Below are 245,467 nucleotides of genomic sequence, written 5' to 3' on the forward strand. Positions count from 1 at the left end.
AAATGCATTACAGAACGTAATGATTATGTAAAACTTTGACACAAAATGAAGCCATGAAGTGCACTGTACCGCGATTACTTATCACAAAAAAAAGTTTCACATCTCTGCAAGTTGATTTTCACTAAACTGATCCAAATCAATTCAAAGGTGCTTTTACTTCCGACCATACCGAGTGCCACAAATGCCTAAAGTTGAGCCATTTAAAGCTGGGCTTTTCAGAGTAAAAAATGCGATATCTGCTGTCTTAAGGGCGCTATATTTTTGGTCCCGATGGCTGCAACCCAAGACTTGCGTAGGGACATGTAGGGACAACCACACTCTTCTTGCAATTTCTTGATATTGTCTTGTATTAATAACTCATTGGGATAAAAACAACCCAAAAAGTTAATTAGAAGTCTGAATAAAATCACAGGCATCAAGTCTCAAGGGAAACCAGTGTAGTTAAAACCCAATCTGTGCCAGGAACTTTGGTTACGTTTTAAGCAGTAAAACCCCCTGTGCCAAGATGTTTTTAAACTTTTTTAAACATACATTATGTCTAATAAACTATTCAATCAAACAAAAGGTTCAATTTTTAAACGCATTGAGAGTCTGTGCTCTCAAGTGGTAGAGGGTCTTCCACAGACGAGGAGAAGCCAACCAGCATTGTTGGGAATTACCCGTTTAATACCAAGTAATGCACATGCATAAAGGGAATGGCAAATCGAGTGGCAAAGTGAGTTTAATGTCGTTTAACGTCGTTTAATGCAATCAAATACAACTTTTCTGTTTGGATGTATGGGCGGTCAAGGCCAGAAAGTAGTTTTTTTTTACCACTCAGTAGGCGTTCCCGCATAACTTCCGGGTTTGATGATGTCACACCCATACCCTCTATTCTTTGCGGCAGCTGGTACTGTAACCAAGTCACATGACTGATCATCTGGCTGCTGCTCTTTGGCTGCCTGCTTTAATTACTTTGACAATTTGGACATGACTCACTTGACTAAGGGAGGAGCGATCATTTCCTCTCCCTTTGGCCTGCTGAAAGGTGGATTTTCAGGCCTGTTTTAAAGGACGATTTTGGCTGTACAGATGGACAGACAAACTCTGCTATGCGGGGGGGGAATGCACAATGCAGGAAAAAATGTGTTACTGATGGTGGCAGAGAATGGTGGCTCAGGAATGGTGTATTCCTGAGCACTAATGTGATTGTACTGTATGTACAGCACTCAGCCCCTGTGGTGATAGGGCTCTCATAATACAGTAGTGTACAGTATGGCAGTTATTGTGGTACAGCTCGGTAGTCTGTACATACACATACTGTACTAGTGGAATACACTGCTATTTGGAAAGACAGAACTGAAAAACCACATTTCACCAAACATCTCACACCATCATACCCTGACAAAACACCACCTGCTGTTAAAAAAACCGAGAAAATAAATACCCAAAACAAGCCTCGCTGCTAGACGAGGCTAACTTGTGATAAAATAACACGCTTAGCCCTGATAAGAGTGTCTGAGATTAACGATTGTGTGCCGAGAGAAGATAAACACCTTGTCACATTGTGATGTGCCTGTACTTGACACATCTTGGGGTATATTTGGACGCTTTCACCTCCTCACCCGTCCCTTTCCACGGCTTCTCCCTTGCCTGTTGGATGCAGTTGCCATGACGACGCCCATTACCTCTTGATTGGAGATCTAATGTAATCTTGACTATGAGCGGTGCCATTCATCTGCTGTTAACTCTGTGGTTGGTGGCTGCGGCAGCGCAGAAAACATTTGCATGTAGCTGAATAAAACACAGCCATGAACTGTGTGTGTGTTCATACACACTATACGTGTCCACGTATAAGTGCATGATACTATTAAACACTTAATTTTCTTTAGAGCGTGACAGGAGAAATCTCATCACAGTACAACTCAGAGGCCAACACTGAACATCTCACCACGCTGATATAAGCAGTGCCACCATGTCTGCTTATTATAAGAGATTATGGGCTTGTTTTTCTGTAAAGCTGCTTGTAAATATTGGTGGTTGCGTCCGATTTTCCTTCATTTTTTTTGTTGCTTGTGTCTAAAGTGTAGTTGCTTATAGAGGGAATGCGCATGCATTAAGTGAATGGCAGATCGAGTGGCAAATTGAGTGACAAAGTGAATTTAATGTTTAAAGTAATTTAATGCAATCATATTTTCTGTTTGGATGTATGGACTGTCAAGTCTAGAAAGTAGTTTTTTGTCACTCAGTAGGCATTCACGCATAACTTCCGGGTATGATGTCACGCGCATACCCTTTATTTGGGCTGCATCCTTATGCTTAAAGTTAAACCAATGGTTCTCAAACATTTTCATGGCAAGTACCCTCAGCTTAATATGAATTTGTCTGCAGACAATCTGAAAATATTTTGATTTGTGTCAGCAGATCTACAAGCTCAAGCGTATGTCGGCCACATTCAAAATAACCGCGGCCCAGTCGCTTCTTTTGGGCTTGGTTTCATAGATCTGGTTGCTTATTTATATCGCAAAATCTGGCAACGCTAGTGCCGACAGAGCCCGCAGCGACGCAGACACAAAAGAGATAAACTCTGACTGGGGGCTGCTCACTAGCCTGCTACGCACTGTATCTCTACAACGAACCGGGACAGGATTAAAGCAAATCAAATTGGGAGCTCGACGTTTACAAAGCGGGAGTGCTTGTTGAGCACTCTGTCTCTGACAAAGTGCTCTGGATTTTATATCGGACATCCCCTGCCCCCACACCCATCCTCCTCCACCATCACCACCCCACCGAACAGTGAAAACGGCGGTTTTTACCCCTACGCCCCTTTGCCCCCAAAGCAGATGGTAATAGTATACGATAGATTCTGTTTGTCTCGGTAATGGTGGTGGTGGTGATGGCGGTGGGGCTTGTGATGCCTTGCATTTGTCATTGAGGGATAACACGATAGGTCCCCCTTGTCATCCTGCAGCATTGTTAACACTCCTGATTGGCTACATACCGTACATCTGCAAGGACGGGTATTCCAATTAAGCTGAGGGACCGCATAAAATGTTCCCCAGATCACTGAATTGCATCCTTAGCTCATTTTCCCTTATTCTTCTGCATCTCGCCAAAAATGTGTCACTGCAAATCAAATAAGAAAAAAAGAAAGAAGAAGAAAGTGACTGACATCAAATTATTTTCATTGTGATAGATGTTGCTGTTCCTTTTGTCAGTATTGTCACTTCCTGGGAGAGAGAGAGCTCTGTTTGGTGTAATTGAAAGAGTAACTGAGATTTCAGACATGAGTCAAGGATTGTGAATGGTGAGCGGTGTGACGCGACGCAGGCAGGAATTCATATTTGACTTTTATCAAATTCATTTCATCCTATTTATATATATATAACTTTGACTCATTTTTAAAAATTCCATCCTGGGAAAAATAACGATGTAGGTAGGACTATACAAAAAAAAGAAAAATGAACGGCAACGAAAATGCGACTTCAAAGTCATGACATACTCATGGACGACAAAGCAAAGCATTGCAGTTGTTGTACACACCTGGGCTTTCACTGTTCATGCTGAAGGACAAAAGACACAGAAGCATTGTGGAAGGACAGCGGCAGACAGGCCAGCTGACATGTTTGGCCATGCTGAGTTATAATGTTTTATATTGCACTCTATTCCCCCAAGTCGACCGCCACCAGATGTGTCGAGGAAAGGTACAGTAGTAGGAGTGAGGAGATCCAAGGGCAGTCTAAACTGCTGAATGGAGATAGATGAATGTATAGCAGTTTAATTTTATTTATTTATATATATATTTTTTTGAAAGTGTTTAATTGAAAAAGAAAGCGATAGAATTATCGCTAAGTAATTAATCGATAGTTGTAGACGTGGATGTACGCATGATTTTGTTGTGCATGTAATGCCAAAATACATTGCGAAATGGGTAGCTTAAAAGACCATACTAGTCTCGTTACAGCCCTACAAATTGTGTACATGATGCAGTGAATATAGGGCATAGCAGTGGCAACGATTTTGTGGTACCACAGATAGAAACCCATTTCATTTTTCCCATAGTTTCCTTATACACGTTATTAGTCTGGAACAAAGCCATCCAGGCTCCTGGTAAATCATGACCATACATTCTCCGTTTTTTAAAAATTGTTATGGAGATGCACTGATTTGAAGGAAATGCATGTAAGTAATACATTTATGATTGGTGAGTGTCTGTTACATCTCTCGCTTATTAGTCACAGATACACGTATCAGTACAAATACATGACTGCAGACATGCTCTCACAAACGCACACAGCCACTTACCTCTAACATTCACATAACGGAACAGATCTGGCATATTAAGCTACAGTATACTGTGTGTGTGTGTGTGTGTGTGTGTGTGTGTGTGTGTGTGTGTGTGTGTGTGTGTGTGCGCGCATGCATACAGGCGTGTTGCTTCATTAAGCCTGTCTCCAATCAGTTACTGGCGGCAGGTGGAAACGTCTTGCCACAGTTTACAGTACGTGCACACACAGCGGCCTGTAACTCAGCTGTCAGTCAAGCGGCTGTAGTTCATTAGAGACACTCAGAGGCTGTGTGAACTCCCCGGGGATCCAACCTACACAACACATGCCAGTTGATGTTCCACCTATAGAAGAATATCACACTGCACCAACAAAGATATCAACTCGCTATGGAGGAGAAGTGATACTAAAGCTCCCAGAAAGTCTAGAAAAAGCCCATTGATGAATGAAACGGAAACATATATATTTTTTCCCCCTAAGTCCCCCTTAAGTCCCCCTTCCGCTAAAAAAAAGGTAGTAGTTTTGTCTACAGTTTTGATTGAATACTTCAATCAAAACATTAAACGGCACAAGGTATACAATCAGATTTTAGGCTAAAAGGATAACGTGATAACTCAAGAACCAGATTTAATTGTCACTACTGTACATACGGTACAATATTTTAACCCTTCTAGGCAGGAACTCCTTTTGGTGTTTTAAGCATTATGTTATATTTTAGCTGTTGAAAAAAAAGCTTGTAGATCTGCTATTTTTGAGAAAATCGTGAATGTAGTGTTAATCTTTGAATATTTATTCTTTCAGAGCGAACGTTTTTAACTCAAATCTTTGCTTCTGGAGGGTCGACTGGAACAACATATTTTCAGAAAAAGGCCAGGGCTCCACTGGACGTGTCAGCGTCGCGTCTCAGTCACCGTCAGGGAATGTTCCCTTTTTAATCAATGAAGGGTGGCTCCACTGCCTGCGATGCGTTGTGCTGCGTTCGGTGACTGCTTTAAAATTGCCCCGGTTCGTTTTTTGACCCGCGTCACACGTGTCCAGTTGAGCCCCGCCGAAACATCAGAAAACTGTCAGGATTTAGAAGTCATTAAAGGACCACTTCACCACTTTTCAACCTATCTTCATATAATAGGTCCTCACTAATAATCATGAAAAAATGGTGCACAGCCGTCCTATGAGACACAGACTGAGTAGAAAGAAACCGTGCCATTTTTTCATGATTATTAGTGAGGACCTATTATATGAAGATAGGTTGAAAAGTGGTGAAGTGGTCCTTTAAGAATCGTCCTCGGGTCTAAATGGGTTGAAACTGGCCTGAAAATCCACCTTTCAGTAGGCCCAAGGGAGAGGAAATGATCACCCCCCTTACCTTTTCCCCCCTCCCTGTACATACAGTGTTATGTTTTTCCTGTGATATTTGTTGTTATTCTTCATGTCATGTCTATGCATTGATTGCATAGGCCCTAGATGGAAACAAGACCACAAGGATTGCGCAACCGCGCTCTCGTCCACCGACCATTATACAGGCTGACTAAAAAGCTGAATAACTCTACGGAGCTCTTCATGGTTTGGATAAAATGCACGATGTTCGGAGGTCTTTGCTGATTATCCGGTGGTTTAGATGGAAACATTGGTGCTTTTTAGAGCAAGGATGGCTTCATTTTAGCTCGCTAGCATTGATGATATTTATTTAGCATTAAAATGGACGCTCCAAACAGTGCCAGTGTGTGCTCCATGTGAATAGGCTAGTCGGCGGTTGGCTCTGCGTCCAGCAGGTCGCAGCATATGGGTTAAAACACCTGCGGCTTGTATATGTACACATTTGTTGTTTTCCCTAAATTTTGCTGGTGCGGCTTATATTCAGGTGTGCTTTATAGTCCGGAAATTACGGTACTTGTGTGGCATTAACCCCTCCTGGAAGCATGACTTGGTCTATAACAGTGGTTCCCACTTTAAGGGCCCACTTTGAACTCTCGGAAGTGTCCATGGCCCGTCCAGCCGAATGGCTGCCGTTATGTTAAGTGGTCAGATGGGTGGGCTGCGTTCAGAGCATTTATATTTTGGTAATCAATCAATTGATTGTGTTCCGGCTTGGATCAATGGAACTAACATAGTATGCCTCAAGTTCACAATGGAAACCCATTTTTTGGTAGTAGCCTATTTGGGGGCCCACTTCACTTGCTATATCCTCATATACCACTAGTCCAGTGATTCCCACAGGTTGGGAATTGCAGGTCGATACAGGTTGATATTATGTGTAGAACATTTACACATTCTTAGTGGTGGTGAACGTATCTTTACTTAAAATGTGAGGCCAGGCTATGATGTTACCAATCCCTCCATATCCTGGTCCAATATGCAAACTAGGCACTTACTTGCTGAATGCTGAAACCACCAGCAGCGGTGGTGGGCGGCTGAGTAGATGTGCTTCCAGACACCTTTCAGAGCTTTTTTCTTTTAAAATGATGTTAAACTAAACATGATTCACAGCAGAGTATTTTTATATACTTAAAACGTGCGTGGAGGGGGACTTTATTAAGATCTGCGTGGTGTGAGTCATGTCTCATAGTGGACTGACTAAAGTGGTACGAACGAACCGACTTCAAAAGCAAGCACACCATAGTGGTATATAGCTTGCTGTAGCCTGCAGGTATGGTATGCAGACTGCCAATGTTCTATGACCAAAGAGTGTTTAACCCATTTAGACCTCGAAATAAAATAAAACCCTTCTAAATCCTATTTTCACAATTTTTCAAAAATAGCAGATCTACAAGCTCATAGCGCACCACCGAGTGGCACGCTATGAGCTTGTAGATCTGCTATTTTTCAATAGCTAAATTATAACATAAATGTTTAAATCGCCAAAAGGGGTTCCCGCCCAGAATGGGTTAAAATCACTGTTGTCCCAATGTTGTACTGTACACTCTGACTGCACACATCCTCTCTGTCTGTCAAGCTGGGCATCTTCCGGGTGAAAATGAGATCACCCGTACTATTATTTTGGCCAAGGCTGACTTGTCACACAATTGGAACAAATTAATCTCCCAAAATGAGCAATTGCGTGGATTTCCCTTTTAATACAAATGCTATGCTTACTGATCTCTTCATTTTGCCAAACGAATTAGCTTGAAGATTACCTGAAATGGTTTCTCGCAGCTAATTATATTTTGGGTTTGGGGAAACTCTGTTATGTTGTGTGGCAGAGAAAGTCTTAACCTCCCATCATGTTAATATGATTAGAATGTGTAATATTAATTTGAATTAGCTTAATAATAAATGGGTGGTAATAAAAAATGAATTCATTCAAATTCCAGCTTAAAAATGTTTAAGGTTTATATTATAGTAGTGCCCTTTCTGCAATGTGTTGGTGTAATGCAGAAAGTTCTTACTTTCTGCTCATTAATTCAATCTTTCACTTCCAAACAAAATTGTGCCTTTAGTAGAGAAGAACTCAGGCGTTTGACAGCACATGAAGAACATCACTCCCAATACCTCTTTCCTTTCTCCATTTAGTACACATCTCGCTCTAAACTCATTGCTGAGTGGAGATGGGGGGCGGGGGGGGGGAACGGGCGCCAGGGTCAATAATTTAAAGAATGGGAGACTAATTTTAATCTATTACCCTGCCATGTACATACAGTGTGTCAAAGGTAGGGCCAGGGAGGGGGATCTGTCATGTGATTCATACTCCCGGGAGAGAATTAGTTTCATGACACATCATAATTTAATACTTCTTAAAGAACTTGGCTTGACTTCGCTGGCTGATGGAAGGAGGGAGCGACGGAGAGACGGACGGAGGGAGGGAGGGAAGAAGAAAGAGAGGGATATTAAATTATAGAGCACCTTAACAGAGCAATCTGTCTTGGAAAGACATGATTGCCTTACCATTGTGGATTGATGATAATCTGTTTGTAAGGGGCCCTTTGTGCGAGGAATACACAGGCAGTAATGGTTCTGGCTCGGTCTCTGGCGCAGGACCAGTGCTGGTAAGTGGACAGTAAAGCCACACTCCCCTGGATGAGTAATAAGGGGGGGATGCAGCACAGTAGCACACCTCACATCCCACATGCAACCGTTTTGCATGTTACAATGTATATACGGTCAATTTGTGTATTTAGAGTTTGGATTGATTTTATTGATTGTTTCATAATTAAAGTCGTTCAAATAGCCACCTTGATTAATATTTTTTGGTCAAGAATCTTATTTGTAGCGCCAAAGCAAACATTATCTCAGGCTCTTGGAGTCATGACTCTGATGAAGACTGCATAGGTTGAAACGTTAGTCGTTTTTGGATACTAGCACTTAATAAAATGCTTAAAATGTCCGTGGTGCTCCAGTGTCCTCTCCTCCTTCTGCTACATATGTCCTTGTTCCTGTGATGCACCGGACCAGCCGTTCCAGGCTTGAGGCGTGTTGGTAGACTCCCTTTGTTCTTAAACAATTATCTTTAACGGGAAGAAACCTTGAAAAGAACCTGGCGGTAGGTTGGCGCCGGCGGCCATCTGCCTTGACCAGTTGGTTTGGGAGAGAGGTAGAGATGGGGAGAGGGACAGCGACGCAGAGCAACAATAACACTAATAATGGTCCGCAGCCATAGTCCATGGAAACCCTCCAAGTGCCCTGGCAGTCTAAGCCTTTACTAGCATTGAGAGGTCATTTTGACAGGGTTTTTTTAGATTTTGAAGTTGATTATCTTTGCCCATGAAGCTTTCAGAAGGTTCCCCTACCATGACCACCATCATCCATCACCATGACATCTGAAACATTTTCTAAACTTTAATTTAAGCACATGCTACTTCTGTCTGATTTTACTTCAGTCATGCTAGTGTTTTAAGGCTAGTATAAGGTAAGCCTGAGCCAGTGGTTGCATTTGAAAATAGACAAAACAAATTAAATTCTGATCTCAATACATAGCAAACTGATATGGTATATGCAGTCACATAGTTTTAGGTCATACTAATTTATCAGGTATATCAAAGCAGGCAGAAAACACTGATACTAGGTGTTTTGTCCAAACCTTCCACATGTCTGTTCCCTCTTAAGGGCTTGTATGAGACCCTCACAACACGCTGTCTCCATTCTTAAAGCTTCATCCTGCTGCCACAAGATTGCTGGCACTACCTTTGACGGGTAAGGGCAAGTGCCTGATTTCTCTCCTCTCTTCCCTTTTCTCTTATTCCCCGCCATCGTTCTATTCACCGCAGTCACTCAGGCGTTTGTCTCACCTTTGTTGATGAGGGGTAGAGCGTGGAATGGTAAAGTAGCCCATAGCTTCCGCGGGGCTTACTTCAGAGGGATCGGGGAGGCGTTAGTCTGTCGCGGCTTCTCAGCATCACAGAGAGACTGAGAGAGAGAGTGAGTCAGGGAGGGGGATGCTTTGGAAGAAGTCTGTTATCCAGTGAGTAGAGCTTTGCTCTGTGCCCTCGTGATTGTACTTAATGCAGCCCACTCTGTCCTGAGGCTGCCGGGCTTTGGCATTCCCAACGTGATGATGATGGCATTCCGGATTGGCAGTAACTGGAAAGAGGTGGAGTGGGACTTTTAGACCCCTTTCTAGTGCACCACCAATTCAAAGCACTTATGATAGGCCCACCTGACGTACTGTAGCAATGCCTGTGCAGCAAGAGTATGCATCTGCCTTTTCTTTTTCTTTTTTACCTGCCTGAGGAGAATGCAGGGAAATCACTGTTTTGAAATAGCATCATGTGCACCAAACAGCTACCTGAACGTTACTTAATACAACAAATTAAATATTTAATATTTAACAGAATCTTGTCTCTTGACACTTGGAGCCAAACAACAATATATCCTTTACCTCACATACACAAAACGGTAAATAAAAAAACCGGAAATGCATGCTTTATCTATCTTATGCTTTTAACCTTGATGCATATTAAGACATAAGCCAAAGTTCCCCAATGTAACATTACTGCTGCTAAACAGATGCTTGAGCTGCATGGATAAAACAGGTTGATTTAGCGTTTTTGTCTAATGTGTTGGCTCCTGAGACACAGAGCCTAGTGTGAAATTCTGTGCTATGAAAACATATGCAGCAATTATATGAAAGGTAAATAGTAAATATATACAGTAGAGTGAAACGTGGGCCCTCAACACTGCTTGGGTAATTACCACTGTAAATCCAAGTGCTCCGTGCCTTGGTGAGCAGCACAATCACATGTGCAACACACACACACACACACACACACACACACACACACACACACACACACACGTTTGCATTTCTTTGCATTTACCAACACCTTTCAAGGCAGCCCCTATACTAGAAGGGATGGATATAGAGCATCGCAGTCCCGCTCCCTTTCATGATGACGAGAGACCCGGAAAATAATTCCCCGTTCATTTTCCTCATACACTTTTTAAAACTATTTATTTAAAGACGTTTACGCCGCGGACAAAGCCAACTCGAGTTGTGATAAATCATGACAATAAACACAATGTTTTGGTCCGATCAAATCATTTGTAAGAAGAAAAACTAACTAAAAAAACTTTTTTTCTTCTTTCTAATTTAACATTGTGTTTATTGTCATGATTTGTCACAACTCGAGTTGGCTTTGTCCACTGCGTAAACGTCTTAAAATAAATACTTTTTGAAAAGTCTATGAGGAAAATTAATGGGGAATTATTTTCCGGGTCTCTCGAGGGGGCGGGACTGCGACGCTCTATAGCGTAATGCTGTCTTGATGGACCAAACCACAGACACTGTGACGAGCGTGTATCGCATACCGTATTACCTCAGCCTCCGACTACAGTCACACGTCACGTGACATTTTATTTTAACTACTTTTCATGCTGTACAATCTCTTGACCCAAGCTGATGCCTCCAGGACTCGGATGTATAGGGAGGATCCCAGAGTAGGAAGGACGAGTGGAGCGGGGAGATAAGAATGCACACAAGACAAAGCAACATGCGAGGTGTAGATGTGAATGGAGACATGGGGGAGTACTGGGAGAAGAGGAATGGCGTCGTCTCATGCAGCTGCACGGAGAACCTCTCAAGGGTTTGCTGTTGGAGAAGTGTGCAGCCAGTATCCATCAGAACAACAATGGGGGGAATGTGGAAATGTCTCCACCACACACTGCAAAGCAGCCCAGACCTGCCACCTGTTTGTTTAGCCTAAAACCTAGTCTCTATAGAGCGTCGCAGTCCCGCAATTCCCCGTTCATTTTCCTCATAGGCTTTTCAAAAAGTATGTATTTAAAGATGTTTATGCTACGGACAAAGCCAACTCATGACAATAAACACAATGTTTTGGGCTGATCAAATAATTAGAAGAAAAAAAGGCAGGATACAACACTTTGTTTTGTTTTTCTTCTTCAAAATTATTTGATCGGCCCAAAACATTGTGTGGGTGTGGACTACTAGGCACACACTCGACAGCACTTGAAATGGACTACTGTTATGTCAGTAGGCTACAGAATATTGATAGCATAACTTTAAACTAGCAGTTGTCGATGTGAAATGAACCAGAATTCAGCAACTTCCATATTTCTTACCAAAATTTAATTTCATGTCATTTACAGACAATCTGCCAGTGACAAGCATTGAGCGTCTGTAATTATCCTCCTTGCCTGCGAGCTCTCTCTCCGGGCAGAACTGCGAGCTTTGAGCAGCGAAACTCTCGCTGGACCCCAACATGCTTATGATGGTGCCACTCACCGCTCAGACATGCACATTTTGCGATAAAACGGGAGTGATAGAAATGTTTGCAGCTACTGGTGTGACTGCATTCAGTGTTACTATGGGGACACCTAGTAGACCGTTGGCTTTTCAGTCCAATTTACTTCCGGGTGCTTCTGTGTGTAGTAATCCTGCTAACAACAAAATGAAAATGTTTAAGGCAGTCACGCTGACGGATTACGCCTGTACAACTTCATTTCATATTCTGTGAAGGTGAGGAAAGCACCACCATTATCATCTGCAGTATTATGACCGCATTTGGAAGCTGATTCAGAGTGCTCTTGCTTCATTACTGCATCTAACAACATAGCGATCAAGGTCAAACCCTCAATGTCGACACCTCGCTCCTGGGCGTTTTAACCAAAGCAGACTGTGCGCTCACCCGCTGGAAATCCATCCGCCTCCTTATTCCCAACCAGCACCATACTCCCCCATGCCCAAGAAAAAATAAAATAAAAAAATCTTGGAATCTGTTCTGTTTTTAATTAACTGAACCGGGGGAAATGGAAAAGAAGGGGAAAACAAAGACTTTCATTCTAGGGCGGTGGTTTTCATTAGGCACACGGTACACCCTGGGCCAACAGACAGAAAGACAGATGCTAGCATGTGGGGCATGTAGTGGCATGTTGTGGTGATGTGACACTGCAGAGTAAAATGTCAAAATTGACCCTTAGAGGCCCATTTTACACTTTTAGAGTTAAAATAGCACTCGTGATTTGTGGTAGAAAGTAGAATTAATCTAAACCAGCAATGGATGTAAAACAGCTCCGTTTTGGTGCCAGTCCTGAGCTCTCTGATAGCTGATGCACATGTTATTAACCACGCCGTGCTGCTGATGCTCTTTGCTGCTTATTCTGACTGCGTGTCATCGTGGAACAATGTAAAAGTAATTGGGTAAATACAATGCCCATTGGAAGCCGTGACATCTCGCTTTATCTAAAAAGCATCTCTGCATTTTTGTATGCCTCATACTAATGTCATTCATGAAAGAGCGATTCAAATCTACCTGGAAGTTTGCTTAACTTTGTTATTCCCCTCTCTAGTGCATGAACATGCTAAATAGTTTTTGTCAGCCATTCCTCCTGTGATTGGACAAGCGACCCATCCCACCTTTCAGGAGGGAGTATAACTTATTAATGGTAGACCTATTCATTAAGGCCATTTTTTTTCCTCCCCTTTGTCGTTTTTGGTATAATTACTTGGAGGCATTTTCTTGATTAAAAGTCCATCTTGTAGGGGAAAGAGCGTGACAGAAAATTGCCTACAGCTTCTTTCCCCTTTTCCAGAAGAGGAGTGGTCAATAGCATAGTGTTTTCTTTTTAAATCAATGTCCTCTTCTCCGCTTTCTTTAATTAAAGTGGGGTTGTGGCCGCCGCTTGTAAAATATGTGGCATCTGTGACCATGAGGAAGTGTCTCTGCAGGTGTATCTATTTACAGCTTGGTGTTGTAATGTGAAGTATAGCCTCCGACATAACAAAAGAACCAGTTGTTCCAGGGCATATTTATGCCATATATTTAGAGTCTTTGAAGTGCCTCCACTTACAAATAATACAGGTACGTTTAGACAGCCAAGGAGAAATGGCATCATATGCATTAGCCCTCTGTTAGCACTTTTTGCTCTCCTAGGGAACATGCAACTCTGGAGTCTGGAGAAATGTGCTGTGTGGGCATGCCGTGGGCAGCTGCATGAGAAATCCAGTATGCACTTAAAGAACCCAAAGCGGATACAGTACATGATTACAGAGAAATTATGCAGATAGATGTGTAATTGGTGTGTAACATAAACATACGTTTTATTAAATGCTTTAATCAATCACAAGTATTGAAGAAATTACTCTAAAAAAAGAAAATAAGCGCATTAAGAAAATTATAAATGTGATCGACAGTTTGGATTTAAGGAATGATTAAAATCTATTTGATATAGCCTACAGTAACTTAATGCAGCACTGCATAATTCCCTGGATCAAATCGTACCACTGTGTGGTGGTTGAATACTTGAATACATGAATACTAATACATGTATTGTCCTAAAGCATTCATATACACCTTTGAAGGTATAATTGTAAAACACGTACTGTAGCAACACAAAGCAATGTTCTTTAAGTAATCGTGACGGACATGATTCAAATTGACATGTGATGTAGTAAAATATATCATGCAACCCCCAAGTTCAAATTCTTGGGGTACTGAGGATCTCACCTGGGCAGTACAGACAGAGCGGGTGGTGAAGAAAGCACAACAACGCCTCTTACTTCCCGAGTAGATTCAAGAAAGCTGGCCTGAGCCCCAAAGTCATAAAAGCTTTCTACAGATGCACCACAGAGAGCATCCTGACTGGCTGCTTCACTGCCTGCTTCATGGCAGCTGCACCGACTCAACCGCAAAGACATGCAGAGGGTTGTGCGAACAGCCGAACGCATCAGCGGATGTGATTTCCCCCCCCCCCCATCCCAACCGCAGACTGTTTGAGATACTGCACAATGGAAAAAGTTTTCACAGTCGCAAATTCAACTGCAGGCTGTTTAAGATGCTGCGCAATGGAAAACGTATTTGCAGTCTCAAAGCCATTGGAAACGGACTGCAAAAAGCTTCTTTCCCTGTGAAATCACATACATGAACGAACTGATAAGACCCAGTGTGAAACAGGGCAAAGGAAAACACTAGCGCCCCGGCCTCTCACACGCACGCACGCACGCACGCACGCACACTATTATGCACGAATTGCACCTTTCTAAAATAAATTTGCTGTATACAGTATATGGAACATCAGCTTTACCTAACTTTGCAAAACGTGATGTTACTCTCTTTTTTTTCTCGTTTGCTCTTTCTTGCACTCTTTATTCTATCCCTTTATTTGCTGTGCTTGCTGTGTCTGATGTTTGATGTTATGTTATCCATGCATTGTCTGAAGACAGCCAAACAAAAATAAGTTTTAGTCTGTTATGTTATCTAGAACTGCATTATGCTGCTGCATTGTCTGAAGGACAAGTTTACTTTTATACCTGTACACAAGATGTAACGAAGTACAACCTTGAACCTTTGACCTTGATATTCTATCAAGATTGAGCAAAATGCAGATTATATTTTATCAGTAATCGACTGGAAGACAAAAAAGTGTTTCCTGTACCCAAACATTCCTCAGTGCAGAGCACCTAATGCTTCATTAGCCGATCTAAAAGCTCACAACATGTCACATTTGCGTTGCATAGTGAGCTTGTAAATTGGTTATCTTCATTATGTAACACTGTTAAGCGATGAAGTATAAATCGGTCATGTTGTCCGTCAACGCTGCAAAAGGCTAAATCTATATCTATATCCCTTTTTTATTTAGATAATTCATTTATTTTTAAGGCTGGGTGGTGACTAATCTGCACCCTCATTGTGGTGAATGTAATTAGGATCCACTGTGTTTTTATCCTTCAGCTGCGGCGAATGCGTCTCCACCTCCCTAAGATGACAAAGACACATTGCACCGGAATGCAGTTCATAATCAACACATAAACGCTCTGGAAAGGGCAAGCAACGGGCACCGCTAATGGCCAGGGAGCCGCATGAGGTATGAGCGTGCGTGTGTGTGTGTGTGTGTGTGTGTGTTCTGTGTGTGTGCTTCACCACTCCTAACTAACAAGCACATCATTTTTCTGAAGTGCACAATGGTGTCAAGTCGCTTGGGATGATCCCCGCTTCATCGAGGGCCGGGATTACTCTAAGCTGATTTTCCATAATTTACCCTCGCCGAGTTGGGAAGCACAATCCGGCTTCACCATCCTAACTCCCTCTCTTTATCTTGTTCCCCTCACTTCATTGTTGTCCCAAGAACAAACGCGAGGTACATCTCTGAGTGTATGGCTGCAAATGAGGTTGTTTTGAAGTCGGCGAACATTTGCATTGCAGGTCATCTCTGTGCGCTAGGAATAAGGAATGTGGGTGTTATTCTAATAGAATGCAGTTTTCTCATGGCTTCGGCACTTATTTCTTCCAGGAATTGTGTTGTCTGAATATAATTGACTGACCTGATGATACATTTCCATATTTTCTCCGTTCCATGTAATCGCCTCACAAAGGACAGCTGGCTATCCTTATTATTTGCTTGCCTGGTGGATTCTGCACTGCCTCCAGACGTTGCTCTATACATGTGCTAATAAGACCGATGACATTGGCGCGGCAGAGATTGTGGCATGTAAAAAAAAAAAATGGAGCAGCAATTCCACACAATCACAAACAGCCTACTGTATGTGCCCGGCCGCTGCTGTGCTGGGAAATGCAGCATACTTTCTGAGAAACCACATCATGCTCGGCCATTATTAACACTTTGTCTGGAGGACAATAACATGGTGTTTGGGGAGGAAGAGATGAGCTCGACAACAGCTCCCTTTAAGGCCCAGCAGCGTGGCAGTAGCCCTGCTGTAGTCAGATGTTGTTTACAGTACTTGTCATCGCTGAGAACGTGTTTCTTTTTTCTTCTTCTAAAGTAAAATATAATAAATAAATAAATAATACTAGACAAACAAACAAAACAAAACTGATAAAATGGCCCAGGCTGCAAAGCAATCAATGAGGGCTGACTGAGTGTATACACTACACAGGACCGTCTAGCATTTATTTTCCTTATTATCCCCCACGTCTCTCCATTCTCTCTCTCTCTCTCGCTCTATCTCTCGCTACAGTAGGCATTGTACTGTGAATGTCTGCTTAGAGCTGAGAGTAACGGCCAGCCATCTCACTTTCAGCCTGTATTGGCAGTGCCCCGCCTCCCAGGTGTCTCACCTCCGTTTGTTTCATGGTTGGCTTTCCCTTAATTGGAAATGCGTAGATGAATCGGTGGTTCATCTCTCTCTCTCTCTCTCTCTCTCTCTCTCTCTCTCTCCAGACAAATGTACAGTCAACGAAGGTCATGTGGATCGTGTTGCATTTTTCGTCCATTAACAGAGTAATGTAATACCTACATATGGATGTCATACATACATAGTACATTAAAGGGAAAAGATGGAACGATTTAGAGAGAACTTCCATTCCTACATGATTTTCTTTTTTTTCTTTTTTTTTCGGTTTAATCATGTTGAACTTCTCCTCACGTCTTACCCCCAAGATAAAACACAGGATTTATATACTTACTGACTGGGTCTATGTTGGTGTTAGCTTAATTTGACCTTGTAAGTCCCGTCCCGGTCCATATCTACTGTATCTGACAGTAGACCTATATAAATTATAGGCCAAATCAATAACTGAGAGGAATCTTTCTTATTATATTATTTGGGTTTATTATTCCAGAGAAGAGATCTGTTACATTACGTCTGGTTGCATCAACCGTCATCACGTCAGCCATCACGATTTGCGTAGTTCCCTGCAGGGGCAACTGGGGTTGTTGACATTTTAAGCAGAGGCTTCTCCAAGGTTAACCTGCTAGCTAATATTGTTTGCATACCAGAAGGAGCCCAACATGACCAACACTCTGGGATCCGCAACCATATACACATGGCGACTGAAAAATGGATAGTCAGTCAAGATGGCATGCTAAAATAGCCTAGGATGTCATAACTAAATTATCCATAACTAATCAATATATATTTATTCGATCACCGATCTATCAGCTGGTCCCCTCCTTTTTTCCATGATCCATGTTGCAACGCGACACGTTGAGAGCTGGTAGACCGTCTGTTGCTGAATATTTGTCTATAGGACATGCTGTCCAGAATAGGGACATTATGGTTGATATGGTTGAAATCTCTCCTCACCATAGTATTGCAGTGGTGTGTAACTAAATACATTTACTTAAAGATGAAGTTGAAGCTGTAGTTGTATGATAAAGGGGGAGGGGTTAGGGGAGGGGCTGATTGTGTGATGACACTATATTACTGTTTATTTTATTGGCCCGTTTGACTGTCAAGGGTTCAGCCTCCAGGAAGAAACCCTAAACTACATATTAGTTGGAACTACATATTAGTTGGAACTCCCTGGAACTACATATTTTCAGATGAGAGTCAGCGGCCAATTACAAACATAATTCTGGGGGTCCTTGACATGAAATAGTTTGAGAACCACTGACATAGAAACAGGTTTTCTTTCAGAAAACTGTCATTTAGAATACATTTTGTAGAATCTGGTCTCAGTCCTAAATGGGTTAAGTAAATAATGCGAGAAATACTCCCACCCCCATGTGGTTGGCTCCAGTATCTCTGTCTGCTGTACGTGCATCGCACCTTCTGGGTCATGCTGGCTCGTGACTCACCCGGTGGGAGCATATTTGGCCTGTTACCCCAATATGTCCGAACGTGAGGACACTGTTGGTCATCGCCAGCCAGCGGCACTTGCGGGAGAATGATGCCAAGAGAGGAAATAAGCTGTCATACACTTGCAGTGCCAGCAGTTATCCTAGCATTAGATCAATCTCTGAGTGATTGCTTTGTTTTGAAGTGAAACAAGGGCACCTCTTGCCTTTCTATCCCTCTCGGGTCCAGACGGAGGAAGGGAGGGTAGTGGATCCATGTTGCAAAGGGGAAGAAAAGTGGTTTTTATTCCATACAAATGCCAACGATGCTATCAGTTTGGAGCAATGAGGTTGTTTGTGCAAGTTTTGGAGTCCATGATGGAACCAGTATCAGCATTGTTATCCAATGTCAACAATCGGCATCCATGTTATTTCTAATTAGAGGGGGAGAAAAAGACGCTCAGAATCTGCCAATGTACATTACACTTCAGCGTCAAACATGCGTACAGATTAAAAAAAAAACACAAAGCACGTACTGTACCTCTATTAAAGACTTGGCAGGCAGTGTTTTTCCTCCAGCATCATTAATTGCCAGTACAGTGAAGGGGAGAGCTTGTAATTGGCATTTAAACCTATTGACAACGCCATGTGTTGGTATTTAGCCGTCGGGCCGCGGAAGGGACATGTGGAGTCAAAAGTGTCTGTGGTGGTGGTGAGCCAAATCCTGCAGGGGCGGAGGCATGGCTCAGTGTGATTAGACCAGTGCCAAGCGCAGAGGACACCGAGGTCATGCACAATGCATAGACATTCACACAGATATGCTGCTCTGTCAAAAATCAGACCTGGCTGAACTGAGTGGTGCTGTACTTGTGGTTTGTGTGTGGCTGTGCAACAGTGACACTTGGTGGTGAAGAAACGCTATTTCCGTGCTTAGACAGAGACACAGATACTTTCATGCATACATGCATGCATGCGCGCGCGCACACACACACACACACACACACACACACACACACACACACACACACACACACACAATACATATTACATACCATACATATTACATGCCACACATATGTACTGTATATATACAAAATATGAAGGTCTATGTACACATGCACACACCTAGTGCATGCGTATTGTATCACATAATGCAATGAGCATATTTCAGAGGTGAGTACTGTTTGTGCACAAAAACACATGAAAGAAACACACCTTACACTTTCACAGAAGTAGATGATCTGCATCGTACATAGTTTGTGGCAAAATGTATTTATTCGTCGGTTGATTATTTATTTGTTGGCAGGCAGCATAGGTGTTGTTGTGCCTTACCTGGCCCTAGCCATCTGTTACTCAGACATGGGTAGAATTGAGAGGCATATGTTACAGTTTATAAAAGAGTACAGTCTCATTCCAAAAAGTTGCATGAATAATGTATAAACTTGCTAATGCAGGCACCTATTAGCTCCTGATGCAATTACTGCCAGTAGTGGAGAGAGGGGAAGCAAGGTAGCAGGTGGATGGAGAAATATTTTGACTGCGGCAACAAAAGAGAATGAGTTCCAAACTATTCAATTTCCCTTTGACTCACCAGAAAAATAAGAATAAAAAAGGTGATTTAATATTGTGTGTGTGACGTGTGTGTCGCCTCACGGTACTGCGAGTTGATTTGCTGCCAAAGCACTTTTGGGGGTAAATCGATACAGAAAATGTAAATGACCCATTTACCCACCCCTCCCCCACACATGTCGTTGACGTGAATGTATATTTATGTCTGAGGCATACGGAATTAAAATTTCAGTCAAATATTATTTCATTGTTGAGGTTGCATCACCGCAAATCCAGGGGAGATTAAAAGTTAGGTGGATTTTTTTGTGTGCATACTCAAGTACTACTACTAAGTCTGCTCGCCCAGAGCCCAGTTAATGAAATCAAACTTGAAAACCTGGAGCCATGATCAGGAAACGATGGCAGCTGCAGATATGACTCGTGCCAAAAGCTTAGTACAAAAAAAGGAACCAAATTTGAGCATAATCATATTTTTTTCACGGGGTGGAACAGCACTTGGCGTGCCTTTGCTACAATGCTGCTTTCATTTCATGTATTTTCAGCGTTGTCAGTGGCAGGGCTCTAAGGATGGCAATGTCTATATGCATTCAACACTTTAAGGGGAGGGGGGGGGGGGGGGGGCAGCCACGGACAGAGGTGGACAGAGTACTCAACCCCAGTACTTGAGTAAGAGTAAAAAGTACGTGCTTCTAAATGTATTCAAGAGTAAAAGTAAATTCAGGCCTGGCCACTTGACTTACAGGGCATATGCCTGGTGGGCCGCCCAATGAATGGCCCGCTCCTTTCATTTTCTGCACATGGAGGGATGTTTTTCAGTATAAAAGGGGCCATTAGGCCTGGTTTGGTTGTGTGAGCTTCGACAGAGCGAGGCACACACACACACACACACACACACACACACACACACAGGTAGCTCACATCATAAAAAAGTCCCCCCCATTCTGTGTTGCCTAGAACTGGAGGTCTGAAAAAAAAATTGTAACATTATGAAGTACATCTCAGTGACATCACAAAGATGTACTTCATAATGTTACAGATTTTTTTTCAGACCTCCAGTTCTAGGCAACACAGAATGGGGGGACTTTTTATGAGTGGTATTCCCCTTTTTAAGAAAAGTATCTGGTGTTAAGATGTATTTAAGTATCAAAAGTAAAGGTATTAAAGACCTTTTCATGGTACAAATAAACAAAAAAGCCAGACATGTACTCTACTTATCTTTACTTTCAGAATAATGCAGCTTTCAAGTACCGGTTGTTCAGCTGTTTTTTCTGAGTTTTGAGTGGCTGCTGTCCATTAATCCAAAGAAAGAATTCTCCTTCTAAATCCATTAGCTAGTTTTCCAATTTCTCCATCCACTATGATTTTACACAGTATGATTAATTTGTCCTACATTGTCCTGGACTGTATGAAGGTCTAATTTTGAAGCACATCATAAGAGCTTCTGCTCTTATAATATAGCCGGATTTAAGCCAGATGCTTAGGGGGGAAAAAGGGGGAACAAATACCTTTCCTTAATATGAACATGTAAGCACTTCACCTGCCTCCAATACTATACTCACAAAGCCTCTTCCATGCCAGGGACACAAGCTCAGAACACTGCAATATCTAATGGCCCAGAAATTATCCTATATAGAATTTCAAAAGGTATGAATGCGGGGGCACGGTGGCACAGTCGGTAGTGCTGTCGCCTCACGCCCCATACCCGAGGTGGGGTTGGCGAAAGGGCCCTTCTGTGTGGAGTTTGCATGTTCTCCCCGTGTCCCCTAGGGTAGGCACCCCCACAAAAAACATGCAATAATCCTGGTCTCTAAACTGCCTCCCCCTGGCCAGCCGGGGCGCCTGATGGAGGGGAAAGGAACTGGTTGGAATTCTGTATTTAACTCCAACGTCATTTTGTAGTCGTACGTTACGTCAGGATCCAAGTGGCACCAGCACCCGTCCGCTTCCCATTGTAAATAGAATATCTAAAAGCGTGAATCTTTTTACATTAACGTTATTTTTCAGAAAGGAAGCCATTGAGGGTTAAAATGGGTCTTAATGCTTCCAACTCGAGTAGAATTATTAATGTGTCAATTAATGTGTCAAGTGTCCATGACAAAGAAAATATATGATGTGGAGACAATAAAGACTATTATTATCATTATTATAGAAGGTGGTAACAGTCCATTTGCTCACTACAATATTTCAGGGGCATATTTAGAATGTGTGCAGGATTGAATATGTTGAATCTAGTTTGCATTAGTTGACACAATGAAATAAAATGGCGATAGTATTCAGTGTAGGGCAGACGGCCTGTCACAGCCAGATTTGGGAGACCAGTAACTTTGTTGTTGCAAGGAAAGCGGTAAAATGAGACTTTCGTGGTTGTTTTCGTCTAAGATTTAGTCAGACGGAGGGACACAAAATAACTCTATGGGGACACAAAAGCGACACAAAAGTAGGACCCGGACGTATCTCTGGAGGGGGCTGAAATACTGAATAACGTGTTCCTTCCACGCGTTACGTCCAACCAAGGAAACTCCCCCCTGTCAGGTGTGAAGGAGCGACTTGGACACTCATGCATGAAGGAAGCATGAGCTCAAGTCTGTTGCTCTCCCCAGGTTGGCGGAGGGTGTGTAGAGCCCAGGATCACATTAGATAATTGACACGGGTGAAAAATGGGTTACAAAATCATAGGTTAAAAATATATAAAAAAAGGCATGTATGCGGTATGAAGCAGGCTCCAATAAGTTACCATATTGGTATAATATGTCCATTGTTGTGTTCTACAGTATATAGCACAACGGATGGGCCTGTTCCATTCATTTTTTGCACATGGAGGGATGTTTTTCAGTATAAAAGTGGTGGTATTAGGGCTTGTTTGTTTGTGTGAGCCTCGACAGAGCAGGGCATAGACTATCTGCGTGCCGGTTGTGGTGCGCCGGGCTGTGCCAAATGTCAGGTCCGAATTCTTTACCTAGTCCAGCCCTGAGTAAATTTCTTATATTTCACAACGAATTGCTGTAGTTTTTTCACAATTATTTTACAGGTTTTTGTAACTCTGAAACCACCTGCACTTTGTCTTATTCAAGAGCAACCCCCCAAACAAACATTAAAAGTCCATAGACTTGGCTGCCACATGACATCATGTCTGAAAGCCAGACAAAACAGTCAACCTATACTCTGTACTCTACAGCCTTTCTAGAAGTTTACTCGAGTAAAAGTAAAATAATTTGTCTTGGAACAATTCTGCTACATTCTCTAATTGTGTAGACTTTAACAATAATGTAACTCTTGAGAGCGTACAATTAAACTAAATGAGCCCGTAAAGATCCATCTCCATTTGGTTTCATGTTACACTCAATAGTTAAATATCTATAAGGGTCCATTTGGTTACCAACTCCATCATTTAGTTGGGGACCACCTGGAACCCCCTCAAGGACCACTGGTCCCCGGACCACTGGTTGAAAACCACTGATCAAGACTATTGTACCCCTAATTGCTCCCAATGAGCAGGTTTGTGCCTTGCCTTGTTTTCTCCACCATCGCTGTATGACTGTGTGTGAATGGGTGAATGTAATGCACAATCTATGTAAAGCACCATTTACCATTTTGATACCAAACAACTGGCTCCATTGCCATGGGATTTGCTTTGCACCTTCATGTTCCTCGGAGGATGGAACCCTACAGCAGGTGTTCCCAAACTGTGGTGCAGGGCCCAATGATGGGCTGTGAGGATATTTATTGCAATAATTGGCAAAACTTTAATGAGACCACATGGTAAAATCCTGAATGTTAATTCAACTGAGGTGGTAAAGAAAATAACATATGGACCGTTAAGAGTGTTAAATGAACACCCAGGATTTTTCATGTTCTGCGTCGTCTGTCTGCATCAGAGACGTGCTAAGTCTTGCCACACTCCCATTTGCCACAAATGTCCTGGCGCCTATTAGACTTAGCTTGCTTGCTGCGTGCAACTGGAACATACGTAGCAGGTCACATGTGAGAATAAATAATGGATGTTGTGACCGTGACATACTGTATTAGTGGTTTGTGGATTAGTATTTTGATGCCTGTTTGGCCAACATTGGCCCTTGCCATCATGAATCTGTAGCCATATTTGCACAAGTGGGTGGAGCTGGCCATGCACATTTAGCCAAATTCCAATTATCTTGTGTCTATCTCGCTACCTCTGTCTTCCAGTGTCGAGCGGAAATCTTCGGTGTCCCAAATCACTTCTCAAGCTGAGAGTGAGGAGAGAGGAGACTCCCCTAGGCGCTTGGAGTGAGATCTGGCGTGGGGCTGCGGGTACATCAAATGTAATGGCTTTGCAGATTGATTTTAGTCAGAAGGAGTGGCATAAGAATGTATCTGTTCAGTTATTGTGTAGTGCGTTGGACTGTGTACTCGGAACGGGTAACCTAGCTGTCCAGCAGATGGGATACAAAAGCCACGGACAGCACTCCTGTTTAGAGTCGACAGAATGTTTGAGCTGCTGGTGTTCTAATCATGTAAACGTGCACTGTAAAGATACAGAAATGCACTATACAGCTCTGAAAAAACTGTGATCAAAGCTGCTGAAGTAGTTCATTCAACAGTTTTTATTTTTAGAGGTTGCAAGTTCCAGTCTTACATACTATCAGGTTTGTTGTATTTTAATACTGTTCATGCTTATTTTGATGAATAAGTCATAGTCTGCTATCCCTCTGTATTCCACCCTTGTTATAAACATTTGAGAATGTGTTAACAGTGTTATACACTTTAATTGTTTACATTGTTCTTTATTTATGTAACACCCAGGAATCTAAATCAGTTGTCCCACATGGAAAGCCAACATCTTAACCACTAAGGCTAAGGCCAAAGGCAATTCCCCTTGGCTCTGGGGAGATATTTTGCAGTTTGATGTGTGTGGGTGGAGAACACATGTCAAACAGCTACATTTCTAAGCTTGCTTTACTTATCTAACATATAGGATGCGCTCCAGTCACTGGCTCACACTAAAGGTTCCATAATGTAAGAGATGGGAAAACAGCCTTTTGTTTTAGTGCCCCAAACACGTGGAATGACCTACAGCTTAAATTAAAGATCTGCTCTCCCATTACATATTGTACGGTACTACGGTCAATTTGATTGCAGACTTACCCCCAAGTGTCTGCAACTGTTTTTAAACATGTATTAGATCACACATTGAGGAAATGTTGCTGTTCTGTTCATTTGTTTTGTTTTTTAAGTGGTGCAACCACTTCATTACGGAGCTTTGTGTCTCTCTGGCTGCCTGGCTGGGTCTGGCCGAGCACGAAAATAGCGTCACTGTTGTGTAGCCTAACACACACACATACATATTAACTGTATATATGATGATTTCAGGTGTGACAGTACAGTACAGTTACAGTACAGTAGAGGGACCCACTGGGGACCCCCACACGGTAACTCTGTCATTTCTCGACCGTTTCGTACGCGGGGCGGCTCGCCGGCACCCTGGCCACGTTCCTTCCTTGTTTATTTCTTTGAAAATGTTGTATTATGTTGTACTGTAGCTCGACGACACTGCAAATGAGCGTAACCTCAATGTTTCTCGAGAATAAATAAAGCTTTGATTTAGAAGCATATTGGAAGCCAGTGAAGGGAATGCAAAGGGGAGGGGGGTCGTATGTATGGCCTAACTGTACTGTATGTAAGACCTGACTGTGACGTGCCACAGCATTCTGGAAGAGTTGAAGGGATTTGAATAGGCATGTAGACATACCAGCAAGGAGGGAGTTGGAATTGTCGAGCTTGGAGATTACCGTTTACAATAACCTCCTTCATGGTCAGTTTATAGTCTTGGGAGAATTGGGTATGATCTGGGAACCCTCGATCTCTTAACCTCAAGGCAGACACAGTAATGGTTGAGTACCTTGCTTTCAGTAAAGATATGTATGTGCTTGGTTTTTGTAAGTATGGTAAACCTACAATATTTCAGTCACCGTTCAACTTATTTTTGAGCCCAATGTGGTATCTTAACTGACTGAGGTGTCATGCTTGCACCATGACCAGGCCGCCAGGGAGAGCTCTTGAAATGTAAGCTCACACGGAAGAAGGAAATCCACTGCAGTTCCCATTAGCGGCTCAGCAGAGGTTGCTAGTCCCCCTCCTGCTGGCTGCAGAAGCATTTACTCTCCATTCAAGTGAATGAGGTTTTGGCCGGACTTTATGCTTGACTTAGGAAAACATTACCTTAGGAAACATTTTCATAAATACTTTGTTTTCAATCGCTAGTTTAAAGTATTTTCAATCATCATGATATGCGTTTCAGCCATGTAGGCTGGAATAACATTTAATAGTAAAATGTGTATAAATGCGCACACCCCAAATTGGCGTGTGGGGGCCAGGTGTGTGCAACACCGGCCGATAGGTCTATTTCACTGATACCGGTTTTGCCGACTTGCAAATGAGTGGCTATTTGAAAACAAAGGTGACTTGCCATTCCCATAGTATGGCCATAGAGGTGATGGGCTGCCAATGTATCTTATGTTGATTGTTTTCTTTTTGCATTGAATTGCATTGGCAAATGAACGCTACACTTCTTATGCGTTTAGTAAATTGTGGTCCCACTATTTCTTTAATTAATGATAAAGTAGGTATGCCTCTAGGGCTTCTACTGGTTTTGCGGTTGCAGCCAATCACAGTCCTTTTCTGTTGCTCTTCGGGACCGGAATTTCCAAAACGGTGGATTTGAATTCCCCAAAAACGTGGCTTCAACGGCTCTGTAGAAACTTATAATGGGTCACGTGATGGTTCCCTGAATTCCCTAAAGTTATGCCATCTTCACAAAATACATGTTTGTTAGTTGTTTTTGTTCTTTTAGAGGAGGGAATATGTGTATTGATGAGACAGGATTTCACAACTGTAGTGTCGCCCACTGTGGATACAGAATCTCCAGCACTTAGGAATGTGAGAGGGTGTTCTAGAATCAAAGTGGAAATACAAACGAGTGAGATGAAAGGGGAGAGGCTGAAAGGCAGCCTGATGAATGTGCCTGAGCTCCTCTGCTTTCCCCCTCCTCCTCTTTTTTTCATTTCTTTTTTTGCCTGAAAATAGACAACAAAATTGTTGTGCTGTTATTTTCCCACCTATTAAAAGTAGAAAGTAAAGCATCTCCTCTTCCGGCCGATGCATATGGCAGGAAGAAGGGCTTGGCGCAGAGACGTGATCAATGGCTGGAGAGAGATGGCGCCGTCACAGAATCCCGCTACGTTTCGCAGTTTTTTGCAGCCACACTAACTCCTTATCCTCCGCCCGAAAGCTATGCTGCACTCCAGAAGAGGTGGCGGCGCCAACCTGAATTCTAATTTGGGAGAATGGCCAACATCATTGATTCAACCCATGGAATGGGCAGGGAGCAAGGGTCATCGCCATGCTGGCTGTTGTGGTGCACTTTTTTTATATTTTTGCCAGCCATGGACATACAAATGAGCGGACAAAGCTATAACCACTAGGAACACAAAGAGCTATAGCCTTAAATTACAAGTACAGGTCTGTAACTCTGAATGTGCACGAAGAGACGCAAGACAATTTGTTCACTCTCAGAGTTATGGGGGTTGTTGAAAATAAAACGTTAGAGAACCACTGTCCTAGTGGACTCCTAATGTAACAAGATCTGTACAAGTATCTATCTTGTATCTAGTATCAGACAGTGGCATACATATTCTGAAGAATAACCAGAGACTGACACTCAGTAAGTGGGTCTCATGATCAAAATAAGAACGTTATAACATATTCTGAAGAATACCCAGAGACTGACACTCATTGGGTGTACTAGTGTACTACACAAGTGCAGTGAGGACGACTGTCCAATCAGTGTTCCCCATAACCAGTAAGCAAACGTGAAGCGATAACTCACCTGTAGTTAATTTTCAATGAGACCTGCGACAACGCAAGCGTATTTACGTGAGCGCGGTCACGTGAATTTGTTGCGCACACGCTCGCTTCGTGCACCTTCCCGCGACTCACCAGACCTGGATACTGTTTCGTTTCTTTTTTTTAAGCTTGCGTTGTTGCGCCCCTCTTGAGCAGACCTGTCGTTGATCCAGTCAACAATGCCTGCGTTCCTCGCTTCCCGTTTGAAAGGCCCTTAAGGATCAACATGGAATGAATTCTGTACTAGCCATATAAGGAGAGTGTACAGGGTTTGATGTGGTCAGATCAATATATGGAATGTCAGAACAGATCAGCTCCATACAGTATATGGAGATCTAAGGGTGGTAGCGGGGACATTCTTTTGAGTGTACATGGTTTGATGAGGGCCCAGGGAGGGCCGGGCCTTCATTTTCGGGCCTGTTGTGAACTCTAGTTTTCGCAGGCTGCCGGGTATGTCAGAACAGGTTCTGACATATATCCATATATGGAGATCTAAGGGTTTGAGGTCAGATGTAGAGTTGCTGGCCAAAATTGATGACCAGGGACCTCCATATATGGGCTTAACTGCGACAGCAGGTCACATTGACTATGACATCAGGGTCTCCACAACTCCATCCCTGATGTCACATGATGCCACGAGACCATGGCACCATATATGGTGCCCGACACACTGACGGGAAATGTACGATTCCATAGTTATTCGATTCCATAGATTCCTTCGGTCGCAATAAATAGCAAAAACGCATGGTATTGAATGCATCACACTCGCAACTTTTGTCCCCTCCCGCTCTCCCCTGATGGCTTTCGAAATGCACTGGCTTTTCAAAGTCCCTGTCATTCCTCGGGCTCATTTTCACAGTGGCAACCTCTGTGGGGGATGGATCTCGAGCCACTGACAGCCCACAGAACCATTGACCGTTGACTCGCCTTAAGAGGTCCCTGGCTGTGTTTCAGCCCAGTTCCTGAAAATGCCGTGTTATAGCATGCTGGTAATTCTGGTAAAAGCCCTCAATTTAGTCTTCCTTGCGCTGTGTGCCATGGTGAATGTCACAGCTGTTGTTTGCAGAATATCCTGCTATGACAAACAACTGGCTTGAAAATGGTGCAGAATTGTTCTTTAATAATATATTTGTCAGTCTTACTTATGCACTGGCAATTACAATGTTTGTACTTCCTTTTATCTTCTTTTCAGGGCCATAACTATGAAGATAATGTTTTAACCACTATGCTCCATTAGACACTGAGGGCTCTGTCTTTCCTGATAGCACTACCCGCCACCCGTGAATTACGCATTTATGATTAATAATAATTACTATAGATTAGGCAGACTCCTTTATTTGTAGCTGGAGGTGTGCCCGTGGATGATTGTTGATGCACTAAAATCTTGCCCACACATTTGGGAAAGCGCATAGCGGGCTCTATCGTTTGCCATGCCTTACCTGCCAGCATTAACCACAATCTGTGAATTACGCATTTAGGAACTTCCACTATCCGTAAACGGTATCTTACGGAGTTGCGGCCACACTACCCACTATACATTATGTCGACACCTTTATGTGCGGGTGGAGGTGTGTCTCTAGGCGTGTTGATGCGCTTTCTCTATAATTGTTATCTTGCACACACAGGTTTAGGACAACGGAAAGCGCCTCCTCAAAACCACCCGCAATGTGAATTCTGTTTGATAAAAGAATGCGCTCCTGAGGTGGCAACACAAAGTCCCTGCTTTATTGGAGTGAGACTGTGTTGTTCGCGGAGTAGATGGGTCTACAAGCTCAAAAATAATTAAACCCAACCGATCCAGCAGTCTAAAGCACTTTTTGCTGTTTTCACAGATGGCACGTCGATGTGCCGATGCTAGCCACAACCCTTGTGGTCTGCATGCTACGGTCTGCAGTTACAGAGGGAAGCGATTGTGTGACGTATGAATAAAAGCAACCCCCCCCCCCCATCCTATCCTAATCTTCCTCCCAATCTCCAGAAAATCAAGATCAGAGCCACTGAACCAAATCTTTGTTTTCTCTGCTCCCCTCAGCGCTCCTGAGGAGCTGAGCTGTCAGCGACGACGGGAGGGAGGGATGGAGGGACAGTGGGAGGGAAGGAAAGGAGAGGGGGGAAAGGAGAGAGAGGATGGACAGACAAGCGGCCATGCTGCCTGTGCTGTCTGAGGATGTTTTGTGAAGATGAGAACCGCAGAGGAGGATGAGGGGGATAAGAAAGAACATCGTCTGCAGCCAGATGGTGCCACTGCGCAGTAAACTGAGTCATATGCGTTCCGCTTACACATTTCCTGTAATTATGAAAAAAGTAACAAAAGTATCATCATGGGAGACCATAAACAATATGCGTTAAACAGCAAAACCTCTGCCAGAGGCCGGTGACGGAAATCAGCTGACGCAGAGGAAATTAAGCAAATGAGTCAGAAAGGAGAACTTAAAGCTGCATGCTTACCCTTGGCGTGAGACCACCAGAGGAGAAGCCAACCTAGCCTTTTTTTGGTCCATTGATATATTGCACATTAATCATCATTAGACTCAGTCCAACATTTGTTTCATACAGAAAATCTGGGGTTTGAGTGGCAGCTGTGTCATGATGGGTGTTGGCAGACCAACATTTGTGACCTATCTAAGGTATTCGATACCTTATGAAGTTGCCTTTTTTGCAACTTTTTGAATAATGTGAGGAGAGGAAGATGGTAGAGGATGGCAGAAAATCACCTAATAAGATTTAATGAGTGTTTGATGTTTGTTTATTGCCATACAGAGATGCCCATAATCATATCAGCATGTCCATATATGGGCATACTGGGCATGCTGTAGGTGTGAGGCCCGTATAGCAGCCCGAACTCTTGATTTGTGGGCCCAAAACTGTAGTGCTTTAAAACAACAATAAGCCTTGTAGTATTTGCCATTTATTTGCCAACATGGTTTAATCCATTATCTTACTTGTATAACGTAAGACGCGCAAACGCGGGAAGCGAACGCAGCTATACGTCCAAATATGGAGTGTGTTGCATCAATCACAAACATCACTCAGCTCCATATATGGGCACAAAAGGGACACACACAGACAGACAGACATGATCTGCTAGGTCTCATAGTAAGTGCTCACTGCATTCGCAAAAACTAAAAAGGTTTTCTCATTGAGCACAAAATTAATGTCCTATAATACTTGATGTTTGACGCAGTAACGTCAAACTGCATCTCTCTCTCTCTCTCTCTCTCTCTCTCTCTCTCTCTCTCACACTCAAATTATATTGACCATATACTTCGATGTGGTTTCTTTTGCATATACAGTCACATCCACACGTGGACTAGTTCTCGTGGACGTGTGTATACCATAGTCTGGAGGAACTAGTGTACAGTAGTTAGTTGTCTTTCACATTGTTTGGTAAGTTCCTTGGCCTGCTGGCAGTGCGAACAAGAACTGTATGATCTGCATGGATTATGTGGTTAGCTGTGGACAGAGACACAGAAACACACAGACGGACACATGAGGGCCAATGCAAGATCCTCCACTCTCCTGATGGATATGATGATTTGCAAAATGCCAGAGAAAAATGTTTCAACGGGAACAGCTCTGTATGCGTTTGAGATTTCTGCCAATTAGTCATGAAAGATATCTAAACTTATCTCTTACCGCAAAATGAGGTAGGATGGCTTAGTGGGGAACAGGGCAGCATTTTATAAAACTGCACTGACTCACTATTTTACAGTTACGCAACTGCAGAGCATTTTGCCCAAGTGGCTACTCCGCTCATCTCACACAGAGGAAAAAAGCAATTCACAGTTTGTCATGAAAAGCAGAGAGTCGCTGTGCCACCTGCTGTTTCTCTCTCCCCCTTTGCCCAAATCTGTGAGAGATTCTGTCTTCAAGTAGAGGAGCCCTGCTGGCAAGGAACACCTATTGTTTACCACCTCAGTGGTCCTCGACGGCAGAGCCACTAACTCAATTACAATCACGCACACGCATGTGCGCACACACACACACACACACACACACACACACACACACACACACACACACACAATAATATGTACGGTATGTTACATGTGGGATTCATGCAATAACTTCAGCTTATCCTAAAGCTAAAGGCGATTACCGCAGAGGTTCGGCATTCAAATGTCAAATGTTGTTTTATTTTTGCAGATGCCATTTTCTGGCAGATTAATTACCGCCACTGGGTTCCTGTGTACGGCTGAAAATGTGCATTAAACAGTTGAAAACCCATGGAAATTACCACATTCGATGAAAAGGCCAGGCTAACCTTTGAGGCGTTATTTATTTTTGTCTTTCTCTGAAAAGTTTATCCTCCTTGACTGAATATTCTTCCCTCTAAAGAGAGAAATGTCACTGTGCTATCAGTGTGGACAGAGGCTGCTTGACACGCATTTCATAACGTCAGCTGTTACGTAGCCACGTTGTTGCTGATACGTCATCATCTAGCACCACTCTATCCATGCTTCTCACTGTTGACAAAAATTCAAGTTCAAGAATTGAGAGTAAAAACCTACTGTAAAAAATAAACTATTCAGTAGTACACTGTCAGATTCAGTAGTACAAAAAAATACTGCTGTGTGGAGTGAGTTTAGTGAATGATAAGGGGATGTTGCAGGACAACAGCAGTAGCTGTGTGGGGTGACTTTAGTGAATGATAAGGGGATGTTGCAGGACAACAGTAGCTGTGTGGGGTAAGTTTAGTGAATGATAAGGGGATGTTGCAGGACAACAGCAGTAGCTGTGTGGGGTGAGTTTAGTGAATGATAAGGGGATGTTGCAGGACAACAGCAGTAGCTGTGTGGGGTGAGTTTAGTGAATAAGGGGAGTAGGGACGTTGCAGGACAACAGCAGTAGCTGTGTGGGGTAAGTTTAGTGAATGATAAGGGGATGTTGCAGGACAACAGCAGTAGCTGTGTGGGGTAAGTTTAGTGAATGATAAGGGGATGTTGCAGGACAACAGCAGTAGCTGTGTGGGGTGAGTTTAGTGAATAAGGGGAGTAGGGACGTTGCAGGACAACAGCAGTAGCTGTGTGGGGTAAGTTTAGTGAATGATAAGGGGATGTTGCAGGACAACAGCAGTAGCTGTGTGGGGTGAGTTTAGTGAATAAGGGGAGTAGGGACGTTGCAGGACAACAGCAGTAGCTGTGTGGGGTGAGTTTAGTGAATAAGGGGACGTTGCAGGACAACAGCAGTAGCTGTGTGGGGTGAGTTTAGTGAATAAGGGGACGTTGCAGGACAACAGCAGTAGCTGTGTGGGGTGAGTTTAGTGAATAAGAGGACTTTGCAGGACAACAGCATTAGCTGTGCGGTGCGCATTGATACGTCAAACTGGTGTTTTTCCTCAAACTGCACCACAGGCCAATCAGAAGCCTCTGCTCCATTTCAGCCTGCATAATGTCCCGCCTACCTGTGGAGAATAGGAGACTCTCCAGACTGAGTAGTGCAGTGACATTTTCAGATCCGCGGAACGCAGCGAATCAGGAACCCAGGCTAGATGTAGTCTTGCGTTGACAGACGAATCAGAGATCTCTGCCAATTATGTCTGGGGCTTTAGAGTCCAATCATGTCACGAGCCAAATATGAAGGATCGCCCTAAAGAACACTGGATTAGTTCTGCAATCTGCAATGCACTCTTACTTTTCCAACCAATTTGAGTAAGTTAAGTTGGGAGATTGTCCCCAAACTCTAGTCCTTTTATAGAAGCCTTTAGTAGACTGATCTGTGAAGCTTGCTGCAGATGATGTGGCAGAATTGAGGACGTGAGGAGGATTCCACCTGGATTTGATCCAGGTGTAAAGGAGCCGACACGCAGAGCGTGAAACTGTGAACTTTCATGGTTCACAGAATGGCTGCTGTACCGACGGGAGGCAGCCAGGCCCCACCAGCAGTATACCGTCGCGTTCTCACCCACCTCCACGCCCCCACACCGTCGGGGAATTCCACTGGGACTACCGTGGCGTTCAGAATCAGACTTTATTGTTACATCACACGATTACAGGTGTGAAAGAGTGGGTGGGATTATCTTTTTTGCCAGTTCTAAACATTGCTAGTTACAGTTAGAATAGGGAAAGAGAGAATAATGAAAGGAACACAGAACAGAAGTATAAAATGACTTAACTGTATGTTTTTGCCGTAATAATCTAAATCTGCAAAGTAACCATTAACTGAATCTTTATAATAATTGTAGTGGATTAAAAAGTACAATATTTGCCTCTGAGATGTAATTGAGTAGAAGTATAAAGTATCCAAACTCAAGTAAAGTAAAACTTAAGTACAGTGTCGGTGAATAAATATACCTTGTTAGTTCACAGCACTGTATGAAATGGCATGGATAAAACGTAACAATATGGCAGCAGGCATTGAACTGGTATTTACTCACCGTAGCAGTTCCTAGTTGACGGCAATGTTCAAATAATTATTCAATTAAAGTATCGATATATACACGGTAATGCTATTTTCTCATTGTCTTTGTCAATGAACAAGTAATGGGTGTGTGGTAAACAAATTATCTCCTAGCTGGGCTGTGACAAATTACACATGTCTAGGGGATATAATCTATATTTATCTTCGACATTAGTAGAAAATATGATCGAGTGGTCGACCATGCTATGGTCGAGTATTCCCGATGATGAAGCTACAATGTCACATACTGTACAGTTTACAGTATCTCTTTAAAGAAGGGTATTCTTCATTGAGCTACTACTGTAATAGTATCACATACTGTACCTGCTTATCTAGTTACTGAAGACTTATCAACATTCAATTTCCATCAATGATTACGTCGTGCATCTTGCTCAATCTCAAACTCTCGACAGTACCGAGAACATTTTAATCATAGTTGGACGATTTTGACAATCAAATATCACAACACCTGTACTGTATGCTTCAATATCGATTTTGTGACAATATGTTGGCAATAACTATGGTGCCTTCAAAAGATTGTTGCCCACAAGAACATTTTGTGAAACCGTTATGGGCGGATACAACAACGCAGTCTACCATTCATTGTCAATGGAAGCCAGCAACATGACGATGCAAAGACGCAATGAAGCATGTAGCTGTTCCAAATGATACTCCCATTCGGTTTGCGTCTGCCCGTGTGAACGCACCATATATCTCCCAGCTCTTGAATAATAGTGTGGTGTCACAATGCATTATACAACTACACAATGTACTAATATACTGTAGATTTCAGCTGCACTGTGAGCTTGTAGATTGGCTATTCTCACTGCATGACACATGTACAACCAGGTATAAATCAGACTTCTTTCACCCACTTACCAACCACACAGTGAGCTTTACGCTTTCACTAGCTTTCTCAACTTGCCTGTCCTTTTAAAAAATGCCCCATGAATCATGTATTGTTCAATATTGTAAGATGCCTGGCTTCTTAACAATCTCCATACCTCCATAGCACATGGCCAACCAGCACGTCCATGATGTATATACCATGTCAGGTCCATATAGCTGTGCACACGCCAAAACATGATCTATGTGCAAATGCATGTCGTCGCTGTCGGCCTGAAACCTCGTATGGCGAATTACTTCTCAGGAAATGAAGAACAAACACAAAATAACCTGTATGTAATGGATGTAGTTATTATTAGGTCACAAGCTCTTGTTGTTACTTTTCAGTGGTTCAATATGTATGAAACTCACAGACACACATAACCACTTTCTCTATCAAAAAGTTGAAATATTATGGATATACAAGGTTTCTGCCCGACATTGTGCAAAGTAGCCACAATGGCTGTCACCCTCCCTTATTGTATCTAGTGGGTGCAAACAGATTACCTGCATTTGTATTCTAAGCATGCTGCGTCAAAGCGGGTCCAGAGTCTGTATTTTACCCCTCTGTGGGGTCTTATCTCCATGCAGACCAAAGTCTACACAAGGTTGTGAGGACACATTCCTCAAGTGTGCGTGTGTGTGTGTGTGTGTGTGTGTGTGTGTGTGTGTGTGTGTGTGTGTGTGCGCGCCTGCCTGCCTGCCTGCCCGCCTGCCTTCTGGACAGGGGCTATATCGGTTGCAGCAATATGCGAGTGTGTGTGCTATAGACAAAGGTTAACTGGTTTGTTCCCACACGTGTGTGTGTGTGTGTGTGTGTGTGTGTACAGCCGGTGACAGATGTATTTTTTCCTTTTCTGCTGACATGAGAGTGATCAACAGTGAGCACCTTCTGGCGTGACACCAAGCTATTACTTAATTCGTTGACATTTTGTATAATTGCCTCGGGGCAGTTTGCAGAGGAGGCACCGGGGGTTCTAACGGGATTGGATCGGAGAAATACAATTACCATTGCAGATTTAAAAGGGAATCATCTTTAAGCTGCTCCTATACGACGCAGGGGAGATGGAAGTGGGGGCCGCTGGTTGGGGCGCTGCGCATGCTGTGGGCAGGTGGTTAATTCCAGCACCGCTGTGCTTCTCAACGCGGGGTCCGGGGGACCTCCAGGGGTCCTTGAGGGGGTTCTAGCGACCCTTATAGGCCTGTAACTAATGTATGAGACGGACCCTTACAGGTCCATTTTGGTTGTTTTTTTACTCCCAGGGTTAAATTAACACTATTGAGGCCTAAAATAAATTAATGGGGGTCTGTGGTCTAATGCGTTTCAAACGCATTAACCCATTTAGGCCTGACGTAAAAAAAAAAAAAAAGTTTTCTAAATCATGACAATTTTCGGAAAGATTTGAGGCACATTTTAATGATTTTTCAAAAATAGCTAAATTATAACAATGTTTAAAACACCAAAATGGGTTAAGGCAGATGGCATAAGATGGGAGAGAACAATGGCGCATGCATACTGTACATGCATACCGCCTAACTCCTGAGTGTTAATAAGTAAACCATTACGGGCTTTTATGGTCTCTGAGTTAAAGTATAACACTGAGGATTTGTGTACTTACTGTGCACTGTATAGTATACAGATGTGATCTTCGTAATAGTGTCACGTCGTTTTTACCTGCGTGCTTGTTGTATTAGTATTACAATCTCTTTTCCCCTCAATTCACAAGTGGATTATGTTGGGTGGTTTTTTCTCCAAAAAAGCATTTTCAGGTTTTTTTGCAAGAAAAGCTGTGTTAAACAGATGCCTGGGAGACCATGACAATATACCTGTAACACTGCGGCCATGAGAAACGCATAAAAAGGGACTTTTACAATAACTTCTAAACTTACTACTGTACCACTCCATACAGTATGTACGTACTGTATAATGTGTGCCTGCTTGAGTATATGGATATGCCCACTGTATGTGACACATTCACGTGCGTTAGAGCGTGTGTACTTTGTGTGTGTGTGTGTGTGTGTGTGTGTGTACGCGCACATGTGTGCTTCCATACACGTTTGTGCATGCGCATTGCAGTACACACAAGTTTTAGAATCTTTGTGTGTGTTTTTGTGCTTGTACTTGTGAGGGCCAAAAGTAAGCATTTAAGAGGTTAGTTTATGGGTTATGGTTAGATTTAAGCAATTAATTAACGTCATTAATGCACACCTGCGATGCTGCAGGAACTCACCCACAGGGCGAGTCCAGCAACGCAGAAGTGCATTAATGACGTTAAACCACCCCCTCCAGTGTAATATTGCAATTATACAACAGTTACCCTTAAAACTAAGAGAATCACTGAAAAAACATATTTTCTTAATGACAGATGTAGCCACTACGACCACAAATGTCCCAAGAAACTACCTAGCCTAGCCACGAGTATGCTGCGCTCTGGGTGAACAGAGCACCTGAATTCTTTGTTTTGATTAGCCGTTCCATGATGCTGGTTTCACGCACGGCTAGAAGGCTGTGTTTAACCAATCACATTGCTTCCTCGAAACGACCTGTTGTATAATTATATTTTGTTGTGTGTTGTTGCACATCGGAAGATACAATACAATGCATCATGGATCGGCTAATGCTGTGCTAAACTTTTTATGTCCTCACAAGTATAGTAATACAAATGTGTGTGTGCGTGCGGTGTAGGGAAGTTATGAATGGCTTTGTGTTTTTCTGTTCTCGCCCCCTTGCTGGTGGTTTATCACGGTAGCTTGCCACATGGCAGCCACAGAAATGGCCTGTCAGGGCTCTTGGAAATGTCGATGTGCAGATAATGACATGTTGAAAGCCCCGAACCACCGACTTGTCACCTGCCGGTAATTGGTTCTTCTACCAGTTTATTGTCTCCAGCTGCACACTGCTCATCACTGATATTCCTATTTTAGGGGCGGTAGGGGAGGGAGGGATCGAAAGAGAGAGCTAAAGTATGTTTGGGTATGCACATTTCTATGTGTGTGCACATGCAAGATTTATACTGTACTTATTTGCACGTCTCACAGCGAAACTAGCAGATCTACAAGCCCGCAACACGTCACGCTGCAACATGCTGTGAGCTGTGTAGATTGGCTATTTCCAGCACGCGAAAAGTATCAACCTGGCGCAAAAAAGTATAGGAATCACGCTTTAGTAGGTGTGAGTGTGTGTTGGCACTCATCAGTGTTTTCATGCAGAGCTTTGGCTCACGGGCGGGCGTTAAGGACTGGGTGGAATAGAATCCCACGGTTTGATTAGTTGACGAAAGACGACATGAAGGGTGCTCTATTATCTTACCTTTCCAGCGATGTATCAGATGTTGAGGCTGCCTTGCAAGATGACTCAAGGCGTTATACTATCTCATACCGTGAATCATATCAATACCGCAATCCATCCATCCCGCCAAAAGTCAGAGTTTAGCTTTCCTCTCTTGAGAAATGCAGTTACATGGTACACATTATTTGATGTTGGAAGGAAGCTTTGAATGCTGCTATTTGACTGCTCTTGTACATATAGCCTAGTGTGCAGTGTAGCTCAGCAGCACGTTTAATATGTAAAGCATTCAACTCAAGGTTATTTTAGCCTCTCTTTGCATTTCCCTTTAGACTTCAATTGTGTCTTCTGTACTAAACCTGTCAATCACAACATCCCAAGTTCCAAAGAGATTTGTTTTCTGGAAATAAGGGATATTTTGTACTTCATCGTATGCCCACAGTGCTTGAAAAATGAAAAAAAAAAATGAAACGGATTGTTGGCGAGAGAGGCAGTCTTTGCGACAGTGTGTAAGAAGACTGTAAAACCATCCCTATTTTGTGCAGTCATTATTTTGTTCAAGACAAAGACAAGGTTACTGTGCCAGTGTGCAAAGAAGCTCTGTCTTTGTTGTGAGAGTTTGAATATCTGCCGACCCTTAGTGAGATCTCTTTTGTACTTGTGTTCAAGGTCCTGCTTGACACAGCCTCATTCAGAATCAGATCAACAACAGGTGTAAAGTTGACGAGATTAAATGTCATAATATTGAGCGATACACACACCGCCTTGTCTGCGTCTCATTGTCTCAGAGAAGTGCTTTAGTTTCTCTCATTCAGGCTGACCTTGCTTGCATTCAGCATTCGCCGCCCATTCAAAGGGCGTGGCGGTGTCTGGCAGTCCAGCGATTTTGTCAAAGGGATGGTCTGGGTGATGATTTATCAGACCTCCTCCCATTAATTTTTCAAGCACAAATGATAGTCATGAATCATGCTAGACTGTGACCGCCCCCCTTCCTGACCAATGTCGACCTTTGCATACGTTTTGAATGGCTGATTTGCAAACACTTTAAAAGTTCCCCCACCTGCTCTACCTTGGATAAAGGTTATTCTTACTCTTCTGGCGAGTGGCTTCCACTTTGTACTTAATTCTATAGCTCATTCTATAGCTCATTCTGAATGCAGTGGCTATTCAGACACTTGAGACACTTTGTTCAGGAGGATCAGTCTGTATATAAGGACTATACTGTAGCCTTTGTATGGCAAATACAGTCTAGGAACTATAGTAAAATACACACATCACTCATATGCTCCAAAAGGTATATTTATTCACAACATTTATCTGGTCAAACTCCAGATGAAGAGCCTTGGCTCGAAACATCGTCAATAAATATACCTTTTGGAGCATATGAGTGTGCGGGTTTCCTTCTCTTTTCCTAAATACAGTCCAGGGCTAGGCTCTAGCGTTTTGCTGTGTTTTTGAACAAGCAATTATGTTCTTCTCCTGTCTGTGGCAGTACTATTGCCTGCATGATGCTGGTGATTGGATCTCGATTCTCCAAGTTGTCCTTGAATTTTTGTGGGGAAAAAAAATCTTTAACAATAATAATACTTGTGGTTAGTGGGGGGGGGGTGGGAGGATTGTATGTGGGGGTGATACGATTTTCCTAGGGTCATAGGGTCAAGCGCTTCTCAAAATGGCTGTTTGCAGAAGACTAACTAATGATGGAATGTGTAAAGGTTATGATAGAGGGCCCCGGCTGTATTTCACTCCATTTCATCTGTCGTGTAAGGATATCGCAGCTTTAATGGTCGCTGCTGGCAGGCTCTGACTTTTAACCGGCTTCCATTACCAGACCTGTTTCAGCTCCTGATTTATCTCTTCATTTTGACCATTGCATTTTTTTTTCTTTGCTTCTCCAATTTTCCTCCCCTGCAGGGGTTTTCTACTCGTAATTCTTGAGTCGTGATATTGTCAGGTGTTGTAGAATTTGTCAGCAGCATTCAGACTCTGTGCACATGATCTCTTCATATATGCAGTCGTGGAAAAAGTACTGACATTCTTACTGAAGTAAAAGGTGCAATACTAAGTGTATCAATACTGCAATGTAGCAATTCTGGAATTCAAAATTGACTTCAGTAAAAGTACAAAAGTATTGGCATCAAAATACTTAAAGCACCAAAAGTGAAAGTACTCATTATGCAGAATGTCCCAATTCATTATCATTATGTGTAAAAAAAATAACAGTTATACAAGCTTGTAGATCGGCTGTTTACAAATGGCTTAAGTTGAAATTAGGCTGAAAAAGTTACTGTATGTTTTGTATTAATAATACATCATAAGCTGTGCCTGCTGGTTTTGTTCTGGACCATTAATGGTCTAAAAACAGCATCAGACAGGGTTTCAATGCAATTCTCTGCTATAAAGTCATCAGAATGGAAGGGACACGCAGCAATCGGATGATGGGGTCATCTATATTTTCTGATCAGGCATGGTTGAGGGTGGTTGCATTGCCAACTCATTAGTTCCTCTCATGTCCTCTTCTGTATATGGTATAATAATTATATCTCCTGTATACATCCTGTTCTCAAAGTGGGATCCCGGGGACCCCCAGGGTTCCCTGAGGCAGTTCCAGGGGGTCCCCACTAAATGATAGTTTGGAACCAAATGGACCCTTATGGGTCTAACTCAGAGAGTGTACAACTGGAACCAAATGGACCCTAATGTGTCCATTTGGTTCCATTTGTACACTCTCAGAGTTAAATGAACATTGATTTTACAATATAAATTGGGGGTCCCGGAGATAGAAATGCCATTAAATGGGCGGGGTCCGTAGCCGAATGCATGTCAAACTGGGGGGTCCTTGAAATTGAGCAGGTTGAGAATCACTGCTAGAGCCTTAAAAATTAAAGGCCATTGTCCATTGTCCTTGACATGAAAAGGTTTGAGAACCACTGCTGTACGGGATGTGTTTTCAATTACTCATTGTGCCCTGTTCTCCACTTTACCTTCTCAGCCAAGCTTCATGCCCTTGTTCCACTAAAATGTTCACAGATGGTAGCACTGATTTTTTGATTGTCTCTCTCACACACACACACACACACACACACACACACACACATACAACATCGGGGCGCGTGCACCGTCTCTCGCTTTTTGAAGTGCACCTGTGAAATTCCTCTCCAAAGCATCAATAGTGTTTCTCAACGTGCACTCCAGGTTTGACCCCGCAGGTATATACGCAGCTCGGACGGGTCGTTACTACATGTTTGTGTTTGTACGTTCTTTGTGGATTACTCATCCGATTACTCCAATTCTGGTCTGATCCAACGCACGCATACATTATTCATACTGTATAAATACTGAAATACTAAATGGGGGCATAGAGCAAAGACAAAAGTACTGTACATACCCTGTACTAGGGTCATTTTAGTGGATAAAAATGCTTGAACTTGAACTGGGGTAGTTGAATAGTTTTAGTCACATTTTAGTCACCTGGAATATTTTAGTGTTAGTCTAGTTTTAGTCGACTAAATCTACAGTTGTGTTTTGGCGGGCCTTGATTCCATCGTAATGGCTGATTTTACACTTTCTAAAAATAGCCGATCTACAAGCCCACAAGCGCTGTGAGCTTGTAGATCAGTCATTTTGCACTTGGTTTGAATGCTGAAAATCAGCATTCAAACCAAGTGAAAAATGACTTATACTGGATATTTTGTCCACTAGTCCCTTCCTAACATTTTAGTCTAGTTTATTTGTTGACAAATTGTCAGTATATTTAGTCTTAGTTTTAGTCATCATAGCTTAGTTTTCATTTAGTTTCCATTTAGTTTTCGTCAGTGAAAAAAGGTAGTTGACGTCGAACACACTTTGTTTTAGTCGACGAAATCAACACTGGTCTACCGACATAGCCGATCTATAAGTTCACACAACACAAAAGTTATCTTATACTGTACATCAGCTATAGTCCGTCTGTGACAATACACGTATAAAGTATAGTCCAGATTAGATTACATGGGGTATTTCCGGGTAGAATGTCTATGGACGTTTTCACAACATAGAGTCCAGAACATTAGCTAGTTTCTAGTTTGTTTCAACCTGTGGCTATTTATTAAAAACATATATATATATTTGTAAATTAATAGTATATTATCATATACAGTGTCCTGTTCTTACAACAATAAGGATAATGAATAATACATCATATAACTGTGAAAGTTTCATTGCGGATTTGTTGACTCACTCCTTTGATGAGTCATGTTTACGTAAGCATAAGACTCTCTCCCAGGATCCCAGGATTATTACTGTTCAAGGGTCACATTTCAGGATCATTTATTTAGCCGCTATTGTGATCTGTAATTCATTGTGGACTTTACATTTCCATCTTAATTCTTAACCTTAACCGTGGTTCAGTCAGACAACTCACGAATAGATTTAACCAATATTTATTATACAATGAGAATAAGTGTGCATGAACTTGACGTTCGGCTCTGCTATATTTTTCTCCCTGCTCGGCACAATCAAAAACACCATTAAGCATAAAGAGCAGGGAGATAGATATATACAATTTAAAAAAAAAACATGGAGAACATAAATAACGGAGCCCACCGGTGGTGCTGGGGTGGTGGTGGGAGCAAACATCACATAACAGCAACCAGGAACCATAAGCAGAAGGAAGGCAGGAAGAGCATGCATGCAGTCTAGTGAGCTTAAGTAGCCCGCCCAATTGGTCAGCTGACTGCCACATCAGTGAATGACATGTGGGTCTTGCACACACTGAGTACACCCACATAGTAATGCAGTAACGAGTAACCCCTTGAGTATATGAATGTGCCCTTGAGCACAGCATGAAACCCCTCGAGTATATCTGACTGAACTAACTCCACAAGCTACGTATCATTTATTTTTAGTCCTGTTTAAGCATGCTACTGCACTCGTTCACCGGTGTATTATCTGCCTGGCAAGTGGAGCGCCTTGTATATTAAAGTAAACGTGTGTTTTTTTTATTGTGGTAGGCGCTGCGGGGGCATAGTGATATCTGCCCCTCTCAGCAGCGCTTGGGGGTCCTTTGTGTGATGCTCCAGAAAGGTGTTGTGTCCCTCAGCCTCAGCAGCTCGCCAAGCACGGCGGATCCAGTCCCCCTCCCCGATAAGCCCCTGTGAAATTCCAGAGAGGGATTCGATTAAAATAATCAACGGGGAAGTGAGAAATATCTCCATATGGCCGCTGTGGTTTTTTTTTCAGCCATGCGAACACTGTCACAGTGTCACACTTTCACAGACACTTTTCCTTGTGCTATAAGACCTTCTGTAGGAAATTACACTCTTGTAATAGTGTTTTGTCTGAGCAGCACTGGCAAACATCTTTCTTGGTTATCTCTGTTGCCCTGCCCTCTGTGCCCGCTGCGTGTGCGTGCGTGCATGCGTACTCGCACGCGCACGAGTGACGTGTCTGTGAAACACAAATTTGCTTAGCACTAATGGGACAAGTCACAGTGAAAGCTAACCACAAATCGGCAAATTTACTCTGTTTCGCAGTGTAAGCTTTGACGGCTTCCAATCCACCAGATTTATGCCTTCCTAACTGCTACTTCAAAGTGGGGGAGATACTCCAGCCACACGCCGAGCAGACTCTCCACACATTCTTGTCAACATCGAGCAATTCTTTTTTGTGTAATGCACATTTTCTCAACCACCAATTTATTTTCCTTTGACAACTCTCGCTTTTACGGTAAAAGTAATTTGTATACCAATGAATTCACAAGCTACAGTATAGAGAAGTTGGATCCAATTGTACTTAATGTTTACCTGCAACATTTCTAAGCCAGGCAAAGTAAAAGAAACTACAGTACAAGGGTGAAAATGTCATGTGGAATTCACACCCCTTCCAGATATACCCTTCCACAAGTGTAAATTGGTGTGAAATATCTCGCTGTTGTATAATGCATGATTGATTGACTTAACAATGCAAAGAGCAGGAAAGAGGTTTGCCAGGAACGGGATTCATGAACAGGGCTTTGTCATCACTTAATGTGTACATGGATAGAGATTACCTGCAATGCTCGTACAGTATGTGCCTGCTGGTTGAATGAACCTATACAACATGATACAACATGTTCCCCTGTTCAGCCTCAATCTGATGACTCCTAATCCGATTTGGTTTCTCATCTTTTTGTTGCATTTCTGGAGTGGCAGTGTACAAAAAAAAAAAGATAATTAGTAATACTATATCAATCGATAAATAACATGCTGGAGCATTCATCCTAGCAGTCTGTGCACAGTCAAATCCAGAGTAATATGATAATCCAACTCTGATCATCACACTATTTTTGGTGTTCAGAAGAGAATACAGTATGCCGTGTTTGACTTGAAGGATCAGGGGAAGAGACAGGAAGGCGATGAAAACATGACACCCTCTCCACTTTGGCTCAATCCTTTTCTTGTCGAGCTGTCTTGTAACTCCTGACATGATGTGCTGCGGAAGACGCCGGTCATGGACGTCCAAACGGGACCAACAAATGCGGGCACTCCCTGCTTCAACTTGCAATGAGGTGCAAGATGAAACGCACGTGGGAAATCAACCGCTCCTTTTCACTATAGCTAAACCCAGAGGTCCCACAGGGTTCCATACTTGGGGCCCCTCCTTTTGTCCCTGTAAACTAATTATGTTTGCTGAAAATAGCTACAGTAATATCTACAGTATAAAGCTGACAGTCTGTCGCTTTGCAATATGTTATGATCTTGTACTGTACAGTAGGTCTACTATTTTTGCCAATTGTTCAGCTGTTTTCACTTATTACTACATGCCTAGAATAGTGATGCTAGGGTTCATGTGGTTAACTTTTATTTTACGTATAGTGCACAATGTCATTAAGTAGATTCCCTTTTATTTCACAATAGATGAAAAATAACTACTGTAGGCCTATACAGTAGCTTTCTCTGGGTCACAAGTTCTAATGCTCCGACTCCCCAGCCTTTCCTACCCCTGTGCCCATGCGACTGCAATACTCTGCATCGAGGGCATTGCGTCTAAAAGGAAATCGGTCCTCAAACCTGCTGAGAAAACTATTATTCCCGTTCAGCTTGACAGACATGAGAGGCGCGGCACAGAGTGATGGCAAATATGTGGCCAGTTCCCATGGGGAATATGAAGACCGCAGCGGCATTCTAGCTGAGCCCATTCTAAATCTGTCCCTTTACTCAAACAGAAGTTGAACCATGTGCAAGCAAGAACATGAACAGAAAGGGGAGATGGAGAGAAACAGTGTGAGAGTTTGGAATAGGAGAACTGATGGGTGTGTGAGATGAGATGCAGATGTCACACACGTTTCTCATGCAGATGTTTCTGTGTGTGGAAGCAGTGTAGCAGATGGCAGATTTGGGGTATGCTGATATGGAGAGTCCTCCTAGCCTATTTAGGCCTGACGTCGAAATAGATAAAAATGTCTTCAAAATCCTGACAGTTTTCTGAAAAACCTTATGTTTCTGTATCAGTGGTGCTCCATATTTCATGTCAAGGACCCCAACAATTATATGTAATTGGCCTCCGCCCCCCCATCTGAAAATATGATGTTCCAGGGACCCACCCCAGAAGCAAGATTTGAAATGTTCAAAATAGCAGTTGTACTTGTAGATCTGCTATTTTTCAATAGCTAAAGTATAACATTTGCTTAAAACACAAAGGGGTTCCCGCCCCAAAATGGGCTAGACTAGATATTTTACTTTCCATCCTTGTTTTGTTGTTATGCCAATTGATTCCCCTCCACACACATTTCTGTGAGTTGTCACTGTTGTATCCTACTGACTTACCTGCCAGTGAGGAGCCTCCACCAGGAGGATGTAGAGCCTTCGTCCTACTCCTCCCGCCCAACACTCCCTGCTGACAGTTGCCGCCACCAGCCTGTAGGATTACATGCAGTGACAATAATCACCTTCCAGCTGGCTTCCCACCCCCCCCCCCCCGAACAGGGACAAGTTGTGTCCGTGTAGTAGACATTTGATCGATATTTTATTTTATTTATTTATTTCTTGGAAGCAAAGACATAAACACGAACAATTATTTTCCTATAAATAGATGCATATATATGAACACAAACTGAACTTTATTGAATTTAAAAGGTTTTAAGGTGGTTGTAAAAGAAAGTTCTGGTTAATAGCCGATATTGGTGTCACCCAAAAAGTCAAATGATGTTATATACACAAATATCGGCCAGACGGGCCTCCTATATAGTCGACTGTAATGAGAGACAAACCAAAAAGTCTCCAGGTAACGCTCCAGCGATCAGGCCTCAGACACAAGGAGGTCAGCCTAGGCCCTGCAGCGCCGTGCTTCGTTCCCCGCGACACACGGGAGGATTGTTGATGGCCCTTTTCTCCCCTTGCTAAAATGGTTTATCGAAAGGGGACCGAGCACATTCGTGTCCTCACTCCCCACACACCACGCACGCACACACACACACACACACACACACACCGCACACACATGCGCGCGCACGCACACGTCCACACACGCACACGAGCGCACATTTAAATGCATCGGCTGCCCTGCTTTTCTTTTCTACTGTAAAGTGCTGCAATCCATACAGGACAATATTTCAGTCACCACACAAGACCCACGGCTGCCATAAATAAAACAGTATTAATCATGCCTATACTCCCATTTGGGTGTTCACATTTATCAGGCTTTTATTATTAACAGGTTTTTTAAGTGCACGTTGCACACACCTTAAGTCACGCTATCTCATTTTGTTTTGCGAACGCGGTAAGAGCTATACGTTAAAGAGTTGTCTTTCTGATTAGTTGCACAAAAAAAACGAAAGAGAGAAAACTAACAAATAAGCTAAAGTTATGATTGTACTTTGGGGCTATAATGTTACACTTTGCCACTGTAGGGACAGAAACTTTGGATCTTGTTATGAATGTTTCATAAATTAATGCACTTTGTCGTATGACAGTGTGGCACAAACATAGCAAATAGGAAGTCTACAATATCTACAAACTTGTAGATCTGCCATCTTGGCTAATAATAAAATAAAATAAAACCATTCACACACAGCGGCGGAGGCAACCATGCAAGGCACCAGCCTGCTCATCGGGAGCAGTTAGTGGTTCAGTAACTTGCTCAAGGACACTTACTTTGACACTAACCCAGAGCCTGGGGATTGAACTGGGAACCTTCCCATTCCCTAGCGGCCACTCTACCTCCTGAGCCACTGACGTTTACTGCCGTTTACTGATCTTAACACACACGAGAAGAGAAACATGTTACTCTGAGAAAAGCCAGGAGAGCTCTCCCCAAGGTCAAGTTTAGAACGATCTGCCCGTTCCTGATTAAAGTACCTCTTTTTCCCCCCTCCCCATGTTCCATTTCTCCATCCCATACACCCATTCATTTTGCTCCCTCCTTGTCCCCCCCCACCCCCACCCCCTACACGCGCACACCTCTCTCTCTCTTAGCAGGCAGTCCAATAACACAACTATTCCAGTCTGTGCTCGAGGCAGGGACCTCTTCACATGAAGGACGGGTTACATTACATCCAACGCAGGTGATTAACGCTCGTTCACATAAAGGACAGGTTGCATTTACATTGCATTCACACAGGTGATGATCGCTCCCCTCGTCCCTTTTAACGCCAAAGTGCCTTTTCAGGTGAATTAGCCGAGAGTGGGCATCGTATAGTATGTGCTGTGTAGTACAGTAATGAATGAATGTTGTTGCTGTAAAACCTCATGAGCCTTTGTGTTCCTACGTCCTGACAATGTTGTTTGATTAATCTGCGGTGGTCACAATGTGGAACTCTGCTTCAACGGTTTGACTGCCGGATAGATCAATCACAATCCCCATTTGACATGCCGTTGTTTTTGAGCGGTGCATCTGCTCCATTACGCAGCTTTGTGTGTATGTACAGTAATATATGTGTACTGTACGTACGTGTCCCAGCACGGACACCCCCACACCCTACAGTGGCCAGTAGAGTACATGCACAGCATATTCCGGGGACAACCCAGGGACCCCCTCGAGGACCCCAACACGGTAACTGTCATTTCTCCACCGTTTTGGACACGGGGAGGCTCGCCGGAACCGAGCCAGCACCCTGGGCACGTTCGTTCCGGGCAACCACCCGGGGAAGTGGGATAAATGTAAACATCAATTATTTTTCTCCCCTCCATAAATGTCCCTAAAGGCGCTTTACAGTACCTTGTCTTTTGCTCTACAGTATCTTTGCCCTAATTTAGTATTCCATATCTTCAATGCTGGCCTCACTTTCCCCTCCCTCCCATATTGTACTTTGTGCCTCCCATTGAGATTGGCCAGTACCTCACCAACATTGTAATATCTATATTTTACAAATGTTAAATAGATATACGGTATATATATTATTGATAAATGTCATATACATTTCCATATTAATCCAGGGATTTGTTTTCATGCTATTCTAGGAGATATAGAGGTTCGCTGCAGCGATCGTAATGTTGGCAAAATGTATTAGGAATTTGAATGCAGGTTACAATCGTTGCCTTCAGCTCTGCTAATGGTGTGTGAAATTAAGAAATACAGGTACAGGTATAGGTCTGTTGTATTTTAGTTCATAATTATGCATAATTTATGTTATTTATTTTATATATTCCCCCTATGCTGATCGTTGTCTGGTGTCAGCACTACACATGCATCCTATCAATTATGCATACATTTGATCCTCCAGAATTGGGCTAATCCAAGATTATAAAATGCACCACGACACAACAACAAGGCATTCACATCCTTGCTGACAGGACATGACAGTGGTGTCCGGTAACGGCGGAGCACTTGTGTTGTTTCACGCACTCATTCATTTATTGAGGCTCTGATTGGCGTTTATGTGTGTGACACCGAGTGGGTAGAGGTCATCTGGAATTCTTAAGGTCACCAGTTCGACCCTTAATTGGCGCTCATCAGAGTCAGCCGGCAAGGTTTCGCTCTTGAAAATTAAGCCAGTGCAGAGGTAATGAAACAGTTCTCGTTAATCCCCTCCTCTGGGCTGCAAAATTGAAGTCAATGGGAACTTGACCCAACTATTCACTTGGTTGTATTAGCTTAATTAGTAAACATTTCCATAAAGACTTGTATGTGTGCAATCTCTAGTTTCAAGTCTTTCACACAGCATAAAATGTGTTTTTTGGTAAATGATGGTCCCATTTATTTAAGAATTGATGATAAAATTATACTGAGTGAAGATCCACCCCTTGCTCTCCTTCAGGGTCTGTAGAAACGAATGGGTCACACTCCCTTCGTCCAGGGTGAAGCAGGAAAAGCAATTTCCCCTCCCCGGGAACCAGAACATTCTCCTTTCCCCCCTTTTCCCTATAACTATTATGCTTAAAGACATGACATTTTTCTTCTGGACAAAGATGCTGTCAGTGATGGTAATAGTGTTTTTGTTATATTATGTACTATGCACTGTATGCATGCACACTGTAATATCATACACAGCCTGGTAGACCAGTCCTTTATAGCCTAGATCAAGACGTTTTGTACCTTATTCTTATTTGTTTGTGTAAACACTATTTGTTACTATTGGTTGCTGTTGTCTCTGTTAAATGCAGAGCGACTTCACTGTTTTAGCTCATAACTAGATTGTGTCTGTTTTTAATTTCAACCCCTGGAAGACTAGCGACCACTTTGTGGAAGCTAATGGAGAACGAATAAATCAGGCGCTAACGAGTGTCAAGCTGTATGATGGCAAATATGTTGAAAACTTATTTTGAACTTCAGTACCACGGCAAAACTTCACACCAGTAAAGCTGCATTGTTCTCATGTGGATTGAACAGAAGAGTTAGCTAAAAACGATGATTATTCATTAGCTAATGATTTTGGAAAGAAAAACAGCAATTTCTTCCCCCCCGACCGCACTGCTCCCTCCCCTGCCTGTCTCTCACTGTTAACACCTGTTTTATTTGTAGAGAAACATCAAAAATGCAAATCGCACTCACTCTACAAAGCTGCGTTTCGGCTCTAAACACGGAGCGGAAGCTTTTAACCGCAGAACAACAAAAGAATGGGCAGATGAAAGGTATTTTTCCCTCAAGTTTTAATTACCTTCCCCCCCCCCCCCCCCAATTCTCTTTGTCTGTGGGGCTATACGCACTCCCCAACATGCACACAATTTTGCTAGCACTCATATACACACACACACACACACACACACACACCATTGCTCTCAGATTTAGAGGAGATGAAAAAAGCTATTACCTTGAATTAGGTACGTAGAACGGGTTTGTTTTTCTTATCTATTTCTCTCATGAGAGCCCCCGCCGCCGGCCGATGGTGATTTGATGGAGGTAAAGATGTGGTTAAGCAAGGTAACTTTCCACTCTGTAAACCACATACAGTACCATCACAACCCAAAAAGCCTCAGGTGATGCCGTTTCCTCCCACCTACCATTACAAGAGTCAACTTTTGCAAACACTTTGCATTTTCATAAACATGATTTATTACATTATTTCATTTCCTCTGTTATGTGGTGTAAAACTTTTTAGATTCAACACAGCAAGGACAATGAAACATTACAGTCATAATGACAATACAACGTCTTGTGAACTTGTAGATCTGCTATTTTCTAAGGATTTCTATACCTTTTAAAAACTTGTTCTGCATAATGGGTAACTTTTGGTACTTCAATTATATTTGTATGCCAACGCTTTTGTACTTTTACTCAAGTGAATTTTGAATACCAGACTTTTACTTGTGACAATTTCTACCTTGTGGTAATTTCTACTTTTACTTAAGTGAAACATGCAAGTACTTCTTCCACGACTGCATATTTCAGCCCAATCGATACGCCGGCCTGCTTACTCTGAGCAGTGCTATTAGTATAGGCACCTGTGGTGAGTTTTATGTGGCACCTCTCCTCCCCCTGGACCCTGCACCTCCTTCGCGGTGCCCTTTGCACGACATGGGCATACGCCTCCTCGCGGCTAACGGGGAATTCTCCTAAAGGTCACACTACGATGGCAAACCAAACAGAACGCAAGAGGATGTAATCCCTCTCCAGACAGGCAATCTGAATCTCCCACCACCCCTCCCTCTCTCTCTCTCTCTCTCTCACTCACCCTGTCTCTCTGGATACATAAATTCTTGTCACACTTAAATCCACTTAGTCACATGACGTTTCACATGCACACACGCTGGCACCTGTGGCGTGCACAGTACACTTATAACACATGCTCTCACACATATCAACACAGTCAGAAGTGATAATGATATAGCCTTCTCACCCAACCTGAACCATCTGCAGCTAAAGAGCTACAGCGTAGTCAAAGTTGGAGCTTTTTCCTTCTTTCTTCCTTCCTTCCACACAGCAAAATCCTGAGTGCTACAGTTACACGGGTCCATTTTTAAGCCCGCAGAGTTAAATGAAGACTCTGTGTGCCAACGGCTCACTGTGCTAAGTGGGTCTCGCAATACAAAAGACCTCTGTTGGCAAAAAAAATAGTGCACCCTTGAGACAGGGTTACTTGATGCATAGAGACTCGCTTATCGGCTCCAGATCCCGGAGGCTCGCTTTTAAGTCTTTACTCCCACAGCAGTTATGGCTCCCTGCCTGAAGTTTCTCCAGAAAGTCAGCAGAGACCTATTAGCTTATGATAATGGCTGCCACTCTACGTCACACTGCATCCGTTCTCACTATGCTGGGGGTTATAATGAGGCAGCTGGGGATCGACAGCCGCACCTTTTTGATCTTCAGGTGATAGAGCAGACAGTGTGCCACACTGGTGTCGCGGATGTTGACAATCCGGTTTCGAGAAAATCACACGAGGCAATTTAAGGCAAATTCTTGTTTGAGCTGCAGTATGACTTCTTAAAGTAGCCCCAAGTTCTTTTTCACGTCGCGTCTGGATTCACAGATGCCTGCGGCATGTTTAAAGTGGGATGTATTGTGATTTAGTGTGTCGACGTGATAAAACTAGATACTGTATGGGTGCCAGCTGCACTGAAGAGTGAACTTAAGTTGTAAACTCTCGCTGTCGGTCTATTATATTGTTTCAATTTTGCTGAGAGGCTGTGGACAGTAAAAAGGAGGCATCCTCCGTCATGGGCAGTTCACTGGCTTGACCCTCGTAAGACTGCCATTGTTGGCAAGTGTGGCAGAGTGATTTCTACTGCCACTAAACCGCCCCGGGCGTATTCGCAGTTCAGGCCTTGGGACCACGGCCAAGTTGTGTGGGGGTCACCTTGCCGAATGAGCTTCTGGACAGCATAAAGCTCCCTGCGAGCTGTTCAGTGACCGTCAGCTCTCTCGCAGACTTTGTGAATGAAAGAAATTGCTGGCTCACGACGTGGCCGGTCGGCCCGGGGTGACAAAACTCCCACGCCCACACGAGACAGAGGCCCATTCATTTGGCCGCTTTCCCACGGACCTGACAAACTACTACTTATTGCCGTCACATCGGAGCCAATGCGCCGCCCACGCAAAGGTCCCACTGACACTCGCACATGACTCGATGGTAGTCCTGGCCACGGAAGCCCATCACTACTGCAGGGCCTGCCAGGTTAATTAACCCCAAACCTGGACCAGACTGATACGACAGCCCCTGGCATCTGGGACGCCTGCGAGGGGTGAGGCAATAAAAGCAAAGCTGCCGTACACCTGTCTGGCTTCACTCAACAAGGATGGTGTAGAGAGAGGGGGAGATGGCTATACGGTAATGTAATGTCATTGTCATTAAGCGTCTGCCTCCAGTGAGGAGTGTTGGTGAGTCACCAAGGAGAGAGCGTCCTCTGGGGAGTTTCTCCTTAATTATTATTTTCTTCCCCCAACCAGATTGATTTTGGCTCAATTGTTAAAGGTCTGATGTTATTTGCAAGATTTGCAAGAAAGGAAGTTTCAGGCTTTCAAAAAGTAGTTTCTTTTGGCTGTTCCCAAACTTTTTAACTAACACAGCATTTCATTTTCATTTAGTTATACATTTCAAAATGTTCACAAATCACCCAGACAGTCGGCTTGCTCAGGCAAACCCTCTGAACTCAGACAATGCAGCAGTTACACCAACAGATAGGACATATTGCAAAGCAAGTATAGTACATTAATTTCAATTTGCAGTGAGGTTACATTGGCTTAAAATAAAATAAGCGGAAGGAAGATATTGGTAACTGTATTTCAGACATCAATAAGGTTTTCTAATTTCAGAATGTTTTCATTGTTTTGCCAGGTACTGGCACACACAGACAAACAGAAACACAGACAGACAGACACACAGACAGAAGTACACATGGACGGATGGACAGACATTTTGCCCAGACAAAAATATTTTTCCTGATGAGTCCTGAACGACTGAAACTTGGACTTGAATGTTCCAGACATTGTTCAGGACTGCTTTTATTTCTTTCATCTGGTTTTAGACTCGATCCTGTCTAGGACAGGCTTCAGACGGGCCTTTGATATTCGATATCAAAGATCCCTTAGACACGTTGTGAGGTTATAGATCAGCTATTTTCACTAGTCTGGGTCCCGGGAGACATAATATTTCTATTGGATCTCCAGCTAAAACGTTTGGGAACCAATGACCTACAGTACTAAGTTGAGAGATTGACAGATGAGACTGTCAGTGTTAAAGTTTATAGTGGAAGGTCAAGGGCCATTCAGATCTTAATACATTTTATACATATGAATGTTAAACAGGACCTTCTGCATAATGTCCGTCCATAAAATATGACCATCAGCCATCACCATTCTATCATCTCAGAAATTTGAAAACAATTCTAAATGTGAATTTAAGGACATGCTACTTGTGTCTGATTTTACTTTAGTTTTTTGGACTTGTAATAGAGTGCTTCTGCATTGCAGTATTGATAATTTTATACTTAAGTAAAGAAATGGTGTACTTTTTCCACCACTGTCGATATCAATTAAGGGATTTTGATTATCAGTGTTTGGCTTTAACCCATTTAGGCCTAAGGCCGATTCTAAAAACGCCTCTAAATCCTGACCTAAGGTTTCTGAAAAACTTCAAATATTTATATAGCAGCATCAAAAAATTGACATTTTTGAATACTGTACATACTGTACAGTATTATATTATAGTGTAAAGGGGTAGTTGGATTTAAAAATCAGGGAAAGTGGGTTCCGTTGCCAAAACATTTTGAGTACTTTGAGAACCACTGTCAGACACATTAATAAGAAATCTATGATTCGTCATGAACTAACTGAAATAACTAAGCTGACCATTTTAAACAGAAACCTGGACAATGGAAACAAATGGAAAGCTTTGTCTGGATTTAACTGGGAATGAATATGGTCTGACCTCTCATGGCAAACTCTGAGGACTTGCTTTTAGGATGACCTGTGTGGAATTTTAAGCTCTTCAAAAGTACATGACAGACACGGAAGCTCATTTTGTGAGAGCCTTCAAAAGGGAAATTGAACTGCTCCGTCAGCAGCACACTGTGAATACCTCGGCGGTGGAGTATACGTTGGATTTCTTGTCATCGCTGTCATGCATCACTGTCTCACTAAATTGGACACACAGTGAAATTCAAATCTTGACATTGGTGGATATCTGTGTGACATTGGGCCACGTTAAGCGAACCGCCTGTGCACTTGAGCATGCATGCTGCGGCGCGCATGCAAATGGCGCGTGAATACTTTGCACCGTCGAATGCAAAAGGGAAAGTAATCATTAGTGTAAAATGACGCCAGCCTTGCAAACCTTTTTTTCTTATTATTTTTTTCTCCCTTTTTAATGAGAAAAATCCAAATGTGCGTCTGGAGTCTTCTGCGTGTCAAGAGAAGGTTGGGGCGCCCATGCATTAATTATAGTCCCCCCTGCCAGGTCACCGGCAGGGCCGGAGGACGCTGGGAATTATTCATTGTGTCAAAGGAGCCAACAGCCCCAACGGGTGAGGAGAGCCACTGGGGCAGGGCACGAGGTGCGTAACCCTGCTTCCCTCCTGACGACACTCGCTCACATGCAAAAACGCACACACACACACACACACACACACACACAGGCCTTCGGCTCTGGCTACTATACTTCTCCTGTACCTTCATACTCTCACCCCTTCTGCAGGCTTCCGCTGCTGGATGTCACAGGGGAGACTGAAAAGGGAGCATCTCACTCTCTCTCTGTCTCTCTCTCTCTCTCTCTCTCTCTCTCTCTCTCTTTTGCTTCTCCTGCTGCTCCTCCCTCTCAGTGGGATGGCCTCTGTAGGCCCAGCAGTCCCTCACTATTATTATTCTCAGCCTCCTTCCGGCGGCCTCTTTAACAGCTGGCGCCTGGCTCTCCTCAAGTCTAGTTGTAACCTTATTCCCCTACCTATAGGCTATGGCAAGTGGACAGCCCCAGCCCCATCCATGAGAGAGAGGGAGAGAGACAGAGAAAAATAGAAAGGGGATGAGGGAGAGGGAGAAGCAGAAAGGAGGAGGGGGAGGAATAGAATTCCTTTTGGCAGCTCCATGCAGGTGTCCGTCTTAACGAGCTCCATAAGCGTGTGCGCTCTGAGGTTAATTTTCCCCGTGCCGCGCCCCTGCCAGGCGCCTCTGGATGGCTCATTGGACCTGGCCCTTTCCCTGCCTGATATGATATGAGGAACATTTGAAGGAGAAACGGGAAGGAATGTCAAGTGGCAACCATTTTGCGGTCGTGGCGAGAGGAGGCATCTAATGAGAGCTACGGGGCAGGTGGTGCTTTGACTCATGTAAACTCTTATCCAATCCCAAAGCGTGTCTATGCACCCCCTTGAACGAAGGGCTGAAGCTGACATACTAATCAACACTGTAGCAGGTGTATCTCCAGGTGTGGTTGATTACAGGGAAGGAAAGGTGATGCCACGTACCGTCCTTTATTACTAGTCCTTACCCGTTCTGAATATACAGTATGAACAGCAAATGATGTTCAGTGTGGGTAATGTGATAGGTATCAATCTGTGTCCATCCCAACATGCATTTCACTGGTGACACTGGTGACACGTGATTTGTGGGGAGATGTTTGTTTTTTTACGCAAATTAATTTAACTACGATGAATGTTAGAATGTTTGGCGTGTGTAATGCAGGGCAGATTGGGGTTGGAGGACAAGGCTGTGCGGCGCTAGGTTCCGTGAGGCGGTCCGTGCGTCATGGCGTTGTGAGATGGCGGAGAAAGCGAGCAGCTGTCTTTCTCTATGCTAAGGAAGTACTCTGACTGATTGACAGACAGTCCTCTAAATTATTAGATTGATATATTAGTCTCTATTCAAACGTTTCACCCACGAAGGCTTTGTCAAGTATTTCCGAGTATAAACCGAACGTTAAGCTGATCAATCAGTGAATGTGCCAATGGGGATCCAGATGAATGGGCAAGGCTCCAGCTTGTCTAAAAGCATTGATTCTCAACGTCGGGTCTGCGGACCACCATGGGTTCAAATTAAACTTATGCATCTGTAACTCTGAGAGTGTAGACATTTGTACACTCACTGAGCAAAATTAACACTGTGTACATTGGGGGTTTCAGTATAAATTAGTTTAGTTCAGTGTTTCTCAACTTTTTTTTAATTTCAGGGATCACCAGTTTTATACACAGCACCCTAAAGGATAATCTTGTCAGATATTCACCTCTGTTCAGGCTTGACAGTTCCCGGCCATCTTGCCATTAAGTTAATGAAATTCCATCCCACATCATTTTCAATGCAAAATGCCAACATGGCCGCCGTGTGTGTATATGGTCTATTATCCTTTAGTGTACTATAGGCTTAAGAACTGGACTATGGTGCCATTACCATTGCCCTACAGTAGCAGTGTATGAATGCACAGAAGGATGGGACCTGTAAGCTCCATAGCGGGTGGGGTGTGTGCAAGGGTCCGATCAGGCAATAACAGTCTTTGGATGCTTTAAGTTCATGTGGTGGCCAACCCACAAGGGCTTGTTGCCCTGTTGCCCTGGAGTTCATATTGTTTTCCTTTCTGTTCCTTCCACTTGGTCTGCCGCATAACAGGTTTCATATTCTCCGTTCTCTGCTGGCTGGTTTTAGCTGTATGCTGCCAGCCAAGCTGGCCATTGGCAGTTTTCTCTGCATGGACTGCCCTACTTTGACTCGAATGTCTACGAGGCATTGATACCGTTGGCTAGCAACGGAGCTATTCTCCGTCAACATTATGGTGCAGTGTCCTGGCAGCAGCCATCGTTCCATCATTATGGTGGGATTCGGCGGCGGGTGAGCCGAGATAATGCAGCAGGGGTCTTTAGTGATGGATGGATTTTTGGAAAGAGAGGCTTCAGTCAACAGTGGCTGTACTGTACTGCATATGCTGTTATCAGTCGACTAACATGTTACAAAAGCAGTGAGGCTAATGGATGCAGGATTAGTTAAGGGGGGATAAAAGTATGACTTCATCTCCTGTCCTACTGTACCTTTGGGCCACAACAAAGTCAATCGCAAGTGCATCGCATTACAACAACTGTATTTAACTATAGTGCAATATCAATATATTTAACTATGGTGCAATATCAATAGTCTTTTGTTGGCAATGTAACAAAATGTAAGCCTCTCATCTGTGCTGTGAACAAAACAAAATCAATGCAGCCTTTTGTTTTACATGCACGTATTGCATTGCTGCTATTATTTACAGTCCAATACATTCTCTTTTGTTAAGATAACGGTGTAGCCAAAACCTGTACGATTATGTTAGTCCATGGGCCAGACCAGATATCGGTACCATTTAGAGTGGGCAAAACTTTACCTATACTACATTGCTTATAAGGGTCAACAGTTTAGTCGATACAAGACAATGGAGGCCTCGTCTCGAGAACGGCGTAGGAATCGCCTAGCTACAGGAGTTTGAGTATTATAAATAATAATGATAATTTGCAAGCGGTGGAGGTGGGACACCACAGGTGTCGATTAGACTATTCAAAATCCTCTAAATAAAATTCCAATGACAAGCAATGGCATTCACAAGCCTTGTGTGGGATGAATCATTATTGGACTTGCAGCAATCAGTTGAAGAACACTATTAAAAGTAGTGATGTCAAGGCTAGTCCATGAGAGACAGGTGGATTGTTCATGATGTCTAGGTTAAGACAGGCTAAAGCACCCATTGACCACTTATAGAAACTCTTACATATATTTCATGTATTCCAAATACACAACCGTATATTGGTCCTATCCGCGCATGCCAGCATGGTTACCTCGTCGGCATTTAGACTTAATTTTTAAGACTTGGAGTCGTTTTGGGGACTAGTTTCATATTCATTTGAAGGTTCTGACATAGATGGGTCCCAATAGCCTAGCTACGTTTATAAGTAATTATAAGTAGATGGCAAAAGTATTAATGTAAAAAACGGCTGGTCCGGAATTCGCCTTTAACCACTAAGCCAAAGGAATATCCCTATATGGCTTGCATGGGGGAGATATTACACTTTGGAGGCCAGATCAGGCTGAGGTTGTGAGCCACTCTTATACACTCCACCCCCCTTTTGACCAGCTCCCACTGGGAAACCCCATCCAGGTCATGGCACCAGGGACGGATTAGCCTCTCAAGGGCCCCTGGGCCGATCATTTTTGAGGGCCCCCCTGCGCAACATTTATCAGGTTTTTATTAGCAATTTGCACAGCGCACAGATGAGAACACAAAATACAGTGCGCGACCGTGCGCCGGTGCGCGATAAGGCATGCAGCATAGCATTAGCATGATAGCACAGATTCAGAAGGAATTGCTTGCAAAGTTTGTTTGTAATGTTCAAAGTTTAAACCTATCTTACTTTTAACCAAACGCGGGTGAAACAGCGTGCAGCCGTGCACGCACGCACGCGCGCGCACACACATGGAGTGGACGGATTGATGTTTATCAAAAACAACCCTTGTTTAGCGTTTGCTTACAAAAGCGTGTGCCCAGCGTAAATGATAATGCGAATGACCGAACTGGCTGGATTACCGTATTAATATCAGTCAGTCAGTCAAAGCCAAGGAGAATGTTACAATACTAATTCACCATCGAGCAGCCTCTGCACTGTCTGAATGTCACACTAACATGATAGCAGGATAAAAACGGATAGCCTGTCTATCCATCCATGAGCAACATATTATCTATCTAGCTCTGGTCCATAGCTCTAATGTGTTGCACGTATTAGAGGTATGGAATGGAACAGAGCTACTATCGATCTATCTACAAAGTATTAGCATAAAACAAATTGATTATATATATTATATGAAAACAAACATAACAATGATATGATGAATATCACTATTTTGTGATAATTGCTGAAAAGATAGTGATATAATATTTTGACATTATTTCCACCCCTACCTCATATCACTTCATTAAAGAAAAATCACACCCATGTTAAGTGAGGGGCGCTCTTGTCATCATACATCAGATATCATCTCATACTGGCCAATCAGAATGCCTGTTGCCTGTGATTGATTAGCTGATTTGCTCGTTTACATATGACATACATTTTCCCTTCAATGTCAATGGCGTTTAATTTATGTCATATTTAGCAGAATTTTGACGAAATTTCTCTGTTGATAATTTTATTCATTTCACTAAGGTCCAAGGCCAATAAGGGTAACAAAATACAAATACAAAATATGTAATTTTCTCAACAATTATGACAACATTTATTTAAAGTAATAAGTGATGATAGCCTATAAAGTTTTTGGTGCTGCACAAAAAAAATCACAATATTTAATTATTCATAATATATTTGAGCATTTTGAGGCAACAACATATTAATATTTGCAAATCTGCCTGAAACAAGTAATCAACATAATAATCCATTATATTTCTAGTCTTTATAGCTTCAGGATATACCTATAACTCCTGGTGGTCAGGGACGGGGTGGGAGTGACTCCCATTAACTTACAGCCTTCAAGGCCCCCAGCGGCCTGTGGCCCCTCCTCAATGGGACCTCCAAAGTGGGCCCCACTTTGGACCACAGCTTCACAGTATGGTGGAGCAGTGGTCTGCAAAGGGCCCACTTTGACGCCCAGCCTGTAGGGCCCCAGCCCCCAGGATCCTGCGCTGCGTTTCAGGCTCCCCTGTGGCCCCTCCTCAATGGGACCTCTCAAAGTGGGCCCCTTGAGGACCACTGCTTCACAGTACGGTGGAGCAGTGGTCCTCAAAGGGCCCACTTTGACGCCCAGCCTGTAGGGCCCCAGCCCCCAGGAGCCTGCGCTGCGTTTGAGGCTCAGACCGAGGGAGAATACAGAGCAGAGGAGGGGCCCACACACATTTGAAATTGGTCCTCAAAGGGCCCACTTTAAGGGGTCGCCAGTAGGGGACCTCCATTCTGGGGGGTGTTAGAGGCCGGGCTCCAGGGGCCCTTGTCAGTGCCTCAAACCCAGTACTGCGCGACGCGGTCCAGTTTCCCGCGAAGGGCCCCTGGGAGCCAAGGGCCCCTGGGCCGCGGCCCAACTGGCCCTATGGCTAATTTGTCCCTGCATGGCACCATTGTAACACAAAGGAATCGAACGCGGGTCTCCGCGTGGAAAACCAACATCTTAACCACTAATCCAAAGGGATATCCCCTATGACTTTGGAGGCCATCAGGCTGAGGTTGTGAGCCACTCTGCTACATAAGCATATTCTAATGCATTATACGAAATGCAGGAAGCGTTGTGTAAAAGTATCCTTAATTGGAAAAGACATTGCAATGATTTTAAATACCACTGTGTTAATAAATATTCTCTGCTGGTTAGTTTGTTGGATGTGAGTTTCTCCGGTCAGAGAGAGTATATGTGACACCAAGGTATATTTCAACAGAATAGTAGTTTATTATCTTCAGTAAGCCATGAAACCGTGGTTTATTGGTCAAGGACGCACGGCTGCAGAGAAGTGAGGTGTTAATTGTAGGGTACTCAATGAGAGCTGCAGAGAAGTGAGGTGTTGTAGGGTACTCAATGAGAGCTGCAGGTTCTGCATGGCATGTTGCTGTGTGAAGGCTGGAGACTGAGTGAGTGATGGTTTATATAGGGCACACCTAAACTGTGATTGGTCAATGAGTTGAGTGGTGATTATGGAAAGCACCTGTGTGATTGTGGATGCAGGGAATGGGAAATGTCCAATACAGTGCATTCGATAAATTACTTCAAACATGACATGGGAGCATAATGCAAGTATCTATGGGTTGTCAGGTGCAGATACACCACAGGCAGAGGATATACAGTAGTGAAACAAATAAAGATGATTTCCAGAAACACACATACAGTAGATTATGTACTGTAGGTGCAGTATGTATAGCAACATATTAGTGTGTAATCCATTGACCAATACTTTCTGTACCCACACAATATGTAACGGTTCCTCAAAAAAAAGTAGGAGAAAAAAAAAGCTTTTTCTTTTCTCTCATGAAATGGAATCAAACTGAGCTCACTGCAGAAGGCAGATATGCGTGTTCTGGTATTAGCATGGGATTACAGACTTCAGTGTTCAAGTGAAGGGAGTTTTATGGTATTCAATGTAGTTTTCTTTCTTTTTTCCCCTCCTTTGCTTTATTTTCCACCAGGGGAAAAGAGTAAACAAAGAGAGGGAAATCTACTCGAATTAATCTATAAACAAACAGAAAATGCATTAGCGGCATATCAAACATTTGTTGTTCCTGTAAAACTGATCATGCTTGTGTTGGTATTCCCATCAGACTCAAACGAAAAAAGCAACTGTTTCTAGAGCTTTCCAGCTTGTCAACCTTTATTTGACAGCTTTACTGTATGGATAACTAATACTTTCATACAGCAATAAGACTCCTAAAGATGTATTGTACCATTGAACTAAAACTAGATATTATTCAACTAAAATGTTTTTTTGTAGTGGCTTAAATATGCGCCAATAGAACAGTGATTCTTATTCAGACCGACATCAGAAAGGAATAGTGGGGGCACAATGAAAAGGCCTGAGTGTTAATTCAACAATTTTTACACTCAGTTACACACTCTCTTATGCATACATTTGGCACCTTTACTATGCAAATGAGCCTCGTTGCAAAGGAAGTCCAATTCACAAACACCAGCACTAATAGCCACACACATTTAGAGTGAAAGTTATTAGATTCTTCAGAGAGTTGGTGCTAAGTGCAGTGCATTTATAAGTGGTGTCATGCCCAGACTTTCCAGGTATCATGGCAGAACTAATTGTAGCCAAGCAAAGGCATAGTTATGCCAGGTGTGCCAGTCATGCCAGGTTTGCTCATAACTGGATATCGGACGTGTTTTGCCCATATTTTGCAACATTTATTACCTTTTGTCTGTGCATGCATGCGTGCTCCCAACGCTGAAAGGCACACCGATGCTGTCATTGTAGTGAGTCACACACGGCAATGTGTAGAGTATCATTTATTTAGCATTTTATACTACTGTATTTTATACCCATAGCCTGGGTTCCAGCCTGATTCGCTGCATTTCGTGGATTTGTATTGTCATTTCACTACTCAGTCTGGCCAGCAGACAGCAGACTCGCATTTCATAACGTCAGCTGTTACGTAGCCACGTTGTTGCTGATACGTCACCAGCCAGCGCCACTCTATCCATGCTTCTCACTGTTGAAAAACGCAGGCTGGTACTATGATGTCATATTGATAATACTCCATATGGGTATAAAAGGGAAACGGACAGACTTGCCCGATGCCTCGCTCACATCACGTGCATCCCCATGTCGTCCTGGGAGTCTTACATGCATGTACAGTATGCACACACCCGACACTTCACTCACATCTTCTGGAAGCTACTCGGCCAATCCGTGAAGCCAATGGTTCAGAAGTTGATGCCTGTTGATGCGCGCACACAAACACACACACACACACACACACACACACAAACACACACACAAACACACACACACACACACACACACACACACACACACACACACACACACACACATGCATGCGCACACTATAACCCCTCCCTCCCCTCACCCAAGGACCCCTGGCTTGCAGTACATGCACAATTTTCATTAAAAATTGTATGTTTCTGTTGCACAGTAGAGATGGTGAGACGCTGGTGTACCTTGGAGGGAGGCTTCTTGAGTTATTATGAGAGCCAGCGGAGCCCAGCGGAGCCCAGCGGAGCCCAGCGGCCAGTGGCAGAGTGGACGTTTCAGAAGTGGTCAGCCTAGCGGTCAGCAACAACGAGACAATGATAGGATCAGGGTATGGGCACACACGCATGCACGCACCACACACAGCACACTCTCTCTCTCTCTCATACCACTTTGGACTTCAGTTGAATAGAGAAGTTACTAAACCAAGTTCATAATAAGGTTATCATGGAAATGTGGTAAAATATTGTGGAAAGGTTTTGAAAGCTCATTGGCCAGAATATGTGTGAACCCCTGTTATCAGCTTAAAATGCAGTGTGTGCATTCTGTTTCATCACTTCCAATTTCACTTGTTTATCCTGTATGCTGCATGAGTTTTCTCGCCTGATGAAATTGCTATCTCGATTATATTACCTCGCATCCCGGATCTGTTGTATCATTATTATTATTCGTAATACCGGAGTGGATCCGAGAAGATCCGTATTCAGTGCTGATCGATAGAGAAAAGCATGAAGTGCTGGTGTGATCATTAGGATGACCTGCAGTACAAACTAAGAGGGGGGAAAGATGAGCTGGCAGGTTGCAAGCTGTGAGGTTCAGTGACTTTAGAGAGTGGAGAGCATATCAAAGCTTGTAGATTTGTAGACTATTCTTTTTCCTTTTTTCTTTAGTGCCGTTTTGTATTTTTTGTGTGTTTTATGAGGTGACAGTACTTATTAGACCCCTTGGTTTGGTTATGTGCAATGATGTCTTCCCTTTGTATTCAGAGTTTCTTCCTGCATGGCGGCTGAAACCTTGACAGTCAAATGTGCCAATGAAACAAAGTGATATAGTGACATCACAATATAATAAAACTTTTTTTATATAGCACCTTTCAAATATGCATTACAAAGTGCTTTACATGGACAAACAGCAAAAATATGCAGCAGAATACATTTCAAAAGACGACAAAATATAATAAGCAGCGGGGGGGAAAATTAAAATACTAAGGTATTAGATTGGCAGTGAAAGCTAATCTATAAAAGTGTGTTTTCAAAAGGGATTGAAAAGAGGACACTGATTCAGCGCGCTTGATCTCTAAGGGCAGTGTGTTCCAAAGTTTAGGCGCTCTGGTGCTGAAAGCACTATTATCCCCTCCCCTAACTCCCCCTCCCCTTTACACATGCACCATCACAGAGATATGATGTACACGCTCTGTGTTCCTCCGTGTGTGGCACGACATGAAGCCATTAACACTATTATTTATACATTATTTTCTAGCTTATTAGTCCAAGATACAAACGTGTAAACTGTGTGCGGGCAGCATAGGCTAATCGCTTTCAGCTGCGGTCTGCGAAGTATTCAACTGATGTCTCAAAACCAAATGTATACTTCGTCGTGCGACAAGGCTGCGTCACCAAAAATCGCCCATCTACAAGCTCACAACACGTTGTGGACGCAACACGCTTCAACTTGTAGATCAGCTATCTTATATGTCTTTAGGTCTGCTGTTTGGTTGAGTTTTGACTCCTGTATAAGGATTAAGGACAGGGATGTTTTTATCCTTATTTAAGAAATGGCTTTAGGGCTGTTATTAGTTCAGTATTATTTAATGTGTTGTTTATTATGTACTCGTCATACATCCTTGTGACAATAAACCTCTTGAATCTTGATATTTATTGTTCCAATATGGTTCCAATATGGCACAATAACAAACTTAATACAAAATAAAGGTAATATATTATGTAATAATAAATAATAAATATGTTACTTTCCTAAGTAATATTGGCCAACATTGGTAGTTGGCGCTAAGAATGTAGACAATATCAAACATTGCGTGCATACCGTTTCAGTTACAGGAACTTGCTGTTGATCGTTCTAAGCGGTTGTCGCTATCACCCTCATGTCCCCCCGCCTAAACGGGAATGCTCCCGCACCTCCCTGGGGAAGCACTCCTCACAGTGTGAAAACCCCTGCTAAAAACAAAATAAACACATACAGTACACATTTAGTTATCATTTTTTGGCTGTCTGCAGTTGTGAAGATATACAGAGACGGGTGGCAGAAATGTTTGCCTCGGGCTATCTGCAGTCAAACGCACTAGTGCAGTTTTGTTTTGCCTTGCGTTCCCCGCGGGCATAAAATTGGTCCAGCTTCACAACATGGAAGATGGTCCCTTCTCTATCCAGTGTTCCTTCAAATCAAAACTAACTGCTCTGTCCAACAAACAAAACCTACTTCTTATGACAGGAGGAGTCTGAACTGAACGGATTGCATATGCAAGCAGAGGAGGAAAAACAAGGCCTGTTGAATGTCAGTTTCTGGAGGATATGATCTATCCTGGCATCGCAATCAGTTTGTGGGTGCTGCTGTGTCATGCAATGGAAATGGGTCGACAAGAACGAAGGCTGAATGGGTTTGTGTGGGCTCAGGGATTGTGATTGGAGACAAAGGAATGGATGGGGGAGTGCCTTCGTATGTGTGAGTGAGAGAGAGAGAATGTAAAAAACAGAGAGGGAACATTTATGACGTAGTGATGAAAAGCAGCACTGTTCAGATACTGTCGAGATTTTATTTTACTAACAACGCTCTCCAAGGCCACACTACTGCTCTCCTTTATACAGTAGAACAGATACATCCTACATCTGACCATTGAGAGCACCTCAAGGTCAGGTGTGTGTGTGTGTGTGTGTGTGTGTGTGTGTGTGTGTGTGTGTGTGTGTGTGTGTGTGTGTGTGTGTGTGTGTGTGTGTGTGTGTGTGTGTGTGTGTGTGTGTGTGTGTGTGTGTGTGTGTGTGTGTGTGTGTGTGTGTGTGTGTGTGTGTGTGTGTGTGTGTGTGTGTGTGTGTGTGTCTGGCCTTTCTATTATGTCCTAAAGCAATTTACCTCCCCATCAGTGAGTGCGTGTGAAATATTAAGTAGCGATGGAATCGGACAGCCGCTCTAAACCACTCTGAGCAGATGCTGTATGCTTTTAAGTGCTGAATAATACATTTTGGTTCAATGTCTCTGTCTCCGTTAATGCCCCCTACTAAACACTGCCGGGATTTCACCCTGCCGTTATTATTTCTCATAAATACTACACACCCTGACAATCAAGACGCTTTAGCATGCACAAACACACAGGCACAGGCACACACTTATACCTACACACACAAATACTTATTATACACAACATTTGCACAGGAACACATGCATTGACTCCATTTTCTCTTGTATCTTCTCTCTCGCTCTTCCCTCTCTCTGGATTTCTCGCGCGCACGCACGCACACACACACACACACACACACACACACACACACACACACACACACACACACACACACACGCACACTCGGATTCAGTGATTATGCTCTCGTGCACTGCCAGCCAGACATACCCATGGCGGTCGAAATCACCTGCTGCTCATGAGGAACATTAAACTTAATTTTTGGAGTAATGGATCTCATCGCTCAGTGAACCTAAAGCATTATACTTTGATGCGCTTCAGTGCACGCTCATTAATTCTGACTTTGGGATACTTTTCTCATAAGCACTGACCGCCCGCAAATAATTACAGCGCCTGACACGGGATTTAGGAAAATGTAGACAAAGTTTCTCAGCCAGGTTCAATTTCATTCAACCACTCTTTCTTTCTTTCTTTCTTTCTTTCTTTCCTTCCTGTATGAATGTGATGACGCAATTTGTCTGGAGCGCAGCAAGGGCAGGGTGGTCCAATATTACCTGCGAATTTGGAAAATGTAGACAAAGTTTCTCAGCCAGGTTCAATTTAATTCAACCACAATGATTTCTTTCTTTCTTTCTTTTTTCTTTCTTTCTTTGCTGTATGAATGTGATGACGCAATTTGGCTGGAGCGCAGCAAGGGCAGGGTGGTCCAATATTACCTGCGCACATTAACCAGCCTCATTCATCATTTCCTTTCAAGTTTTAAAACATTTTTTCCGTTACACAGCGTCTGATTCATTGTAGCAATACTTTGTGCTGCTAAGCTAGAGGAAAGCGCCCCCATCGAAAGTCATATCCAATAACACGGCCAGTGTTCGCTCGCACGGTTAGATAATATCCATCTTATTGCTTCCTCCCAGTTTCTGGCTCCGTTATTTCACACTAATCCTCAACTTGCAGCCGTAGCAGTTTCATTGTTGGTCATACTGTATGGAGCCATTTTGCTTCCCTCCCCCAAACCCCCTTTGTGTGAATCATTTGTCTTCTAAGTGGATTGACACTGGGGAGTGTACACACCACGTTTGAGCCTTTGCTGCAGTTGCCACCTCACTGTTATTCAATTTAAAGCGCAACTAGCTTCCAGGAGACTACACCGGCTAACAGGCAGAGTTCCCGGATGCAGGGGGAGATGATGTGCAAGGGTTGTGTCGGGTGGGGGGTTCCCTGAGACGCTAACACTAAGACAGTAACCCCATCCCATGACACCGCTAATCCTCGGCTAACCAGGTCGATGCACGCCTTGTCAGATCAATGTGAATTGACAGGTTTCATTGATTTCTGTGGGAAAGGCAGATGCTCTCGTTAAGCTAGAAGCCCCTGCTCCATTCCTCACGCAGTGCTGGATGAGCGTGTTGATTTGGAGCGGTCTCTGCTGGACAGTAACCAACTAAGACCTACAGTATTCCTTACCAAGGACCCCCAAAATGATATGTATTTGCCCAGGCAGCAGCTGGCACAAAGTGAACTTGTTTTCTATTGTTGAGAACTACTGTTCTAAGCCACTGTTCTATATTCTAAGAGTTTTCTGAAAAACGTATGTTGCCGAAGGAAAACAGGAGGAGGAGGGATTCTTACATGGTTATTGTTGTAAACTACTGTTGTAAGTACTGGACCCTCGTCTGGTTTGACAGACAGGTAGTGTGTGCCGGCTGGGTGGTGTGTGACAATCCGGTTGAAATATACCTTTGGTACGGCGACAGCGGCGGCGGGCCCGGGAGAACAATAACGCGACACAAGACAGTATCACGCTAAAGGTTCACAGAGTTTATTACACATACAGGAACATATATAGAGCTGGATCCCAATGACGTGACAACAACACTTGAGACATAATAACCGCTAACTGCAGCAAGGCTGACCTTGCTATCTGAGAGGTCTCTCGTAGCCTAACTAAAAGTATGCTACAGTTCAGGCAGTACACAATACATTTTAAGTACACTGTGTACTCGCGTACAAGTACACAACCATGGGCGATCAGATTATAACAGTTATGTTGCACTTACAGTATAACATGGATACCTACAATTGTGTTTTAAGGACACAGAGAAATATATTTTTTGGGAACATGAAAGTTACACTATAGGTCCATTTCTGATTGTCTGACACAAGCTCTGAAACGAGAGCAGACGCACAAAGCAAACATACGTATAAACCTGATATTTTAGTGATGAAAGGGAAAGCTCAGTCAGAACTTCAGAAGCAAAGCTTAAGCAGCTGGGATGTACAGCACTGAATTGGTACACACTGCAGTAGTCTCTAAATGCACTACACTACACAGTATACTGTACCTCTTTGTCAGGTAACAATAGCACTGCAAAACTGCTAGTTTTGAGTAACTGAATCACTGTACTGTAGCTTACGCATATTATATGCAATACACGACTGAGCTATTCCAACACACCGCCATTCTGACTCACTCATTAGTCATTACTAACCCTATCCCTATAGCCAAACCTTTAGTTTTTTTTTCAAACCAACCAAGGCGCTAATAACAACCTAAAACATGAGCCTTGGTTGAAAAAAACCTAAAGTTGATGTCCTTTAACCCTTACCGTACGTGGAAGCCATGAACTTAGTCGGAATGGCTCCCTTAAATCCTGTACTTTTTATGTCAAATTGCAAAAATGTCAATTTCTTTTTTTTGCCAAAAATCGCCTATGCTCAGGGAAATAAGGAACCTTATGCCACATACAGTATGTGATGTATGTAAGTGCATAGTGGATGAATGTTGTCCATAGCACGTTTAATACCACATTCATGAAAGGACTGCTGGGAGGTCCATGCAAAGACAGTGAGAAATCAGTTAATTCAACTCCATACGATAGATTCTAGCATCCTTTCGTTTCTTCCCCATATAAACAGTTATTTTTTTATTGCATTGGGCCTTTCTGCCTTTAGTGATAATACAGAGAGAGAGAGAGAATAATTTGCACAAATATTCAAGATTTTACAAAAATAGCAGATCTGCTACGATAGATTCTAGCATCCTTTCGTCCTCTTCCCCATATAAACAGTTATTTTTTAAAGATTTGCATTGGGCCTTTCTGCCTTTAGTGATAGGAGAGAGAAAGAGAGAGAGCGACACACAGACACTGGGAGTGTGTGTGCATCTCACATGCAGCGAAGGTTTTCTGGCTTGGCGGCTTCAGAATTGAACGTGCAACTCACTGTCATGACAGTCTGCAATACATCCTGTTTGTGGTATGCGGCCTTAACCGCTAGACCAGCGACTCCCCGATAGTAAACACAGTTTGATTCAAATTGAAAAGTAAGTGGTTGAAAGCAAAAAAAAAGCCCTTGACATTAAACTTGCAATATTTAGTTTTTAATCTGCACTTAAGAAGGCGCCTGAAAAAGAACATTTAATTTGCCTGCGGTAATTGCATTAGGTTTCACAGGTTTAAACTCTAGAGCTGATTTAGTTGTTGATTAAAAAAAAAGTCCTGGCAGGGAATTCTTTATTACACATTATGCCCATAAAACTGTGTGTGTGTGTGTGTGTGTGTGTGTGTGTGTGTGTGTGTGTGTGTGTGTGTGTGTGTGTGTGTGTGTGTGTGTGTGTGTGTGTGTGTGTGTGTGTGTGTGTGTGTGTGTGTGTGTGTGTGTGTGTGTGTGTGTGTGTGTGTGTGTGTGTGTGTGTGTGTGTGTGTGTGTGTGTGTGTGTGTGTGTGTGTGTGTGTGTGTGTGTGTGTGTGTGCGCGCGCACGCGTCGTGTATGCTCACATGCGCCCATAAGTTAAATTAGGAAAGCCCATTTGTACATGCAGTATACTGTACAATTCTATAATTTTCTAATTTGATCATTGTAGTTAGCAGGGATTCTGCCAAAACACTGTCTACGCTGACTAGTCACTATTTATCGTTTGTCACATTAACAATTGGACTTGGGATACCTTAGTCAGCATTGCAGGGTGTAGGCCTGGTCCAAATGTGTTGGACTGCATTTACATAGCCCTTTGTTCTAGCCTTCTAGGCCACTCAAATGCGCTTTCGAATATACTTCACATTCACAATTTCACACAGCACAAGGTGGAACACCGTTACACAGTTTACATGGCACACATTCACACACCAACGGTGGACACAACCATGCTGGGCTCCCAACCTGCTCATCAAGAGCTGTTAGGTGGACCTAGTTAGTTTTTTTTTTGCTAGGCCTCTCCTTCTGCACCGTACTCCTTGTGTTTCGTGCATGTGCGCTGCCGTTCACTTCCTTGTTTACGGCTCCAAAAGAATGGCTCGTAACTCCTAATCTAGGGAGCTCTCCGTGGTTTTGACCAGAAGGACAATGTTCTGTCTTCATTTCTGACTTCAGCACACTTCAGCCTTCAGCTATTTATTATGCTGGCAGCATCCGTTGTGTTAAAAAGAAATGTTGCTATATCAGTGGTGCTCAAGCTTTTTCATGCCAAGGACCCCCAAAATCATATGCATTTGGTCATGGAATATTTGCACAAATATTCAAGATTATGACGCATGCACCCCCCCCCCCCCCCCCCCCCGCCCCCCACAGACACACACACACGGCAAATTAAGCGTAACTCTATGGATAAAAACCGCAAATTAAGCGTAACTCTATGGATAAAAACCGCACTGGTGTGAATTACCCCTTGGAGGTACAAGAACTTGCTCAAGAACACTTTTGCACATTCCATAGCCGGTATATAGTAGCAGGGGATTGAACCGGAACCTTTTGGCTCCCAGACGGCCGCTCTACCTCCTGAGCCACTGCCGCCTCAGGGTTCTGAATTAGTCTGGGGGAAAAGCGTGTTGCCATGCAATTCATATTTCACAGCACACCCAATGGCATTAATTGCCTTCCCAACACTGCGATATCCAGCAGCAAGCTGCTTTTAATACAAATTGCTTCAGACGGTGAGTAATAACTTTTCACAACAGTGGCGGTCTCACACATCTTCCATATTCACAGCTCACAAGGATACTCCCATGGCCTTCTAATCATGGTTCATGTTACACATATCAGTGGCTATACCTTTTTTCCCATTTTTTTCTCTTCTCTTATTTAAATGTCACTTCTTTCAATGCAAGTGGAGGCGTTCAGAAGGTTGCCTGCATATCTAAGACAAGCTTAGAAATCTAATTTAGAGCACTGAGCTTTTGCTATTTTCTCTGTACATACTTTATACCGTATACATTACAATTGATATTGGTCCAAGACCTTCAGCTCTCACTGGACCGGTTCGCAGTCGAGTGTACGGCGGCTGGCATGAGAATCAGCATCTCCAAATCTGAGGCCATGGTTCTCAGCAGGAAACAGATGGATTGTGCAGTAGGGAATGAGACATTACCCCAGGTGAAGGAGTTTAAGTATATCAGGGTCTTGTTCGCAAGTGAGGGGAGGACAGAGAAGGAGATCAGCCAGGGAATCGGAGCAGCAGGGGTGGTATTGCAGTCGCTGTAGTGCACTGATGTGACGAAAAGAGAGTTGAGCCAGAAGGCAAAGCTCTCTGTCTACCATGCAATCTTCATTCCTACTCTCACCTATGGTCATGAAGTGTGGGTCATGACCAAATGAATTAGGTCATGAATACAACTGGCCAAAATGATTCTTCGATGGGTGGCTGGCATCTCCCTTAGAGATAGGGTGAGATGTTCAGTCACGTGAGAGAGACTGAGTAGAGTCGCTGCTTCTTCACTTGGAAAGGAGCCAGCTTAGGTGTTTCGGGCATCTGGTTAGGATGCCTCTCTAGTGTCTCCCTATAGGGAGGTCTTCGTGGCACGTTCCACTGGGAGGAGACCCCCGGGAAGACCAAGGATGAGACGGAGGGATTATATCGACTCACTGGCCTTGGAACGCCTCGGGATCCCCCAGGAGGAAGTTACTAATGTTGCTCTGGAGAGGGCCGCGACCCGATTACTGATGAGCTGTTGAAGATGGATGGATGGACAATTGATATAGCCAGGTCTATATATACGTATTTGGACACAATTTCCATCATTTTAATGTACACCACCACAATGGATCTGAAAAATGAAAAGACTTTCAGCTTTAATTTGTGGATATTTCCTGTACATTCATGTGAACAGTGTAGCAATTACAACCAAATTAATTGTACAAATGGCGGCTCAGGCAATTGTTGTGTTATTTGTGTTTTGTGTTATCCTCATTATTTCATTTACAAGGAACAGACACAAGGGCTAGAGTTAATTTCTCTTGGTGTTTTTTTTGCATTTTGGAATCTGTTGCTGGCAACTCTCAATTTCAGATCCAAGGAGCTCTCTCTATCAGTGGAGCAAGCCATAATTAGGCAGAAAATTCAAAACAAACAAGCTGTTGGCCTGTGGCCAAATCAAATGTTTGGTACATTATTAAACAAGAACACACATGTGACCTCAGCAACACCAAAAGACCTGGAAGAGCATGGAAATTCAACTGCAGTGGATAAGAGAACAATTCTTTCCCTAGTGAAGATAAATCCCTTCAAACAGTTGGACAAATCAAGAACACTCTCCAGGAGGTATGCGTATCTGTTTCAAAGACAACAATCAAGAGCAGCAGGATGCATTCTGAACGCACTGTTCATATTCATCCAAATACTTCAGAATGCATTGGACGGCACTTCACAGTGTACAAGGACAATGACCCGCGCAACATACTGCGGAAGCAACCAAAGATTATTTGTTTTAAGGCAAAGTAGTAGAAGGTTTATGCAATGGTTAAGTCAGTCATCTGACCTGCATCCAATTGAGCATGCATTTCACTTGCTGAAGACAAAACGGAAGGAGGGATGACTCAAGAACGAGCAGGATACAGTTTCAGTATACTGTATGCAAGCTTGGCAGAGCATCACCAGGGACAAAACCTGCTTCTGGTGAAGTCAATGGGTTCCAGAAATACAATGTAGTAGTATTAAAGTATTAAAAGTGTCAACTTAATTTACGATTGCTAGTTTGTCAAATTAGTTTTGGTCCTTTGAAAAGGGGGAGACACATGTAGAAATTGTTGTAATTCCCACACCGTTAAATTACTGATTAGTGTAATATATACACTCAAATCAAAGCTGAAAGTCTGCACTCAAAGCACGTCTTGATTGTTAAATTTAAAATTGTGCCGATTGGAGTTGATTGGAATTCAGTATACGGTGTGTACACCTGCAAACAGTTTGAGTTGATTTATTTATTTTTATACAACCACCAGATGAAGGCAGGCTGCAATGTCCTGCTCATCCAGAATTCTATCCTCAGAGATGCTATGAGTGATCTGGTTCTGCATTTCCTCAACAAAATGAAGACAATTGTTGCAAAAAAACTAAACCAAAAAACATGTTTATATTACTCCTAAACATTTTGCCAAACATCACACACACTCCTATCCTCCTGGTGGCGACCTGTGCCCAGAAGGGCACTTTTTCTAGTTTTGTTCTCTTTCCGCAGACATTTTAGCAGCAATACTAATCAAACTACTAGACAGTAACGATGCAAGTTGGAAAGGCATGCCCCACCCGGCTATGCAATACCTGTTGTACCCATGTCAGAGTGCCCGTTCCTCCCATCTGTCTGTGTCCCTTTCATGCCCATATATTGAGATTTCTGTATCTGTCTCTGTGTGTTCCTTTATGGAGTTCCGTGTCAGGCATGCCCAAATATGGAGTGTTGTGATGTCAGAACAGGCCAGCTCCATATATGGAGCCCGGGCAGAGGCCTTTGTTGGCGGTGTGGAACGTGTGTGTCGAATTTGAAGTCGGTGGGGTTAACGGTTCTCGAGTTACGTGCATTACAGCCGTACACACACTACAGACAGAAAGACATTTATAGATAGATAGTGTTTTATGACTGTTATAAAGGACGTTAACTCAATGTCTGCCAAGGACTTAATTAACTTATTTTTTTATCAAGGAGTCTTCCACACAGGATGGTACATGTTTTAGCGTTTTCTGGTATTAGCATTTCTTAAGAAAAAAATTATTTAAAAAGCTACTGTTGCTTAGAGGCTGGCCCAGCACAGCAAGCCCCAACTGCATGATTCATCTCCCACTAAGCACTGTTCAGAGCACATGCACCCACTTACATTATGAATGCATGAGCATTCATGCATGCAAGCGTACATTTACTGTAAATCCAATAGATATATGTGTGACGGCATTTTGCATTTTGCGAAGGCATTTTGCACACATTTGTATACAAGTAGGTGGGTACTGGGTAGATGTGTGGGGCGGGGGTCTTGTTTTTCCTGGCGGCAGGACACGTTTAAAGAGGGAGATGGTCATCACCGACGCGGCAGCAGCCTTCCCCTCCTAATGACGTGTCAAAGTGGGACTCCCAGCATTCCCCCTAATTATTGTTGATTGCATTCATTATGTCACTTCCCGATGTCTTGGAGGCGCAGTTGGTGGCTCGGGCTAAATGGCAGCGTCGGGTTTTGCTGTTTCTCAAAGCTAATTGGATAGCACTTTTGAGAAGCGAACAGAATGGCAGGGGGAAAAGTAGCCTACCTCTGATCAGCAGGCTTGTCCCAACAAATACCCCCACCTCCCCAAGGACTACTGCAATCAGAGTTTTGTGAGATGTAAAAAATATCCTCAAAGCACTGTTTTTAACACTTCTTTTGCTGGGGAATTCTTCAAAATAATGGGCGCTAGAGTGCCAGCAGATAGCCATGGGGCAGATTTTGACTTTTGTTCAAAACCATGGAGAGCGCCCTAGATTTATAGAGTTATGAGTTATTCTAATAGGAGTACGTTGAAGAAGAAAAGGCCAACCAAAAATATATATATATCAATACAAAAGACCTAAAGACGCCTACGTCCAAGGCAGCCCGTGGTTTTAATTCTAAAGACGTGTATACACATGACGTGTATGCACGTCATTAGTGTTATTATAATTTGTAATTAGTTATAAACAGGCTTGTTTTGAAGCACCTGGAAGAATTTTGATTTGGGCACAAAAATGTGGTGCCCAAAATGTGGAAGTGCTCAATGTTAAACCCGCACTGCACTGGGTTTCCTCGTGCTAAATGCAGTGGCCCACCTGCAGTTCCAGCTCTGACCACTGTCTCGCGGCTTCAACATTAGCCAGTCTTTCTCTGGGGGCTTGGTGTAGACTCTGTAGAGAGGGGAAAAAGGACCTTGGCTTGTATATACCCCTGGGGGACTCTGGTCAAGTATACTGTATAGAGTTATAGTAGTTAAAAAGAGGAAATGGCCAATGAAATATTCCAAGCATCCACCTTGTGTTATATTCTTGCTCAGCATCTCCATTATTTACACTTAAACTATATTAAAAGAATGTGAATTATATGGTCAATATAGTGCATTTGAAGGCACTATAGGGAAATATGTTGTCTGCAGCTTCCATACACCCTGAAAAGAAAATGAAAAGAGATTGGAAAAGCACTTTGGGAGCCATTCTAAATCCCACAGATCAGCAGTGAAGGGACAGCCAAGCTGGCAACAGAGATACGAAGACACAATGGTGAATCACTCCCACACAGTCACCAACAATACAAGCCAGGGACACTGACACACAAATACCTACGCTCAACACTCAAATAAAGATTATTTTTTTTTTAAAGATTTGAAAAAGTAATCGATTGATATTGATATCCCTGTTTTGGGCATGTCATTGTGGTGAAAAGTCAAACTATGTCAAATATAAACATAGCCGATTTACATGCTCATGCTACAACGCCTGATTTACATGCTCAGGCGTTGTAGATCGGCTATTTTCACTACGACACCATTGTTGCGATGTTTAAGTGATTAATAAATGAATACAAATAAAAGTGCTTTTTTATATCACTATAGTAATTTCTAAGAAAATGATTGATAGTTGCAGGCCTACACGTGCGAACCACTACCTCAGTTTGCGCTCCCACACAGCACCATTGTACAGAAGTCACTCTGGCCATGTAACTGCCTGTGTTCTGCTCACAGGTCAAACTTATTACATGGGGGTCAATTTGCTCGAAGGGGAAAATCCATACCTCTGCTTTTTATATCACCCCTTATGTGTTTTATCCCTGCTTCACAATTTACTATTGACTACATTAAACCCTGGTGTTATTTTGGGCAAATTTGGCAGACATTTTCCTTTTTATTTTAAAACTAGTAAAAAATGTCTATTTTTCGTACCACAAGATATACAGTATAGCCTACCGTATACTTTATATTTTGTGGTACGAAACATGGCAAATTGTAGGGGTTACGAAGATATACTCTTTTTGTTGTTTGTTTGGAATTAGCAGACAACACTCTCTCTCACAAGTAATAGTGTGGAATTCTCCCTCACTCACTCCCTCCCTCTCTCTTTCTCTCCCTCCCTCTCTGTCTCTCACATGAACGCATGCTCCACATTGTAATTAGCACAACAACACTTTTGCACCTGTTGGTACCCTAAACATAAATACATAGGGACGGACGGACATTGCTGATCCTTGAAGTGGTTGCACCACTTGAAAATCATACCGACATTTCCTCATGCACTGTACACTGTATACATGCACTAACCACCACTAACTAACACATATTTTTGCTCCCACGCAACACATTGTACAGAAGCCACTCCGGGGCCGGGCGTGTTACTCTATGTACTCTGCTCAGATACTGTAGAGGCCAATGCTATTTGCGCTGACCTCACAATGTTGAGCTGAAATAATGCATTGGATAAAAGGAATGAACCGTGAGAACGGCAACCTTGCACCAAGCAATGTAAAAAAATAAAAATAAAAAAAAATCCATTCCAAATTGTATTCCTTACTGCAGTATCATAGAAATGCCCTCCACCTTTCCTCTTTTCCTGTTTGACAGTATGCCACTGCAGTCCAACCGACCGTTCTTGCCATAAGTTGGCACCCGGTGCTTATTACGTGAAAGAAATGGCTTTCTTAAGGTGAAGCAGAGAAATCCTTCCTGATGTCCTGCCCGGGTTTTGCGTATCAGCAAATGTCTCCAGAGAAATGAGCTCCCTGTCCCTCTTTAATGCAGCTTTTTACACGAGTTTGCGCGTGACATAACAGAGTTCAGGAGGACACTTCTGCACATGTAGAGAGATAGAGATAGAATGCAGCTCCATGCTTTGACACACACATGATGTGTGATATGTTATACTACATGTTTTATGCAAACATAGATTGTTATACTTGTATACATGTTTTATGCAAACGTAGAACTGAAATTTACACCATTCTACTCTTTGTTGGCTAAACTGTGGGCAGGAAAGTTTTATAACTGACAAATGAGCATTATACATTTGGTGTGTTCTTTATAGACATTCTTACAAATGGGCATTCATTTTGATTGCAGCCTCCAGTCTCTCTCTCTGTCTATCAGTCTAAAAGGCATTCAGCTGTTAAGACACAGGCAAACTCTTTCAAAGGTGCAACAAATATTTCCCATTTTCCCAAAACGAGTTACTTTTCTTTGACATCGACTAAGATGAATGACTACTACGCCTGTGCAAAATTGTGGAGTTACTTTCTGTCTCTTCTGTGACCTCTGGGTTAGCAGAATAAGCTCCCACGCACGCACGCACGCACGCACGCACATCATGATACAGTATATAGTACATACACACACAACCGCATCAACACACCAGGGCACAAACATAATGACATACCCTTGAGCCAATGCTTCTTCTATATAAGCACTGGCACCTCGAACATCATGAAATCATCATAAAAATCACACTTGCGTGAAGTGAGGTTCGCCTTTGGGGGCACAAATAAACAGTTGACCAAAGCAAAAGGAAATAATAAAAAATAAATAAACACACAATCGTGCGGCGCTGCATCACCACTGCCATGGCGAGTCTCTCTCAGCGTGTTCACTGTGTGTGAAACTACACGAGGGGGGGTAATTTGAGAGAAATGGGCACTGGCGATGACACGTGTCTCCACATGGCACCTGTCACTGCCTGTGCTGACATGTCAGACCAAGGTGCTCAACCCCCCTACCCCCACTGATGACTGGCAGAGACAGAGAGATGCCAGGTCGCCTTTAAAAGTCTGCCGCCTGGCACAAACCGCATCATTAACGAGCCCTGCTGAGGGGCCTCTTCTGGCCCACTTCCAGCAATATGAGAGAGAGAGAGAGATAGATCAGAACAGTGCTCACCAGGACCCTCACTCCTTAATCCCTAAGCACCCTCCATGCACACACGCACTCACGCACGCACACACGCTACACACACACACACCCTTCCTCCCTCCACTTCTCCGCCACGCCATGTCAGCTCTCGGCAGCCATCTATACCTTTAGCACATCAAACGAGTGGCCGCCAGCTCCCCCCTACCCCCCCCCCCCCCCCCCTTTTTTATAAATAAATAACACAACAGTAAAAGAGGAGAGGGAGGTATGGTGGCAGAATGCTATCATTAGGCTGGCCCCCTGGTGGCTAATGCTGCATCTCTCTCTCACTCTCTCTCTCTCTCTCTCTCTCTCTCTCTCTCTCTCTCTCTCTCTCTCTCTCTCTCTCTCTCTCTCTCTCTGTTTAATTTGTTTTTTTCCTCCAGCTCTTATTTCTTCACTGCACCGAAATAAAATAATACAAATGAAATCTCATGTCTGGAGATTTGGCATCACAACGTATTAGTCAATTTCAAGCTGGTGGCTTCCCCCCCAACACAATAGAGTCCACTGTGAAAGAGCCAATTACTAGTAAAAGCATGTGAATGCATTGAAGCCCATGGTGCAGTGCTCCGGCTTTTCAGCCTTTTGGCCCGTGGCTGTTACAGTAGAACACTGATTTCGCATGCCTTACAACGACGATTTGCCAGCGGTGGAAAGTACTACTCCACTACATTTATTTGAAAACTTTAGTTACTTTGTAGATTTGGATTATGAATTATTATTACAAAACATACATTCACCACTTCACCCCTATATACATTTCGACCATTTGAAAATAGCCGATCTACAATCTCAAAATGCATCCCAACGTAACGCATTGTGAGCTTGTAGATCTGCTATTTTCTAAATATTTGTTGTGACAAGTGGACATTCTGCACAATGAGTACTTGATGAGCAAATTGGTACTTTAAGTACATTTTGAAGCCAATACTTTTGTACTTTTACTCGAGTACATTTTGAATTCCTGACTTTTGATATTGATACTTTTACTTAAGTAAAGCATTTGAGTACTTTTTCCACCACTGCAAACAAGGAGGATTTGCCCAGGTCCCTGATTGTCTTGCATTCGGCATTGTATGCCCACTAGAATGAGGAAAAGGGCAGCTGAGACGATGGCCGGGCATTGCACTCTGTGTGGCAGGAGGGAGGATCATCATAAAAATCACACTTGTGTGAAGTGAGGGACGCCTTTTGGGGCTGTGTTAGGGATTCCCAAAAGTTTCCAAGTCAAGAAAGTCTTGAAATCAGAATTTAAATGAATTGTATTTTTCCTCTATATTTTTAACCACTTAAAAATCTGAAACTTAAACCCTAAGCATCCCTATTATTGGAACTTTAGCATAAAATAGCAGATCAATAACGTCCATCACAGTGTGAGCTCATCTACTACATTCAGAGGGGATATTTAATGTAGAGCGAACACAGAAAATGAATTAGTATAGAGCCCTGAGGAACTCCGGTCAACCAACTTTGGGGTTTATGTGGTTAATGATTCCCCATCACTGTGCTCCCTTTTCAATTCCCCCCTGACGCTTCCCCAACCCCCCCCCCCCCCCCCCCCCCATTTGAAGACGACTGCGATAGGTCACAATGAGAGGTGGCCCACTGGGAGATACAAATCTGAGGGTGAGAGAAGATAGGACTGCGGCAGCATATCTGTGCGAGTGTGTTGCATGTGTGTGTGTGTGTTGTAGATTTACAATACAGACCCATGGGATGTAATACATTGCAGGAGAAAACACAATGTGTGGTCTGATGTGTTTTACGAGTCACGTGACTCCCATCCAGTCGATAGACATTAAGGAGAAGTCGGAGATCAAACTGAGACGCGCACACATGACTTATTTTATTTATTGCCCTTTTTATCCCTAATTTAGTCATTATTATACCAATTGATTCCTTCTCACACACGTGTGTGTGTGTGTGGTAGACATGCTGTTGTATCCTATCACCTGACACCGCAAGTATGTAAACCTTAGAGTATATATACTCTAAGATGTAAACCCACAAGGAGGCGGGACATAAATGACCTTATGCAGGGAAGTGCAGAGAGTGTTAAAGGCAGGGGGCACTTTTGGAAGAAAATAGCCGATCTACAAGCTCTCAACGCGTCGTGTAGATCGTCTCTTTTCCGGGCGCGACCCCGCACTCGTTGGCTACTCATGGAGATGGCATGGCTTTCTAAACAAATTATTTCAACGCAAAATGCTGCATTCCAGATCAGGAGAGTTCAGAAAAAAGCTATTTGCATTTCTTTCACCATACTGTAGTAAATGCTGCATTCATGGTCTGGAGAGGGCAGTTGTTTTTGTGAGAAGAGAGAGAATAGAGGTTCGGTATAGTCAGTGGGAGAGGTAAAAACAAAAAAGGGAATACAACTAATACATAATTTATAGAACAAATTAGCATCATATGCTGGTGATAAGGTTATGACATCAAGAATAGCAACTCAAGGTAACTCTGATTGGCTTTGAAAATAAACAAAGTGTGTGTGTGTGTGTGTGTGTGTGTGTGTGTGTGTGTGTGTGTGTGTGTGTGTGTGTGCTTATCTAATGCTTAATCAGTGAGTCCACCATTTGCTTTGTACAGTAGTGGCCTTTCATGTGATTGCATCTCTGCTGTGTGTCCGTAGCTGCACATCATAATGTGTCAGCTATCACTGGGTTGATTGGGTCTCCCTCAGGGACAATTTGTATTGCATTAGGGGCCATCTGTTGGCCACTGGGGAAATTGACGGTCTCAGTCAGTGGTCGTATGAAAGACCCATTTTAATCTCTTTCTCAAGGCTGAGCCATCAGTGTGTGTGTGTGTGTGTGTGTGTGTGTGTGTGTGTGTGTGTGTGTGTGTGTGTGTGTGTGTGTGTGTTTGTACTTACTGTATTTGTGAGGGCCAAAAGTATAGTAAATATAGAAATAGACATTGTAAGGACCATTTCCTGGTCCTCTGTAGAAAAAATAAATAAGTTATATTACAACTGAACAAAATTAATGTGAAATTTCAGAGCCAAAAAAACAAACAAACATTGAAATAATGGGGTGTGGGGTAGAATTAGGCTTAATTAGGAAACGATTCAGGTGTGGGTTAGAGTTTGGCATTTAGAGCTTAGGTTTTGTGGTTAGGGTTGGAGTTTTGCCTGATTTAATAGATACAGTATGTGCCAGCGCTTATAGATCAAATTTCTTCGGCTTTCCGGTTGGGTTTAGAAATGTAGTATTGCCATCCTAAAGTGCAGATGTCCTCACCTGTATACAAACGTGTGTGTGTGTGTGTGTGTGTGTGTGTGTGTGCACATACACACATATGTACACAGCCCCATTCTCTGCACGTATGTGCCTGTGCAGGCAGTAGCACACGCTCCTGCATGTGAGGGGAGCTGTATTTGATGACCCTATCCCCTCCAGCCATTGCTGAGCCTGACCACAGCAGAACAATTAGGCTCCTGTCCAGCAAGCAATTCAAATGAGTTATCAGAAGAGGGAGCCATACCGAACCCATCTGCCATATTGAACTTTAATGGTTTATGTGCAGCCGTGAGAAAGAACACATTAGTCATTCTATTGGAGAAAAGACACCGTTAAGCCTGATTTAGCTGCGTGCCAAAATATAGCAGATCTACAAGCTTCTACATTGGCTATATTTCTGGCACGCAACTAGGTATAAATCAGACTCTAATAGTGTATTGTGTGTGGGCATTTGTATGGCTCTATACCTGCATGTGTTTGTGGGTGTGTGGTACATGCATGCTGGCTTGTACATGTATTAACCTTAATCCCATGTGTTTTATCCTCTATTCTTTAGCTTTTGTTATACAGGCCAATGCTTGGATGGATAGAAGTGTTGTTAAAAGGATCCCTGGCTAATAAGACGAATATGCCTTAAAACATTATACATTATACATATAACACACACATGAATCAAGTTGATGATGTCATATGCCCATGTGTGGTCTAGCCCTCTGGAATTCTGGAACAATGTAATACTTCCTTAGGTTAACATGAGCATCAAAGCGATTTAAAATATTTATGTGCATTCCATAGGGCTGGACCACACATAGACATTATGACACCATCAACTTACGACAGGAGCAGTCCCTATTGAGTGAAATATTTATTTATCTATTTATGAAAGAATGATGAAAAAATGATGGCCACATACATGTAATAGTAAAATTTGTAATAGGAAAGTAATTAATTTGGGGTTTGTAATTTTTACAGACACAAAACACATATCAATGGAATCCTCATGGTTGACTTGTATGAAAAGGTGTCTTCATACATGATTCTACGTCAAAAAAGGTTATGGCCATTTCTGTATACCACACCATAGCTATAAGGCACAAAAAACACACCTTGGCCTAACGGTCAGCACATTTGGGCACATTTCGTGCAAAATTGGATTCAGAATCATGAAAACCCCTAGTTAAAGTATGATGACATGTTTCCGTGGCAGAGCAGACTCTCATTCTGTGACCAAGTGAGTAGAAAAAAACAACACAAATAAATGTCATGACATGATTGACATCACAGGTTAATCTCTATTCCTTGAGCTTTTGGGCCTGTGTCTCCCCGGCTATTTACTCTAGTTGACAGCCCCACAACCAGCCAGTTTGTCAATAGGGGAGAAATTCCATCCTGACTCTTTCCTGCATACTGCAGCTTTGCCACTGAACACGGCATTGTGAATTGTGTGTCCAAAAGATTGGACTGTGATACTACTCCTTGTCCTGTTCAAGTAAAGGCAAAAAATCACTTGACAACAACATAGCAGAGGTGCTGCACTGTGTGTGTGTGTGTGTGTGTGTGTGTGTGTGTGTGTGTGTGTGTGTGCGTGTGCGCGCAAGTCACACATTGAAGACCTCATCAGGAGCCAATTGATTATGTTCAAGCCAAGCAGGTGTAGGGCAGTGCAGTAGTACCAAAAAAATTTAATAGCTTGTGAAGCACTATCAATGTCTGTAAAGGTGCCCCACAAATACTTACTTACTTACTATTCTGGGGCGAACATTTGGTAAAAATAGCAGAACTACATGCTTGTAGATCGGTTATTTTTAGTGAGATATTTTGTGTAGCTTCTGTAGATATTTTGTGTAGCACCTACGTACTAGCCCGTGTAGATTTTGTGTAGCCCGTGTAGTATTTTGTGTAGTAGGCTATAGTGAATGGTCAACATCAAGTACATGGTGTTTAAGTGTTTAAAATGCAATAAAACGTAAGGAAATGTCACTGTAGAATTGCAGGTTTCCACAACAATAATCTGTAGTTAAGAAAACGGTGATAGGAGTGGTATTCAACAAAAGACATGTAGCATTTGACAGGCTGACAGCACTTGACAGGTGAACGGGTATTATGTTGATCACACGTTGGTGTACGGTTTATAACGGACTGTACAACATTAATGTGTCAAATTCCCTAGGCATTCCTTTTCAATTAAGTTTGTCCTGCAGTTTTCCCCCCACTAAACAAAAACACTTTTATCCTGTCTGCCTCTGATCATTGTCACACTCGTGAAAAGACTCAGATAAAGTACTAGATTCTCAATAGATGAGATATCATAGCCACACCCAGCATGAAGCCTATTTGAGTCAAAAGCATTGTCAGGGTTGGATTGGGAGGGACACTATATTTGACTGGCAATTATAGCTGTAAGCCTTCCTGCCCACAAGACACATGTAAATCCATCTGACCGATCTGTGTACCATGATGATGCACCAGCCGCACACATTAACACAACAGTCCACAAACAACAAGATACCATAATAACTTGAGCATGCATGTGCAGTTGTACACAGCATTGTAAATTCTCACACTGTCAGAACCTACAGTAGTTTGAACCATGAGCATTGGTAACAATTTGTAAAAATAAAAACCAAACGATAGCTGCCACAGCAGGCGTTATGATGACAATATGCACTTGACAGTATACATCTTTCAAAATATACAACCCCACTTCTACAACTCTAGCCTACTATAATCCTAAACTAGAACTGAGAAAACGCTGTACTTCTGTCTGCATCAAGTCTTCTCAATTCATAGGCAGGGACTGACAAAGCAGGTTTGTTTCCCCATATTTTAACTGTTTATTAGCATTATTGGCAAATCTACACATAGTTGGGGTGCATGCATCCTCTGCCACACACAACTACTGCCACACTGCTGATAATGCTGGCCGTTGGCCGGACGTTCCAGGGAGTAGACAGGTCCACAAGTATATTTCAGGCATTCTATTTACTTCCAAAGTGCAGTGCAAGTCCGTGACAATACAAAAAACAATAAATACTGGCCAAAATAACATTCCAAAAATGGGAAACAAAATACACCTGCTGGCTAAACTTTAAGAAAACAAAACAGATCTTGAGAGACTGTTACAGGCTATTTGTCCTTCGATGAGGTCCTGGCTTGCAGCTCTCCCTGATGTCTCTCCTAGCCTCAGGTAATACTGAACTGCCTCCACCTGCAGCATTCCTGCTTTTATACAGGTGGGGCAAACCATCCCCTAATCAGCAAGTGGCAATCAATTGACTCAACCACACGGCCAACTAAGGCCTACGAGTAATCTTCCACACTACTGTACTTTAGAGGAATATACATTCAACTACATTTCATTTACAGAACGTAAGACAACATAATACAATGAAAATGTAACATCATTTTGATATGGGTGCCCTGATTCTATGCAGATTTAAGTTACTGGCCATAACTTCAGAAAGGGGTATACAGTATGAACTAATCATGGGTGCAGGCTAGGAAAACATAGTTATCATGACTGGGGAAACTATAGCCAACATCACCTTTCACTTCACATCACACCATTATCTCCTCACGGAGACATGCACGCTGCACGCACACAATGATTCGGTGGGCGCTGAGGCCATGGACTAGATGAGGTGTATTTTCTGATCCCACTCCCAGAGGGGAAATAATGTTTGTGCGTATGAGCGAGCAGTGTGCTGCTCAGGTTAGTGCGTATGAGCGTATGAGCGAGCAGTGTGCTGCTCAGGTTAGTGCGTATGAGCGTATGAGCGAGCAGTGTGCTGCTCAGGTTAGTGCACGGGGGAGCAGTTAGGTGTTAAGTGTCTTGCTCAGGGACACGTCGTCATGAAGCCTGGGGGTGCCCGGGGATCGAACCAGGGACCTTCATATTCCCAGAAGGCCGCTCTCTCTACTGAGCCACTGCTCCCCCAAGACGTTTATTCTCGTGCATGCCTGCGCAGAATGCAAATGAGGAGTCCGACCTTTTGAGGGGATCGTTGCCCACGAGTGCCACACGGGACCCATGCAGCGGAAACCATGCAAGGCAGAGACCAGCACATCAGGAGCAATTAGGGGTTCAGTGACTTGCTCAAGGACACTTCGAACACTTCCAACTCTGGGGGAGTCCGGGTTTGAACTGGCAACCTTGCGGTTACCATCCGGCCACTCTACCCCTGATCCACCGCCGTCCCCTTGTCTGGCTACTGTAGGACGTACGGCACTTAACACTGTGTCAGCCGGCTGGTCTGGATGCTCTTAACAAGGGAGCAGCGGCGATCGGAGCTAGCGATGGTGTAACATTTGTTACGCCAATTATTTCACAAGACTGCGAGAGAAGCACTTGCTCTGCCAAGAAAAAAAAACCCTGATGCTATGCTAGCCTGTATATTCTCCACGGCGTCCGCCGTTGGGGCTGCCACACATGGCTTCCTCCCAGACTGTCCACGGGTATTGATCACAGAGCAGAGAGGGGGTCTTGCTAACAGCGCGTCGGTCGGCTCCGCGTGTTGAGGCTAACAAGGTGAAGAAATAATAATGTGAACACCCTACGGGAAGAGGTCTGGGGCTCATCCATGACCTGAACGCACCGTTACTGTTCCCTCATTCCACATCATCCAATTTATTACTCCTGCTGGGATGGGAAGGAGAATGTGCTGCTGCCCCCCCCCACCCACCCCAACCCCATTCACACCCCAACCCCATTCATACACTCTTCTCCCACCTCTCTCTCATTTTAAATTCCCTTTCTCCTTTCTTACACCTACACTCTCTCTCTCTCTCTCTCTCTCTCTCTTTCCTGTCTCCTCGCTCACTTTCATTTTCATTTTCCTCCCTCCATCCACCTTGTTGTCAATTGTCATTAAGTGAGTTGGACCCCTGCGATCACATACCACAAATGAGTTTCAGGGTATCCATTCCTTAATCCGTGGCACCATGGGGTAGGAGCTTAAGTAGTCTGAGTTTGCCATTATAGGCACACTAGAATGGACTAGTGAAAGAAAGCACAAGCCTTTGAAATAAAGCTGGTGGTGGTGTGGTGGTACACGGGTATTCATGATGCCTGACACTTTCAATACATGCATCTGTGTTACCCAGAGAAGTTCTAATGAGGGTGGAGAGAAAGGTGTTCTGGAGACATTTGTTTGGACCAGATCACATAAATTAGACTTAGACTCATTAGCTCCACTGGCAGAACCTGATCAGAGCCTTTTTGTGGTGGTTCTGGACAACCATGTATCCGATTGACTCAAGGCCGGGCACTGCACTCCCTGTGGTGGTGTGGAAACTGTGTTCAAAACACACACACACACACACACACACACACACACACACACACTCCTGAAACCCACTGTGGCGAACTAATTTTGGCACCCATATCGCCTTTATGCCATCTCATTTTGTACTGTATCTCTTACTTGAGAGACTCAATGAAAAGATTGCAGAGTGTCAGCAGAAGCTGTTGGAAAAGCAAACAGTCATTATCTCCCAGCCAGGCAACTTTGAGCAGCTTGCCGCCTAGCGTGAAACCCGTCTGTTGGTGATACGCATACGAGACTATATGCTCTTGCATAGAACCCTCCCCAAAGCACAATTTAATGGAGTTACATATGCAACTTTCACTTGGTCTCTCAGTTCTGCAGTTGGACTAAGTCAAAACTATGCAGCGAATCGAAAGGCAATTTGAGGGCAATGATAAATAATAATGCTACTTCCCCACTTTCTTTGAAAGAATACGTTTCACTGTGGTTAAATTGTTTGTTCGGTTTAAAATGGATGCATTTACCCTGCAAGTCAAAGACATAAATTATATTCAAAATCCAATTCATGAGCAATTCTAATCAAATCTCCCCATTGTCCCTTTATGTTTATGGAGTTAGAAGATTATGCGCATGTACTGGGGTCATAAAATGTGGAGTTTTGATTCCTAGTCTTGGCCATCAAACCCCAAAGTGTCTATCCAAAGTAGACACTTTGGGATGTCTACTTTGTCCCAGCTGTCAGATCTGTCATGATACATTTTAATGTATCGTGAATAGGGCTGCAACTTCTTATTTTCTTAGAGATTATTAATATTATGCTGATTGATCCTTTTTCGATTAATCAAATAATAATAATAAATACTTTTTCACTAATGTCTTTTTTTAGCTTTAAAAAAAATAGTTTAGGAAAAAAGCTACATTTCAATTGTTTCCCCCCAAATCGATTTTTTTTTTTTAATATGCGATTAATTTGAGTAAATGATGTACCCCTAGTCATCAGCATGGTGGCTGTCTACAGTCTACACTGTACTGCACTGCATATACGTTTGAAAAGCAGTGCGGGACAGAGAGACCAGCGTCTCAGTTCGTCAGACCATAATACTCAGTTACTCACCCATTGACAAACCACTAATGTCCTCTGAGAGAAGATGGCCCATGTAGTTATGAAGTTTATGAAGAACATAAAATGAAGCCTGGGTTGATCAGAAAGCAGCACAGATTAATGACTGTACGATTATACCATCTTTTTTTAATTAAGCTAATATCATGCGAAAGTGTCAGGATAGGAAGAAATGAGGGCTATAATGGCCCCAATTGGCGGCATTATTACAATATAAGATTCAGCAATGGGGAAACTGTGATCCAATTCATTTCATCTTGCAATTATCATGATATGAATAGACATAAAGTGAATGAATGGCAAGTCATATATCACTGGAGCAAAACTCAAGGGCGTTTTACCACGAGTGAACATGAACCCATGCGTCACTAGTCTGGGGGCGACCATTCAGGATAATGGCAGATCTACAAGCATAGTGAGCTTGAAGCTATTTTCGCCAAGATTATTTGGTGTACAGGGGAAAAAAAGGATGCAGACTAGTATGCTGTGCTGTACTGTAGGTCCCTGCTGTAAACTAGGGTTTAAATTGTTAATAAAAGAGTGAAGATCTGACTGATATCAATGCAGGGTGTCATACCCCCACCGTTATATGGAATGAGAGGGCCTCAAATTGACATATTTGCAAGTTTAAATTGAAAGCCGTCATCGTACGGCCAGGGGATTTTGAAAAATAGCTGCCATCCCCTCGTGGACGCTGGGGATATCACGACGCCTGATTAGAAATTGATTTTTCCCCCTTAACCTCAGGTTCAATTATTAGAGTGGATATTCGATGGTAGAATAATGGCGCCTATCTGCGAAAGTAGTCGATCGTGTCATTGTGTTTTCTCCATCAAGTTTGATGTGTGAGCTGTAATTGATTTGCTAATTGCGTTTAATTATAAAGTAAAAAAGAATGTGAGCTGTATTATCTATTTCTGATGCCATCAGTGGAGAAGTTAATAAACTAAAAGATAGGGTTAATAATTGCAATTACTGCTGTATTTTCTAATTAGATCTGAATTCGCTGAAGAAATGGAATTACCTCATGTCATGAGCATATAATTGCTTAACAAAACATCTATTGCAATCTTCAAAACAATTATATCAAATTGTACTCAAAATCAAATTAATAAACGGCTTATTGCCTTCGATGACAGAAGGGACCATATAATTTTCAAGAAAGAGGGTTTAGTATATTTTGTGGTTTGTTTTTTTTGCTCTTATGCCTAGTGTGGGCGGAAGGCTATGCCAGTGCCACCAAGATATTTACAGCTTATTGATGGAAATTAATTACTGGTAGTACATTTTCTGGGTCGTCCTTGCCAGGAAAGAAATAAATAAATAAAAGTCTCCCTGCTTACGGCGGGGCTGGGGAAGAGTATTTCTGCTGCGGTTGTGGTTGCTGTTGAGTTAAACACAACACTTGCTTTGGCAACCTGATAAATAAAACATTGAAAGCGTTAACGGTGATCCAGGGGAAGAGAGAGGGGAGAGGCTGTCTAACTGTCTCCCTCTCTCCTTCCCTGCGTGCACTATATGGCCACTGGTGTCCTCCTGTCCACGCACGCACTCACACCCTTTCACCCTTGGGGCAGTACCCCCATCCCCATCACACACTCACCATGTCCATACACACCACGCGAGGACACATTCTCATGCTCCTTCGAATTGCTAACTTGCAATCCCCCCTGGACGCACACACACACACACACACACACACACACACACACACACACACACAGACAGACTGTATAATGCATATGCTTACTGCACTACTCTCACCATGCCCATGTGCTGCCACTGTACTGTCAGTACGAGTACGGGAAAAAAAAATGACCTGAGAATAATAATTATATAATAATATACATAGGCTATAGTAACCCCGTTTTTGAATAGTTCGCGTAGGCCCTGGGGGGCACCGGTCAACAGCTGTAAGTATATATGCAGGTTTAAAGTGGTTACATACGATTTAACAGTGATCGTTCCGCCTTCGCGTGCAAGTGGCGGATGAAAGCGTGCCCAAGATACCGGCGTCTGCGCCGAGTTCCGCTCGAAGCAAACGGGCATACTACCCAGCACCTCGCTTACTAAGATGTGACCACTCCTTTGTACTTTAATACCCCGCTGCGTCGACACCGCTACGCTCAACCTCCCACCTCACGCTGTTCTGTAACAAACCCTCCCTGACTGCTCCCAGCATAGCCACACATTATCATGCATTCACAGATAAGAACCATATGCATAATTGAAGCTGCACGCTGCACGGCATGACGAGAGGAAACTGGAAGGAAAAAGATCAAATGGAGGGTCGGGGCTACCCAACACCCTCCTACTGTCACTACCATAAACAGGATCACGGGCTACCCCAACACCCTCCTACTGTCACTACCATAAACAGGATCACAGGCTACCCCAACACCCTCCTACTGTCACTACCATAAACAGGATCACAGGCTACCCCAACACCCTCCTACTGTCACTACCATAAACAGGATCACGGGCTACCCCAACACCCTCCTACTGTCACTACCATAAACAGGATCACGGGCTACCCCAACACCCTCCTACTGTCACTACCATAAACAGGATCACGGGCTACCCCAACACCCTCCTACTGTCACTACCATAAACAGGATCACAGGCTACCCCAACACCCTCCTACTGTCACTACCATAAACAGGATCACGGGCTACCCCAACACCCTCCTACTGTCACTACCATAAACAGGATCACGGGCTACCCCAACACCCTCCTACTGTCACTACCATAAACAGGATCACGGGCTACCCCAACACCCTCCTACTGTCACTACCATAAACAGGATCACGGGCTACCCCAACACCCTCCTACTGTCACTACCATAAACAGGATCACGGGCTACCCCAACACCCTCCTACTGTCACTACCATAAACAGGATCACGGGCTACCCCAACACCCTCCTACTGTCACTACCATAAACAGGATCACGGGCTACCCCAACACCCTCCTACTGTCACTACCATAAACAGGATCACGGGCTACCCCAACACCCTCCTACTGTCACTACCATAAACAGGATCACGGGCTACCCCAACACCCTCCTACTGTCACTACCATAAACAGGATCACGGGCTACCCCAACACCCTCCTACTGTCACTACCATAAACAGGATCACGGGCTACCCCAACACCCTCCTACTGTCACTACCATAAACAGGAGCACAAACAGAAGAAAAAAAAGAAACCTATTCTAGTGTCCATCATAATGTGTGTGATGTGCCATGTAGTAAAAAGTGATCATAATATGATCTAATGAGAGCACTGCCAAATATTTTAAATATTTTCCTTAACAGCCTTTGGTTTATTCGAACACATTTAATAGCCAGATGGGTCGGCGTTGCCCTCTGAATGGACTCCCAACTGACTCGAAGTGAACCGAAGAAAAAACTCCTTTATTGCTATTAGTGATGCAAAGCAACATTACTTTTTTCCTACTACTCTGCCTTTACTCTTACTCTCTGCAAGTTCCTGTGTCCTGATGTTCAGACTGGATAGTTAATGCAACAACTCACACTGATGTTTGCACCTGTTAAGAGAGCTATAAAATCTTATTTTTCTTCCTCCCCTATCCACTTAATGCGTTCCAATTTCAAGGCAGAATAATCGACAGACACCGAGGAAACCTCTTGCGGTTTTCAGTGCCGCTGAATTTCAAGTTTGCCCCTGATCCGATCTGACAGATTAGGTTTTCTGTTTGTTCCTATGCAATATTAATGACAATTTAATTGCTGCAGCGAAATTACTGTCGCGCTAGCTAATATAATTCTCCCACTACTGTAATCCTAGTCATATTCTTCTTCTTTCTTCAGCCCCTCCTACCTCGCGGTAGTGGGCTGTTTGCACCTTGTGATGACTGCCATCTGTTCAGGCGCCAATGTGGACATACCTCTGTTCCCAGCATGGCTGACAGGATACAATGATGGATTACATTGTTAGAGGCTTGTAATGAGAGAATATTTACCTCTTCACCTGGTGTAAACCTTATGGTAACATTGAATTCAAGGTTAGCCACTGCGATCTGCATAAGGCTGGGCCATACAGACTGTATAGTATATTGATATTGTGATATCTAAACTTATTAGCCATATTTTACTATTTTCGAGGGGGTTCTGGAGTCCCTGCCTTCCATCAGGCAGGATCTGATCTGGACCGATCTGAGCCGATTCTCCTTGATGGGGCCCTCGCCAAAGTGTTCTATCATATCAAACATTTTTAATTGGTGAATTGTATTCATCTATTAAACATAATTGTATTTTGTACATCGATTTTTGCATTGGCCATTCAAAAATAGCAGGTACAAGCTCACGCCTTACAGTTCCTCACTTCATGCCGCTCTGCAAGCAATCACATTTTTTTTTTACATTTTAGAAAGAATCGTGAAAGTGTGAGAATATGCTACTAATTTAGAAGGCATTTGTAGAATCAGCCTCTGGTCTTATTGAGTTTAGATGTAAGGGGGTAAGGCGTGCGAGATGTAGTCTGGGATTTTGCATATCGTAATATTCTGGTAGGGCAAAAGGGTTTGTCTTTTCCTTGTCTTTGAAAATGTCAAAAACAGCGAAAATAGTACACTTACAAGCTCACAACGCATCGTGATGCATTGTGAGCTTGTAGAGTGGCTATTTTGGATAAATTAATCATGATATGAATTTGCTTTCACATTTAATGTGAAAGCAAATTCATATCATGATTAATATCACATGTCATATTATCATCATCACAATATACATTTTGAGTTAATTGTTATAAATAATAATAATACATATTGGCCACTGGCCAGTTTACCTCTTTCAAACACATGGATTTGTTTTACGCTAAGAATGCATGCTTGCACTCATTTCTTTGGCTTTCTGAAAGGTGTTCACCCCATTTTAACTGCTTAAACTGTTAAAATATATTACACTTTGTTGTAGGCTACAACAGCCAGTCGACACTTGGTGAGTGTAGTACTGTTTGAATAAAATGTAAACGGTTAAAAGTTTTAAATATACTGACATGCCATGTTTCATATAATTGAAAGTGGTTAAGTATTTTAGACATAAAAATTGTTAATAACAATCACACTGTAGTTATAGGTTTGGGCACTGGATGGAGGGGGGGGGGGGGGAATCATGCCCAGCTGAAACGGAGACTGATCTCATTATGATACCAAGACGTATCATATAAGGCTCCCTTTCCATTACAGCCACTGCAGCTCGCTGGCAACAGCAGGTTAAAGAAAGAAATGGGATTGAAAAAGGAGGATATTGGTTTTATTAAGTGGTTGATTTGGCACAGCGTCGCTGATAGAGAAGCAGGGGCCACTGTAGACTGTGCAAAACTAATTGATGGCCAGAATTGTTACATTTTCCAACCAGGAGAAAGAATGGAGAGAAGGGAAAAAAAGTTTAAAAAAAAATACCGCCTGGTCCGCCAAAGTAATGCATCTTAAACACTGTGCGAGTGGGCCGGCATAGCTTTTGGCGTAATACCGTCATAAATAACGTGGATGAAAATGATTAACTGTGAGACTGTGGAGTGGGGTTATGGTGGATTGTGTGCATGTGTGGGTCGGGGGGGGGGGGGGGGTGGCATTGGGGGTGCAATTTCATTTTTCTTTGTTGAATTGCATACTTAAAAACTAGGAATTATATAATGGGAGGGGGGGGGGGTGGAGAGAAAATGGCACCATGAAAGTGAGCCCGCTGCATATAAAATGCGCTCCCTCCGTCGTCTCCCTTTCAGCGCTCCGTTGCTGTGAAGGCGTGAGGGAATAACAAGCTAATCCATCGGGGGGATGTCTGCGCCTGTTCCACAAGAGAGAAAAAAGGCTGCTTCAGCATTATGGCAAAGAACAGGAGCAGTGACAGTGAAACGGGCACTTCCCTCACTTTACATACAAATAGCTGTCAAAATAAAATTGCCTACTTTGAATATGAATATATACATAATATACCTGGCTGGAACAAAAGAACAAATATATCCGCGGGAGAATAAGAGCCACTGGAGCAGACGGGGAAATCATGAAATAAGATATTGATTTGTTCGAAATAGAAAGACATTGCATTATGTATTGGGGAAATAAAGTAAACTTATTGTTATTTATCACGGTTTGTCTGACGCTTACCCTAAGCTGTATACCTCTTGTGCTTCATTCTCACTGCTCTCGCTGCGATGATGCCTGCATTTCCCTCCGGGGGGCATTTAAGGTTTATCTTATCTTAAACTGTGTTGTTTTCATTCACATTTAACCACTCAAACCCTACTACTGTATATATTTCTTTGCCCAGTTCCCCAAGGGGTCCATTTATGGTCTGCTCCTTTACCAAATTTCTTCACGCTGCGACCCGTTGTGAGCTTGCAGATGCAGAGCTTCAATTTCCGCTGAATGTTCATCTGTTTTTGCCTATTAAGACGTGCCCAGAATGGGAACACTAGGGCTCATGTGGTTAATGTCTGTATTATTACTCTGTATCAATGCAAATGAAGTATCGCATCGGCCGGAGATGGCTGGTGGAGAAGTACACAGTTTTCTCATTTTCTTTCTTCATTCAGTAATGTCACCACGGTGTCTTAATTGAGGTCAATGATAGGTTGACCTTTTGAAAAGGCAAGGTGCGTACGGCTATCAGATGCTATGGAGTGCGTGCAGGGCACCGAATAGTATCAAACACTCAAAGGGTAATTACGTTTTATTACAGCGAACACATCGCGCAACCTTTATGAAGGTCCAAGGTCAAACGCATTGTCTTCTCAAATGGCTAGTAAAGTGCTCGTATTGTCTGCCTTTGGAGGACAATCTGTGTTTAACGGGGTTTAGGTTCGAGTAAGTAAATCAAGAATTCCCAAACAGGCGAAGTGACTGAGACTGCTGAAACAAAGTATGACATACCGTGATGGAATCCCGGCTGTTATTACATTTGTGTGAGGTCGCCACGATGAACCTGGGAAAATTCTATCAGAGCAGCACTTGGTGTTGGGAGGGTGGAGGGGCCGGGGGGGTCAATGTTGTAATTTCAAGAGAGCTATAAAACTGCCACGTAGTATCATAATCAAAGAACATTTCTTTGACCATGTTGTCTGAGATACACCGTATGATAACATTGAAGCCGATGTATTATGTTTTTGATATCAATTTCGATTTTAAGAAACTTCCAAAATAGCCGGAAAATCGAGAAAGATGAGATTATTATCCATCAAGGGCTTTACAGAAAGCAGGAGCCAATTTATCCCTGACGAGCACACTGAATGGGCTTGATAAATCGTCAAGAGAGGAGATATCATTTGGCTTCACGGTGGAAAGAAAAAAAGAGAAACTGTAGCGCAAGCATATTTCAAACCATTAAGGGCTAAAGTTAGCTCATGCCCTCCCTGCCTATCTATCAAAGGGTCTGCAGTCTTTAGTGCGAGTTTAACTGCGTACCAGGCTGTGTGGCTGTGAGCTGCCCTCAAGAACAAATGTTTCATTTTCATTAGTTACCAGGTAGTTTGTGCCTCAGGGTCAGAGCAGACTCCCTCAATGCCCAAGTGCAAATGTCTTCTGGGAGCACAGGAAGGGAGAAAAGTTTGAAGCGACTTTTGTGCTTGAGCAATGGGAGAAGTTCAATGCTATATTGGGATATTCATCTTACTTTGTTGGAGTTTTGACTGTGTTGGTTGGTGTATTCTTGACATGGCCTGACTTCCATCTGTGATTATGTTTTGTTTTGTGTTTGTGTCTGTAGGCCCCACACAAATGGACTAATCACAGCTCATGCCACTATAGTGTGCATGAAAATGTCGGAAATGAAACTCTTGGTAAGATCACTACTGCGATTTGGCCAGAGGAGCTGGGCCCACATGCTGTTTGAGATTTCCCGTATAGTGGAACTTTTGAACATGGGGCGAGAGTATGTTTTGCACTCTGTGTGTGTGTGTGTGTCCGTCCATGTACAGCTAATCTCTGGCACCATTGGTGCCGGAACGCACGAACATGTGCGTGCACGTTCAAGTGCAAAATTCGTTTTTTTAAATTATCTTTTTGACCTAAACTTAACACAACCAAGGGCCAGTGATGGATTGGCGGGCCGCCCGCCCGTCGGAAAACAATAGAGTACAGGGATAACATTTGCAGCAGCAGTTTGCACACTGCACAGGCCAGTTCAGTTGGAGTTGGCACAGCAGCCCAACTGAGGATAGCATTATATACTGTATAAAATACAGCAGTGCCATGAGCAGTAAATCAATGCTATTACCTGCGCGTCGTCCTCCTCCGATGACAACGCGTCGCGACAATTCCCTCATCAACGCTACTACTACTTCATTCTGTACTAGTCTTTTTTTATTTGGCCACACCAAAGCAATCCGATATTCATTCGTTTCTGAGCCATGCTGTAAAGTCGGGTTTCATGCTGGAAAGTCTGTCGGCAATTTCATGATGGCAATGTTCAGAACTCACCATTTGATCTGTTTTGAAAACAAAAGGGGAAAGTGCATGCTGTCCCCAAGGCTAACACATTTCGCGCCATAATCGTATATTTACGTTTTATAAACCCCTTCACTTTAATGCCACCGTCGTATATTTACATTTTAGGGTGTTATTTAAAGCACAGAAAACTGATCATGCTAATATTTACCGGACTGGATGCCGCCATCTTGGAAAGGACAATAACAAACGCCGAAATGCTCCATACCCACGACGAGGCAATTAAGCTCCATAGAGTCCTGCAATGGCCGCGTTCTTTAGCGGGGGTTCATCTCCGAATTGAGGTGCAGATGTATAGGCGAAGTACTATATTCGTACTGTAGAGGAACCTGCCAATAAAGCTGTTCCTAGCTGTTTTGTATTGTGTAGGCTATGTGACAATAAACACCCTTAACCACCTTGCCTGCTACATACAGTAATACAGTAAAGTAGTCCCTGTGTCAAGCACAACCAATACTTTTATGTATCTAAAATAAATATTGATGCCAAAAGGGGTCACAAACGACACCAAAACTTCCCTCACTCTGTTGCACACTGTCATCAGGCAAACAATTGTTGCTAATTATATTCATGTAAGCTCCACAGGGCTCCTTTTACTATGCTGTTTTGCCTCTGGGTCACGTTAAAGGTGATTCAAATTGAAGCAATTTACACTTACCCTCATTCAAGGCAAACACCTCTTCCAACTGCCAGGGGCCTGTGTGTTGTTTTGTTTATTTTCTGAAAAGTAATAACTTTGTCTTGCACAGGCTTATAAAGAACAGCCTCTGTTGGCGGATTCTTTGTGACAGTTGTGGAAGAGAAGAGAAGAGCTCTGTGCGGCCTTTTCATTTTCCCACTGCGTGTCCTTGTGAGTGTCACTTGATTTGTTGTCCTGTAAATGTGCCATGCGGACACCGAGGGCGATGCTCAGGAGTGACAATCCTTCCTCTGAGATTTGTTGGGAGTGCTGAGGATATCAATATTTGTGTATACTAAAAGTGCCAAGCTTCCAAGTTACAGTAGGCTTATGCAGTTACTGTCTAGACACTTTTTCCCTATTGACCCTATGTTTTACTGTACTGTAGTAGGTGAAAGAAAAAATCTAATATTGTATAATGTTTAACTTAATGTTTACCAATACCTTTTTTTAAACTAGCGGTTCAGGCCGGCACTGGACAACCGCATAATCTGGATGACTGGACTCCCTCAAGTCCTTGCCAATGTTATAGTTTATACAAATATTAGTTTTTCTCTGCTTTCTCATTCCAGGTGAAAACAAGCTATATTCTAGTTCTGCCAAGTGCCAACAATAACTCACTGACGACAATCATATTTCTTAGGAGATATTTGGTGTTTGTGTTGGTGTTTACATAGTACAAAATATTGTTGTGGACTTAATTATGTGGTGGAGGCGAGTGTTTCCACTTCCAGTACATTCCTTTACTTGGAACGTCGGCAGTTAGCACGTCAGGTTGGCAGAACTTGGAACAATAACAGCAGGTTGGTAAACAGAACCCACTTTACTGGCAATACTGTCTGTGTTTGTGGTTAGTCCGTGGTTGTCTGGTGGAGACGGAGGATGACTCACTCAGTACGTCTACACACTATGAAAAACCGGAAACATAACTAACTAATACTGGCAGGCTCAACAGAATGTACCCAGAACCCTCTGAGGCTGAGATCCAATCAGAACACGGATTACATATAGTGAAGACCCACACAATTGGTTGTGGAAATATAGTAGCAGGGCATAGGATGGCAGTTGTTCCCTCGTTACAATATTCTGTGGGTTTTGAAAGATTAGTAAAAATCTTGCCGACTGTTCTAGAGTAGACTGGGGTTCACCTATGCTTTTTATTGCATAGGCAGCTCCCAGCAGGATCCGCCAGGAAAATCTAGACGCAGCTGCTAGGATTTGCTAGTTAATTTTATTTTATTTTCTCGCCGCCTTGTAATGGCATCCTAGCATATTGGTGTATTTGTTTTTAAAATTGAGGGTTTTCGGTTTAGCAGCAAAATTGCAGCAGCTTTTCATTTCAAGGCGAGCTTTTGGCCGTGTTGACAAATTATGGTGTAGCAAAAAATGCTGATTGGGTTTCTTAACAAGCAAGTGAACCTGAAATGACAGGTGCGAAGACACAATTTACAAATCCGAAGCAAGTGACAGTGCCGCAGTCATTCCGCTCCTGGGTAATTTGCAAAGTACGGGGGCCTTATGCTGCATGACAACGAAAAAGAGTGAATTCTGTGAAGAAATGGATTTCTCAGTATCATGCAATAGAGCAAAGTTGGGTCCATTCATCTTTGAGGTGGTTCCACGGGGTCCCCAGCTTTAGAGACCCTTATAGTATACATTGTTTACATAAACTTAGGTGGAAGCAACTGAAAACATGCTGTTGGTATAATATACCAATACTATCTTTCTTTTTTTTCTTTTTGAGCGGTGCCTCCGCTCCATTACACAGCTATCTGTGTCCCTATGTACTGTATGTTCCTGGGGGTCTGGATGTTCCGGGGACCCCCTGGGGAGTGGGGACCCCCACACGGTAACAATACATATATAATTGCACCGCTCAGTTCACACATTTGTGATTTTTAGGGTTTTATCACAGCCAAACAAATAGGTTTTACTCTGATGTATCTGTACAAGATGTAACAACAAAGTAGAACCTTGAACCTTAAGCCCAATTAAGCCACACCAATGGGTCGAGACGCAACCAACCTGTTTTAGCGGTCGCCCCAGTGGTCTGTAAAACTGATCGAGCGCTAAATTCACACTGATGATTTTACTGTGCAGATTAGCAAGGGTCCCAGTTCCTGCAGGGATAGAAATCATAGGAAATGGGCTGTGGCCTAGTGAGTATCGAAATGGGGAGTCCTTAATTGACATGAAAAAGTTTGAGAAAGTTTTGAGAACAATAAGATAAGCCAACATTGCCAGCCTTCCACCAGCTTATGCGGAACAAGGAGTGGTGTGATTATAAAATGGGTGCCCTCCTGTAAGTAAATTGACGGACAACTCTTGGGCCGATGGTCACACGTTGACGTGCCGTTAATGATTATTGATTGGTTTGTTGTAATTGAACTGTCAGAAGGCTGTATAGCCTCACTGGATTCACCACTCTCCTGTGATATGGGAAATGGATAAAAGTAATAAGCGTCTGCACCTGGTACGTGAGGCAGAGTGTTCACATGGGAGCAATTGGTTCGGTACAATCATTTCCATTTTTGTACATTTGCCATGTACTTGGCAAATGTTTTTGCGAGTAGTTTTGTGCTGATTAATACATAAATGATACAAGATTACCATCATTATGTGGTTTTACAATCTTTCAGATAGCTTACTAGGCTTATTTCTTCATCCAGTGCTCCCTTATCGTTGCCATCTGGCAGAAACCTCGTATCTCCATATTCTAATTTTGTGTTGTCTTTTGTAAATGAATGCCCTACTAGATCATACTACGGCATCACACTAAAGCATCAAAAGTAGCAGATCTACAAGCTGGAGGCGCGGCGTGAAGTGGCACATTTTGAGCTTGTCGATCTGCTACTTTGGCTGTTTTATAACCCATTCTGACCTGAGATCAGATTCATACAAGGTTTCCACTGGACACACACTGGTCTGATGAACCCATTCTGACCTGAGATCAGATTAAAAAAATGTCAGTCGTTCTTCGAATTTTTCAAAAATAGCAGACCTACAAGCTCGTATCGCGCCACTCGGTGGCGCGATATGAGCTTGTAGATCTGCTATTTTTCAATAGCTAAAGCATAACATGATGCTAACACCAAAATGGGTGCCCGGTCAGAATGGGTTAATTTGAATCCTGATGTAACTGTTTTGGACGTATGAGGTTTCCACCCGACAGAGACGATATGCTGTACTCCCTAATGTCAGCTTCAGTTATTATTGCATTCGGTTTCTGAACACTCATTTCAGAAGGAAATGATGGCTGCAACCATCAATTATTTTATGTTAACAATATCAATAACATTTTTAATACCAATAGCACTGATGTAATGAGAATGCATGGCATTCATCTTGCTTTACAAGTATTTTTATTAGCACAATAAATAATACTGCATGTGCAGAATCCTTTGATCAGTATAATACTACAACATTATGCCTTTAAAAAGAAAGACAATTGATTTAAATATTTTTTCATTTAAATCTGAACATGAGGTACATTTTCATAAATTCCCGTTTAGGATGGCATAATTCATTCATTTTCATTCAAGTAATAATCATTATGAACAAATGCCTTGAGTCTGTAGCCTACATTTATTGTTTTGATCATGGTTTGCTTATAATAATATACCATTGTGTGTATCCCCAGTTACACTTCTGTCGATGTACAGTATGTGCATGTGTGTTCATAACTTCATACAGCAGAAGCCATTAAAGATCACTGGTCATATTATTGGCTTGAATGGAGCCAGGGAGAGAGAGTGTGTCAATGAAGGTGACCTGAATGATGGATGGCCTCAGGCCTGCTCCACAGGGAAAGCCAGCTTATTGGAACACTGTAGACTGTACGTTCAATTGTAGTGACTAGGGGTGCAACAGTTAATCAAACTAATCAAATTAATCAATAATTTATTACAATAATCGATTAATAATCAGTAGTACCTATTTCGGGCATGTCATTATAGATGAATAGAAAGACAAACAATGTACTTTCTTTTTTCTTTCTTTCTTAATTTTTTTTGCAAGACACTTGTGCTACAACAAACTATAAAATAGCTGTAGTTAATCAATTTGTTGATATATATATTTAAAGAAAAAGTGAAACAAAGGTCTACTCTTCTCTATTTTAGTATAGTTGCATTAATTAATCGATTGAATATTTAAGAAAATAGTCGATAGTTAATAGCCACACACACTGTAGGATTCTTCAGGCATTGTCGTGCCATCCCAAACATTTGCATAGCACCTTCTCGTCTTGGATGGTTCAGTGTGACAGGGTCATGGCAGTGGAAAACATTTTGGCCCATGTTTGTGCACTGAGACTGTTGCTGTGGCTATAATCAACATGGAACATTGTTAGATAAACAGCTACAGCACCAACAGTACAGGTTATCGCTTATGTAATCAATCACATCAGACACTGCTACTATCAATGACCATGCATGAGCTTGAACTGTACTATGTCTGTAATGAGGCAACATTTGGTATATCCTTTTTTCCCCAGGTGAACCTTTTCCCTGGCAAAACTATCAATGTATTTTTCACCACAAGCCTACGGGCTATACAGCGTGAAGTTTGAAGACTGAAATCGCTGCAAAGCAACTCCTTTCTTGATAACAAATAATCCCAACCCCACCGCACCCCCAAACACAACAGAACTTCACCACGGGGAGGACTTGAAATTGATTATCTGTCTTAAACACACTCTTTCAGCCCTGTTTCTTTTCTTTTCTCTCCATCTCCCTCTCTGTGGTCCAAATGATAAATCTCAACTCCTGGGTGAAAGGCAAGCTAAAAGTTCCCACCGGACCACGGCTCTCATTTCAACACAAAAGAGCAGTAAGTGAAGTGTTGTTAGAGCAGACGCGTGGGCTCGGAGCCTATGCTTTAAGCACCACCAGCACCTTGTATTGTTCACCTTCCTGTACGTCTCCAAGTACCTCTGCCTGCATGTCTCTCTCTCTGGTGCTTTGACTGCAGCAGGTTAGCACCAGAGGATTTTACCCTCGCTCCCACTTGCACGCATAGTGTTGGAAAAGAACATTTTATTAGAAGTAATATTTTTTCCTCTTGATGCAGAGAAGGGCTATAATGGGGAAACTGTAGTCCTATTACCGGCTTTATGAAACGGTCAGGTAATGCAGGTTGGTTTCCATGGAAACCGGTATGGAGCTCGGTTAACCCATGGGCTGAATCTGATTAGGCATAACGGGGGATCCACATGCCCTTTTTTTAAACTCGCATGAAACCTATTATAATCTTTGTCACGGGCAATTTGGACTCTTTCTCTGAATGTAATTGTTACAGGGAATGCACATCTTCTACAATCATATTTTAATGCTGTAACTTTTAGCATATAATTTATTTTGTCCCATCTGCATGGTGGAGTATGTTAGTACTGTATATTCACTGTCTGGACGTCATATCATCTGCAGTGCATAGCATCTGTATGTGCAGATGGAGAACGAGATAGAGAAACAAAGTGTGAAATCAAAGAGTCAGGAGATCAACAGTGTAACCAACACTTCTTTTTACAGATAGAAATATTTTCTTGGCATATGCAGAGCTGCAACCAGTAACAAGTTGACCTGATGTAGCGCAATTAGCTTTCCACGTGAACACAACATGTTGTGCACACATTTAGAGCTAAACAAGATGAAAATGAAGATTGAAATGAGGAGCTGTCATGGAAATATGGCTTGGCATCCAATTTTGAGCCGAGAAAGTTCCCTGGAATTGGCAGAATGCATTAATTTGACCACGTGCTGACAGTTAACGACAAACTTCAATGTTCACATCTGATTGCAGTATGGCACTGTGCCATATAGACCGTTGCATAAATGCTGATAAGTTATCTCAGAGACACATACTGTAGAACAGAACAGATACAAAAACATATTACGGTACTCAATATCTTTTTAACACATTGCATATTACTCAACCACTACCGTGTGGGGTGTGGATTTTGGCTGCAAGGTACAGATCAATCGCCAAGCCCTCCCTGGCAACAGGAGTGGGTCCTTTTGAGTGAGCTCTGGAGCAACCACCACGCTCCCATAACATCACCCGGTGCCAGCATAAACCTCCTCCAGCCTTCACCACACTGTGGGAGTTGATTAATGAGGGAGATTTCCAGCGATCAAGCTGAGCGCAAACTGTTCAATTATGCAGCCCTGGAATATCCTCAGATCATGTTTTAGTAGCCCGCGTCTTCTTAAGAGTCTCCCCATTACACCATTTCATTAGTTCTCTGGGACCGCGGTGTGCTGCGAAGGAGGTCAGAGACTGTAGCTTCATAGGCAATGTCTATATTTGTCTTTTATTTAATTGCATTGTTTTTGTGTGGGGCCACACACCGAACTCGGCAAACCCCCGTCAATTTTCTCTTTCATGAGGCCATCACAGCGCTTGTCACAGCGATTTCTGGCAGTGCTCAGCTTCCACACTCTTGAGTTAATCAAAATGCATGGCTGGGGCAGGGGAGGCGGGCAGCGGCAGTAAACAGCATCATGCTGGAAGCAGTGCTAACAGTGCTAACAGTGCTATCATGCTGTAAACAGTAAGGAAGCCATTTACAACCTGCCGCAGACATCTGTCCTCATCTGGCACAGCTGGCATGAGACTGCCGTATGATTGTTTAGTTGCTTCCGCAGACACTGGTACCGCTTTCATATTTTATATTTTGAGTAAGCAATTTGTTATATAGCAGTTGCTTTTAGCTGGTGCCATTCTTGGAGGCAGAGCGGCTTCTGGCAGAGTGGTGCTCAGCATGTTTGGAGTAATGAAAAGTTCAAATCTCAGCAGTCTATTTATTTTTGTGCAGGTTTCAGAAAATACTTTTCAAAGACATTGGAAAGCACGGTGAATACAAAAACCTGACCATATGCCATCATGAGTCCCCTGGCAGAGAGAACAGGTTGATTGTGTTCACAGCGTATTACTGCTTTGTCGATCCACCTCTAGCTCTGTGATTAGGAGCTTTCAAGTGTAAAAATGTAGTGTCAAGGTCTGCCTGGATTAAACACATTTTAATGTGATTAGATTTTTCCTTAATCAATACAATGTCAGGTGCCCTGTGAATTAATTGCATGAATTAAGTATATGAATTTGCACTCTCAAGTAAACCTGGGATTGGGTGTATTTCAGAGTATGGCAGGTCTCTGTGACCACCATCCATATGCCTGATTTATACTTGCTTGCGTGCAGCTGTCGCACACTAAAAATAGCAGATCTACAAGCTCATAATACGTCAAGCTGCGACGCGGCGGGAGCTTGAGGATCTCTTTCTGCTATTTTCAGTGTGTGATGAAGGTACAGTGTAAATGAGCCATTACACTGTACCTTTCAGCACTATATTACAAGGTTACAAAATGATGACAAAAAGGGTAAAATATTTTTTTCCTCTTCCAAAAGCAGTGCAACAGCAGCTGCAGAACGCCTGCTTAATTCCATTAAGGTCATGGCAAGAAAAGAAAAGAAAAACTATTTGTTTTGAAGGGTAAAAAAGATTAAAGGGTTAAATTAAACTCTTTTGAAGGGGGGAAAAAGTTTCCTAATAACGCTAGTACAGTGAAGGGACAAGAAGATGAAAAGAGAAGCCTTGCGTTCCACTGTATTTTTTTTGTCTGTGATGAGTCCCCGGTGAGCAGTAGTAACAGGTGGGGGGACAAAACAGAGATCAGATCAATAGTTTCAACCAGCGTCTAATTGCACAGTGGGAGCCAAAGGGTTTTTATTACACACCTTGGTCAAACTTTTAATATACTGGATCCCCCAGAGTATATTGTTTCCCACTACCTAGGATTGGCTTTGTCTACCAAAACAAAGGCTCTTTCACACAAGTTGTTCTATGGCGGTTGTTTTTAAAACATGCCCTTTCTCCCAGCGAGACTCAGCTGCAACTTTCAAATTTCAGAAGAATGGTTTACTTAAAGGCAGAGTAATGAAGTCACAGTATATGAATTAAGCTGCTTATAAGATTACGGTATTCAACCCACCTTCTCTGATGTGGAAATGATTAGAAAACAAGAAAAGGTTTTGCCGAGTGAGGAGATTTTGAGATCTTCACTTCAAATGTAATGCTACCCAAATGGAAGTGTAGGGACATTAGTCATGCTTTCTCAATTATAATCAAACGCAGAACTTCAACGGACAAGTGAGGCCGCAACCAAATAAATATTTTCAGGTTTGGCCTGCTCGGCAAAGCTCATAATGCGACTGTTATGGTTATGTTTATGAGATTCTGATCTATGGAGCATATGAGGATGAAATGAGGAACGTGGTAGATGTTGGAGCTGTCTAGGGAGAGAGAGAGAGAGAGAGAGAGAGAGAGAGAGAGAGAGAGAGAGAGAGAGATTTTGTAATGGAATACATATTTGGTGATATACACTTTACCTCTGGGTGATACAGGCACAGAAAGCACTAAGTAGAACTTTGCTACTTACTAAGTAGAGTAATACTTTACTTTGTGCATCCTGAACAGGTGAACAGAAGGTCCAACTCATTAGAGCTGCATTGTGATTACAGAAACACAGAGCAAAATAACAGCCGAAACAAAAGCACGTGCCACAACTGACGCTGTAGACTTTGTGGAAACAAAGCCATGATCATGGCGTTAATAAGCTCCCCCGCTTCTTGAATTCTGCCTCCGAAGCGATCCAGCGACACCGCATTCTGAATACCTAACAAGTCCTAAGGGAACAGAGGTCACAGAAGAGCAAGCCGTGTGTACAACAGATGCTGCATTTAAACAAACAAGAAATAATCACTGATTCTCAAACCTCTGTGGAGAATGTTAGTCATTCTAATGACGGATATACAGTAAGTCCTTCCTTCATAGTCATTCATAGCATCTTCCTCCTCCAGGAATGTCAGGAATAACCGGGAATAACAGGGCCTCTGTGGTTCAAACTTCTATAGACAACACTATTTGTAATAGTACATTACATCGGCAGCTAAGAAAAACGGCATTGCCAATGCCTCTGGTGTTTAGTAATCGCCTGTGCTCACCTGTTTCTCATTAAAACTACAAACTTTAATTCTCAAAAACAGGCTATGTTGACAAGATGATACAGAACAAGATGGACATGTTTTTACAGAAGATGAGTAGTTTGTTTTTATCACCTTTTTGTTTTACAAAAATCGGTCCCCCTACTCTGTAGGCGCCGACCCGTGTTCTGCTGGCGGGCCGACCGGCCCCTCCCAGTAGCCAATTTAATATAGGAAAGGATACATTATTCTGCGGCCATACAGTACATGAAGTCTGACATACTCATGGGAGCCATGCTGTTACTAGACCCCCATCTTGTTTGTCAGTAAAAGCACACCACAATGTATGTAACACTCACTTAACCAGCTGAATCGAAAGTGGTATGGTAGGCTACTGTTGCAATGTTTGCTATGTTTGATACTGGTTTTCCTTCATCCCCGACTTCCCAGTAAATCACTGGGTAATGTTATAGGCTCCAGAAGTTCCCTATGCAGTCCAGCCTCGTTCCCCCTTAGCAAACAGATGTTTTGGGCCAAACACAAACAAGCTCCCAGAGCTTTTCTAGGTCCATAAATAACCTGTTTGTCTCAATCCATCAGCTGCTTACTGGATGTGAAGCCAGTGCCTTTGCAGTGTGTGGGGGGGCATGGGTTAGCCGGATGTCTAAGGTATCATGATGTATAAGCTTGCTCTTTGGACAGGGGTCCGGCACACTGCAGTGCTATTATGCCAGACCGGTGCCACCAATCCATCACGCTTAAGCACCTCACACAGAGCCTGTTTCTCTGGGCAGCTAGCCACTGTCACCCTCCATAGGTCTATTTACATACACAAACACACACTTGCAGCTGTGACGTATTCACTTATTCATTAAGCCTGAGGTGTTGGACTAGGAAATGGACAGACTCGGGAACTTATGTCTCATCATGATATGGTACTATCTATCCATGTTATTGTAGCACATTCTATACTATACTTATCTAAAGGCTATCTGAGGACATGAATAGCTTATGCAAAAATGTTCACAGCCATTGCCTACTTGATACAAAGATAGTAAAATGCATATTTTTGCTCGACGAAGCAGGTAAAAGTTCAGCATTATGCTACGAAGTGGAATAAAATCAGGGCAAAAACTGGCTGCAAGCACACTTCCATTTTCCCTCCCCTCCGGCTTTGAATAGATAAGAGAAAATACAGATTACATGATGCTCCCGCCCCAAAATGTTCAGCAAGTCAGTTATTCCAGCTCTATGCAGGTGTATTATTTTTCCACTAATTGTAACTCTTTATCTGAACTTTCTTTGTTTTGTTTTTTTTACTGATAACCAAGGAAGTACATTAAGGAAAGGAATAATGAAAACTAAACCGTGATCACATTGTTCTGAATTAGTGGTAGAATTATCGCTGCAGAAAAACAATTGGAAAGTGTCTTTGAATTAGAGTGATGAATCTGTGGACATACGTAGTGCGTGAGGGTCCTTTGAAGGTGATGAGGGATGCACAGCGCAGCCCAAGTTATACTTTAGGGGCTTCTTCTGTTCTTTTGTTAATCTTGGCCAATATTTGCGTGGTGGAGAAAGGTGTTTGATAAGCGCATCCCTTTGACCTTTCAAGGTTTCAAAGTCGTATTTGTCACATGCACTTGCATCAATGAATGAAGGCATGACATCTTGAATTTAAAGCCCCCGACATTGTGGACAAAAAAAGAAAATATACATAATAATCAGCAAAAAAAGCAAGTCACGTGTATTGCGAAATAGAATGAAACAAATAAAATGGCAGCCGCACAACCATAATGAGGCTGTAAAACTGAACTTGATGCACCAAACGCCTACTGAATAAAGCTCACTTATAAACTTTGTTCACTTTTCAAGGCTGATTATCCTGCTGAGTGATCAAGACAAACTTTCATAGCGATATCTCTGCATTAGCCGCTCGCCGCTCCCTCTGGGCCACATTTATGCATAATTGCTCTTTTGAGGATCTTTGGCAGGGTTAGGTGGGAGAGGACGTCAGTGGATTATTTAACTGATTCTCTTCTGCTTAAACATCACTTTATATTGCATTAGCATTGCTAATGACGGCAATATCAAGGGACTGTGTGAGGCTTTTATGTCTTAATGAGTCAAAGACACAAAGTTGCAACTATGATGAAATGTGTCGGTCACCACAAAGAGGCATTATAGACTTTTAAAAAGTAAGTAACCATTCAGTTTGTGCATGGCTCTCTTGATAGAGGCGCCTGTTTAGGCCCTGGCGCTCTTATAATCAATTTGTTTTTGCATCTTTTCAAAGCACATCGTCCAGATGCTCAGTCTGAGAACAGAATGAAACTAAAACCAGCAGTCGCTTGTTTATTCTTTTGCACTCAAATGGTTGCAAATGGCTTTTTGGTGCCAAGGCACATTGTTAGATCGCTGACTGGTGCCAACTGCTTTAGAGATTGGCTAAAAAAGTATAATAATAAAATAAAATAAGAAACATCTTAGACTGTTTGTAATGGGCCATGCTTGTGTATGAATGATGTAGAATCTAAATATAATGAGGAGATGAATATTAACATTTAATCTCTCAATTTGTAGATCCCCATGCCTCATGGCCACAATCGGTTTCCTTCGAAAGTGTTGTCTTTTGAGAACTTTCACTGTTTAATTCACATCCAAAAGCACAAAACGGCTTTCAGGTGCCACATAAAACCCAACAATACTTGTAGTTGAAGTATTTATAAAGATTGCTATTTCCTATTGGCCAAAAGAAACATAGACCTTCACACTACTTGACCTGCAAACACATTTTCATCCCAACTCGTATGGATGTTTGGTGACACATGCTCAGGCGTCTAAATATAACATCGTGTTTTGTTCTATAGAATGGGATTTCTATAGAAGTAGAATGGGGCATCTGAAAGTGTCCGTATTTGATGATTTCAGACAGTTTTTCAATCGCATTCTGTTTATTCCTGTTTAGTGTGGCATCACAAGTGAGCACCTTGAGATTTATGTGGCTCTGTTACCAAACTGCACTCATCGTAAATGCTGTAGGCAGGTAGGCTAATGATTGGGGGGGGTGCCCATTAGTCCGATGGCTCACAATACTGACATCCATAGTCTGACAAATGTTAGGTGATATTAGTGGGATGTTATAGGCTTAGGCTTTGTTATAATACGGCGTGGCTACATTGTTATTAGACTCTTATTTTAGGGGGCTGCCACTGACTATCCACAGTATAATAGTTGTAGTTGTGTCAAAAATAATCGATTCAGAAATGCATCGCAATTCGGCCGTGCACGATTCTGCATCGATGCCCGCAACGTGGCATAATCGAAACCTAAAGAGAATTAGATAATTATAATATATACTTATAATACACTGTATATATTGTTTATAAATATAATGTTCACTTGTTCAGTATATCTGACTGCTTGTATTGATGATGAAAAATCTGCCATTGCCATTGTTGTGCATTAATAATATAGAAAAGTGTGATGTATCATGATGCATCGTAGAATCTAATCATTACTTAAATCATTAATGGAATTGAATCATGAGGGCAGTGCCAATGCAGGCCTCTGCTGAGTTGAACACATTTTCTCAAAATTCTGTACTTTCTTAGTTGACAGGCCGTGGTGTGGGCACACATCACCACCTAAGTAGGATTATTCACTGCTAGTCCCCTGTAGAGTGGATGTCTGCTTGTTGAGATCAAAATAGAATGTGCAAATAAGATCTACAGTAAGTATGTTTCTTCTTCCCAGATAAAACAAAGTGGGGGGGAAATTACTGCCTAGTACATTGTGTTAGCATGTGTACAACAATATTAATATAATATGCAATGCATTCTTCATGCATTTTGCTCACACAAGAAGTACAATCAAATGTGTGATACTGTACGATGTCACTGTCTCAGAAAACAACAGTGTTAATGCCCAAGGAATGGTTACAGTATGTCCCTGCTTGCTGGTAGATTATAGATAGATATGAAATCCTGGAACGGTTTACCATTCAATCATCGTGGGAACTCGTTTACACAAACAGATATGGAAAGGCATCTGAGAATGTATTAATGGCCCCATGCTTGTAAGGGTAAGGCCCACACAGGTCAAATCAATGGGGCGCCTTGGCGTTGGGCATTCTTTTAATGTATTGCCAAAGGTCTTTCAATGTCGCCCAATTTGCAGCTTTGGAGCTCTTCGAGCAGTGATGAGACAGAGCCCGGGCTTTCATTGTTCCTGACCTCGCTCTTTTCATCCTTCAGCATTCAGTAATAGAACATAAATACCAAAAGAAACACTGCTGTTAGTGCTGTTGTTTTTTCGGGTAAGTGGCAGCTGAGCTATCTTACATGAATTTATTGGCATTGGGGATTTTTTTCCCCCTCCTTTTCTTTATCATTAGAAACAATAACACAGTCAACATAAGACTTGTATCTGGTCACAATCTTCTGCCTGAGTGCAGTAATTGGCAGAGTTTGGAGGGCAAAGTAGAGACCCACAAAAGAGTATGAACACTAATTGAACCAATTGGCTTTCCATTTGTTTTCCAAACACAGAAAAGGCTACTACCGTATGAGCTGTGTAATGCACAAGCGTGCATCAGCAACTTAAAACCTAGATTCATAAAAGAACAACAATAACACAGAAGTACTCGACAACAATTACACTAACTAAACTGATGAAATACAACAGATAAACAACAAATAAAAATATTAGAACTACAGGGTTTTAAATACAAGATCAGGGCATATAGGCAGAATATACTATATTATGCACCTTTTCACTAGTCGGAAGAAACACCATTGAGAAGGTTTACAGGATTTATTGACAATAAATTAATGAAATAATTAATTAATTAATGGAATCGGGTGTGTAGGGGGGGGGGGGGGTCGCCGACCCTGAAGTCTTTGGCAGTTTGGGGAGGTCGTATGGCGTTTGTCTTTACGGACGCCATGGATGGTCACCCCCCCAGCAGGAACCTGAGAAATGGGAGAGGGGAAGAAAGAAGGAGAGAAGAGAGTTTTGTTTTAATCGTTTGTTCCACTTTAGCAATGTGAATATAGGATTTCTAGCGCCGATAAAGCTCCTTTGAGGGGAGCAGGGAAAGGAGCTACTATGGAGGTGGCTACTATGGAGGTGAAAATTTGTAGGAAAGTGGGTTGTGTGCGACGCAGTGAGGCGGGCGAAACATGGGGGATTCTGGGTGGTATAGTTCGCGTATAAATAGGGACAGGTAGATTGGCGTGGAGAGTGGTGTGAAGGGCAGGGTCAATGTGTGTTTCTCCACCTCCTGATCTGTTGTTCCAACTCCATTTAAAATCTGGTAATGACATCAAATGGATTTGGACTTTATGCCGTTGCGTAAAGCTTAACGATACAGGGGGTCGAGCTTATATTACTGTATATAGGGCCTATATTAGCCAACACAGAGGGAGAAGAAAACCTATAAACAGTGTCACCATGAGAAAGAAAAAGTAGCTGGCAGCAACTAGTACTTTACCATAGGTGATGCACCCTGCATAGGAAAGAGAGGAGATACTTTTATTACCAGGTGTAAACCCATGGTATTGTTATTATACAGTACTGGAAACAAGATCCCCAAATGGAGATGTCAAGAATCAATAGTTCAGTAGTAGGTGATAGCAGCATATACTGCAGTGTACTGCAACATGTGCACTGCAGCAGTCCCTAGTGCCTTGGTGACAGATGTTGTACTGCCAAACTAAAACGGCACCAAAAACATGTTAAATACTTTTATAACATTAACAAATGTTCTTTTATAAATAATATATATAAAGAAATAAAAAGTATGAGCTTGTGACTGTCACTAAATAACTGCAAAATACTACATGTAGGCTAGTATTGGCTCAGTGTGTGTTTTTAGTAGTGTTATGTCTATTATTTTAAGTTACCGTTCACTGTGTTCTTATGGAAACAACAAGGTAATTGTGTCAATTAAATATGCATGGCAGCATTAAGAATTAAAGGTAATTTGCTCTACTTTATTTTGAGTGTATTTTGAAAACCCAGATGCTTTAGTGTGTGTGTGTGTGTGTGTGTGGCTTTGTGTGTAATGTGTATGGTGAGTACATTAACATATATTTTTGGCCAAAAAAAGGGTAAAAGTGTCCCTTTAAGCATTTGCCTCTGAGAAGCAGTGAACTACAAGTATAAAGTATAGAAAATGGAAATACTCAGGCAAAGTAAAAGTACCTCAAAAGGTACAGTACTTGATGCCTGGTATTATGTACTTGTTACTTCCCATCACCTCATGCACACGACGGTGTGTACTGGAGTGTCTCTCAACCGTCCCGGTGGCTCCTCTGTGTCAGTCATCTCCCTCGCTCTACAAGTTCCCTGTCTCTCCCCCCTGCGGACCCTCGAGCATGTGGAAAAACCTGTTGTTTATGTACACTTCATATCTGCAGCCGCAATCTTCAGAGAATTGGGGCTGCGTGGGGGGTGGTGGGGGGTGGGGGGGGGGGGGGGGTGTTGGTGCAGGCCACTGTCCCAGTGGAGAACAACACATCATTTTCTCCTGTCAAGGCTTCTGTTAGGCCTCATCGCAGAGAGCAAGCACTCACGATCCATGGTATTATTAGTCTCCCAGGGCGAGCTTGTTCATTCAATTTTCTCCTCAACGTTGCAGTGTTGGTAGCTCCTTCATCGTAGAGAGAGAGAGAGAGACAGACAGACACGGGCTGGGGATGGAGCAGAGCTTTTGTTCATCTGACCTGTATGTGGAGAAGTAGATCTTGTCAACAATGCAATCCAATCTCGGGAATCTTTATAGAGGATTGCTGTGGCAAATACTATACCTTGCCCTGTGCCTTTGTCTTCGCAGGTGCTCATATCTGTAGCTGTTGCGGTTTGGTGTTGTGCGAGAAGCGAGATGCATGTGAGACCGTACCGTGTGATCAATTGAAGCCCCCGGAGTCGTCAATATGCCGCCCTAACAAGGTCAGTGAAAAGATACCGAACTGAACCACTATACAGTACAAACATTTGCACCTCAATGGAACCTGGGAAAGTTCCCTTGTAACAAGTTCAATAAAGAAGGACTCGATACAGTTTTTTTTTTATTATTTCTTTTCGTTTTTTTTTATTTTTATACGGGGTCCAACCAATCTAAGGCATCTCAGAGGCAGTCAAGAAAAGGTGGTGTGGTGTGGTGTAGTTTCAGCAGAGCTGCACAGTTCAATCCTGTTCTCACTCTCAAAGCCTAGGGCTTAATCCCCTCACCGACGAAGGCATTTGTTTGAGGATCACCATCACTGCCGGCGCCTGCCTCTCTGTCCTTGTTTCGCCCTTCAAAGATCTTCACTCATCAAAAATAAAAAATGGCCTCCACTTGATTCCCCACCACCCCAACCGCCAAAACAGTATTGCTTTTTCGTAGGGGTTCTGATTCATTATCCCACAAGTGGTATAGGAAAGAACACCCTAGCTGTTGAATTAGCTCAGAACTTTACAGACAAAGTCCCACGGTCTAAATGTCAACGCCGAAAATGGTTATCATTTTGAGAGCTAAGTTTTACATAAATAGATGAACAATAATAGATCAATTTCACGGGTGTCAAGTCATGGGCCATTCACATCTTTTGTTTTTGTTATGTCGAAGCGTATTTAGAAGGGCTGCGGGAGCAAGAATGTGGCCTTTTATACAAGCCTTCATGCTGTTATTAAAGGTCAATGTCCATTAAGCAACAGTGATAATAGTAATAGTTTATCCATTACAAACAAAATTGAAGGAATTTATTCTGACCTTTTAATGTTTAAAAGCCATTACAGAGGAGGGGGCAGTTATTGCATCCGACAGAGCATTATCGGCAGAAGAGAGTACTGCTCTTAAAACAAATCTTAATAATATCAAGTTTACACCTCACAGGATGACAGGATAACCACTGACTGAAATGAAGGCACATAATTGAATCCGTTATTACAGCTCCTATGTGATGTCCGGCCTGTTGGCATTCAGAATGATGGCCTGGAATGTGTGCGTTCCTGGTTTCCTTGGTTACAAAGTATCCTCTTTTGTTTCATGGCCATTATCGGTGACTTTATTACCAGCCGTGGCCAAGTGTGGGCAGTTATGAATCCCTGAGCTGACCGCCAATCCCAACCGGTGGGCGACGGTTGTTATCCTTTGAGAAATTTCCTCCCAATGCCTAACAAGGCATTTAAGCTGCAACGGTCGCCTTTTTGAGAAAGCAAGTCGGGCTCGGAAAGAGGCATAATATCCTCATTCAAGTTTGACACACTTAAAGGAAAAAATGCTGACCATTTTGAAGTCATATAATTGGGAAGTGGGTGAGGGGGACGTGCTCTTACAAATGAATCCCGCTCCTATTCAGCAGTTTTGGACCAAACAGGGTATTAGACTGGGGACTTGTCTATTAGATTTAAGCTCACTCCTCGCCAGCCTGCCAGAAGCAATCCTCCGATGGCCTGTAGAATTGAGGAAAATAATCTCAATCCTTTCATCACTTTCCACCGCAGAGAGCAAGCAAACTCGCACATTTCTAAGCGGAAACATAAATTATTAAATAAACAATTTCATCAAAGTGTAAATTTTACCATCTGCACATCTGCCTCATCGGCTCGCTATGGAATGAACACACTGCACTTTATTTAATTTTTTTGGCTCATCCACAAAAGGATAAGTCATACCATTGTCTCTGAGTTGTTGATGTAAACAGTATAGGGCAAAGTACATATTCTGAGTCAACGCAGACCCCTGATGCTGTAAGCTGCTTTACTTGGAAAATCTGGACTGACTTACACTCTGCTGCTGGGAGTAAGGGAGAGGAGGGAAAGCGGAGAAGAACGATACTCGTGATTGATCACTGAGCTGCCGAGGGAAGCGGCGAGCGGTGGGGGATTGGGATTGCTTTTAGATTTGAGAATATGCCAATACATTTGCAAAGAAATACAGGAAGCCAGAGAGAGAGCCCAGGGAGGAAAACATGCATTGGTTCTTATTCCAAACTCTCCTTAACCCATTTTGGGCGGGAACCCCCTTTGGTGTTTTAAACATTATTTTATACTTTAGCTATTGAAAAATAGCAGATGTACAAGGTCAAAGTGCGGCGCCGAGCTACGAATAGCTCTGCTATTTTTGAAAAATCGTGAAAATGTGGCGCAAATCTTTGAATGTATATTCTTTCAGAGTGAACGTTTTTAACTCAAATCTTTGTTTCTGGGGTGTCCCTGGAACAACATATTTTCAGATGGGGGTCGGCGGCCAATTACATATCATTCTGGGGGTCCTTGACATGAAATAGTTTGAGAACCACTGACGTACAGTAGGTTTTTCAGAAAACTGTCATGATTTTGAAGACATAACAGTATCGGTTTCAGTCTAAATGGGTTAACAATTTATGCATTACATGAGGCTATGAAATCATTACTGTTGTTTCTCGCGAAGACACCAGAATGACAATGAACGTCAGGATAATAATACATAAGTATGGCAGCTTGTTTTTAGTTTTTTTCTTCCCTTCTGTCTTTGGTTTTAGAATTGCAAAAATGAAATATGAGAATACTGGCAGGGATGTTCTATAATTGCCCATAGTATCATGCCATTGGCAGGAGGTCGAGCACATGCAAAGAGCATTATACTGTATGTAGTTGACGGCTGTATGTCAATAAGGAACACCTACAGGTTCTTGAGGTTTATCCATATTTAACTGGTTGACACGCTCCTGCTGGAGGTGTCAATTATCTCCCACGCCCGAGGGCTTGATGCAGGGACACAGGGCTGCCTCGGCCCCTCCCTCTAGGGATAAGGCCCTGTTTATTTTTCAATAGCTAAGGGTACAAGATGACGGTGGTAAAGTATGGCCAAGCGGAAAAAAATACACTACTTCTACTACAAACATTAAAGTTTCAGTATAGTTTAACTTCTTCTTGTGGCATTTGTGGACTAACTTGTCCCAAGTTCTTTCTTTGTTCTTTTTTATTCTGTAATTAGACATGGCCTCCAGCAGTGGAGCTGACACCCATGGTTGACACTTCAGAAGTTGGTCTCTGTTATTTTTGTATTATGTTTTTGCCTCTATTTTATTTTCCCAGCCTTTTCTCTCGCTGTCTTTCTAGGGATCCATGCTGACATGTTGAGTTGTTTGTCTTGCAGCAATCTGAGAGTCAGAGCCCAGTGCTCATTGAAGCAGCTCAGTGCCTGACCGGTATCAGAGGCGGCGGCAAAGCTTTCACAAACATTTTCTCACGCAACGACGGATCTGTTTATGCATGGTTAGAGTCTTTACATCACAGTGAAATAGGATTATGCAATCGTACAGGTATGAAGAAGGTTTTGCCACCTGCTATAACTTCTACTGTCTTAGAAGTCAGACTCATTTGACGTACAATACAGAAGATACATTCTATTTTCGTCTTTTGTACGGGGTAGAATTTGAAGTTCAAGATCGGTATGTAATTTAGCTGATCCCTACATTTTGTACAAATGCATACAAAATCACACCTCAACAAGCCTTACAGTCCATAGACTTGGCTGGGGTCAGAGGTCAGGGAACTAGAGCAAAACGTAAAACAAACTAACACAAAGCAAAAATACTATGTATTATTAAAGGAGAATTGCATGCTAGAATGCTTTCTTTGTAGTTGTTACGTCCCCACCAAAGAGGTCCAGGTGTTTTTTTGTGCAAAAACTCCTTATTGGCTATTTTCCCTACCATAAGCCCTCAATGAATTGCATTGAATGGGAATTGAATGGGGCTTTGGGGTGTTATGCTAGTTCGCTTATTTCCATCGAAAGAAGTAGTAAAGTGTGCCGCTTGGGATATTATTTACATTATGAAGAGAGGATATATACAAAGAAATTATAATTTTGAGCAATGGAAATAAGCAAATTAGCACAACACCCCATAGCCCCATTCAATTCCCATTCAATTCATTTAGGGCTTATGGTAGGGGAAATAGCCAATGAGGAGCTTTTGCACAAAATAACACCTGGTCCTCTTTGGTGGGGACGTAACAACTACAAAGAAAGGTAAGAAAGCCTTTTAGTATGGAATTCTCCTTTAACGTCCTTAAATCTGTTGCATTTTATAGTCAGCAAGACATTGGATATGATAATGCGATAATATCGAGTTTTCATTTAGTTTTCACTCAATGATTTATGCATTTCTTCGACTAGAGTGAGTGTTTTCATGGCGGAATCATATTGGATATGACTTGAAAGAGGAAAGTTCTGAGCCTTAATTCCTGAGAGGAAATGAATATCCCTGTTTTTACCCGTTCTTTCTTCCTCTTCGTTTTTCCCTTATCCGTTTCCCTCCTTCATCCTTTGGATTTCAGAAAGCAGAAGAACAAAAACATTTCAGATATGATTTGTTGACGTCGTGTTCCTCTCTTTCCGTCCCTATCAGATGCTCAAAGTCTTGCCGCTCGCGTTCTGGACGTCACGCTGGGTTATTTGAACTGACATGTTGAGCATTATTACCGCACATAAAATGCTTCACGGCCCCACAAACAAAACGGAAGGAGTGCATGTTGAAAGACTCCTCTAACCCATTCAGGCCTGACGTCGAAATCTTATTAATTCTTTGAGTGGTGCAACCACTCCTACAACCAGCAATGTCCGTGTACACCTATGTACCCATGTGTGTGTCATGTACCCACCCATGTGGTCATGAGCACCAGTATACTATAGGGTACCAGTAGGGGGCGCCAGAAACAGAGAGGGATAGTGCTGCAATGTTGCCTGCTAATGAGAGAGAGAGAGAGAGGTGTGGGGGTGGGGGGGGAGCTGCACCACTCAGTTCACACGGGTGAGATTTTTTTCTAAATCATGACAATTTTCGGAAAGATTTGATTTTTCAAAAAAAGCAGACCTACAAGTTCATAGCGCGCCACCGAGTGGCGCGCTATGAGCTTGTAGATCTGCTATTTTTCAATAGCTAAATTATAACATAATGTATGTAACCACCAAAAGGGGTTCCCGCTCAAAATGGGCTAACTCTATTGTGACTGTGTGTATTCACGTGGTGATACTAAACGACTACCAACCGCACCCTCCAAGTCATTTGTTGGCTTCGATCACGCCCCATGCACTCAGACACGCCGCCCGGATCGGATCCTCACGGGGCATGGAGGCTAATCCGCGCATCAGTATCTTTGACCGATGAAGGGATTAGATACAGTATGATTGATTCAGACCAATTTACTCAGATGGCTGTATGCCTGAATCCTCTTCACTTCCACATGACTGCACTGCATAAACCCCCCCCAGTCTTCAGAGGCACAGTTTCCTGCACACGACAAGAGAGTTTCATGTCCAGCATAGCATGGATATCAACCCAGTGACATGATTTGAATAGACGGTGTGTGTGTGTGTGTGTGTGTGTGTGTGTGTGTGTGTGGGGGTGGGGGGGATTAGGGTATCACTTGTAGTCTAAAAAACAACAACACTATGTTTCATGGCAACCCACGCCCCCGTATTTGTTTTCATGCGATTCCAACCAGCAAATCCTGATCAGACATCTATCCCGATCGGAGGAAAACAGCATTTTAAATGTCTGTTTTCCCAACTTTTATCGTTGACAGGCAGCACGGCATGTCAGGGAAACATCATTTAGCATTACCATCCCCTTTACGCACAATTGTGCGAAGGCCGCCTTGCAAAACAACCGACAAACCTATCAATTCTTCCCTTTCCTTTCCTTTTCTTCCTCCTTATTTTAAGTACAAAATGCAAGTACTTCTTCCATCACTGCAGTCTGCAGAAGACGGTAGTGGAGTGTCTAAGTCACAGGCGTGTGTGTGTGTGTGTGTGTATGTGTGTCAACATACAGTTGTTGTAATTTTTGAGTGGTGCAGCCACTCCAGCAATGTCTGTCTCTATGTCTACATGCATGTTTAGGGTACCAAACAGGTGACTAAGTGGCGCTGTTGAGCTTCACACTGTGCACGGGTGCATGATGGGAAGCGGAGTTTAATGTAACGGTACAGAACAGACTTCTTAGACGCAATAGCATTTGTTGACCAGTGTCACTGTTGCACCACTCGCTTCAGACGGTTCTGATTTTTTTTAATAAATATTTGAAGGTTTTCAGAAAACTTGGATCAGGATTTAGAAGGCGTTCTTAGAATCGTCCATAGTCCTAAAAAATGGTTAATAAAGTATTCAATCGATGAATGAAAGATTATAGCTTTGCCTGCTGCCGTGCTACAGTAGCTGAAGGGGGGTTCCCCAGTGGCACCTCGTCCAGCGGCCATGTCAATTGTTTATTTGCATAGCGAATGGCTCCAGGCACTATGTTGTCTAGCTCAGAAAATAAGCAGCTCATCACTGGCTTGTGCACTGCGGGAGCTCTGTATGCAAACCAGTAATATTCACCGCAAAAGGCTATAATGTAGCTGTCATTAAGGGTAAGAAAATACACCCACGAGATGATGGAGTTGGGATGACATTGAACGGCTGGATGCCGGAGGGATGCCTCGTTTGAAAATTATTCAGGATATTACCATTTCACACATTTTGAGGTGAATTAATGGATAGAACGGAATAGAAAACGTATTTTTGCTTATCCAGAGAGAGAGAGAAAAAAATAAATAATCTGTTGTTGATCATCTGAAAACATTGAGTGCTTTTCTGTTGCTGCTACTGATAATGTCAAAACATTGAGAAAACACCACATGAAAGAAGGTCTTGTCCTTTTGAAATGTTAATAAACTAATTTCAATTATATCTTACCTTGAAGTTTAAAACCAGTAGCCGTCTGAAAGGTCTAAAAAGGATGACAACTTTCAAGTGAAAAATACTATTAGCCTGGAAAGTTAACAGAGCTTCATGGCAAAATCAATCATAACTTTTTCGTGAGCAAATGGTTGAGCTGAATATAATAAGTGGTAGCTGATAAAAAATAAAGTCTATAAATCTTGCCGGAGAAAGTGAAACGTGAAGCAGAAATCTGCCTTTCTCTGAGCCTTTTCCGGTATACCGGTACTACATCAACCTGAATTTAATCAACATTTCAATTTCCTTTTAATTTTACAATTGATGCAAAGCCAAGGAAGGAAATCTACGGTGCATGTTGACCTATGGCCTATGAATACATTTGATAAAGAGCTGTCTTTACAGTTAATCCCATTCAATAAAGTGTCACATGATTTTTGTGATGGCATTTGTGGTTACAGTATACTACACTACAGTATATTCGGGCTGCAACGATTCATCGATTAATCGTAATCGAATCGATTATTCAATTAGTTGTCAATGAGTTTTTTGCAATTTATCATAGGTGATTTCCCACTTAACCATAGTTTTCCAGTGTTAAGTGTATAACTAAACTAAAGAGGATCCATCTCTCTTCCCTTACAATCTGATGATAGTTAGTTGCACAGTAGCGACTGCAAAGCAAAATATGACGCATAACGATTATAGTATCAAGAACAAAACATATGGCTTGAATATTTATTTTTAAATGACCTATTTGAGTTCAGAAGAGTACTGTTCCTTCTAGACTGACACATGTGTAGCTATTCTTTAATCAAATGTATGCAGTCAGTATATAAGCCTAAAGACACCATGAGTTGCTTTAATTATTTTTAATTTTGTTTGTCTTTTATTTGAATAGCAGCCTAATCAGCAGCTAATCAAATGACATTTTGAATGAATTATATTTTTTGTTAGTTAGAAAAAATTAGACAAAATAACCTAAAATATATTTTAAGGTGATGGCTAAATAAGTGTCATGATCCAATTAATCGTTTAAATAATCGGCAGATGAATCGATTATGAAAATAATCGCTAGTTGCAGCCCTACAGTATATGCTTACCAACTCCTAACTACTGCTTTACTGAAACTTGTGTCAGTCCTGCATTCGTTATCCAACAATGAATGCCTCACTATTCCTTACGTCGGTGGTTCTAAAAGTTATCTATTATTTATGGCATTAATCCAATGCTACAAGAGAGATCGAATGCATAGAAGTTCATGGTAGCAGCATAGGTACGAACGCATTCCCCGATAGACTTAATTAATTATTTAACGCGTACTGCCAAGGTTTTTCCCCTTTCAACCCTTATCTTGAAGAGCCAAATACCCGTAACCATATCAGTTGACCCTGATGAAGGCCCATGCAGGCCCAAACGCGTTGGTCATGTTTTTAACCCTTGTTTTTAATATTTAAGTAATTCACGAAATAAAGGATTTTTTTCTACTTCAACTGGACAGAGCTGCCTTGAACCCTCTTTTAAGTTCGCCACCTTATATCTCCTTCCACAGTGACATTGACTCAAGGTATAGAACTTCTTAAGAACTCTTGTGCTTTACTCGTAACCGTATGTTACGATGACGTAATGGTGTGTGTGTGTGTGTGTGTGTGTGTTGTCTTGACCGGTTGTTGATCTCTCGCTGTGTGCAAAAAAACCTGACCGCGACTATCACAGCAACGGCTATCTGCCGTTGAATAAACCTTGTTTTGACCAGAAACGCCATTCCGGGCACCGATTTGGAGATACAAGCGATTGGAAACACATTGAATGCACGTAGAGGCGCACGCAATCTAAGATGGCGCACTCCTGTGTCACACTCGACTCTAACACTCTGCTAACGTGAGTAGGCTAGCGACTCGATCAAAACATGGATAAAACGTCAATTTACGTTATTTCAGTTGATTTACGTGTATGGCGGGCGGCTGGCCAGACTTATGGGGGTCTCTGGCACCAAATATTTTCAAATGAGGTTAGGGTGGCTGTCTATCAATTTGGGGGTCATTGACATGAAAGGTTTCGAGAACCACTGCATATGCCTGATTTATTCTTCATTGTGCAACGTTTCCTACAAGCTCAAAACACGTCACATCTGCGACACGTTGTAGGTCTGCTATTTTGGGCGTGCGACACCACCATACGACAGAGCACAAATTGGGCATCATTACCTGATGACACAAAACCTTTCATAACACCAAGAACAACATGCCGACACCCATATATGAAACAGATTTAGTCCGATGAAAGTCATGAAAGAATAGCTGTCCTCCTGGTTTTCACACAGCTGCAGCAGTGGAGAGCGCTATCGGGCTGCTCGACTGGGCTGCCAGCTCCCGTGTCCCAGGGGACAACTCATGCAGTAGTGTAACCCGTCTCAAAATGCTACTAAGATGGGCCCCATGGGACTGCAGTCGCTAAGGGGCCCTGCTGGTGGTGGGACGAAGCCCCTGCTACCATATTCGCTTGACTGCCTCCGTGCGGGAAGCCAAATGACAAACTGAATACATGTTTTTTTCTCCCCCTTCTTTTTTCCCCTCGCAACCATCGTGTTTTAGTATCATTGCATCATTGTATTTCACAATGAAACTATTTAGAAAGATGCTATTTCTATAAGCTTTAGTTGTATGCATGCCTCCACAGTAGCTCAGTAGTATGCAGTATGTCCTTTATATATTAAAAAAAAAAACATTAATTGCTATACGGTACATGAAATCGTTTAGCCACATGCATGAAGTGACGTGAAGTGAATATTATTTTAGAAGTTGAATTAAATTAAATGTGACTGTTTTTGGTCCATCCAGTTGATTTAATTGGTCCCACTGAAGGAGTGTCATGGTCTGTCACTCCACAGCATAGACATATAAATGTAGACGCCCTTTCCGGCTCTGGAGCGTATGTGCTTAAGGGAAGGCAAAACTTTCCAGAGATTCCTTGCGAAGCACTGCGGAAGCATGAGCGTGCGTCACAGAGCGCATGTTCGGTTCTGTAAGTCCCAGAAAAGATGCGCTGTGATTGGCCAGTAATCACTTAAGTGGCAGCGTGACGTAACGTGCCTTCCACACTTCCGGCGTACTTCCTTCCCCAGTGTAAATTCATCCGCCCCTCCTTCGACACATAGCTCCAACGAACTGCAGCGGCCAATGAGGCATCTATTTGGTTTTGAGTGGTGCAACCACTCCAAGGAACAGCAATGTCTGTGTCCGCCTATGTGTTGTTCACCTATGTATGTGTTGGTTAATGAGCACCAGAATGAGTACCAGTTTTGATTGATTGATTGAAATCTTTATTAACAGTTTGCAGAATTACAGTACATTTCAAGCACAAACTCAATACAAAGACTGTTAACTGTGAGTGGACGACCCAATTAAGCCTTACACTTGTTTACAACAGGGTCCACATTGTTCAATTCATCAAAACATTTAGAGACAAACAAATAGACACTTCTATGTAGTTAAGAACAGAACAGGAATTCATCATATAGGAAGCGAAAAGGGAAAAAAATATATATACAGTGAGGGGAACAGGGGGATAAAAGAAAACGAAAGACAGAGTGTATAGGGCGCCTGCACACAACACCATGCGTTGATGCCATGTGTGCATATGTGCAGGCACCCAACACCACGTCCATACAAAAACATAGTACAATCCATAGTACAAAGACAGAGTGTAGGGCGCCTGCACACAACACCATGCGTTTATGCCATGTGTGCATATGTGCAGGCACCCAACACCACGTCCATACAAAAACATAGTACAATCCAGATAAAAATTCAGCTTTTACAGAGGCCAGTTTCGAATTGCAGCCATCCGTAGGTGCCCTTTGAGAGCAGTTTTGAAGGAGCCAAGGGATTCACATGTCTTAATGACTGTTGGTAGGGCGTTCCACATTTTGGTCGCATAGGAGCGAAAAGAATTTAGCCCCTTGTTTGTGCCGAATCTGGGTTGTACATGGTTTGTTGCACTCCCTCTGGTGTTGTGGGTGTGGACTTCGTTTACATTAAGGAAGTATTTAGACAGGTACATGGGTATCTTGGTGGCAGTAGGGTCGCTGTTGTGCCAGAAATAGAGAGAGAGACAGTGCTGTTGCCTGCTAATGAGAGAGAGAGAGAGAGAGAGGAGTTGCACCACTCAGTTCACACGGGTGTGATTTTATATCTATGCTATATATATATACCATATACCATATCTCCACCCTGGCCACTCCCACATGCCATTACATCACACTGCAGTGCATTTACTCACCTGTCTCCAACTCCCTCATCAGCCCAGCAGTGCTTCCCATTACAAACCTGTGAACACTTTGCTATTAACCAGTTCCCTATAAATAATGTCAGAACATACAGTAAGTCACTTTGGTGTTCCTGCATGTGATCTTCTGGAAATTGTCCTTCTGTAAGGTTTTTGCATTTTCTGGACTTCCTTGTGTTTTGCCACGTGCTTTGTTTAGTTTTGGATTTTGCTTTGCACTTTTGAAAAGTTTGGCTTTTTGGCTTTGCTGAGTTACTGCTGGCTTTACTGCTTTGATTGTAAGCTAAGCTGCTATCTGCTTTAATAAACCCGGTTTTGAAACTACTTTGCTTGTGGCTCTGCATTTTGCGTTCAGTCATTCTGCTACCGTGACAAGGAAGCAGCACACCGCTCCCTTAAGTACCGTACGAATTTGCCAGATCATGCTATTAACATGACCGAAGCTCTTAAAATCGATAGTTTGTTAACATGGAAATAGCCTGGCGTAAACCACAGAGCGAGTTTTGGATGTAGCCCACTGAAGACGTACAGCATAGAGCTTGTCTGTCAACTTGGACTGTCTCGTGTGATTACTTTTTGATTATTATTTTTTGTTTTCTGTTAAAGAAATTGGACAGCAGTTGTACTGAGGGCCATATCAGATATGGCCCGCCTACAACATACACTTGTTTTGGACTCAGCACCACGTGAGCTCAGCCGATGTTTCGCGGGCTGATCAGTGATTGACAATCAAGTGTGTAGGTGTACTGTAGTACCTTTGGACCCCCCCCACCCCCCCAGCAGTACAAACACAGATGTATTGTGGAGTAGTTAAGATGATGAGCAGAGCCAGAACAAAAGTGCAGCGGAGGAGCAGTGTGAGAGAGCTGAGCCGTCAGCTCGCTGGCTAGACGCTGGGCCAGGCAGGCACGCAGGCAGAGGCAGGCTGGCAGGATGCAAAGCCAAGCAAACAACAACCTGAGAAATGAACCCCAGGCACAGGAAAACAGAGTCAAAACTCAAAACTAAGTTAAGGCAACACACAAGTACTGACGGAGAAGTTGAAGTTGGCCGCGGCGTTGGCGTCACACTGGTGTAATGGTGAACAATCTGGTGGATAATGGAGTGTAGTGCCAGGGTAACCGCAGGGGATTGACAGGTAGGCAGAGTGCCACGCCCACACAGACAGTTTGTTGCCAAACGAATCCCTTGAATGCCGTTTGTATGTCTGAGAGTAAATTAAAATCTCACAAGGTAGTTTCCATATGGCTTGGTATTGCAGCTATTGCAGGTATTGTACACTGCCCAAGGTGCTTTGGCAAGAGCGGGCGGGGCACAGTTCATTCACTTTTTTACTTTTCATACTGCTAGTGGTGGGAGAGTAATCGGCAAACACATCGGTATCGGCCGACTTTAGTTGTTTTTAGATTAATCGGCATCAATCAGACCGATTAATTACAGATTAACAAGCCCAAAGTAACAGCTTGAACAGATCTATAAGCTCACAAGCTCTACAAGCCTGCAGTGCAGACACCCTGTTACTTGTATTTTTCAGAATGGACAAAATCATTATACTTTTTCAATACAGAATAAGATCATATTGACATCGGTAATATCGGTTATCGGCCTTAACAGCAATTAATTATATCGGATATCGATATCGGCCAAAATGTCTCATCGGCACATCCCTAAGTACTGCCATTTTGTTCTTGAAAAACATATCTAAATGGCACACATATGCATTTGTGATCAAACATGCAAAATGTACAGTATCTGCAACGTTTATTATGCCTCATTCATACAGGTGGATGATTTATTTACGGTAATCAATCAATCAAAACTAAAATATACAGCAGGTTAAATGGATATGAATTAATCTCACATAATAAACACCACTGCTGTGTACGTACCTTAAATCTAGCATCTTGGAAATAGACAACAAAGAGCTGCTAAACACATACAGTACAGTACTGTGCTGCGCAGCATACCGTATCCCAAAGCAGTGCCAACCAGTTCCCTCCATGAATCTGCATGCTGCTTAACAGCAAGCTGATTGGCAACCTCTAATTACCAATAGACTGGCTGGTATCCAATAGGCAGAGCCCGCATCGCCATCAAATGTTATTATGCCGGTACTTAATTTACTGGTCTTTTCCACAATACCCATAATAATTCAAATTTATGTCTGGCCATGGCAAACCTCTGACAAGGTGGAAATGCAGAGGTCGCATTCAATCCCACCCCATGGGGAGAAACACACATTTGAAATTACAGTATGTAATTATCTCTAAAGATGCAAAGTAAAGAATATTATGTCCTTATACCATACATTGTGTACAAGGAATCAACAGTATGCAAAGTCAAAGATAAAGTACTAGTACTGGCTTGCACAGTACTTTCTTTGTGTAGGCATTTTGTTTGTGATGCCGACCATGTTTGTGCAATTATTCAAAACATCAACTTCCCCTTCCTTGCCCAGCGATGCTGAGCAATCCTCTCCGCAGTTCAGTTGCTTGATATCTCCCGAGATAATTTGACGGGGAATTTATTTCATTTTAACACCATAGCACAGTGGCTGTAATTAATTGTGCTGCTGTTCCTTGCGGTATAGTTCAGTGACTCCATTGTGTGAACACAGCCTCGGTACAGTTCCAGGGAATGGGGCACTGCGCTGAACCAGATGCTGTTACAACCTGAGATGTGTACATAGTTGACTCTAAAGACACAAGAACACTAGGACCATATCAGCAGCGTACGGTGCCTTTCCAGTTGGTTTGTCGACTTTGATACATTGTATAATGTTCAGAGTGAATGTCTTATTTCTTATGCCTATCCTACCTACTTAACCAATAATAACCTGTTCCTATATGGAGAATAGTCTTCTGCAAAGAGTTGTTTTGTTTTCATTTAGTTTTTGTTGTTTTTCCAGCTCTAAAATGTTGACATTATGCAAATAGTTGCAAATCGTTTTTCTGAGCAATCATGACATGTTTGGGTTTGAGTAAACCATTTTATGTACATATGTATGTATATATTCAATATTCAAATTTCAGTTACACTTACAGTACAGAGAACTGCTTAAATATAACTGCAAGACATGGTTTCCTTCATGGCACTGCGCAGTGCGTACCATATGGCTGAACAAAAAATGAAAACTTGCATGCAAAATGAGCATCATGAATTGTATAACTGATGAAAAAGGCAAAACAACAATGTAATCAACAGATCACACATATATCAAAAGTTTGCTACCGTATGCCAAAGGGAAACGGGAAATGAGAAAGACAATAATGCAATTATAACTACCTCTCCAAAACTTAGTTTTCAGAATATAGATTGACTGGTTAGTTAATAGAAATGTGGTCATCACAGGTAAGGAGGAAAACGGTCTTTGATCCCCCTGGGCAGGCATTCAAATTGACTTTGTCACCATTAGCGGTGAGTCGTATACATCCATTGTTCATTGAAGCAAGTATGACAAAAGGAGTTGAGGTCAAGAGAAAGACAAGTCCACGTGGGAATAGGGCTTTATATAAGGAGTGTTAAAAAACGTAATATGACTCGACTGACACAAATTATTAAGAGGGCCATCTCATCTCCTCTGTCCCATGCAAGCCCAAGTCTGTGACAGGATCCCGGGCCGTGGAAATGACGAGGGCCCCCCTCGCTCACCATTATGGCCTGTCATCTAAGCACGGATGAGGAGAGGGGACGTCCCTAATTAGCACACGTCAGACAAATGACAATCTAATGATATACTCCTGGCAATTACTCCACTTGTAAGACTTCTCTCCACGTCTCGGTGTGACATGATGCAGAAATTAGCCTCTTTTAAGTACAGTTTGAGCTTCAGTGGTGAGCTACTGCATAAGGGGCGGGTGCACAATGCTCGAACCGAGTAGCTGCCTCCATCTCCCACTTTCTAGCCCCGAGGCATTCCTAATCTGAAGTAAAGAGACTTTTCATTTTATCATCTCTCGTGCATTAAATTGAGAGGTGTGTGTGTGTGTGTGTGTGTGTGTGTGTGTGTGTGTGTGTGTGTGTGTGTGTTGTTGCAATGTTTACGCAGAATAACAGTCTCTCGACACCGGCAAGTCTGTACTTATCAGTGGGCACACCTTTTAGGTGGCTTCGGTTGGTAGCCCTCCCTCGCCTCTATACCAACTGAGCTGGTTATATGTGAAATTAAAAATGAAAATGATTAAACACCCTGCTGAAGCTAACCATGGTTGCTGGACACAGAGCCCGAGGAAATGATTCATTTTCATCCCATGGTGAAATTGATTCCACCATACGCCTACTCGCCTACTGTACACATACAGTACTGTAGTAGACTGCATATATTTGGGATGAAAAGAACAGTTGAAAATGGAACAAGTGAGAGCAACCAGAGAGAAGAGACAGCTCGAGTGGCTTAGCATTTGGAAATTATACAGTAATCGTGCCATATCAAGAGGCAACCATTGTAATAGCTTATAAAGAGTGACCAGAAATAGTTAGTTTTTTAGAGGCATGGTTGACTTTAGAACATTTTCCATTGCATTTCAAAGAATGCAATTCTAATTTCATTAGCTCATTACATACATCAGGTTTACGTAACAATTGAAATACTACTCTTTTGACCCTAATCCTCAGGGTTATATTGTTGGCCTCCTCCTTTTTCCCTTCAACGTTCAATGTTTATGACAGTCTCAAGGGTTCTCAAACTCAAACTCCAGGGTTCATGTGGGTAAATTATCCAAAATACTCACTTTATGGCCCTTAAGGCCACTAGTGGTCTGGACACATATAGGCTCCACTAGTCTGGACACCTACAGTACAGTATAGGCTCCTAATGCAGCCTGACAGCACATTGCAGGTTCAAGTCCCGTTCCTGACCAACTCATTCCCCACCTCTCTCCCCTCGTTTCCTGTCTGTCTGTCTCCACTTTCCACTATCAATATAGGAAAAAAAGCCTTTAATAAAAAATATATACTCACTTTATTTATTAATATTTCTCATTACCTTGCTTGTTGTAACTTGTAACCTCTATTACCTTATTTACACCATGCCTTGCATTTACAATATAGTTTGGACATTGCTAGTGCAGCATGGCAGAGTCTGCCACAGCAGCATTTCACTGCACACGTGCACATTTGAGTGTCACAAATAAAACCTTTTGAATGTCGAATCTTCGAGAAAAGGCTGCGCGGTTATAGCTAATGTCATCCCTTGCTGCTGGCAGGAAACTCCATTCTACTCTTCCTGCAGCTTGGGTAGAGAGGAGATAACAAGCCCTGCTATAGTTGGCTGGGATACAGTATATATCCATCTCCATATTGTACTGTAAAAATAGCCACTGAGCGCTGTTAGCCTCTCCTTCCACCGTCGTCCCGCTGCAGCGTATATCCTGTGCAGGAATTGCGCATCCCCAGCAATCCCTAAAACCTCTCCCCCTGCAGGTAATCATTAGTTGGGACACACGCGTGACATCATCCCCCCCCCCGAATGTAGGTCCTGGCAATCCCCCTGTGGGACCAGCGGATCGGTAGACACCATCATTGAATAATACACAACTCTTTTGCCGCGTGAAGCATCGGCGGGGGAGAAGGCATGAGAACATTATGCTAAAATATGGATGGTTTCTCACTGTGGTCCGCTGGGCCCCATGCGGCTGTTGTTTTCATGACGCGATGGGCTGCCTCGGTTTTCCTCGGTTCGCTCCATCTCCAACCCGGGGCTCATTACGTGTGACAGTGCTCCGACAACGTAGGAAGCAGCGAAGAGTACAGTACCGAGGATGGAAGGAAAGGAAGGGAGAGAGGGAGGTATAGGGAGAGAGGGAGGGAGGGAGGAGGCTTGCAGCGAGGAGATGAACCCCCTCCTTCGTTCTCCTCCTCCTCCTACTCCTCCTCTGGATATCATGGATAAATCAATTGGTGGCGTTTTTGTGCACTTTTTTCTGCTGACCCAGTGAAAAAGAAAAATGGTCCAGTCGCCTCTGGCGCATCGGCCGCAGTTTGAGTTGAGTTCGCTCTGTCACTATTATGTACCCCCCCCACCACCCTTCTCGCTGCTGCACATGCACTCACCACTGTCACACAATGTGCGTTTGCATGCACATCATTGTGTGCACGTGTGACACACACACACACACACACGCACATAAGCTCCCGACGCTAACTCCCTTTCTCCCAAAATGCATGTGCTGCCTGTGGAGTTATGGCATTGGACTGTCTGCTAGATATTAGGGTTGCGGGGGTAAATCTAGAAGATGGATGATTTCTGTTGGGCTGTCAAAACCAGCGCTTGATAAAAGAACAACACGGGACAGACGCACAAGACAAACGGATGGCGGGGGCGCTGGGGACTAGAACTCACATCAATATCTCTGCTCTCGCCAACTTCATACCCGAGCAGAGCAATTTGAATCAGCACCTATATCACCAGAAAGTCCTGCCTACAAAGAAAGGCCAGCGTGTTTGCAATTTACAGTACGTGATAAAATCAATGTCAGCGCCAGTGCATTAAACATACTGCTCACAGCGATGTTTGCAAAGCAAACACTGTTATGGATTCTCAATCAAATGTTTTCCTCTGCATGTTGTGTCAACTCTCTATGCAACTTCAGCTGACGGTGGGCAGAACAAACGCACCGCTGTCTGTCTGTTAGAGGAATAAATATTGATATGCTCCAGTGGCCTGGTATGTTAATTAAATACATGCTTATTTAAATCCAATGACAGCTGGAATTTCACAGTGAGCAGGGGATCTCGCGTCTCCCCCAAGAGTGTAAAACATAATTGCTTGACAGCAAAAAAGTAACACACAATTAGTTTGGGAGGTTTAATTAATATTATTCAGACGAGGTCCCCGTCTTTTGCGATGCGACCCGCAGCTTTCTGCCTCGCTGTCATAAAGCCGTGGCAGACACGGCGCTGGGAGCTCAAGGCCATTGGCTGTTGTGTACAACAGGGGCCTATAGAAAGACCATGGATCCTTGATGGTTCGGAGATGGGGCATTCGGGTGAACAGCACTTCCCCACAAGGCCTATTCTGAACTACTGTATCTGTGCTCGCAATGTCACAGTGGTGTTGCACCCTAATTAACTGAATCACCTCTCTTCCCCTTTCCCAGATGTCTCTTGAATCGCTTATAGGTAATGGAATGCATGACACTAATGTACAGTGTGAAATCAAACGTGGCAAATAGTTTTTGCAGTGTTGGCAAATCATGTAAACAGGGACGGCTTTAGGATTCTGGAGGCCCGTTTCAAGACCAAATAATATTTGGCCTCATATTATGAGGCCCCCAATCGATGACATAATTATTCTGCTGATACAGGCGTATTGATACAAATAGTTTTGACTGTTCAATATCGCATGCAGCCATTACTCTCCACAATTAAGCAGCAATAACAACACTCCTCATCCTGTTGTCCCTTCACAATGTCTCCCTTTGACCTCCTAATGCCACACATTTTACCCAGGTTATTCAGGAAGTAGGTGTAATTTACTAGTGGGAGAGAGCAGGCTAAGCGTGGTGGGGGGTTGACTGACGCCTGGCGGTAAGTCAGAGCTCGGAGGCCCCCCTGAAGGTGGAGGCCCATTTCAATTGAAACGTGTGAAACATATAGTAAAGGCCTCCTATGCATGTATAACATGCTCAGACAGCAAAGATACTGTATTTATACAGTGTACAGTGTAGGAAACACTGGACAAATGTCTGTCTGTAAAAGCACTGAAAAGCATGGTTAGAATATTTTATTTCTCAATCTCGATTCAAGAATATTACAGTTGAGATATTTGCTATTGATATATACTTTACTATTGACTGGCATGTACTCTGTACCTACTAGCCTTTATTTACAGATACAGACCAATCTAGAGTGAGCTAAAGGTTCGCCACTGCTGAAGGATGTCACCAGGTCAAACATGGCTGGAACTTGGCCACTAAACAGGGAATCAGGGATATTATACTGTAGTTAACTAAAACTAGTGCTTATACTAAACATGTCAAAAGTATAATTTTGCTACAGTAAATAAAACTAAAAACTTTTTTTTTATATAAAAAAGGCAAACTCTAAATAAAAACTAAACTGAATTCAAAAACGAACTAAAACTGTAACTGCAATCACATTTGTTTTACCGTGTACTGTACTGTACTGTATTATTTATGATATTATAATACCTGAAAAACTAAAAACTAAACTTAAACTAGTCAATTCCTAAAACTACTGCAGTAAAATGAACTATACTACTGTATAACTATTCTTAAATCAAACACCAAACTGTAAAAACGAAATCAAAACAAAACTAGCATATTCCAAAAACATTAAAAGTCTGTGCTGCAGATGGTGTTTGTATCGACGCGTCGTGTTGATCAATTGCTATTATTGCCGGTGTCATGGTGAACAAATGAGGGTGAGGGACAGACAAATTATGGCCTGACATTCGTCGTTGCCCTTGTCATCCAATCTCACCAAATGATGAATGCCTGGGTGATAATCTATTGGTGGATACACTATGGGTGATTGTGTATTGTGATGTGGTAAAACAAAAAGATTTATTTGAAGTGTGCAATTTGCTGCTTACTGCCTTTTGAAGCTATCCTGGGTAAATAAACGTTTTTTTAAATTGCATGTTGGTGCTGATAGATTTGTATGCCTTGGTGCTGAAGGGACACAGTAGTTTAGAACAGTGGTTTTCAACCCTTTTCCCATCAAGGTCCATTATTTATTCTGCATTTCAGCCACGGGCCACCATTTGATGAGATTTAGTCTCTCAAACCCAAAACTTGTCTTCGAATATTTAGTTGTCGTTGAATAAGTATGTTGTTCACAGTTTCAGGCTGTATTGATGTTGGTATAGTACCATTGGTCTCTAATTGTAGTCTTCTTGCAAATGTTGTAATGCAGATAACTACAATAATTTTACTCTTGAGAGAATTGTAGCCTACTGTGTACTGATCTGGGAACTCTACTCAAGTACTTTTGCGGTATTTCGCATTTTTCTCATTTTTGTGCACACACACACACACACACACACACACACACACACACACACACACACACACACACACACACACACACACACACACACACACACACAGACATTATATTTCAACGGGGGACCCCGACAAGCACTTGGAATTGTAGGAGCTGAGGTTTAGTTTGACACAGACAAATGTAATGTAGATTGGCTATTTTCAAAAGGTGTGCTTCTTTTAGGTACTATTTGACTTTTTTATATAGTGTAGTTTGACTTTGATGGTTACTTTTGATGTAGTGATGGTTTTTGAATTCCTGACTTTTTCTTGTAACAGAGTATTTCTATATTGTAGTGTTATAGTAAAAACACCCATGTGAAGTGAGGGGCGCTCTAATCATTGTACATCATCATCAATAAAGGTGGTCCATTATTGGCCAAGGGTTCCCACCGACATGCCGATTTGCTCAGACACATATGGCGTCAATTCTCTACTCATTGTCAATGCCATTTAATGTTTGTGTTCGGACAGAATCTACACTATAGCTGTTTATAGGAGTGGCTGGCGCCCCTCAAAGAACGTGTACTTCACTGACTTCAATGCAGGCTTATCAATGACCTCCCCCTCCCTCTCCCCTCTCCTTTTTCTTCCCACGGTGCTGTTGACACCTGCATGGGCTCCTCTGTGGGTCGTGTATCACACTCGCTTAAATGGCCTCGCACGGCTTATGGACAACCATCCGCTTTGTTTTGGGCCATTGTGTGAAACATTAAAAAGCAATTTGCTGGCAGACCTATCGAGCGGACCTGCAATCGGTCCCCCAACACCGCTCCCCTGGTGGATTGTTATTGTCATTGAGTGGTCGAGGGTGTGTGTGTGTGTGTGTGTGTGTGTGTGTGTGTGTGTGTGTGTGTCTGGGACCTCTCAGGCTTTATTGAGTCGGGGCAAAGCAAATGGGAGCTCAGTGTTGAATAGCGGTGCAACAGTTAAGTGTGAGAAATCAATTTAATCCATTATGAAAGATCATCGATCATTTCCAAAAGAATTAAATCAATTTATAATGAAGCCCTTTCTTGGGAATGTGATGTCTATAGATGAAAAGTAAAAAAATCTAAATAGATACATTTACAAAATAAAATAGCATATTTACACGCTTGTGAACTTAATAGATGTGCTATTGTATCTATTTCGACAGGAGTGGTTAATCGTTATGTTGATTTTCTAAAACTATAAAAGATAGCCTGAGCTGAAAGTATACGCCGGGCACCTGGTTGTCCTTCTCCTACGCACCTGCCGCTTGTAGGTGTGCAAAAAGCCTTGCTTTTTAACTAAAACTATAATCAAAAACCGAGCTTCTTATTTGATTTATTGAGAAAGCCATCGATAGAATGTTCGCCTAGAAATCAATGAATAATAGCAGCCCTAGTGTTGAATGATCTGAGAGTTACTGTGTGGCATCATGTGCAGTAGATCTGCATGATGCTCACAGCCTCACACTAGCTCCTGTCCACATGGGCACAGATAACGCTGCAGGGTCGCCAACCTGTGTCACACAGAAATATATATAGCGGCTGCAGAGTGCTCCGCATGTGTGGCCCAGTCGCTAACACTGGAACATGCCATGTGTGGCCCAGTCGCTAACACTGGAACATGCCATGTGTGGCCCAGTCGCTAACACTGGAACATGCCGTGTGTGTGTGTGTGTGTGTGTGCTTGTTCACTGCACTACTGTATTATATTGTCACAACTGTGTGATATGTTCCCTGTTTTTTAACTTGCTTCTATTGCTTATTTGCAGGGACCTTGAGACTGACATCAAACAGTGTGGACTGACATGGAAACAGCTGGAAAAGAAGGCCCAGGATAGAGGAGTCTGGCGAACTGTAGTCGACGGCCTATGCTCCATAAAAAGGAGCGATAGGCATAAGTAAGTAAGTCTATTGCTTATACTGTGTCAATTGTTCAGCACCTTGTAACTTTGTTCGAAAGGTGCTTTATAAATAAAACGTACTGTACTGTACTGTACTGTACTGTACTGTACTGTACTGTACTGTACTGTACTGTACTGTACTGTACTGTACTGTACTGTACTGTACTGTACTGTACTGTACTGTACTGTACTGTACTGTACTTGTGTGTGTGTGTGTGTGTGCGTGTGCGCAGTGGAGAGGGGAGTATAATTTGTGATGTAATGTGTGTGTTTGCACTGTGTGTGTGTGTGCAGTGGAAAGGGTAGTGTCCTAAAATGTGATGTAATTTGCATCACCGTGAAATGTTGCACAATGACATGGTATTTCATGCAAATGCAAACTGTACAGTAATCGTGACAGTTGCATGGATGCAACATGTGCGTTATGTCTGGACAGGCATGCAGTAGGTACAGTATATTGTGCATGTAATGGAGAGATTTATGCAAACAGTGTTGTTTGGTAGGACAAGGAGAACAAAGGCGGACGTATAAATGGGCGCACAGCTTTCAATTAGTGTAGGAAGATAGCGGAACATTGGCATTTTGTTCCTGTGCAAGTATACGTGAATCACGTAGGCCGACTCCAGTCCCGACTCTAAACCTAACCTGTCTAATCCTCACGCTAATCCCAGTCCTCAAACTGAATCTTTTCCTAATCGTAAGGCCTTCCTGACCTTAATTGCCCTCACAATGTCTATACTTTAGCACATTTGGCCCTGACGAGTATAGTACACGGTACACGCACGCACGCCACATTTGTAAAGCAAAAGATTGATCACTCATCTCAACAGTTGTCTAATCCCTGCGCGCTGCAGAGAATATAAAGTCAGCAGACTGTTAGCTCTCTCTCTCTCTATCTCTGTTCACATTGCTCTGTCCGTCCCACTGCTGGCACTGCTCCACGCGACTGCTCCCGTTCCCTGTTTACTCTCACAGCAGGCAAACAAGACTTGTGCACTGTCCCACCTTTCATACTGTACGTCACACCCGACTGCTAGGTATTAAATCAAACAAAAACACTAGATACATAATAGGTAGTTAAACAACTAGTCGACTAATAAACTAGGCAACTAGTCAACTATTAAAAATCACTAGAAGTGAAAGCCCTAGTGTCTGCGTTGTTGGGGTGTGCGTGCACAACACCGGAATAGAGATGCTCTGATAATCAGCCACCGATCGGTGATCGGTACTGTATTTACTCCAAATGACTCGAACGGTGATCGGCAATTTACCCTATCTGGAGAAAACGATCTTTCATTTACACCATTTAACCCATTTTGGGCGGGAACCCCTTTTGGTGTTTTAAACATTATGTTATAATTTAGCTATTGAAAAATAGCATATCTACAAGCTCATAGCGTGCCACCGAGTGGCACGCTACGAGCTTGTAGGTCTGCTATTTTTGAAAAATCGTAAAAAAAATCTTTGAATATATATTCTTTCAAAGTGAATGTTTTTAAATCCGGTCTAAATGGGTTAAGTGGTATAAATGTCAATCAGATATATTGTATAATATAATTTGTTATCTTTGTGACGGGCCTAAATATTCTCCCCTTCCTCCCTACAACAGTTTTGACGTATAATAATTTTGGAAATATTCAAAATTTCCCTTACTCACAAGATCGGTATCAGAATCAGCCGATCATGAGAAAAACCATATGTGATCGGCATCGTCCCAAAAAACATGATCGGATCATCCCCACAACGGAACACAACTTAGTCATTCAGCTTTGCTTTGCTTTAAATTGGGAACCGTCCCGGGGCAATCAATAAGGAATTAATGAACAGCGGCCACAGTGTGCACCTGTATTGTGCTGGACTGTGGGCAGAAGAAAGTGTTGAACATGAGTCCTTTAAGATGCCTGCTTGCTCTTCATTAGCTGCAGCTCCGTGCTGCAGGCGAACGGTCAACCCCGGAGCCATGCAACAACAATCACTCAACGACACTGTTCATTCTTCTGCCGCGGCACTGATGAATGTCCCGCCGCCGCGTTGGGGACAAAACAACCACCGTAGCAGTAACAGTTTGGGAAACTTTTAGTTTTCGTTGGCAATTTAAACACACACAATTCAGCCGTCCCAACAACGGGCATGCTGTGGGGTGAGATTTTGGGTTTCTGCGAGCACTTAACCCGGGGGTAAGTACAACGCGCATTCAGAGATTACAGTCGAGATCCTGACCTTATTCTGATTAAGGTTAATCAGATTCTTAGTGATTTTCTCGTCCTCATCTCCACCTGAAATTCCAGCTGAGCAGTTGGCCTAAGGGGCAAAGAATTAAAACAAGGCAGAGGAAATCACTTGTTCCCTCAGCAATCATATACAACACACTACTTCATTTTGTGTGTGTGTGTGTGTGTGTGTGTGTGTGTGTGTGTGTGTGTGTGTGTGTGTGTGTGTGTGTGTGTGTGTGTGTGTGTGTGTGTGTGTGTGTGTGTGTGGTTGCAAGATGGCGGCAGGAGTGAACGCTGGTTCACCAGCCAAAATGCACTAATTCCACACTAAAGCACACCCGTCGTAACTACCGTCGTCAATGTAGGGAAGAAAGGTTATTATTATTATGGATATAACCAGATTGCTGCTCGCGATGTGCCTCATTGCGGTGATAAAGTCGGCCTTTAAAGCCGCTTTACCAACCGGTAGAATATATCAACAAAGGTGGAGGGTGTTCGACCCCACGCCAACAGCGGGGAGTCCAAGCACCTGGACAACATTTTCAGACTATGTCCGTCCACTTACACCAGAGGAGTGGATCCTCTTTCAAAACGAGGAAAGAAACTTCAGAAAAACTCTGGATACAAAGCGACTCGAGGAGCGGCGAAACTTTGCCTTCTCAGGTGGAACGCCTGTCAAATGGACTAAACTCATCAGCATTCTTAATGGATTGTACTACAAGAACGGGACTTTCACCACTCGCCATAAGAACGGAAGACCATTTGGACTACCGCTACTTAAGTACACACTGCGAGTATTAAAAAAGTTTCCGCTCTTCAGTCCGACCCTCCCACAAGAACTGTCTCGGGAGCCCCTGGGGGAATGGATCGAAGCGCAACTGGGCTACGTGAGAGACGTCATCCAGCCAGCGCTCGGGAGAACCAGCGAACATCAAAGGAGACCGAGAGAGGTGGGCAGAGATAAATTGGCTTACCTATGGCAACATAGGAGAACGAAAGCAACAGAAATCATATTGAATAACAGCACATATCCAAACCCCCCGCCCTCTGTTAATACTGTGGACCTTGTGCAGAATTACTACTCAGCCAAATGCAAACGAACTAATCACGCCCCTTTAGGTGACGCACCATGGCTACAAACGCTTGCACTCGACCCCCCGCAATATAGCCCAGAGACCCGTAACTTTACAGCCAGTGAGGTGGAAGATGTGATCAATAGCCTGCCAAACAACAAGGCCAGTGGCGCTGACGGGGTCACATATGAAAATCTAAAAGCCACTAACTCATCTCAAACTCTGGTAAATATATTCAACACTTGCCTGCTGAATAGAAAAGTGCCGGACTCATGGGCAGGTGCATTAATACACAGAATCCCTAAAAAAGGCAATATTCCTGACGACCCTTCTACGTGGAGGGACATTTCACTTTTACCGACAATATATAAAGTATTCATGAAATGCATATTGGCCCGTATTCTGCCCTGGCTCACAGACACTGGCATTCTGTCATCTGAACAAAAGGCGTATATTGCCCGTCAAGGAATGAATGAGCATGTTTTCTGTCTGAAGACGGGGATCGACAACTTTAAACATGACTCTGCAAAGTTCTATTCTGTTTTCTTAGATTTCCGTGATGCATTCGGCACATTGCCTCATAATGTTATGATTTATGCTCTTAGTGAAATCCAGCTGCCACAACTGTACATAGATATAGTGACGAATGTCTATGAAAAATCCTACATTCAGGTTATATGTGGGAATACTCTGACTGATCCAATCAAGCTTGGTATAGGTATTAAAACAGGGTGTCCCTGGAGTGCGGTGAATTTTATTCTTTCAATTAACCACTGGCTCAAATGGATGCGCCAGTGCGCACCTGAGGGAATAAGATCACCAAACCCTGTCCAGGGGTACGCCGATGATGTGCAAATTGCGTCACATCAAGAGAACGTAATTATAGCTATGCTCTCCCGTACTGAGGAGTTTCTGCTGTGGTCAAGGTTGGAGGCTAAACAAACCAAATGTGCTGCGTTTTATGAAAGGCGCAGCGGTGGTAATCGGTGGTATAAATCTAAAACCGACAAGCCCCCATCCTTTTCACTCATGCAAAAACCCATCAGAGTGTATTCAAGACATGAAACTTATCAATACCTGGGGCATAAATTTAATGTTGCAGGCGACTGGGAAGAGCAAGTCAGAGAACTGTATGATGACTACTCTGTCAGACTGGACTTGATCGACTCCTCCCCCCTCCCTATCCGAATGAAATTGCAGGCAATCAGAGAATTGGCACTCGCCAAAATTCAACATCTATTCTCGAACATCCATTTGCCACAGAACACCCTTACAGAACTGAATAACAAGGCAGTGCGCTTGGTGAGGGGCTGGTTCTGTCTCAATACTCACTCCACCCGTGCCATACTGTTTCAGCCCATCAGAGATGGTGGTCTGGGTGTACCGAATATTGAGTGGGTTTACACCGCCACCAGAACCAGTCACCTTATAAATATGCTCAACAGCGACGACCCCACGGTCAGGGAAATGGCTCGTGAGTCACTCATTCAACATATGCAGCGACGTAAAGTACCACCCGCGCTGGAGAATGAGACGCAGTTCCTTGGATTCAAGACTAAGGCGAATGGTAAATTGGACATTAAAGCCGCTGGATTCGGTGTGCGGTCCGACTGGATGGATCTTAATGATCTATGCCAGCGATCAGGATTACAGTTAAAGTGGGTGGCGCCTGATACAACAATTGCTGCGCTCAACAACAGCATCATCATAGATCCGCGTGTCCGTGCATGTGCGACCTACGAGCAAGACGGTGCGCACCATGAACTGTCAATCAAATCCGCGACCGCAAGAGCCACCATTCTAGGAATGAAGCGATCAGAAAGTGCACAACACTGGACCAGTCTGAGGCTGCAGGGAAAACTGGCTCTTCTTCCCTTTGCAAACCACTCATTATCACACTCTATACTGTCAAATAACACCATAGGTGAGGACATTCTCATTTTCACTATTAAAGCCCGTTTACAGGTGTTGCCGACCAAGTTCAACTTGGCAACCTGGTACCCATCAGCACACGACCCACACTGCATCCTACATCCAGTACCACATGACAAAGAAACAGTCGCACACATCTTAAATGGTTGCAGCCACTATAAAGGACTGTACATTGCCAGACATGACCGTCTGGTGGACCTGGTCTCAGACAAGATCAGAGGAGTACAGGACAGGACAACAAGAATGTATAAACACAGCACTGTAAAAATAGACTGGTTTGATCACAATGACACGCATGTCAATTCACTACAAAATATTCCAAATACCCCAGATATTGTGTTCATCAATGAAATTAGAAAAACTGTCACTATATTTGAAATAGGCTGCCCATTTGATTTGTATATGGACACTTGTTTTACATCCAAACTTATGAAATATCAGCTTCTGGTGGAACGTATTATGGCCTTGGGATATAACTGCCAACTTATTGTCCTTGTATTTGGAAGTCTGGGCCATGTCCATAAACTTGTGCTCAGGGGTTTGCAATTGGGTGGATTGCTAAAAACAAATGCAAAAAAGCTGGCTAAATACTGTTCTGTCTCAGCTACTATGGGCAGTCTGTCTGTCTGGAGAAGGCGTTGTTTCATTTATCCCTAGGTGGCTTAAAAAACCCAAAACAAACATCCTGTCTAGTAAATGTGTGTGTGTGTGTGTGTGTGTGTGTGTGTGTGTGTGTGTGTGTGTGTGTGTGTGTGTGTGTGTGTGTGTGTGTGTGTGTGTGTGTGTGTGTGTGTGTGCGCGCGTTATGGGAGTGCTGAGGATATGATATCGAATTGCACAAAATATCGACCATTGAATGAATTTTGTAAATGCTGATGCCTAAAATCCCACTGAACTGCGAAACTAAAGGCATACCACAAGTTAGAAGAGTAATTCACATCAATATTACTCTTCAATGTGTATCCTCAGCGCTCCCGTAACACACACACACGCGTATACAGCAGTGTGAGATCCGCAACCAATTGCTTGATGTCTTCATATTAAGGTTAATTTAACATCTGGTCACACGAGGGATTACATTATTGCTGTCCTCGCTGTCAATCTGCCATGGATGTAATATTAGCATCTATTTGTTAGGAAGCTATTACGGAATTTGGCTTTATTGCTCAGTGAAATAGAAATTGCTGCGTGACTAATGGCTAAATGACAGCATCATGTGACATACAACAATGTGTGAATTTGGCTTAACCCTTTAAACTCTAGAGCGTGCCTTTTCTGAAGCCCAACATTCAGTGGAAATTGCAGCTCTAGTTAGTAAAGCTCATAACGCGTTGTGTTGTCAGCTTCTGGATCGGATACCTTTGGCCAAGATATTTGGTGTCAGAATGAAAACAGACCTACAGTACAGTCCTGTAGTGTATATAAGCCTAAGCCCCCTGTGGGAGTCCTGTCAAATAAGTATAGTAAAGACTGTTCTGCACCAGGCAGCTACCTGCACCGTAATTGTATATTGTATACTGATATCTTGTCCAACATCTTTGATTTCATCATTATTTTTATAATTTTTTGGCGAAAGGACTTAAGGAAGACGAACTGCTCCTTCGTAAAGTTTCTGGATAATAGTGCCAGTGTTTTATGTAGCCAGGAGACATGTTGCCACAGGCTGGCCCATGGACCCCGCATCTCAGAATAACACCAATTACTTGCAGGTTTTCCATTTGGGTCTGCACTGTGTGTGCTGGCCTGTAGGGCTGGGATATTTTTGTCCATATATCGAATAATAGGCATAACAACAAATTGACACAAAACTATTAAAATTGTAATAATTGAGTAAATTGATTAGTCTGATTTTCCCGCTTAACCCTGTAATACTTGCAGCCTACACTGCCTACATGGTGGGGTACACACACACGGAAATAGACGACCTACAAGCTCACAACGCTTCTCATCCCGATGCTGTGTGAGCTTGAAGATCTGCCATTTTCACTATGTATTTTTTAAGTACTCGTTCATTAATCATAATCGAGGCAAAAAACGTGGGCTATAATCATTGATAATGAGTCAGTCAGCTCTGGCCAGAGCCAGCATGAAACCAGGATGGACAGATTTAAGGTAAACTTTGGATGGATAGATATATATATCTTCTCCCGGCACAGATGGTCATTTTCCAGGCCATGTGGGGGAGTGGTGTGAGGACTCACTCAGTGCTGTAGTGGGCGCTGTAACAAGCCACTTGTCAGCTGTCCTACAAGCTTGGTTAGTTGACCCCGCAATGGGGCAGATTACTGATATCACACATTATGTTGTTTTAAATTTGTTTCACTCCCAGTGAGATACTGTGCGTTTCCTGTAGATCGAAAAGGAGGAGGGGACCAAGTAGACCCCCCAATGCAACGTATTGTGAGCTTGAAGCTCAGCTATTTTCAATGAAGAGATTTGTAGAGGGGGAAAAGGAGACCTCACAACTTAAAACGTACTCACTTTTATACTTACTTGCTTATACCTACTGTACCTACTTACCTATTTTCTGCATTCCCATCAAGGCCCGCCAAGATACATTTTAGTCGAGTAAACTCTCATGATATTTAGTCGACTAAAACTAGACTAAAATAAAACCATTCCGATTACTGAAATATGACTAAAACTAAATCAGAATTTGCGGTCAAAATCAACACTGCTGCATTCAAAATATTCACATCATAATTTCGTTCATAACCTGTATCAAGCCAGGGCACGTTGGCTTCCTTTATTTTCTTAATTATTAAAGAGGCACTGAATGATAAAGCTGATTCATTATGTGTGCACGGTCTCGCACATAATTCAAACACCCGAATTGCTTTGGGTTTTAGACTGTGCCCTCCAATTTATGTAATCTATAGCCCATTCAGGACGGGGAACACCCCGCATTATGTTATACTTTAGCGATTTTTTTTTAATCGTGAAAATGTGCAAATCTTTGAATATATATTCTTTCAGAGTGAACGTTTTTAACTCAAATCTTTGCTTCTGGTGGGGAGGGGGGGGGGGGGGGGGGCTGGAACAACATATTTTCAGATGGGGTTCAGCGGCCAATTACATATAATGTTTGGGGTCCTTGACATTAAATAGTTTGAAAACCACTGAAATAGAAACATAAGGTTTTTCAGAAAACTGTCATGATTTAGAAGACAATCATGGTCTGTCCTAAATGGGCTATGTTATGTAGAATGAGGAAACTCAGGGGACGATGTTTGTGGTGCATTATTATAAGCCCAAATATCTAATCAACTGCAGACCTTTTGGGAAAACCCTTTTTGCGTGATCAAATAGACAGATGGCGCGGATAAAACAGTGATGTGATGTATTCCGGTGGCGACACGCTCCAACCATTCATGCTCTCTCTCTCCCCGGCTAAATATCCCTGCGGGGTCGTGCAGAGTTCAAGCGCGCAACAATTCCAATTTCAAAACAATACGCTCCAGATGCGCGCCGACTCCGTTCTCACAATAACACGCTGACACGCCGCATGCGCCAGTTTGATGTTTTTATGTTTTTCTTTTTGCTCATGAAAAAAAATAAACCAAGGACAGGCCTGAGCACTTCTCTGAATAGACATAACACAGCACTGGAGGAATGTAAACCTCTAACACACTGAGACCCTTAGACCAGATTCTACTAAATGTCTTCTAAATGTGTCTGTGTCAGTGCAGGTTCTCAAACTATTTCATGTCAAACAAAAATGTACTGTATTTGGCTGCCGACCCCCATCTGAAAATATGAGCCCCCAGAAGCAAAGATTTGAGTTAAAATCATTCGCTGTGGAAGAATATATATTATTCAAAGATTTGCGACACATTTTCAGGATTTTTCCTGAAAATAGCAGATCCATAAGCGACTGCCGCGCTGTGCGCGCGTCCTGCAGGTCTAAATGGGCTAAACTACCTCCCTCTCCGTGGGTGGGGTGCTTCTGTTCTGGTATCCTTTCATCCGTCATCACCATCACCCCTTCTTCTCCGCTCCATCTGGTGCTCCCTTCGGTTTGTTTTCATAATCCAACACGTTTCACTCATCCTCCGACCGCTAAATAATTTAGCAGCACAAACCACATTAATGGGCCATGATGATACAACTCCGGGAGACGAGGAGGGGCGGAGAGTGGTTGTTTATTTACAACACCTGCCGCTGCTGGGGGATTTGACGTTATTTTTAAGCATTGTGTTTTCAAACGAAGACGAGCAGAGAGGCGGGGAGAAAACATGACGCCATGGGGATAATGGATGGTCCTCACGTTGCTTTTCTGGGTCTCCGGGGGGTGTGTGTGTGGGGGGGGTGTACGCATGCAGGTGAAACATTGGCCCACCACCACCACCGCCACCGCAGAGACCAGGCTTTATAAATTCCTGGCAGCGTTGCCTGCGGCTGAGGAAGATTGCACAAACCTCTTTTTCGTGTTGTGCTCCGACTGTGAAACTCCTCGCTTGCTTGTCAGGTGAACAGAAGCAGCTGGCAACTCCATGTTTATGAAAGTCGGCATGTGGTTGTATTGTCAACTCCCTCCCCAGGCCAACAGTTGTGGGGGTTGACAGCGACAGGGACCAATGTGTGGGAATTGATGATGGCAGAATTAGGGAGAACATATAAAACAACAAGGGAGTTTAAAAGCACTGTTAGCTGTCTGTCTGTCCGTCGGTCCGTCCCTTACATTCAACCAGAACAAAGGGGTTTAAACCAACTGAAATGGCCATTATTAGAACCCCACAACGTCAATAGTGAGCTTATATATTGTCTGTATCAGCCAGAACGCATTTGAGCCACGGACCACGATTTACCATCGCAGACACAAGACTAAAGAATATGTTTTGTTGTCGTTAATGTGTTGACTTCTTGTAAGTAAAGTAATGCAGATGTTTAACAATACTTCAAATGAAACCATGGTTTCATTTAACGCTCTCAAGAGTTAAAGATCTATAAGGGTGAATTTGGTTACCAACTCTCCATCATTTAGCTGGGGAAAACTTGGAACCTCCTCAAGGCCCCACTGGTGGTCCCCAGACCACTGAAAACCAGTGCTGTAGAGTAGACCCCTGGGAGATGGATTGCTGAACTCCTACCATCAGCTCCCAGTACTTACCACACGACTTGCCACACCCAAGCCTATACCTATTGGTGGCTGAGTTGACTTGCAATGATTTGTTGAGTGGTGCAACCACTCCTATAGACAGCTATGTGTGTGTCCCTGTGTCCCTGGCTGTGTCCGAGCACGACAATAGCGTTTGTTCACCACCAAGTGTCACTGTTGCACAGCCTAACACACAGACACACACAGGCCAGGGAAGAGTGCTTGTATACAGTTTAGTTCAGTTCAGACGGGTCTTATTTGTAATTGCCAACACAACCAGTATAGTTCATACTGCAATCTGCCCCATTACATTTAGAAGTATAGTTCATACTGCAATCTGCCCCATTACATTTAGAGATTTATACAACCAGTATAGTTCATACTGCAATCTGCCCCATTACATTTAGAGATTTATTGCGTGCAAAACGTACATTTTGGCCTGAGGGTGGCACTGGAGGCACGGTCACATGGGTCACTGAAACGCTTAGGGTTCAACCTCCACGAATGCTCTCTGCAGCAACTTTATGCTCTCAGCAACTTGTATGCAGCATTAAATGTCATAGGATATGCAGAATTATAATAGGTCCCCATAGAGGACAGGCGAGCAAACTTTTTTCCAGGCTTCAACCCATCAAGCAAGGACCCGTGCGTGCTATATTCATTCTCTGGCAGTAGGAGTCTGTGATTCAGCAGCATATAATCCCATTAGCTGCCCATGGGACAGGAGTGAAGGGGGAGAAGGTTTTGTGGCAGCATATGGACAGGATGACGGAACAGCTGACATTTCCATGGTCTCATGTTAAGTCACATTTTCAGCAGCATGAACTGTACACTGGAAATGGTGTGTGTGTGTGTGTGTGTGTGTGTGTGTGAGTGCGTGCGACTGTGCGTGCATGCGCGTGCGTGTTGCGGGGGGGTGGGAGGTGTACTACTACATTTGTGTATAGTAGGATTTGAGAAATGGACGAAATTTTTGCTTAGTTATGCTTACAATTAGGAAAAGCTTCAGGTTAGGATTAGTAATAGGTTGGGGCTGGAGTTCTGCCTGGTTTATACGTGGCTGCATGCCAGTGTGGTGTGCCAAACAAGTACATTTACTTAAGTACTGTACTTAAGTACAATTTTGAGGTATTCATACTTTTACTTCTACTCCGCTACCACATCTCAGAGCCAACATTTGTATTTTTACTCCACTACAATTATTTGAAAACTTTAGTTACTTTGGAGATTAAAAATGTAATTAATTGGAAATACATACATTAACCACTTCAACCCTACATACATTTCGGCCATTTTAAAATAGCAGATCTACAAATCTTGTAGACCGGCTATTTTCAAAAGATTTCACATTTTGAGTATACATTTTGAATATGGGACCTTTATTTGTAACGAAGTACATCTACATTGCAGTATTTATACTTTTACTAGTAAAACATTTGAGTACTTTTTCCTCCACTGCTAAGCATAGCAGAGCTGATGTGTTGTGAGCTTTTTTTCTTCTGTCGGCTATTTTCTGTGTGCAACACCGGCGTTAACCTTGTTAACCTCAACAAGGGCTATTATCGCCCCCAATAGTAGGGCGATTTCACGTTATATGGGACATAGAAGTGGGACAGCTTTGTAACAATGGAATAATGAAACAAAAGAAAATTGCTGTCCTACAATTTTTTATGTCCAGCTAGTAATAACATGTGCGTGTGACGTGCGTGCGTGCATGCATGCGTGTGCATCTGTATGCTCTCTTCCCTTGGCGCGTGTCTAAAACAAATTGTCAGAAGCCTTGCTCATATATTTGTTCATTTATTCATGTTTTCTGAATTTTCTTTTGAGACATGCCCAGAGAGAAAGATACAGATCTAAGAGACAGAGATAGCCCTGTGGTTCTCCACTCTAAAGCCCAACACTGGGGCCCTGGGATATGTGACCGACATCCAACATTTTCTCCCCAGGCATGGAGCTAATTCTCTCCACAGCGCCGAGTTACTGTACGGCAGAGAATGTTCTATGAAGACAGATAATCCCCCCCCCCCCCCCCCCCCAATCTTTATTTACGCCTTTGTTTATGAGCCAAGTACAACACAAGCCTCTCGCGCTTTATACGTGCCCATTTGTCATCTTGTGCTTTTGGCTTAGGACTGCATTCTCCTTCGTCCATTCGAGTGGGGGGTTCGCCGCAGACATTTGTCAACAGTCAGGGGCTCTCCAGTCCTCTCTCCCTGATGGGACGTGGGAGTATACACACTCCCCAAGTAACCTACAGATGCACCCCCCCCCCCCTCCTCCTCCTTATCAACCACTTCGTCTGTAATTAACCTAAGATCCGCATCGTACCCCAGTCATCATGCTAATGAGCGCGATGATACTCATGAGCCATAACAAATGTGAGCATGCCATCAATCAGTAGTGACGGGGTCCGAACAGAGCTCTAATAGACACCCAGTACTCCATCCATCTGGGTACTCGTGGTGCACGGCAGCCCGCTCTCCCTGGCAATGCAGCGTAGCCGCATGGCTCTTATCTTTGCGAAGGCATTGGCTATATATACCGTGCTTTTGACACGCTCAAACTCAAAGGGCGTCGTGGGTGTGAAAATGGACCCAAACTTTTAGATGTAACCATCTTTAAACCCTATACTTTATTGACTGGGGTCCCACAGGGATCTGTAGTCTGTCCCATCCTCACAACCTGTCGCGTTGTGAGCTTGTAGAGTGCCTATTTTTTGGCCGAATGTTCGCCCATGTTATGACGTGCCTATACAGTATAGCCCTAGGACTTTGGGGTCCATGTGGTTAAATTAGCACCCTGGATTTGACACGTGCAAAGATTTTTACGTAGATCAATGATCATTTCATTTTACGTTATTTTGCGAGTCCATTTCACTGTATTTTAAAATTTCATTTTGAAGCGGCACTTTTGCCAGCCATTCCCCCGCATCGGTATCCTAACAATAGTCGATTTCACACGAGTGCACTGCGTGGCTTGAATGCGAATCTTTTAGCGGGGGGGGGGGCTTGTTTACGCACATCGATTGTGTTTACATAAAATAGTTATAGACTTATACAGCGCTGAGGTATTATTTTGCATGCATTGGGTGGCCTGCAGGCTGCTCTATGATTCAACCCCCCCCCCCCCCCCTGCATTACAGTAATTGATACCTATATCCTGAGACAGTTAAGTAAAACAAGCACACTGGCCCACGGCGGGAGGAGGAGGGCTTCCCTGAAATGTAAATGGAACAACAAGACAGTCTGGAGTGATTTACGAGTTAGTGGCATCCACGCTGTTGTGCATCGTCAGTGAAAGTGCTGAGTGCAGGGCACCAGGCCTCGCTCTCTCACTCTGTCTCTCCCTCTCCCTCTGCCTCTCTCAACACACACTCTCTCTCTCTCACTCTGTCTCTCTCTCTCCCTCTCCCTCTGCCTCTCTCAACACACACACACTCTCTCTCCCTCTGCCTCTCTCAACACACACACACTCTCTCTCCCTCTCTCTCTCTCTCTCTCACTCTGTCTCTCTCTCTCCCTCTGCCTCTGCCTCTCTCAACACACACACACTCTCTCTCCCTCTCTCTCTCTCTCTCACTCTGTCTCTCTCTCTCCCTCTGCCTCTGCCTCTCTCAACACACACACACACACACACACACACTCTCTCTCCCTCTGCCTCTCTCAACACACACTCTCTCTCTCTCGCTCACACGCATGCGGCACGCATTCACGCACGCACGCGCGCGCGCGCACACACACACACACACACACACACACACACACACACACACACACACACACACACACACACACACACACACACACACACTCTCTCTCTCTCCCCTCCCTCATTCTCCATTGCTCTTGGCATCTCTCTCTCTCTCTCTCTCCCCCCATCACTCTCTCTCTCTCCCTTGCTCTCTCCCTCATTCTCCATTTCTCTTTTGGCAGGCAGCTGCCATGACTCAGGCCCCTGCATCTTAATCTCTCCTGAGTGCCCCGCCCCCACACGGGGGCGCGTGTATGCTGCACTCACCAGCACCACGTAGCCTGAGCACAATGCAGTACAGGACATGCATGCTCCTACATGTACAAAGGATGTGCTTTCCTCACAACACAATATCTGCCATTCAGAGGAAAAGAGCAGGCCGGGAGAAAAGAGAACCGATATAAAGCATGTCAAAGAGAACATCACTTCACTATCTTCACAATCGTCACTTGTTGCTTGACTGTGGACTGTTAGTACTGTGGACCTTAGGGAAGACTAGCTGTTTGGGATCTAAAAATGTCTTCTACATCCTGACAGTTTTCTGAAAAAGCTATGTTTCTATGTCAGTTCTTCGATTTTTCAAAAATAGCAGACCTACAAGCTCGTAGTGCGCCACTCGGTGGCACGCTACGAGCTTGTAGATCTGCTATTTTTCACCAAAAGGGGTTCTTGCCCAAAATGGGTTAAAATGCAGTTGCTATCGAACCGCTATTACTATTATATTATTATTTTTATTTATTTTTGTAAGCCTGAAAAAGCCTTTTGTGATGATGAAGGCTGCCGTTTCTATCCGTGTTTTCTTTTCTGGGGAAGCTTTCAAAAGGGGTCAACAAGTTGGAACATTTCTAAATAAAAATAGGCTACTACATTCAAGCTGTTGGGATATGGGCCAGCATTTCAATAACGGTCCATTGTGTAAACAAGAGGCATTACTTTTTCAAATTCAGTGTTTATATGCCTTTTGCAGAATGGACAAAATTATTATTCTTTTTTTTAACTGTGCTTAGTTTGAATCCTAACAAACAAAAAAGTAAACAAAATGTCCCTGTTGTGTCGACCTTGTGTAGGACAGTGGTTCTCAAGGTGGGGTCTGCGGACCCCCATGGCATGTGTACTTAGTGTTTCCAGGGGGTCTCTAGCTAAATGATTGCTATATTATTGGAACCACATGGAGCCTTACAGCTCTGTAGCTCCGAGAGTGTACAAATGCGTTATGGGGGTCCATATAGCCTATACTGTATATGCATAATATGCATTTGGTATATTATACCAAACTCTTTGAAATGAAAAGGTTTGAGAAAGGGTGGCATTCTGGAAGATGCCGCGTGTTGTTTAGCAAGTGGTGCTAGTCTCTGGTCTCTGAAATACCTCCCCCTGGCCAGCCAGGGCGCCTGATGGAGGGGAAAGTAACTGGTCGAAATAACCTGTTCCTTACACGCGTCCGGCCGGGGAAACTCTTCCCTGTCAGGTGAAACGAAGCAGCTTGGACTCCTCATGCATAGAAGGAAGCATGAGGTCAGTCCGCTGCCCCCCCCCCCCCCCCAGGTTGGCAGAGGAAGTGTAGTGCCCAGGATTACATTAGTTCTGACATCGCATTAGTCTAAAAATATTTTGGAATCTTTTGGAAATACTGTAGCAATGCGATGTATGGGAAATTGGAAAAGTATGAGTAGGGATAGTATGAGGCACTATGGTTAGGGTTCGGGTTTGGGGATATGGTTAGTATGGAGCTATGGTCGGAATATTCTTATTTATGGGTGTCGGATTATTGGAGATTTGGGACCTCAGACTAGCGCTCTAGTACGCACCCGCTCCTGCATGCAAAATCTCTGCAATTTATAGTAAATGAGACTCCCTCTTTCAATTATTTCCAGTGGTTCCTCCGAGTTGGTGCTCTAATTACAGATAAATGAGGTGATTTAACATGTCAGTCAGAGATAATGATGACATGCTTTGTACACGGCCAAAGCCTGTGAAAAATTACTTGTAAACACAATGACAGAAAATAAGATTCAAAAACAACAATTCATATTTGATGAGTATAGGGAGGGAGGCAAGGGAAGCTGACACTATGCAATAGTTACGGTATGTGTTGTGGGGTTAAACTTGTGTCTTGTTAGCCAGAATTATGCTGAATTCCGCATTCTTCACAACAACTGGCTTCTTTGATCATGCAGAGGTCCTCAGAAATAGCGAGCAACCGTAGTAAAAATGCAAATGTGTTCCAAAGGAAGGTTGTAGAGCATATTTACACTTAAATGGGAATTACCACGGGGGAACTTGGGCGTGCACGCTAGCAGACAAAACTATCTCTCAGATTGTATTTGGCCCCGTCCCTCTCTGTGGTGCCAATATGGAAACCCAGCAACGTCTAAAAATAAGCCTGCCGCGCACATAATGGAAACAAACAGAACAAAGAGACCCATTGCACTGCCTTTGTGGCCTTATCTGGCCTAGGCCAGCCCCACGGTGCATCATGGGAGCATATGTATGAGAGAGAGAGCGACCCCCCCCACCCCCACCCGTGCAGTGAATCACATCTCAGTGGCTGCGGGGAGTCGCTATCGCTCCACATCTCCCGGTCATTTACCAGTGTGGGCAGTTTCATTAGTCTCCTTTGCAACAATACTCTACTGATTGCCATCTTGTTTCACAGTGATTTATAATTCCAGGTCCCTGGAGTTTGCAGAAATACCTACAGCAACTGCTCAAATAAGATAAGAAGGGATGCTTGCTTTATGTATGGAGTTGTCTGTGGTGTACATCAGAGAGAGAGAGAGAGAGAGAGAGAGAGGGAGGGAGGGAGGGAGGGAGGGAGAGAGAGAGAGAGAGAGAGAGAGAGAGAGAGAGAGATGCCTCAGACATCACAGGGCTTTATTTTTGTGCGAGCGTTTACAGTTTCTTTTTTTTGCCGGGAGATGTAAGAGGCTGTTGTTTCATAACTTCCTGAACAAACATGGGCTACAAATGAATGAGGCAGTTGTCAGAGGCGGTTTGGCTAACGCACGACATGACACAACCTTCAGAAGAGCACATTCAGAGCACATTGAATACAATGTACGCCTGCAAAGACAAAAAAAAGAAAAGACAGATTCCTGACAGTTTCTTTTTGTCATTTCCGACAGAAATAATCCTTCCTTTGATTACCCATGTGTTGCAATTTACAACATAATAGTTAGCTGCTCTCTGCTCTCACCTACTGTACAAATATGTAACTGAGAGGTTCAGAATCATCAAGTTTACACATTACGTTGATCAGAAAGACTAAGACATACATGTACAGAGCACCGAACAAATGAAGATGTGAGGCTCAGGCTGTTAATTTCATACAGCAGATCATTAATTCACCATCCAGTGCTATTAAACATGTAAATTATGTCATGTTCACCTTTTGGTGTCATTCAATTAAATGCTGAATCACACTGATGTGGGTTCATGAGGCAAAACAAATTACTTGTCCACTTTTCACTAAAGTGTACGGACATGTAAATGTATGTCCTATATCAAATCCAACGCTTCTGTGCCTAAGACGTATATTTACTGTACGTCCTATGGTCTTTATAGTGGTTTATGATAGATCGTAATGCTAGTATGCTACGTACCTAAGTTAGCAGTGATCTGACCAAGATGGCCCGGCCATAGACTTCTGTGACAACAGCGATCTTTAAAACACTTTTTTCTCTGAATCCTTTCTCAGATTGAGGTGTTTGATCATAACCGGGATGTTAGAGGCTCATTACTAAATCCTTGCTACCTTGCGGTTACAATATTAACGCTTCACTGATTGATTGAAGTATTTATTAACAGTTTGCAGAATTACAGTACATTTCAAGCACAACTCAATAAAACAAAAGTTAACTGTGGACGACACCATAAAGCATTAGACTTGTTTACACTTCAACATAACATTTAGATACGTACAAATATACACTTCTATATAGCCAAAAACAGGAAATCAATCAATATAAAGGAGGTAAAAAGGGTGGGGAAAAACACATACAGTAAGGGGAAAAAGGGGTGGGTGGGGGAGAATGCATTGTAAATAAATGGTGCATTACTGTATAGATACTGTACATGCACCCATTCACAATTTACAATTTAGGCATTTAGCAGACGCTCTTAATTCAGAGCGACTTACATTAAGCAATAACAAAAAAAGCATGGCAATATATCACATACATAAAAAGTAGTTATCATGAAACATGCATAAGCTAAGAACGTAACAGTGGAGTATCTATATAATGAAACTATACATATAAACTATATACATACTATACAATACTATACAAATGTACATTCACACAGACAGCAGTGACATCAGAGGTCTGCCCGCCCGCCAACAGCCCTGCCATTAGCCAATTTTAATATAGGATTAGGATCACAAACAGAGAGAGGGCATAGCATTTGGAATAATCTTTTCAAACTGATGAGCACATGAGACTGTATTTGGCACACAACTATTTCAAATAATCTATAAACACAATCCCCCCTTTAATGGACCTGGACGCTGCCATAGCAGGGACACTGATATAATTAGCAGTAATCTAGTTTGTCGAGAATGGATGTGCAGAGTAATTGTATTTAACTTGTGAGTTAAATGAACTCGCATGATATATCCATTTTATCATTAGAGCGAGCGGGTCCACCACAGTACACTTGACGACAGACAGTCAACTATGTGGATGTACTGTAGAGTCGGCAGTGCCACAGCAGCGCTATTATGAAACCACGTCGTAGAGTCTCATTATTGCACTCGGCCGGGCATACCTCAGGGGCACTAAAAGTCGCTCCCCGTCCACTCAGTGTCATCGCCCCTCATGCGCGATTAGCCAAATGACCGTCAACGCGGCTATCCGATGCCAGCCCTGCATGCGTGCATGTCAGGATCACCCCGCTATGCCACCACAGCGGCCTGTCTAGCCGCGTTACCTCACTGTCTACTACGGCCTGATATATACTGGATATATAGCCCATCTGCAAGCTCGTGGCGCGTCAGCGCACGCGCGGCGAGCTTGTACGTCAGCTATTATTCGGGCATGATGCGACACTGCCGTACGACGCTGCGGAAATTTGGCTGAAGTCAATGGGTGTCAATGTCGTTTATAGGCTCATTATGGTTATGTAGGGCAGCTCTGCTGTCCCATCAGTGGGGACAGGGCTGGAGTTAATCTGGCCCTGAGCTGTGTGCGGAGCGACTGCGACTGGATGAAGAATGTGGCCCGGAGGGCCTCGTCTTTACGGGGAGGGGAGGGGGTTGTTCATGTCCGCCGCGGACCCCTTTTTCTGATGGGTGAAGCCCTGATTGGACGTAATGTGCCATTGAATGGGGGGAGGGGGGGGCTGGCAAGATGCGTATGTGTAACCCAGTAAAGGGTCTGTGGTGTATTAGAGGTTGGCCCCTCCAGTTCTTCGTACGGGAAACGGAGGACGTGAACCCGAGGCCAAGTGACTTCATGGCGACAGTAATTGCTGTGTCCCGTGTCAAGTCAAACATGGTCAACATCACGCGTTGCCCCGGATAAAAATAGATCTGAGGACTGAGTTAAAAGGGGACAAAATATGTACAGTATAAAATATATATATCTCAGACAAGCCAGTGCAAATAGCTTTGACATTTCAATTTGACAAAAAAAGAAACTCATCATTGTTTTATATATTTTTTTTGTGTGTGCATAGAAACCAGCTGGATTTTCAATCATGTATTATCTCTGCCAGGAGATCATACTGCACGTTTCACCGTGTCTGTGTGTCTCAGTCTCTGTGTGTCTGCAGTTTGTCAGGCATATCACTGGGCCGATCAGCAGGGGGCGTAACGCCGTTGAGTCGGGGCCCTGAGACATTCTGGGCCCCAGAATGTATTCATAAATATATCATCACTGTCGAGCAGAAACCTCTTATGTCCATAATTCTTCGTAAACTAATAACGCCATACTTAATCACACTACAGCGTTACACAAAAGCATCAAAAGTAGCAGAGCGATCGGCAAGCTCGAAAGCGGGTCCCGAAGCAACGCTTTTTGATCTCGACGATCTGCTACTTTTGCTATTTTTGAATTTGAATCCTGAAGAGTAACAGTTTGGGACATCTGAGGTTTCCACCCGACAGAGAGCATGCACTGTGGAGATGCACCAGTTGACAGAACTTAGGCGGTTGCTGCTGTAGTGCCATGCAGCGGGGCCTCCACAGCGCCGGTGGAGAGGGTAATAACCTGGAGGAAGTGACCACGAGGTCGCCATGCTCCGTCAACTGCGCCGAGTTGCCACACTTGAAAAGAATAGTTGCAAGCCAAGTAAATGAGAGTCTAAATCAACAGGACAAGGGAGAAGGTAATTGAAACAGAGAATGCAATCACACCGTGTCTAAAGCATGGCGCCATTTACAAACTTGGAGGCACATTCGGTGTACGTTTGCCATTTTCCAATGTGGAATCAGCCCGGATTAAAGACCATGTCGAGGACATTCTAAACACATTATACCTTTTAACCCTTTTTGTACGGGAATGTGTTTTAAACATTATGTTATAATTTAGCTATTTTTAAAAAATCGTGAAAATATTTATTTCAGAAAACTGGAGGATTTAAAAGAATCTTTTAAAATGTTGAGGTCAGGCCTAAATGGGTTAAAAGGTCATGGCTGAGAATGTGTTACTATGTTTTATACTTAACTGTGGGATAAGAATGACGCACCGTCGAGAGCTACCTTGTTTAAATTGTATAATCACACAGAGCATCCGTCCCTCCAGGCTATGGGGTGATCGTCCTGTCCAACTATGATCGGCACTATAGCCAATCGCAGACATGTGTGTCGTGCTGTTGCATGAACACAAACGCACCTCCATGGCAGCAAGCAAAGTTTCAGCATTTTTGTGTTTTACAATTTGTAAAACTTGCTGAACTTGTCCCGGATGAGAGGCCAGACTATTATGTATCAACAGCAAAAACAATACTTGTTCCTTTCAGATGTTTGTCAATTGAGCCCATGTTGCAAAGTTATTACTTCCTCTCGCAAAGGAGTCGCAAAGCGAATATTGGCCAGCTAAAACCCAACATATTTCAAATTACAGTCAGCTATGCCGTTTCATATTCGCACACAAGCCCCAAAAACACTGAAAGAGTTGAATGAATGAGAGAAAGCTGGAGAGAGGCAGACGATGAATGTCTATGACTGAGGGAGAACGGTGCACAACTGGTTATCACAAGCTGTGATGAACTCTTGATGAACTTGTGATGAACTCTTTCATGTAATGTGACTGCATAGTGCATACATCACTATCATAAGGACATGCCTCCTGTCAGAGAAGTGCTGTGGAGGACACCTTTTTTTGTTTAACCAGGACTGCCTGCTTCCACTAGGGCTCTGTATGGGCTCTGTACGCTCTTAGTTTATACATGATTCATGATAACTACTTTTTATATATATGTGATGTATGCCATGCTTTGTTTTTGCTTAATGTAAGTCGCTCTGGATCAAGAGCGTCTGCTAAATGCCTAAATTGAAAATTGTACTTGACCCGCTCCTTTTTTCCCTCTACACCAAATATCTTCAACCAAATTAGAAAAAATACCAAAAATAGTAAGCTCATATGTTCTTATGTTACGGAATGTTCGACTATTTTCGCCAAATTGTTGGCCTCTTATGACATGCCCAGAGAATGGGACGCTACGGTTCAGGTGGTTAAAGTGTTTTCTGCAATGCACCAGGACAGGACCATTTCATTGGCAGAGAGAGTCGGGCCTACATTTTGTACATACCTGGAATAATGTCCTCTGCGTTTAACCCATCAGAAGCGGTGGGCAGCTACTGAGCACTGGGCAGGCGCCCCGGGGAGCAGTTATAGCGTCTTGCTCAAGGACACACTTGGACACGGCACTGGGGAGGAGCCGGGATCAAACCCTTCCGGTTCCCAGGTGACCGCTGGGCTCTACACCCACTGCCACTCTCTACAGTGCTGTGTCTAAAAGTGAGCGCTCGCCATTTCCTCGCATTATGCAGAAGCAAGAGGGGAAAGAAGGCCAGCGGTGCTGTATCTATGGCTCCTTGGAGAATTAACTGAAAGAGATGGAAAAGGTGATTGTAACACTATTCAGACGGATTTCCTTTCCTTTCCTATCATTTTCAGAGGAGCATTTTCATGATTTAGTTCTGCAGATAGTGCTACTAAACTGCAAACCCCCATTTGTCTATAGACATTCGGAGAAACTATTTACATCTACAATCGTATTTGTGTCATTGATAAATGGTGTGCTCTGGGTCATAAGAAGGATTCTCACCGTGTATCTATATTACTGTTCTTCCTTTTAAGTTGGTGGGGTTTGTGGACGCAACAACTCCATGATGACCTTGGTGTGTGTGTGTGTGTGTGTGTGTGTGTGTGTGTGTGTGTGTGTGTGCAGCAGTGCATGTACTGAGGCGTCTCCTTATTGATGTAGGCCTTGCTTCATTAGTTACCGTTCTCAAACTACAAGAGGTTGCAAGGTCGACTTTTTTTTCCTTTTCCAGCAAGCAATTTTCCTGCTCCTCCAAGCATGTGAGCCCATACCCCTCCTCCCCCACCCCTCTCTACCGCTCTCCCTAAATACGACTGAGTGCACTGGAGGACGAGGATAATGCTGAACCAGTGTTGATATCGTCGACTAATGCTATGACGAAAAATGTCCGTCGACTACCTTTTGTCACTGACAAAAACTACATAAATAGAAAGACTAGACTAAAATGTTAGGAAGGGACTAGTGGAGAGATCCGATATAAGTAAAAGACAAGTCAACATTTACACTTGGTGGCATGCTGAAAATAGCCGATCTACAAGTTCACAACGTGTCGCAGTGGAAAGCGTTGTGAGCTTGTAGATCGGCTGTGAGCTTGTAGATCGGCTATTTTCAGAAAGTGTAAAATCGATTATTACGACGGCAAGTCCCACCAAAATACCTTTTAGTCGACTAAATCAACTCTAGATTTAGTCAACTAAAATCTTATGATATTTAGTCTTAACACTAAAACATTCCAGCTGACTAAAACTAAATGAAAACTATTCAAAGCGAAGAGACTATGACCAAAACTAAAACTGAAATTTGCTGCCAAGACACAACGCAATAATATATTGGCTATTTTTGAACGGCGCACTTAAACCCTACAGTCAGAGGACTCTTTCAACTATCACCCAGAGGAGGCGACGTCTCGCCTCTTTTCTGCATGATGTATATAGGCTAGTTAGTTACTTATACTGTAGGCTACTGCTGATCAATACGGAACACTACAGAGCTTTATTCTATATTTAACTGTAACATCAAAAAGCACCACAAACAACCCTTAACCTGAACATTGGTTGGCAACTCGGCATATATGAGGGCATGCTCCCTGGGTGTGGCCAAGGAATGACGTGTACAGTATATACTTTGTTGGTCGCAACGCACGTTGTAAGCTTGTAGATCGGCTATTTTCACCAAATGTTTGCCTATTTATTTTCTCTGAATAGATCGGCTATTTTCAATAAATGTTTGCCTTTTTTTTTGCTGAAAGTTCACCTTTTGTGAGAATAGAGGATCCCTGTGGTTTAATATTTCAAGAATTAACTGTGTGCTGTGTGAGATACCGGTAATGGATTTACTTTAGTGCAAAACACCTCCGTCCTCCCCAACCCCTGCAATGGACTTTTTATGCCATAGTGGGAGTTCATGCATCATTTAGTTATTAAAGAGCAGTTTGCTTCCAGCCTGCTTCAGATTTGATTTTCAGCTTAGTGGATCCTTTTTGTTCAGTCTACCTAAGCTTTTAACTGAACTCGACAGGCATTCCGCTGAGAGACGCAAGATCTGCCTGCAGTTTATGTTGAAAAGGAGACAGCCGACCCTATTTCACTGTACATTAAACCAATTAGAGGGGGTTACGATTACGTGTTGGAAGGATTTACCCAAATGCATGTCAGCAGCATTCATTTAGACATGCATAATTTTCCGATAGAGAATCTGATTTTTAAAATAAACTAAAAGGCGAAACACAGTTGCAGTATATTGATCGTCTCATTTGCCCGGCATCCGGTAATGGTAGATAGTTGAAGCTTATCAGGTGAGTGCCACTGAGTGCAATGCTGCATGTATACATAATGCACACATCAGTCAGCATGTACGCAGGCTTGCCTAGCAGCATGTCCTCAGGGTTGTAGAACATATTAGTGTGTGAGTGATACACTGAGAGGGAGAAGGGTGGTGGTGTTGGTGTGTCTGAAGCAGTGTTGATTTCATCTAATGCTATAATGAAAAATGTTCGTCGACTGCCTTTTTTCACTGACTAACACTAAGTGGAAACTAAATGAAAACGAAGCTACGATGACTAAAACTAAGACTAAATACACTGACGATTTCATCAACAAATAAAAACTAGACAAAAATGTTAGGAAGGGACTAGTGGACAAGCAATCCAGTATACCTGGTAAGTAAAAGACACAAGTCATTTTACATTATTTCTTTTGGTTGCATGCTGAAAAGCGACGCGTTGTGAGCTTCTAAATGAAAACTATAAAGGGACTAAAATGTAAATGTGCTGCCAAAAGCAACACTGGTGTGAAGGGGGGGTTATACTCATACTCTGGTTCCTTGGCCATCAGAAGGACACTCACAGCCACATGTTGTTCCAACCATAGAGTAATAAAAGGATAGAGAGCGAACCGGAGCAACAGCCCCGCCCACGTCCTATTCATTTCGATGGAAGTTGCTCAGTGGCGTTTTGAAGCACCCGGAAGCACGGTCTTCTTCGGCATTTGGACACCGTAAGTGTCCAAAATGCCGCACCAAATGCAGAAGTGCAACCGAGCGCTCATTGTTAAACCCAAGCTGCATGGGGTTTCCTCAGGCAAAATGCAGGGGCCCGCCTGCATTCTCAACTCTGACCAGTAGGGCCACGTGCTTCAACGCTGGAGAGCCTCCCTGGGGGCTTGGGTTCCAACCCCTAGAGGGGGCACCGCCACATCCTGTGCATTCCCAGGCCAGTGCTGCTAATATATATAATAATATCAGCTGTTCTCTGTGTGCAATATGGTTGCCCAATTAAGTAATTAATGTCTCACTATCCAACTCACAAGAGGAGGTTGAATGGACTGAAACCAGCGCTCCCCAAAACAACAGGTTTGGAGATCTGTTGGGAATTGATTACATGAAACAGTCACCCGTGCGACCGCAGTCTCAATCTTTGTAAACAAAGAATTGGTCTATACACAGGGCACCACTCAGCGAAGGACATTACCATAAACCCCACCGCAGGCCAAGACAAAAAATAATAATAAAATAAAAGCATGGACGGAAGAGAGAGTTAGAGGCAGCAGTGGGAGGGAGATGCATGGGAAGGGGGGGGGGGGAAATAATAAACAAGTCAATTCAGTTATAGTCCACAAAGAGATTGCAAAGGTCAAGCCACCACTTGTGAATCACCCATGGGGGTTTTATCACAGAAGATTGGGTTATTAACCCCTCGGTCATACTGACACACCAAGGGCCTCAGAGGGGTGATCAAACAATCTGAGGCCTAGATGACTGAGAAGCAGCAGATTGGCCTTAACGCGTGCACACTGAAGCCCCTTTTCCCCCGGGGTTCGGCTGCTTCCGTTCTTTCTCTTTATTTCCCTGTCTCATTTTGGTTCAGATCCCTAGAAATTGGTTCGGAACTGGAACAAAAAATGACTACTTCTTGCCCTGAAGTGGGAACCAAAGTGGGTGTGTTACTATTCAGGTTGGAATCTGCACTTGTATAAAAGCACCCTGGTGCAAATTGCAAAAATCCAAAAGCATTTTGTGCATTCCAAGTCATGCTGAAACCTCAAACATTAAATGCCATTGATAATGAATGGCCAGTTTTGAGTGTTTGTCCCGGCACAAACATTGAATGGCCATCTTTTACATTGCGTACACACAAACATTGAAGACAAAAGTGAGGATGAAAATTGTGTTTGGCCGGAATGAGATGATGTATGATGATAAGAGCGCCCCTCACTTCACATGGGTGTGATTTTTTTTTAAATATTTGCCAGCCTTGGCCTTGCATTTGTTGAGAGAGCCAGTTAGACTGCAGACGTTCTGATGACCAGGTGATTTGCAGGCCAAGTATTTGCAAATCAGGCACAGAAGTATGATTGGCTGACTGAAATTATAGTGGTAATGGTTTATGTCCTCCTTAGTAAACTCAGAACTGTTTGTCTTGTTTAGTTGAAAATTAATTGGATGGCTGCACATGATTTTTTTCCAGTTTTAAATGCCATGTACAGTACATTGGTTCTGTGCTGCATGCAAATTATGGAATTGCATCTCTGTGTTCAATTTACATCGCAAGTCGGTACACATGGAATGAGATTATTTAGCAGAAGCACACACAGAACGTCCAAACGTGAATCTCTGTGTCCCATATTTTTATGAAACCTGCAAAGAGGGAGAACTTGGCAGACACATTTCTCATTTTTTCCCGCCTCTATCTCACCAAGGATTCTGTGGGCCGTGAATTATTAATTCACTCCTTGTGTTCAATTTGTATGGCTTGTCACTTTCATCAAGTTATATACAGAGAGTCTCACATATACTTCCTTTTAATTCAGCTGCTACTAGTGATGAGTCACCTTGTGCTAAAACGAAAATCTTCTCCCATATATTGCCCCAGTAAATGTAAGATTAGAATAGCTTATTTCTGGTGATTATAAAATGACTTGGAGGTTCTCAGCTGCTACGTTCATGTTGTCAAAGGATTCCTCCCCGAGTATGACCTCGGTGAGTCCGACCTCTGACAGATAGCGTGTCGTCCACAGGGGAGCGAGGGCGCTTATTTTGCAATAATGTCAAGTGGTAAAATGACTCCCTTTCTGTCGTTTCGTATCAAATTGTCTTGACAGAGGATGGAGAGGAGTCACTTGACCCCTGTCACACCGGGCAGTTATTACATGTTTTGAGTCCATCGCTTATTTTCCTCTCTCCGTCTGTGGTCAGTGGTTTGCAATGACAGTATGTGTGTGTGTGTGTGTGTGTGTGTGTGTGTTCGCTATAGGGGAATCAAATGGTTCAAAAGCAAAGCTCCCCAGGGTGGATTATTTATACACCACGGCCTGTTACCACCAACCATTCGCAATGGACTGGACCAGGATTACTGCTTTTCAACCACATGAACCCTATAGCATTCCCCATTCCAACCACATGAACCCTATAGCATTCCCCTTTTCAACCACATGAACCCTATAGCATTCCCCATTCCAACCACATGAACCCTATAGCATTCCCCATTCCAACCACATGAACCCTATAGCATTCCCCATTCCAACCACATGAACCCTATAGCATTCCCCTTTCCGGGCATGTCATAATAAAAACCGGACATTCGGGGGATATATTATAGAACGTTTGCTGAGAAAAGCCGATGCGAGTATTTCATTTGCCACTCACCTATGCAGGTAAAAGCAGCGGAACATTGGTGTGGCACGTTCTGTAAGACTGTGCTACATCAACAATATAATAACAAGATAATAACCAGTAAGACGCCCTGAGGGCGAGAGGTGACCTCGCCCTAAAGGGCACGCATCCGCCTGGGTGACGGCAGACTGCTGGGCGAGCGCTGGCGCTTTGGCATGGGGGGTCAGATCAACATATGGAATGAATTCTGTGCTGGCCATATATGATGAGGTGAGATCAACATATGGAATGTCAGAACAGGAAGGACGAGTGGGGAATGGTCAACATAATGGAATGGAATGTCAGAACAGGCCAGCTCCATATGGAGATCTAAGGGTTTGAGGTCAGATCTAGAGTTGCTGGCCGGCTCCATATATTCAGATCTAGGTGATGATCCAGTTTTTTCCATGTATCCAGGGTTAGATGAGGTCAGTGTCATGATCTTCATATATGGGGATGGCCATATAGTGGCGTGATGTGTCACAAGGCGTGATGTCACGAGGCGTGACCATATATGGAGGTGTGATGTCACGAGGCGTGACCGCATATGGAGGCGTGACGTGATGCAGGTTCACAGCACATTCATAGTATTCATAATGCTGGACGGAAATATACTGGGTTGATTGCGAACGCAGTGAGCACTTACTATGAGACCTAGCAGATCATGTCTGTGTGTCTGTGTGTGTGTGTGTGTGTGTGTGTCTGTCTGTCTGTCTGTCTGTCCCGCTATCCAAATATGGAGTGTGTTGCATCAGCAATCACTCAGCTCCATATATGGGCACAAAAGGGGCCAGGTCCACTCAGCTCCATATATGGGCACAAAAGGGGCCAGTGATTTGTTTGTTGTGGACCTGGCCCCTTTTGTGCCCATATATGGAGCTGAGTGCGTTCGCTTCCCGCGTTCGCGCGTCTTACTCGTAATAATAATAATCAATTCCGTCTCTCTTTCCTTCACAGAAAACTAAACTCTGCAGTGCTGCCTTGCAAGAGAAAAACCTCCTGAAGAACCATGACCTGATCACCAGCCACAGCCTGAAGGAGTCCAAGTATGAGCAGGTATGAGAGCTATACATGAACACACACATAAAGACACGGCACGCACGCACGCACGCACGCGTCGTCACCTGTCGACCAGAGTGAGGCTCAGTGGTGGAAAGTAACTAAGTACCCCCCCTCCTCCCCCAGTTTTGAAGCACCCGGAAGACTGCCAGAAGTATAATTGCGAATGCAGTGAGCACTTACTATGAGACCTAGCAGATCATGTCTGTGTGTGCGTGTCTGTCTGTCTGTCTGTCTGTCTGTCTGTCTGTCCCGCTATCCAAATATGGAGTGTGTTTCATCAGCAATCACTCAGCTCCATATATGGGCACAAAAGGGGCCAGGTCCACTCAGCTCCATATATGGGCACAAAAGGGGCCAGTGATTTGTTTGTTGTGGACCTGGCCCCTTTTGTGCCCATATATGGAGCTGAGTGCGCTCGCTTCCCGCGTTCGCGCGTCTTACTCGTAATACTGGCTCGTTAGGCAGTATCCTGTTCTAGTGAGGCTCCGAGGGGTGGGGGTGGATGTATGGTCAGGTATAACTGTTCTAGTGAGGCTCTGAGGGGTGGGGGTGGGAGGTGTGGTCAGTATCCTGTTCTAGTGAGGCTCAGAGGGGTGGGGGCGGGATGTATGGTCAGGTATAACTTGATAAAATGAATATAATAATCTATCTGGCACGTCCCCCGGAAGACACGGGAGATGGCAATGGGGTTGAGGCTGCTGGAAGGATTGAGATGTCGCCTGCTGCCCGTGCTCAAGGTTGTCTGCTCCGAAACATTATAAATACTGAGACACATTATTTTGGAATTACCTCTACGGGCCGGCCCTCCCTCCCTGCCGCCTGCCTCCGTCCCTCCTGCCTGCCCCCCCTCCCCCATACAGGCTCACGAGAGAGGCAGGCGTACTTAGAGACCTGATATATTTTAAACACTAATGTGCTGTTCACTGAAGCATCATGGGTGCCAAGATTGACACCATTTTTTACGCACCCTCCCATTAGTGTCACTCAGCCCCCAACGCGGCACATTAAAATAAACTAATGACGTTTTTCCTCAGCAAATGTCTGCACGAAGTATTAGTTCAGAGGAGTGGCTCTGTACTTTGCTGCTTTCACCTCAAAATGTGGCACGGGCAAAAGTTCTCACTGTGTCAAAAAAAAGAAAAAGACAGTCGTTTTATTTTTTGGGGGCACTCAGGGAAAATGAAACTGACAGCAGGGGTTTTGGATAGCAAGAGAAAATCTCTGTGGCGACAGGAATTGAAAAGGCATTGGCTTGTTCCACCGGTGCTGGCCGGAGTTACTTTATTTAGGCTCCGCAGTGGCGCAGGGGAGACGGATCAGTGTCACCATGGCTGACATAGGCAGGCGCGAGGCTTTAGCTGTTAGCCCAGGGCCGTCCCTACTGCTCCCGTGGCCTGGATAGGATAGACAGGTAGAGCCCGGGCCAGTGTGCACTGTGCAGCATGCAGACTCTCCGGACACCGCCCTGGAACAACTGAAGGGGAAATTGAAATGTTGCTGCTGTTCCGCACGGTCGAGCTTATATAGCCAGGACTGACACCACCTGCTGCTGGCCCTGTTCAACACAGAATTCCAGGCATTTTTTTTGTTTGTAACTAAATCTTTTATATATTTCGTCTGACTATTCTATTGTGCAAAGCAAAGGTCTTCTATTTACCATCCCTGCACCTCCCAAAGTGTGGGTCCATGACCCCAGGGGGCGCCAAGGGGCCAATTAGATAGGAAAGGAAACAACGGGGAAAATAATTATATAATCTATTATATATATATATATATATATATATATATTATATATATATATATATAATATTAGAAACTAGCACAAAAAACACATTTGGCAACAGAGGGTTGCATCCAGAAAGCTATAGCTATATGTGGGCAATGGGCATGGCAAGGTTTGGGGACCACCAGTTCACCAGGGGCTCTCCTGCCTATGTGTAGGAAAATAAAATAAAAACGCCATGGCTGAGCGTCTTATCGATTTGCGTCTATTTTTTTTTCCACAAGAGGCTGATGGACTCTATAGCTGATTATATACATGAATCACCAGCGGGGGGTGGGGGGTTGGGTAGGGCGCTCTTTGAAACGTGTAGGCGGAGAAGATGAAGAGGCCACCGAAGTGACGTAAATAACACTGTGCACGCATGTGACAGCAGCACAGAGCACAAGACAGATCCGATCGCCGGAGAAAATGCTGAAGTGTTATCTATAGGCCCCACGGATTCCCAAAATGAAGCCGTTGGTTGTTGTGGTTCTTTATCGTTTTGCAATGCTCAGCCATGTCTCCTTACATTTATTTTTACCCACCACCGCCACCGTCCTCTCTCTCCTGCTTTCTTTCTCTCTCTATATCTTTCAATGTCCCCACAGCTGCGTATACACGTCTTGTCACTGTGCTGAATATGCTGTATATCACGTCGACTGTGGTTGCCGCTCACGCGTTGTATTCCATCAGCGGCATTGTCTGTTAATCAACTGTACCTCTCTGATGCACACATCACTCAGGACCGATCTGTCAGATGTGTCTCACTGCTTGCTCTCCCGGTTCTCTACGTCCCTTAAACACGCATCAGTGTCAGCTATCAAATTAAATCATCGCTTAGTACGGAATCTACGATGGATACAAGACTCGGGTTTAGGAAGTCTCATATTTACCACCAGCCACCTGCAACGACCATCATTTGTTTTAACCTGCAAGGCTTCAAGTTGGCTGGGCTGTGTAATTAAAACAAAAATATATGAAAATCACGAGGCCTGGAGAAAATCTGATGCAATTTTGACCCGAAAAGGGACTCTTAATGAGAAAACAAGCTTGTGTTGGTGTACTCACCGGGGCCTTCTCCATTATGAATAGGCTGGCCGCCTATACATTACAGCAAGAAATTCAACATGTCTGCAAGGGGTACTTGGGGAAATCACATTCCTTCGTGTGTGGGAGTGTTGCTTTTTATTACCTGCCTCAGAGCTTCAAATCCAATTCCATCTCCCCGCTTCTCCCTGGGCCTTCCTCTGTCAGAGAGCGGAGAGAACATTGGAAAGGAAGTGTATAGCTGCCGCCTTATGGGCGGAATGGCTGGAGTAGCCTGCAGGTGACTCTAAATTAAGGCTCCTCATTAAAACACATTCAGACCGCACGACGTGTGGAAACGTCATACTGTAGCTAATCCAACCGACGTGTGTACACGTCCTAACGCTTTTTCATTGATATCAAACGGAGAAAAATATATTCAGAATTCTTTCTTTTTTGGGGGGGGGGGGGGGTTTGCCTATACTTCTGCAATGTACTCCTTGCTTTTCGCGCATGCGCGCTGCCATTCACTTCCCTAGCTGTTTATGGATCAGAAATAAAGGCTCACCGAGCATAATCTATGGAGCTCTCCGTGGTTTTGGCCAGATGGCTGATACTTCTGTCTTCATTTCTGACTTCAACATGCCTCTCGCCCAGAATAGAGATATAGATAGAGAGACTTTATCGTAGTGATCGCAAGGTAAGCAAGCAACATTATGCCTCCTGGTTTTTGTACGGAACGGAAGCCCCCGGCTTTCAGAGTAAAAGCTGCCATATATCTGCCCGGTACCCGGAGCTGATTGTGTTAAGGCATCCATCACATCTCCATGTGTCGTAGTAGGTCCTAAATGTGTACATTGGTCTCCTGGCTGGCTGGCAGACTATAGAACCATACTAGGCAACTAGGCTGTGTTGATTTCGTCGACTAATACTGTGACAAAACATTCTTTTTCACTGACGAGAAAACTTTAATGGAAACCAATTGGAAACTAAGCTATGATGACTAAAACTAAGACTAAATATACTGAGAAGTTTGTCAACAAATAAAAACGATAGACTAAAATGTTAGTGAAAGGATGTTAGTGAACAAGAGATCCAGTATAAGTCATTTTACACTTGGTCGCATGCTGCGCGGTGCGTTGTGAGCTTGTAGATCAGTAAGTGTAAAATCTGTCATTACGACGGCATCACGGCCCGCCAACATAGAAAATACAAACACTAATACATTCCAGGTGACTAAAACTAAATGAAAACTATTCAAAAGACTATAATTATGACTAAAACTAAAATCTAAATTTGCTGTAAAAAACAACACTGCAACTAGGTTTATTTTTATAGCACCTTTCAAGTACAAGACTGTGGCGGGCGGCCCCTGTCAGCAGGGAGTGTTAGGTGGGAGGGGTAGGACGAAGGCTCCATGTCCTCCCGGTGGGGGCTCCTCACCGGGAGGCAGAAATGTGTGTGGGGAGGAATCAAATGGCATACAACTTGCTCTGAATCTCAGAGACTAGTGCATGTCTACAGTATACCAATAACACAGTTGGTGGTCATTTCAAGCAACATGACGTTGATATCTGATCATTTTTGTGGGGAGACCTGAAAAAAACACAGCGTAGTTGAGTCTTATGAAGATGAATGCATAATTCTTTCCTAATCTTGCTGAGAGTCTCTCAGCAAGATTAGGAAAGAATTCTCAGTGAGAGACATAAGTCTTTTAATCCTTGATATATTTCTTAAGGTGATAGTATAGGCATGACTTTGTAATTGTGTTAATGTAGAGCTTGAAATTCAGATCCATGATAACACCAAGATTTCTAGCTTGGTTTGTGGTTTTAAAATAGTACTGATTGTACTGCACATATTTCATATTACTCTGCATGGATTTGTTATAGCTATACTGTTTGAAAACATTTGATTTAAAAGGTCAAGAGAGATTGCTGCTTTATTTTATAGCCTTTTTGGCTGATTGGTGATTCTGATTGTTTGAATATGCAGCTGAAAAAGACTGATGAGAGCAGGCCTGGAATTTCATCCTTTTAGGGGCAAGGCCACTTGGCCTTTAGTGTGGTCAACTTTTTGAGGGCACAAGGCCAAGTGCCAGGGCATGAAGGCCATCAATTAAAAAATGATTTGAAGTCCCCGGTCATAATTATTCTAGCTTAAAGGTTAAGGATTACATTTATTTATTTATTTTTCAAGGCGAACATTGGTTCAGAACAGTGCTTCTTAAATAAATAATCACAGCTTTAAATAACAAAATATAAGTAGCTACTGTTGTAAAATATTGTAAACAATATTGGGTCCCAATCCAGAGATGAAAATCATAATGAAATGGCCTAGGACCCTGTCGGGCTGTCACCCTAGGCTAATTCATATAACTTTAATTTGGGGGGCATTGTACCATTGTACCAATGGACACAAAGTAGTCACTGTCCTTAAGTATGATTCAAATCAACTAGACAGAAGACTCCCATTCAATTACTCTACTATTGTCTATTGTTGTTTTTTTGTTTCAACTTTTTATTCAATTATATTTCAAAGACACATTTTTGTACTTTGTACTCCACCATATTTAAATGTTGTTGTTCCTTCTTACTTTTAAGTATAGCTTTGAAGCTAGCTGTTGAATGTTTCTGTCATCGGGCCTGTGTCACCTCATTTGAGATGGACAGTACTTTAGAAGCAATTAAGTCCCAAAAAAGTGTTCATCTACATCTGAATGGACGTTGTTACATCAAGATGAAAAGATGATCGTACTTTCCTTGTTGAAAGGCTTCGCTTGGTTGCAAATGAATACAAGTTTGTCTCTCTGAAAGCGGCCGTGCACACACACACACACACACACACACACACACACACACACACACACACACACACACACACACACACACACACACACACAGTATACTTTGACTCAAGCATTGGAATTATATTATAATTATATTATATATTATATATATATTATCCACCACTTGCACAGCATATGAGTATGAACTCAACTGTGACAATTCTGTGTTGGAGTGTGGAAGGCCTGGCCCATGACGTGAATTTGGAGAGCTTGTATTGTGTTTTTGCGGGGGGGGGGGGGGGGGGGGGGTTTCATACAGCACAGCCGCAGCCTTTATGAGGTGGAGAATGCTGAAGCAGCCATTCGCGGCGAGAGACAGCCCAGGCAGCCAGTGCCAGTGTGCCCTGTTTACATTCAGGGGGGCTCAGAGAATATTCCCTTGGCCGACTTATCCTGCCGAAACAGCGGCCACACTTGGCCAACAGAGCTGTGATTTTTCCGGGGCCGCGGGAGCTCCAGGGCTGGCGCAGGCTTTAGCGGGGGAATAGGTGAGAAATCCGGGCTCCCACCGTTGGGCTGGGGATCCCTGAGTAGAATTGCTGAAAGGCTGATGCGAGCGTGAGAGGAGGAGGAGTGAGAACGCAGAGAGGCTGGCAGAGGGGAAGTGGTGGTGGCGGTGGGAGAGGGAGGGGGTGAGAACAAGGAGCTCAAGGCAGAATGTCCATCAAAACCGCTGCGGTGCGTTTAGGCACATCACCACTGGGACAAATGTGGTGCAGGGGATGCAGTGAGATCATGTGATCATGTGCACAATACCACATTACATATAGCACACACATTTACACGTAAAGTATCATGATAGAATGGCACTGTAGTGAAGGGGGAAAACACCCATTTGCTAGCAAATGATGGGTATACTGTGGAGAAATGATTGAATGGTGCCTTTGATTATGGAAAATAGGAGATCAAAAAAAGCAATGAGTTCTCAGAGGAAATTACTATGGTGACCGTGTCAATGTTCGACTCGAGAGAAAACACAAAATATTGCACTCCTAATTGACAACTTCGGTTGATGTGATGGAATCCTATTCCGCCACATTAGGATCATCCAGGTTTACTGCACTTATTAATGACATCGCGCCAAATCTACATTCAAGGGCTTCAAAAGGGAATAGAATTATGAGGGGAAATTACAAGGCAAGTGAGTTTTGGTCCCACATGGGGAATTAAGCTTATTATCTGTGACAACCTGTCAGCCTGAGAGAACTCAAATATGAGCACAAAGAAAAAAAGAACAGAGGGCGACGGAGAGGGAAAGGGGCGTTTAAAGAAATCTTCTTCTACTTCTCCAGTGTCCCCTCGGCAATCAAAAGCCTTGCATTAAATGGACGAGGACAACTTTGATTTGACAGGCTTGATCTCAATTGCACAGCCAGCTATTATTTTGTGAGCTCCCAGCATTTGTTTGGGCAGCGTTCTAAATGAAGACTTCCACCGTTAAATGATATATTGAGCATTAGATTAAATTCCTTAAGGAGGCAGTTCCGACTAAATGGGATACATGACGCCTGCGTGCCACGGAGAGCACCTCAATTATGAATTACAATTAATACCACTGCATTCCCTGTGTGTCACTCTTTACCCTTGTAGGAGCAACTCATAATAAACAATGGGGAAGAAATCAAATCATATATTACCTTTCCTTAACCGAGTTCACCCCATTACAGACACTTAAACCAATTTAAGGCAATTGCAATACTCTCTGGAAAAGACGGTCAGATGCAATTAGTGAGACTGATGGCAAATTAGACAGAATTATCACGCAATCTGATTTAATGGGGCTGGAGTGGTGGCCGCGTCGTGTGCGCCTCCATGATATCAGTTGGGGGGGGGGGGGGGGTGTCCTCCGACAGAATCTTCTGCCGACTCTGACCTGACCTGCCTATAGACGCGGGCTAGGGGTATAGCGGTGCAAAAAGGCACAGCTAGCATAGCCTAAGAAGAACTTCAGAAAGGAGCGGTGTCTTAGAAGTTTGTAAGTTAAAGCCCATCCCCAGCATTTAAATTACTTTCCCTGAGCTTTATAGAGCCTCAGCTGCTGCTGTGTGAAAGATTTGTGCTTTTTCTTTTTTATGGTGTCTTTCACCGAGCAAGAAAATAAAAACGTGTGTGCACTATATGTTTAGCCGAGTGCCAACCCAGTAAGTGCAGTACGTGCCGTCCATTTTTTTTAACAATTAAAGAATTATATTAACTCTGCTGTTTGGCCACAGAAGCCATTGCAGATGTAGAACTCTAGTACAAAGACGTCTCCGGCAGACTCGGTACTCCCAGGCTATACATGTATCTGTTAAATAGTCCAGAAGGAACGGGAGGAGGATGGGAAACATTTTTTTTGGCAGCTCATTCCTCGGCTTTGTGTCGGCCCACTGACATCTGCTACATTTGCATGGCAGCTGGAGATCCCGGGATTAAGCGCTTACAACAGTATTGCCATATCTCATTTAACAACATAATCATCTTATGAAGAAGGTGACGCTTCATCCCTGATGCTTTGCAAAGCTTGGCATGCAGTTTCCTCTCTTCCCCCCCCTCTCTCGCTTTCACTCTCTCGCTTTCACTCTCTCGCTTTCACTCTGTCTGTCTGTCTGTCTGTCTGTTTGTCTGTCTGTCTGTCTGTCTGTCTGTCTGTCTGTCTGTCTGTCTGTCTGTCTGTCTGTCTGTCTGTCTGTCTGTCTGTCTGTCTGTCTGTCTGTCTGTCTGTCTGTCTGTCTGTCTGTCTGTCTGTCTGTCTGTCTGTCTGTCTGTCTGTCTGTCTGTCTGTCTGTCTGTCTGTCTGTCTGTCTGTCTGTCTGTCTGTCTGTCTGTCTGTCTGTCTGTCTGTCTGTCTGTCTGTCTGTCTGTCTGTCTGTCTGTCTGTCTGTCTGTCTGTCTGTCTGTCTGTCTGTCTGTCTGTCTGTCTGTCTGTCTGTCTGTCTGTCTGTCTGTCTGTCTGTCTGTCTGTCTGTCTGTCTGTCTGTCTGTCTGTCTGTCTGTCTGTCTGTCTGTCTGTCTGTCTGTCTGTCTGTCTGTCTGTCTGTCTGTCTGTCTGTCTGTCTGTCTGTCTGTCTGTCTGTCTGTCTGTCTGTCTGTCTGTCTGTCTGTCTGTTTGTCTGTCTGTCTGTCTGTCTGTCTGTTTGTTTTTTGGATTACAACACGCCGTCTCTGCTCATGCACAAACTATACCTATACCTGTGAATATTCAATCAACAATTCCCCCGTGGATGTGGAATTTAAATAAAACTAAAACTATGCAAGCCTAGTTAAGCCGGACCCGGGATACCGGCCAGTAGGGATGTGTTATTGTATGAAAATGCTGGAGGGCTTTTAATTTGAAACCACGGACACAGGAAGCATTCGAGACTTACCTGTTTCATCCTGACTGCAGTAGTGCTGCTATGACAACTGCGTTTCCCTCACCATCAATAATGGTCTATATCTATATATCGTTGCTGTCGGGCAGAAACATTATCTCCATATTCTAACTTTTAAAACGTTCTTAAATGAACGCTCCTACTTGATCATACTACAGCATCACATCAAAGCATCATAGCAGTTCTGGCGAGCTCGAAACATGGTGAGAAGCGACGCGTTTTGAGCTGGTCGATCTGCTACTTTTGAATTTGAATCTTGAAAAGTAACAGTTTTGGACAAGAGATAGCCTACATAGTGTGGTTGGCGGCCAATCAGATTGTTGAGTGTGACTTTGACAGTGTAGTAACCCCGTGGCAACCGTAGTGATGTGAAATGTATTTGTGTCCGTTAAGTCTATTTATATATGTGGGTTTTTTTTCTTCTTGGTGATAGAACGAATAAATACTTCACCCCTTGTTCACTTACTGGTGGCCTATACACACTACACATACTGTACCTGACTGATTTATTGATCTTGAGCCATTTCACATGAGCATGCTGCTAATGCGCAAACACAGTATCCATCCATCCATCCATTTATTTTGCTTCAGAGTTAGCAATGAGGAACTCAATGTCATTCTCAAGTGAAATTCAGGGGGAAAAAAACATGGTTAACTTTGCTGAACAAAATTGCAAGCATTGGGGATGGTACTTTTTCCCCTAAAAAGAAGCCTGGAGACATCCGCCCCATTACAAAGCTTAAACACGTGACTCTGGGAAATAAGGAACGTTGGGGAAGTATAAGGAAATTCAGTGATCACTGTGAGATTTTCATTTCAAAACCATCTCTTTTCGCAGAAAAAGAAGCACACTTTTATTCTGCTTTGTTTGAATAGGAGACATGACCTTTCTGTGTATAATCTTTCATGGTATAATGGCTTTAGGTAGACATGCACAAAAAGACAGTTGTATAAAAAGGCTCCTGAATGGTCTGCATTTACATACATAGCGCTTTTATCCATTTATTCACAATGTGCACTACATTACATTCATCCTTACGCACGCACACACACACCAAGGGACATACAGTATGAACTATGCGGGCACCAACCATCATGAGCGGTTAGGGGTATAGTGTCTTGCCCAGGTACACTTTTTTTTTAAATATATATATTTTTTATCCCAAGATTTTGTAACCCAGGGGGAGGCAGTTTAGTGACCAGGATTACTGCATGTTTTTTGTGAGGGTACCTACCCTAGGGGACACGGGGAGAACATGCAAACTCCACACAGAAAGGCCCTTTAGCCAACCCCGCCTTCGGGTATGGGCACTGATGATGCGGAGGAGGAAACACGCCGCCAGCACCCACAGCGTGCCCAGGGACACTTTGACAAAGAAGTGCCTATAGGCATCAAACTTCAAGGTGGGGATCAACCTGAGAAACTTCATGTGCCCAGACAGCTGCTCTCTGTAGTTCCTACACTTTTTCTCTGCTTGAAGGTCTGCTTTTTTTTTGGTATTGGTAAGACCTGCTTGGTCAGAGAGGGATGAATAATAGCCCTCAGGTTGCCTGGAGAAAGTCTGGTTTTGTTTTTCTCTTTGCTACAGTATAGTCTGGCTCCCTTGTCTGCTTTCCCCCCCTCTTGCCTGTGATTGAATCTAGGACCACTCGTCCTGGCATATTGACCCAGTCTCCCTATCCCCCCCATGTTTATTTCATGGAGAAAAGCACAATATCGGAGTCATCAGATGGCGGCATGATGCGAGATAGCAGCCCGGTGCGAATGTGCTGATGCCGTCAAGCCTCCGTTCACTTCGCTCCAGCCGCACTGGCACGCCATTCATATATTTTTTGCTTTTACAGCCTTTCTGTCGCAAGCAGAGAACAAATTGGCTTGACAGAGAGGCCTCTACGGCGCTCCACAGACGGACAGATGGTTGAAGAGATTGTACTCTCTTCTCATATGTTACGCGCAACAAGACTGCGGAGCAGCACATAAGAAATGCATTGCTCTCATAACATTGACAATGCTAGGCCTGGGTCCATGCTGAATGTTTATCTCCGTTAGTGGTGGTGTGATGATCATATATCAGATATTTTACTGTGCTGTAGTATTGCTGACTCTGGGGGTGTTTATGCATTTCTGCGGGGTTTGGGTTATAGAAGAAGATCACATCCATAACCATGTTGAACTGGCCTCCCGGCTGCCAGGCCATGCTGCTCGTCAATAAACCAAAGATACAACTGGATAATTCATCTATCACAATGATGACTTTCCTCAGTCACTGTCGTCTCCACATCTCCATATCCAACCTGTTGAAATTGTTTAGCATTTTAAGCTACTCCTTGATAGACGTGTTAAGCAACATATCGTCCGTCATTCTGGGCTTGTCATAATAGGCAGAGGTTTGGCGAAAATAGTCAATCTACCGTCTCGCAACATGATTGCAGATCCCCTTTTGGTAGAGATTTGGGATACGGGGAACAAAGGAGGGTACCGATTATATAGAACCTGGAGGACACCAGTCAATGAAGTATATGGGGCACACGCACAGTATTCGGCTACAGAGAAGACTAGTCGGGCTTGCGTGAAAATTTGTGTCCTGGCATAGAACCCTCAGGTTGTAACAGCGAGGTGGTGGATAAGTGAAACCCTTTATGTCCCTTTGGCCCCATCACCTCAATCAGCCATCAAGTCTGTAGTACAGACTTGATGGCTGATGGCTGTCACTGTACAGACTCTGTACAGTGACAAAGATGTCCCTCCCCACCCAGCTTCCCAACATGGCCAATTGTGTTTGTGTAAATTTTCTCGCTTTTGTCTCTTCAAATTACACAACGCTTGTCACACTGTTTGCGGTATGGGTTTTTCTCCAGTATGAATACACTGGTGTCTCTTCGGGTTATCTGACCGACTGAAACTCTATTATTTATTTATTTTTATTTTTTGTGGCTCTCGCCTTTTATTTTATATTTTCTTCATGGAGGGACAGACAATAGGCTGACAGGAAATGGGGAGAGAGATGGGGGGAAGACATGCAGTAAAGGCCGTCGGGATCAGGAGTCGAACCCGCGGCACACTGCCAGACTGGATTACCAGCCAAGGTGCCTTGTGGATACGTTGGTGTGTCTTCAGATTACATATCTCATGGAAACTCTTGTCACAGTGCTTACAATAGAAAGGTCTTTCTCCAGTGTGGATACACTGGTGTGCCTTCAGACGATGTAAATGATGTAAACTCTTGCCACAGTGTTTACAGCGGTATGGTTGTTCTCCAGTGTGAATACCCTGGTGTCTCTACAGGTTACTGAAACTCTTGAAAAAATTGTAAATTTGCCATGAAAATGCGGTGCACTTTGAGATCAAAATTAAGAGATACATAAAAAAATAAAATCTTCTCCCTGTGACGAGGCCCCCTCAGTGGTTGAGGCCCCAAGCGACCGCTTGGTTCGCCTATGCCTAGAACCGGCCCTGCTGTTGTGGACTGAAAGATCTTGGTTCATCTGTGTCTCCTTACATTTTTCGCAATCGCGGTGCCCCCTATGGATGAAAATGGGATTGCTTTTGGCTCTGTGTTGATGCCATCCCTTGCGTTCATGATTTGTGGCATTCTTTGTAAAATAGGCCCCTCCCACTAAAGGGAAAGGATACAAAACCATAAACCTGCAAAACCCCATATATGGACAGAACAATCCTGATACTGGCATAGACTCCATTGGCTCCATTTGACCATGCCTGACATGGAACCCCATATATGGGCATAAAAGAGACACGTAGACATGAGATTTACAAGAACAACAAGACCTCAGCGACCTCTAAAGGGCCCTCATAGTAAGTGCTCACTGCGTTCGCAATGAGACCTAGCAGATCATGTCTGTCTGTCTGTCTTTGTGTCACGCTTTTGTGCCCATATATGGAGCTGAGTGATTTGTTTGTGATTGATGCAACACACTCCATATTTGGACGTAGCCAAGGGCCATGATGAACGCAGGAACGTGGACAAGGCCCTGCTTCGAATGCACAACAAGCTGGAACATGCCAACGACAAGTATAACTACGTTGCGTTCGCTTCCCGCGTTTGCGCGTCTTACTTGTTATATTATACTATATATTATACTAGAATTCATTTTATTGTCTGTGTATGCATTATAATTGTAGCTATACAGTACCTCCCACTGATTTGGCTAGCCAATTACAATGTCAAGCCACCCTTGTGATCATGTGTAAGTAATTTGGAGGGGATTTATCCCCCAAAAATAATGTTTTTGCAACAAACAGTTATTTTTTTTGCATTTGCGGCGCCCCCTATGGATGGAAATGGAATTGCTTGTGGCTCTGTGTTGATGCCATTACCCACAACATGTGATTAAAATTTGGGGTGGATTGGACGTTTGGTTCATGATTTGGGCCATTTTTTGTAAAATAGGCCCCTCCCACTAACTTCGGCAGCCAGTCATATAGATATCTCTATATATGGGCATGAAAGGGAAAGGATACTAAACCATAAACCTGCAAATCCCCATATATGTACAGGACAATCCTGATACTGGAATAGACTCCATTGGCTCCATTTGACCATGCCTGACATGGATCCCCATATATGGGCATACAAGAGACACAGGTAGACATAGCCTAAAGACAACTCCATATAGTTCTGTCAGGCATGTGTCCAAATGTGTCTAGGCCACTGTATGATGTCAGTAATATCACGTCACATTGATGACATCCGGGTTGCCATGGTTACCATTGTTGACACAATACATGGAGTCCACGTTGTCATGGTTGCCATTGTTGACACAATACATGGAGTCCACGTTGTCATGGTTGCCATTGTTGACACAATACATGGACTCCATATTTGGACATGGCTGGATGACTCATCGTGACATCATGATGACAAGAGCAACGGGATAAAAGCTGTGTACACATTGAAAACATCACCTCAGTAGAGAAAGCAAGCAAAGCCAAGATGGAATGTTTGAAGTTCCTCCCCAGATTCTTCATGTTTGTCTCCAGTTTCATCCTCCTTGTGGCAGGCGCTGCCGGCCTTGTAGCAGGTGTCTGGGTGAAGGTATCTCCATCCTCCGTCCCCATCCTGGGAATCGCGGATGTGCAACTGGAGCAGTTCCTGAGCTACCTGCTGATGGCCGCGGGGCCGGCCCTGGTCCTCGTCGGCCTCCTGGGCTGCTGTGCCGCTGTCAAAGACAGCAGGTGTCTGCGCCTCCTGTTCTCCGTCACGGCGTTGATGGCCATCATGGCGCAGGCGGCCGGAGTGGCGTTCGTCCTGCTGTTCCCAGAGGAGCTGGCCAACCTCCTGGGACCCAGAGCGGTGGAACTGATTGAGGAGGACAAGTTTTTGACTCTGTCAGTGATCGGTGGTGTCACGGCTCTGGAGGTGTTGTCCGTGGCTTCCACCATGACACTCTGCTGCATCTCAAAGAGGAGGAACTCTCAACCTCTCAACCTCTAAAGGGCCCCATGTCTGAAAACAACAAGACCTCAGCAACCTCTACAGGGCCCCATGTCTGAAAACAAGACCTCAGCAACCTCTAAAGGGCCCCATGTCTGAAAACAAGACCTCAGCAACCTCTACAGGGCCCCATGTCTGAAAACAAGACCTCAGCAACCTCTACAGGGCCCCATGTCTGAAAACAAGACCTCAGCAACCTCTACAGGGCCCCATGTCTGAAAACAAGACCTCAGCAACCTCTAAAGGGCCCCATGTCTGAAAACAACAAGACCTCAGCGACCTCTACAGGGCCCCATGTCTGAAAACAACAAGACCTCAGCAACCTCTAAAGGGCCCCTTGTATGAAACATAGAGGATAGACAACAATGTTGACGAGAGAGAGAATAAATAACGATCTGGGTCACAGCACCCAATGATTCTGAAAATATCTTCTACCAGGGGATCCCCATTTAGACTAGATTAGAAATCTTAAAAATGTATAAATAATTGATTAATTCATAGTTACTATAATGTATTGTATTGTCTGTAATTGTATTTTAGCCTAATTGTATGTTGCATACATGTATGTTAGACCAAGGGACCACTGGATTATTCTTTGTAATGTCAAAAGCAATAAATATATAAAAATAATATTAAATGATTTGTTTTTTCAAGGTTTTTCAAAATGTTCTTCAAGCTCAAAGTTATGATGGACTATTTTCAAACATTCAAGTGGTGAAAGTGATTTTTGAGGGGCGCTAGCCCCTCCTAACCTGACTCCACCAGATTGCTGCAGTATTGAGTTCACAGGTTCTCTCCTCCTGCCTGCATCTGGGCTCTCTCAAGCAGAAACGATGAACCGGAAACAAAAAAAATGTTATATCATATCTCCATAATAATTTGGAGTTGTAGTCTTGTTAAGGTTGTTTACATTTGCGCTGTGGCACATCTTCAATATGTCATAAGTCTCGCGTTGATCCCGCTCCGACCAGAATTGGTTCGGAGTACATCGACTCTGCCCAAGAGAGACCACTCGCCAGACTCTCCCTTCTGGAAGAATGCAAATGTTGTCCAGTAGGGGGAGTGGTTACACCAGGCTAAGACCCTCCTGTATGGGAATTTTATGTTATATTAAATGATCCTAACCAGAAGCTTCAATCTTGACTGATATGCCCATATATGGGCTTAGGACTTCAAAGTCTACTTAGAATTCTAGCTTGGGGGGATCTCCAAAACATACAAAATCTCTATATATTGGGGTCTCCTGATGTCATTAAAACACCATAGTAATGACATCAATGACTCAACTCCATACAACTACATACAGAAATCTCCATATGGGTATACAAGGAAAACAGACAGGCAGATAGCCTACATGCTCCAACAGTAGTGGCAACATTCAACTTTGGAGAGTAACGGAATGTCAAAAAATACACTGCGGTGGCTGAGACCAGAGCCATAGAGGCTAGGTTGAGACGCAGCAGTGAAAGGTCCTGAGAGATACACATTCCGTTTCTCTCCAAAGTTGAATGTTGCCACTACTGTTGGAGCAGCCATAAACTATACACAGGTTCATCCCGATGTTCTGGGCATCTTTGTAAAGTTAGTGTTAGTAAAAAGCAGGTGAAAGAGTAACGTTTGAGCAGACTGACATCAGTCACTTTCCCATTCAATGTACTGTAGTAGAAGAGCCGACTGTTTACACCGCATACGTATGTGTCGTCTCCGCCTACAGGACATACGTTGCCTGCGACCATGAGACCCGTTTCTGAATCGGTCTATACGGCATAGCAGTGGTCGTGGTTTTCTGGCACCACTGAAAAATCTGCCATTCATTTTTCCCATGTAGAGATTTACAAAAACTATTTATACCCATTATTCTAAGTCTAGAATCAAGCCATCCAGGATCCTGGTGAGTCAGTCAACCTAAAAAAAGGTTCAAGAATAAAAAATAATAATTATAATAATTATAATATTATAATAATTATAATTGTATGATATAATTGTTTGTTTCACTGTTTGGGAGCCAGTCTGCTGTTCTAAATGCAACAGGGAGTTCGTTCCACTTTCTAGGAGCCAGAGGACATGCAGAAGAGTCTTAGCCGATCTACAAGCTCACAATGTGTCGTGCATTGTGACTTTGTGAGCTTGTAGATCTGCATTTTTTAAAACATTTAATACACATATATACATATTGAAATGAGACATTCTGCATAATGACTTTTTACTTAAGTAAATATTGAATTCCAGACTTTTACTCGTAACAGAGCATTTCTACATTGCAGTATTGATACTTTTACTTAAGTAAAGAATGTGAGTACTTTTCCCACCACTGGTTATTCATGAGGCGTCCAGTGGCTGCACCCATAACGTGTGGTGGAGTAAAAATACGGCTTGGGGGAAACAGGTGGTCTGTCTGTCAGGGGAGAGAGAGAGAGAGAGAGAGAGAGAGAGACCTTTTAAAAAAAAGTAAAACGCTTGCTGGCAGACAGAGAGGGAGACAGATGAGCAGAACGAAAATTCCTCTAAGAAACAAATGCTTTAATTGGGTCCATTCTGCCATATTTATTTTAATTTGTCACGGTTGCAAATGAGAGAAAATGTCAGGCGTGTCTGAACAGTCAACAATATTAATGTGTGTGTATTATTTTGGGGGCCGGGCGGGGGGTAGGTTAGGAGGTGGTGGTAGGGTCTAAAAAGCGGAATAAAAAAAAAACATGTTTTTAATCTGACGGACATGCGTCACATTTAGTGTCCTTGTCAGTGCTCTAATTGACACACTTGGATGACTCGCGCCTCAGTTGATTTCCCGTCTAATTCACTGAGTGGGCTGATGGATTTGGTGTCACGGTTTTATGTGTGTTGAAGTAAGTGTGGTCCTGATTCACTAATATAACAAGGAAGGTCATTAATTCACATGTACGTGATTTCCCAGTAAATGTAGCCCTGTCCCGAACATTAGATCCCTCATACCTCCTCCCAATGGTACCACTTGCTCCCACGCACAGTCACACATGCACACACGCACACACACACACACACACACACACACACACACACACACACACGCACGCACGCACACACACACACACACACACAGCGTCTCAGACTCTCTTCCAATATCTCCCTGTGAGCAGCTATGGTGGTAGGATATAGCCTAGGGGCATCTATTTCCCTGAGCAAGCAGCCAGCTATTGCACACTGGCCTAATAAACTTTAAAGTATATACAGTAACTCCCCTGTTTCTCTCTCCTATCCCGCCGCCACCCCGCCTAGCCACCCCCCTCCCTCCCCCTGAAACGTCTGAATACCGTTGCTGCCGGGCATAAACCTCTTATCTCCATATTCTAACGGTGTGTGTGTGTGTGTGTGTGTGTGTGTGTGTGTGTGTGTGTGTGTGTGTGTGTGTGTGTGTGTGTGTGTGTGTGTGACGTGTGTGTGTGTGTGTGTGTGTGTGTGTCGTAAATTAACACCCTACTTGATCATACTACAGCGTCACAGAAAAGTGGCAGATCTGCAAGCTTGAAATGCATTTTGAGCTTGTAGATCTGCTCTATTAAAATAATAATAGGCCTAATAATAATAATTGCATCCTGAAAACTAGACAGTGTGGTTTCCACCCGACAGAGATGATAAATATGCGGCATGTGTTGCAAGAGTTGCCTGCAATATTCTCTCTGGCTCGCCGTCGCAACCAGCTTCTTTCTTTCTTTCTTTCTTTCTTTCTTTCTTCTCCAGCCACAGCGTTTAGAAAAAGATCCCCATAAGTGCATCCATTGGCCTACAACGGTATATAATGAGTGAGCCAATGTTAAGATTGATGTTATAGATAATGTTATGATGAGCAGACCCAGCTATTACCGTAGGCACTTTCTGTCTGCTGTTAATTTCCGAAAGAGCATGTTTCATTACCTCGGTGGGTGTAGATTCTTTGCAACAGTTGTGAAGGACATATGGTAGCCAAAATATAATGGAAAATGAGGCTGCTGTTGGGAGCCATCGCGTCACCACACATGCAGATGCTTCATTAGAGAGGGGAATTCAGTACGGGCGCTACACAAAACCAAGCCTGCTGCCGTTACTTAATTATGAAGATGGCGATGATCATGAATTGATCTTATTGACACATGGTAAATGTAATACATTCTAAAGACTTACCCTGCTGACTTTTCAAATGATTTCATGGTCACAGTCAATGTCGTACTCAGTCATTGTCATTCAGTCGTTACTCAATCGTCAGGTACGAGCTGGTAGTTTGACTGTTGCCACACGCCCATATATGGGGATCCGCGACAAAAACCCAGACAACTCAGCCAATAATGGTTACCAGAACCTACAGTATATCAGCACAATATAGTACTCTGCATGAGTCTGGTCCTACTTGGAAGAGGCCGGCCTCTGAAGGTGGTCTGTACAGGGGACAGGTGGTGGTGATTATCTGTTCTGGAGGTGGTCTGTACAGGGGACAGGTGGTGGTGATTATCTGTTCTGGAGGTGGTCTGTACAGGGGACAGGTGGTGGTGATTATCTGTTCTGGAGGTGGTCTGTACAGGGACAGGTGGTGGTGATTATCTGTTCTGCAGTCTGTTCAGACTCGCCACACTCGCATTTGTGGTGTGATGTTGTCAATGCAACAGCCAGAGCAACGCCGGATAGGCTAATAATGCAGAGCTGCATGGGGTTCAAACCTGACCCAAAGGCCTTTTGCTGCATGCCATCCACCCTCTCTCTACCACCTTTCATATCACTATCAGAAATAAAGCAGACACATACACAACCAAAAACAAAAGCCACTAACCCGACAATGAGCCATGTTTATGTACGATATATTCCAACAGTGCATGTGAAGACAATGTTTTGACGTTGGCATTGTCCTTTACATTAATTTACCTGCACCGTATGCAATGAGTGATTTGAGAGAGCTTTTCCAGGACCACAGACATTCCTCCAGGGCCTGTATATCCTTTGACTACATGCTCTTATCGAGTTATTGGTTCATATAAAATGCCTTGTTCCTGACATGAGCCATCAATAGCATATTAGGCACACATTGTACAGCCCTATAGTTGGTGTTGCATTTTTAATGGAGACCACAACTGATCTGAGCCCTGCATGTGTGGCCCAGCAGGGACGTGCACACATAGATATCAAGGGGGCTTCATCCCCCTGCCCTTTTACCCGTCTGTACAACAAACAACTGCCCTCTCCAGACCATGAATGCAGCATTTACTATGGAGAAAGAAATGCAAATGCAACTCCTTTCCATGTCATACCGGAAGGCAGCATTCAAGAGAAAAAATTGTTTTGTTTTCCGAAGTCTCCTGAACTTGAACGCAGCATTTTGCATTTTGAAAAAGAGTGCAGTGATGCGCCCCGAAAATAGATGATCTACAAGCTCTCAAGGTGTCACAGTGAGATCTGCTATTTTGGGCCAAAAGTGCCCACTTATGGGATTTCAGCCCCTGCCTCTCTAACACTCTTTGCACGTGCCTGCATCCCAGTGCCTGCATCCCAGTGCCTGCAGCCCAGTGCCTGCATCCCAGTGCCTGCATCCCAGTGCCTGCAGCCCAGTGCCTGCATCCCAGTGCCTGCAGCCCAGTGCCTGCATCCCAGTGCATGCATCCCAGTGCATGCCAACTCTCAATGGTGGATAAAGCACTCAACCTGCACTAGTCAAAGTATAGACCTGGGCAAATATTGTACTCGGCTACAAGTGAAGGTTGCTCTGGCACATTTTTGAGTGTTGCTAGCCACTCCTATAGACGGCAATGTGTGTCCGTATTATGTATGTCCCTGTGTCCACTGTCCGTCCGTCCGAGTACGGAAATAGCGTTTGTTGACCACCAAGCGTCACTGTTGCGCAGACGCACACACTCACGCACACACGTACGCACGGACGCATGCACGTATTTGTGTATTCAGTAACAGGAGTCTTTCTGTATCGTCAGCTTATAGAGCATCGCAGTCCCACCCCAGACAATTTCCAATATTCTTTTTCCCATAGACGTTTCAGAAAGTATTTATTTAAGACGTAACTTCATGCATCGGACAAAGCCAACTCGGATCATGACAACTCATGACAACAAACACAATTTGTTGGGCCAAACAACACTTTTTTTTAAATGATTTGTTCAGCCCAAAACATTGTGTTTGTTGTCATGCGTTCCGAGCTGGCTTTGTCCGAGGTTTCAAGGTCTTTAAATAAATACTTTCTGAAACGTCTATAATGCATGGGACCGGGCCGCTCGTCGTCATGGATTTTCAGGTCAAGATAGCAATTTTATCCAATCAGGGGAGAGAACTCGTGAAATTGGAAGTGATGGAACAAAGCAATGAGCAGACAACATTGAAACTGGAACACTATAAAGTTTAAGCTGATAAATGGGCGCTCTCTGGTGAATTGTCTGTTTAAGAGTACTATCCAAAATAACGAATAAAGTGCTCGGTTTAACCCATTCTGGGCCGGAAGCCGGGCACCCCTTTTGGTGTTTTAAGCATTATGTTACACTTTAGCTATTGAAAAAGGTTTGCTTCTGAGAGGTTCCTGGAATAACACATTTTCAGTGGCCAATTACACATTTTCTGTGGCCAATTACATATAATTGTTGGGGTCCTTGACATGAAATATTGACCACCACTGACATACAATTACAAAGATGAGGTTTTTCAGAAAACTTTTAGGATTTAGAAGACATTGTTTTAATTTCGGTCAGGTTTGACCAATAATAACCATACCTTTTTAAGTAGGGTTGTCCGTGATCAGGACATCCCTGGTATCAATATTATATCCATATCATGACATTAGACTGAATATTGTCTCAATATTGTAATTATGGCATGCCATACAGTATGTGTTCTATAAAAATATAAATCGGATTGGGAAAAATCGGTTTTGGCAGATACTTAAAATCAAGAATCGGAGCAGGAACTTAAAATAACGTGATCGGGACATCCCTACCTTTAAGTAGAAAATAATTACCAAGTACATTTTATTTTTATATTGAAATGCATTACTGTATTACAATGTAGACCTTTAAAGATTTTCCAAAAATATCACTCATGGTGATCTGTTATTTTCACTACTAGGCCAGTGCGTGATTGTGGACAAAGCCTATCTGACCAAGTGCCGGGCATGCAGGCACTCCCTCTGGTGGCCGTGAGCGGAAGTACTGTACCCATACGAGTTTGAAGTCGGGCGGGCGGTTTTCGAGTACAGACTTACATACAGTAAGTAGGAATACAGTTGAAGTAGTTCGTTCATAATGTATACCTTTTTATCTCCCTGGAAATGTAGTGTAGTCAAAAGTACAATATATATATATATATATATATATATATATATATATATATATATATATATAAATGTAATGGGGGTGAAAGTATTAAAAAATACAAATACTGCAAGTAACTGCCAACTCCTGATCAGCAGCAGAGACTTCTTGCAACCACTTTGGCCAGACAGTTACTGCATGCAGTCAGTGGAACAACAAATCATTGTCCAATGGCTTTCATTTCTCACAGTTAATTTTAACCGGCTCGGGTCATTTGACAAGCGACAGCTCCATGTATATGTACAAAGCAGATCAGACAGGCCTTTTGGAGCCTATACCTCTCCTCCCGTCTGGACCCGAGTCATGGCTTCGCGAAGGCCATGAAATTGAAACAAGCGAGTGTTTTACAGCCATGCAAATATTACCACGCTGAACGCGCCTTACCGTATAATGCTACCCCACATCTCTGAAAAGTGGCAGACATAACAACCTTCCCTTCAATTCACACTCACGGCCACACACATGCAAATGCACACACCTACACCTACACCGCGTTCCTCAGATTAACGCGAGGAATTATGTGGTGAGCGGCCGGGCACATCAATCACATTGATTCTCTGGGCCACATAATCATCATCCACCCCACATAAAGTCTTTTGTATAATAAGGTTGTCAGTGGGATCTGGTGTGAGGTGTGTCTTCAGTCAGTTCATTTGGATGCTTCCTCTGAGCCCTGGCAGCTATCATAGCTCATAACCACTGTGTCAGTCAAAAAGAAACAGGGAGGGGTGGGGTTGTGGGTGTGCGGGTTGGGGCAGGAACACAGACACACGTTCTGCCCTTCGGAGGTGTGACAATAATGAAAGAACCCCGCCGCAGTCCCGTGAGATGATGCGCTAAATGTTTGCCAGGAATTGCTGACGTCGTGCAGTGATCCTTGGGCGTGAGGTGCTTGTAATGAAAGAAAAACTTCCTTTGACACTCTCGACTGTGTGAGTTGTCTCTGCACGGTGACTGTGAAACATTCGCTGAGACACGAGGCGCTCCCTGCAGCAAGCCACTGCTCGGCCCTGTAGATCCCTGGCTTGTCAGATGTTATTTCCAGATTAGTACGTGGCGATCTGTATTCTGATAGCGCCGTCTGAAATGTCACCTTGTGTCAATCTTCGTCGCCAAAACATTGCATCTTGCCGGCGACGAACAGCTCGACATACTGTAACTCCCGTTGTATTTACTACCGTGGACCAAAAATAATAATTAATAATAATAATAATAATCTCAAATGTGAATATTTTTCTTTTTTTTTTTAAGAAAGAAAAAATAATATTACATACAGCATGTGTCCCTGGAACATTTGCACCGGTGCACGCTGCACACATCCAAACTAAGTGGATTGTGAGTGTCAGTAATACTTACACAGTACTTTCCATCCTACATGGAATTATGCTTGTTGGCAAAGGTATTGTCGATGGAGATGACGTTCTTGTTCCATTTATACTTTCAGTATACGGCCTGGCAGAGACAGCTGAACTTCCGAGAGAAGCACACGTAACCCCTCATTTATACTTGGTTGTGTGTAGGTGTTGCACACCAGAAATAGCAGATCTACAAGCTCGCGGATCAGCTTATTTCCGGTGCACGACACCCACACACACAACTACTGCGTTACAGTATAACTCAGGCTTTATACTGTACAGCACTCCTCAGCAGTAATCACAGCCGGGAGACAGCTATAGGGAGCTCAAATATGCAGACATCACACAATTCATATTTCAGCATTAATAAAACGAGCAACATGGAGCAAACAAACAGACGGATAGTAAACAGGCTGATGGAAGGCCTGCCACGCTGTGCTCGTCTCTGACAGACGTAATGACTGCTCTTCCTTAACATCTGTCCAGGAAAGAGCAACCCAACCTGAACTGTCACTTATAATCAACTGTCCAGGCAGGGCTCTTGATCGGCCGTGACACTTAGAGGAGCAGAGATATTAATGTGTGCGTCATCCCACTATCATCTGCTTCACTGAGTGTGCAATTATCGATTATTTTCTCACTGATTAATCGCATAATCGAGAAACGAGTAACATAAAAAAAAAGAATAAACTGTTGCACTCCTCCAGAGCAGCACATTTTATCTGTCACAAGATGTGAGTGGATCTCGTTGTCAGTCCAGTCAGTGGCTATCGAACTGACCACCTGTCAGTATTGGCAAAATGACAATACTTTGGGTGCTTAACAGTATAATTGTAGGACAAGGACATATGCTGATACTAGCTTGTCATGGTTATCTTCTTGCATGGCATTGAATGCCCCTCTTTGCACCTCGAGATGTATGCGAATGCTATTGCTATATACTGCAGTACTTCTCAAAGTGGGGTCCTCGAGGCGGATCCCGGGGGTCCCAGGTGTTGACATGGCATCTGTTTAACCACTTTACCCTATATATTATTTGAAAATAAGCGATCTACAAGCTCGCAACGGCATCGTGATGCAACATGTTGCAGATCTTCTATTTTCAAAACATCTTGGAAACAATTTGCAGTTTCTGGAACATTTCAGCCACACAAATCTGCTGTAAACATTGTCAACACAACAACACAGTGCATGCCATGGCTTTGGACCTAAGGGAAACCGGTCCATTCAGAATGCTGGAGGCAATTGTAAATGAGCCTTAGAGTGCCAGCTTTTCCCCCTGAAGCTGGGAGCTGATTGCTGAGCTGCTCTTCCAGTGGTTTAAGACCTGCGTAAATCATTGTTAACAACTATCCTGTTTCATCCGTCCAATCCAAAGCCAGGCAGTACATAATGTGACACCAGAGAGAGAGAGAGAGAGGGGTGCGGTGGCTGTAAGACAGCACAGTATCCGGTTGTTGGAATGGCGTATTCATGTCACCGGCAAAAATAAATTGTATTATGACAATAATACGTGTCAAATTAGGATCATTGATTCATGTTGAACCCATTAAGACCGGAGGCTGATTCTACAAAATAATGCCTTCTAAATCCTAACAGTTTCTGAAGAAGCTTATGTATGGACTGCCGATTAAATTATATGTTAATTAGGCCTATTTTTTATTCTAATTAAGTAGTTCATTGTAATCATCTTTCATTAATTCACGGTGCTTTAAGTTAAAAGCATGATCGGTACTGAGACATTGAATTGATTCGTTTCCCACAAACACGAGACTGCATCTGTCCATTGTGGAATTTCTCCTGGGCTCTGGAAACATCAGTGAAAGGCACATTAACTCACAGGCGAATGCTGGGGGAGGCTATTCATAAACATACCTTTTTTTCTTTTTCTAAATCGTAAAATCCTCCTTTTCAACTCGGGACTGTTTGAAGGTGAACCCTCAGATTAATTTTTGATGTTGAGCTTTAATGGAATCAGTCTTTTATATCAATCTGAGCCAGCGGCTGAGTGGCGGGAGGTCCCCGAGATCAAAAGCAAGTTACGCATCTTTTTTTTTTTTTTGTCTGGATATGCTGGATATGAAATGGAAGATATAAGAGAGGCGTCTCATCAGAGTTCGACGCAATCTGTTCTTTGTTTGCTTGTTTACTTCTAATCAGGAGAAGCACCGGGCAGGGGAGGGACCAATGAAGCATGGTCACCACCACGTTCTTTCTTCTCAGCCTTTCTTCTTGCTTAGACGATGATCCCTTTCTTGTCTTCATGCGGGATTTTTTTTATTATTTTTTTATTCCACCTACAGTATACATTATGTACGACAAAACAAATAATCATTCCGGTCTTCGGTGCTCTTTCTTTGATAAAGCTAATGTCCTTCTCATCCCTCTGATTAAGAAACAAGAAGTTCCAGCTCTCGCAGTGCCGTTTCCTCCCCGTCGCTGCCTCCTACCGTCTCTCCCCCTCCGTTCCATAACCCAATTAGGCTGCTGCAGCACTGTGCAATGTTGCTGAAAAGCCGTGAGCAGTACGGTGGCTCTGAAAGCCCAAGGTGCGTTATTATCTCGTATTAGTGCACCACCTGCCTCGCCATTATGATTAGCTAATTGGCTCAGTGCGTGTCCTGAAATAATAAAAAAAAAAGGAAGGAGACATTTTACTCAAGGCCACTGAGGTCTGCACAAAGTACACTTAATGGCTGCAACTCCGAGTCAAGATAAGTGTGGATTTAATAGCCAGCCAGGCCACTCTCGACTTATCTTTGGTATTACTTAAGTGCTCCTCAGACATCAGGGCAGCAGAATTTGGTCAGAATTTTATTGAGAGGGATAGCCCCTTGAGATGCAGCATCTGATTTTAGAGGGGGTCCTATACACACGTAAAACATTACATACAATACAGTGCAGTTACAGTACACAGTACACAATACTGTATGTACAGATACAGTTAGCTTGCTCATCCTCTCCCACCCACTCCACCATCCCCCCCCAACTTTTTAGACAAATAAATTGTGATTACAGTACAGTGACTTGTATAACGGTCAGAAATAAACAGTAGTATAGGCAGTGTTTTGAGGTGTGAATACAAGGATGTCCTGAAGTGGCCAGGAGAGAAAGAACAGATCTGAGAGAAAGAGGGAGATTGTTCCAGTCCAATGAGGCTTTGTAGTGGAAGTGTCCAGAAAGTATTATTTTGGGAATAGTAAAGTAGGCATGATACTGTACGTCTAAGTGGGCATGGGGATGCATATACTGTAATACCAGTGACTGTTTCAAGTGTGGAGGGCAGTTAAGGTGCACTCATTTATAGAGGAATTGTTACCAGTGAAATTGTCTCCTTGCCTTAGGCTGCATAGCCAATCAAGTGAACTGAACTGTATAGGGAACAGTGGTGTGTTCTGTATGGTCACCTCGGTACAAATCTGCAGAGGGAGTTGTGTAATACAGTGAGAGGTCTGAGAATAGTTTATGTGGTGTTCTGATAGACAATATCAGCATTGTGTGTGTGTGTGTGTGTGTGTGTGTGTGTGTGTGTGTGTGTGTGTGTGTGTGTGTGTGTGTGTGTGTGTGTGTGTGTGTGTCCGTCCGAAGAGACGCTGATTGCTTGGGCATGTACATAAAGACATTTACAATGGTGTTGTTGTGGTTGTTAATAGCACTTCGATTTGAAGGTGAATGGACACGGAATGCATTGCATTGTTGTGAGACCCTTGCCCCCCTGCCCTTTGGGAGTCAGGTTCTGCGGGGCCCGATCGTGCGGTCACCCCCCTGGCCCGGTACCAAGTTGTTCCGCCAGTGACAACAGGGGTGGCCAACTTTGACGATGGAGAGGGTCACTATTGTTCCACACTCACTCCAGAGGGCCACATTGTATTTTACTGTCGTAGCAAACAATAGCCAATCTGCAAGCTCAAACCACGCCATGCATGTACAGTAGATATTTTTGCTATTATTTGAATTGAAATCCTGAATAATTCTTTGCTATTTTTCAATTGGAATCCTGAAAAGTAACATTTTTATTGCATTTTTAACTGCCTTTCAAATGCCTTTAATTAGGCTATAGTTATGTTACCTTTATAAACTAAATACAACTACATTGGACGTAAAAAAGATAATAACATTTTAATACTTCTCATTAAGCTACTAATTTAGACTGAAGTAATTAAAGCATGTTTACAAATCAATTATATCAGTATTCTGATATTAGCCCGGGGGACACATTAAGTGATCGTGGGGGCCGCATGTGGCCGCCAGTTGCGAGTTGCAAGGAGTACTTGGGAAATTATTATTTTTCTCACTTCAAATGAGAAGCAGTTGATCAAGGGGTATAGTGAGTACACACTGCCATATATCTTTTTTTATGGTAAGATTCATCAATTGAATTGAATTGATTTCTAAAACTTTGTTACAAGTTAGACTAAAGGGGTGCACGATTATGAAATTATGACCAATATCTGATCTCCGATTATTGTAGGGTCATATCTGCCGATACCGATTTTGACCTATTTCGATATCATACAAAGGACAAACAAACAATGTATCAGCCTGCTAACGGGGGATTTGATGCTCACACATAAGCAGAGGGCGAATAATGTCCCTCGGAGAAGTTTCGATCTCCGCTCCTACTGGTTTCGTGTCGAGGTGTCCTTCAGCAAGACAGTGAAGCCCTTACTGCTCTCGGTGAGCACGTTGCTACTTTGCACGGTTTCCTTTGTGTGAATTGTAAATCGTTGAAGGCCCCATTGAAATTCCGACCATTCCCTCAAAAGCAATGCACGTGTATTTGTATAGAATACTTCATATACACAAATGCAATTGTGCTTTACGTAAAGCATAAACGTAGACCAGAGATGAGTCAACGGCTTCCAGAGCAGGGAAATACAATGCTACAATCAGTGAGTGGTTGTCTGCAGAGATTATTCGCAGGAACTGCAGAACTAGTACATTGAAACAGTACAATGCATACCATAATGTCCTTGTTCTGATTTCAATCACGAGGCGTGACCACATTCCCTCGTGTTTAGAAAGGATTTCTTTGGTTTCCTGTAGTTGGAGATGAGCTGTTAATGGTCTGACTCAAGTAAGGCTGTCTATATAGTATACAGTAGTTCAAGTAATATTTCAAAAATATGTCTGCGGTGCAAACCTCTGCTTGCCCCTGCTGCCAATATCTCTTGTTCTACGTCTCTCCGCTAAACTCTCCTGCGCAGTATGGCCGATTATGTATGTTTGAACTTGATTGTGACCTTTACCTTTTTCATGTTGGACCCAAAAGTTAATCATCTCTTCGGGACAGCCTGATCCTTCCGACCAGTTTTCTGAAAATAAGTGTAGAGTAGATCGACCTTTATTGACTCCTTCACCTGAGGCGGCACGGCAGTTAAAGCGCAGAGAGACTTATTATTCCAACATTAGAAACAGAATTCAGAAGGAAGCACGCACAACCAAAAAATGCTGTGTGCCAAACCAAAATACGTAGGAAGGATTTCAGACCTGATGAAGACCTACTGGGTTCATAACGTGTGTTTTCTCCTAAATGTTTCCAACATTCCTGTGGACGGGACCGACAGAGCGAGAACATCAGAGAACTAACTGATGTATATCAATGTGTCAAATGTGGACAAGCAGGCTGTGATTGTACAGATCAGAAGTATTGCTGTGTACGCGATGGAGATTGATAGGGGGCTGTCAATGTCTAGAGATCCTGTGGACAGTAACAAAGTCATCAAGCTCAAGCTGGTAACCAGATACAGTACTACATGCACCATGCTTTTAGCGTTCCCCTGTGAAATGCCTGCAACATTGGCAGGGTCAATATGACACTCATCATGTGCATGTACAGTAGCCTACACTAGACACATCCGCAGGTTTAAAAGTAGCACTTGTAAAACAATTACAAAAAAACACTCGTTCAGAATGAAACACGACAGGTGAAGAGTGAAGTGCTATATATCTTTTCACACTGAAAATAATTTGCAAAACTTCCAGTGCAAAAAATACAGAACGGAATGAGGGGGCAAGAGGTTTGTGTTTTTTGGCTGTTTCAAAACATTTCATGAGTTACATCTTCCAGTTCTGAGATTTGATTGTTAAAGAATTTCTGCTTTTATGGTTTTGACTGGTTGTTTGCCGACAATTCTCTTCAACTAATTACTTTTATTTTATTCCATACCACAGACTAATTGAACCCAAACTTTTAATAATACTTTTTCCCCCTTATACTTAACAATGTCATTCTGTGCACTGCGGAGGCGGCATAATCGAGACTGACAATCGTCTTTCAAGCTAGTATTTTGTCACCACCCATCTTTAGCAGCGCTGCGAGGTGGCCTAGTGCCTGCTCCCGGTCCCAGGCTGTCTTGTGCCTGCTCCCGGTCCCAGGCTGTCTTGGCACAACCGGTTGGGCTGGTTGTCACCCTGGATGAATAGCGAGGGGAAGTTGGCTAATTGCGGAGGTTGCCCCGGGGAGTCCCCAGGCAGAGGAGATAACGTGAGCACGCCATGGGGGCCTTATCCATGAGTAATGACCTTGGCTGCCTTCACGCACGCACGCACGCACGCACACACGCACGGCATACAAAGAGACATGAACACGCAGACACACTAGGTCCCTGGACAGTGACATCATCTAAGTAAGGTAACCAAGTGGATATGTGATATTTGGGTGCGGGTTCAATGGTTAAGGGGGTGGGTTGCAGTTTTAAGGTGCGTGGGGAGAGTGGTTGTTAAATGGTCCATTAGCAGAATTTGGAGACAGGTCCCTGGGTTTTTACCAAGATGTGGGAGTACAGGGCTGGGTTACATGACTTCAAATCAATATCACGATTATTTTTGGAACTTTTGCAAAAGAAAAGTGAAAATAGCAGATCTGCGAGATTGTACTGTAGATCGACAGGGTTAAGTGGTTAATCAGACTAATCGATTTAGTAGATTGTAAAAATATAATTGATCTATTTGAATAAGAAATGTAAAGAATTGCCAAGAAAAAAACCTGCTTTTCCATTATTGCCCAGCCGTATAAGTGGGAGCTCATATATCAGCAGAGAGGGATTCCAAGAGCTTCCAAATCAGTGGGGTGTTTTTTTTAGTACCCTTAGTACTTCACATTTTGAGTCAAAATTTGAAGTCCAAAAAATGTCAATGTGAAGTACAAAAAAAACGAATAACACAATCACCTGTCACTGCTATATTGATTAAGGTTAGCCAATGTTATTTTGGTTAATTATAGGCACTTGTTTTGGTTAAGGTTAGCCACAGTTTGTTTATTACTTTTTCTATAAGGTCAGTCATTTTAGGTAAGGTAAGGCACTTGTTTTGGCTGTTGGTTTCATTCATCAAATATTGACATATTTCTGGCTCTCGATAAATGTCAAATTCTAACAAGTTTGCTGTGACATGTCGTCTGCACATATTGAAAATTATTATTCTTTACTTCAAATACCGACGTATTTCTGTCATGGACCAATGTCTAATTCTGACGGCTTTGGCGTAGACCAGATTGAGTGGAAAAAATAGCTCCGTTGCTATGCTGCTGGAGGCCCTCTCCAATATTAGTGGAGGCTCTTTTAACTTTTAGAAACACGAGCATCTTCAATGTTCTTCCTTACCACTTTTTCATTTGTCAGCTGAGTCACAGTGATGTGCCGTACATATGACACGCTGTACCTGTATTACCGTATGGAGCTCCTATAATGATATAGTCGGAGCATGTGACAAGGACTTGTTCTGTCATATACCTGCTATGTGGCAGCTAAGCAGCTCCGATGCCACCAACCTCCATCTCGTCATCATTTCCATCACTTGCCATCTGCTGTGTCCCAATACATCTATTCTATACATTATGAATTTACGTGATGACACTGGCGGGGTTGGGTATAATAAAAATATTCAAATAAATGGACTGGAATTAGATACTGCCGGGTGCATGGGCCTGATATTCGGGCTGTTTGTAATATTGGTCAGAATATTCCTGTATGCCTGAGCTGTGTAGATAGATAGGCTATGATTTAATTTGGATAAGGACTATGTTGCCATTCTGTGTGTCCTAACCTTAGCCTAGCTATATCGATTATGGTTGTTGTTATTATAATTTTGCTCAGGAAATTTGAACTGCGTTCCTTCACAGCAGGCCTATACAACAGTCTATAGGCCTATAACGTCAACCTATAATAATGTCTTCATAATTAATCAGTTGACTGGGAATAGAATAATATGTTGTGACCTAATAAAATGAAATGGCTGAATGTTGTGCCACCGACCTAAAATATAAGTATGGCACAGATTCAATCCCACAGGCACGTTTGTGCTTGTGTCATAGTAACCTTTTTTTATTTAACCAGTAAAAACACATTTGAGACCGAGTCTCTTTTTCAAGTGGGAACTGGCCAAGAGGCAGAAACAAAATTACACTTCAATGCTACATCGTACAGTACATGTCAAATTACACAACAGCCAAATAATACATCCATTACATACCTCAAGAAACATATAGCCTACAAAGTATACAACAAATCTCAGCAATGGTTCACTAACCGGGCGCAAGAAATTGTGCACAGAGCACATACACAATGTACATTTTAAAACAGGAAAGAATAAGTACACACCCGAACATGTACAAGTGTTGGACTGAAGATGATCCTTTTGAAACTTCTCAAAGGAACTTTCAAGGCTAATTATAGTCTGAACTGCAGGTCATTCCACGACCTTTAAGCACAGCAGTTTTAGTTTAGGGTTAAGTGGGACGCATACTCCAGTCTTTAGGTGATAAACCTAACCTAACCTGGTTAGTATAAACACAGAGAGCGAGCACTAGTCATGCAACCACCGCACCGGTCCTAAAAGTGGAGTATGCGTCCGTCCTTAGGGTTAGAGTGGCTGTCTGAGAACTTGAGGGTTCTTATCCTATATGGGTCTGTCCCTGGCCTGGCTCAGTGTGTGAATGTTCTTATCCTATGGGTCTATATCCCTGACCTGGCTCAGTGTGTGAATGTTCTTATCATATGGGTCTATCCCTGGCCTGGCTCAGTGTGTGAATGTTCTTATCCTATATGGGTCTGTCCCTGGCCTGGCTCAGTGTGTGAATGTTCTTATCCTATATGGGTCTATCCCTGGCCTGGCTCAGTGTGTGAATGTTCTTATCCTATATTTGGGTCTGTCCCTGGCCTGGCTCAGTGTGTGAATGTTCTTATCCTATGGGTCTATATCCCTGGCCTGGCTCAGTGTGTGAATGTTCTTATCATATGGGTCTGGCCTGGCTCAGTGTGTGAATGTTCTTATCCTATATTTGGGTCTGTCCCTGGCCTGGGTCAGTGTGTGAATGTTCTTATCCTATATTTGGGTCTGTCCCTGGCCTGGGTCAGTGTGTGAATGTTCTTATCCTATATTTGGGTCTGTCCCTGGCCTGGCTCAGTGTGTGAATGTTCTTATCCTATGGGTCTATCCCTGGCCTGGCTCAGTGTGTGAATGTTCTTATCCTATGGGTCTGTCCCTGGCCTGGCTCAGTGTGTGAATGTGCACCGCACTGTAGCCCATAATGCACAATGGTGTCCCACCGTTGCACTGTGCATGTGTGAACTGTGAACGGGTATAGACCAAGTACCTTCTAAAGCATATTTGAGTGGTCAGGTGACAAAAAGTGCAATATTAATGCGGTCCATTTACCAGTCCATTTACTTCATACAGTGCATTACCAACTCTCCACATTAACCTGATTTACTGAGCCCTTTTAACCACTTAAAGCATATATATATATATATATATATACTGTACTTCATTGACCAAGGTCTCTATGGGTCAGTGGTTGGTCTCCTTTTTCACAACCATACCAAATCTCTTCCCTGAAAAAATCTGACCTAAACAAGCTTGCAAATCTGCTATTTTGGCTGAATGTTTGCCTATATGACAGACTAGAGATGCTAGTGTCCATTTGGTTAAAGGCTGAACTTCATTGTATAGCTTAAAGATGGAGTTCCGTGATTTTTTTCCATCCTAAAAAAACATGATCATCAGGTATTAGTAGGAAGATTTTTTTCAAAGGCCTACAGTATTTGTTAAATGTTGTTTTTATGTGGACATTCCCACCAGTTCATTAACTATTCTGTTCTGCTACGAATATATTCGTGGGTGGTGATCCACCTGAACTGAAGCTACACTAACAGCTGTTGTTGTATGATAAAGGGGGAGGGGTTAGGGGAGTGGGTGATATTGTGATGTCTCTATAACACTATAACAGGTCTTTTTTTTTTTTTCACTGTCAAGGTTTCAGCCTCTAGGAAGAAACCCTAAAATACAAATCAATGATACAAATCATTGCACATAACCACACCAAGGGGTCTAATGAAGTTCACCACCATCTTTAATCTTTTAACAGTCAGAGATGTTGTGTTTGTGTTTTGGTCATGCCGGTTTAATAGATAATTCAGTCTGACTGGAACCAAGAGTTTCAACCATGGATGTGCAATAATAAAAATAGCATAGCTGTGGAGAAAACTGGCTGGCCAGTGGTGTAACTTCCACATCCCTTAGCCTGGAGGGACGATGTCTCTGTGACTGCATGGCTAGTTTGGTGTTAGGCCAACCAATGCTATAAAACTATCACTCACTATGAGTCAGTGTTGCCACATTTGTAACCTGCGGTTGCAATCTGGCTAGTCAAGCAATTGGGGGGTGGATATTTTAAACAACCAAGCAATACTAAAAGGAAATATCAACGGTGAATGGTGAGTTTCAGGTTTATAAATAAAAATCCCTGATCAAAGCACGGAGCGTAATTCACTGATAACCACATCACATTCTCCTATATTGAAACAAAAAGGTATACCTTCAAAGTGTAACGACGCCCCGGATGAAGCATTAATAATTCAGCCTCTACTTTAACAGCGGAGATAGCTTAAGTGAGTATAGAGAATGAGAGGTGGAGGGGCTCGGCGTGCTCCTGCCTCTGGTATCATCACCAGGCCCTCCTTTACAGTTCCCATCCGCAGCCCGTTTCCGCTAACCCAGTTTCCTACGTGGTGCATTTCACCTTGGAGCGAGCAGGGAGGCACTATTCAAATGGGGATAAAGTAGGCTGACAGTCCCCCACACCCCACCCCACACACACACACACACACACACACACAGATACGGTATATGTATGTCCTCCTGCTTCAAAACCCAAACATCTCTCCTTGCTCCGGGAGGATAAATAAAGAAATAAATAGACGAGCAGCGGCGGCGGGCATGAAGAAGAAATACTGGCGCAGCGCTTCACCCTCTGGAGGATAACAAGAATAATGCCTTCATTTGCTGCAGGGCCTCCACTCTGCGCCAACTATAGACATGGCTTTTATGGCTGTAGTATTTCTGATTGGCATATAGGACAGCTGTTTGAATTATTTAATAGAACTCCCGCTCCATCGGTTGAGGGAGAAAAAGAAATATGTTTGTTTGTGTTTGCCTGAGTGTATATGTTATTGGGAGCCTTTTTCTTTATTGTCTTTGCTCTGGCATTCTCTCAGGCTTGACTCGACTCTCGCTTGTCACTTCTCTTTTGACGAAGAATGTTGTTTTACAATTTTCCCTTTTTCTTTTCTAAAGGCGGCGGCCCTGTTAATGGAATTTTAATGAATGTACAGTGATATTGATGAATAAATAGGAGGATGATAAGATGTCGCACTCAACTCATTGCCCCGGCCCCACCCCCACCGGAGCCCAGGGGTGGATCAGCCAATCCCCAGATCACGTACTGTGTAGAACACAGTCAGGATATTGAAGGGATCTGGGCCTTGGGCTTTCATAAACCTGATCCATTTCCTGTTGAGAGAGAGAGGGGGGGGGGGGAAGAGGGCGAGAGATGAGGTAGTCTCTGTGGTGAGGCAATCTCTCCCCAGAGCCCAACTGTGGGAATGTGCAGGTGTTATAAGATCTCTTGGGCTAGATTTATACTCTGTTGCACACGGGTGTACAAGCTCACAATGCATCCCGGTGCGATGCCATGTGAGCTTGTAGATCTGCTATTTCCAGTGCACGGCACAGAGCGGAACCAAGTATAAATCAGACTACTCTCCCTCTGCAATTTCTCATAACAATTATTCTTCTCTTCTCTTCTCTTCTCTTCTCTTCTCTTCTCTTCTCTTCTCTTCTCTTCTCTTCTCTTCTCTTCGGGTGCAGCAATCTCAGCCGGTGGCAAATCACATCCCCCTGCTGCAGTTCCCAGGTGAGTGGAATGCGTTGCAAGCAACATCGTATGTATTTATACAAATATATACGTACTTCATATGTACACCGTATTACATTCTGTGCATCTGGGAGGTAGCCTGGATGTGCAGGCACGTTGCTATCTGTCAAGCATTCGGAGAGGACATCAACAGCAGGACAGAACCTGCTTGACCTGCTGGGCCTCGTCTCCTATATTCCCCCTTCATCCCTTGTCCCCCTGTCCACCCCCCTCCCCGTCCCATCTTTATCAGGACTGATCACCTCGAGCCTGTCTGACCTTGGCAAGCAGATAAAGCAGCAGACAGATAAGGAAGAGGGGCTGGGGAAAAAAGAGAGAAGGGAGGGGTGGGGTTGGTGTCGAGTGGCTGGCCACAAGATGCATTTTTCCTAAACTCTGGGTGTTTGGGAAGCCCAATTTACATCGTCGGGGGGAAATCCTCTGGGAAGCTTTATGATAGATGAATGGGACTATTCTGCTCGTGCAGAGGGGGTTTGGGGGGGGTTGACCCGCTTTTTGTAAATTTGGCCCCAGGGAGAAGAAAAGAGGAAGCTGGGAGATTTAAGCCATACTTGTGCAGAGTATGCTATCACTAGCGAGCGTCTCGTGCGCCATAAGAGTGCTACATTTATCATAGTGTCATATTTGGGATTAGGAAGTAGGCTCAACAGATGCTGCCTGCCTCGTCAGTGGGTCAACCTCTGATGAAAATAGCTACTTTTAAATAATACATAATTGTATTCAGTACTACTGTGTATACCGTGCCATCGATGTCTGTTGGAAACCTTGTCTTTCCAAAACCATTACCTTCCACGATGCCACACATTGTGACCTTATGGATCGGCTATATTCGGTAGGCCTACTTGTACGTGACACTGTCATACAATAAAGTATAAAATAAGACATTAATTTATGAAAGATGTAATAAAGATATGAACTATTACAGAGATACAAGATTTCCGCCCGACAGCGACAATATTATGGCAGGTACAGTAGACTCTGCCGTGGTGAAATTATCCAAAATATAGGATATTTCTTGGTCTTGCGTCAATCCTAAATGGCATGCCGATATGTTAGTGGTTGTTTCCTCCACAGCAGAGCTGTTTCAGATATCCTCACAATGGCATCGATCTACGTGTCGGCCATTCTGGCAGAAAAATAGAACTGTGTTTTCCTGATTCTCAGTGCCGAGCTGTTGAAGACGTGCCACTCCGAGGTGTCACACTGTGGCAAGCTCAGTAGACTCAGGCAGGTGTTAATGATTTCCCATTGAGGAAGGCAATTTGCATGCGTCTACGGTATAGATACTGTATTAGCCCGTCAAAATAATGCTTTCCATATTATTGAATCCGAGGCGAGAGTCAGCAAAGTATTAAAAGTAAATATGACTCCGTCTGCCGCTGGCAGAGTTAGAGTAAATCTTTTAACAAGTCTCCTCCACCCTGAGCGCTGAACTCTCCTAGCACTAAGTGCTTTTATCAACAGTGCATACCTCATTGAGTGGGCTTATACCTGTTGGCCTGTTGATAGTTTCCACACCACAAAGCACTGAAGAGAGCTGAATGAACTTGACATTTATTTATATATTTTGTTAAGATTTATGTTGGCCATTTTATGCTTTCTTTCAGATATAGGTCAGTGCAGAGTGGCGGTTCACAAACCTTTTCTGAATTTTGAAAGCGTTCGCTGCCAGTGGTGGAAAAAGCACTCCCATAATCATGTAGCAATACTGATATCTAGTACTTAAAGTATGACACAAGCAGAAAGAACTCTTTATGTAGATTGTCCCATTCTGAATTCAAATAAAATGCATGAAAATCTACAAGGTTACAAGGTGCATTGTGATCTTCTGTGTAATGGAAGGTTTTGTCATATAAATCGACAAAGTAACTAAAGTTTCCAAATAATTGTATGATTTCGAAAACACAGGACATGATGTTAAGTCCAAAGTGCCTAGGGACTCTGCAAGGCAGGGGCGTCCTACTCCCTGAGCCAGGCTTGCACTTGACCGCATACCTAAGGATCGAAGACTTAAACACTGTGATGTCGAGACAGTATAGTAAAAGTACAATGTTTGCCTCTAAATGGTGCATTTATATATAAATGGTGCATTTATATAGCGCCTTTATCCAAGGCGCTTTACATAGATTGTGCATTACATTCACCCATTCACACACACACACATTCATACACCGATTGCGGCGGAAGCCATGCAAGGTACCAACCAGCACATCGGGAGCAATTTGGGGTTCAGTGTCTTGAGATGTAGTGAAGTAGAAGTAAGTACAAAAAAAATAAGAAATATTAAAATGTATTATTCCGGCAATGTCCTTACACACGTTCTGAATTATGTATATGCACTCATACCAATACCAGACTTTCTGTTTTTGTTTTGACGAATATTTTCAGATCGACAGCATGACATGTGTTTCTTAAATTGTGTCTGTATTGCTGAGGGGCAAAGATGTTTGAAGAATATCAACGTGTCCGATGCATCTACACATTTTACTAGCAGGGTACATTTCAGGGTTTCATGTTTATTATTTCTTGGCTTGTATTGCAGAGAAAGGGCAACAATCTGTGATCATTATAGTTACTCAAAGGCACTGAAAATGACACTGTCAAAGCTATTCATTTCTGATACCGGAGAGAACGTTCCTCATTTGCTGAACACTTTAATTTGATTACTGTATTACATTTTGTGCACACAGAAACATGACAGATGGATGTCCAGTCGTAGAGCTCAGTTTGACTGTATTTATTGACAGTTCTACAGATGAGATGAACATACCAGTGATAATATGTAGCGATTATCCTGTTATTTTGTCTGCTTCTGGCTGCTGGCTTGTAAGAACGGTGTGCTCCACTGACCGCTGACCGCTACCCCCCCCCCCCCCCCTCCTATGGATATACTCTGTAGTGTAGGATGTCATGGCCAATCAGGAGCCCTCGCTTGACAATTGATAGTAATTGACAGGTTGGGATTGGCCCTTCATGGGAAGCCACTAATGGCTGAACTGAGTGTGTCTCCGTGTCTATATACTGTAGGACACACAGGCTGATGTTGAGAAGTGACCCTTAATTGTGTTCTTCAGCAAAGGTGACTTGGCCAGGGAAGAGCAGGTGAAGGAGGGGGTGCTCTGTAACCCATTCATTCTTTCTCTGCTTTGTACGAATATGTTCATACCCTCCAGCTATGGGACGTTATTTGCTAGGTATGAACATAAAATGTAAAAAATGTCAGATGTACAAGCTTGTATATCTGCCATTTTTGAATAGCCAACGCAAAAATCTAAAATGACACATGCTTTCCCGTTTTAAAAGGGTTAAAGTTGCAATTAATTGAAAAATCATGATTCACATTCATGTATGAGGGCTTACTGTGTTTGAAAATGAATCAAGATTGGACTTTTATGGACTTTTTACATAAAGAATACATAATTATATATATTTTTATAATAAGCGTTCCATCCATCGTTTTGTAGTATTCTGTGAGAAGATAGAGGTAGAATGTAATGGTGGAAAGGCAATGGAAGAGTAGACTTCTATGGTGGACGAATGTGAATAATAATGTCTTAATTAGGTCTATAGCTGTTTACAGGCACAGAGAACATGCATTAAAATCACCATGTTTAATCATAGACGAGCATTCGTCTACATGCCCCACCATGTGACGTTAGCATGTTTTTCCATACATTTACTCTATGAGGCTAGATTAGCTTTCGACAGTCACACTGGGTTTGTAATTGCACGGCTCTGGGAAGTGTCCACCCCTCGGCTATATCGTTCTGGTCCCCCTGTTTCCTCCAATTGCGACAGCTGCATCTGGGCCCTGATTGGTCGGCTGCTGTGAGAAGTTCCTGACCTTTCCGAGGGAGCCCATTTGGCCCGATGCGGTTGGCTGGTTTACATTCTGTCAGACATGAGACCGCGAGGCACACTGAACAGCAGCCCTTCCAGGAAATGTCAAACAGAAAGTGGCAGGACTTCACAACTCTGTTGTGGTATTATTTATTTTCCCAGGAAGCAACTGCAGAACTTGACGCTTGTCTTCTTCGGTTGACCGAAAGAACTCTCATTTGCATTTGTGTTTGTCAGACAAACAACACTCACGGGTGTTACATCCAGAACAACAAGCATTTTGAAGAACTTTATACAGGAAAAATGTGCACAATGTAGTCCTTCAGAATACAGTACGTCGATAAGGCTGATGGTTCTTTCCTCCTCCCTGCATGAATCACATGAATTATCAATGATCCAAACAGCATGCCGTCTCAGCTTCTTAACCACATGAGCCCTATTTTTTACTGTTTTTTCCAACATTTGTGATTTTCTTTTTAAAAGATTTATGCCTATAATAACAGATAGAGACAGACGGATGGACGGATGGGCAGACAGTTGATAGTTGTTGATCGTTGATTGGGGGAAATGCAATTGCCAGAGGCAGCGCAAATGGAGAGGGTAAAAGTAGATATACACCAACAGTAGCCCTAAAATGAAGAATACACCAGATACAGTATCTGCACTGACTATGCAGAAACACTAGGTTGAGACTGAGAGTGGTTAATGTGGTTTGCATATGCTTTACCATTAACTATACACTGCTTCATTGTCTGCCGTAAATAATTATAATAGCTATTGTGGTTGTTATAGTATGTGGCCTTTTTCATCCGTCACCTGTTTTATTAGTAAAACACTGAAATTCCCAGAATGCACTAGCTTTCCAACACGGACTGTAAAGCATATTTATAGATTTACATTAGCAATGCCCACGGTGCCATAACATATGCGCATGTGTTTGTACCTACGGAATGCCCTTTGGATGTTGTACAGTGAATCATGAATATTGGACAAGTTGTTTTCAGAAATAAACGTGTCTGTGGCATTGGGACTTCGACAGGTGCTGATTGCGTCTCTCGCAGGCACACATGCACGCACATGCGCACAGTCGCACGTGCACACACACACACACACACACACACACACACAGGTCCCTTATCTCTCTATGCATAGTCCCCTAATCCCCTACCTGCAGTGAGAGAGACCTTCTTTTCCATCGGATCCGTGTGTGTGTGTGTGTGTGTGTGTGTGTGTGTGTGTGTGTGTGTGTGTGTGTGTGTGTGTGTGTGTGTGTGTGTGTGTGTGTGTGTGTGTGTGTGTGTGTGTGTGTGTGTGTGTGTGTGTGTGTGTGTGTGTGTGTGTGTGTGTGTGTGTGTGTGTGTGTGTGTGTGTGTGTGTGTGTGTGCGTGTGCATGTCAATGTGTGTAGGCTACTACACCAAACCTGCCCTGTTCAGTCGCTATCCGGCTGTGCCCCCTTGTGTCATTACAGGAGTTCTCTGCAAACAGACACACACACACACACACACACACACGCGCTATCAGTCCCTTTATAGATAGCTTGTGTGACAACAGGGATGGCATTGCGTGACCCCCCTCCCCGCCCCCCCTCCCTTGTTACATCCTCTGCTGGCTGGCCACCAGAACCATGTTGAACAATGACGACAATTAACAGAGTAACATAATTAGAGATCTTAATGCTTAAGCGAGGGGGGGAGCCCCAGTCACCACCTGCGGCGCGAGGCTTCCTCTCTGCCGGCAGATGCATCACGTTGTTCCGGCGCCGTCCTCCGACCCGTGCATGTTGTCGGTATTAACCCATTTTGGACCGAGGTCGATACAAAAAAAAGGCTTCTAAATCCTAACAGTTCTTCTTTTGAAGAACCCATGTTTCTTTGTCAGTGGTGCTCAACCTTTTTCATGTCCAAGGACCCCCAGAATTATAACAAAGATGTTCGCTCTGAAAGAATATATTCAAAGATTTACACCACATTTTCACGAATTTTCAAAAATAGCAGACCTACAAGCTCGTAGCGCGGTGCTCGGTGCCTTGCTATGAGCTTGTAGATCTGCTATTTTTCAATAGCTGAAGCATAACATAACCCCAAAAGGGGGTTCCCGTACTGAAGGTATTAATAACTCCCCATGAGGTCAATGCTTCCTCAGTTCCTGTCCGGCAGGAGGTGTGCCCAGCTGCCAGCACGCCCTCATTATGGCCATTAATCTGTGTTAAAGTACCAGCTCTTAGGGCAGGACAAGACGCTGTGATTAGTGGTGGAAAGTAACTAAGTACATGCAGCCATGCAGCTACTGCACTTCATATATTTTCCTACCACATATTTATATAATTGGTCCTGACAAATGCTGACTAATTATAAGATGGTATAGCCTATACCATGTCTGTGGGCTGTGGACGGTTCAGATACCTATAGAGGCCTATGAGTGACTTCATTGGTAGACAATATTATGTTTGAAGCAAGTTTCAAACTACATTATTATTGATGATGAGGTTTCTATTGGCTTGGTGTCCCCAATGATGATGGTAGGAAAGTTTCTTAACTGTGCTAATGAGTTTCTGGACCTTGCTAATACTCGGCAAGGTCCAATTATAATTTATGAAGATGAGTTTGAAAATCGGTCAATTGAGGTATATTTACTTGTAAAGATGAATGAATATCGACATCCTAATACTGTCCAATAATTAGATAGGGGGTGTAAATTATGATAGTATGACTCCCGCGTTTGAAATAGACACTAAAGATAGGCCCTAAAGATGAATACAAGATTACGTACTATCAATCACGCAATATCAATACTGTCTAAAACCTAGATAGGGAGGGGGGTGAAATTATGACAGGCAGTTGCTGCTGTCAGAATATGACTCCCCAGTCAAAAAACGCTTTGTGTTTGAAATAGACAGTCATGCTTTCTCAAAGGTGTGATTTTGGGCCCTAAGGATGAATACAAAATTAATATCAACATCCTAATACTGTGCAATAATTAGATAGAGAGGGGGTGCAAATTATGATAGGCAGTTTATGTATATGCTTAATACTGCCCTGAGAGCAGCATTCAAAAGCTGCCCTCAGAGCAGCAATTAACAATGTTGTATGTACAGCATTTAAGCTGCCCTCAGAGCAGTATTCAAAAGCCCTACATCCTACCTTCATCATCATTACATCACCTAATCATAGCAACATGAGTTACACTTTAATATTAGCGTCCCTCACTTCACACGTGTGTGATTTCTTTTAACCAACACAAACGTATCATTAGCAGTGATTTATGGGGGAAAAATATAAAAACCTAAAAAATGGAGTTATGTGGTTTCCTCCCGACAGCAACGATTTTACATCTTCCATCAGCGGTATTAATACAGTAACTACTAGTGTCCGGTATACGGGTAGGAGGTGTGTGGAGCTGCCAGCGCGCCCTTGTTATGGCCATTAATCTGTGTTAAAACAGAGTTCTTAGGGCGGGGCCCGGCACTGTGATTAGGGTGCTGTCAAGTGGAGAGATGAGGTGATACAGTAATTGCCTTTGTTTGGTGGGAGAGGAGCTGTATATAGGGCTGCATGGGGGAGTCAAGGGTATATTGTGCACGCTTTTTAGCCACATAATTGGAAACCCGCGTGACGGCGGGGCCAAGCCATGCGTGGAGAAGGTGTGTGTCTGGGTGGTTTTGTCTGCGTTGAGGTGAATGGGTTTCTGGGTCATTAGTTCTGGGATGTACGGCGCTGTCCGTGTCCGTGGGCAGTTTATGAGTGGATATTAACTTAATCACTCATGATCACTTAACCAGATTCAGGTGCACATTTTCAAAAATGATAAGCAAACATTTTGAAAAATATATATAATCAAAATTAAATCAAAGATCTGTTGTATAAAAAAAGATTCAATATGTATTTTCTTTCTTTCCAAAATGGCAGGAATAGCAGATGTACAATCTTGCGATGCTATTCATTATTATTATGAAGTATATCGGGCTGAAATGCCTAAGTTCCCATATTTGTTGGCATAGTTGTTGGGTTTATGTGTTTATTTTTGTTTATTTAATGAGCACAATTTCAGCTTTTCTCATCAATTAGTCAATTGATTAGCCTCGGCACTTGCAGGTTTTTATTTTTGTTCGCATTCGGCTCAAATAACGGAAGCCTGGGGGACAACGCTCCACACGTCCTAAACTCTTCTCCCTTCTGGCTCCAAAACTATGGAATGCACTTCCCATATAGCTTCCCATATCAGAACTGCAGGCTCACTCCCAGTCTTCCGCCGTAGTCTGAAAACCCGTAGTACTTGCCCTAGCCTTGACGACCTACTGATGTACGGATAGGCTCAACTTATGTAACTGCACTTTATGCAGACATACTGTATACGCATAGTTCATTATATAGATATTCCACTGTTCCACTATATATTAGTCTTGCTTACTGTAAATCGCTCTGGATTAAGAGTGTCTACTAAATGCCTAAATTGTAGATTGGAAGAAGATACATTTCCTGCTGTGGGAGTGAACTACAGTGCAGAGGGGCATCGCTCCAAATGTGGTGACGTCAGTCAGGGCTTGACATTAAGGCTTGTCCGTTTGTCCGGGACAGCTAATAAATCTTTCCGGACAAGTGCATTACATTTTTACTTGTCCGTGGGACATTGTCTGACATTATTATGGATAGGACTGATCTATGGCTCTGTATTTGGAATGTAAGATCACAGACATTATATTAACTTGTAGACTGAGAATATTCATCTAATATTCAAACATGTGTAGGCTAATTGGGTGGCTGCGTGTTTTCAGCTCCCTCACCTCAGTCTGTAAATTCTCCATCTTCAAGGTGAGGGGTTCGACAGCATGCATGAGCTTCTCTGCAGCATTAGCAGTAATAATGAATTGCATTTTTATAGCGCTTTTCCAAGTGCTCAAAGCGCTTTACAATGGTTCATTCATTCATACATACAGTACAGTCCATAACAGCAGCCGGTGGTGAACTTAGTTAAGCCACAACAGCAGGCTTTGGGAGACTGTAGGTCACACCGGTGCCGTGCTCGCCCCCAGCACAGACTGTCGTGCTCGTTCACAAGAAAAAGAAAACGTCTGAATTTCTCACCATTCTGTGCAGCCCAGTCATATGTGACCAGATTTGACTGAGAGCCTGAGCGCAAACTCCAGCTTTTCACCAGAGGAGAAATTAGTTAATTGCACAGGCAGACTCATCACATACTACAGCATGTCTGAAATAAATGTCAGAGCTGAAATCGACATGTAAATATGAAATAAATGCTTAAACATGTAGCTAGGTGTAATGTTAGAGTCCACAGAAGTGAACATTTCAAGCCTGTTTTCTCAACTTGCTGTTTCACTGCAAGACATTACTCTATAAGCCATATCTCCAAAACTGGTGGGTCAAACTGAACAACCAATATGTCAATTTGAAGCTGTTATTCCATGCTTTCATATGACATGAAAAAACTAAAATTCAAAAGCATCCAATGGCAGTCCCTCAGTCAAATGTAGTCACATATTCAGGGAAGCCTCTACCACAAACCTGGAAATATCTGCTGCATAAACTACCTAACTCACGCTATCTTGGCGGGGACGTGCATTCACGCAGGTCTGAAAATACAGCGTGTCTTGTCTCGTCCCAAATGCCTCCTTCAGCCTCTCCTTCACACGTCCATAAACTGCTTGTACAGATCCATGGCAGACTGTCCCACAACAGGAAAGCTGCCCTGTCCAGCCTGGCAGGTAGAATGTTGACTAAAGTATCCATGTAGACCGCTGCAAACGGCTTCTATCCGTCCCCAAGCTGCGGGAGCTCCACTCTGCAGTTACTCACAGACATATTATCGTCTCTTTCTCCATCCATATCCCACGTTGCGCCCTCGCTTTTAGTTTTATATCCCCCGTACATCGTGCTCAAGTCAATGTAAACAGTCACAGTCCTGATTCAGAAACTCCAAGTAACTATCCGTGGAGAGAATAACTGTCATAAAATTCCACAGTCCAAATACCGCTGCCACCAATGTAGCGCCTGAGGCGGCTATAATATGTAGGCTTTAGACTCTCTTCATTAAAGATGGAGTCAACATATCCATATCCATATGACCATCCGTATGGTCAGGTCACAAAGGAAGCTTAGGACCCCTGGCCATTTGCTCACTATCAGTCTATTTAACACATCATGCCTGTGAGGGTGCCTATGCGTCTGTTCTGACATGTCCTGTTGGTCTCTCATTTAGGGGAGAACAATTTAGTTTAATTTAGACTGTTGGCGTGTTCATTCATGGAACAAATATACTTCAGTATTCTCCCCGTATCCTTAGTTAATCACTATATAAATTTAAGCAATCAGGAGAGAGAACAGGATGAAGGGTGTGCAAGTGAAATTGGAAGTGATACGACTGGAACACTGCAAGTGTAAAATAAATATATTTTGGTGTTGAAAATTACTACATTTATTATTTAATAATAAAATAAAAATAAAAATAACTATTCATTTACATTCCATATACCGTATTCCTATTGTAGGAAAGTGAGTTGTATTTTATAACCTTGGTAAATCTCTACCAAGACCTCTGCATTCATCACTGCCAGTATGACAACTTGTACAGTACACGCACTACGCGAGTGTGCAAGTGCACACACACACACACACACACACACACACACACACACACACACACACACACACACACACACACACACACACACACACACACACACACACACAGAGAGAGAGACATACCTAGTCAAAACAACTTCTTGAGACAGCATCAAGATCCTCACATTACCGTGGCATTCTCGTTTTTTCTCTGATCTCGCTCTTGGTCAACCATAGCTGTCATTTTCCCCAAAGATTTTATGTCAGAAGAAGGCTATTCAAGGAGACACTCCAGTCATGTCATCCAGCGCTGTCATTTCTTGAGAGCCCTTGAGGCATGTGCTCCGAGCTCTTTCTCGAAAAGCCTGACACACATTCCGCTGACATGCGGCAACTCTCAGCCGATCTCAAGAGTAAATTGATCTCAAAGTTCTTTGGAAAGCAACGCAATCCTGTGTTAACGCATGAGCAATACAGACGGAAACAAAAGGAGGCATTTAGAAATGTCCAAGAGGCATAATGGGTACAGTCTCACGATGATTGCGATATCTGCAATATGAACTCACTTGGATTTTGTATTGATTGAACTGCCGCACTGACCCCCTTATCTGGTAGTCGAACCTCACTGAGTTTAATGGGCAAACCTGTGGACGCAGCATCAGTATCAGTGTGGGCTGCAACTGACAGCTTTAGCGCTTAGGGACTTTTTATTAGGTCTAAATGCAGGAGGCCAATCTGAATATGTCTGGTATAAATCTGTCATCGGGGTGAGGAGGAGTGCCAGCCAAAGGGGGGAAAAAGAACCCTCGTGTCGTGTTCATCTGTTGCTGACTGGTCCCAGTCGAACCCATCACATATGACATTTGCATTCACCCCAATTATGTGAGAGCTGTGGCAGCACCTCCGAAAGGCAGATATGGAGACGGAGTGTCTATTGGTCTGCTTTTTTTTATACCGCGTGCCTGTCTTTCTTTATTACCGGTTCGTCTCCCCACAGGCTTGGGTGGGAAAAACAAAAACAAAATCACATCAATTTCTTGTCCAATTGTTATTTCGAAGCAGTGTTTTTGCAGTGCTTCCAGTGGCCGCTAGGAGCGATCGGGCTCTATCTCTGCCAGTATGACTACTAATCATATCATTATGATACACTGGGGCCTCCTTCACACTCCTCTTCATATCGCCCTGGTCCCCATGTAGTCATTTGACAGCGAATCCGTTTGCTCTGATGAAACGTTTGATCCTTCATTTGAGGCATATCCGTGCTTGTGCGTTTATGCGCATGCACGTCAATGAGTGTGTGAGTGAGAGAGAGAGAGAGAGTTGGTTTGCATGTTGGCTCCGCTCAGCAGGAATTGATCGGCCGCATGCATTAGCAGATTGCCTATTGATGAGCGGAGAGATTTATAATGCACTGACTGATAGCGGCAATCTGGGAGTATAAATAAATGAATATGTGCGTCACCGTGCTCCAAGATGGCCGTAAAACCTTGATTTGCAAGCTCATCTGCATTTGCAAATGTCACGTTTAGTATACAGTATGCATCGCCCCATTTGCACGGCCCAACCCGCAGGTAATGTACTGTATGTACAGTGAAGTCGGAGGAACGGGTGCATTAATGAGTATTCTCAGGTTGCTCTTCACTCACAGTGACACAGCTAAAACGTTATGGAGAGAGATATTAACCACTTATAAAACCTGTATTTTGTTGATTGGTGTCCCAGGGTTCTATACTACATAATATCTATCATAGCTCAGGCGTCGCAGCGAATATTCACCTATTTTCAGCCCCAATGTTTGCCTATTATGACATGCCCCAGAAAGGACGCTATAGGGTTCATATGATTAAGAAAGAATGCACTCTTGTTCTCTGCACCGTTTTGCCTTAAGCTTCTCGCTTTAACAATATCATAACAAGCAAACAATCCATCATAATCCTTCTTTTAGGCATTAAGGATTAGTCCCCTTCGATTTAAAACATTCTTGCAAACTTTTCACGGATTATCTGCCTGTATGCAGTTTGCAACATGGCCTGCTGAGGGGCTGGTTCTGCTGTTTAGTGCAACCCTCTGCTGAGACACACGTCTGATTTATACACCATCAGTCTTTAATTCATTGATCAATAGCTGCTTTTTTCTTGTGAAAAACCAATTGATTTAAACAGTAACCTATAGAATCTGTCGAGCCAAACTTGGCATTGTGATGACATGAGATATTTGAGAGAGTATATCTCAAGGCCTCATTATGTGCACATTTTCTCTCCCCGCTCAACGATATTTTTTGTATTATGTGAAGATTGCTTCAAACCATGGACTTGCAAATCAATATGCACTATTTTAGGTTGGAAACCCCATCTGAAAGATTAGATTTTGTAGATATTATTAACACTTTATATTGTCACTTTTTAATGACCTTATTATAATGCACCCATTTTAATTGATCTCTGTAGGTCTATCTGTCTCCGTCCTACATGCATCTAGCTAGCTCCAGCTCATCAGTACTTTCCGGCCCCAGCATCTATCTCCTCTCCACGTATGTTGCTGCGCGGTGCCTTCGTGATTGATGCCTGTGCGTTGGCTCCCACAGCACAGCTCTGCTGCATGGCTGGGAGCTTCTTGTGTCTTATCTATGGCAGTGACCGGCCAGCCATATACAGTATAGGAGAGCGGACTGCGCAGTCGAAGAGGAGAAACTGAGCTTGTAAATCTCAGGGGATGTCGGTCGGACCTCGGCACACCGGCCAATGCCACTCAGAGCCACCTCATTGCGACGAGCGCTTTCCTGCACTTCAGGTAATGCTCTGACATGCTGACCCGTGCACCCAGGTAATTCAAAGTCGTTGACTTCTTTCAGCGCAGTGCCTCTTGTTGTCGTTGGAGAGAGGGGGGCCTGTCCGGGAGGATGTTGTAGGTGAGATGACCTCGGTTTACTTGGCATTTAGCCCGAGACCAACCTCGGAGTACACACTGGCCCCACTCTAGTCTTTTCAGGAGCTGCTGTGCCTGAGCCACATGCAGGTCACATATAGCAGGCAGATGTCATCTGCATAGTCCGTTAGGTCTACACAGCAGCAGGGAGTTGTCTGGAGTGGACCACCTATGGGCTGTACAGTAGGTGTCGTAGTGGAGTAAGTAACTGCTCCTGTCCCCCTGTGGCCCACGGGGACGCTATACACTACTATCTATATCTATAAAGGGAGTGAGTGAGTGAATGATTCCCGCATAGGCCGGTGCACGGTTTATTGCTTTTAATTAACTAAACATCAATTAGCTGTACTTAAGTATTGACATAGTGGTTAACATTTAATAATTGTAATTTTCATTTGGGAACCTTTAAAGCTGCTATAAGCAATAATTATGTCAAAATGTTAATGTCATCTTTATTTATTCTACAAGCTCATAGCGTGCCACCGAGTGGCGCGCTATACGAGCTTGTAGGTCTGCTATTTTTGAAAAATCGTAAAAAATGTGGCGCAAATCTTTGAATATATATTCTTTCAAAGTGAATGTTTTTAACTCAGGTCTAAATGGGTTAAACTTAAAGGGTTCCCCACTGCTATCTGCACCTGGTCCCCTCCTTATTTTCTTTCTACACCAAATCTCTTTGCTGAAAATAGCCAATCTACAAAGCTCGCCCCTTGCAATGTGTTGTGATCAGTTTTCACCTAACATTCACCTATATTTCCGCAGAATTGTCTCCTATTATAACATGCCCAGAATCGGGACACTATAGGACCTTAGGACGTTATAGGACGTTAGGAGTTAACTTCTCCATGCATGAACACTCTTTTATTATCCACTGTTCCATCTCAGCGAGGAGGAGAAATGGCATGAGACTGTGTGAACAACTCAATCAATTCCTCCCTCTCGCCATATCGGAAGTGGGGTCGTCTGCGATCCGTCTCTGTGAAACGGATCCTCTCCCTTGAACGGCACAGTGACCACAAGGCCAGGCGCACGAGCCACCCCGAACATGAGTTCTCCACTCCCGCCCTCCCCACACCCGTTCACTTTGAAGACCGATCAATAGCTCTAAGTGTAACACAATCGATGCCTCGGGTATTGTCTTGTTGCCTGCAGTGCCAGAAATATACACGGAGGCATTGCGGGTCACGCGGCCAAATTCACGCTTCCTGGAATGGCTGTGGAGTGATGAATCATCATGAAAACACCACTTTAACCCAGGTGTCACTTCCAAAAATTTTGAAAACGTTCAATAATAAATAACTACTATAGCAGATCCACAAGCTCATGTCATGGCGGTCATGGCATATTGTCATATACGACAAAGTATATAGAGCACAGCATAACAACTTAAACGCTATATGTAGTGTGTGTTCCCCTGTCCCCTAATACTAGGCCCACACGTTGGGTTCCCCTGTCCCCTAATACTAGGCCCACACATTGGGTTCCCCTGTCCCCTAATACTACGTAGTCACTACATATACGTAGTTGTGTGGGTTCCCCTGTCCCCTAATACTAGGCCCACACGTTGGGTTCCCCTGTCCCCTAATACTAGGCCCACACGTTGGGTTCCCCTGTCCCCTAATACTAGGCCCACACGTTGGGTTCCCCTGTCCCCTAATACTAGGCCCACACGTTGGGTTCCCCTGTCCCCTAATACTAGGCCCACACGTTGGGTTCCCCTGTCCCCTAATACTAGGCCCACACGTTGGGTTCCCCTGTCCCCTAATACTAGGCCCACACGTTGGGTTCCCCTGTCCCCTAATACTACATAGTCACTACATATACGTAGTTGTGTGGGTTCCCCTGTCCCCTAATACTATAGTTACTACATATACGTAATTGTGTGGTTTCCCCCGTCCCCTAATACTAGGCCCACACGTTGCCATGTGTTGTGAGCTTATAGATCAGCAATTGATTTTTGCATAATGTTTGGCCCAGATTATGGACCCTACAGGGTCCATGTGGTTAGGTTGTTAAATGTGCTGTGGGGCTTTACAAGAAACATTAATATAATGATTTTCTCGCCTCACTCTGTGTGGTTTCCCGTTCTGTCCATTATTCCACACACCTCTTCGTTATATGGCTTGTTCCGTTACTTTGCACCCTCGGTCATTCTACCATATCTGATGGGTGTGAAGGATTGTCTGGTGTGCTCCAGCACGGACGGGCGCTGGGTCAATATCTATCTAAGGACGATTGAAGTTTAAATGAGCGCCAGGCCAACCTGTGTGAGCAGCCAAGGGAGAAGACACCGCAGAGTGCTGCTCGCTGAAGCCCAGAGCGTCCAAACGCCGACATCTGCAATTTGCAGCTTGGGAATCTTTTCCTTTTTTTGCCACACCGACAAATTACTGTCATGCATTGATTTTCAACTATTTTCCCAGCAAAGTCCGTCTTGCCCTCCCTTGTACGTCCCTCAGTGTTCCTGCCACTGAAGTTTTTGCCACACCTCACTCTAATACCCCCGGGTGCAGTACTTAGTTTAGATAGTTTTTGGTTTAGACTAGTCATTGGTTAGACCAGTCATTAGTCCTACAACTCCAACCTATCTCAAACCCTCACCCTAAACCTAACCTCCCACGGGGCAGCACACCTAAACCTAACCTTAACCCATGTCTAATTAATGACTAGTCTAAACAAAGTATGCACCCCAATACCCCCCCCCTCTCTCTGTCTGTCTGTCTGTCTGTCTGTCTCTGTGTTGTGCTTGTCTCCACTCTGTATTCTCATGTGGTCACACAGACACACCGCGTGCCTCTGCAGCATCCGCTCATATCAGAGGGCTCAACAGATAAGCCGGGCTGTCGACCTGTGTGTGTGTGTGTGTGTGCGTGCGGGCGGGTGGGCGTGTGTGCGTGCGGGCGTGCAGATATAGAGATGCGTTTGAGTGTGCATGTGTGCGAGTTCCTGCATAGATCCGTGTGCGTGCAGTTATTGACTGGGCAAATCTTTGGTCTTAGTGCCCAACGTGAGCCACACCTGCCTGTACAGACAGTCCAATCCTCTTTATGTGTTATCTATGCATCTATTCCAGAGACTCAAAGTCACATCCGAGGTGTGGAAATGTGTCATATTAAGAGCGATAGGTAACGTGCTCTAATCAATGTCCAATTACAGGTGTCAGAGGTATACCACATCAGGGAGCCACTCTCTCATTGGATAGTTTATCGACGCGCACCGTCGCGGCATAATTACATGTGAGCCATTTCAAGCAGGGGTTCTCACAGCGCATGGATATATACAGCAGTGGTTCCCAAACTTGTTCATGTCAAGGACCCCCAAATTGGCACTAATCAGCCCACGGACCCCCGTTTGAAAATATGCCAGGGACCCCCATAAGAGATGATTTGTACGGCTCTAGCAGAGATTCTCAACCCGTTTACTTTCAAGGACCCCCCAGTTTGCCATGCATTAGTCTACGAACCCCCATTTAATGGCATTTCTATCTCTGGGACCCCCAATTTATATTGTAAAACCAATGTTAATTTAACTCTGAGAGTGTACAAATGGAACCTTGGTTCAATTTGTACACTCTCAGAGTTACAGACCCCACTTTGGCAACCACTGGTATACAGCACACGTATACAGTAGATGGAGCTGTTCACACTCTTCAGATGCATGTGGCGCTTAGATCATTGTGCCTGTCAACTTCTTTATGGTCTCACTCGGCTTGAATGGCTTCATATAAAAACTCAGCTTTTATAACAAGTTGAAGTTGAATTCCCTTGTTTGAACTAGATCGGTGCACTCTGAAACGTGAACGTCCAGATGCCATATATATACTGTATAGGCCAGGGCAACTGTCGTCCACCATTACACCTCGTGGGACATTGTTATCCTGAGCTGATGGTCCTGACCGCCAGACACGGTCACATAACGTGGTCCAACTAAGACACCCCTGCTCGCTTGGACTGACTCTGGAACATCCTATTTAACCCTATTCCCTTGGCGTGTGCGTGCGTGTGTGTGTGTGTGCGTCACTGGCGAATGGCCGTTTCGCTGTGTTTTGCCTTTGCATGGTGAATCACCCCTGTGTTCCACCTGTCAGTCCCAGCGGGAATGGCCCTGGGCCGCCAATTGAAAATAGCCGATCTACAAGCTCACAATGCGTCGCCACGTGACGCATTGTGAGCTTGTCCATCGGCTATTTTCAAAATATCTGTATACATATTGAAAACTTGAAATGGAGTACATTTTGTACATTTTGAATTCCAGACATAATGGTCAATGGATAATAGCATCACTTTCTAAATGGATCTCTGACTAAAGCAGCTTTTAATGCAGTTGGACTGTGAACAATATGCTGTGCTATTAAAACCATCCACGGTTGTCAAGTACAGCTCTGTCTTTATCAACTAATTGGCACTGTACTTTATGGCAGCATACATTACATTATTATATTTTATAGCCTAACACACCTCACTAGCCTTAGAGGGCCACAGATTAATTAATTTGTGCACAGGTCTGTGCACAAAATGTTTGGAAACATTTTTCAAATTAGATTCTTGGTCTTTTGCGACGAGCCGACTCCACCTCATATTGACACAGAGTGCTAAAACCAGACACGGATAAATAAATAATGCACGTGAAAATGCAGATCCCACATAAATCAAGCAAAGTGCTCAATTACATAATTACTTATGCATAGCTCGGCACAAAACACTAAAATGGAATTGATTACAATGCTAAGTGTGTGTAATTGATTGATACAAGTGGACACAAGATAATTATCACAAATCCAATTAAAAGAGAGAAAGAAGTAATCTTATGTGGAGCTTAGCTTTTTTTTCTCCTTTTTCGTTTCATTTTGAGTGCCCCACACAATTTACGAGCACAGTTGTTACACTGGCCGCTCCAGTTACAGAGAAGTTCACGAGAAAGAAATCTACATACAGTACAGTACAGTAGCCTACAGCAGCGCTTTTCAAACCTTTTCATGTCAAGGACCCTTAATGATGAGCTCCATCTGAAAATATGTTGTGCAGTAGTGGTGGAAGGTAACTAAGTACATTTACTCAAGTACTGTACTTAAGTACTAATTTCAGGCTATTTTACTTTACTTTTCTGTACTTTTGTACTGTACTTCTGTACTTTGACTCTACTACAATTATTTGAAAACTTGAGCTAACTTACTAGTTACTTAGTACATTGTGTGTGTGCGGTTGTATTTTCAAAAGATTTTAGACACATGGAGAATTGGAGATATAATTGACAATAGATAGATGCCAAAGAATGACTGAAAGAAAGAAAGAAAGAAAAGAAACTGCTGATTAATTCATGCCCGCAACAATTACTGTGGAAGGTGCTCTTTCAAGGTCAATTAACGGAAGGTCATTAGAATCAACTGTGTGACCTTGAGCTATCTATAGCTATCTCTCTCTCTCTCTCTCTCTGAGTCACAGATACAGTCTGTAGATGCCCTAGAGTTTAACCTCAGCGGTCAATTCATTTATTGGGGTGGTGGTGGTGGTGGTGGGAGGGGTCGGGAGATAGAGTGGCTTGTCTGACCTCCCCCCCCCCCCCCCCCCCCCCACACACACACACACACACACACACGCACACGCGCGCGCACATGCAGCCATGCGCGCACAGACAACAGCTCGCAGCCATGCTAAGAGAATCTAATCACACATACAAGATTTGAGATTGCGGAACCTGATAGGAACTTCCCTGCCGAAATCAGAATAAAAGTGATACGATTGTATCCTGTGGCTGCGTGCTGTGAATCCCAACCGGGTCCCACAGTACATTATTTATCTGCTCTGAAGGACCCTGTTGCCCTTGGTGATTTGCGCCCGCCTCCAATTTTCTTGCCGGGTTTGACATGAAGACGCTCACCTATAGGGGTTAAGTGGCGGTTAACTAGGCGATCTGCTGCTGTGAGGGGACAATTGATTTAGTTTCACTTCTCTCCACCAGAATGTTCCTTTGTTGCCAACTTGCCATTTATGGCCGACTGATGGCCGGCATTAAATGCTTAGCTCGTCTAGGTGTCAAACAGCAACCTCCGTCAGTGATTCATAAATGATACTCGCTGAATTAGGGACTATTCAGCCTTAAGGTGCCGGTTACCAATGGTAGAAAGTAATTATGTCATTTCGAGGTATTAGTAATTTACTTGAGTAATTCCAATTTCCAAAATATTGTACTTTTACTCCAGTACATTTGTTTGGAAACTTTAGTTACTTTACTTTGTAGATTTGTATTATTATTACAAAACAGGAAATATACACAACACTTCAGCCTTATATTTTGGCCATTTGTGTCAGGACCACGCCCATGCCCTCATTCCAGAGCATTATCTCCAACCTACTAAATCTACACACCTGCTCCTCATTAGCCCACGCCTATATAATCACCCCCTCTGCCACTCCACTTCAGTCAGTATTGTTTTACTGCACAAGACACTAGCCACTCTACACGGTTCCGTCTGTTATTAGCTTTTGTCTGTGTTTGTTGCTTAATCTAAGTTTGCCTTTGACTACGAGTTTTGCCTATTCCCTTTGCCTGGATTTATTAAAGATCCTTGAAACCTGGTCCTGCATCCAATTACAATTTGAAAATAGATGCTCAAAATGCATCGCGATGCGACTCATTATGAGCTTGTAGATCTGCGAATTTCAAAAGATTTGTATACATTTGAAAACTTGCAATGGGATCATTCAGCATAATAAGTATACTTTCTACTTTTAAGTAGACCTACGTTTTGATGCCAATACCTTTTGTACCTACAATTCCGGACTTGTAGTCAGGTGGCCAAAGCTATTATTGAGACATTTAAGCTAACACATCTGGGTAGAAGCAAACAACCTATTACCAGTAATCTTTAACCCCTTGCCATGTGTTCTGGCCTGGTTCGCCTGAAAAAGATTTTTAGGTCATTTTATCATTGTATACTTAAAACTGGTAATATCGGATTTTGCTGCTATAATGTTTAGCAAATTTGCAAATGTAATGGTACTGCTAATGTTGTAATGTACTGATAATGCAAGTAGCAAAGCTAATATTAGTTGATGCTGGCTGAAGTGATATAATTTTCTTTGGGTGGGATGGAGGATGGCTGATTCTATTCTCCTGGCATTCACACGGGCACTCAGCTGTGGTGATTGGAAGCTTTGCATGTCAACCTTCAAGAGCATGTAATGAGAGCTATTACATCTTTAATTATCCATCCATTTAAGTTGCTGTCAATCACTAATTTCAATAATCAAAATTATGCATGAACAAGAGGTAGTGATTCTCAAGAAGTACTATGAGGATCACAGAGAGCTGTTTGAGGGAGTCGAACACTGGCAAGAAAACTGACACTAACACTGGCAAAAAAATTGCAGTATTTAACTTTTTTTTTAAATATCCGTAAAACATTTGAGTGCGTTTTCCACCACTGCCGTTACGACAACCCCTACAGCAATTAGTGCATGTAGCCTCACATAGCACAACACTAACTGTGCTCTTATGACAAGAGTACAGTAAATGCAGTGCCCGACCGGACACCGCAGCGCTCTGTGAAGGCTAGAATCAAGTGTATTTAGAATAAACGCAATTAATTTCCGCCCAATCTGCCACTCCACGTCCTCTTGTATTACTCACCGTCACAAGGTCAGGAACGCCATGTTCCTGAAATCTCTGGCGTATCACTGACAGTTGGGGATCCATGGAAACAAAACTCGAGAACAGTTTTCGCTGCACAGGCAGAACTGTTCGCTGGCTGCACTCTCCGAATAGACTTTTTTTAACGGCTATTCTCAGTGGCTGAATAAGGGAGCAGGGAGGAAAATCCCTTGTAGAGGGAGGGAGTCACTGTGTTCAAGAGTGAAAAAGTTGTGTGGATGAAGTCACATTATGCACATATTTATTTTTAAGATATTTGTTGGTTTTTTTTTTGCTTTTTTTGACAGTTGACAGTAGGTAGACAGGAAAGGGGAGAAAGATGGGGGGAGGACACACAGCAAAGTTCGTCGGGACTCGAACCCGCAACATGCTGTAAAGCTGGCTAACCAGCCAAGGTGCCTGGACCGCTGAGCCACAGCCCAGGCCGTGGACCGTTACTTTTAAATCATATCCGTGGGCACTGGCAGTTACAAAAAAGCTTGTTGTTCAGTGCCTTGACGACGGTACAGCGGTAAAATACTTATGTTGTTTCATATTTAGGCATCAAGACTTTAAATGGAGCTGCTTGAAGCCGGGGGGGGGGGGGGGGGGCAGGCAATGGGGGAAGGAATATCAATAAAAATTATGCACATATTTACACATAGTACCTGAGGTAAGACATAATGTGCTGGTGCGGTAAGTACTGCAAAAACCTAGCTCTTTATTCAACGTTTCGATCGTTATACCTTTATCAAGACAGACATGTGCCTTCTTGATATGCTAAGTGTGTGTGTGTGTGTGTGTGTGTGTGTGTGTGTTTAGATACTCAGGTGGGGAGGGAGTACTTGTGCTATTATGCTGGAGTATATACTGTAGCTATTATGCAGCCTAAATACTGCCAGTAGCCTTGTGGCAGCGTCTGACACACTCCATGGTTGGGATGATGAGGGACTTTGATAAGCTGACAAAACCTCCATACTTTATGGATGTCCTGGATGGAGGGAAGCTCACGTCCACTGATGCGCTGGGCTGTCCACGCGGCCCTCTGCAATGCTTTGCTAGTCGAGGGCAATGCCGTTCCCATACCAGGCGGTGATGCAATCCGGTTAGGTTGCATCATGTATTCTGTGTGTTAAAGAAGTGGTCCAGCACCACTAGGGGTCCCTCAGTTACTATAGGGGGCTCCTGTAGTTTTCTCTTCATGCTAATGTGGTTAAGACTGTCCATCAATCTCATTGAAACATGGAATAAATAGTTTTATTAAAGCGCTTATTAGCAGCACTACGTATACCTTTCCTCTTCTACCCCAGATTTGAACCCGGTTTCCTGCTCTAGTGCTGCATTTTATTGTATTATCTTTTCTTTTTATCGTGTAAAAAAGTCAGGTACAGTACTGTGTAAATTCTGCCTTAAATTCCAGCGTGGGTTTTGCCGTACGCCCACGCCAACGTGGTACAGCTGGTCCCAGCGGATTGTCGGTCGGAGTGTCCGACCGAAATTAACACATTGAAATCACACACACACACACACACACACACACACACACACACACACACACACACACACACACACACACACACACACACAGGGCTTAATAATTAATCCCCAGCCGTGACAGATACGTGAGTTAGCCTCACTTCATACGCTACCTTGGTTTGAGGTCTTTAAAAAGTGTTTTGTGTGTCTGCGTGTGGCTTCATCCCCAACATCACGTGTGCGCATGTGTGCATGTGCGTGTGTGGGCCTCAGCAACCAAACCACATGCTGTACACAAGCCTCAAGCCCCCCCCCCATTCCACTCGCAGAAAGCGCCACAATGTAATGACTCCCATCGTTTCAACTAGAAAGCCCCACCCCATATTCTCCACGCACTGCATGTAAGCTCCGGACCAGCGTCTGTAAATCATAGGCTCTTTCCTTCCCGGCATACCACTGCTGCTGAGTGCAATCAAGTCAATAATTCTCCGGCTTTTGTTTGTGCTCCGTGCAGCCAGGCAAAAATAAATAAATAATCAGTCAGGGATTTGGATTTCCACAGCATTTGCTGCTTGCCTTCCCTCTGCCTTTGAAGGCCGTCTCTCTGTCAAGGCAAACAAACATGATGCAGGGAGGATAATCTCGTGCATTTTTACGAAAATGAGTGAGTGACGTCAGGGAACGGACAGTTTCGTAGCTTTAGGCCGTCGGTTTAGGGATGAGGATTATATGCTACGTCTATTTACTACGCCGGATTGATGCTTATAGTTGTGCGCTGGTGCCTCGCGACTTAAATATCCAATCCACGGGTCCTGCACGAGACATGATGCGCGGCCAACTAAAATCAGGCTTTGCATGTTGTATACGCTTCCCGGACCACTCTGCCTCGCCGTGGTTTTACACCCTTCCTGTCCGTCAACAGTCGCTGTCTGAGCTGTGCTGCAACTTGAGTCTTTGATGAGAGGCTTACATTTACAGATGTGTGGGCGTGTCCTCTCTTTATCGCTCTCTCCCCCCCCCCCCTATCTCTCCTTCTGTCTCAGATAACATCATGAAATATTAGCAAATCTGTCACACATGCATGCATGCTGACATGCCCATGATATTTGAATATAAATACCCCCCACAGAGGCAGAAATTCACACAACTTCAAAATCTCTGGACACAATTTTTAACAATTAAAAAGAAAAAAAAATTGAACCCTGAAAAGTAAAATGCCTGTAATATATTTTGTGATCATTAGAATGTCTAGAATATGTACATTTATTATTGTGAAAGATATCCCCCTTACATTTGCATAGAACTTTTTTTTGGTTGAAAACATGAAATCTGTTTTTATATCCGGGTCTTGCAGGGTTAAAGGGACCAGCCGAACGGTGGCTATCATATCGTGCCAGCAGAATGGTGACAGCGGTGGCGTATCAATATTGTATCCAGCCATAATATCTCACCCCGTCACTTCCACGGTGCACCCATCACGGGCTGCCGTGAGGCGGCGTGATATGAGAAAATGAGGAAAAGCTACTGGTAAGTGGTAATATTATTTTTTGCTCTTCCTAACTCATCAGCCAACTCTCTCACACACACACACACACACGCACATACATGCACGCGCACGCACACGCACGCACACGCACGCACACACACACACACACACACACACACACACACACACACACACACACACACACAGCGAATCATGTCCCAAGTCCCACAACATGTGTGCACCCTGCTGTTTTCACTCCTATGTTTGTTGTGTTTGGATTCTAGCCAAAAATGAATAGGGGTTTATTTGCAACAAGCCGGGGGAAAGGGGGCGGGGCATCTGTTCAAAGGCAAATTGTTTGAGGACAGGAATATATATAGGGCAGCGTTTCCCAAACTGAAGTCGGGGCACCATTGGGGGACGGTGGACGGGGGGACGGGGGACCTTGTCTGTAACTTGGTTCATCATATCTTTGGTTCATTATATTTTTAGACATTGTGACATTGTAATTTTGTATTTCAAAGACCCCCAATAACCTTCAACGGTCCATTTGGAAGCCTGTGAAGGTACCGTCTGGGTCCCTGGACCCTACTTTGAGAACCACTGGTCTACTGGATGCCTTTCACCGGTGGCCTTTAGTTCTCACGAGAGACTATACCGCTATTGAGGGCGACTATATATATATATATATAGCGCCGTTATTTAACCAGTGAAATCACATTGTGACAAAAAGTCTCTTCTTCAAGTGTGAGCTGGCCAAGAGAAGTTATGCAGCTTTAAAAAAACAGACAGACCAGCTGCACAATACAAATAAAAAGCCATATAACACATCCGACTATACCGAGAGAACTCCAATGAGAGTGGAAGGAATTAAAAGATTTAACAACATTAAACGAACCAGTGAAATAAGAAGAAACAAATCTAAAAGCTCTCAAAAGTAAACATTTAAAAAGCTTTTGACACACGTGTAGTGTTGTGATAAGGAAACTATCAAACTTGCCAGAAGTTGACGGACATGGACGGTTCTATCGTTATAGACAGAACTCAAATAATTTCTTACTCTAAACTAATACATACAATTTCATTTCAAGGCTCATTAGTTATTCAGCATTTGAGCCACAGACCACCATTTGATGAGAATTTAGCCTCTCACACCCAAAACGTCATGCTGTATTGAATGCAAACATTGATCAAAATTACAATTCTTCTACAGTAAAGTAATACAAACGTAATACAGATGTTTAACAATACTGTTACACTCTTCAAGAGTTCCAGATCTATAAGGGTCCATTTGGTTACTCTCCATCATTTAGCTGAGAACCCCCTGAACCCCCTGAGGGACCACTGGTTGTGAACCACTGCTCTAATAGCTTTCATTGTGAGAGCCTGTTGGATCCCGTGTCTCACATGCTGTATAGTCATTATGGGATGCTTCAACATGATCATTAAAATATAATGCCAACGTGATCATGACCACAAACGATGGGCGCTAATTAATGTTATCTTCCTCACTCATCATGCTACTTCAAGCAAGGGCAAGGCAGATTTCCGTGCATAAGCCGTTCCAGTGCTGAACCGCAGACATGCCGAGAATACATAATACACCATACACAGTACCTACTGTATGGTATCATGCTGTCGAATGGAAAGCTTGTACGTCAAAAAGGAAGGGGAAAAATACCAGTATTCTCATAAATCCAATGTTTATAATTTAGTCACAAGCTATTATTTATCAAACTCACAGACGTAACCATGCACTTTCACTTAAAAAATGTGAGCTTGTTGCTCCAAAACTATATGGAATGAACTGCAGACTCCCTCCCAATCGTCCGCCACATACTGTCGTCTGAAAACCCACCTCTTCAGACTCCACCTTAGCCCGTGGCACTGGCCGTAGCACTTGACCTAGCCTCGACGACCTTGACCTAGCCTGACCTAGCCTCGACGAGACGACCTTGACCTAGCCTCGACGACCTTGCAGGCTAAAATATGTCATTTAGATAGCATTTTATGTAGACAGATGCCAGGTCATTATTGATCTGGCATTCTATATATAACAATTTATAGTGGTTATAATTTCAGTGTACGTATATTGTACTATTAGACAGATGATAGGTTCTTACTGTAGTTTATTTACTTATGATCTCTATAGTATTTGATGTATTACCGAATGTGCTTACCATAAATTGCTCTGGATTAAATGCCCAAATTGTAATATTGCAATTAGAGATGTCAGATATTGACTTTTTTGCAGATATACAGATATTTTCCAACTCTAATTTCCAATACAGATATCAACCGATACTAATACTGTATATGCAGGATTTTTCACCAAAAGTCACATACTGTAGATGTTGGCCTATTTCACAGTGCAGAAGCATATATACTTGCCTTGATGCCTATAGCATTAACGAGCGCCAGCTGCACAGACACACACAGGTTCCCTCTGCAGTGCCAGTGACTGCAGTCTGTCTCAATTATCTCCAAAAGCCCTTGAATATATGGAATACATTCAAGTAAGAACTCCTGTAACCTATTCAAAATGAAACATTTTTTTACCGATATTTGTATGCATTCTTATGTCCGGACATCCCTAATTGTAATTGTTGATGGTGGATTTTTTTGTGTGTTGATCATCGATTTTTTGTGTGACACTGTAGTATAAGAGGAAGTATAGGGCGATCATTTACGAATAAAAAAATACAAATAAAACATTGACATGGAGATACAAGGTTTCTGGCCCGACAGTGACGATATGGCAGCGTAATCTAATATATAGCTAAGAGGGGAATATAGGAACAACAATGCTTCCCTGAGTGATCCTTTAAACCCAGCTACATGCGCCTCATAATGGCACGGCAATAAACTATAGCTGTGTATGTAGGCTATATATTTACTCCTGGATGGATCAATCAGTCAAATAGTGACAACCGGGTGAGGAGGGGAAGTGAGCCTCCAGATAATAATGCTCAGTGGAGATAACAGAAATGAAAGGTGGGGAATAAATATGATCAAAAAGCAATAACCTGCTCCCTTAACCCATTCTGACCTGAGATCAGATTCACACGAGGTTTCCACTGGACAACACACTGGTCTGATGAACCCATTCTGACCTGAGATCAGATTCTAAAAATGTCAGTCATTCTTCGATTTTTCAAAAATAGCAGACCTACAAGCTCGTAGCGCGCCACTCGGTGGCGCGCTATGAGCTTGTAGATCTGCTATTTTTCAATAGCTAAAGCATAACATGATGCTAACACCAAAATGGGTGCCCGGTCAGAATGGGTTAATAGAGCCTGAGAGGACCCCAAAATAAATACAGACGTGTGTGTGTTTCCACTGACAGCCAGACAAATTAATAACGCACTTGGCCTGCCGTGCACACAGTATCGGGCTGAGAGGCAATATGATATGTGAAATTAAACTTCCGACAGATATTTTCTCATCACTCCGCCTTGTATGATATTACTGCTTTATACCATCTCTGCATGGGCTCTTCCGACTGGCCGGAGGCCGTCTATTATTTTCAGAAAATTGTGTGGCTGCGGTCGCCGCTATAAAAGATTATGTTTAATAAAAATTGGCACTGTATTAACGGTAATTTAGTCACATCATGCACCCCACAGTGTCCCTATTCTGGTCGTGCCATAATAGGCGAACATTAAGCAAAACAAATGCATGAAGCAAAAAATGAATTAGTTTGTGGATTTTCTATTTTCAAGTGGTCCAAGTATATAGACCCCTTGGAAACCCCTTCAACAAATGGGGGTAGAAGATATAATGCTGCTTTAAGCTACCGTAACATATAGCTTCCTACAGACTATCTCTTTAAACACAGATTTCAATATAACATCAAGCCTTTGGGAAGACCATAAAACACATTGGTGCACAGTATGTGAGTGTAACAGAAGTGACGGTTGTCTCTATAGGTCATTCTAGGTCATTCCGGCCTCTCCCAGCTGCTGAAGAATTAACTAAGCAGGTATTGTGTATTCCAAGGTTGACAGGGATTGATTCTATTTACTTACACAAATATGAATAAACACTATAAAGTGTTAACTCATGCAGTATATGTTAAGTGTTGGTAAGTGTCCATGGTATAAACGGGATAATCCATTCCAACCTACGGAGGTTATTGAAGAATATGCTCCGTTGCAACAGCACACCCCTCCTTGTGCAACAGCCTCCACGCCGCGCGCCTTATCTTTCAATAACCACACGGCTCACCATGATGGATTATGCCTTATACTTATTATGCAAAAACTAAATATTTCTAATCGAAACGTTCAGCTTGAAATGAAACAAAAAATGTGTATGGAGATTTAAAGAGTTTGGAGCCTTCGCTTTCCCTTTTCAACTGAACTGTGCTTGAACTTCCGTGCTTGGCACTTTGTGGCTCATCACCAATACTAGACTTGTACGTGCCTGTCGGCCACCGGCCTACTTGGGAACCTAATAATACCCGTTTTAACTACAGTATCTGTCTATGTCCCATTTGTGCCCATACTGTGAGATATCTGTAGTATGCATTATGCAATACCTGTTTTCATAGCACCCATTTTTACTCTGTCTGTGTCCCACTTGGAGATCTCTGTATCTGTCTGTCTGCCTGTGTGTGAAGAGTGCAAACTGACTGCAAAAAGTGGACTGATTAAGTAATATATATATACAGGTGTGTGGTTGTCATGGCAATCAATTGGCTGAGGCAGAGGCTGGAAATTGCACGGTGAGGGGATTTAGGCTAATTAGGCCCACTGGCAGAGCCTGACCAGAGCCTTTTGTGGTGGTTCTGGATAGGGTGGATGTGCATAAAATTACTCACAAACATTTACGGCAGGGGTCTTCAACCTTTCTCAGGTCAAGGACCCCTTCGCTGAGAGAGAGGTGAAGCAGGGACACCCACTACAGATTGGAAACTGACTTAAACCCTCAATACTTAGTAAACTTCACCTTTGGCTTGGTCTGCTCTTGTTTCCCTGTACAGCAAACCTCTTTGCGGAAAAAATGGAAGCAAATGACCCTAACGGGTCAATTTGGTTCCCTTTGTACACTCTCAGAGTTAAATTAACATTGATATTACAATATAAATTGAGGGTCCCAGGGATAGAAATGCCATTAAATGGGGGTCCGTAGACAAATGCATATCAAACTGGGGGTCCTTCAAATGAAACGGTTGAGAATTTAAAAAAATCTTCTCTCATGGGGGTCCCTGACATATATTTTTCAAACGGCGGTCTGCGGGCTAATTAATGTCAATGTGTGGGTCCTTGACATGAAAAGGTTTGGGAACCACTGCCCTATAGGGACCCCGGACCCCCTGTTGAAGACCCCTGATTTAGAGCCTAAACATTTACACTGTCCCTCACGAGTAGTCATGCTAAATCATTCTGTCAGGTCTCATGACAACTCGCCAACCTATGAAGGCTAAATCCTTGTGTTGTGAGTTTTACTGTTCCCCACACGGTTCCAACGTCGTGAATGATTTCTCTACTGGTGAGTGATAGCTGTCGGTCACAGTGCGGCTCTGGTGACAAATCCCCATCTCTAACACACTTCTGGAATGTCTATAAACTTCTCTCAAAGTTCTGCAAGGTGTTCTGTGGACATTGATGCCAAGATTTAAAGTGTCATTCAAATCACACACCATCTGCGGATATAGCCTAACCACTTAAGCCCTGTTTCGCGCTTTATCAGCGATGGTGTCTCGGTCTCGCATCGAAAATAGCCAATCATACAAGCGTGCGGATCAAGCATGTAGATAAATGCAGGAAATGTAATGCAGGAAATGAAGTCCTAATCAAGGCAAAAGTTTTAAATGATGGTGCTATTGATGTGAAGTTGGCATCAATTAGTCAAACCCTGAGTGTATGGATCCCACTCCAAAGACATTTGTACAGTACAGAGGTCCACTGACATTCCCTTAGTTGTGTGTGTGTGTGTGTGTGTGTGTGTGTGTGTGTGTGTGTGTGTGTGTGTGTGTGTGTGTGTGTGTGTGTGTGTGTGTGTGTGTGTGTGTGTGTGTGTGTGTGCGTGCGTGTGCGTGTGCGTGTGTGTGTGTGAGAGAGAGTGAGTGAGTCACGCTCCGGAAACTCTGTCCCAGCACAAGGAGAGAGAGAAAGGGGGTGAGAGAGGCCCGTTGGGTTAATTCTCCTGCACCGTTCCCTCTCCTGTCCTGTCAGCGAGTGCCAAACCCACTCCTCTGGACCCAGCATGCACCTGCTGGCATGGCAATGAGACACACGCACTCACGCACACAGACATGGCAAGTGAAAAAAAGAAAAACTAGAGAGGGTAAGGTAAGGTGTCTATAATCAGAGAGAGGGGGGGGGGGGGGGGCATAGGGAAAGACTGACGTTCTAGACAACGAGGCTATGTGTGTGTGTGTGTGTGTGTGTGTTGGAACCACAGAGGAAAGAGGAAGAGAGAGAGAAGTGGGACAGGGAATAAAGCGATGACACCCGCTTGAGAGCGGTGGTGGAAGCAAGTACTTGTACTCTGATTCTGTAGTGTACGTAAATGTAGCAATGCCACGATATAAACTGTACTTTCGTGACTTCGTCTGGCAGAAATCTCTTATCCTCCGTATTCTAACTTTTTGTATTTAGTATTTTGTCAACGCCTACAATACTACAGTGTCACACAAAAGCATCAAAAGTAACACATCCACAAGCGACGCGTTTTGAGCTTGAACTGAAAAGTACCGGTAACAGTTTTGGACATAATAAGGTTTCCACTCAACACCCGTTTTCTTTGCTTACAGTTACAAACGTAGTGGCACCAAAATATACTTACGGTAAAAACCACTCCAAATGTCTGAAATGTTATATACGATACAACACATTGTGAGCTTGTACAGTAGATTGGCTTATTGAATTGTCTATATATAAATTAGAGCTTAATTGGTTAAGGTATGTATTGTAATTATGTAAATCTGCAAATTACAGTAACTAGTAGTATCTAAGGTTTTCAAATAATTGTAGTGGAGTAAAAAGTTATTTCCCTCTGACATACAGTAGTGGAGTGGAAGTTTAAAGTATAAAAAAATAGAGATTCTCAAGTGAAGTACAAAGAAAATTGTGCAGTACTTGTGTGTCTTCAAGTACTCACCAGGGAGAGAGCCACTCGAGGCAGCCGTGGTCAGAGAGAGAGAGAGAGAGAGAGAGAGAAAGGGAGCGAGAGATGTCGGAGAAGAGGAGATCTATGCTGCAAACTTTATACTATAGCTGCAGCACCTAAACCTTTTAGCCCAAGAGCCAGAAAATAGATTTTGTATCTCCCTGGGACCCAAAAGTGCAAAAATACATTAAGAATTAACCACTACACATCTATATATATATATATATATATATTACACGGCTTGGTTGAATGCTTGATTCTGATTGGTCAATGGCTGAATTCAGCGGGGTGTTACTGTATTTCTGGATAATGACCGCTCAGCTCTATAACAGAACGGTGGCTAATCAACGCCAGCTTTGATCAAAGCCTGCTTCATATCAATCCGCACTTCAGCATCAGCACCGTAAAAGAGGTGCCGGCCCGATCCAACTTAGGAACTACTTTCTTTAGTAGGACATTTTTACTTTATTAGCCCTTTTGTGTCTTACTTATAGCCCTTTTGTGTCAACTGTGGGATAATGTAAGTGGGATAATGTCTGGCTAGCTGGTCATTGTTGGGAGATAATATAGTACATGCAGCTATGACTGCGACACATTGAGTTCAGTTATTTCTGCAAAAGTATGCCTGTAACTATTCTACCTGTTAATCACTTTGAATCAATTGTATTAGTTCTGTATATACAGGAACGTCCCGGTTATGAAAGGTACAGAAAGTTGTATTTTTGTGTTAAAATAAGCGCTATACGGCTCTATATTGTGATCTACTGTATGCGAGCAATCGTTGCTATTGAGAGTCTCCCTGTCTCTCCAGCACTGACGTTGGTGTACCAATTGTATCCAATCATTATAGAGAACTCATACAGGATAGAGAACCAAACAGGCAGGATATACACCAGTGAATTTGGAAGTGATGACAATAAGAAGTTAGACAGAACATTATAAGATTTAAGTTGGAGAAATGTATTCAGGAGAGACCGGGCGAACGCGATAGCAATGATTACTATCAGAATAGAAAGCTTGCCTTCACTTCACAAAAAAAAAAAGTTATCTTTAACCAAAACATGTCACTTACAGCACCTTTAATACCCTGTAATTGCCTGAAACGTAAAAGGAAGCAATGTATTCAAATATAAAGTAACAAGCAGCATGCAGGGCTTGCACCGATGGTTTTAAGATTTAAAACGATATCTGTAGAGTGGACAAGTGTGATGCTTTTCAAGCAAATGCGATTCAATGAGGAGCAAAATGTTTGGGCCAAACTGTAACATTTAAATGCATATCAAAGTGCAGTCAAACTTTAACCTATAGGTTGATGTAAAGCTGCAGCGCAACGGTACGGAAAAATCCTATTTTTTTACAGTGAGTTTGTAGAGAGAAACAAAGCCCCAGTATCAAAGTATTAAAAGTGTCCTTTAATGATCTTTCCGCTAGCTGGCTCCAAAATCAACGGCACAGCTTATTATAGGATATTAGATACAGTATACGTAGCGCTCATCCTTTATGTACGCTAAACGTCATGGCAGCCAGTCAATAGATGGTACGTGGTGGCTCTGACTATATAGTCAGAGCCACCACGTACTATTGACTGCCATGATATATTATCTCTGTCAGCTGGAAACCTAATATCTCCAAAACTATTACTTTTCAGGAATCAAATTCAAAGCAAAAGTGCTTGTGTGCAGATCATACACAACCTCAAGAATACGTTGATTTGCACCGCGGCGTTTTGAGGTTGTGGATCTGCTATTTTTGAAGCCTTTTTGAGACACTGTAGTATGATCAAGGGGGGGCATTTATTTTCCGAAAAATCTCAACATTTTAAATATGGAGATAAGAGGCTTCTTCTGCCTGACGGTAGAAATATTGCATATCATCCCTATCCGGCAGAACTTTTTATATAAGTTTACTGTATATGTATTGTCATGCAAAAGTGTCATGCAAAAGTTTTGAAAATCTAAAGCACACAACACGTTGCAAGTTGTTAAAAGCAGCACGACAGTATGTAACTTTTTAACAACTATGCAGCATTATGTCCCACAAATTATAAACTATAACAATCATCCTTCTATAAATGTATAGACTCAGGGGCTTGACGGTATCAATGTACTGTATAGGGGAGGCAATGAGTTTCATCCTGGCATTTGCGAACGCAAATGGATTTTCTTTTTCTCCATTTCCTGAAAAGTGAAGGTTTGGAACATACGATGTATTCTACCCGACATATCTCTGCGTGTGCTCGTCCTAAATAATTGGGGGAAATAATACCCTTTCTTAAAAGTTTAAATGAGCTCACACTGCAGTGCTCCACGTACTCTTTAGAGGAGATGAGCTCGGCTCATTTTCTGTCCCACAGAAATGGATGAAAAAAAGGCACCTGTTGTGGTACAAAGCGAGACAAAAAGGCCATCAAGTGTGAAATAAGCTATACAAGCAATGAGGGAGCGACCCATGAGGTCTTACTGTAATCCAACGATTGGCCCCGCAAGCCCATTTGTCATTTAATCACTCTTTATTTTCTCCACTCATAATGTGCACAAAGCCAGAAAAGCTATTTCTTTACAATTATCTCATCGTCGTGGACTCGTAAACGTCGCAAACGCGAAGTGATTATTGGGTTCTTCTACCAAATTTGTGTGGAAGTGCTTGCTGTTGTGTGTGTGTGTGTGTGTGTGTGTGTGTGTGCTCTCATAGGAATGCAGCATAACACAGACACACTTTTAAGGCAGTGTTTCTCAAACTTTTCAATTTCAAGGACCCCATAATTAAGATTGTACAAACAGAACCGTCCATTTGGCTCCATTTGTAAACTGGCTGTGTTCACACTGGCAGCTACAAAAGGTACAAAGCTCAACTTTTGTGTAGCTTTTGTTGCACTGAATAAAGAGAGACCACAGATTAGCAGTAGTCCAGCTCAGTGGCCTTGTGGTTAGAGTGTCCGCCTTGGGTCATACCCAAGAAGAAAATGGGACTCTTGCTTGGCACTCAGCATCAAGGGTGTGACGTACTACCGTCATGTCCTGGACATGACTATCAGCTATCTAAAGCTACAGAAACAGGAGATAGGCTCCTACCCTACGAGCCCCATGGCTCGGCAGGGCTTACTTTGCAGTGGTGGGTAGTATATATCTACTTGAGTAGTGTACTGAAGTTGTTCTTTATAGTATGTCTACTGTACCTTTCTTGAGTATTAGTACATTTGGATAGAACAGGGGGCTCGAGGCGACAATTTGGACTTGATATCGATTTAAAAGTTGGAATTGTAAAATTCCCTTTCTTGATGTTGTTTTAGCATGAATCGATAACGTATTTCCCCACTCCGCGCTCCTACTATAGATGGATGGCCTGCTCTGAGGGAGGGGGCGGGTGGGTGATATAAGCACAGACATATATTTGGCCGCTTCTCCCTGGCCTTGACCCAGACTGGGCTTCTGTAAGCCTCTGTTGAAATGCTGGCTTCTTCCCAAGTCATTCACTCGCTACCACGCTATCCATCTCTTTCCGCTCACCTTTTTTTTCTCTTTCTTTTTCCTCTGCCGGGTTGAAATCTGGTGAACACTGTTCTATTCTGAGAGTGTTCCTTCCGACTGGCGGAGAAGCATGGTGGCTGCCTCCATGCCGAACATTCCCAGGTTATTATGTTGACACTGCAGAGTTATTTAGAATTCAAATTAGTGTCAGTGAACGAAGGGGGAAACCGACCGCATTGGGCGAGGGAACGAACACTCCGTGACATTTGCAGCGGAATGGTAAAACGACCTGCAGAAAAATATCATGCAATGTAAATTAAAATCTAATCACACATTATGAAAGAGATGGGGATGCCGTTTAAAAAACGCCTCAAAAAATGTACTTTCCATTTGGTGTTTACAGAGAGTTTTGAGCAAATCCGGCTTGACACTTCTTCCCTATTTGTGCTGCCAGCAATGTCGCGCCATACTCCCTGCTGCTCATTAGCTTCAGCCTATGCATGCCACTGTTTCTTGAGATGTGACAAGGGATATTGAAGTCTCACAGACAATTGGTGGAGGTACTGTATGCACAAACAATAATGAATGTGTGGGACATCCCAGGCAGCCATGGCTGGCTGTGACACACAGAACCGCTGAGAAACCTATGCATTAGGCTATATCTGTTGGCCAGAAACCTTACTGGTATATGTCCAAAACATACTTAGTTATGGAAAAAAGAAGCGGTTTTCCAATGGATCCAATGCTCTTGTTAATCCGTTTCATTGCTTCAATACGGTGAACCCACAGGCAGACTTAACAACTTAACAACCACCGTGAGTCCAAGGCATCGTCATCGTTAAAGCATAAAATACACCATTCATGAAATAACATAAAAAGATGAAATAATACTATGGATATTATACAGATCCACACAGTGGCTCTACATTGCATGTGCACTGAATGCACAGCATGCACCATCTGCAATTATTCAGCAACGACTAGGACCGCTTCATTCTTCCCAATACACTGAACCTCATGGTGAAAATAGCCGATCTATAAGCACACTACACATTGCAATACGTCGCAAAGCAAACATTGGCGACTGATTGCCTATATTTTCCCCCCGTTACCTGTTCTGACACGCCAGGAATGGGGATCAAGGGTCCGTGTGGCCACCAGTGGGGTCCAATCCAACAGGAGAGAGGCACGGGTTGTGCCAAGCAGTGAATGTATTGAGGCTTCTAAAAAACAACAGTTGATCTGGTTCTTCTGTCTAGAAATAGACTGTCTGGGGGCTTTTGACAGACGAAACAACAAACTTGGTTGTTCTGATGGGCACCTTCTAGGCAGCACATGGTCCACACATAGCTTACAGATGGAGGGATGGTCCTTGCATTGCCTCTGCCTTTTCCTCAGTGGTGTTCAACCAGTGGTCCGGGGACCACCGGTGGTCCTTGAGGGGGTTCCAGCCAGGTGGTCCCGAGCTAAAAGCTGGATAGTTATGGAACCAAAATGGACCCTTTATAGATCTGTAACTGATGAGATTGTAAAATGATTTCATTTTATATACTCTCAAGAGTTAATTTATTGTTAAAACATTTGCATTAGTTAATTAGTTCCTTGACATGAAAAAGATTGAGTACCACTGAATCGAAAACTTTTAGGATTTAGAAGCCATTTTTGCGAGGAACATTTTGATTGACATTGTCCTGCTCGTCATCACTCACGCAGTCAGAACGGTGCGTGCGTGTGTGTGCGTGCAGCATGAAGACACGTGGGGTGCATGTGTGTGCAATGCTGTGACAAATGAATAACGCAATGCATGTGAGGATGCATGGCATTTAGATACATGTATGCACTGCGTGTGTGTGAGTGTGCGCGTGCGTGTGTATGCTTGGCCACGTGTGCGTGCATGTGTGCAGCAGGTGCTCAGAGAGAAGCACGGGGGGGTGTGAAGCTAGCTTTATGTGACAGATGAAGTTGAATGGTGCGCGGAATAGAAGGGAGTAAATTTCACCAGGGGAACCGTTTCCACATCTGAGGGGGGTAGAAAGACTCGACGTGTGTGTGTGTGGGGGGGTAGGGGGTGGGCTGCAGGCGCCAGGGACCGAGGGGACTCTGTAGGTACTATAGTGACAGCTGATATTAATTCACTTAGGTGCGGATGCATCATGCTGGTGTCACACAGTTTGGCGAATCTTGACACATAAGGATTGGTGTGCTGAAAATTCTGTTGCTGCATCTAACCACCCCCCATACGCACGCGCGCACATTTCGACATTTTCTGCCTAAATAAAAGTATTGTGTATATACCACAAGATAGAAAAGTCTGCCGTTCAAAATGTTTATAAAGGTACGCAAGTGTTGGCATCGAAATATGCATTAAAAAGTACTCAATACCTCAAAATGCAATTCAAATTACTTGAATTCATGGATATTGTTTTTTCGTTTTTTGTCTCATTCCTAAGCCAATAATTTGACCATGAGGTGAGTAATCGAAAGTCATTTTGGGAATAAACCAGCCCTTTCAATAGGCTACTTGAGTACATGTACTTAGGTATACTTACATCTTTTTTACCCAATGTAAATTATTCCATAAATATTCTTCTTTAATCTTTCATCATGACTTTTCACACACACAAAAAAAGGTAAAAAATAATAAAAAATAGAGGGGGGGCACTATCAAAATCGGTGAAAAACGTGCACAAATATATTTTTTTAAATATTCCTTAGAAAAAAGAAATTGAGCTGGAAACTTTTTCCTTTGGTCCACCCATTCCTGGGACATGTGAGGATGGTCCAGTGAATTCATTTTTATTTTAATTTTATTAAAAAGTCCTTTGTGGGTGTATGGGAGTTTCTCTATCACACCCAAACACCTGCCTGTAGAAAAGAACAGGGATGTGGGCAGGGAAACAAACCTATCTTATATGATGTCACTGAGCATCATGACATCAGCAACATTATGGAAATTACAAAATGACAATTGTCCGGGTGAAAACCACCTGCATGTGTTTAGTGCTCTAGGGTTAAGTTGTAACGTTTTTCCTTCTCTGTAGTATTTTTCTTCCTAAATGAGCAGTGGTGATGAGTTGCGGCCTGTACTAATTTTATGTCAAATACTGCATTCCACCACATTGCGTTTATTCCGTTTTGAACTGGGTCAATAGCTTAGACAAAACAACACTTTGTCTTGGCAAACAGATACTGATTAGTGAGTCACCGAGTTGCCAATAGAGCCGTCGGATAAAGTAGAGATGAATTGTGCTTGTAGGCTGAAAGCTAATTTATTTTGTTCTGTAACTTTTTGCAGGAAATGTCTCTCTATCAAAGACAAACAAATTGAAGTGAAGTTGTTGAACAAAGTAAAACTTTGATGATGTTTTAAGGCTTTCATGTTGAACGTCAGAGTACATTCTGACCTAGCTGTCTCTCAAAAATGACAATTAGCGTAGAATTGTGTACCTGTATGTGTCTGAGAATGTGTTACCTACATCAGAAGAAAAAGGGGGAAAAAAGTTAAATTAGGTGGCGTTCATTAGGTTTATTTTGAGCTGTTTGTCTAACATCACGGAGACATGTACTGTACAGTTTGACATCTCCTCATGCAATGACAAAAGGCAAAACTTTCTTACTGTTCTGAACTTCAGAGCAGAAAGCTACAGAAAGCTACATTCACGCTAGAACATTCCGGACAATAGCAGTGGCTGTGACATTGTTATACGTTTAAAAAGTGTCCACATTAAAGATGAAGATAAAGCATTCCATCAATCATGATAAAATGCCACAATTTTTTTCTACTCCGTCTGTGTCTCATAGGAGGGCTGTGGGCAGTTCAGAAACTTGTCCACCAGTGACATCATCGTTAGGCATATTTTGTTTTTAAACAAGATTTATTTTACAAAAATATTTTTATTATCGTGAGAACGATGGCTCCATTTTCGCATTGCAACTTTTCAGGACTAGAAAGCCTGCAGTTTCTATTAGCTTGGATTCCCCATTGATGATGTCACTGGTGGACGGTTTTTCTGAACTGCCCACAGCCCTCCTATGAGACACAGACTGCAGAGTATAGAAAAAAATGGTGGCATTTTATCATTATTATTAGTGAGGATCAATTATATGAAGATAGGTTGAAAAGTGGTGAAGTGGTCCTTTAACAAGTTTAATTCTGGTTCCTTAGACCATAGTGGACATGACGTTTCTAGCCTCACAGCTCTTCATCAGATGACTAACACTTTAAAGATGTGAACGTGTGACAAAGCAGTTGACTATTGGCCACGGTTCCCTTAACGGGGTAAGCCCTATGTTCCCTCAGCTCTATGCTATCATAGTTGTGGGGGTTAGGATTAAGGTGTTAGGGGTTACCATAGGGTTAGGGTTGAGGGGTCACCCTTCACCATACTGAAACGCAGCACCGCCGCTAGGCATATGCACAGTACGCACTGTGCGTAGGGCAACACGTTGTCGAGGGCAACACGATGAACCTCAGAAGAAAGACGTCACCCAACTATAACTGTAAACTGTCTCTAGAATTGCCACCTTGTGACAAACAGTGGGATAGGTCTGTTCCTAAAATATAAATTCCCTGCTCCTTTCAAGACACAAGAAGGCTCTACAAGAAACATTAAAAAAATGTCACTATACATTTGTATATGTCACACGCTCCCTGACAATGCATGCATGCATGCTGTCTGTCATTGCTGTGTGCTGCTATGCCAAGTGACTGAAAAGTGTTGAAGTCTGTCACTCACTGTGGGTGATTTATGGTGTTATCTTTCTGGTAAAATCCAAATGTGTTAACTTTTGTTTATTTAACGTGCACACGTGTACTGTATGTCAGACTAAAGTTGACCCCACAGTCACTGCAGTCCCAATTTGGTTATCCTCACACAGTGACTATATAGCCAGTTTAACTTACACATCTTTGTTTGTGTGCATGACATGCATATGTGTATATTTTGGTCTGACATTGGTGGTCTTGAGGGTTCGATCTCAGGAAAACAAACAAAGAAACCGTGTGGGGGCAACCAAAAGATAGTTGTGAGTAGGGCATGCAACAAAATGGCCAGCAACAACACGACAACGGCAACAACAAAACAGCTTAAACGAGTGAATTTAGAAAGCCTTGTCTCTTCGCCTACGCCTTGAAATTAATCCTCCCGGCCCGCGGCCTGACACCACTTCCTCGCCGACGCCCACCACCTCAGCTGCCACTACAGTCTCAGTGGATAATGAGAGACCTCCCGCCATGCAGAGCAACACACTAGCGTTTGTTCTTCCCAAAGAAGCAGGACACGGTCACAGTCTTCTTCTTTATACAGTATCTTAACTCATTTAGGTCCTGACGTAAATTCTTCCAAATCATGACAGTTTTGTGAAAAACCTCATGTTTCTATATCAGTGGTTCTCAATATTTCATGTCAAGGACCCCCAGATTTCTCTGTATTTGGCCGCCGACCCCCATCTGAAAATATGTTGTTCCAGGGACCAAAGAACAAAAGAAAAGATTTGAGTGAAAAAAGATTTGTGCCACATTTTCACGATAAAAAAATAAATATCTACAGGCTATGAGCTTGTAGAGCTGCTATTTTTCAACAGCTAAAGTATAACATAATGCTTAAAACACCAAAAGGGGTTCCCGCCCAGAATGGGCTAATGAAGCTAGGGTGTGATCACCCTCCATCTCAGAATGTATGAGGCAGAAACGACACCACTCGTGGGCTCATGTCTGAATCATGTGCGACTGACTGTCTCCCTTCACCTTGCCTTTAAGCAAAACGCTGACTCCTCTCACAGAGCCAGGGGCCAACCAGAGGAGAAACCGAACCCTTCTCACATTGATGCAGTGAGAAATCTCCATGGACTCTATGATTCATGGGTACCAACATGAAAGAAACATGAGAAAGAGCAGAATGTCGTATGGCATACTGTGGTATGGATCCACACGGGACACGGTATATCCATACACAACAACGCAGGCTTTTTTAGCTAATGACCCTCTCCTGGATTATGTTTGCTTGTTGGCGTATTGCTGGTGTATGCATTTGGGGATTTTCATATTTTTCTACTTTATTTATTTTTTCACCCACGCAGCCATTCCTTCCTTCCTGTTTTGACAAGGTGTACGGTAGAGAATGCAGACAGGGGAAGACGGGAGATGGAGCCATGCAGCTGAGCCAACAAGACACGCTGTTCCTCTGCGTTCCTATAACAAGAGAGGACTGTGGAATCAAAATGGCACCAGGGGAGGAGGGGGGGGGGGGATGTACCGTAGCCATATATGAATCCCCCGCGAGCTGTGGAGGGTCTGTCATGCTGACCACTAGCTACTTTTATTTGCTTGCTTCTGCAGAATGATCGCTTCAAATGATTTCTCCCTGCAAAGGGCCGGGTTCTGCTTCGTCTTCAGTCTGACATGTTTCTGTCAGGTTCATGCATGCCGTGGTGGTTCTCAAAGTGGGGTCGGGGACCACCCGGGGGTCCTTGAAGGTGGTTCCATGGGGTCCCCATGCAGCAAAGAGCAGAGTTGGTTATTATTACAACGTCAAAATTAGTTTTAAACCGCTTTAACCCGTTCACAGCTTTCACACCAAAATAGGAAAAATAGCAGCTCTACAAGGATTTTTTTGCGTGACGCTGCATTATATAATCTTCTATTACCGGCTAGGTGTGCTGTCATGCTCATTTCAGCACGGCTGGATAGCCTATTTCAACGAGTTGCTTGGTCAGAAGAACTACCTGCAGTAATATCCATATATTTTGTTTTTTTCTCCTTTTTTGGGCGACTCCTCTGTGTACCACCAGAGGGGGGTGCAAGTACCACCAATGGTAACCAGTTGATGGGAACCTCTGGCCTAGACTAGCTCTGAGCATTGGTGGGGAACTTTGACAATGGAAACAGTTCCACACTCACTCCAGAGGGCCACAACAGTTCCACACTCACTCCAGAGGGCCACAACAGTTCCACACTCACTCCAGAGGGCCACAACAGTTCCACACTCACTCCGCAGAGGGCGACATTGCAAAATATAGCAGATCTACAAGCTCAAAACGCATCTCACTGCGACATGGGGGCCGCATTAGTGATGGTGGGGGCCACGTTACGTGATGGTGGGGGCCACGTTACGTGATGGTGGGGGCCGCATTAGTGATGGTGGGGGCCACGTTAAGTGATGGTGGGGGCCACGTTAAGTGATGGTGGGGGCCACATTAAGTGATGGTGGGGGCCACGTTAAGTGATGGTGGGGGCCACGTTAAGTGATGGTGGGGGCCACGTTAAGTGATGGTGGGGGCCACGTTAAGTGATGGTGGGGGCCACGTTAAGTGATGGTGGGGGCCACGTTAAGTGATGGTGGGGGCCACGTTAAGTGATGGTGGGGGCCACGTTAAGTGATGGTGGGGGCCACGTTAAGTGATGGTGGGGGCCACGTTAAGTGATGGTGGGGGCCACATTAAGTGATGTTGGGGGCCACGTTAAGTGATGGTGGGGGCCACATTAAGTGATGGTGGGGGCCACGTTAGGTGATGGTGGGGGCCACATTAAGTGATGGTGGGGGCCACGTTAGGTGATGGTGGGGGCCACATTAAGTGATGGTGGGGGCCACATTAAGTGATGGTGGGGGCCACGTATGGTGGGGGCCACATTAAGTGATGGTGGGGGCCACATTAAGTGATGGTGGGGGCCACATTAAGTGATGGTGGGGGCCACGTATGGTGGGGGCCACATTAAGTGATGGTGGGGGCCACATTAAGTGATGGTGGGGGCCACGTTAAGTGATGGTGGGGGCCACGTTAAGTGATGGTGGGGGCCACGTTAAGTGATGGTGGGGGCCACGTATGGTGGGGGCCACATTAAGTGATGGTGGGGGCCACATTAAGTGATGGTGGGGGCCACGTATGGTGGGGGCCACGTTAAGTGATGGTGGGGGCCACGTTACGTGATTGTGGGGGCCACGTTAAGTGATGGTGGGGGCCACGTTAAGTGATGGTGGGGGCCACATTAAGTGATGGTGGGGGCCACGTTAGGTGATGGTGGGGGCCACATTAAGTGATGGTGGGGGCCACATTAAGTGATGGTGGGGGCCACGTATGGTGGGGGCCACATTAAGTGATGGTGGGGGCCACATTAAGTGATGGTGGGGGCCACGTTAGGTGATGGTGGGGGCCACATTAAGTGATGGTGGGGGCCACATTAAGTGATGGTGGGGGCCACGTATGGTGGGGGCCACATTAAGTGATGGTGGGGGCCACATTAAGTGATGGTGGGGGCCACGTTAAGTGATGGTGGGGGCCACGTTAAGTGATGGTGGGGGCCACATTAAGTGATGGTGGGGGCCACGTATGGTGGGGGCCACATTAAGTGATGGTGGGGGCCACATTAAGTGATGGTGGGGGCCACATTAAGTGATGGTGGGGGCCACGTATGGTGGGGGCCACGTTAAGTGATGGTGGGGGCCACGTTACGTGATTGTGGGGGCCACGTTAAGTGATGGTGGGGGCCACGTTAAGTGATGGTGGGGGCCACATTAAGTGATGGTGGGGGCCACGTTACGTGATGGTGGGGGCCACGTTAAGTGATGGTGGGGGCCACGTTACGTGATGGTGGGGGCCACGTTAAGTGATGGTGGGGGCCACATTAAGTGATGGTGGGGGCCGCATGTGTTGCCGATGTATGACCTGGAGCAGTGGTTCCCAAACTTTTTCATGTCAAGGACCCCCAAATTTACACAATTATCAGCCCACAGACTCCCATTTGAAGAGATATGCCAGGGACCCCCCATAAGAGAAGATTTTTACGGCTCTATAGCAGCGATTCTTAACCCATTGAATTTCAAGGACCCCCAGTTTGACATGCACAGTCTATGGACCACCATTTAATGGAATTTATATCTCTGGGACCCCCAATTTATATTGTACAATCAATGTTAATTTAACTGTACAAATGGACCCTATTTGGTTCCATTTGTACACTCAGAGTTACAGACCCATGAGGGTCCATTTGGTTACAAACTATCATTTAGCCCCCTGGAACTCCCTCAAGGACCCTTGGGAAGCACTGGCCTAGAGAGTACAGCAAAGGCAGAGAAGAGGGGCGTGATGGGGTGCTGCTGACGGATAGCATGAGACGGAGGGAGATAACAGGAAAAATGCAGCGCTGAGGCACCTTCAGAGGCAACAACCATTTACATATGGATTTGTGTCGGCATTGTGTACAGCCGTGTCAATCCCTCTTGACAATCACACGCTTGGAACATGTGACAAAACTGTCATTGAATTGGAACACGTGTGTGTGTGTGTGTGTGTGCACACACATGCATGCTGTACAGTACAGTATGTGTGTTGTGTGTATATTATAGCCTAGCTCCATCACAACATTATTATGCAGTGCGCACATGTGCGTGTGTGCAACTGTGCATGTATGCGTGTGTGTGTCCCCACAGCTAACAAACTACTAGTCGTAACTGTAACCTGTTTTCATTCACTACAATGCCTCTCTCTCTGCCTCTCTCTCTGTCTCTCTCTCTCTCTCTCCCCCCCCCCCCCCCCCTATACCTGTCTTCCTCCCTCGCTCGTCCCTCGCCAGTCTATAATGCATACTTGGGAGTGGGCTGAAACGTATCTTACTATCTTCTCCCCTGACGACTCAGACTCACTGATCTGAGACCATGTGTCCATGGAGCCTAGCTGCAGGAGGCCCACTTTCTCCATTTTCACCTCCTCTTCTTAAATAATAGGCCATCGTGGCCTTCAGCGCTGGCCATGGACATCGTGAGGCCATGAGACAAGACAGTAACCAGAATTAATGGGATCCTGCCCCTGGACTCTCGCCCGTCTGACCGCGTAACGGTCCGCAGAGCATGGACACAGGAAGGGAGGGGGGGGGGGGGGTAATGGGAATCCGACGATGTAAAGTGCAGGTCTAACCGTTCAATTATGGCCAATCAGGTTGGTATTGATGGATCGTTTTTGGTCAGAAGGCCCGGAAGATATCTCCATGCGCATAACGTTAACGGAAAAGATCTAACAATGATGTATTCCCATCATGGCCTCGCACATGGGAATGCAATGCGTACATACATGATGTACAGAAACACAATATAACGTCTGTGTGCATGCATGGAATCCGTCTTAATTCAAACGGAAAACAAAACAAGAGCATTTGCCGTAATAATAAACCAACTCCGGAGACGAGGGAGGGGCGATCATCAAATTCATTCTCTCAACGGATACACCGAGCACGCACGCACGCACGTATGCACACACGTATGCACACACGCACACACTTCTCCCACCTCGGGGTGGAAAAGCGGCGGTAAACAAGTTCTCTTTTCATCTCATCGGCAGCCAGCAATAAAAGCTGTGTGGCTTCACCGGCGTCAAGATCCTCTCCTCTCTTTTCATCATAAAGCTTCTCTCATCAGGGCCCTTCTGCACTTCCACCGCCGCTGCCTCTACACTTTCCGCCCGATAGCATTTTGTCTTCTTGACGACGAACACAAAAGACGAACATATTGTATATATGTAGGGCGGTGGCGGCGGCGGCGGTGTCCTGGCATCCTGGCGAATAATGGCTGACGGCTCGACTTATGCGTTGTCGCACGGGACGGCGTCCGCAGTCCCCCGGAAGTAGCCCGACCCATTACGGCGTCGGGCTACTTCTGGGGGACCGCGGACGCCGTCGTACGACGGAGTATATGCGCCAATCGGCTCGATAACCCGAGGAGAGGAGACAAAAGTCGTCTGTCTGCAAGTCGGGGTCTGTCATGGGTCGACTCTCCGACTGCGAGGAGGGAAATAATTGCGAGGCTCTCTCTCTCTCTCTGACGGCTGATGAATGCGTCTGTGAGAGCGAGCGAAGTGCCAGGAGCATCTCTGAGGCTCACACACAGGAAATACACACACACACACACACACACACAGAGAGGGCCTTTTATGTATAGCAACAAAAGGAATACGTATCAAATGAGCTGTGTTCCACTTAGCACAGAGCTGAAGCAATTGGGGATATATGTGTGTGTGAGAGCAATCAATAGGTGTGTACCCTAGTGATTTCACCCTACCTGGGGAATGTGGGAATACTGTAGATGCAAAACAAACACCCGAGGTTCTCGTTTTACGATAACGAGAAATAGGTGCAACAAATATAATCATATATTCTTGTTCTTGTTAAATCCACTCACGCATGCACGCACACACACTCGTGCACTAGGGCTGCACGATTATGGAGAGAATGTCATATCTCTGTATTTACGTCAAATATTGCAATATCGATACGATAAACGATATTACCGCTAAAATTCATATTCTATATTTTAAGTGTTGCAACATTGAAAACGAAACATTATTTAAAAAAGATGTGTTGGCGAACACACTGGACCAGGGCTAACATCAAGAGGGACAAACGGAGTGGTGGTTTATTTTCCGAGGGGCACAGGCTAAAACAGAGGAATGTTGCTGAAGTGGACACACACGCACGCACACACACACACACCCACACACACACACACACACACACACACACACACCTGAAGTGTAAAGAATTGTAGAGCTAATAATCAAAAGACCTTTTCATCGAGCAAAGACTGAAAAAATTAGTCGTCCGGCACACATTGCCATCAAATATTCTCTGTCTGCCCGATTCAGCGGTTTGATCACACAGTTCAACAGAAGTCAAGGAGGGTGAAAGCGAACGTCTGGCTGTGTCTGCATCCCCACCCTCGCACTTATAACACCCAGCTGCCCCTCTCTCTCTCTCTCTCTGTCCCTATCCCTCTCTCTTTGTCCCTATCCCTCTCTCTTTGTCCCTGTCTCTCTCTCTCTCTCTCTCTCTCTCTCTCTCTCTCTCTCTCTCTCGTCTTTTTGTTTTTACAAGATCTGTTCTTTCCTCACTTTCTCTCTTCCTTCTCTCCTCTCAACGCACACGCGCACACACACACATACACACACACACACAGACTCTCTCTCCTCTCAAACTCGCAGTGGCGTGCCTCATTTACAATGCTGTCCTCGGGTCAGGCGAGAAGGGTGCGACGCGGAATGCGAAGTAATC

The 245,467-nt window shown here is 43.4% G+C and overlaps 1 protein-coding gene across 1 annotated transcript; it reads left to right on the forward strand.

The window, feature by feature from the left end:
* Nucleotides 1-63,143: 63,143 nt before the first annotated feature.
* On the forward strand, nt 63,144-222,840 carry LOC308335247 (uncharacterized protein; the record flags this gene model as incomplete). Its single annotated transcript, XM_080792265.1, has 4 exons — nt 63,144-63,260; nt 163,492-163,590; nt 198,851-198,896; nt 222,719-222,840. 4 exons carry the CDS (start codon nt 63,144-63,146, stop codon nt 222,805-222,807), a joined length of 351 nt encoding a protein of 116 aa, XP_080648391.1. The 3' UTR covers nt 222,808-222,840.
* Between the last annotated feature and the right edge of the window lie 22,627 nt (nt 222,841-245,467).

The sequence above is a fragment of the Protomyctophum bolini genome (genome assembly GCF_963924005.1).
Source record: "Protomyctophum bolini genome assembly, chromosome: 20".
Taxonomy (NCBI): domain Eukaryota; kingdom Metazoa; phylum Chordata; class Actinopteri; order Myctophiformes; family Myctophidae; genus Protomyctophum; species Protomyctophum bolini.